The 241584-nt window shown below is 37.9% G+C and overlaps 4 protein-coding genes, 1 long non-coding RNA gene and 1 other non-coding gene across 26 annotated transcripts; 4 read left to right on the forward strand and 2 right to left on the reverse strand.

Moving 5' to 3' along the window:
* Nucleotides 1-47460: 47460 nt before the first annotated feature.
* Nucleotides 47461-165968, forward strand: PRRC2B (proline rich coiled-coil 2B). 14 transcript variants are annotated; one of them, XM_074293913.1, is made up of 32 exons: nt 47461-47585; nt 114407-114576; nt 115824-116001; nt 118799-118901; nt 125451-125523; nt 130076-130219; nt 134813-135054; nt 135448-135569; nt 136026-136168; nt 136643-136733; nt 141332-141524; nt 142629-142944; nt 143682-143869; nt 146029-146239; nt 147069-147291; nt 148004-150088; nt 151916-152121; nt 152542-152687; nt 153636-153777; nt 155420-155502; nt 156136-156327; nt 156449-156643; nt 157148-157234; nt 157914-158018; nt 158226-158415; nt 159243-159340; nt 159763-159890; nt 160208-160448; nt 161639-161818; nt 162213-162304; nt 163678-163759; nt 165607-165968. In XM_074293913.1, exons 2-32 carry the CDS (start codon nt 114462-114464, stop codon nt 165736-165738), a joined length of 6726 nt encoding a protein of 2241 aa, XP_074150014.1. In that variant the 5' UTR covers nt 47461-47585; nt 114407-114461; the 3' UTR covers nt 165739-165968. The 14 variants fall into 14 exon arrangements, with proteins under 14 accessions (XP_074150014.1, XP_074150012.1, XP_074150017.1 ...); XM_074293911.1 differs by lacking the exon at nt 47461-47585 and adding an exon at nt 68571-68711; XM_074293916.1 differs by lacking the exon at nt 47461-47585 and adding an exon at nt 68571-68711 and having other exon boundaries at nt 161642-161818.
* LOC141557759 (uncharacterized) lies at nt 49923-61901 on the reverse strand. The gene is made up of 3 exons (XR_012486891.1): nt 61770-61901; nt 50214-50296; nt 49923-50061 (listed from the first exon to the last, which is right to left on the reverse strand). It is a non-coding gene; the product is annotated as an uncharacterized LOC141557759 (long non-coding RNA).
* LOC141559241 (small nucleolar RNA SNORD62) lies at nt 158771-158854 on the forward strand. The gene has a single exon (XR_012487306.1). It is a non-coding gene; the product is annotated as a small nucleolar RNA SNORD62 (small nucleolar RNA).
* Nucleotides 165969-171475: 5507 nt separating the features above from the next.
* On the forward strand, nt 171476-209319 carry POMT1 (protein O-mannosyltransferase 1). 6 transcript variants are annotated; one of them, XM_074293927.1, is made up of 20 exons: nt 171476-171907; nt 173348-173495; nt 176064-176170; nt 177514-177564; nt 177952-178098; nt 181308-181419; nt 182713-182778; nt 182874-182967; nt 184458-184613; nt 187170-187300; nt 188654-188749; nt 190397-190489; nt 198174-198270; nt 200107-200199; nt 201355-201475; nt 201963-202060; nt 202970-203083; nt 205161-205287; nt 205802-205979; nt 207238-209319. In XM_074293927.1, exons 2-20 carry the CDS (start codon nt 173374-173376, stop codon nt 207410-207412), a joined length of 2178 nt encoding a protein of 725 aa, XP_074150028.1. In that variant the 5' UTR covers nt 171476-171907; nt 173348-173373; the 3' UTR covers nt 207413-209319. The 6 variants fall into 6 exon arrangements, with proteins under 6 accessions (XP_074150028.1, XP_074150029.1, XP_074150031.1 ...); XM_074293928.1 differs by having other exon boundaries at nt 171480-171537; XM_074293929.1 differs by lacking the exon at nt 171476-171907 and adding an exon at nt 171931-172046.
* Nucleotides 208226-217256, reverse strand: UCK1 (uridine-cytidine kinase 1). 2 transcript variants are annotated; one of them, XM_074293933.1, is made up of 7 exons: nt 216939-217256; nt 216437-216596; nt 215368-215464; nt 214980-215122; nt 214799-214893; nt 211991-212039; nt 208226-209673 (listed from the first exon to the last, which is right to left on the reverse strand). In XM_074293933.1, the coding sequence occupies exons 1-7, from the start codon at nt 217044-217046 to the stop codon at nt 209492-209494; spliced, it is 834 nt and encodes a 277-aa protein (XP_074150034.1). In that variant the 5' UTR covers nt 217047-217256; the 3' UTR covers nt 208226-209491. The 2 variants fall into 2 exon arrangements, with proteins under 2 accessions (XP_074150034.1, XP_074150035.1); XM_074293934.1 differs by lacking the exon at nt 214799-214893 and having other exon boundaries at nt 208987-209673; nt 216939-217129.
* A 3308-nt stretch (nt 217257-220564) lies between these two features.
* PRRT1B (proline rich transmembrane protein 1B) lies at nt 220565-226224 on the forward strand. 2 transcript variants are annotated; one of them, XM_074293910.1, is made up of 4 exons: nt 220565-220704; nt 223890-224416; nt 224998-225135; nt 225375-226224. In XM_074293910.1, the coding sequence occupies exons 1-4, from the start codon at nt 220695-220697 to the stop codon at nt 225522-225524; spliced, it is 825 nt and encodes a 274-aa protein (XP_074150011.1). In that variant the 5' UTR covers nt 220565-220694; the 3' UTR covers nt 225525-226224. The 2 variants fall into 2 exon arrangements, with proteins under 2 accessions (XP_074150011.1, XP_074150010.1); XM_074293909.1 differs by lacking the exon at nt 220565-220704 and adding an exon at nt 221563-221821.
* Nucleotides 226225-241584: the final 15360 nt, after the last annotated feature.

Below are 241584 nucleotides of genomic sequence, written 5' to 3' on the forward strand. Positions count from 1 at the left end.
GTTCAGCTGTGATAGGAGCTAAACAAATAAGAGGGAGGCAAGATTGGCAGAAAAGCCACACCACTATTGCTGGAGGAAGCCCAGAAAGGAGGGAGTAGATCTGAATTGAGCTCAGCAACAGCTGTGGAAGAGGTGTGTGCTTGTGTATGTGTGGGTAAACACAAATACACACTCATCTCTATGTTCACATCCAACTGACAGGAAGTAGTAGGGAGGAGAGGGACGGGTGGGAATTAGACTGTTTCATGGGAAAATAACAGCCTTAGATTACAGTATTTTAAAGCTGGAAGGAAATTAAGTTACAATTAAGTCCAGTCTCTTCATTTTATAGATGGGGAAACCAAGGCACACAGGGTAAATAACTTGTCCTAAAGTCACAAAGAAAATTAGTGGCAGATCCAAGCCTATTATTGAGGTCTTTAAGTCTAAACAGTGGTATTTTCTACTCTGACTGTGCTCTTCAATTTCTTTCAGAAGTAAAAGAAACAGAAGTATGAGCCTAACCTCTCATGTACTGCTTAAAGGGGAAAATTAAAATGTTGGTTAACTTGAAGAGCAAGAGGTTATAAATCACCAAAGGATTCCATCCCAGGATCAAAAACCTCTAATCTTCTGTCCCTGAATCATCACAGAAAATCAAATAGCTGGTGGGGGTGAGGTGGGGTGGGGGGTTTCCTGAAGTGACATGGGACCCTTGCTTCTAAGCTGAAGAGTATTTAACACCATGATTCTTTTTGGTAATTCTGGTGTTGCACACCTCCCAATCACAATCCTGGGGGAGGGCAGGAAAGAACCACACCCAAACCATTACCTGTCTCTATCAAATTTCTTTAAGAGATGATTGCAAAATTGTTCCTCACCTCCCACTCCCCACATATCTTCTCAACCAACAGACAAAATTATACTTTTTTTTTTTTTGGAAAATGAAGTCATGTTAAAAATAAACACAACGTGCATGACACTTTTTGGCTATGGAAAGGAAAATGCCAATCAGATGAACAAGGAACCATTAAATTGGCTTTAAGCCAAACAAGATGGGAATCACTAGCCTCAAGGAGTCAAAGTGGATTTCTGGGAATCCTATTTTAAATTTGTATGGGGAGGAGGGGCAGCTAAATGGTACAGTGGATAGAATACCAGCCCTGGAGTCAGGAGTTATGGGTTGTAGTGCAGACTCATTGTTCCAGGGCCAGTAGGAGCACTAGCACACTACAACTTACAGCCAGAGTGGATCAAGCTCTCTCCTCACAGTTCCAGGTCAGAAAAGAGTTCTTGTGATCACTCACAGACCAGAGCATAGGCCAGGAGAGTAGTGAACACACTTCTCCTTGTATCATACTACCTTAGAAAAACTGAAAACTTACAGATCTCTAGTAAGATCTCTGAAAACAGTTGCACAAAACCTCTGAAGCTTTAGACATTGCACTCTACACCCTGGAAACAGAGCCCTACTTTAACAAAGAGTTAAAAACGAAGTAATAGGTTGGGAAAATGAGCAAACAACAGAAGAAGATTCTGACCACAGAAAGTTACTATGGTGATAAGGAAGATCAAAAAACACACTCTGAAGATTACAAAGTCAAAGCTTCTATATTTAAACTCCAAGAAAATTAAGAATTGATCTCATGTTATAGAATATGGAAGAACTCAAAAAGGATTTTGAAAATCAATTAAGAGAGATAATAGGAGCAGCTAGGTGGTGCAGTGGATAGAGCACCAGCCCTGAAGTCAGGAGGACCTGAGTTCAAATCTGGTCTCAGACACTAAACACTTCCTAGCTGTGTGACCCTGGGCAAGTCACTTAACTCCAATTGCCTCAGGAAAAAAAAAAGAGGAGACATAGCAGAAAACTTGGGAAGAGAAATGAGAATGATGTAATACAAAAAGGTAATGAGAAAAGAATGTCTTAAAAACCAAATTGGCCAAATGAAAAAGGAGGCACAAAAACTTACTGAGGACAACAATTCACTAAAAATTAGAATTGAGCAAATAAAAGCTAATGATTTTATAAGAAATCAAAAACAAAAACAAAAGAATGGAAAAATAGAAAACAATGTGAAATATCTCATTGGAATTCAGAACATGGAATGTCAAAGCTAGAGGGGATCTTAGAATATACAATGTTAGAACAGAGAACACAGAAAGCTAGCACTGGAATTGACTAGAATGTAGAACATGGAATGTCAAAGTTGGAAGGGACCTTAGAATAAAGAATATCAGAGATAGAAGGACTTCAGAAATCACTTACTCTAGTACTTCTTAACTTGGGATCCTCAATCCACTTCCCCCAAGAAAATACATGAACTTGGATCAGGTAAAAAAATTACATCTTTATTTTCATTATCCTCTCATTAAAATTTAGCAGTTCTTTTAATTATTTAAAAACATTCTGAGAATGTTTCACAGGCTTCATCAGATTCTCCAAAGTTACCAATAATATTTTTTCACACTTTTTTCTAAAATTTCTAATGGTATTTTATTTTTCCCAATTACATTTAAAGATAGTTTTCAGCATTAATTTTTGTAAGATTTTGAGTTCCAAATTTTTCTTCCCTTCCCCCTTTCTGAGACAATAAGCAATCTGATATAGGTTATACATATACAATAACAATGATCTTTTAATTGCCAATTCTAATCTAATTAATTGCCTTTTCTCAAACCTTATATTTCTTAACTTCTCTGCAGCCTTTAACACTGTTGATCACTTTCATCTCTTCCCTCTAGGTTTTCATGACATTCTTCTCACCTGATTCTCCTCCCATCTATCCTTTGCTGGATTTTTATCTATTAATTTAACCCACTAATTATGTCTGACACTCTTCTCCTCTATGCTATTTGGGGATCTCATCAGCTCCCATGAATTCAATGATCACTTCCATTCTGATCCCCACATTTCTTTACCTATCCCTAACCTCTCTCCTGATCTCTCTTTAGTCTTGCAGCTTCAAATTCCTATTAGATATCTTAAATTGGATGTCCTGTAGACATCTTCAACTCAACCTGTACAAAACTCCTCCCATCACGCACTCTAGGATACCACCATCTTCTCATGAATACTTAGGCTCATAACTTCAGTGTCATTCCCAATTTCTCAGTCTCTCACTACCATGCTACCTTTCCAATCTGTTGCCACATCCTATCAATTTTATATTCATTGCATCTCTCCTATATACTCGCTTCTCTCTTCCAATACTGCCACACTTTGGTCCAGACTTCCATCACCTCATACCTGAACTATTGAAATAGCCTTTTGAAGAGTCTTTCTGAATCGAGCCTCTCCCCTTCTTCATTCAACTGTCAAACTGATCTTTCTAAAGCACAGGTCTAATCATGACTTCCTTTCCTTTCAATAAATTCCAGTGGCTCCTAATCACCCCCACGATAAAATAATCTATTTCACTGACCTACCACTCTATTCCTTAGCCAGTATCAAATGGTTTAAATTATACCTCCAGGATAAAATATAAAATGTTTTGTTTGGTGTTCAAAGCAATTTATAATCTGGCCCTTTACTACCTCTCCAGTCTTCTTATACTTTACTGATCTCCACATACTCTTCAATCCACTAACCTCCTTGATGCAAAGTTGGTGTTTCTTGTTAATTGGCTACCCAACCCCCAATCCAGTCTAGTTCCTTATTTAATAGTTGAAATTGCTGCCCAAGATGACAAAGATGTAAAAGTTAGATACCACCTTTTTTTTTCCTTTTTTCGAACAGAGTGAATAATAAACTTCCTCCCCCATTCATTTCTCCATTCTAGCCAAACAAATCTGCACTAAGCTCTTTCCATCCCATGCAGCACCCTCCTACCTTTATATCACTCCAGCATGATGTAAAGTAAGAGTACAGTAAGTAATGGAAATAACCAGAGTAAATCCTGACAGACCTGCTTCCTAAGGCCACGTTCACTTGTTTTAATGTATCTAAGCATTTCTCTTTTCAATGGAAAAATGGAAATGATCATAATAATACTCATTATATTTCCCTTGCAGGGTAATGTAAAGATTAATTGGATAATCATATGGAAGCACTTCAAAAAAGTCTAAGGAGCTGTGTAGGTGTTAGGGATTATTACTAATTCATGGCTCATCCCTCCTTCTATACCCCACTCAAGATTCTGCAAAAAGCCTTCCCTGATTACAAAATCACAGAATGCCAGCACTGAGGCGGACCCTTGCTATCACCTGTCTTGTTGCATAGAAGAAACTGAGGCCATTGTTTTCACAAAGTTGCAACAGTGACCATGCCAGTGCTAGGGCTCGTTTCTGGTCCAAGCTCTTTCAATCTTTCAGTTACATGCCATGCTGCTGCTAAATAAGCTTGCTTTCTGGGTTGGGGGATGGGGTGGGCATTGGCTTTTTAAGTGTGTGATTGAACAATCTTTTGCTTCATTTTGGCTTCAATTTATCATTAGCTGGATTTGTAGACTCCAGCTCTGGCTGGGAGGGGGGGGAATATTCATGTGCCTCATTCCAGTTGATTAGGGAACAGGGGAAATCAGGGATCCTTTACAGAGGTAAAGACTTATTAAACCAGTCATTATGCCCTAGGTTAAATTATCTCAATTCCTTTCACTTTTCTTCAAAGCTACAAGTCATTGTTCTTCCTCTTCTTTTTTCTTCTCCTTCTCCTTTTTCTTCCTCCTCCTTCCCTGCTTCTTCTTCTCTTCTTCTTCTAAGTGTGTGTTTGTGTGTCTGTCTGTCTCTGTCTCTGTCTGTCTCTGTATGTCTTCTTTTTCTGTGTCTCTGTGTGTATGTGTCTGTCTCTGTGTCTCTCTGTTTCTGTCTCTATCTCTCTGTGTGTATGTCTTTCTGTCTCTGTCTTTTTTTCTATCCCTGTGTGTGTGTGTGTGTCTGTGTCTGTGTCTGTCTCTCTGTCTGTCTCTCACTCTTTCTCTCTCTCTCTTGTCAGATTAAGTCTAATCTTTCCTCCATGTGATAATTCTTCAGATATTTGAAAATAGTTCTCCTTCAGTTGTCTTTTCTCCAAACTACCCATGTCTCATTCCTTCATTTGATCCTTATATGTTTTGGACTCAGGGACCTTAACCTTCCTAGTTGCCCTCCTCTGAGCATTTTCCAGTGTGTTAATGTCCTTCTTAAATCACAGTGAATAGAACTGAAGAGAGAATACTAATGAGGTTAAAAGAGGGCAGAGTAGAGAGTGGGACCATCACTCTCTTATTTTCTAGAAGCTCTGCCCCTCTGAATGCAATCTAACATTTCATTAGCTTTTTTAGGTTCCCACTTCACTTTTGTACTCAAATTGAGCTTGTGGTGTACTAAAGCCCCCAGAACCTTTTCAAAACAAATACAATCTAACTCTTCTTTCTCCATTGTGTTAAATTGATTTTTTTTTATCCCCAAGTGCAAGATTTTGCATTTATTTATTACATTTTATTAGATTAGCTGACTGCTCTAACCTGTAAAGATATATTTGGTCCTGATTCTGTAATCCAATGTGTCAACAATCACTCCAATCATCTGTAAATATGATTGATATACTCATAGATAAAAATATCATATAGCACAAAGCCAAGGATAGATCCATGGGATACTTCTACTGGAAACTTTCTGCTACATTGACATTGAATTATTAAAAAGGACCCTTTAACAATTCCAATAGATTTAAATAGAAAATGCCATCACATCCAGAGAGAATTATAGATACTGAATGTGAATCAAAACATAGTGTTTTCACCTTTTTTTGTTTGTTTGCTTGCTTGCTTTTTTTCTGTGTTCATTTTCTCCCTTTTGGTTTGAGTTTTCTTATACAACATGACAAACATGGAAATGTTTAAAAGGATTGCATGATATTTAACTTATATCAAATTGGGAAGAAGGGAAGTAAGGGAGGGAGGAAGGGAGGAAAATTTGGAACACAAAGTCTTATAAAAAAATTTGGAACACAAAGTCTTATATATATGTGTGTATATATATATATATATACATATATAGAGAGAGAGAGAGAAGAAGAAGAAGAATAAACTACTCTTGAGATAAAAATAGTTTAAAGAAGCTACAAAACCTTCCCAAAAAACTAATGACCCTTTAAATCTGACTATTCAATCAATTCTAAATCCCTCTGATTGCATTATTATTGAATTTATATCTGTCTATCTTCTCCACAAGAATTGTGTGAGATACTTTATTATGAGCTTCACTAGAATCCAAGTGAGCTAGATTCTATAAAATGAGAGGGTCTGTTGACCTTGTTGACCTCTAGAATCCCTTCCAGCTCTAAATCTAGAAGCCTTTCATTGGATGAGCCTAGGGATAAGTCTTCTCTAGGGGACAGAGCATTGCTTCTGGAGCTGGAACCTATACTATGAAAAACCACCTCTCAGAATGAGAACACAGAACATCTTTCATAAGAAGGGTTTGAAACAGGTTGGAGTGATATGCTAAGTAAAAATATCATACAGTCCTCAGTGTTCAAGAATGGTATTGCATTGTGTCTCCTAGCCACAGCTTTAGCCTACCCAGTGTCACAATGTGGGGCAGCCAATCTGGCATCCCCTGGAGTACTGCCCTAGCTTTCTCCCTGTGCAAACCTGCCTCGAGGATAGCTTTTCCATGAAGTCATTCAACAAATAGAGAGCTTAGAGGAAAGAGCACTGGATTCGGACTCAGAGAAGCTCTGTTCCCTGTGTAAACTCAGGTAAGTCACTTCCTTTCTCAGAACTCATTCATCAAATGAGACGATTGTACCAGGTGATCTTCAAGGTCCCTTCCATCTCTACATACACATATGATATATGTGTGCTTTTAAGTGTATGTGGCTACATAGCTGTTTGGACCTGACCTGGCATAGGGGGCTCCTCCGGAGAAAATTCTCTCTACTGATGCAAACCAGCATCTGTTCTGTCACTTATATTGTTCAAGAGTTGCCTGGGCATTGAAAAGTTGAGGTAAGCCTAGGATCATACTGCTAGTAGGTCTCCCCCAGCAGTACTTGAATCCCAGTATCCCTGACTCCATGTCTAGCACTCTAGCCTGTATAATATGATGGTGCATGCTATTATGTAAATACTATTATTTTGTAGGAAAAATCTGTCATCCCACCCCCATTTCTCTCAGCTCCCACCTTTGACCTCCCAGCCAAATTTTCTTAGAGCCCTTAAGTGTACTCCAGGTGTAAATGCCAGGGTTCATACTCAGCCGCTTTCTAGCAGAGATGCATATTCCAATCCCACCTGCCTCCTCTAAATGAGAGAGAATCACCTCTGTCTCCATGGTAATCCTGAGGGCTGGCAGGAAGCCTTTGGTCATCATGGTTCAGCTCTCAGGGGAGATCCTTTCAGCCAGTCCTCTCTCTGCCTTCCTCCCTCCCCTTTTCAGTCTCTGGGAGGAGGATGCCCACTTTGGGAATAGGCCCTTCGGTGGGCTTTTACAGCTTGGTCCCTAATCTGCCCCTATCACTGCTCAGCACCAGCTAAGGAAGGACTGATGACTGTAGTCTTTGAGGGCTCCAGATGCCTGGCTTTGCTGTTATAAATGCTGCTGGAAACTTTTGAGGAATTAGAGGGAAAGAGAAGGGCACGAGAGTCCCGTGAAGTCTGGCCTAGCCTCCGGGAAAACTGTCTCAAAAGAAGCTGCCCAGAGTCCAGCAGACCTACCCTTTCCTTTCCACATCACAGAAGGCATAGAGAAGACACGCTGCTTGAGGAAGGAAACCTTGTGGAGAGCTGGAGTTCACCATGCCTTGAATGGTAGTAGGTCACTAGTCTTCAAGTGAAGGTCACTGTAGCTTCCTGGTCTCTCATATCCCCCAAGAGTTTTTCACTCATTCTCTTCTTTCACTGAGTTACTATGAATAACCCCTCTCCTGAGCTCAGGAGGAGGGGGGATGGGGGTAATATTCTAGAGAGAGAAGCTACCCAGGGAACAAGCTACTAGTGAGTGCAGGGGGAGATAAAGAAATGCTGTGTGGTCTCAGAATCTAGTAAAAGAAGTATCTACTTCTGTGGTGACATTGGAGGTTTACCAGGAAGACCCTGACACCTTGCCTTCTTCCCTAATGGTCCTTTGAAGATGCCCTGAAATCCTGTCATGAAACCTTCACTCAAGTTAAGGAACTGTCATCTCTATCAAAAGGCCAAAGACCCCAACTTTTGCCCTATGTCACCTTCATTTTTAAGTTCTCATCATGGAGGAGATGGGGTTTGGAAATAGATAGGATTTAGAGAAATGAGAAAAGCAATTCCTGAAAAAAAAGAAGAGAAAGCAAAATCTTAGACAAGAATATATCTAATATATTTAAAATTTTTTCATTGTTATCTTTTGTTTTTTTGTCACCTTCATTTCCAAATATATATCATTCTGCCCTCTTGTAAGGGCAAACAGGAGGGGGAGAGATGGAGGGAGGGAGGAGGAGAGAAAGAGACAAAGACAGAGGGGAGAGGAAGGCAGAGGGAGAGGGAGGGAATTTGTGTGTGTGTGCGTGTGTGTGTGTGTGTGTGTGTGAGTGTGTGTGTGAGAGAGAGAGGCAGAGAGACAGAGAGACAGAGATAGAGACAGAGAGACGGACAGAGACAGAGAGATACAGAGAGACACAGAAAGACAGAGACAAATTGACAGGGAAGGAGGCAGGGAGGGAGAGAGACAAAGAGACAGAGAGACAGAGGCAGAGACACAGAGGGAGACAGAAGGGAAAAGAAGGGAGAGGGAGAGAAAGAGAATGTGTGTGTGTGTGTGTGTGTGTGTGTGTGTGTGTGTGTGAGAGAGAGAGAGAGAGAGAGAGAGAGAGAGAGAGAGAGAGAGACAGACAGACAGACAGACAGACAGAGACAGAGAGATACAGAGAGACATAGAGAGAAAGACAAACAGACAGAGACAAGGAGACAGAGAGGGAAGGAGGTAGGGAGAGAAAAACAGGCAGAGAAAGACAGAGACAGACACACAGAGGGAGACAGAAGGGAAAGGAAGGGAGAGGGAGAGAAAGAGAATGTGTATGTGTGTGTGTGTGTGTGTGTGTGAGAGAGAGACAGAGAGAGAGAGAGAGAGAGAGAGAGAGAGAGAGAGAGAGAGAGAGAGAGAGAGAGAGAGAGAGAGAGAGAGAGAGAGAGAGAGAGAGAGAGAGAGAAGAGAGAGAGAGAGAAGAGATCAGTTCAGAAAATTTGACTAAGACATAAACAGAATGTAACATTAAATATAGTATTCCATACCCATTATACCCCCTCTTTATGAAGAAGGGGAGAGGATTGCATTTACTTATCTCTTCTTTGGCAAGTATAAATATGTAGCATCCATATTTTAATTTTCACATTAAATTAAATTTAATTTAAATTAAATTTAAATTTAATTTTTTTGAAAATTTACTTTGATAACAAAGTGTCATTTTGTAGCTTGTTTTTCTGGTTCTGTTTAAATTGATGTAGGTCTTCCCATGCCTCTTCAAATTTTTCACATTCATCATTTCTTATGGCACAGTAATATTCCATTACATTCATGCATTGCAATTTGTTTAGTTATTCCCCAATCAATAGGCCTCTACGGACTCATAGATCTGAGCTGGATGGGGCCTTAGAGACCAACTAATCCAACCTCATTTACTTTGTTTCCAATTCTTTCCTATCATAAAAATATATCTAACCTGTTTTAAGGACAATAAAGATACTTTTCTGGTAGGAAGGTTTATGAGGAAATAAGCCTGGCAAGAAATGAGAAGGTCTTGCAGTTATCCTTGAGCTCTTCTACCCAGGCTTTTCTACCATTCCTACTCTGGGCTGAGTCTGGGTGACTGAGCCACCAAGAACCCTGGTACTGAGGCCCAATTGAGATCGACTGGTAAACCAAGAAGAAATATATTCCAAAGAAGTCTCAAGTCATCCTAATGAACATGGGCTGCAGGAACAAATTCAAGAGATGATAGAGCCTAAAGACAGAGGTACCCTAGGATATGCTATAAGATATTTAATATGTATAGGAATGCCTGCCATCTAGGGGAGGGGATGGAGGGAAGGAGGGGAAAAATTCAGAACAGAAGGGAGTACAAGGGATAATATTATAAAAAAAAAATTACCTATGCATATGTATGTCAAAAATGTTATAATTATAAAAATTAATAAAAAAAACCCAGAGGTACCCCTTAGAGAAGACAGCTAAAAGAACAAATAACTACCTAAACAGGTAAGAAACCTGGGATTTTAGCTTGGTCAGACTTTACATATGAGGAAACTGCTGCTCTGAAAAACTAAAAGGAAGTTAAAAGGAGAGCTAATTCTGGGACTCAATTTAATCTAGTGTCATTTTCCTACTCTACCCTATCCTTTTGATAATAATTTGTGATTTCAATAATTTAGGCAGCTTTCTTTTTTTAAATAGTATTTTATTTTTCCAAATATGTATAAAGATAGTTTTCAACATTCATTTTTGTAAAACTTTTTGTTCTAAATTTTTCTCCCTCCATCCCTCATTTCTCTTCTGTTCAAGATAGCAAACAATCTGATAGAGGTTAAATATGTGCAATCATTCAAAACATGTTTCCAATATTGCTTGTTTTGAAAGAAAAATCAGACCAAAAGGGAAAAAACATATAAGAAAAAAGTCCAAAAAGGTGAAATACTTGTGCTTCGAACCACATTCAGTCTCCATAGTTCTTTCTCTGAATGATTGGCATTTTTTCATCCCAAGTCTATTGGAATTTAGGCATCTTTCTATAAGGAGGATCTATTTCCTCCTGCCTTCTACCGAGGCAAATCTGTCACGGCTCCCCAATTTATAGCCTACAATTTATAGAGAGAAGCCTGAGGGCCATAAGAGGTCAAGTGACTTGCCAATATGTGACAGAAATGAAGCTTGAACTCACCTTGTCCTGGTTTCAAGGCCAGCTCTCTGTGCACTACACCCAGCTACCCCTCATTTGCAACTGGAAAATATTGGAATATCTAAGGGAACGGCAAACTAGCAGAGGATGGACTGGCCTCCTGTGGTACCTCAGCTCCTAAATGACTACAACTTGTTCCCCTCCAGCCTGGATATTTTGTTTTTTATTTCTCTTACTCAGATCCCCAAATGTTTCCTCCCCTAACTCACAAAGCAATTAACTTAAATGGACCCTACATTGTATGATGGCTCTGTCTCCCAGAGCTAGTATTATTATACCTTCCCCTCAGTGTTTTACAGTATCCGGTGAGGTTGGATAGATTTTTTCAAGCCCCCACTGACTCTTTGTCTTTATTGTTGGAGGGACAAGCGACTAGCATCTCAGTGCCATTTAATCACTTAACATCAATATTTACTTCAAAGATATAGCAAGAGCAAATGTACAAATATCCTTCCCTCCACTACCTCAGAACATACTCTCTCTTACACTCCCTCAGTCTTTGGGGTAGTTGAGACTGGGATTGTATATAATTTAATTCAGTTGTTACAAATCATTGGTCCTTCCAAAGCCTCCATTTTACATCCAGTTCAGCCATCTTTTCATTTTTCTATCTGGCTGCACTCTGGTCGTCTCCATTATGTGATTAGGCACCCTCCTCTCCTCCTCACCGAGGGCTTTTCAGTTTACTTCTGTGTGCTTTCTTCCTCTTCCCCTTTGGATTATAAGCTCCTTGAGGAGAGGGATTGTCTTTCTTTTTTTACTTGTATCCTTAGCACTTAGCATAGTGCCTGGCATTTAGCAGACCCATAAGACATGTTTACTGACAGCCTGCCTAAGTTCATATCCAGATGGAACATGATTGCCTGATGAGTTCTCAACTGAGCTTCTTGCTGCCCTGAGGTCCTAAAAGGCACTCCCAAAAGTCACTCCTGTTTTTCTGGAACATAAATCATATACCAGCTTCAAAATCTGCCTCCTGGGTCCTTGGGGCTCATTGTCCCAACATTCTAAAACCCCAAACGTTAGCACGATCTCTCATCAGACCCTGTGAGCCATGGATAGAGCTAAATAGAGATGAGGCAAGAGAAGAAATAACGGAAATGGACAGGCCTTTTTTATGTCTCCATTGCTAAGGAAAGAGCCTTCTCTTCAACACATGATTAGCCAATCAGAGCCACTTGGAGTGTGTTCTAGTCTCTAGGAGACACAATTCTCCCAGAAGCTTCCCAGGTTCTCTACATGGAGAGATGCCATCTCAGGTGCTGCACATATGTGCCAGGCACTCATTACCACGGGAGGGCCGTTAGTCTGTTCCTGGTACAGGCCAGACATCCCTCTGCTCCTGATCAGCAAGATGAGCTCCTTGGCACAAGGAAAATCCTGTGATCTCTCAATCTGATGTCACAGAGAGTCATAGAATCATACGGCAGAATGCTCCGTAGAATCCAGACAGATGGAAGTGAAGGGAACTTAGGTGAGAGAATGTTAAAGGGCCTAGGGAGCTTAGTGATCACCTGGTCTAAATGTCTTATTTTTAAAATTAGAAAAGCAAAGTATCCCTGTGAAGGGCAGAGGGCAAAGGGCAGAGGGCAAAAGACTGCTTTGTGCAGCATGAAAGGCACCATGAAAGCTCCCATTACATCCACAAGCTGCTTTGGCAGCTCTTTTGTCATCCATTCAGGCCTGCTGCTCCTGTGGAGATGATGATATATAAACCCAAGGCATAAAGGAAACTGGCACTTCATACTTAGGTTTTTCTGGCTGAGGTTTGGGTTGAGTTGGGGTGGGAGGGGTAGAGAATTAGGGTTTAGGGAGTGACTGGGAGTCACCTCCATGACCTAGAGAAAGCTCTGGGCTTTCATGCTGATTAAATTTGGCCACTAGAGAGAAGTTTTCATTTGCAAAAACAACAAAGGGCAGCCAGGAAGCAGCAAATCTGGATTACAGCCTCAAGCAGATGGGGCAGATGGGGTTTAGGGATCTTCCCCCTCTGCCATAGCCCCTCCTTTGCTGGCTCAGGTTTTATGGGAACAAGCTGTTTCTGTTGGGCTTTTGGAAGGGCTCCGATTGTCACTGAGCAAAGATGGCAAAGGGCCAATCCCTTTCTGGGCTGGAATCCCCCAATCCTCTCCTGCTCCTCCCTGTCACTCTGACTTTCTCGGTTAGAAATAAATCGACTGGGGACTTGGAGTAAGGAAAAAGGGAAGTTCAAATTTTGGTTAAATATAACTTTGGTCCCACTCTAAACATATAAATCAAGAAGGTCAAAGACAGCAAGAATAATCCCATATATACTGATGTATTCATACCAGCCTTCCTTTTGTTGGAAAAAAAAATGGAGACAAAGTAAATAATTGCTGATTGGAGAATGGAGACACAAACTTTCAAATATAAATGTAATAGAATACTATTGCACTTTAAAAGACTTAGATGAACTGATGCAAAATGAACTAGGCAAAACCAAGAAAACCTATATACAATGATTACAACAATGTAATGGAAAGAATAGCAACAATAACTAAAACTAAACTAAATCTTATGAAGTAATAATGATCAAACTTGGCCCCAAAGGAGAGATATGAGAGAATATAGCCACTTCCTTTCTTTTTAAAGGTAGATTACAGGTGTGGAGCATTACATAGATTAGGCTCCATTGATTAGTTTTGGTGAATTTTAAAAAATTCTTTCACGTCATCCATATTGACCCTGGGGTCCTAATATGAATTTTCACTCTCCTTGATAAATCCAGTCCCCCAAAAGTGACTATGTCTTCCCTCAGGGTTCTAGAGGTACCTCTGGAGAAGTTGGGATATCTTTCTAATGTTAACAGCTCATTTCCATTCTGGTAAGTTTTTCCTAATATCAATGAACCAGTGTCAGTTAATAGCTCCTCAATATCATCAATACAAGTGATAACCATCTTCTAACATTTTCACTTACAATTTAAACAGTTGAATTCTCCTCAATATCAACTAACCAATTAACATCAATTATCTTTTACAAAGGAATAATTACTTATTGAATGAATAAGCAAAAGTGTAAAAACTTCACCTACCCTTACAACAAGGGAGCACTTTCACCTTTTACTACTAGTCCCTGGGGAAAGTGAGCACAAACTTTCAAGATGCAACAAAGCATTTGCTTTACTAAGTTCACATTTAAATTCAGATCTCCCTTGTACAGTATTTATGTATCACTAAGTCCATTCACTGCTGCAAGTGTTCTCTTCCATGGAGTCATATCTTTGGAAGTCTGTTGGCTCCCCTGATCTTTTAGATCTCCAATACACTTTCATCTTAAAGCAGAAAAGGGACAGAAGCCAGGAGACAAGTGAGTGGGACAGCATTGCTTCCTCTTCTTTCTGTTAGGTTGAGAGACAGACAATTTGTTGATTTTTGTATGCATATTCAGTTCTGTCTCAGGAGCCAGTTAAGAGGCTTATCTTTAATCAAATAGAAAATAATTACCAGAATGCTTGCAAATGTTCTAAAGTGAAGAATTAGGATGTCCCAAACAGGGTCACCAAACTTTTACCTGTATCCCAAAACCTGCTCCCTTGTTGACCAGGCCCCCATTACAGTTCCAAGGGATGACTCTTTAGGAGAGGAGGGGAAAGACACATATGAAGATGTAAAGAAATGTAAGAACAAAAGAATCAATAAATATATTTTAGAAAAAGAATCACTGCAAGTTATGAAGTATGAACTGACACAGGGATGCAAGGAATACAAGGAGAATGATAACATAACTACAATAATGTCAACAAAAACTACTTTCCAAAGAAGCCAAAGTAAAAAAAAAATTGTTTAAAAAAAAAAAAAAAAAAAAAAACGAACAAAAAAAAGCCCTAATCTTAAACCCAGAGACCAGATGATGAAACATACCTTTTTGTAGAGAAATGGAAGACTTTGGATACAGAGGAGTTTGCACTAGAGCACTCAAGACTCCTTCAGTCTTTAATTCTTATAATTTCAAATCTATATGTTTCACTGAAAAATCAAAATCAATTCAACTAAAACTGCCCTTCAGATCTTCTTCCTTAACCTGTTTATTCACACATTCCTAATGATAGTTCCACCAACCTTTCATTCCCTCAAGTTTTAAACCTTGGAGTTATCTTTAATTGTCTTTAATGCCTATTAATTCTCTCTCCACATTTTTCAGATCTACCGCCTTCTCCCCATTCAGTCATAGTAAGTATCAGAGTAAGATATGACCTTAGAAGCTTGTGGCCTGAATTGAAGCTGCTCCACAAAATCCCTAATCAAATGATCGTCAAACCTTTGCTTAAAGACCTGAGGCAATTCATTCCACTTTGGCATTTCTCTAATGAATAAGTCTTTAGAGTTGAACTGTGCTTCTCTAGAGTTTCTACCAATTGTTCTGAGACCGAGTGGCAAAAAATCAAATTCTTTCTCCATATTACTGTCCTTTAGACACTTGAAGACAACTATCATATTCTGTCCCCACCCTGACCAGTATTTTTTTTCCTATGCTAACTATCTTCATTTACTCCAGCTTGATTTTAGATATAGCATAATCCTTCAGCATTCTGTTCAACTTCTTCTGGAAGCTCTCCAGTTTATCAATATTTCTCCTAAAAGGTAATGCTCAGAACTGAATGCTCCCAATGTTCTCTGACCAGAAGAGATGCAACAGCTCACTCATTCTGAATACAGTACTATCTCTAATGCAGTCTAACGTACCATTAGTTTTGAAGAACTAGACTCAAAGAATGGAAGACGAATTTAAACTCTGTTCTCTAAAATATACTGGCTATTCGATCCTAGATAAATTACTAAACTTCTCAGTGCTTTAGAGAAAACTCCCTATAACTATGAGTTGCAAAGGCAGGCATCCTACATTGGTAGAAGGACCTTGCCTAAAAAAGATATGACTTATTCGTGATTAAAGTATATTGGCTTTCTGTGATCATCTCTTACTTTTTTAGTTGTTTCCCAATCTTACATTATAATATATTCTAGAATTTTGCTAGCTACTGACCTCAAGCTCATCTATAATTTATAGACTATATTCTCTTTCCTTTTTTCACAAGTAGAATTATGAATCTGTATAAATCTAGAAAGCAATTTGGAATTACGTAACTAAAGTCACAAAAATGTCCATTGGACATTTGATGGAGAGATTGCACTTCTAGACATATATACCCCAAGGAGGTTATTGACAAAAAAAAAAAAAAAAAGAAAGGATCTATATATACTAAAATATTTGCAGAAGAAATTTTTGGGCTATCTATTGACTGGAGAATGACTAAACAAATTGTGGTATATGTATGTCACGGAATATTAGTGTGTTGTAAGAAAAGACAAGTGTGATATATGCAAAGAAATGTGGAAAGACTTGTGAACTGATACAAAGAGATGTAAGTACAGCCAGGAACACAACACTCAGACTGACTAAAACAATGTAACAGCAATAACAAAGTATTAAAAACTGAATGTTGCAAAATTAAGAAGACCAAGTGTGTCTTTAAGTTAGAGGAGTTCATGAATTACTTTTTGTGGCATATGTATAATACAAGTGTGCCTTTATCAATGTACTCTAAATTATATTCTTCCCAAGGATGCTGTTTGTATTTTCAGGAATATGCTCCAGAGTTTGGGGTGGAGGATGTTTTATACCAAATGATATGTCTACCCACAGGGTTACCTCTTTAAACATGCACGTGTTGAGGGCCAATTGGGAGAGTACCCTAGAATGGGTGTAACAATAAAGTAGCAACCAACAAATCAGTTTTTCCTCATTCAGGATTCCTTAACACTTTCAGCCCTTTCTAAGCTTTACCAGTTATACACTGTTTTAACAGACCTATCCAACTCCTGTGTATGAATGCTCCATTACTTGTCTTCATTGCTCTTTATGGCCTACCCCTTTGCTGAACTTCATTTCCATCTAAACTGATCATTAAGCTCCTTACATATCCATATCAATCTCTTTAGACAATTCTCCCATATTCTTTTCACAGGAATTATTTTTCCTATGTATCTTCAGAACTTTTTCTTAAGAACTTATCACCTTCACTGCTGGGTATTTAAGTTACTCTATCTTTGAATCTTTTGAAAATGGTGCCTCCAAAATCTTTTGTGCATAACAAACTATGCATGGATTCCCTTTCTTCTGCATCATAAATTCTGTGATGCAATAATCTCTATCCCTGCCAAAGTTCCTAACATTTCTTCTTTAACTCAATTCCTTGTTAATCAAAATAGCTAGCATTTATATTATATATATAGCCTTATATATTATATATAGCCTTAAGGTTTCCAAAGTACAAAATCATCTCATTTCAGCTTCATAGGAATCATAGGAGATAGATGCTATTATATCCTCATTTTATAGATAAGGAAACTAAGGCAGATAGATTAAGTGACTTTCCCAGAGTTACATTAATTAGTGTCTGAAACAAAATTTGAATTCATATGTTCCAATTCCAAATCCAAGACTCTATTCTACTATGGCACCTAGTTGCCTGACCACAGATTAAAAATCCTAAAATAACTCCATGGATCCCAAATTTAGGGAGTTGTTTTCTTTTTCCTTTTCACTAATTTTTTAAAAGTTGCTTTCTTTAGTTAATTTTTATATTTCATTTTCCAAACTTTCCTGTAAAGCTCTCAATTTTTTTATCCATTTTTCTTATTCTGTTTTGAATTTTTCCAAGAGAGTCTTTTGAGTTGGAGATCAGTTCATATCTCCCTTTGAGACATCATCTAGAGGTGTTTTGCCTTTAGTGTCCCCAGGGTTAGTGGTCTGTTCTTCTCTGTTTCCATAATACCTATCTATGGTCAGAGTTGTTTTCATCTTTTTTTTTTTTTTTTTTTTTTTTTTTTTGCTCATTTTTAAGAGTTAAGGTCTGGGGCAGCTAGGTGGCTCAGTGGATAGAGCACCAGCCCTGAATTCAGGAGGACCTGAGTTCAAATCTGGTCTCAGACACTTAACACTTCCTAGCTGTGTGATCCTGGGCAAGTCACTTAACCCCAGTCTCAGGAAAAAAAAAAAAAAAAAAAAAGGAGTTAAGGTCTGCTTCTAGGGCAGAGATTGCCACAAGATTCCTCTCTAGGACTACAGGGGCTTCACATTGCCCTGGGGCCAGTGGTGTTGCCAGTTTCTTCTCTGTGCCAAGAAGGCCTGGCCAAGTTCCACCTATTATGCTGGGGTTTAGGGGCTCACTATTTGTCTTCCCTAGTTGTGTTGAAGGTCTTACAGCTAATTAGCCTTCTGAATCAGGACAGAGTAACCAACACTGCTATATTTTGACTAAGATTCTCCACATGAAGTCTCTTGGCCCTTAGCCTTCCTCCCCTGACCCTGCGTGTCCTGTCCTGGCCAATTGAGACAGACCTTCCCTGAAGTACTTATGAGATATCTTCTACTAGAAATTTGTTACACTCCAAATATTTGTGGGTTTTGTCACTCCAGAATCTCTTCAGAGGTCTGCACTCTACCCCATCCAACAGTCCATCATTATTACATTTTAAACTCTTATCCCCAAATTCCAATCCTATTCTTAGTCCCAATCTTCCCAAATGCCAGACCCTCAATAAATACCTCTCGCTTCTTATAGCTCTTTTTTTTTCCTTTTTTTAAAATTAATTTTATAATTATAACATTTTTTGACAGTACATATGCATAGGTAATTTTTTACAACATTATCCCTTGTACTCCCTTCTGTTCTGAATTTTTCCCTTCCTTCCTTCCACCCCCTCCCCTAGATGGCAGGCATTCCCCTTCTTATAGCTCTTAACTGATCTCATTTATAGCTCTTTTCTAATCTATCTTCCACATAACTGCCAAAATAATATTTATGATGCAGAATGAAGCATACATTTTAAAACTTTATTATTCTTATTTTTTTTAATCTATGTTTTCTTTGCAATATGGCTAATATTAGAAGTGTTTTGCATGACTGCACATATATACTCTATATAAAATTGCTTCCCTTCTCAAGGAAGGGATAGGGAAAAATTTGGAATTCAAAAATTTTTAAAGTGAATATTAAAATTTTTGTTTGTATGTAATTAAAACAATACAAATTAAATATAAAGATAATATTTACGAGTCACAGGTCTGAGCATTCATTCCTGCTCAAAATCTTTTAATGGCTTTCTATTACCTCTAAGACAAAAATATAGGCTCAAGAATCTGACTTTTAAGACCTTCCACTAAAAAAAAAAAAAAAAAAAAAAAAAAAAAAAAAAAAAAAAAAAAGACCTTCCACTATCTAATTTCAATCTGTATTTCCAGGTCTATTTTTCATTATTCCTTTTAATTCACTCTGTGTTCTAACCAAACTAGTCTAATAGCTGGTGTCTGAATTTTTCATTCCACTTCCTACTTTTGGCTATCATCTCATACCTGCAATATATTCCATCCTCATCTCTACCTTTCATAATTTTAATCTTCCTTAGAACTCAAATCATGTATTTAACTCCCTCTTACTAACCCCATCCAAAAGCATTCTTTTCCCTTTAGTTTTCTCAGGCAATTTATTTGGATTTTTTCTCCACTTTATACTATATTATATTAATATTATATTATATTATATTATATTATATTATATTATATTATATTATATTATATTATATTATATTATATTATATTATATTATATTATATTATATTATATTATATTATATTATATTATATTATAATTATATGAATGCATGTACTAAGAGAATTTAAGCCCCTTGGCATAGGGGTTCATTTTTTTTCTTTGTATTTGTCATCCCTGAAGACATTAGTTGGGACACAATAAAAATACTTGCTCTTCAAAACATACAATGGACCATATACTTTCTCTATGACTCTTCATTGACTGTACTTCTTGGAATCTTTGGTTTCCTGCAAGACTCAGTTTAAGTGTCACTTTGTGGGTGGGGTAAGGTGAAAGAGAAGTAAGAAGAAAAAAAAGGTGAATTTTTGTTGAATAAAAAAATAATTTTTTAAAAGAAAAGTAAGTGCTTGCACAAGAAACTTTTCCTGATCCTTCTGGTTGCTAATGCCCTGCCTCCAAAACTACCTTGCATTCACTTTGTGTTTTTTAAATTTATTACTTGAAAAGACAATTTTTAGCATTTATTTTTAACATTATTTTGAGTTCCAATTTTTCTCCCTTATCTCCCCTTCCTAAGACAGTAAGCAATTTGATATAAGTTATATATGTATAATCATGCAAAATATATTTCCATATTAGTCATGTTGTGAAAGAAGAAACAGACCAAATGAAAAGAATTAATTTATTACTTATATATATTTAGCATTCTTTTTAAAAAAATTTTGAGTTCCAAATTTTCTCCTTCCTGCCTGCCTTCCTTCATCCATTGGAGAAGGCAAGCAATATGATATCAATTATACATGTGAAATCATGCAAAACATATTCTCATATTAGCCATGTTGCCAAAAAAAGGCAAGAAAGATAAAAAAGTGAAAAAAGATATACTTTGATTTACACTAAGAATTCATCAGTTCGTTTGCTAGAAGTGAATAGTATTTTTCATCACAGATTCTTTGTGGATTATTGTATTGATCAGAATACCTAAGTCTTTCACAGTTGACCATTATTACAATACTGCTGTTATTATGTTCAATTTTCTTCTAGTTCATTTCACTCTGCATCAATTCGTATAGGTCTTCCTCAGTTGTCATTTCATATAGTATATCACAGCATATTCTACTACTACTTGTTCAACTATTCACTAATTGATGGGCATCCCTTTGATTTCTAATTCTTTCCCACCACAAAAAGAATTGCTATAAATATTTTTTTGTATATATTTTATACTTTCCTTTTTCTTTGAGCTCATTGGGATACAGACCTAGTAGTGACATTATTTAGTCAAAGAGTATCTTAAATTCACTTTATATATATTCTGTAATATATATATTACAATCTTGTTTCTCCTGCAAGATTGTATGTTCCTTGAGGGCAAGAATGGTTTCACTTTTGTCTTTGCATTTCCAAGGCTTAGTATAGCACCTGGCATTTACTAGATAATAAATGTTTGTTGACTGATTAATTTATTGAAATTCTTTGCTGTTGGAGGACTGCAAGGGCCAATAGGGATTCCACTGTGCCTTTCACAGATAGAACTATCTGAACTCAGACTTGGAACTGTCTGCTAGACAGTTCCCTGGAGACAAACCAGAGTAGAGAGGACTATTAGCTAATTCTATTCATGTCATTGCTTACATGAAATCCTTGGATCCTTCCCTAAATCTTCTCACCTTTTATAATAAACATTGAGCAATAGACAAGGAAATGAATAATCGGATTGCATTTAAAACATGAGTAAAGTTCCTCCTCTGAAGTCCTTCTTGGACACCTCAATCTATCATAGACTCTCAGGATATATATCACAAGTACACAAACTCTGGTAGACATGACCAACTACAAAGGATTTGAGTATTCATTGAACAATGAACCATCACCCAAATGGGGCCTACCTAAGCCTGGTTGAGTGTGAGCAGTCTCATTCCTAAAAATCATCCACCAGGTAAATATGTGTGGTTCATAGTAAACTATCAGAATATAAAAGGTTTATGATTGACCTTGGTCCTGAAAGTATCTTTGCTGATAAAATCCCAAATCTTTTGAACTAGTAGAATAATGGAAAACTTAATCTGCTACACTGATATGATATTGGAAGCAGAGAATTATTTTAACCACTCTGGATTGCAATGTGGAATTATGTTCAAAAAAGTGACGAAGAATATGTCTCACCTCCCTAAGTATTGGAAAGAAGGAATATTTGTACTTTTATTGTTGCTATATCTTTGAAGCAAACATTCTTTTGTAAAAATCTTTAAAAAAACTAATGAATATTTCCATATCCTCTAATCCAAAGATTTCACTACTAGACATATATCTCCAAAACAGAAAGATTTCCTCTATACCAACATATTCATGCAGCAATTTGTTAGCAAAGATCTGGAAACAAAGTAAATGCCCATCATTTGCAGAATGACTAAATATGAAATATTTCTATGCTGTGAGAAATTCTATAAATGAAGAATTCAGAAAAGTATGGGAAAGTTTATATGAACTAATAATGAGGAAAACAATAAGCACAATGCCTATAATAATGTAAATGAGAAGAACAAGAAAGTTAAACTGTAAATAGTTAATTAGAATGACCAGATTTAAGCCCAGAGAATAGCTGAGATATACCACACTGCCCTCCTCTTAAAAGAGATGAGGGATGATGAGTGTAAAATATAGCAAACACCACTGTATACAGTTGATGCAATGGTTGATTTTGCTAAACTGCTTTCCCCCCCTCTTTGAAAAATCTTTGTTATGAGGAATGGTCTCCTAGGTAGGGGAGATGGAATTTTTTTGATATGGAGGTAATGTAAAAATAAAATATATCTCATGTACATGTACATATGTATATACATTTAACTCTACTATGTTATTATTCTATGATGCATAAATAACATATGGCCTCTAAGATTCTTTAGAAATCTAGAATTTATGAATCTACTCGCATGCTAATCCATTTGGCAAATGTTAATCAAATTATTTTTTATTTTATTTAATAATTTATTATTAATAATAATAACAGTTGGATTTCTTAAGAAATTTACTTGTTAGTTCATTTGATCTACACAACAACCTGGAGGGAGGTGCTATTATCATGTCCATTTTATAGTAAACACCTAGGGTCATATAGCCTAGGATGAGTCTGAGGCAGGATTTGAACTCAAGACTTCCAAACTTGATTATTACTTGTCAATTAACTATCTTGATTCTTACTCATACATAAACGTGCAAATGGAAACTCTGGATGCATTCAGATAGGCAGGAAAATAGATGATATTTATACAGTACTTTAAAGTAAATAAAGTTCTTTACTTAGACTATCTCATTTGCATCAAAGCTACCCCACAAACTAGTTAGTAAATGTATTATTATCTCCAATTCACAGATAAAGAAATGGAGGCTTAGCTGGTAAAATGACTTGTACAAGGCCATATTGACTGGCAGAGGGGAAGAGCTGAATTAAGTCAGTGGAACAAAACAAACAAAACCAAAAGAGGAAGATATACATTGCCTATCATCATGTAAGTGAAAGCAGTTCTGGGAGGCAGTTAAGCTTTAATTAATTGTGATGATTATTCCTGGCTCCAGACGATGAAACACATTTTCCTCACTTCAGTACTCTGCTCTCTGCAAGGTCATTCTTCAGTTCCTTATTGCTAAATCTATCCTTAAAGTCCCTGCAGTGTCTGCCACTGGTGACCATTTCCTCCTTCTGGATGCTCCTCCTTCTCTGCAGTTCCACTATTTATGTTCCACTCCCTCTAGAGAGTTCCCAGTGTTCACTTCACTCTTTGAACTCTCTTTGGGCATTCTTCATCAGCTCCCGTGGACTCAATTTTCATATCTATGTTGCTGACTCCCAAGATTACATATCTAAATCTCCTTCCTCTCCTGAATTGCATCTACAGACATTTTCATTTGGTTATACCATAACCATCTCAAACTCATTTCCAAAGCAAAATGCATTATCTTTCCCTCTAAACTCATCCCTCCATCTTACTTCCCTATTACTGTAGGAGGGCACCCTAATTTTTCCAGTCACCCAGATTTACACTCTTAGAATCATTATTAACTCTTCACTATCCCTCATCCTTTCCAGCCAATCAGTTGCCAAATCTGGTCAATTCTTCTTTACTTTCCCTTATGTCTGCCCCAGTTTTTCTACTCACATTACACTACCCAGATTCAGGTGCTCATCTCCTTTCACCAGGCAATAGCCTCCCAATTGATTACTCTGTGTAGCCAGTCTTTACTCTCCATAATTCTTACAGCTACCAAACTGATATTTTTAAAAGTGTAGTTCTGTCTGTGTCACTACTCTCTCCTCAAAAAGGAAGCTTCCCAATAACTCTGGCATTTAAAGCCCTCCACAATCTGACTTCAGTTTCTCTTTCCAGTATGATTACAGATTTCTTTCATGTTAGACTATGTTCCAGCCAACTCAGAATACAATATACTTTCCTTCCTCATCCTCAGCTTTTTGAAATCCTGAACTGTTCAAGGCTTATCTTAATTGCCCGGATTAGGTACAGAGCAACCAACTAGGAGGCTACTGCCATATTCTTTTCCTAATTTTCCTAGCTGTTAATGTCTTATTGCTATATAATTTTCTGTATATATCCTGTATTTGCAAATATTCTGTCTCCCTAGAATGTTAATGCCTTGAGGTCAGGGATAGTCTGCCTTTTGTATTTTCATCTTTTATTCTCACCAAGTGCCTGGCATCTAGTAGGAGTTAGTAAATGATCATTAATTTATTGACATGGTCATTGTGTTATTTAGTTTTGCTTAGCTATCTTTTTTAATGGTATTTAATTTTTCCAAATATATGTAAAGATAGTTTCAACATTAATTTTTAATAATATCTTTATTTTCAAAATACATGCAAAGATAGTTTTCAACATTCATCTTTGCAAAAACTTGTGTTCCAAATTTCTTACCTCTCTTCCCTCTATCCCCCTCCCCTAGACAGCAAGTAATCCAATGTATTCAACATTAATTTTTGTAAGATTTTGTGCTTCAAATTTTTCTCCCTCTCTCCCTCCTTCTCCCTCCCCAAGAAAACAAGCAATCTGATATTTGTTAAAAATATGCAATTATTTTAAACATATATCCATATTTGTCATGTTGTGCAAGAAAAATCAGACCAATAGGGAAAAAAACCATGAAAAAGAAAAAAAACAAACAAAAAGAAAAATACTATATTTCAATCTATATTCAGTCTCCATCTCTCTCTGGATGCGGATGGCATTTCCCATCCCAAGTCTATTGGAATTTAGCTGTCTTTTTTAATGTAACAAAGATGAATTCAAGCGAGTAGAGAGTAGTTGAAAAACAGAGTGATAATAATAATAGCTAACATTTATATAGTATTATGCTAAGTATTTTAAAGTTAATAATAATAATAGCTCAATATTATGCCTACATGCCAGACAATGTGCTAAATATTTTGCCATTATTATCTTATTTGATCCTCATAAAAACCCTGGCAGTTAGGTTCTAAGATTATATTCATTTTACAGATGAGGAAACTGAGGCAAACAGCGGTTTAAGTGATTTACCCAGGGTCTTAGTAAGCATCGGAAGCCAGATCTGGACTCTGGTTTTCCTGACTCTGTGTCTGTTGCTCTATTGACTACACTGCCTAGCTGTCACGAATTTATCAGTAGAACTTTTTAAAAACAACAACAGGTCTTTTGACCTTAAATTCAAGACTCTTTCTTTCTACTATATCAGGACAAGAATACTGAACAAGAGATTAGTCCTTCTGTTAGGGATTCCCCAGAAGAAATACTAAAGATACCTTCCAATGCAGAAATTCTAGGTTTGCCCATTACAAAATGGAAGGAAAGCATCATATTCCACATATGCAGGTTATTTCCTAGAAGTGAAACTATTTTGATTCCAGAAACTCTTTGAGAGCAGGGATCATTTCTTTGTATTCTCAGTTCCCAGCACAATGTCTGGCACATGGTCAGTGTCAGTGATGAAGAAATATTTCTTCAATGAATGAATTAATTGATTCTGGGCATGTTGAATTCTTTCCACCAACCTTAAAATAAAATATATAAATTATTAATATTCCACATGGTCTTACTTTTATTAAATAGCCTTTACATAACTGTAACCTCTCCCTATAATTAGGGGCTTCCAGAACCTTCTTTTATTATTATTATTTTTTGGCAAGCAGCCTCAGATATTTAACATTGCTAGCTATCGCTAAGTTAAGCAAGTTACTTAACTCAGTGATAGCTAGCAATGTTAAGTATCTGAGGCTGGACTTGAACTCAGGTTCTCCTGATTCTGGGCCAATGCTCTATCCACTGAGCCATCAAGCTGCCCATCTTTCTACTATTCTTTGTATTCCCAGTGTTTAACACAATGCCTGATATAATAAGAGCTTAATAAATGCTTGCTGATTTTTTGGCCTTAACTTGACTAGAGATGGAAGGGACTTTTATACATAAGGAAACAAGTTCTCTAAACATCACTGAGCCAGGATATATATGTACCTATACTCACACATATATAGATATTAACATACTTCCATACAGCCATGCTAATGCACACACATCTATGAAAAGCTCACATAGATACATCCCATTGGGTCCCCAGGTCTAGCCTAAAATTTGAATCACAGCCAAGGATGAAACACTCCCAGGATTGTCCAGAACTACTTTCCCCCTGCTAATTAAGCTAGAAAATATTTCCATGCCTTCTAGCCTCTTCAGACTTCTAACCATTGCATTTCATAACAAAGCCCAAATTATATGACTGATAGTGGGAAAAAGTAGGACTTCTAGCCCTAGAAGTCTAAGGCCTTTCTGAGAGCCCTGGGAAAGCACTCTCTGCCAATAGTCCAGATGTGCTTTTTCGGGAACAGCCTTGGTCCTGGGGATTGAGTCTCTTTTGTAGAGGTCATCCAGCTGTGGGTCACAGATGACAATTAATGATGTTTTCCCTGAATTGTTTTTTGGGTTGTTGCAACCAGGTTTTTTCCCCACTTCCTTTCTTGAGGCAAAGAAAGAAACAAAAATTTAATTCCTTAGTTTAATTTAAACAATCAACAAACACTTAACTTGAAAACCTGCTATGAGACAACCAACACATGGATTTATTTTGAGTGACTATTCTGTTACAAGGGAGAGATTTTAATTTGGGGGGAAGAAACTCTCAGTGAAAGTGGATTTTAAGAATTATGGTAGTCTTCTGCATAAAGAAAAAACAGGGGCAGTTAGATGGTGCAGTAGCTGGAGCTCTGATCCTGAAGTCAGGAGGGTTGTGACTTTCTCAAGGTCACACAGTTAATATACTACATTATAGATTCCCAGGACATAGTAAATAAATCCTACCTTTTGTTTTAAACAAAATAATAAACCAAGTCCTGATTTGTAGACATTGGAATTTCTGAGGTGTAAATGCACAGTTAAAATTTAACAACTGGTTCTCAAGAGTCTACATAAGCTGGGGCTCCAACAGAACCCTTGATGGGGGAAAGAATCCTTGGGCAGAAGGAAAATTTGATGAAGTTCACACTGATGAACTGTTTGTTGTCTCCTCCTCCTCCTCCTCCTCCTCCTCCTCCTCCTCCTCCTCCTCCTCCTCCTCCTCCTCCTCCTCCTCCTCCTCCTCCTCCTCCTCCTCCTCCTCCTTCTGCTTCTTCTTCTGCTTCTTCTTCTGCTTCTCTTTGTCATCATTGTTGTCTTTTTTTTTTCTTCTTTGAAAAAAAGAAACAGAAGATACAAAACATGGAGCCACAACATTTGGGATGGCTTCAAAATATGATTAAAATAAAATTTCTCCCAAGGCACCATCCAGTCTTTTATAGCTTCCTGCTACTTTTGGGACTCTTGGAACAATTGATTCCTGCAGAAGTGGAAATTAGTCTCACAACACAGTCTGACACAAATGGGGAGAGCTTTCCTTCCATGTCTCAAGATGGCTCCCTTGAATCTGGGGGATGGCTCCCCCTTTTGGGGGGAGAGAGGGAAACCACTGGAGGAGCCAGAAGGCTATCTTTCCTTTAGAGTAGAACTCTTGCTTCTTAGCTATCTGAGCATGTTCTCAGGTGGCCAGACCATTTGGCATTGTCTTAACTGGAAACTGTCTCCACCAGGAAAAGGACAAATGTCTCTGGGTTATTGACCTAGAGTCCTAAGGGACCTCAGAAGCCATGTTGTTCAGACCCCTCGTTGTACAGATAAGGAAACTGAGGCTCAAGGATATTAAAAAATTCATCTGGGGGCAGCTAGTTGATATAGTGGATAAAACACCAGCCCTGAAGTCAGGAAGACTTGAGTTCAAATCTGACCTCAGACACTTAAAGTTAACCCTTAACTGGCTTAACACTTCTTGGCTGTGTGACCCTGGGCACTTAACTCCAATTGCCTCAAAAAAAATTCATCTAAGATCTTTGTTCAGTCATTTTTTAGTCTGATGACCCCATTTGGGGTTTTCTTGGCAGAGATGCTTTGCCATCTCTTTTTCCAGCCCATTTTTCAGATGAGGAAATTAAGACAAACAGGGTTAAGTGCCCAGAATCGCACAACTAGTAAGTGTCTGAGTCCAGATTTGAACTCAGGAATTAGATTCTTCCAGCCTCCACATCCAGTGCTCTATCCATAGCTGTCCCCACTCAAAATCACCAGATAGTAATGAGAGGCAAGATTTGAACCCAGGTTCTCTGACTTTTTAGTCAGTCTACTATATCATACTTTAGATACAAATGTATTTATTATCTCAGATTTATTCTTAGGATATCAAGCGAGGTGATGATTGTATAAAAAGGATTAGATACAATGAGGTATTTAGGGATATTGCCCCATTTAGATATACCCAGGGTTCCTACTCTTAATTATAATTTTTATGATAGTTGTTCTGTGTGTGTGTGTATTTGTACATATATATATATATATTTTTTGTGTATATATATATATGTATATATATATATATATGTATATATATATATATATGTATATGTGTGTATATTACTCTATGCTAAAATGCCTTGAAGTACTTAGAGCAGATTGAACATGAAGTTTGCTTCTAAACTGAATAGACACATACTGCTAAGCTCTTCAGTTTTTGTAACAATTTTTTTATGGCATGTTTATTAAGATTGCCATTGCCACCTTTTGTGGGAAACAAATATAAAAGTCCCTGTTCTCAAGCAAATAGGAGGACAAAATATAAAGAAAAATGGTTGCCAAGGATTTGGTCCAGTGACTGTGAGTAGAAGCCAAAGCCAGTAGACTGTTTTACCCTTTCCAATAGCAATACTAGTCTTGATTTGATTCACAGATCACAGAATAAAAGGTAAAAAATGGTGGGAGGGAGGGAAAGGCAAAGAAAGATAGGAAGAGAGGAGCAGGGGGTGAGTATACATGCAATAACATGCAGATGGCAAGATGTGTAGCTGGGTTCTGGATTCCTGGTGATGGCTGGCTAGAAGAAATGTGGAGCACAGTTTTAGTTAGTTACATGTAGTAGTGAATCTAGTAAATTTGCACTTCCTCTAAGTGAGTCTGAATAAAGTGGATAGATTTTGGGAGCTCTTTTTTTAACTTTGAGAGCCTCTTTTTTGCTTATCTGCTATTTACAAATCTTCTATGTTTCATAAAATCATAAGTTTAGAGATGAAAGAAACCTTAGAGATCATTTATCCATATGCTAGAATCAGTTCACACAGTCCTGAGAAATTTATATTTCAAAAATCCCACTCTCTACAAACCAAAGCTTGATTTAATTATCTTATTGATTGTCTAGACTTAACAAAGTGATGGAGAAGAGAACTATGGAGAACAAATATGGATTGAAGTATAGTTTTTTCACCTTTTTTGTTTGGTTGGCTTTTTTTTCTTTCTTGTGTTTTTTTTTCCCTTTTGATCTGATTTTTCTTGCACAACATGACAAATGTGGAAATATGTTTAAAAGAATTGTACATAATTAACCTTGTACATGGTAACAAGAAGATTACATTTTCACTCTTTTTGCTTTTTAATAAGGAAATATGTTTTGCATTTTACATTGCTTGTTTTCTCAATGGGTGAGGAAAAGACAGATGGGAGGGAGAGAATTAAAAAATCAAAAAAAAATTTAAATGAATGCTTTAAACTAATGCCAAGTGAAATGAACAGAACCAAGAGATCCTTTTTTTTTTTTTTGAAGATTTGAAAGTTGACTTTATTATTATTTTTTTTTATTCATTTTTCCAAATTATCCCCTCCCTCCCTCCATTCCCTCCCCCCGATGGCAGGTAATCCCATACATTTTACATGTGTTACAATATAACCTAGATACAATATATGTGGGTAAATACCTTTTTCTTGTTGCACATTAATTATTAGCTTCCGTAGGTATAAGTAACCTGGGTAGATAGACAGTAGTGCTAACAGTTTACATTCACTTCCCAGTGTTCCTTCTCTGGGTATAGTTATTTCTGTCCATCATTGATCAACTGGAAGTGAGTTGGATCTTCTTTATGTTGAAGATTTCCACTTCCATCAGAATACATCCTCATACAGTATTGTTGTTGAAGTGTATAGTGATCTTCTGGTTCTGCTCATTTCACTCAGAATCAGTTCATGTAAGTCTCTCCAAGCCTCTCTGTATTTCTCCTGTTGGTCATTTCTTACAGAGCAATAATATTCCATAACCTTCATATACCACAATTTACCCAACCATTCTCCAATTGATGGACATCCATTCATTTTCCAGTTTCTAGCTACAACAAAAAGAGCTGCCATAAACATTTTGGCACATACAGGTCCCTTTCCGCTCTTTAGTATTTCTTTGGGATATAAGCCCAATAACAGCAATGCTGGGTCAAAGGGTATGCACAGTTTGATAACTTTTTGGGCATAGTTCCAGATTGCTCTCCAGAATGGCTGGATTCTTTCACAACTCCACCAACAATGTATTAGTGTCCCAGTTTTCCCACATCCCCTCCAACATTTGTCATTATTTGTTCCTGTCATCTTAGCCAATCTGACAGGTGTGTAGTGGTATCTCAGAGTTGTCTTAATTTGCATTTCTCTGATCAGTAGTGATTTGGAACACTCTTTCATATGAGTGGAAATAGTTTCAATTTCATCATCTGAGAATTGTCTGTTCATATCCCTTGACCATTTATCAATTGGAGAATGAGAACCAAGAGATCCTTGTACATGGTAACAACAAGATTACACGATAATCAAATCTGATAGATGAGGGTTCTATTCAACAATGAGATGATTCAAGTCATGATTTTGTAATGAAGAGAGCCATTTACACCTATGGGTACTGAGTATGGAGCAAAACATAACATTTTCACTCTTTTTGTTGTTGTTCGCTTGCATTTTATTTTCTTTCTCATCTTTTTCCCTTTTGATCTGATTTTTCTTGTACAGCAAAATAATTGTATAAATGTGTATGCATATATTAGATTTAACATATAATTTTCCATGTTTAACATATTACTTACCATCTAAGGGAGGGAGTGGAGGGAAGGGGCGGGAAATTGGAACACAAGGATTTTCAAGGGTCAATGTTGAAAAATTATCCATGTATATGTTTTGAAAATAAAAAACTTTAATAAAAAAATTAAACCATATAAAATGAATGCTTAAAATAAAGTGATGTAGAAAATGTGAATAATGTGAATTAAATTTTAAAATGTAGAAGCAGCTAGATGGCTCAATGGATAGAGCACTTGAGTTCAAATTGAACCTTAGACACCTAATACTTACTAGCTATGTGATCCTGGCCAAGTCACAATTATCTAATTATCTTGCCAGAAAAAAAAAAAAAGAAAAAAAAAGTACTCTAGGTACATTTTGGGGGAAACTGATTTATTTATTTTTATTATATAGTATTTATTTTTATTTATCAGCACAATCCTAGCATTAAACACAACTTCCTTACTTTCCCCATGAAAGGCAACCACAAAAAAGAAAGGCAATATGTAACAAAAACGAAAAAAAAAACTGGAAACAGGATGGGTGTCTATTGATTGGTGGGGGGAAGGAACAACTTTTCATTATTGTTCTGATAATGCAACATTCAAAGGAAAGGGATGGATAAGAGAAGATGGTTAGAGTGTGAAAGACAAAAGTCAATAATAAAAGCTTTAAATAATCATTGAGCCCAGGAAAGTTAAGGAATTTGCTTTTAAATCCTGCCCATTTCCCACTTTTGTTTCTCTGTTTACCTTGTGTTTCACTTGGGTGAATGTGGTAGCCTTCAGGATCTCAGGCTCCCTTAAAGAGAGGCAAAGTTTACAGGATGAATGAGGCAATAGCATGCTGTCACAGCACATCTCAAGTATTTTTTGCAGTTCTGGGTCCCTCATTCCAGGAAAGATAGCGATAAATTAAAGAGGCAGGCAAACCTAACTCATAAGAGTTCTCTTGTCTTTTGGTATCATAATAATGGATGAAGTAAATGGGGATGTTTAGCTTGGAGAAGATTGAGAGGAAGGCATTGGGATGGGGAACATGGCAAAGCTCTTCAAGTACTTGGGGAGGGAGATTAGCCCCTACTTAATTAGAAAAGACCACCCCATGTTAGTTCCCCATCTAGAGTCGGCATCCAGAGTATTGAGATTCAATTATAGTGGTTAAACTCTGATCTATATGTCTCAAATGAGACCTCTACAGTCATATTTCTTACCACACCCAAAGAGGACGCTGTTCCAATCCCACTTAATCCTCCCTCAATCCACCAGCTTTGACCTTGAGAAAAGGAGAGGTACACTGTCTCCTAGAGAGTCACATTTGAAAAGTGTCAAGATTGGGATGAGGGAGAGGTGAGAGATGGAGAGGAAAGGAATTTGTCACAGTGATTTTTCCTGTCCTATCCATCTGGTGGTTTCTCATGGCCGGCTGGAGCAGTGACAGCAGCTCCCAATGTTCCTTTTTAGATAACCCCTTCCTGTTACCCAGTGTGCTCAAACTTCGCCAACAAACTGGAAAGAGGGACGGGAAAGCCAAAAGTTTTCTCTCTCCTTCCCCAGTGAAAGAATAGGTCAAACCCAGAACGCAGTTCTGTAAACTGGGTCTCCTTGCTGAAACACCATCTGCCATCTTTATGGGCAGCCTTGGGGAACTCTAACTTTCCAGAAACAAAGCTTTCGTGAGATTGGATTCAGGAGAGAGCTAGCTGATACTGAATTGTATGCTATGTTAATCAATCAGTAAATATTTAATGACCCTGCACTGAGGCTGGGAAGAATACAAGGATGGATAAAATACTGTCTTTGCTTTTGCTTTCAAGGATCTCTCAGTTCTAGTCTAGTCCTGGTTCTAGATTACCTTAAAGGACAGAGACCGTGTCATTTTTAATGTTTGTATTATAAATTGAAAGAGGGAAATAGGACATACAATAAAAGATGACTAATAGTACAAAGAAGAATATGCAACGAAAGGGGCACAGACAGTAGTATAGACAGTGTTACAAACATTCAGAAGAGGACTAAGTCCCTATGAACTGTGTAGTTAAGGAATGATGAAGGATAGGAGATTTGATCTGAGCTTTGGAAGATGGGTAATATTTAGGAAAGAGTGAGAGGAAAGAGGAGAATATTTTGGATTGAGAAGCAATATGAGGTAAAGGCTAGAGCCCCAGCCTAGCTCAGACCTTACCCTGACATTACTAGCTGTGTAGTCTGGGACAAGTTATTTAAATTCTGTTTCCTTATTTGCAAAATAGGAAGAGTGATACTTTCATCATTAGTAATATTAATCAAATTTATCTAATTAGATAATAATGATTAAGGAGTCATCCATTCAATCAAACATTTATTATTAAGGGATATAAAGTGGATAAATGATGACAAGGATGAAATGGATTAAGTGATATAGTGGGATAAAAAGACCTGGATTCAAATCCAGTTTCAGACACTAAACTATAAGAACCCAATCAAATCACTTCGCTTCTCTTTGCCTCAGTTTCCTCATATGTAAAATGAGATTGGTCTCTTGATCCTACTAACATTCCTTCCTACTCAAAATCTACGGTTCTTTGTGCAGAGTGCTATACTCAGTGCTAAAGAACATGGAAAACTTAAATAAGAGCAATCCCTGCCCTCATGTGCTAGTACTAGTGAATATTGGAATGAAACAAAAATACAAAACTGTATTAAATGAGATAAGTATTTTAGAAAGATGTGATTACAGTAATAGGTGAGAGAAAGTCATTTATTACTTAAAATAAAGCAAGATTTCTTGAAAGTAGTTGAATCAAAGTTAAACTTTAAAGATGGGTGACCAAGGACAGGCAGCTGTGATCATACAGTAGATAGAGCACTTGACTTGGAAATTGCAAGACTCATCTTCCTGAGTTCAAATCTGGCCTCAGATACTTGACTCCAGGCAAGTCACTTAACCCTGTTTGCCTCAGCTACTTCATCTATGAAATGATATGGAAAAGGAAATGGAAAACTACTCTGATATCTTTTCTTAGAAAACCCCAAATGGAGACTCAGGCACAAGTGAATGAGAACAGTTACAGATATTTAACATTCCAGCCATAAAGAATATGATGAACAAAGTAAGAGTGAACATATATTACCCTTACCCTTGAGGAGATGATAAGTTCTGAAATCAGATAGCTCCCAGCTCCTACTTCTTGCTCAGGACACAATCATTAAATCTTCACCACCTTACTACTAAAATAAATTTGATGTTAATTAATATATGCTTGGTGATTGTCTCAGTCTAAGGTTCTGGGATCATAGATTTGGAGCTAGAAGGAATCTCTGAGACCATCTAGTCTACCCCCTCACTTCACAGATAAGGACATTAAGTCCCAGAAAGGTTGCAATTTGAATAAATTTATAGATGATAAATAATAGAGCCTAGATTAGAATCTAGTTGTAAGGGATCTTAGAGATAATTTGGTGACTACCCAAGATTGTACAAGTAGTAAATGACTGACCTGAGGTTTGAACCAAGGTCCTTTGACTCCAAATCAGATATTTGGCTTTGTTTTTTTCAATTATACCCTACAGGTGGTTCTCCCAAACTGGAGATGTGTTGAGTATGCCCACAGTGATAGACACTATAGTGTCAATCTGAGGACCATCCTACCTAAATCAAAGGACAGTATGATCACCTGAAAGCTGTCCTTAGATTGATGATTTTTTTCAGTCCCACAATGAATGGATCTAAGATCTGTGTTAGGGTAGGAAGAATCCATATTAATACAGTCATGGATCCTTAGAAATAGCTCAGAAAAATATTGTCTGACTCACTTAGCACACAGTAGATGTTGAATGAACAGTAAATTAGCTGGCAATGGCAATAATCACTTTGCAAGAACTATTGATATCACTTCTCCCTTATTAGTTTTGGAGGGACTCCAATATTCATTCTCTCTCTCTCTCTCTCTCTCTCTCTCTCTGGTGTATGTCAGTGTGTGTGTGTGTGTGTGTGTGTGTGTGTGTAAAAACTTCCTACCAAAAAAAAAAAAAAACAAACCCAGCACCAACTTCCTACAGGAAGAAGAGGCCCCTTATTCTATTTTTCTTGAGCAAGGAGACTCCTGGGCTGTTGTGCTTATCAGTTAGCCTCAGAAGGAAGAAGGAGGGTGGTCAGGGAGGCAGGAGGGGAGTCAAAATATCCCTAACCTGCTCAGCCTCCACTGTCTTGTGATATTGAAACCCTAGAACCCCCTGACTCAGCACTGTTATAAATAATCCCTTGGCCAGCCTCCCAGGGCCACCAATCTGCCAGGGCTGAGGGAAGAACATTGAATGCCACTCGAACTCCCAGGGCAAGGTGAAAGCCTCTTGCCCTCCAGGCCCAGAGCCAAGCATCAACAGACTGGCCCTGCTATTAATCACTCCCTCCTCTATGCCTCGGACTTCTCTCAGAATTGGCTGGCTCTGACTTTTGGCTGTTTTCTGGCTGAGAGGGACCTCTTCCTGGCAATCTTGTATTTCAATGACTCCATCCTTGGTGAAATGATAAAATCAGAAAATTTAGAATTAGAATAAACCTTAGAGATTAGTGAGGCTGTCTTGCTGAGGGCTAAATTGAGACTCTTTTGAGAGTCCCTTGTTCAGTAAGGAAATCAAGATCAGTCAAATTTAAAGAAATTAACTCTGACTATTCATTGAAAAGGGGCAGGTAGGTGACATTGTAGATAGAGCATCAGAACTGTAGTCTGGAAGGCCTGAATTCAAATGTGGCCTGCAGAAGGCAATGGCAAACTACTCCACTATCTTTGCCAAAAGAGCCCCATAGATAGCATGGATAAACACACTATGGTCTCTAGGGTCACAAAAATTCAAACTCAAGTGAAAGACTGAACAACAATATATAATAAGAAGAAATATATAAGATGCTAAGTGAAGTGAGTAGAACCAAGAGATCATTATACACGGCAACAGCAAGATTATACAATGATCAATTCTGATGGATTTGGGGTTTTTTTTTTTTTTTGTTTTTTTTTTGCTTTTTTGCTTTCTTTTTTTTAAATCAAGGTGATTCAAGCCAATTCCAATGGCCTTATGATAAAGAGAGCCATCTATATCTAGGAAGAGGACTGTGGGGATGGAGTGTGGATCATAACAGTATTTTCACCTTTTTTGTTATCTGATTACTTTTGTTTTCTTTCTCATTTTTTTCCTTTTTATCCAATTTTCTTGTGCAGCATGATAATTGTGGAAATATGTATAGAAGAATTGCACATGTTTAATCTAAATTGGATTGTTTGCTGTTTAGGAGAAGGAATGGGGAGAAGAGAGGGAGAAAAAATTTGGAGGACAAGATTTTGTGAAGTCAAATGTTAAAAAATTATCTATGCATATGTTTTGAAAATTAAAAGCTTTAATAAAAAAATTAAAGAATTATATAAGATAATATGATACATAAAATATATATCTTTTATTATAAAAGAAAAATGAATGATATTAAATGCCTAGTGGCAATAAAAAAAAAAGTTCACTGAGCCAGGGAGAAGCACAATCAGATGTACTCCAGGAACATCACTGTGGTGACCTCATGGAGCGAAGATTGGAAAAGAGAGAGGTTACATATGGGAGAACCTATTATGAATCTACTGCAATCCAGGAGGAAGGTGACAAGGGCTACATTGATGGCCCTGAGAGTAGAAAAAGGGAACACATTCAGGAGAAACAGTGGAGACAGAATCATAGTCTGGAAAAAGATACTGTGAAAAAATTTGCTGAGTTAGGAGCCAAAGGTTCTGGGTTTGAATTCTGACTTTGATATCTATACCTATGTGATCTTAGACAATCATTTTACTCTTTTGGTCCCCAATTTCTTCCACTGTAAAATGAGGAGCTTGCACCTGCAAAAACCCCTTCTAGCTCTAAATCTTAATGATCCTAGACAGTTGGATGTTTAATTCAGTCTAAATTATGTTTGAATTTCTCCACATTTATCATATTTATGTCATTTCTTTCCTACAGCACTAAGACTTTTCTGAATTTATCATATTTGAGGTTTTCTTCCTAGTGAAAATTTGTGTTTGTGTCACTTGTTTAAAATGCCCTTCTAGATTCTTTACTGCTGCTTTACTCAGCCCTCTGCTGAAACCCAGGACAGAGGGTTCACTGGAGCTTAAGTCAGAAGACCCAGGTTCAAAACCTGTGTGAACTTGGGCAAGTCACTCAACTATCAAAAGAGAGGGTCAGAAGAGAGAGGCTCTAAAGTCATTTCTGTGACCCTCTATCTCAGACTCAGACTTTGTATATTTAGGGTTCTAAGGATCAGCTCATGTGCGTGCGTGTGTGTGTGTGTGTGTGTGTGTGTTTGCAATGTTCTCCTTACCCTTACTTCCCCAGGAATGAGTGAAGGAACTCAGGATGTTTAACCAGGTGAAGACACTCAACACAAGATGGAATCTTCATCTCTTTGAAGAGATGTCATGTGAAAAAGGAAACACACTGCTCAGCTACAGAGGCCAAACTTGGGGCATTGAAGAGAAGGAATTACAAGATTTAGAGATTTATAGGAGGAAAATTCTCTAGCAGTGAGAGCTGCCCCACGGTAGAAGAAGTTGCCTTGGAGCTAGTGACTTCCCCTCACTTGGGGATATCGGATGACTTTCATTAAGGAGGCTGTTAGGGAGATTCTTGTGCATATTGGGTTAAACCGTAGGCCTTCTCATTCTGAGATTCCATAATTCTATCCATGATTCCTTGATTTCAGGCCTATGGTTGAGGAATGAGAGGAAGAAGGGGGAGGAGAAATCATTTTGCCTCACATCCCAAGGCTATCACTTGTACTTAAGTGACATCAAGTTAAAATAACCACTTAAGGGAGTCTTGGAGGAGACTGAAGAGGAAGAGCTGTCAGAAAAGGAAAACATGAAGGTGTGTGTGGAAAGAGGGCAGGGTTACTGTTGCCAGGCAGCCAGCCCCAGGCTTTGGTTGCCTTGGTGATGCTATGTGTATCAGGGAGAGCTCCGAGTGTGTAGATCCCTGCTGGAGGTAGACGGAGTTAGGATTATGGGCTGGGAGCCTCAGGTTTTTTTAGCCCTCCCCTTCCCCCAAAGAATGAGGTTCCATGCTGAGGTTCCTATAGCAACCTCAGGAGGGTGAGAAGAACCAGATTCGCCATGTCTTAGGGATACCTCTGCCCAAGTCAGCCTGAAATCTGGAATCCTCACGATCTAGAGCCAGCCAGCCAGCCAGCCCTCTGGCAGAAAGAGGCTGACCCTTGTGGCTGGTTCTGCCCCTTTTGGGTTGGGGATTGAGACAGGGCCTGGTGGTTGGTTGTACCTGGGGAGTAATAAAAAAGTGCACTGGAAGCTCCATTTGCCAGGATTCTCATTATCAACCTCCTACCAATCATCCTGGCACTTAGGGACATGCTTACTTAGGGTGAAAGTATTCTCCTCTGGGTAGTTCCAGTTGAAGCAATTACCTTTTCCTTCAACCAAATACTGCTGTGGCCCTGTGGTTTCTGGCCAGCAGTGCCCTCTAGTGGAAAAAAGGGTTTTTTGGGGAGTGCAATTATTTGGCCTAACCATTATTGCAAAAATCCAAAATACCCTCAAAATGTAATGATCCAAAATGTATCTCTGTGCCTATTATGTGCAAGATGACTGTACTACACGTGATAGGTAGTGAAGGATGAGGATCCTGAGGAAACTACCACACAGCATGTGCTTAATAATTGTTTTGGAAATGAAATGGAAAGGCATTGAAGGAAAAAGATGATAGAGTTCCTATCCTCAAGAAATTTACAATAGAGAAGTATGAAATTTAAATTTTAAACTTTGTGTCTCCATAATATCTACGCTAATATTTTGTACACAGCAAATGCTCTTAGTAATTTTTTAAAAATTTAGTTGAAGATAGTATCTATGTATCAAATGAATAATGAATGTTAAGTGAATTCAGGAGAGATAATAATAGCTCCCATTTGTATAGTTTCTTCAAGATTATAAAATGTTTTCTTCACAACAATCATTCCAAGAGGTATTTATCAAGCATCTACTATGATTTTAGGCCCTGAGTAATTACTGATCCTACAAAGACAATTTGAAAATTCTTGCCCTAAGGAAGCTCACTTTTTACTGGCCAGATTACAGATAAGTATATTTACTTATCAAAGAATTACTTAATAAATTAACTTACTAAAGAACTACTTACTAAAGAAAAGATACCACATATCAACAGATGAGTATCTGTGTGTGTGTGTATATATATATATACATGTGACACCTCCTTCTTGCACTTAGAGCATATTTAAAACTGCACCAAGTCTTTTGGAACATAATGTGTGTAAGATAATTTGAGGAAGGAGAAAATAATAACAATTGAAAGATGAGGAAATACTCCCTGCAAGAAGAAGATGGCATGAACTGAGCCCTGAATGATGTTAGGGATTCAAAGAGGTTCCATTGAAGAAGTGCATTCTAAGCATGAGCAAAGTGGGAGAAATGGGAGCTGGAATCCCTCATTGAAAGAGTGCGAGTATTATTATCCTCATTTTACAAATGGACAAGCTGAGATTCACCTGCTCAGTTATACAAGTTAGTTATTAAATGTCAGAGCTGGGTCTCAAATTCAGGCCTTTTATCTCTAAGAATAGGACTAAGTGTGCTATACTCCCTACTACAACACTGTACTAAGGCTGAAAAATGAACATATTTTGGAGGAATTGCTTAAGGTTGAAGTGACTGGGAAGAAATAGAAAAAACAGGATTATATAGTTGAAAAGGAATTAGATTGGGAATCTTGTTCAGTTATTCCAGTCATGTCCAACTCTTCATTACAGCATTTGGGGTTTTCTTGGCAAAGATATTGGAGAGATTTGCCATTTCCTTCTCCAGCTCATTTTACAGATGAGGAAATGGAAGCAAACAGGGTTAAGTAACTAATGAGTTTTTAATGTCTGATTTGAATTCAAGTTTTCCTCGCTCTAGTCCCTGTGCTTTATCCACTGAGCCACTTAGCCATCATATAGTAGAAGTTAGGAAACATGAATTTTGGTCCTGACTTTGCCACAAATACACCTTGGATGAATCTGTTCCTTCAAAGTTTCAGTGTCTACATAAATTAAAATTAGATGGTTGAAATAACTGGCTTAAAAAATATTTCCCAGGGGATAGCTAGATGGCACAGTAGATAGAGCACCAGCCCTGAATTCAAGAGGACCCTAGTTCAAATCTGGTCTCAGACACTTAACACTTCCTAGCTGTGTGACCCTGGGCAAGTCACTTAACCCCAGCCTCAGGAAAAAAAATCTTTCCCAAATCTGATATTTTTATTATCCAAGCTGCCTGAAAACCTTGTCTAGACAGTCCCAATTCAGGTTTTAATTGTTTTGAAGTTTTATGTTTCCTAGATATTTATAACAATATCATTCTACATTGTCAAAGGGTATATGACTAAATTTCTTAGGCTTCTGTTAGGGACTTTTGGTTTTATTGTATTAATAAGTGGAAGGGAGGAAATAGTAAATCCAATATCCTCCCAGTATTATTGAATCCCCAAGATTACTGACAGGGATTTTCCTTTTATTTTGGATCAGAAAAAGAAAGGGAAAGAAAGATGGCAAGTCTAATTTCCTCCTGTTTTTAAATCCCCCATCATGTGTTAGCTGAGTTGTCTATCACCCAGCATCAGGCTATTTGGAAACCAATAAAAACCATCAAATAGCTATTCAGATAGCAACTGAGATTCAGCCAACTACTGATATGGGTGAAATTAGCAAACTGGAATGATCCACTATGTTTTTATATTTATAAGACTATAGAGTCAAAAGCTGGAAAAGAACTCACAGATAATCTAGTATAATCAACTCTAATTTTACAGATGAAACTGAGACAAAGAGAGATTAAGTATCCTAAAGCCATATAGCTAATAATAGCTTGAACTTAAGCAAGAAGGCTTCGAATCTAATGCTCTTGGCACTACTGCCTCCTTTTTGTCCATTACTTTTTAAGTTTTATTGCTGTCTTTTGTTTTTATATCTGCCATCTACAGATTTCAATGTATTCTTCTTCAGAGAACTATTCTTTATAATAAAGAAGAACAAAAGAGAAAAAAATTAAGCAAAACTATTAACCAACACTGATAGTACATTCTACACTCAGACTTCTCTTTCTTCCCCTTCTGAGACTGGAGGGAGACATTGTTCAGTCTTGACTTTTCTTCATGACCTCATTCAGGGTTTTCTTGGCAAAGATACTGGAATGGTTTGTCATTTCCTTCTTCGGTTCATTTTATAAATGAGGAAACTGAGGTAAAGCATTAAGTGACTTGTCCAGGATCACACAGTTTAGTAAACTGATTTGAACTCAAGTTTTCCTGACTCCAGGGCAAGATCTCTATTCACTTTACCACCTAGGAGGGAGGTACTTTTCCTTATCTTTTCTTTCAGGCCAAACTTGATCATTATAATTTCATTTTAATTATAATTGCATTTTCTTTGTTGTTGTTCTTTCCATTTATGTTATTGTAGTCAAAGTCTGTATCAAGCACTCTGTCCTCTTGTGGACTCATATGGGCCTGTCAAACCAGATAATGTAATTGGAAAATGCCTAACAGATTTTTAAAAGCTGCAAATTCAATATGTAGTTCAAAGAAATCTCTTAAGTATGAAGTAGTAGGCCCTGTTTCTATTTTAATTTAGCATCACCACTATCCATTGTTTTCCTGTTTCTATTTAATTTGCATTAATTTTTATCATGTTTATAATTTCTGATGGGACAATAATTTTCCATTACCTTCACATATTGCAACCTGTTTAGTCATTGCCCAAGTGATATATGTCCTATAACTTTTTACTGGGACACAATCATGCAAAATTACTGCATAAGAGTGTCTTGTTCTAGCTCCTGGACAGCTCCCCCAAGAACCTGGCTAGTTCTAAGTCTCAGAGGATGTTTGACATCCCTTTCTAATCATGTCACCTCTGTCCTGCATGCCTGCAGTGGGGACTTAAAAGCCTCAGTCTACTCTAACCTTTCCCAAGGAAACACAGGCTTGCCCCTGTTCCAAGAGTGAGCTGAGGCCCTGGGAATCCTTTGGATGACTGACCTAGTACTGGGCTTCGCCCAGGAAATGTGAGCTGTGAGACCTAAATTCTAAGGCTGAGAGTGGATAGGGACAACTGCAGAGCTGGAGACTTCTAGGAAAGACTGAGGCAGAATTGAGCTGTGATAAAACAATTCAATAAACATTTATAAAGTACTTGTTGTATAAAGTCTTATACTAGTGCTGGCAGATGGGAGGAGATGTCCCTGCCCTCATAGAGTCCATAATTTAGTAGGGAAACAAGATATAACACAGATAATAATAATACATTGTAACATATAATACATTTTTTAGGAACAATTGTTTCCTAGTATGTGAGAACAGAGAATTTGAAAACATTCATTTATATGGTAAAACCTTGCTCTCAAAGTCCGATTCTTTTTGTACAGCAAAATAACTGTTTGGACATGTATACATATATTGTATTTAACTTATACTTTAACATATTTAACATGTATTGGTCAACCTGCCATCAGGGGGAGGGGGTAGAGGGAAAGAGGGAAAAAAGGCTTTTGCAATGCATATATCTTGTAAATAAAAAAGCTATAATAAAAATAAATAAAGAAAAGAAAAAAAGACAAAAAAAAAAAAAAAAGAAATGGGTCTAAAATAAGAGTCAACAGGCTTCAAATTAGGTCCTAAAGGTTTGAAATTAGTTAACTATGTAAAGTGCTTTGCAAACTTTAAAGCACTATATAAATGCTAATTTATTAGTATTACTATAAGCATGAATAAAATATGTGATCCTTACTCTGGATGTAAAATCAGGAAAATTTGAGTTCACATTTGACCTCAGATATTTATGGGCAGGATAATTCTGAGCAAGTCACTTAGCCTGTATCTATCTCAGTTTCCTCAAATGTAAAATGGGAATAATAATAGCACCTACTTCTCAGGACCAAATGAGATAATATTTGTAAAGCTCTTAGCACAGTACCTGGTACATAGTAGATATTATATAAATATTGCTATTTTCACTATTATTATGTGTAATCTGTAATCTCTATTTTGATTTAATATTTTATTTTTCCCAGTTTTATATTTTTTACATTTGTTTTTAAAACTTTGAATTCCAACGACCAAAGGGCTATAAAACTCTGAAAATCCTTTTATCCAGCAATATCTCTATTGACTCTGTATTCCAAAGAGTTCATAAAAGAAAGGAAAGGACCCACATGTGCAAAAATGCTTGTAGCAGTCTTTTTTTATGGCAAGGAACTGCATGTTGAGTGGATAGCCCTCTGTTGGGAATTGGCTAAATAATTTGAAGTATTTGAATGTAATGGAAATTAAGTTCTATAAGAAATGATGAGCAGGTTGATTTCAGAAAAGCCTGGAAAGGCTTACATGGATTAATGCTAAGTGAAGTGAGCAGAACCAAAAGAACACCAAACACAATAACAATGTTATTATATGATGATCAACTGTGATGGAGTTGACTCTTTTCAACAATGAGGTGATTCAAGGTAATTCCCACAGACTCGAGATGGAAAGTGTCATCCACATCCAGAGAAAAAACTATGAAGATTGAATGTGGATCAAAGTATTCTCACCTTTGTTATGTTTTTGTTTATTTTGTTTTTTTTTTCCTTCTTGTTTTTTTCCCTTTTGATCAGATTTGTTTGTTTGTTTGGGTTTTTTTGCTCAGCATGATGAATATAGAAATAGATGTAAAAGAACTTCACACATTTAACCTACATCAGATTGCTTGCTGTCTTGGGAAGGGGAAAGAAAGGGAAAAATCTGAACATAAGGTTTTGTGAAGATAAATGTTGAACACTATCTTTGCATATATTTGGAAAAATACCATTAATTTAAAAAAAAAAAAAAAAGCTTTGAGTTCTATAGTCTTTCCTTTCTTTCCTTCCCTCCCCAAATTGAGAAGGCATACGTGAAGTAATGAAAAACATTTCCATAATAATTACATTGTGAAAGAAAACATAACTATCCCCCCACACAAAAAAAAAAAAACTTTCAAGAAAAATAAAGTTAAATAATCTGCTTCTACCTGTATTCAAACAAAACATCTGCATATGGATAATACTTTTTTTTTTTTTTAGTGGTTCAGAGTAATCTTGGATCCTTATATTCTTGAGAATAGCAAAGTGAATCACAGATGATCATCTTACTTTGTACATAGTACAATTTATTTTTGCATAAACTCAAAAGACTTCCCAGGTTTTTCTGAGAGCATCCTGCTCATCATTTCTTTTTCTTTTTTTTTTTTTTTTTTTTTAATTTTCAATAGTATTTGGTTTTTCCAAATGTATGTAAAGATAGTTTCTAATGTTCATTTTTATAAGAATTTATGTTCTGAATTTTTCTCCCTCTTTTCCTTACCTCCCCCTTCTCTAAGACAACAAGCAATCTGATATGGGTTAAATATGTGTAATTTTTAAAAGTATATTTCCATATTTGTCATGTTATGCAAAAAATCAGACCAAAAGGGGAAAAACCACAGGAGAAAAAAACAAAAAGATGAAAATACCATGCTTTGATTCATTCTTTATAGTTCTCTGTAGATGCAGATGGCATTTTCTTTTCCATGTCTATTGGAATTGTCTTGAATCACCATATTGTTAAGAAAAAAGTCCGTCACAGTTGATCATCTCATATTCTTATTGTTACTGTGAACAATGTTCTCTTGGTTCTGCTCATTTCACTCAGGTCAGTACATATACGTTTTTCCAGGCTTTTCTTAAATCAGCCTATTCATCACCTCTTATAGAATAGTATTCAATCAAATCACATACCACAATTTATTCAGCCATACCCCAACTGATGGGATCATTCAGAGGATCTAGCAATTGATTAGAGATGGGGCATGAGAAAATAGAAAGAGCCAAGGATAGCTCTTAAGTTGTACCTGGGTGACTGAAAAGAATGTGGTGCCCTCAATAAGATCATAGAAATTAAGAGGACAGGTAGGTTTGGGAGGAAAGATGAGTGATGTTTTGAAATTTGACATGCCCATGGGACATGCTAGTGATAGTTTGGAATTGACCACAAGTTAGTGGCTGAGGTCTGAAATTGAAACAGAAGACCTTTAGAGTCATTGTGCTGATCTTACTTTATGCCTATAAAACCAGCTGCATACCAGACAACTTGAACCAGTTCCTCTTTAATGGTCTTGGGAAGATTCTGAACATCACCTGGAAAGATAATGAGGAGAAAAATCTTCAACTCTGCCTCAATAAGTCTTTTTCCTTTAAATGAATTTGTTTTAATTGCTTGAGGGGGGAATGACAAAGAAACCCCAAAACTCTGAAAAATCCTTAAGGGACAAAACCTCCTTGGACTCTGCCTCAGGGAGGGGACTCCACCCAAAACACAGTTTCATCTTTGTTATCTGGCTCAGTTTAGAAACCCATTGAATTAAATTCAAATTCTAACTCTGGCTGAAACCCAGCCAGGAGCCAACCTGGAACTCCACCCACAGGCCCCTTTAGCTATAAAAGAGACAAGCTGGAGCCCTCTCTTTTCGGAGATCCCAAACATGGCAGCCTTATGCCTGGCATCCCAAAGGATTTCTGCCCACTACAACCCTGGTTCCAGTGCCCTTTTATCTCTACCTTCAACTTTATTAACTAGACTCTACTTCCAAACCCCATAATAAACCTCTTTTATCAATCTAGGTTTTTGGGTCTGTAAATTCTTTTACAGGGGATTCTTGCACCGCTACTAGACCTCATTTAACTCTGTATCCTTGTGCTGAATCCAAAGGGGCTTCAGGGGAGCTCTATTTGACTCCCTGTACCCCGAACCTGCCACTAGATCTCAATTAAATATAATTTCATTTAGGTACCCCAATTCTAAATCAATAAGGTACTGGACACTGAGGTCCTTCCTAGAACTGAACTGCCAAGCATTCAAACTCCACTGCAAAGAGTATAACTCTAATGGGCTGACCATGTGTACCAATGCCAAATGTACATTTGCCTAAAAGTCTGTTGTACAGAAGCGATATAAGGACATTCTCAAGGTCTCTCTGAAAAAGTTTATTATTGATTATAAGATATAGAAGACACTGGCATAGGATCATCCAACATGGCATGGCTGCATCAAAGAAGCACAATTGTGGGTGGCTCAAAAGAAACATAAGATGTGAACGTATCTTCCTCCCAAATGGCCGTACAGGCTGTGTCCAACCTGTGGGAGAACACCCTGAGCCCAGATTAGGATCATCAGCTAGACAAATTTTACCTTGACTTCAACATGTTATTTTGGTCCTCTTGGAGCACAAAGGACAAATCATAACAACTAAAGCAGGGGTTCTCAAACTACAGCCCGCGGGCCAGATGTGCCCACTGAGGACATTTATTCGGTCCACTGGATTATGGCAAATGGGCTAAGGGGCGGAGACAGAGTGTGAGTTTTTGTTTTTACTATAGTCTGGCCCTCCCACAGTCTGAGGGACAGTGAACTGGCCCCCTATTTAAAAAGTTTGAGGACCATTGAACTAAAGGATGCAGGGAATATTTAGAGAAAGAAAAGTGTATTTATTAATGACCCAGCCAATGCTCCTCCAAAGCAAGAATTGTCTTTTGCCTTTCTTACTATTCCTAGCAAGACAGCTAGGAGATCAGTGGATAGGCTTGGAATCAGAAAGATCTCATACCCTTCCTTGCTAAGTGTCCCCAGGCAAGACATATAACCTCTGTTTACTTGACAAAAGGATTCCTTAGATCCACTGGAAAAGGAAATGGCAAACCATTCTATTATCTTTGCCAAGAAGACCTCATAGAAAGCTATGGACTGTGACATCATAAAGAATTGGACATGGCTGAAACTCTGAACAGTAGCACTTAGCTACTTAGCACCTAGCACAGTGCCTGATACATAGTTGGTACTTAATAAACGCATATTGACTGACCAACTTAGTTAAAAGAGCAATATTCCCCTGGCTGTCCCTCCTGTTGCTCCTTTGTGTTGAGAAACCTGAATGAGGTAGCCCCTTGTGTCCTTTCTGTACTCAGGCCACTAGGAAGTTAAAGCCTTCTGAGCCAATTAAGTGCCTGGAAAGTGCCTGGAAATTTACAATACCTTTTAAGGAAAAATTAATCTAATCTACATGAGGTGAGACCTTCAGATCTTTTTACAATCACAAAAGGGAAGATATCTAGAAGATGTTTCTTTTAGTCATCGAAAAAAAATGTATCCAACTCTCTGTGACCCCATTTGGAGTTTTCTTGGCAAGGATACTAGCGTAGTTTGCCATTTCCTTCTCCAGATCATTTTACAAATGGGAGACTAAGGCAAACAAAGTTAAGGGACTTGCCCAGGATCACACAGCTAGTAAGTGTCTGAGGTTAGATTTGCACCCAAGTTTTCCTGACTCCAGGCTAGTCTATCCACTGGGCCATCTAGTTGACGATGGTTACTTGGAGATTAAGAACCACCGCTCCGGAGAGAGATGAAGATTGGATATGTAGATTTGTAAGTCATCTGTATAGAAATGAAATCAGATCCATGGAAGCTGATAAGATCACCAAGAGTAAAGACAGAGAAGAAAGCTGGGGGGTATAGACATCATAATGGGAGCAGGGGAGAGATTTGGATGATGATACTGCAAAGGAAACTTAGAAGGGTCAAACAACTGGGAGAAAAACCATGTCAGAGCAGGAAGGAATGATCAATCAGTGTTGATATCTACAGAGAAGTCAATAAGGATGAGGACTGAAAAAAGCCATTGGATTGAAGGTAATTGAAGTTCCATAGTAATTATCCTCCCATTCATTCAAAAATATTTATCAAACCCCTACTAGGTCCAAGGCAAACTACATCTACTCCTACTCCTATTATCATCACCACCACCACCACCACTACTACTACTATACTACTTGATAACATTTATATAGTGCTTACTATGTACTAGCATTGTGCTAAGTGACAGTTATATTATTGGGCCTCACAATAATCCCAAAAGCAAGATGCCATTATTACCTCTGTTTTACAAATGAGGAAACTGAGGTCAGAAGACATTAAGTGATTTGCCCAGGTTACACAGCTTGTAAGTCTCTGAAACAGAATTTGAACTCAGGATTTTCTGACTCCAGGCCAAACATTCTATCCCCTATGCCACCTAGCAGCTTCTAAATGCTCTGTAAGAAACAAAGATCCTAAATAGGAAGCAATTACCATAAATTTAGTCAAAGGCACTTGAGGAAAACAGATAAATTAGGGGAAAAGGGTATCAGATTAATATAAGAAAAGGGATCTATTAATCCCCTCAGCCAGAAGGGACACTGGTTTGACAAACCAATAATGGCCTGGCAGGTCTAAATAAATTTTAAGAGGAAGGGGATTCAGGAGAGGAACAGAGAGGAAGAGAAGAAAGTGCAGGACTTGAGTAGGAGCAAGAGTAAAAAGGGGGTGCATTGTGATGGAATTCCATTGCCTTCCCTTTTGTGTTCTTGCTATGAGGACATCCCCCTGAAGGGATCAGCCCAGGACATTGACTCAAGAGCCCTGTGAATAGTGACATTAAATAATGACACTAAAGAAGAAGCATTTATTTCTGTTTTGCCCTTGCACATTAAGGATTGAGAGACTTTTCCATTCAACTTACAGCTGAAATTATCCCTATATGTTGTTTCCTCCATTAGAAGGCAAACTCCTTAGAGAACTAATGCTTAGCTTAATGTTTTGCATATAGTTAGAGCTTAATAAATGCCTTATTCATTTATTCATTCATTTGTAATGGAAAGTTTTTGTCCCTTATGCCTTTAGTTTAATAAGGAAGCTACTCCTCCAATTCCTAAAGGATCTGGGTTAGAGGGAAAATGATTTAAAATATGTAAATGTATTAAATGGTGATGTAGTGATTGGGTTCTTTAACATGCTAATTTAGAAGAGAGATATTTGTAATACATAATTTTGCTGAAGGGAAAGACAAACTATGGGATATCACATACCTATTTCCAACTCTACTCAGTTGCCCATATTAAACCAGTCTATGGCCAGAGCCTGCCTCTCCCCAAGCCAGAAGATACATATGTGTGTGTCTATATATATGTGTGTGTATATAATTATATATATATGTGTGTATATAATTATATATATATACATATATACATACATTTATGTATGTATATATATATATAATCATATATATATATATATATATATATATACACACACATATATATAGGATGATCTCTTTAATAATGGTTTGGGGAACAGCATAGGGCTGGGAGATTGGAGTTAGGGAATAATATCCTATGTGTGGGTGATGAGTAAAAATCATTACTTATTAAGTATAAGCTATATATATGAGGTCCTGTGCTAGGCTATAAATGATATGGGAACATAATTGACACAGTCCCTGCCCTTTAGTAGGGGGGGAAATATGCTCATACTCAATGATAGACAGTATAAGGCATACCTTTATTGTACATTACAGGTATTGGTTTTTTTTTTTGTTTTTTTTTTTTTTAACAACCTGTGGCAACCCTGAGTCTAGCAAGTCTATTGACACCATTTTTCCAATAGCATGTACTTATATTGTGTCTCTGGGTCACATTTTAGCAATTCTTTCAATATGTCAAATTTGGCTGATTCCATCTTTTCTTTCCTCAGATTTCCCTATTCCCCTGAGACACAACAATATTGAAATTAGACCAATTAATAACCCTACAATGGCCTCGTAAGTGTTCAAATGAAAGGAAGTCAATCATTAAGGCAAACTTTATTGTCTAATTTGCCATAACCACCCCAACCTTTAGCAACCACTACCCTGATCTGTCAGAAGCTATCAAGACTCTCCACCACAAAAAGTTTAAGGCTCATTAAAGGTTAAGATAATGGTTAGCCATTTTTTTTTTTAGCAATAAATTGTTTTTTAATTAAGGTATGAAATTTTTTTTGGACACAATACTATTGCACACAAAAGACTACAGTATAGTACAAATATAACTTTTATAAGCAATGGAAACTGAAAAACTTAAGTGACCTACTTTATTGTGATATTAGTTTTCTTGCAGTGGTGAAGAATCAAACTGGCAATATCTGCAAGGTATGCCCGTAGAGGGTTTTAAGGCTGGCCAAATGAATGTTAGGGACTAGTGGAGGAAAGGATGATGGGATTTGGAGTGCAGGACTTGGATCTGAGGTCAGCTCTGTCTCTTGATATATTCAGTGGTACTGAATTCACCTCTTCAGGTCTTAGCTTTCTCATCTGTAAAATGAATGGTTTGGATTAGATCAAGGCTTCTGAATGTAGGGTCAATGAATTTTTTTTTTTTTTGATAAATATATATTACTATGTAATTAACTTTCTTTTGTAACCTTTGTGAGTTCTGTGTATAATGGACCAAGACTGTGACTCACCCAGCAAAGCTTGTGTGGGAGTTTGGTGACTGCCGAAAGGCTGCTTCAGACCAGTGATTATAATATGAAGGAGCTCATAAGACCTGAAAGAAAGACATAAGAAAGGGTGAAAAATGTGCAGGAAATACTTGAAAATTTTGGAAATTATTTGTTTTTTACTTTTTCCTTCATGTGGGGCAAAAAGCACCTCAGCCAGTCAAACCTGCTATTTTCTAAAGCTCTTACTGGCAGCTATCCCAGGAAAGAAAGGGCTAAGATGACCTCTGGAGCAAAGTGATTTATTTATAGAATTTGCATATAAACCTTATTTTTCCTTATAGCACTTAATATTAAGGTTATTTGTATGAAGTTATTTTTTTTTTCCTCTAGGAGAGACCTCAAGGCATAATAGCAGAGGGCTAGACCTTGAGTCTAGAAGAAAATCCTATCTGGGAGACTCATTAACAGTGAACTACTGGGAAGTCAGTTAACCTCTCTTGGGCCTCAAGCCACTATTTAAGTTTGTGTACTAAATTTGAGACCAGTTTGGATCCAAATGAGTAAGAAGGGTTTCCTTCACTGATTGAATCACAGATGCTGAATACTTTTTTTTCTTGTTATTCACTCATTTCAGTCATGTATAACTTTTGGTGACCCCATTCAGGGTTTTCTTGGCAAAGATACTAGAAGTTTGTTGTCTCTTCCAGATTACTTTACAGATGGGGAAACTGAGGCAAACAGGATTAAGTGAATTACCCAGAGTCACAAAGCTAGTGTCTGAGATCAAATTTGCACTCAGAAAGATAAGTCTTCTTAACTCAAGATCCAGCACTATCCACTCTCCTCTAGTGTTGCTAAACTCCATAAAGGTATGGATCTGTGTCTACTATCCAGTGCAGTGCATTGACTTTGCAACTTTCCAGTAAATATGTGTAGATTGAATATTGTCATTAAGGAAGATCTCACAGAGTCAATGGTTTCAGAATAAAGAATTAGAGACTGAAGAGTTGCAAGGGTTTTTTTGAAAGAAGGTGGTGTATTCTGGATGAGGAATGTAGTATTATAGAGAACTATAAGATATAATATATATTATATAATATATAATATACAATAAGTTATTCCTAGAGCCCTAAATGGAGTGTTCAACTCCTACATAGGACACTTACTTTATTGTGTGACTTTTGAGGTGTCTCCACTTATCTAGCCACAATTTTTCTCATTTGCACATTGAGAATAATGATAGTTGTACTATCTCACTCACAAGGGTTTTTTTTTTTTACTTTAAAAATATATTTTTATTTAAAAAATATATTGGAGGAAAACAGTAATAACTGAGTATAATATCTCATTGTAAGCAACTCAAATAGCATGTCATTATATTAGCCAAAATGCACAAAGTATTAACAGATTCTTTATTTTTAAAATTTTAATTAATTAGTTTTTACAAAAATTTTATGCATAGGTAATTTTTCAGCATTGACAATTGCAAAACCTTTTGTTCCAACTTTTCCCCTCCTCCTCCCCATCCCTTCCCTCAGATGGCAGGTTGACTAATACATGTTAAATATGTTAAAGTATAAATTAAATACAATATATGTATACATGTCCAAACAGTTATTTTGCTGTACAAAAAGAATCGGACTTTGAAATAGTGTCCAATTAGCCTGTGAAGGAAATTTAAAATGTAGGCAGACAAAAATAGAGGGATTAGGAATTCTATGTAGTGGTTCATAGTCATCTCCCAGAGTTCTTTCCTTGAGTATAGCTGGTTCAGTTCATACTGATCTATTGGAACTGATTTGGGTCATCTCATTGTTGAAAAGAGCCACGTCCATCAGAATTAATCATCAGATAATATCGTTGTTATGATCTCCTGGTTCTGCTCATTTCACTCAGCATCAGTTCATGTAAGTCTCTCCAGGCCTTTCTGAAACCATCCTGCTGGTCATTTCTTATAGAACAATAATATTCCATAACATTCATATACCACAAGTTATTCAGCCATTCTCTAAATTGATAGGCATCCACTCAGTTTCCAGTTTCTGGCCACTACAAAGAGGGTTGCCACAAACATTCTTGCACATACAGGTCCCTTTCCCTTCTTTAAGATCTCTTTGGGATATAAGCCCAGTAGTAACACTGCTGGATCAAAGGGTATGCACAATTTGATAATTCTTTGAGCATAATTCCAAATTGCTCTCCAGAATGGCTGTATGTATTCATAATTCCACCAACAATGTATCAGTGTCCCAATTTTCTCACATCCCTGCCAACATTCTGCATTATATTTTCCTGTCATCCTAGACAATATGACAAGTGTGTAGTGGTATCTCAGAGTTGTCTTAATTTGCATTTCTCTCATTAATAATGATTTGGAACATCTTTTCATATGGCTAGAAATAGTTTCAATTTCTTCGTCTGAGAATTGTCTGTTCATATCCTTTGACCATTTATCAATTGGAGAATGGCTTGATTTCTTATAAATTAGAGTCAATTCTCTCTATATTTTGGAAATGAGGCCTTTATCAGAACCTTTGACTGTAAAAATGTTTTTCCAGTTTATTACTTCCCTTCTAACCTTGTTTGCATTAGTTTTGTTTGTACAAAAACTTTTCATTTTGATATAATCAAATTTTTCTATTTTGTGATCAATAATGACCTCTAGTTCTTCTTTGGTCATAAATTCCTTCCTTTTCCACAGGTCTGAAAGGTAAACTATCCTAAGCTATTCTAATTTATTTATAATCTCATTCTTTATGCCTAGGTCATGAACCCATTTTGACCTGATCTTGATGTATGGTGTTAAGTGTGGGTCAATGCCTAGTTTCTGCCATACTAATTTCCAATTTTCCCAGCAATTTTTGTCAAACAGACTCACAAAGGTTTTTGCAAAAAAGAATATTTTGTTAACTGTGAGGTACTATATACATATGAGCTGTATTTTGTATTAAAATACATTACATGCTTTTAATCAGTCCACGTATTTGTAATATACATATATATGCTGATTGTTTTGTAATGTATCCATCAACAAACACTGAGCTATATAAAAGACCTTTTGCTACTCAATCATGTGGGATACAGAAATGTATGCTAATGAAGCACACACGCATCAATATACTGTTAAAAAGATCATCAGTGCTTTGAGAGCTGGTAGGAACCTTAGAGATCACAAATAGGAAACCAAGGCCCAGAGAGGTAAACAACAGTCAAAATTTGGGCCAACGTTCTGATTCCAAATCCAGTGTACTTTCAATTAGATAAGACTGTCTCATGAAATCACTGAGCCTCAGGTTTAAACTCAGGAACCACAATTCTGAGTCCAGGGCTAATGGGAAAATATCAAACTAGCTTGAGATGGAACCTTTCTTAATTGCAACTAAAACAGATTATGTCTCAGGGGTAGAATGCAGAAGGTTTGTAACAGCTACCTAGCAACCAAGAAAAGAAAGGTTTCCATGCCCTAAATATTTGCCTAGAATTATATTACTTGGTGTCCTGTGACCTGAGGCAAGGCCAATTCCTTTTTCTGATCCTAACTTACTTGTCTGAAAAATGGGACTGACAGCTCTTGGATTTAACATGAAGATATCTAAGGAGGAAAAAATGAAGAGTAAACTACTTTGCCCACAGAAGGTGGTTTCTTGAAGGGTCTTGTTACTTGGTTTAGGAAGAAAATAAAGAAATCTGTATTCTTATACTACACTAAAACAATTGGTTGAACAATGAAAAATTGACTAGCCAGTGAGTTACTGTTTTATGTTGTATTCTAAATCCAGGTTCTCTTTAAATTAAATTTTATTTTTTAATGAATAAAAACCATTTTTCTCTCCTTCCCAACCTTATCCTCATTGCAAAAAGAAAAACAATCCTTAGAAACAAATATGCCCAGGCAAAGCAAGAACATTCTTACATTAACTGTGTACAAAAATATATCTCATTCTGCACCCTGAGACCATCATCTCTTTGTCAGAAGGTAGGTAACAGGTTTCATCACTGGTCTTTAGAATCATATAGGTGACCATTGCATTAATTAGAGTTTTTCTAGTTTCCAAAATTGCCAAATCTAGTTTCATTGACTTATTTCTCAAGCAATGTGGTGTAATGGAAAGAGCATTGAATTTGGAGTCAGAGATCTTGGGACTGAATTTTGGCTCTGTTCCTTATCTGTGTGATTTTGGAAAAAGTTACTTAATCTCCTTCAGCCTCTCTTTCCTCTTCTATAAATTAATTAGATTGGATTAAATGGTTTCTACGATTCCCATCTAACTATAAAGGCTATAATTCCTAGAAAAATCATAAAAGTAGTTTCTCTCTTTTTAATTTTTTGGACAGAAAGAGTAAAAGCCTGCTTTGACTTCAAAAGTCTAAATGCAGAAATTAATTACTAAATGTGGAGGGTTGTCAGGCAAGGAGAGGTTGTCCCTCTCAAATCAAGCCATACTTGTTTTTGTTTTTTTAATTATTATAGCTTTTTATTGACAAAACATTTGCATGGGTAATTTTTCAACATTGACCCTTGCAAAAACTTCTGTTTCAACTTTTCCCCTCCTTCCCTCCACTCCCTCCCCTAGATGGCAGGTAGTCCCATACATGTTAAATATATTAAAGTCTATGTTAAATTAGATCTGACTTTATTTGTGTGGAAAGTGTTTTATAGTTTTGTTCATATAGTACCTGACTTTCCTTTAAATCAAACCATACTTGTGATCATTCTGTTCCATCTCTCAGTGGAGAAGCTAGCCCTGGACAGGACATGTGTTTTGCTTAGAAAAGGGAATTTATTCCTATCTTACTATTAATTCCCCTTCATCTACAGCCAAATTGAGCTTCTTGCTCTTCCTCACAGGATACTTCATCTCTAATCTCCATGCTCTTGCATGGAATACATTTCTGCCTTATCTCTTTCCCTTTTACTCACCATTTTTCTTTAAAGTTCAGTTTGGGTTAGTTTTTTAAAAAGATTTTTTTATAATCACCCAGTTACTAGTGCCTCTCCCATCCCCTAATTAACTTATATATATCTATATATGCACATATTACATCTCTTGATAGAAAAGTAAGCTCTTTGAGAGCAATAGGTGCTTACTATTTGTCAAATTGAAAATAAATTAACAAATCTCTCATCCCTCATACATTCCTCATTAATTCCCCAGAAACTCTGAGTATCTTCTCCTCCCAGATTCTTTTATAAAGATAAACTAGGTCATCTTTTTCTTCAATTATTACCTAATCTTTAATTACATTAAATTACATTATTTACATTATATATATTACCTTATAAATTACATTATTTATGTAATTTTATATACAAATTTTTATATATACATATAAAAATGTATATAAATTACATTAATTATTTAAAGACATTGTCTCAGTCAAACTGAGCCCCAAGAAAGACTATAATTTAAAAAAACCAAGATCTCTCACTGTATAGGGGGCCATTCCCAGTCATCTTGTACTTTATTTAGTACACAGCTTGATGCACACTAGATGCTTAATGAATGCTTGTAGATTGATTGATTATGTAAGCTTGCTAGAGATGACTAACCCCATTTGACTTTCACCTCTGTCTTCTACCACCAATGATGCCCTTAGCATTTTGGATTCAGTTTAAACTATTAGTTGTAGCTATTTGAGATTTTGTTTTGTTCCATTTCACTCAAAGGCAAAAACTAGTAGTTTTTATTATAGGCATATGGGATTTCCTCAAATAGACTACAAGCTCCTTCAAGACTGACATTGTCTTCCCCTTTGCATTGCCCTAAAGTGTCTCTCTGTCCAATATCTTGCATGCTGCTAGCCCTCAATGCATGCTTGAAGAATGAATAAATGCATAAGAAGTTTAAAGATCTATTTTTATGAACCATGAAGGTGAAGAGGACCTCTGCCAGTTTCACTGTACTCTTTTTCACCCTTCGGTTGTCAGAGAACACCCAGGTACAGTTTGATACAAAGCAACAAATCATTTTGAATTTCCCTGAATGAAAGATGATGGGAGACATACACACATGCACGCACTCACACGCACACTAACAAATTCGACTGCTGCTTAGGTACAACTCATACAGAACAAGCTAAATTAGTAGGGAAGAGCTCATTGGAAAACACCGCTGTTCATTCTCTGATATATCTATGTTTGGATTTATTGTGACATGGATAAAGTTTCCATTCATTAGAGGACTAATGTTTTCATTATTTTTGTTAACATTTTAAATTCCTCATCCATGTACTATCATTATTACCTCTTCGATTCCTATTATTGATATTTACCCTTCCCCTCTGAGATGATAGTGGTTTCTCAAATTGAGTTATTTAGCCATTATTATAGTTGGTATAGGATTCTTACTATCTCTTTTTTCATTATGTCTCCATTGAATTTACCTTTACCATTAGCCACTTACCCCCTTGCCCAAGTAAGTAGTAGACTACCTACTTCATTTATTATTCTAAGGGAATATTCTTAAGAGGAAAGTTATTGTTGTTCATCCTTCATTCTCAAAGAGGACCAATGACATCAATAGAGTGGTGTGAAGTGAATTGAATTTAAGTGAGGCAGAACTGTGCAAAGTCATCAGCTTCACTCTCTCCCCTCAAATCATTGTAGTTTAATGTCAAAATGGAAATAAAGATGACTGGGAATAGCCCCCGATGCAGTGAGAGACCTTGAATTTTTTAAGTTAGTCTTTCTCGGGGCTCAGTTTGACTGAGGCAATGCCTACTCAGTAATTAAAGACTAGGTAATAATTGAAGAAAAATATGACCTAGTTTGTCTTTATAAAAGAATCAATTTGGGAAGAGAAGACACTCAGAGTTTCTGGGGAATTAGTGAGAAATGTATGTAGGATGAGAGATTTTCTTGATTTATTTTCAATTTGACAAATATTTATTAAGCACCTATTAAATACTTAATATCTGAGGAGACTCAGAATACAAAAACAAACAAACAAAAATCAAAATAAAAAAGAGGAAAGGGTCCTAGTTTTCAAAGAGTTTATATTCTACTGGTTGATATAACATAGTAATAATAAGTAATTTTGAGAGCAGAGGAGAGAAAGGTAGCCTACTAAAACTCCCAGGTGTAGAGCGGAATCAGGGAAGATTTCAGGAAGGTGGTAACATCTAAATTGAAATATTAAGTATTCTGAAGGGTTAAAATGAAGAAGAAATATATTCTATCTGGTTCAGTCTGTACTAATGTACAAATATGGAAGATGGGATATAGAGTTCTGGAAACAGCTAGTAGATAAGACACTAGCTATGTGACTCTGGGCAAGTCACTTAATCTTGCTTGCCCCAGTTTATCTGTAAAATGAGCAAGAGAAGGAAATTGCCACTCAAGTATCTTTGCCAAGAAAATTCCAACTGAGGGCAGAACTGAAAACGATTAAACAACAAAAGTTTTGTTGGAAGACAAAGTATGGAGGAGATCAATATGAAATAATTCTGGAAAGGAAGGTTGGAACTAGAATGGAATAGAATTTAAATAACAGGTTGAAGAATACAATTTTTCTTCTGGAAACATCAAGATTTTTGAACAGAAGACTGAAGTGGTTAAAGGAAGGATGTTAGGAAGATTATTTTGGCCACTGGGTGGAAAACAGATTGGAGAGGAGAGAGAGGCAAGGGGGAGTTAGATCAATGAAAGAATCTATTTTCTTTTTTTTTTTTGCTGAGGCAATTGGGGTTAAGTGACTTGCCCAGGGTCACACAGCTAGGAAGTGTTAAGTGTCTGAGATCAGATTTGAACTCAGGTCCTCCTGACTTCAGGGCTGGTGCTCTATCCACTGCGCCACCTAGCTGCCCCGAAAGAATCTATTTTCAATAGTTCCTGTGAAAAACAGTGAAAGTCTGAGTTCAGATTATACTAGTGGTGATAATATTAATATTTCTATAGCATTTTAAGTTTTGCAAATCACTTTATAAATATTGTCTCATTTGATCTTCATATTACCCTGAGAGGTAGGTGCTGTTATTATTCTCATTTTACAAATGAGGAAACTGAGGTGAAGAGTAGTGAAGTTACTTGTCCAAAGGCTCAGAGTTAGTAAATATCAGAGGTTGGTCTTGAATGCAGGGTTGTTTTTTTTTTGACTCCAACTCTAGCACTCTATTCAAATTTGAGAGAGACAGTAGAGGCAAAAATGAGGAAACTTAGAAATTGCTTGAATATGAGGCATATGAAAGAGGGGGAAAGTCAAAGATGATTGTGTGTCATGAACCCTGGGCAACTAGGAAGATTATAATTCCTTAAACAGAAATAGGGAAATTTGGAAGGAGAATGGATTTGCAGGGGTGAAGACAGTAGATACTAGGTCATCTTGTTTTGTTGTTGCTGTTGTTGTTTTTCTTTTAGTTAATAACTAGGTTGAAGTTCCAGGAATCAGAAGAAGTGATTAGTAAGCATTCCATGCTGATTTTAGTATTGACTTAGCCATCGGCTTTTAAAACAGCCAATTATGAAAACTTAAAGACATCTATAGAATATAGAAACAAAATCTATTCTGTGAACAATAGCATATAGCATTTACATAATATTTTACAACCATTATCACATTTTATCCTGTAAACCAGAGCTTCTTAAACTTTTTTCACTGATGACCACTTTTCAGTTGAGAAATTTTTATGTGCCTTCTGGTACATAAGTCTATAAAATAAATATACCAATCAAACATTTGCTGATAATAAATCAAATTTATCTTAAAACAATTCTTTGGCATACATGTAACTTTACCATTTATTAAAGACAAAAGCAAATTTGCATACCTAATAAGGTGGATGTTTATTTTTACACAAAAAATTAAATCTTGTCAGAATATTCGATACCTTTTACTGCTGCCAAATTTTTCATAATCCCCACTTTAGTCTTAACCCACAATTTAATAAGGTTTGCGCTAAACCACCTATTAAGGAAGGTGCTATTATCATCCCCATTTTATAGATGAAGCTAAGGACAGAGCTTAAATGACTTAAGCAACGTCAATAGCTAGTAAAGATCTGAGGCAAAATTTGAATTCAGGTCTTTCTGACTCTCAAGTTTCCTATCCCCTGAAATATCTAGCTACCTTTAAAATAAGGCTTTTGTCTCTGTCTATATATCTATATAAATACATTATTTTATTTTGATTTTTTAAGTGTCCTCTGGGAAGATGGAAGCCAGATCAACGTATCACTGAAACTATGATGGAATTAAATTTACTGGATTCAGATTCCAATAAGAAAATGAGATTAAATCATTTTAGGTTCAAAAATTGGACTTTTTTTTGAGCATTCTCCCCTTTAATTTCACCAAAGGACCAAACCCAATTCAATTCAGAAAGGCTTTATTAAAAGGTGAAAATGAAAACAGGAACTATCTTCAAAGAACCTTATGTACAAAGATAAATAAATACAAAAATATACAAAGTAATGTGGAATGGATAAGTACTAATAACTAGAATTCTGAAAAGGTCCAGAGGGGAAAATGCCAAAGGAGCTGAACCTTGAACCCAGCTATGGCTGGAGGTCCAAGTGAGGAGGTAGAACCTTCTAGGCTTGGAAAAATAGCTCCAGAAGCAGAAGATAAAACTGTATATGAAGAACAATAGATGGGCCAGTTTGGCTGAAACTGGAGGACAGGATGGGGAGGAATGAGAAATCAGTGAAGAGAGGCTGGAGCTAGATAATGAAGACCAAAGTGCCTTTAAAAGCCAAACAAGGGAGTTTGCATTTTATCGTTCATTCATTCCACAGGTGTGTACTATGTGCCCAGTACTGAATTAGATGCTGCAGAGTCAAAAACAAAAAAGGAAATAATTTTTGCCTTTGAGGAGTTTATATTCTTTGGGGGTAGTAAGAGAAAATGAGAATTGTAAATTCAAAATACAAAGTACTTTCAAGGGGAGGGTCCTGGCAATTGGAGGTATTGACTCAAATCCCACTTTCAATAGGAAGCCTTCCCCAACCTCCTTAATTCCTGTATTTTCCCTCGGTTATTTCCTATTAATCTCATATATAACTTATTTTGTATACATTTGTTTGAAGATTGTCTCATCCATTTGATCCTAAGCCCCTTGATGGCAGAAACTATTTTCTGCCTCTTTATATTTCCTGAGCTAAATATGGTGCCTGGCACATAGTAGGCACTTAATAAATGCCTTTTGATTGATTGGATCAGAATAGACCTCTTGGAGGATAATCTTTACAAAGGCACAGAGGCTGGCAGATGGGGTAGTGTATAAGGAGAACAGTAAATAGGCCAGTTTCACTGGAATGTACATAAAGGGCTGCAATGGCAAGTCAATCTGGAAAAGTAGATGAGATCCAGAAAGTAAAAACTTTAAATATATTTTATCATGAAGGCAATAGGTTGGAACAAAGATATGGGCAGATCTATACTTCTGAACTATTAATTTAGCATTTGGGATGAATTTGAGAGAGGAAAGATGCAACCCTGGAAGGCTAATTAAACATTCCAGTTAAGTAGTGATGAAGAAACCCTGTAAGAGGGGTGGTGGCCATATTCTAGAGGCCAAAGGGAGCTATACTGAAACTTCTCCATGGCAGAAGTGACCAGTTTCGGCTGGCATCAAAAGATGATGGCTCCTTGCCTCACAGGAGGAGGGCTTCAAGCTGAGGCTGAATAATCATTGATTCTGGAAGTGGTAGAAGAGGTAGAGAATTTTTCCTCAGGTACATACATTAAACTAGATGGTCTCTTATATCCTTTTCATTAATGAAAAAGATCAGTTTTTAAATTTTGGAATTATCTGGGCTCTATTTCACAAACCATCTACGGGTAGGCATTTTCCATATTCCTCTACAGGTAAATCTCAAAATAATCATGCCTGGTTTTCTTCATCTTCAAATGACTCCCCCACTTCACATATTAATTGTTCTTTCTCTTTCCTCCTTCTATTATTTAGAAAGTTATTTTACCCTCAGACTCTCTCATTTTTCTTTTCTCAGAATAGTAAAACTAAACTTTATTCCTATGTTTCATTCCAGCCTCATCAGAACTTCACTATCTCTTTTCCCTGGATAACATCTTTTCACCCTCAAGCAAATTGGTTCTTTAGGCCTACTTGACTCGGATTTAGAGAGAAAACACAAAATATGGGGGCCACAAGTAAGCCAGTACTCTTTTGCCAGCCAATGAATCAAATCTTTCCCCCTTTTTACCATAAAGGATTTATGAATTTGAATAACAGCAAATATTGATCAAAGAAGCTTACCTCGGGTAAAACATACAACAAACTTTTATAAATAGAAGGCCTGGGGGCTGGGAAACAAAATAAAAATTTTCCTAATTCTGGTTAATGCTTGAAATTATAGAGCATCAAAGTGAAAAAAGCTTAAGTGTTAAAACGAAAACCTTCCCTAGAAAGTGGAAACTTGGGTTATCAGTCCTTTATATCTTTGCAGAAGGATTTATGAAAAGAATCATAGTCAGGGAGAGGTTCTCTAGATTTTTATAGCTGAAAGAGACATCTAAAGTCATCTACTCTGTTACACCCCTAGGGACTACTCTAACCTGGTAGCTCCTCTTAGAGCTACTCTTAATGCCGTCCGTTGACAGCACGGCTAGGCCACACTTACCCGTCTTCGGGCACCAACCCGGATCCCATAGAGACAGACCACCATTAGGTAGGTGTGAAGCAAAAAAGAACTTTATTCTGAGATAGCACATATTTATACCCCACTGATGATATGGGGGAAGGGGGAAGTCCTCTAGGAACCTGGCATAATGTGATTGGCCTGAGCGTGCTAGGCTTTGAAAGCACTAAGGAGGGAGGCGTGGTACCTGGAATCAGACACCTGCTTCACGGGGCTGTGCCCCACCTCCACATAGGACTCACCTGCGCCTCAGAACCTTTCATCCCTCAGTTCCTCCCACATGCCTTGAACTGCATTCCTTGCTTCTAGAGGCTTTTTAACCCTTACACTATTCCAACCTCTTTATGAATAAGCAACTTAAGGTGAAGAAACTCTCCAAGTCTCACAGATAATAACTGAATTAGAATTCAAGTCCATTTCCTTTGAGTTCAAATTCAGCTCTTTTTTTATCTCACCATATTATTTCTGGGGTATTAAGAGTGGTACTAGAAGTTGAGGAAGGGCTAGGGAGTATAGGGGAGGCAAGTACCTACATTACATTTTTTTTTTCACCCTGAGACCAAAATGGCTGATAAATTCTATGGTTTGTGTTGAATAGGAAGCAATAGCTGAAGAAGGTCATATTTGGCCAATCCCTAGAGATTTAAGATTGGTACTTTGGAAGACTCAGAATTTCAGCTAGGACAAGAGGAAGAAGGTGGACTCAGAAATCTCTAGGAGCTAATGCCTGAGCCTGGTTAATTAATTCTCTCATTTTTAGAGCTTCCACCTTAGAATCCTACCAACTGACTGGTAACTGAGTGTATGCAAACTCCCCATGAACCAACTAAATCTGTTGACTGGCTCCAGAAAGTAGAACATGTTTCAGCTTCTTATGCCATTAGTCTTTCAGCCATCCCCAAAAGTCCTATCATCTATACCTGTCAGCACATGAATTCCTCACCACCTTTTCTACTTCCCAGAACAAATTCCCTTTTCTAGTCACCATTCACTTGTTCCTTCCCACTTTAGAAAGTAAGTTCCTTGAGGGCCTCATTGGAACAAGTGATACTCCATCTTCTGATTCAGTCATTGTCACAAGCTGTGCCCTGGAAATGCTCTCCTCATTGACCTCTCTTGGCTTCCTTCAAATTCCAGGTACAATCTCACCTTTTAAGGAAATTTCTCCCAATCTTCCTTGTAGCTTTGGAGACTACTTGGTTTGCAAATTGTTATTTGCATTAGATTATGAACTCCTAGAGAGTAGTAACTGACATTTTCGGTATCCCCAATGCTTACAAAGTGCCTGACACATGATAAATGCTCAATAAATGCTTTTTTAACATTTTATTTCCCAATTTATTTTGAAAGCAAAAGTTTCAAGACTGTTTCATCAAAAACCTGCTTTGTGCCTGTATTGCCTGGGCAATGCCACTCATACAGACTTTCTCTAAATGTAACCTATATTTTTGAAAACTTCCCAGATTTTACAAGATTTAGTGAACTCACCTTGAACTCTGGTCTCTGGGGGACACATTTGTAGGGTTGGTCCTTAATTTTCTAACAGGCTCAATGAGTGGGAGTGATTAGAGTGAAAGAAGGAAAATTACACTTAATTAACCTTTAGGAGGGACATTTTTATTGTTTCAACACTTATTGATAATTTTTTCAAAATAGCTTAATAGAGAAATAGTCTGGCTCTATTCTCTCTATCCATCATAAGCCTGAAATTCCACCATCAGAGATTTATGTCTTTCATTCTGAAAGCTTCTGGGGCTTCTCATATACCCCTTTCCCCAGAATCAGTTATCTTTCCCCTTTAGCTACTACAAAAGTTCCTTGAGAGCATTATATACCCACATTTCTATGAGAGAATTTACTGTCATTTGAGGGGTAGCTGAGAGGCAGAGACTAGAAAATCTCAGGGACTAGCAACTGCTTTAGAACACAACTCATCCAAAAATGGGGCAAGAACCAGGAGGGACACTTCAAATGATGATCTTTGTGCATATAACACTCAAATCAATATTAGACACTCCTCATTTCTCTCCCGAGTTCCAGTTCCTGATCATATATTGCCTGCTGGACATCTCCACATGGATGTCTCTTAAATATCTCCACAATACAATTCATTATGTCTGTCTTCTTTTAAAAAAACAAAAACAAAACAATCGAACCCCAAAACAAAAAATCCTAATTAACCACCTCTCTTCATAACTTTCCAGTTATCAAATTTCCAATCACCCATGTTCTCAATGAGTCTAATTAAAATTAAAAGTGTGTCATAAGAACTTATTGTTAAATTATGCACTAGCACAACCCCTGTTCTGTGCTTCAGAATGTACCTGTAGTAAGGTAGCATAGTGGATAGAGTGCCTGCCTTGATGTTAAGATCTCAGTTCAAATCCTACTTCAGACACTTGCTGTGTGAATCCAGGCAAATCAGCTCAATTTCCTCATCTGTAAAATGAGCTAGAATCTTTTCAGTATCTTTGCCAAGAAAACTCCAAGTGAAGTCATGAAGAGTTGGATACAATTGAAAAATGATGAAACAATAGCAAATATCCAAGTTTATTAATGAACTATATTATAATAGCATTCTATCATGCCTTTCTATATAAATGTACTTACACACATACAATGCTTATAGCACAGTGACAAAGTATACATCATAAGTCCCATTTCATATAAGGGAGTTAGTATGTTACATGTTACTGTACAATAAGTAGAAACACAACCACAAGTATGACCCAAGACTTTTGACTACTAGTTAGAATAACTAGGTTCTAATGTTTGCTCTGTGACATTTTAACCTAAATAACTCATCTCTCTGGGATTCAGTTTCTTCACTTCTAAAATGATAGTGTTGGATTTAGCTAATCTCTAAGAATCTCTTCCGACTTTGAATCTTCTCTATTGTCTTTGCATTAGGATCCTTTCTTACAAAATCTACTGGAGTCTTCCACCTAATAGATGCAGTGTCCAAACACAGGGCAGAAAACCTGATTAGGACCACTTACCTTTACTCTATCGAGATGGGAAGAAATAAGGGACTTGGGGATAAGACTGTTCCATTCAATTCAATGGTCTCATTCTATTCAATTAGACCAGTTTTGAGCAGGAATGATCTCTTGGGGAAAATGCAAAGATAAAATAAAATAGGCTTCTGTTCCTAAGGAGTTTTATGTTTTAGAAAACTGGGAGTATATGGAGGAATTGCTTTATTTGAGAACATTTCCTTAATCCAAACAATATATAATAATATAACAATGAAGTCAATTTCTAAATGCCACAGATTTCTATACATTCAGCCTTCCTCAAGCCCTTAGGCTAATTATTCAGTAATCTGTAGCAGCAGACATAAATTTCTCTGCACTAGTTTGATACTGGGTTGCCAGACAAGCCTATGCTCAGCCTTAATGCATATACTTTTGCTATGGACCTTGTAATTTTATTGGTATGGGTAATTCCCACTGTAGAAAAACAGCCAGTTGTTTCTAAAGAGCAGATCTTACTAGGCAGGCTGATTACAGAAAGGCCTGGAGAGACTTACATGAATTGATGCTGAGTGAAGTGAGCAAACCAAGAGAACATTGTACACAGTAACAAGAAGATTATGTGATGATCCAACTGTGATAGATTTGGCTCTTTTTTTAAAAATTAATTTTATAATTATAAATTTTTTGACAGTATATATGCATGAGTAATTTTTTTTATAACATTATCCCTTGTATTCATTTTTCCAAATTTCCCCCTCCCTCCCTCTACTCCCTCCTCTAGATGACAGGCAATCCCATACATTTTACATGTGTTACAGTATAACCTAGATACAATATATGTGTGTAAATCCAATTTTCTTGTTGCACGTTAAGTATTGGATTCTGAAGGTATAAGTAACCTTAACCCGGGTAGATAGACAGTAGTGCTAACAGTTTACATTCACTTCCCAGTGTTCCTTCTCTGGGTGTAGTTGTTTCTGTCCATCGTTGATCAACTGGAAGTTAGTTGGATCTTCTTTATGTTGAAGATAACCACTTCCATCAGAATATATCTTCATACAGTATTGTTGTTGAAGTGTATAGTGATCTTCTGGTTCTGCTCATTTCACTCAACATCAGTTCATGTAAGTCTCTCCAAACCTTTCTGAATTCATCCTGCTGGTCATTTCTTACAGAACAATAATATTCCATAACATTCATATACCATAATTTACCCAACCATTCTCCAATTGATGGGCATCCATTCATTTTCCAGTTTCTAGCCACTACAAAAAGAGCTGCCACAAACATTTTGGCACATACAGGTTCCTTTCCGCTCTTTAGTATTTCTTTGGGATATAAGCCCAGTAGTAGCACTTCTGGGTCAAAGGGTATGCACAGTTTGATAACTTTTTGGGCATAGTTCCAAATTGCTGTATTGGATTCTTTCACAACTCCACCAACAATGTATTAGTGTCCCAGTTTTCCCACAGCCACTCCAACATTCATCATTATTTGTTCCTGTCATCTTAGCCAATTTGACAGGTGTGTAGTGATATGTCAAAGTTGTCTTAATCTGCATTTCTCTGATCAGTAGTGATTTGGAACACTCTTTCATATGAGTGGATATAGTTTCAATTTCATTATCTGAGATTTGTCTGTTCATATCCTTTGATATTTGGCTCTTTTCAACAATGAAATAATTCAGGGAAATTCCAATAAACTGTGATAAAGCCATCCACATCTAGAGAGTGGACTATGGGTACTGAGTGTGGATTACAACATAGTATTTTCATGTTTTTTGTTGTTTTCTTGTTTGTTTTTTTCTTTCTCATTCCTCCTACCCCCCCTTTGATCTGATTTTTTTTTTTAATGCAACATGATATTTGTGGAAATATGTTTAGAATTATACATGTTTAATCTATATTGGATTACTTGCTGTCTAGAAAAGGGAGGTTGGGGAAGAAGGGGGAAAACTTTGGAACACAACCTTTTGCAAGGGTGAATGTTGAAAACTATCTTTGCATATATTTTGAAAAATAAAAAGCTATTATAAAAGAGCAGATCTTAACCCTACTCCCTATATCTCAACTCTAACAGCTCTTTAGAATAAATATAAATTTTTCTGATTAGCACATAAAGGTCTAAACACCCTAATTCTTTTTCAATGTTTTTTCACTTTCCTTCTTTCCCCACACTATCTATGATTTACAAACTTGGTGTTACTGACTCTCATGCTTGGAAGGCTCTTTTCTTACCTTCTTTTTTTTGAATCCTTGATACACAGAAAAAGTGAAACTTGCAGGAAACCTTTCCTGAACACCCTAGATTCTAGTGTCTTGCCATTGATGTTATCTTGTATCTATTTTGTATGTATCAGATTTTGATGAACACATATTAATGTTAATTCCTTCCACAGAGGCAAACTCTTTGAGGCTGGGCCCTCATCCTTTATATACTCAGGACATCCGAGGGAGTCTGGTGTTCAAGAGGTGCTTAGGAAATAATTGTTTTTATTAGATGGTGCAGATTTGCAACTGATCCATAATTTTGTAATTGAGGCTGCGGTTCTGAAAAAGTAAGTGATTTGCCCATGGTCACATAGTAGCACTCTGGTCTTCCTGATTCTAAGGACTCCAGGCTTTATGCTGCTGTTGTGACACTTTAGATAAAATTTACAGGTTTTACAAGTAACATACTATTTGGGGGAGGTGTGTGTGTCAAGTTTGCGCTTAAGGAGCAGCCTGGTAGAGTGGATAGAGGATGAGATTGGGAAACAAGACGAGTTGAGATTTAGAATCCCCTTCCCGAGTGACCATGGCAGGGCAACCCCTCAGGGTCTCTCTGGGTCTGTTTCCCCATGTGTAAAAATGAGAGGGCTGCTCAGCCGGCCTTCGAGTCCCTTCCAACCCTAAATCCATGATCCTATCTATATCGGCAACTTTAATGTTTGTATATGGACACATCTCCGCTAGAGAGGAGGGTTTCTTGACGGTAGAGACTAACTTAATAAGATACTTGTTGATTGCTTAGTTAATTTCAGGGGCGGGAAGGAGGGAGGTTGAAGGGAACATTGAGTGCAGGGACTTGCCCCACACCTCCGGGACTTCCCCGCCAGCCCTCCAAGTCCTGGGCCGTGCTGCCTTTCCAAACCCACCCTACACCTTGTCCAGTGGCACTCCCGTGCCAGGCTGTTCCCACAACAGATTAGATAATGGAGATCACAAGTCGCTTCACATTCTACAACGCGGCGTATCACCTAGCGAGTAGGTTACGTGCGACATGCAACACCACAAAATATTATTAACCATTAACACAAAGGCAGAATTTTCCGGGGAACGCTTCGCCGGCCCCGGGAAGCTGGCGGAATGCAGCCTCGGTGCTCCGCCTGGCCAGCCTTCTTCCGGTGCACCCCGAGGCGCGGCGAGGGCGGGGGCGAGGCAAAGGGCCTACTACTCCCTCCTTCCCCCCCCTTTTCTTTCTCCTCCTTTCTTCGGCAGAGACTGGAGTGAAAGGGGCGGGGCGGGCGGGCGCGCTGGCTCGGGTCTCCCAGGAGGCCCTGCAGGGGGCGCTGTCCAGGTTTCGAGGCCAGTGGCTGCGGGAAGAGCGGTCCATCCAGACAGACATAGCAGACAGAAGGACAGGCGGGCAAACAGACAGAAAGACAGACAGATAGACAGGGATTGACAAACGGGGCAGTGGGGGGCAGGAGGAGGAGGTGGAGGAGAAGGAGGAGGGCAGGGGCGGGGGGCGGGGAAGAGGAGGAGGAGAGAGCGAGAGGAGGAGAGGGAGGAGGGAGGCAGACACAGACACAGACCCGGGGACCGAGTTGGAGGAGGAGGAGGAGGCTCGGGAGGCTCCGCCAGCGCCGCCGCCTCTCAATCCGCCGCCATCCTGCTGCCTGAGCGCTCCTCTTGCCGCCGAATTGGGATTTCTCAGCACTATCGGACCCCCGGAACCAGATCAGGTGGCTATTTAGGGGCGCAGGGGAGCCGCGGTCGGGTTCTGGGGGCCAGGGAGCGGGGCCGGAGAGCGCTAAGATGGAGCCCGAATCTCGGAGCCGCGGTCGCTGCTGCTGCTGCTGCTGCAGCCGCCCTGCTCCCTGTTCTGGGCTCCGGCTCCGGCCCGGCCTTGGCCCCGGCCTCTGCCCCGGCCCGGCCCAGCCCCAAGCCTGGGGCTGGGCCGGGCCTTGGCCTCCTCTCTGGGCTTTTGTCTCTTCCCCGCCCTCACGCCTGGGGGAGGGGGCCCCGGGGGCGGGGTGACGGGGATAATAAGCGCGCCCCCCCCCCTTTCCCTTGCAGAGTGGGGGCTGGGAGAGCAAGCCCCCACCCCCCACCCCTCCCCACTGGGGGGTGGGAGCTACTGGGTCGAGCCGCGACTCTGCTCATTGTTTACACCGCCGTGACACCCCTCCTATTCCCGATCCGGTCGGAGTCTGAGGAGGCCAGGTCGGATTTGAATGCCTCCCCTCCCCCTCCCCTTCCCCCTTCTCCCTGGCTTTCCTCCCTCCCCCCATTTTCTCCCTAATTCCCTTTGCCTCCCCCGCAAAAATTGTTAACCCTCCTTTCCTTACTAATCATCTCAGTGTCTTCTTCCCCTAATTCTCCGATCTCATCCCCCACCCCGTTTACTTTGCTCTTCTCTTAAATTCTGTTTCTCTTCTCTTTCGTTCCCCCCAATTCTCTTTGCTCACCCTTCCATTCCTTCTCTAATTATATTTCCCTCTCCTTCCCCCTTCCTCCCGCCTCAATGTTCTTGTCCCCAGGAATGTTGGGGTCTAGGATTTGTGGGGAAGGGTGTGTAAATGCCCTCCTCCCCCAAATCCTTCCCTAAGGGCTGGGGACGGGGCCGGGCATAGTTGAATCTCTTGCTTGAACACCCCTCCCCCAGTTTGCAATGGTGGTGGCTGTTTTTCCAACCAGATTTGTGAATCTGCGAGCTACAGGGCCTCGGTCCCTCCCCCAACCTGCCCCTTTTCTCTCTGGCTCTCTGGTTGTAGGGCCGCAGGGGATAGGGATGTATGTATGTGTGTGTGTGTTTCTCTGTGTCTGTGGGTGGCTCTTTAATTTTTCTTCGAAGGGAGGGGGCAGAGGTTCTTTTCCCCATATCTCTCCTTCCTAACTAGTGCCTAGGGTTGGGCCTTTTAAAAAAATGTCTTTTCACCCCATTGTTTTGGACCTTCGTCCTTCGTTCTAGAGGGCTTAGTATATTTGTGTATATTAATTTTAAAGCGTTGTCAGACTTAAGCTGGATTCTATGATTTCATGATTCCCTGCAAACCGAACATTTCTGATCCATTTACGCTATTCTTTGCTTACCTCTTTCCCCACTTCCCCAAGTTAAAATATCAAAAGGATGTACACTACAAAACATTGCTGTTGGAACAGTCAAAGGGTAGATTTTTGCATATTTTTGAGGTAGCCTTCCATTTTTATGCCAGTTTTTTCTGTTCTGTCTGAAAATTTAAATCGTCTTTTTTTTTTTTTTTAATCGTTTATATGTTTGGAAACCTTGCTTGTTGTGAGGAAGCTCACCTTATAGTTCAAGAAACAAGCTTTTTGCTCTCTCTGGTTTGGAGATGACTGGAGAAGGAACAGTCCAGGTTCTTAGGTCCTTAAAAGGTGGGAATATTTTTTCTTTCTTATTGAAATGGAATCCAATAGTCAACATATCACTATTTCAATCGCTTAGCTTCTGTGGTATTTGGAGGCAGAAAGAGAGAATATTAAATTCTATTAGTAGTATCCCAGGATAGTGGCTATATTTCTTCGTATGTTTTAAGTGCAATTGGTGAGTGAGCTGTGATTATTTGTGCTGAAGGAGCAGGACAGATTCAATATCCCCCAAAGATAAGTCTGATTTGGAGTGCCAGGAACAAGGGAGTTATTTGAAAAAAATAGTTTTAAAGGACTATTGCTAAAAAAGATTCAATAATAAACAGGATGTAACTGTTCAGGAGCCTGCCAGATGGCTGCCCTTCCCCCCTCCAAATAAGAAACAGTACTGATGGAAATGCTGGCTTCTGATGGGTGGATTTGCCTTATAAAGTAGGAAGGTATTAATTTTTTATGCAAGTATGGTGAAAGCCCACCTTTTAATATAAAGGGAAAGATTCTTTTCAAGGTAGAGATGAGCAGCTATATAATGATAAAAGGGAGACATTTAAGAACTTGGTTATTTGCTAAATATATGACTACCTAGGGCAAAACCTTCATAAGGTGTCAGTTTTGTTTTTCAAAATTGTTGTAACTGTCTCATGAGAAATTTACTGTCAGCCAGGTTTCTTTTTGCATATTTGTACAGGTCACTTTAGCTTGGGTTTTGTGACCTACTTTAAATGATTTGGAATTCTTTCCCAAATAAATTAACCAAATAAAAATGCAGCCTTCAGCAACACATAGGATACCATGAAGTGTTCTTTGTCATCTAGCAACTTCTATAGCCCTGGATGCCACCTGTATGGTATACCAGTGCCTGTACTTAAACTGAGAGACAAAGAGGGAGGAGAAAAGATGTGGGGAAGTAGAAAAGCAAAGAGGAGGAAAGCAACCAGATGTATATATATATTCAGCCTTTAATGTCCCTCTTTCAGTGAACAGAAGCTAAGTTTTAAAGATAATTCTTTTTGAATCTTAAGACTTGCATTTTGGAATTGTTGGGAACCTTGGAGGTAAATCTGTTTTTGTCCTCCTTTTTATAGGTTTAGAAAAAGTGCCACTATTATATAAAACATCAGAACCATAACTGCTTTAATAATTAGAGCAGTACTAGACATTGACTTGGGAGGTACAGATACTGAGTTTCCTACCAGTAGAGAGGTCTTCTCATTTAAGCATTATGGTACTGTGAAAGGAGTGCTGGATTTGGAATCAGAATATGAGTTCACATCTTTGCTCTGCTACTTGTGTGACTATGAACCAGGCACTCAGTCTCCTTATCTGTAAAATGAGGGGGTGGTTGCATTAGCTCTAAATCTATGAATGTTAGGGATGCTGGAAAGAAGAAAGATGTTGAAAAGAACTGTAACTTGTTTAGTTACAGTTAGACTTAATTATTTCTGAGGTTCTGGCCTATTCTGAAATTTTATGACTATTATTTTTATTGTTTGTATTTATTACAGGACTGGCCTTGTTCAGCATGTAATTCCATTCCCTGCTCTCTACCTTTGGGGACTTAGCCTTTTGGGTTTCGTGTACTTGGGGAATCTTCACTAATTAATCCCATTTTGTTTTTCCCTCCAATTTTCTCTCTTATATTCACTCCTAGGATAGAACAGTTTCTCCTGGTTCTTAGGTCTAGTCGGAGCTTCTCACTAATTTACTTTCCCAGTTTATTTATTTTATTTTTTTTTTGAGGCTGGGGTTAAGTGACATGCCCATGGTCACACAGCTAGGAAGTGTTAAGTGTCTGAGACAGATTTGAACTCCAGTCCTCCTGAATTCAAGGCTGGTGCTCTATCCACTGTGCCACCTAGCTGCCCCTCCCAGTTTATTTTTAATTTGAACTGTATCTTCTAAATGTCAATTGGCATATAGCAAAGAAGGACAACTGTGAGGTGTAATGGAAAATGAGTTCAGTAGGGATTTAGTATGAGCCTACTATGTGCCAGCCACTTTGCTAAGTCTGGAGATAACCAGAAAAGCCAAAACAAAGCAGAAACAGCCCCTGCCCTCAGGGAGCTTACAGTATAATGGGAAAAGTTGGGCTTTTATGTGAGATTTGATGGAAGTCAAGAGGGAGAAGAGAATTCTAGGTATAAGGTATACTGGATTTGGAGCTAGAATATTTTATGAAAAGAGAAAAGGAGGCTGGAGTTATTGAATCTCAGAGTATGTAAAGGGGGGAAATAAGGTACAAGAAGACTAGCCAAACAGATTTCCATTTGATCCTGAAAACTATAGGAAGCCATTGGAGTTTGTTGAATAAAGGAATGATATGATCAGACTTAGTACTATAAGATCAGTTTGACAAAATGACTGGAGGGTGGACATTAGGGAGAGGCTTGAGGTAGGAAGGCAAACTTGGAGGCAGGAGACCTGTCACAGATCTGTTAAAAACTATGTAAATTTGAGCAAATTCCTTTTTCTTTCTTGCTGAGCCTTAATTTTCCTTCTCTATAAAATATATGACTAAATGGTCTCAAGTATTTTCCATCTCTGAAGTGAAGAAAAAGGAAAAGTATTGTTTTGACTTACTAGCCATACCTTGGCACCCAAATGAGAGTGAAATTTCCTTCCTAGAATTTCAAGCCTTTTCAGATATGGCACTCTTAATTCTCTGGAAAAAAAAAAAAGCCAAGGAAAGAAGAGGAGGGACCCAATTCTAAAACTCAGAAGTCCACTGAGACATATCTTCTTTTCCAGAAACTAAATGATTTGTTAAATAAGCCATGCAAACTATGTTCTTGGAAATGTTCAACAGAATGGTAGAAACTTTTTTTTTTTTTTTTTTGGTTACTTTGTATTTTCTCTATGCCAAAATAACATCATCTATGAAATGAGAAGTATGAATTTAGATGGATTAGACCGAAGCCTAAGATATCTTTCACCTTTCTGGTTTTTGGAAGTTTCTATTTAGTTAGCATTTTTCACACTCTCTTAGTTTGTGTCTATAGTATCTAACTCTGTCCATGGGATATGGTGGTCTTTGAAGATTATTGTTATCCTTTTATTTATTCTGGGGTCTATTTTGTAGTCTTTTCAAATTTTTCCTTCTGTTTTGGAGAATTGAAGTCTTTGATCATTTTTAGTGGGCCTTTTTGGTGGTTGCTGGCTACCTCCTAAACTACTTCTTATTGTTTTTACAAAGAGGACTGGGGAAAAGATAAGACAAAATTTAACTTGTAAATTTTGCTAATTGGTTCTTTGAAGAAGGAGGTTGAAACTTGACTAAGCCCCAACTTTCTGAATACCAGTTTAATTCATTTATCCATGCTATCATTAATTCTGCTTGCCATGGATAATTGAGAATTGACGATTTTCAGAGTAGTCTCTGTGCTCTCACAATCAGAGAGTAGTTCTGTGATACAAAGATGGTGAGACTTGTCTTCTATCATCTTACTTCTTATTCAGGTCCAAGCGAGTAAAAATAAAGTGTGAGGAATGGAGAGTCAGAAAACTCAGGGAGAGTGGAATGTCAGGAATGGCATGTCAGAACTAGTTTGAGAATGGGACTGGTGCCTTTTGCTTTGCATTTTTTTTGGTTTTTATTTTGTTTGTTTGTCAGGACTTCCCATTGTTCCACCCTTTAAGATTGATCATTTGATTTCTTTCCATTTCTGGTACTCTTCTTTTGCTAGTCTTGTATATGTATTTCTGAATTGGCAGCAATTTTTATTTATTATAAAGAATGTTTTGTTTGGATTCGCTGAATTGGATTGTCTTGATTTTACTTAAAAACCACACCATTTTAACTTGAATATAATTCAATCTTGTATTTAATTTTTTTTTTCAAAAAAAAAAATTTTCCTCTAAAAGTATGGAATAACTATAATGCCTTTTTTTTAATGATCTGAATTTTGACTTGATTTCTTTATTCAGATTTCCTTGTGAACTTTCCTAAATAGCTTTTAGGTCTGTGTCTGTGATGATTGGGGAAGGAAGAGTAAGAAATGAAAACTGACAAATTGTAGTGCTTGAAATTTAAAAAAAAAATTTTTTTAAGGTAGAAAAAAAACAAAACCCTATAGTTTTTCTTGGTATTGCACACCATTGGGAGCTTGTAGGCCTGGGGTTTTGCTACCAATGATATCACTGTTTATAACTGTGGATAGCACTTGGGAGTTCTTAACCCACTAAGGTACATAGAGATTTACCCTAGTGACTTAAGCCAGGTGTTGTGAGTCTTAAGATTTGGGTTCTGTCCAGTTCTTAAGCCTTATCTGTTAGCTTTCTGTGGCCTGAGAAACATCCCTTAATTGAGGCTTTGGGGGTCCGAGCCCTCTCGTGTCAAAAAAAAAAATTTGCTAATAGAAATAATGGTTTATGAAGCAATTAGTTTCATATGTAGAAAGACATTTATAAGGCAGAATTTAGTTTATTTAAAATTGTTTCTAATAATTTTTTCCCCTAATCAGGGTCCCATTTGGCAGTCAATGAAGTTTGCTGGCATTCTTTTTTTGTTTGTTTGTTTTAAATTAAACATTGTATCTTGTTTATTGACTTTTTAAAAAAATCATAACTATAGACATTGCTGTCTTTTGTTTGTTTGTTTTGGTTCATTTGTCTTTGTAGTATCATGCAAATTTTTTTTTACTATTACTACCAATTTTTCTTGAGTTATGTACCTTTGTTTATTCCCATAAAAAAACCAACTCACAGATTTTTATGCTTACCAGAGATCAGTGAGTTACTTTAAAGGTGAATGCTATCTATATGTTATTCAGCCAGCAGCAGTCTAAGAATTTGAACAGTGAGAAGTGTGGTTAATTAATTGCTTTGGCTTCAGAAAGCCATAACTGGAACTCTTCACATGCTGCTAACTTATGTCTTTGTGCAGAACATTTGCAATTATTTATGCTGGCCCAATTGGAGAAAGGATTATAGTTTTTCTCTGATATCTTAGGCAAATTCTGTTTTTGACACAGAAGAGAACTGCTTTGTTCCATACAGAACAAAGTCCAATCTGGAAAGTTAATTCTGTATTCCAATCATAGGATATGTCCAACCTAGGAAATTAATTCTGTATTCTTGCTTTGTAGTAGTGGGTGTAGCCTGTTGGTTGATTAAATAGAATGTTTATTTTGAAATAATTTGGAAGAGTTTGATGTCTTGATTTGTATAGCCTGCCTGTGGACTTTAAAACTGAAGAGCATTTTGCATTATTTGGATTCAAGTAACTGGTAAAATGAAAAGAGTTGTTAGAGGAGTATAGGTTGTTATGGTCAGTCTCCTGTATTTTATCATATTCCTTGATCATTTGTGGTGTGGACATTCTGTAGACGTGTTTTTGAACATTTTTGCAGAAGTTTACCAATAATGAGCACTTTTGGTTTCCTACTGTAGAAATTGAAGTAAGAGTTGTTCTTTCAGTTCTCAGATGAGTAGAGGCAAACTTAAAGAGAAATTTGTCAGATATACACTTTTTAAGAGCTAAATTTTTTCGTTTTAAGTAAAATGAAACTTCTTAGGATAGATGTTTTCTTTATGGCTTTTGAAAACCAAAGCCTGGCAGAGGAAATTCTCATTCCCCCCTCCCCCTCCGAGATTTCATGGTTCCCTATGGAAATAGTTATCAGGCTCTCTTGCTCTCTTGTGTTGCAGTAGCATGTTGTTTTGTTGCTGTTAATATTTCTTAACTGGGGTGGAATTTATTTGGTGACTGATCCCTTGTTTATATCTCCCAAGTTAATGAATGGTACGATCCTTTAAGCCAGTGGTACTCAAACTTTTTAAATAGGGTGCCAGTTCACTGTCCTTCCGACTGTAGGAGGGCCGGACTATAGTAAAAACAAAAATTCACACTCTGTCTCCGCCCCTCAGCTCATTTGCCTTAACCTGGTGGGCCCCATAAACATCCTCAGCGGGTCGCATCTGATTGGCCCGCGTGCCATAGTTTGAGAACCCCTGCTTTAAGCCATTTGTTTTCTGTGCTATTTACTTAGTCATTTTTACTTCTGCTAATGCTTGCTTATTTTTTTTCCCCCTCAGTTCTTCAAGATCACAAATTAGTTGACTTCTTTAAAGTAACTTCAAAAATTACATATTTGGCAGTGCCTTGGTGCTATTTAATTAGGTAAAGACAAGAAGAATCTGAGTTCCTAAAAGATGAGAGTGATAGGAGGTACAAATTGTTAATATTTGTTATTAGGGAATATTGTTATATTTGTTATCTTTGCCTAGAGAAAATTCTTTTTAACGGTTTATGGAGGTTCTGTTTTTATTTGATTTTTTTTTGTATCATGTGAATGACTATATGTGATAGTCAAAATATCAGTCCCAGATTATAAAAGGCAAAATGGTTTCTTAAATTCTTTTGGTGGTTGTTATTTAGATGATGGAGTTTAAGCTTTAGTTGGTAGAAACAGACAAGCTTAAATTCCAGGTTTGGTGTGGTTTAATGTTGGTGCTACTTTTCTTTTGAGATGGAGACGTGGTATGGAGGGTACTGGTTTTAAGTTGAAGGTACAGTTTTGCTTTTCCTTTTTCTGCTTAATTGCTCCAAATGTAAAAACAGTAAATATCTCTTTTATGTAGCAAGGGCTGGATTTATGCTTCCAAATGCAATTTTTGTTTACATTTTCTTAGCTAGAGAATTTAACATCATTGTATGTGAAAGAATGGAGATAGTTCTTTTTTTTTTTTTTAAGCTTTTTATTTTCAAGCCATTTGCATAGATATTTTCAACATTCACCCTTGCAAAATCTTGTGTTCCAAAATTTTTTCTCCTTCCCTTCCGCATACCCACTTCCAGTAATCCAGAATTATCCAATTCCAAGTAATCCAATATATGTTAAATATGTGCAGTTCTTCTATGTGTAATTCATTAATCATGCTGGATAAGAAAAATCAGATCAAAAAGGAAAATAAATGAGAGAGAAAACAAAATGCAGGCAAACAATAACAACAACAAAAAAAAAGCGAAAATATTATGATCCACATGCAGTCAGTCCCCACATTTCTCTCTCTGGATGTAGATGACTCTTTCCATCACAAGACCACTGGAACTGGCCTGAGTCACCTTGCTGATGAAAAGAGCCATGTCCATCAATCAGAATTGATCATTCGATAATCTCATTGTTGTCTTATACAATGAACTCCTAGTTCTGTTCATTTCATTAGCACCAGTTCTTGCAAGTCTCTCTAAGCCTTTCTGAAATCATCCTGTTGGTCGTTTCTTACAGAATAATAATATTCCATAACATTCATATACCACAATTTATTCAGCCATTCTCCAACTCACTTTCCAGTTCCTTGCCATTACAAACAAGCTGCTACAAACATATTTCCACACGTGGGTCCTTTTCCTTTTTTTATGTTCTCTTTGGAATACAGTCCTAATCAAGATATTGCTGTATCAAAGAGTATGCATAGTTTGATAGTCCTTTGGGCATAGTTACACATTACTCAAAAATGGAGAAGGTTACAACCAAGGAATCTGCTTTTCTTAACATTGATCCTATTGGTGAAATTCTTTATCTCTACATCTGTTGCATTATTACCCATCCTTTAAAGTTCTACAGAAATGCCATTTCCTCCAAGAAGCCCAGATCTTTTCTATACTTAATAAGATTAATAAGGACACTGTGCATTAAAACTATGTTATCAATATCTTAATATTCCCTTATAATGTAACTCCTTTAGCATAGTACCTTAAACACAAAAAGTATATTAAAAATGCTAGGGCTTTTAAAAAATTTTTCGATGGTATTTTATTTTCTAAATATATGTAAAGATATTTTTCAACATTCATGTTTGTAAAACTTAATGTTCCAAAATTTTCTTTTCCCCCTTTTTTAAAAATTGAGGCAATCAGGATTATATTATTTTTCCACGGTCACAGAGTTACAATCTTATCCTGGATTTGAATTTGGGTCTTCTTGACTCTAGAGCTAGTGCTTTATCCAGTGCACCAACTAGTTGCCTCTTTTCCTTGCCATTATTTTCCCCTTCCCCGGGACAACAAGTCATCTGGTATAGGTTAAATTTATGCAATTCTTTTAAACATATTTCCTTATTTGTTATGTTGTGCAAGAAAAATCAGATCAAAGGGGAAAAAATTGCAAGAGAAAAACAAACAAAAAATGAAAATACTATACATTCAGGCTCTATAGTTCTCTCACTAGATGTGGATGGCATTTTCTATCCCAAGTCTATTGGTATTGCCTTGAATCACTGCATTGTTGAAAAGAGCCACGTCTGTCAACAGTTGATTATCACATAATCTTGTTACTGTGAACAACATTTTCTTTGTTCTGCTCACTTCACATAGCATCAGTTCATGTAAGTCTTTCCAGGCTTTTCTGAAATTAGCCTGCTCATCATTTCTTATAAAACAATAATATTCCATTACCATCATATTCCATAACTTATTTAGCTTTTCCCAACTAATGGGCAACCACTTAGTTTCATTATCACTACAAAAAGGGCTGCTACAAATATTTTTGCACATGTGGGTCCTTTTCCCTTTGTATGATCACTTTGGGATATAGACCCCAGTACTAAGACTTCTAGAACAAAGGCTATGCACAGTTTTATATCTCTTTGAGCATAGTTACAAATTGCTCTCTAGAATGGTTGGATCCGTTCACAACTCACCAGAAATGTGTTAGTGTCCCAGTTTTCCTGCACCTCCTCCCAACACTTATCATTACCTTTTCCTCCTATCATCTTAGCCAATCTGAGAGGTGTGAAATGATACTTCAGAGTTTTATTAATTTGCATTTCTCTAAGCAATAATTTAGAGCATTTTTTTAATATAAATAGAAATGGCTTTAATTTTTCTTCTGAAAATTTCTTCATCATGCCTGTTCATATTCTTTGACCATTTATCATTTGGGGTATGACTTGTATTCTTATAAATTTAATTCAGTTCATTTAGAAATGAGGAGGCCTTTTGAGCTGCCTATGGGGCAGCTAGGGGCGCAGTGAATGGAGTACACCAGCCCTGAAGTCAGGAGGACCTGATTTTAAATGTGATCTCAGACATTCAACACTTCCTAAATGTGTGACCCTGTCACTTGACCCCAATTGCTTCAGAAAAAAAAAAAAAAAATTGAGGTCTTTAAAAGAAACTCTGGCTGTAAAATTTTTCCTCAGCATTCTGCTTCCTTTCTGTTGCATTGGTTTTGGTTGTGCAAAAACTTTTTTTTGTTGATATTTTTCCTCAGTTACAGTCAAAATAAAATTTTCTTGTGTCTAAAATTTTTGAGTTCTAAGTTCTCTCTCTTATCCCCACCCACAAGTAAGAAACTACTTGTGGAGTTGTGTAAAATATAAAAGACAAGTTATGCAAAAATGATTTAATGTAATCAAATTTTTTTTTTTTTTAATGTTATCTAGTTCTTTTTTGGCCACAAATTCCTCCCTTCTTCACTGATCTGACTTTGCTCTTCTAATTTGCCCGTAATATTAGAATCATGAATCCATTTCAACTTTATCTTGGTATAAGGCATGAAACATTGGTCAATCCCTGGTTTCTGTCATGCTATTTTCCAATTTTCCCAGCAATTTTTGTTAAATAGTGAGTTCTTACTCCAGCAGCTGGATGGAGGCTTTGGTTTATCAAACACTAGGTTACTACAGTCATTGACTTTTGTGTTTTGTGTACTTAACCTGTTCCACTGATCTCTTACTCCATTTCGTAGCCACTGTTTTGTAATATAGTTTTAGGTCTGGTACAGGGAGGCCACCTGCCTTTACAAAATGCTGCTCGTATTTTATTTCAGGAAGGTAGGATAAGGATAGGGAGGACGAGACATATGATGTCATTGATATAAGGAAGGACATTCTGAGTGAGGTAATTACTTTTATCTATACAGCTTGGCATCATCCATTCAGCTTAGTCTTAAGAGTTGCATTGAGTGATGAGAAGTTAAGTGACCCTTGGGTCACTGCCATGTCAGTAACAGGACTTGGGCTTAAGTTTTTTGTGCTTTCTAACCATTATGCATTGATGCTTTAGTGAGGTTTCAATCAGAATCACAGAATTATTGAGACTTTTTAAAGATTGATATCTTCTTGATCTCCATCTAAATTTCATTGTAGCTTTGATCCCAAATTCCTTTCTGCATATAATTTTGTCTCCAATGAAATTGTCTTGTATTTCATCTGATAGAAATTTTCTGGTTGTGTCTGAAAGTCTGAACTTGAACAAGACACTAAATACTTGATTCCAAATAATCCCAAAGACTTTTTAGTTATTAAAGACCACAAGAACTATGGATGTCTGAAAGTATTGCCAGTAATTTTATGTATGAAAGCTTCTAATGTTGGACTGTTTATTTATGATTTCTTGGTAGTGCCAGTAACACTCTTTTTGATCAGGGGGAAAAAAATAAAAGCCTTTGTAATTCTTTCTCGACAGGTTGATTTTTTTAATGTGTTGCTATAGTAGGATAACATAGGAGAAATATTGAATATAGTTGATTAAATAGCTCTGTTCTCCATTGTCCTAAAAGTCTGCTTGTAGGGAAGTGAAAGTAGCATAGCGGATTGAACTCATAATCCAAATACTGTATTTTTAGCCTTAGCTTTGCCATAAAATTATGTGATTTAAGGGAAATTATCTCCTTCTCCTTTCCCCCTGCCCCCCCACATACCTTAGTTTTCTATTTTAAAAAGAATTCAACTAGACTATTTTGATGTCTTGTCACAGTCTAAAAATCTGATAATAAATCTGATAATATGGGTTCCAGCAATTTTTTTTTTTTTTTTTTTTTTGCAGAGCTTCTAAATATGAGGTTTTATTGATGGAGGCAGGAGAGTTTGTAGGTAATTGATTTAGGTAAAATGAATTTGTAAATAAGTGGTACTTAGCCCTCTGGGTGTATGACTGTACACATGACTGTAGAAGAAGGTTAGTACCAAGTGATGGCAATTTTTTGTCTTAGCAACTCATGAAGACTGTTTCCAAGGAAAAGGTTAAAGGGAAGGGAGTAGTATGACTTGTGTTGGGAGAGAGAATACAAATACTGGTAAAATTAGTGATCTTTTGGAAGTATGTTTGTATAATTTTGGATCAGATCTTTGATTTTATTGTTATAAGAAACTCCAGGTGAGGGAACACTTTCTCTACCAGTTTACATCACCATCTCCTTTGTAATTCATGTTCATAGAACCTTGACTGAAGCACTGAAAGTTCCTAGTCTTGAAATTGGGGTTTCTGGTTTTAAGCCCTGTTTTTTGTCACTCCTTCATATATATAGTCTTTCGTGTGTGTGTGTGTATGTATGTATGTATGTATGTATGTGTAAAATGCTGGTAAAATCTCCCATGTTTCCCTTTGCCCCTCAATTGCCAGTCAGTATAATGTCCTCTGCAGGCTTGTGGTCTTGGAATGCAGCCACTGTGATAGAGAATGGAGGACATTTGGTCCTTTTTAAAAAACATTTTTTCCATTACACAAAACGTGGTATTATGTGTTTGGTGGCTCTGTGACTATAATTATGCAGATTAGACCTATTGGAAACTTGAGCCGGGGCAAGGATAGAGAATAAATGAGAGTAAATATTTAGCTTTAGTTATGATCTTTTGAGCTTACTGGAGATGAATGTACATTCAACACATTAAGTAGTAATAGTAACCAACATTTTTAGTGTTTTAAAGTTGGTAAAGCACTTTACATATATTTTCTCATTTGATCCTCACAACAATCCTCTGAGTATTATGACTTGCCTAGATTTGGTCACACAGCTGTTGGGTATCTGAATTAAGAATCAACCTAAATCTTCCTGACTTCAAGTTAGATGCTTTAACACAAAGCTGCATATCTATTATGTGAAACCTCTACTGAATTAAGAATAGGGGGATAAAAATAACTTAATCACTTTTCTCGTGAAACTTGCTTTCATGTGGGCAGCTGGGATGGGGATGGATTTAATTTACAGTGTCTTTATTTTTTGTTTTCTCCCTCTGGTACACTTTGGACCCTTCTTTTTTTCCCCTAAAGGAAAATAATATTAATATTACCAATAATATCAATAGTTGACATTTCTATAGTGTTGTAAAGTTTACAGAGGGTTTTATAATATATTTTCTTATGTGATTCCCACAATTGTTAGGTAGATGTGTATAGGTAACATCCTATTTTGTAAATGTGGAAGGAGGAAATATTAAGGAAGTGACTTGTCCATAATATAAAACAGATATTACTATCTGTTTTATCAGAAGCAAGGTTTAGCCAGGGTCTCTCCTGACTCTAAATTCAGCATTGATTCTACTAAGCCAGCTGCTTCATATGCTCAAAAGTTTGAGAGTTGAAATGAGTTTAGATCAGTTAAGTGGATCAATGGATAGAATGTTGCAGCTTGAGTCAGGAAGGTTTGAGTTCAAATGCAGCCTTAGATATTTATTAAGTCTGACCCTGGGCAAATTACTTGTCTACTTCTTGCCTCAATTTTCTTATTTGTAAAATGGGGATAATGATAGCTCTCTGGGTTATTATGAGGACCAATTGAGATAATAATTGCAGATTGTTTAACACAGTGCCTGGTAGCATAGTAAGAGCTATATTAGTTGAAGGGGAACCACCACAGAGATAGATCTTCATGCCAAATTCCTTTATTTAATTGAATCCCAGGAAGATGAATTGTCCAAAGTCAAACAGATAACAAGTAATATAGATCTAAGAGTCAATTCTAGGTCCTTATTCCCAGATGATTGATATGTAGATTTAAATTTTTTTTTTAATTAAAGATTTTTATTTACAAAACATATGCATGGGTAATTTATCGATATTGACCTTTGCAAAACTTTCTGTTCCAAATTTTTTTCTCCTTTTCCCCCACTTCCTCCTCTAGATAGCAGGTAGTCCAATACATGTTAAATATGTTAAAATATATGTTAAATCCAATATACATATACATATTTATACAGTAATTTGCTGCACAAGAAAAATTGGATCTAGAAAGAAAAAAAAAACCCTGAGAAGAAAAACAAAATGCAAGCAAACATCAACAGAAAGTATAAAAATGCTATGTTGTACTCCACACTCAATTCCTACAGTTCTCTCTCTGGGGGATGGCTCTCTTCATCACTGAACAAATGGCATTGATTTGAATCATCTCATTATTGAAGAGAGCAACATCCATGAGAATTAATCATTGTATAGTCTTGTTGTCTTGTACAATGATCTCCTGGTCCTGCTCATTTCACTTAGCATCAGTTCATGTAATTCTCTCCAGGCTTCTCTAAAATCATCCTGCTGATCACATCTTATAGAACATTAATGTCCCATAGCATTCATATACTACAATTTATTCAGCCATTCTCCAGTTGATGGACATCCATTCAGTTTCCAGTTTCTTGCCATTACAAAAAGAGCTACCACAAACATTCTTTCACATACAGGTCCCTTTCCCTTCTTTAAGAGCTCTTTGGGGGATGTAAACCCAGTACAAAAAGTGCTGGGTCAAAGGGTATGCACAGGTTGATAGACAAATAGATTGTTTAGGCAGTTAAAGATGTTTAGAAGGCTGTTGGTTATTTGGGATTGCAGCTCAGGAAAGAGACTAGGGCTCAATAAGCATAAGACTAAAAAGGTGGAGAGAAATGGGGTTTTTAAGAGTTTTAAATGCCAAACACAGATATCCTCGAGGCACTAGGGATCCACTGCAGTTTACTGAGTAAAGAAGGTGACATGGTCAGAGTCTCAATTAGGAATATCACTTTGACAACTGAATGGAAGATGGATTGGAGTGATGGAAAAATTGAAATAGGGAGATCAACTAAGAGATCTCTGCAATAATACTGGTGAAAGATGGTGAAGGCCCAACTCTGGTGGTGTTTATATGAATGGGGAAAGAACAGCTATTGGGTATTTATGTTAAGACTCTACCTAAATCTTCCTGACTTCCCTGTTCTCTCTCATGATAAATTATTTCTCTACTATAGCCCTAAGTTAATGGAAAAGGTTAATTCTAGGTTGAAGTGACCTCTTACTAAAAAAATTTTTGGAGGCTTTTGTGAAGCTCTGCTGTTCCACATTTTCTAGCTTCCAGAATTTCAGCTGTACTTGTGTCACCCATGAAGGAATTGCTGCAGTTGGGGTTGGGTGTGGGAGAGTGCAGAATGAAATGGCTTTTAAAGAAACTTGTAGGGAAAGGATGTGTCCCTCTCTAGGCTTTAGCTAACAGTAGTCCTTTGACTCTCTGGGTGATAAACTCAGGTATTTATTTATAAATATATGGGATTATAAGATGACTTGTTTTTTTCTTTCTGTGTTTTAGAGCTGCTTTCCAAAGGACTTCTCTATTCTAATCTGCTTGCTAGACAAAGCAAAACAAAAATTTGGGCTCTAATTAGTCTTTATTATTTATGCAAATCCAGAATTCCAGAGTTCCTTGTTTCTTTTTTAATATAAATCTAGCTGATCTGAATTCCTAGATTTGATCTGAAATTTATATTGATCCAACATTAATGGCTTATTGTTACAGTGCATTGTTCATTTCTAACAATGACTGGTAACATAACAGTCCAGTAGAAGTGTTATCTCCAACTTTTTTCATTACTTATCTTGTTCATGTGATGGTCTTTAAGTTATTTGGTCTTTATACAGAGCCATTCTCACTTGCTAATTCATTATACAAGTTAAAAAAAATTCAAGTGAAGAAGTTTGAAATATAACTTGGACCTTGCTGGGTCTATTTCATGGTTATCCTTCATATAGCCAGTATCAAGTATTTCAAGTAACCCATCAGAACAGAGTAACACAAAGTAGTGGTGCAGATATTTATGGCACTTCTCAATTTTTTTTGCATTTGTGTTCAACATACTCCATTTTCATTTGTTTCTCAGTCACTTTTTCCAGTCCATCATCTATATGGCTGCTAAAATAATCTTTTTACCATCAGTCACTTGAGCATTTATTTATTAAATGCTTAATACATGCCAAGTGTAGTAAGTGCTAGAGATATGAAGAAAGGCAGGAACAGTCTGCCTCATTTTAACAGTCAGACTACATGTAGCTAGTTCTCCTATAATGCTTGTTTTGATTACAGAACAATTCGAGCAAGTAAACCATATTTCTTGTTTGTTTATGTGTGATTTCCTCCTGAGAACTCAGAAAACTGCACCCAGCTGAACCAAGCCTCATGGGAATACTTCTTAAGCATCTACCAGTTAGTTACCTTGGTTCACTATGTGTATTATTGTACAAGCTTGTATAACATTACTTTGAAATAAGTACAAGTTACAATCTTTCTTTTGCCCATTTCCACAAGTAAACTTTGACTTTTTGGAGATGTAAAATAACATATTGTATTTTTTTAGGAATTGTAGGAGTGAGAGGGATGGTCTCTACCCTTGTGTCTTCCCTTTCCTCCCCAACTTTCTCCCTTCTTTTCCCTGACTCTCCTCCTTAAGGCTGTGACTTTGCCACTATGGAAACCAGAATACAGGTTGTAAGGCTGGAGAAACTGAGCAAGATAAGAGATTAGAGAATATTTAATAATTTATTAAATGGAGAGATATACTGGGATCAAAAGGAATCCATGGTTTGGTCTCCAAGAATCCAGCAAACATTGTGAGTTCTCAAAGACATATATACATGTAGCTCAGATGCAGGGGATAGACTGAGGTGTGAGAGCAGAGTCAGGGTGCTGAGAGCGGCAATGGGACTCTGACAGGGTGGGGTGAGCCTTTCGGAGAAGGGGGATGGCATGATGGGGGGAGGTGTTGGGGAGAGACATCTTGATAAGACGGTATCTGATATTCTGATTGCTTGGGATGGGAGAGGCATTCTGATATTTTAAAATATAAGCTCTTTTATCCTTATCAAGTATTCTGATAAAGAGGGAGGGGCGGTTTTGCCGGACTGAACTTTTAGCTGAAGCAGAGAAACTGAATCAGGACTTGGTTAGGATAATTAGGAAGACTGAGAACTGTGTCATAACAAGGTCAAGCAGCAGCCTTCCTTTCAGTGACTATTTATTGCATAGTTTTAAATTTCTGGATTATTTATTAAAACTATGCTGCCATTTTTAGTTTTTTAAAATGTGTTACTGATGAAATTTTGAATATTGTCCCTCTAATTTCATTTTCCCTAATTGCCCTGTGATTTCTGTTGTATAGTTTTGCATAGTGTAATAATTTTTAGGAAGGAATGTATTCATTACAGCAGTACTTCTTGTAGCTGCAAGAAGGTAACTTTAGAGAAGGCTCTGGCAGCTCTGAGAAAATGGGAAAGGCCTCTTTCAGAAGGTGGGGTCTGAGTTGAGGCTTGCAGGAAGCCCAGGAGTCTAAGGGGTGGAGGTGAGAACATGTGACATGGTGCAAATGCAAGGAGGTAAGAGATGGAGTGTTGTCATTTCCTTAATTAGAGTTCGTCTGTGGTTCTGTGTTACCTCTCAGATAAAATAAAGAGTTTTTCAACTTAGTATTCAAAACCCTTCCTAAGTACCTTTACAGGTTTTACATTAGTTTCCTTGCTATATTCCATGTTACAATTAAATTGGTCTGTTGTTCTTTGAATTTGGTATTCCATCTACCACTCTTGTATGTTTTCATATCTGTGTTTCCTTCTCCATCTAAAGCCTGAAATGAGTTTCCTTTTCACCTTTCTTAGAATCTTTAGAAGATCCCTTAAGCTCCTTTAAGGTTTAGCTCAGGTGCTACCTATGGGAAACCTTTTCTGTGTCCCTTGAATTGTTAACGTTCTCTCCTTCCTTATAAGAATTGTCAACATTGTGTTTTCTAGCAATAGAATGTAAGCTCTTTGATGGCAAAAACTACTTAGTTTTTGTAGCCTCTGAGGCAGACATCCATCTTAATTTTTATGATGGAGTGTGTTTTTATTGTCCAGTCATTAATTTGTGTCGGACTCTTTATGATCCCATGGTCTCTACCATAGGTTTTTTGAGCAAGTGCTTTGTCGTTCATTTCCTTCTCTAGTGGTTTTCAGCAAACAGGATTAAGTGACTTGCTCAGTCACACAGCTAGTAAGTGTCTGAAGATGAACTTTGGTTTTCCTGACTTCAGTCCCATTGTTCTATGCTTAATAAATGCCTTTTGTATTAAATCCTAAATTAACTGCCTGTTCCTAGAAAAGAGAAGCTAAACCAGTTGTTCTTAACAGACTAAAAATGTTTATCAATAAAATGTCCTCATTAAGTGCATTCTGTTAAAATACCTTGCCCACCTAGTAAATCTTCAGTAGTTGTTGAATTATTAAATTGAATAAATTTATTTGAATATGCATATGTTATGCAGTATGAGCCTACCTATTCAAAGGAGGTAAGAGCAGATGAATGAGTCTTCCCTATGATTAAAGTCTTACCCATATTTTAGTGGGTATAAGCTGATGAGAGAAAAGAGAGATTGTTTTTTAGTAAAAGGATTATAGTATTGTATATTTGGGTGGTATCTTGGAGCTTTCCAGTCCAAATCATTTCTTTTAAAGAAGAGGAAATTGAGACCTAAGGAGACTTGTTCAAGATAACACAGGTAGTGGTAGAAGCAGGATTAAAAACCTAGATTTTTTGAATTCAAATTCAAAGGCATAAAATGAGGCAGATATGTGTCTTGGTGCTAGAACCTGGATCTCCTGATACCCTGTTTTGTGTTTTTTTCTGGGAAGCCAATTTCAGGCTTAAATCTTCAAAACAATTTTTTTTTTCCTAGATTCTCTCTCTTATTCCCCACCCACAATTAAGAAACCACATGTGAAGTTATGTAAAACATTTCCATAAAATTCAAGTTGTGAAAGAAAACATACCCTAATGAAAATAAAATCCCTCAAGAAAAATTAAGTTAAAAATAGAGAAATAGAGAGAAATAAAGAATGCTTTTAATTTATATACAAACTCAATTGCTTCCTTTTTTCTGAGTATGGATAGGATTTTTTTCTTAAGTCCTTCAGAATACAATCTTGTGGATGATTTTACTATTGAGAATAACAGTTATTTACAGCTGATTATCCCAGAACATTGATATTACTTTGTATACAGTATATTTGACTTTGTTCATGGAGGACTTTCTAGGATTTTTTTTTTCTGAGAGTATCTTGCTCATCATTTTCCAGAGAACAATAATATTCCATCAGAGAAAATAGTTTTTTACAATTTTTTTTACCCTAACCCTAAATTTTACAATTTTTTTTGCAATTACTATTGCTGATTCCCATCCCCCCATTCTCTCTCACCTTTTACCCTGTCCCTCCTCAAAAGTGTTTTGTACTGACCATTCCCTCCCCCAATATGCCTTCTCTTTTATCACTCTCCCCTTTTCCCGCGTCCTATTCCCCTCCTACTTTCCTTCTGGATAAGATAAATTTCTACACCTCTATTGATATGTATGTTATTTCCTATCTGAGCCAATTCTGATGCAAGTAAGGTTCACTCATTCATCCTTTCCTCCTTTTCTTTCTCCTTCCTGTACTGTAAAAGCTTTTTCTTGACTCTTTTAAAATTTATTTTTAAATTAATTATTAAAGCTTTTTATTTACAAAACATATGCATGGGTAATTTTTTAATACTGACCCTTGCAAAACCTTCTATTCCAAATTTTTCTCTCCTTTTCCCCCACCTCCTCCCCCAGATGGCTGGTAGTCCCATACATGTTAAATATGTTAAAACATATGTTAAATCCAATATATATGTATATACACATACATATTTATACAGTTATCTTGCTGCACAAGAAAAATCAGATCAAGGAGGAAGAAAAAAACTGAAGAAAATAAAATGCAAGCAAACAACAACAGAGAAAGTGAGAATGATATATTGTACTCCCCACTCAGTTCCCACTATCCTTCTCCTTCATCACTGAGCAGGTGGAACTGATTTGAATCATCTCATTGGTGAAGAGAGCCAAGTTCATCAGAATTGATCCTCATATAGTATTGTTGTTGAAGTATATAATGATCTCCTGGTTCTGCTCATTTCACTCAGCATCAGTTCATGTAAGTCTCTCCAGGCCTTTCTGAAACCATCCTGCTGGTCGTTTCTTAACAGAACAATAATATTCCATAACATTCATATACTATAATTTACTCAGCCATTCTCCAATTGATGGACATTCACTAAATTGCCAGTTTCTGGTCACCACAAAAAGGGCTGCCACAAACATTCTTGTACATACAGGTGCCTTTCCCTTCTTGAAGATCTTTAAGCCTAGTAGAAACACTGTTGGCTCAAAGGGAATGTACAGTTTGATAACTTTTTGAGTATAGTTCCAAATTGTTCTCCCAGAATGATTGGATTCATTCACAATTCCACCAACAATGTATCAGTGTTCCATTTTTCCTACATTCCCTTCAACATTCATCATTATCTTTTTCTGTCATCCTAGCCAATCTGAGAGGTGTGTAGTGGTATCTCAGAGTTGTCTTAATTTGCATTTCTCTTTCAGTAGTGATTTGGAACACCTTTTAATATTCTTTACTCTTTTTTATGGCAGATAATATGCAGCATTCCATTTCTCCCTTTCCCTTTCTCCTAATATATTCCTCTAACCCCTTAATTTTTTTTTTATTATTTGCCAAAATTTGTGTAGGTTTATTAGTGTGTAGCTATATTATAATAACAATTATTTTTGTTACTTGGAAATTATCATGATAATTATAATAAAAACTTGTTATCATTATGATTTACCCTTATGTCTTTTTTATTTTATAATTATAAAATTTTTTGACAGTATATATGCATGAGTAATTTTTTTTTATAACATTATCCCTTGTAATCATTTTTCCAAATTATCCCCTCCCTCTCCTAGATGACAGGCAATCCCATACATTTTACATGTGTTACAGTATAACCTAGATACAATATATGTGTGTAAATCCAATTTTCTTGTTGCACGTTAAGTATTAGATTCCGAAGGTATAAGTAACCTGTAACCCCTTAATTTTATCATTTAAAAAAAAAAAGATTATCCCTTCATGTCCAACTCACTCCCGTGCTCTCTGTCTATGTATACTCCTAACTGCCTTAATAATGAGACTGTTCTAAAGAGTTACAGTAGAAATGTAAGTAGATAAACCTTATTGAGTCCCTTTCCTGACTATCTCTTTACGCTTCTCCAGAGTTCAGGCTTAAATCTTTTATAAAAAAATTATAAACATCTACTCTCACTTCCCTCCTACCCCCCCCAAAAGGAGACAAATCTCTACAACAAATGCACATAGTCAAGTAAAACAAATTTCACATTGACCCTGGCCAAAAATGTCTCTCATTTGATATATTTAGTCTTCTTTCTCTGTCAGAAGGTGAGCAGTATTCTCATTCATCTATCATCTGGAATGATGGTTGATCACAGTTCTTCAAGTCTTTCAAAAGTGTTTGTTTTTACAATGTTGTCATAATAAATTTATTCTCCTTTGTCTGCTCACTTTGCATCAGTTCAAAGAGAGTCAAGTGACCCTCCCACATTACAGAGTCCATCATCTTTTCCCCAATCTAACTTCTTTGGGTCTTTTTTTGCTTTTAAATTAATCAAAATATAATAAATATTTCTTAGGGTTCTTCATCTTATTTGACTCATTTTGTGACTCTACCTTATATTTTAGTTCTTAGGATATACTTAGATAATTCTTCCACCCTTATTAAAATGTAAGTACTCTATCCTTATTGTCTTTCCTTTTGTGCTTTTTATATTTCTATTTAGTCCCATGTGTCTAATTCAGTTTTTGTTAATTTCTGTTGTTTTCATCAGGAATGCTTAGAATTCCTATATTTCACTAAAGATACATTTTTCCTCCCTGTAACATTTTAATCTGTTTTGCTGTGTTAGTTATTCTTGGTTTTAAATATTTTGGAACATCTTATTCCATGCTCTCTGAATCTTTATAATGACAGCTACTAAATCTTGTGTCATCCTAATTATGATTGTTCTTGGACTTTTTTTTTTTCCCCTAGCTACTTACAGTGTTTTTCTCTTGATCTGGAAGTTCTGGATTTGGGCTATAATGTTCCTTAGAGTTTTTCATATTGGAGTAGTGGAATTTATTTTCACTTTACTCTTCCTTCTAAGATCTGAGTAGCTTTCTTGAAATTTGATGTTTAAGCTCTTTTTTGCAGGGTAGGGGATTAAGGGTGGGAGTGAAATAATAAAATAGGTTCTTGCTCCAAGGTCACTTGTTTTTTATATGAAGAACTGTAGTCTTTCTTTTATTTTCTCTATCTTTTATCTTTATTTTAATATTTATTGTTTCAGGGAATCATTAACTTCTATCTGGTCCATCATAATTTTCAGGACTTCATTGCTTGGATGGGTTTTGTATCATGTGCTCTTAATTCTCTTTCCAAGACTTTCTCATCTATAATTCTTATTTCTAATTCTTTTATCAGCCATTTCATTTATAATTTTTAAACTGTTAAGAAACTTGCATAATTTTTTTTAGGTTTTCTGATTAACCTTGTGGGTAAATCGTGTGTGTGCTTGCCTATGCTCACTTTGTTTGGTTTGAGGATTTGCTTGTAGGTATTTTGGAGTTAATTTTCTTTTTTTGAATTTGTGTCTTGGCCATCCTTGCCTTTATAGTAGCTTTTTGTAATAGCTATTAATCTTTGCTTAGTAATACTTTAAGAGATTTGCTCTGTGCAGCCAAGTCTTTTTAGCATACGTGGGAACTCTAGAGACTCCAATTTTGTTCTCAGCCTTTCTGGGAGATTTATCCCTTTGTTCCTTTCCCTAGGCAGGGGGACTGAGTCCACAATGCACTGTGACTACTAGGATTTGTGACTCAGGATACTAAATCAACATTTTTGGGGACCCTTTAAAAGACCTCATGTTGCTGGCCTCAGCTATCATGTAATTTGTATTGCTATCTTGGACAGGGCTGAGTCCTAGATCAACTGGTTATCCCTGCACTGCTGGTGTGGCTCTCACCTCAGAGTCCAGGCTCTCAATCCCTGTGGGAAAACCTCTCAATTCAAGTCTGGGCCAGGGGTTGAGTCAGAGATCAGCTCTGGGTATCCCTGTGCTGCAAGCCTAGCTCAGGGCTCATTTCCATGTAGGTCAAATTAGTGATCTGGACTGGAAACAAGCCACTCACTATATTCTCTCTCCTTTTGATTTTCCAATCAGTACTTGGTCAAGCATTCTTAGATGATTTTTATTTTTGGAGGGAGCTGGGCATACTTTTTCCTATTCTGCCATATTAGCTGATCTTCCCTCCAGGGTTTTGGATAAATTCTTTGTGAACTGGAGTCTAGATTCTTTGGGGAAAGATCTTAAAAGCCTGCCCAAGCCTGGGAGGAAAGGAAAATTTTGATGAAACTTGTGATAGTTGTGGTTATCATACCATGAGGTATTGCCCAGTGCTGGAAGAGTATCATTTATGCCTACATGAATCACCAAAAGTAGGTAATAGTTTATCTACTGTGGCATGTTTTGGAGATTCTTTGTTATGACTTTATTTTGGATGTGTGTCCCAGGAAGATGACGGAAATCTCTATTACTTTTAGCAGGTCAGTCATTGTTTCAGTACTCCATAGCAGGAAGTCACTATCTACCACTATCTCATTTCTTCTTTTTTTGAGTCTTGTTGATCCTACATGTAATCTATCACCTATAGATGAATCCACAACATTGTTTCTTGGAAGACATCATCTATTTCTTCCGAGGAGATTTCAGCTCTCTCCTTGGGAAGAACCTATTTTTGTAAAAGGGAAAATATATATATGAGTTAATGAGTTTAACTTTGGTTCCTGACAAAATTTCAGGACTCATTAAAGGAGTAACTTATCATTTACAAGCATAATTATGGCAATCTAACTTCTTAGAAAAAATTTAAAAATTTTTTCCCAACAGGGAAAAACTGGACACAACACTTCCAAATGCCCATGTGTAGCCCAAACAGATTAAAATGTAATTGAGAAATATTTAATATAAATAAGTTCAGGAAGTTTTTGGGAAAAAAAGCTCTCATAGCCCCACAGAAGAGATGAGCAAACAAATGTACTTTCCTCCTTGGGCCTGTAGGAGAGTCATAGTGTAAGTTGGTTTTTTTTTTTAAGAGAAGAGGATCATTGGGTTGAGTTGGGAGTGGGAAATGGTTAAACATGGAAATAAGATGGAAAAACTAATGATAATAAAAAATTAAAGAACTATCTCTTGCTATCCTTATGAATAAGATGTAAAAATATAGGCTAAATCACTAGTGAGAAATTAAAATAGAAACAAAATCACACATTAATATTATCTGTATTCTAGTATGTTTTCCTTATATTGTGAAATATTTCTCAATTACCTTTTAATTTGTTGAGTCTGTATTTGAGCACTTGGAGTATTGTGGGCAACTGTGGGTTTTTGACATCTCTAGCCTGAATGATTATAGAAATACTAATTTTGGAGTTAGAAGGCACCTTTATAGTTTTCTGATTCATTACATAATAGAAAAAACAACAACAACAACAATCTCTTCTACAACATAAGTGGCCATCTAGCCTTTGCTTTGAACACATTTACTGAGGCTGTCAGCTACCTTACCTAGGAAGCTATGCTTCTCTTAATTCTAAAACAGCTCTCATTAGTTTTTTAGACTGCCATGTATCACTTTTTTGTGGTCATGAAAACTACCAAAAACCGTTGATTTTTTTTTTCTTTTATCTATTTTAATTTTCAAAGTAAAAATCTTTGTATTCATCTGATTTGATGCTTTTAAAAAATCTACTATGATTTCATTCCCTCTCTCATTTATATAGCACTTTATGGGTTTATATATGAAAAACAGTATTAAATTTCTATAGCACTTTAAAGTTTGACTGTTAAAATTTTTTTATTATCTTGTTTTTTATATAATCTACATTTCCCCCACTGTATTTCTTATTCCTTCCTCCAAATTTATTTAAAATTAAATAAAACATTTAGAAAAATGTTTAGCAAAATCAATGTATCTGACATACTTGATGTTCAATAGCCATTTTCCCCTAGTTCAGCAAGAAGGAAAGAAAAGTGTTTTATATCTCTTCTTTGGGTCATTATAATGACCAAAACTATAATGCTTGGTCATCATAATATCACAGCATTTAAATTCAGTTTTGTTATTGTTTTTCTATTTACATTGTTATATTCATTTTGTATATTATTTTCTTGGTTCTAATTACCTTTGTATCAGTTCTTATAAATCATTCTACAATCTCTATAATCATATTCATCATTTATTAACAGCATAGTAATACTCCATATGTTCTTGTACTAAAATTTGTTTAACCATTTCCTAGTCTGTAGTTATCTATTTTGTTTCCAGGTCATTGCAACTAGCAAAGGTGATGTTATAAATATTTTACTATATATAAGACCTTTCTTTTTGTTATTGATCTCCTTGGGGCATATATACCTATTGGTGAAAATTTGGGGTCAAAGAGTATGAGTCTCTTTCTTTGTATAATTCCAAATTGCATTTCAGCATGGTTGGATCAGATCACAGTTCCATCAGTCCACAATTCCATGCATTGGGGGTGCCTCTCTTTCAACAAGAATTTCAAAACATAGACAATTCTTTTTTTTCCTCATCTTCCATTTTGCCCACTGATTTTTTTGTAACTATTGCTTAATTGTATCTTGTACGGAGATTAAAGGATTATAGATTTAAAACTGGCATGAACCAGAGAGGTTGTGGAAGAAACTGGTTTCTCAAAGAAACAAATCCAGAAAGGTGAAATCAGTTGCCTATGTTACATGTCTAGAGTTCTTTTATCCCATGCTCTGTCCCCCATTTCATGCTTGTGAAGTCAATTTTAAAAACTCAAATGTTAGACTTGTATTTCTACTATACTTCATCTTCATTTGATTTAGTCTGATGTTTTGTCAGGATCTTTTCTTTCTGACAACATCATGGTTTGTCAACATCTTGGTATTTCAATAGATGAATTTGGAACTAGTTGACAATGATAGTATATCCAAAGAGGATCAGTGTCTATAATGTCCAAGCTAGCTCTTTGGAGGGTCTCAGAATCAATCAGTCAGGATAAATCAAAGTCCTTGGTCTTTAGGAGGAGAAGTGAGGAAGGCAGCAAGCTGCCATGTGGCTCCTCAAAGATGGATCCTGGATTCTAGAGTCAGAAGTCTGAAGTCTCCTCTCCTGACCAGGCTGAGCAGAGAGAGTCTGACCCTCTCCTTCCACCCTCTAATCCTTGCCTCTGATTACCTCACCACCAAACATTCAGCAAGCACCAATGGAGAGGAGGGCCATCTCATCATATCATCCAATATGCTTATAGAACCATTATCTCCCATTGAATAGGTAATTAGCCTTAAGTATTCTGTTGTCTTAGATTCAAATACACCTTTTCAGAATTCCAGCTTTCTGGAAGTTTCATTGTAAAAGGAAGTGTTTCTAGTAGACTTCTCTAATCTCCTGTCCTTGGCCTTGAGATGGTTAATATTTTTAATGCTGGCTTGGATTAAGACACAGATAAACATTTATCAAATTTGCTAAAGATAGTAAATTTCAAAGAGATAGCTAGTTCACATGATGACATCTGAGCCCAGAAGATGACTAAAATATTGGGCTCAGTTCAAGAAGTTGAAATTTAATAAGAATAGATGTAGAATCCTATGTTTAAGTTTTTAAACAAATTTTCAATTTGAAGAAGATTCTGAGATTTTAGTGTACTTCAGTGCTATGATTGTTAGTGTAACATTGTTGCCAAAATAGTTAATTGGATCTTTTATTGCGATAATAGAAAGGCTTAGGATCCAAAAATGAGGAAGGCAATAGTCCTTTTTTTATTTTATTCTCATCGAACCATATCTGTAGTATGTTTAGTTTTAGGGAAAACATTTTAGGAATAGTGCATTCACTAGCCGGAGTGTGAATAGTGAAGTTGATGAAGACATTAGAAATCATTGCATACATTGGCTGAAGGAATGGGAAATGTTCGGTTTGGAGAAGAGGACATTTTGGGAACATGATGCTGTCTTTAAGAATTTTAAGAGTTGTCACCTGGAAGCGAGAACATGACATAATGGAAGGGGAAACTGGAATTGGATCTAAGAGGACTGGGTTCAAATTCTTTGATAGTACTTATTTCCTGTATGACCTCAGATGAGTTCTTCTGCCTCGATCTCTGTTTCCTCATCTGTAAAATAAAGGACAAATTGAACTAGGTGACCCCCAAGGTCTCTTCCAGCTCTATATATGAGCTTTTTTACCTAGACTCCTTGAATACTTGAGACACTACTGGGATCATCTTTGTCAGCTCTGTCACCTGATACTTTGGTCAGAAGATTGCCCTCCTGTTCCTTCCCTTGTCCCCCTTTTTAAAAAAGCACATTCTTTTCATCTACTCTTTCATTTGGTGGTTATTAAGAGCTGGGTATATGTCTTATATTGTATGGGCACTGGGGATATAAAGATGAAAATAAAACAGGCCTGTCACAGGGACTTACATTATACTAGCAAACAACATGAATGCAGATAAATAAACACATGTTATATACAAAGAATATAGTGTTACTTCCTGGAGGGAGACCACCTGAACAGCAGATAGTGGCAGATCAGAATAGATGTACATATTTAGAGCTAGAAGGGACATAAAAATGTTCATCTTTACTGATACTGGGTAAAGCTGGTACTTTTTGGCACCTCTATTGTCTATAAGTATTTTTGGGTCAGAATTTTAGGATTACAGAGAGCAACACCAAGAAAAGCACTGAAGCTTATAACTGCAAGGGACGGATGGCTCTTCCTGAATAAAGATCAGTACACAGACCAGGAGACAGACAGATCCCAATTTTATTTTTTATTTTTATTTATTTATTTATTTTTTTAGGCTGGGGTTAAGTGACTTGCCCAGGGTCACACAGCTAGGAAGTGTTAAGTGTCTGAGATCAGATTTGAACTCTGGTCCTCCTGAATTCAAGGCTGGTGCTCTATCCACTGCGCCACCTAGCTGCCCCTAGATCCCAATTTTCACTACAAGTTCAAAGTCAGGAGACTGGAAAAAATGAGACAGAAAATAATACTAAACAAAATACAATTCTTGGTCCCAGAAAGCTATGGTAGCAGGGAAAGAACAAGACAGAAACTTAGAAGAAAACAAATAAAGCCCAAACTTCAAAGAAAAACATTAATTGGACTAAATCCCAACCAGAGTTCCTGGATGAGTTCAAAGAAAGAGAAGAATGAAAAAAAAAATTGGGAAAAGAGATGATAGTGATGCAAGAAAATTAGCAGCTTGGTAAAAAAGATACAAAAATTTATTGAAGAAATAGCACCTTAGAAACCAACTGACCTAATTATAAAAGACACACAAAGATTCATTGAAGAAAAGAACTCCTTAAAAAACACAATTGACCAAATGGAAATAAAACCATAAAAGCTCACTTGAAGAAAATTATTCCTTAAAATTTAGAATAGAGAAAGTAGAAGCTAATGACTCTGAGACATCAAGAAACAATAAAGTGAAGTCAAAACAATTTTAAAAAGGAGGGAAATGTGAACTATCTCATTGGAAAGACAACTGACTTAGAGAATAGATTGAGGAGAGATAATTTAAGAATTAAATAAATTCCCAGAAAGCTTTGATTAAAAAAAAAAAAGCCTGAATCATATTTCAATAAATTATAAAGAAAAATTGCTGATTTCTTAGAGCCAGAGGGTGAAATAGAAATGGAAAGAATTCATCTATCATCACCTGAAAGAGGTTCCCAAATGAAAATCCAAATTTCAAGAAAAAATGTTGCAAGTAGCCAGCCAGAAACAATTCGGATATTATCATGTAATAGGCTCACACAAGATTTTGAGACTTCCATGTTAAAAGAACAAAGAACTTGAAATATATTCTAGAAGGCACATGAGCTAAGAGTAGAATCAAGAATAACTAATCTAGCAAAACTGAGTGTAATCTTTCAAGAGAAAAAAATTATATTTAATGAAATAGAGGAGTTTTGAGAAATCTAGAGCTGAATAGTAAATTTGACAAAAAATCAGATTCAAGAGAAGCTTAAAAGGTAAATATGAAAGAGTAATCAAAGGATTCAATAAAATTAAATTATTCCCATTTACATGGGAAAATGATACATGGAACTCTTGAGAACTTTATCATCATTATTAGGCAGATAAAAGTTTACATAGAGAGCATGTGTATGAGTTAATTATGTTGCAATAATCTACAAAAAATAAAGGGATGAGAAAATGGGATGTATTGGGAGAGGTAGGATGAGAAATATGTTCTTATATAAAAGAGATAGACAAGGAAGAGCTTTTTCAGTGGAGAGGATAATGGTGGGGAAGGGTGGCCAACAATGCTAAAACCTTACATTGAAATGGTTTAAGGAGGGGAAATTATTTATACATACACAGTTGTATATAGAAATGCAACTTATTCATTAGGTAAATATGAGGGAAGAAAGAGAAGTGTGTTTGAGGGGAGAATGATAAAGGGGAAGATGGAATAAAGGATTAATGGTTAAAAAAATAGATTTTTTTTTTTTGGTGGGGAGAGAGATAAGAAAATGAGTTGATATTGGATTACTTCCTGTCTAGGGGAGGGGGGAATAGAGGAAGGAGAGAGAAAATTTTGGGACATAAGGTTTTGCAAGGATGAATGTTCAAAAATTATCTTTGCATGTATTTTGAACATAAGAAGCTATTATAAATTAAAAAAAAAATGAGATGGAGAGAACTACATGAATGGGACAACCTTATCCATAAAATGAAGCAGAGAGCAGAATTAATTTAAAATCAGAATCCAACAATGTGCTGTTTACAAAGAGACTTTAATATGCTTCAGCTGAAGTAGAAAATGTTGGGGTAGCACTCATAATCTCAGACAAAGCAAAAGCAAAAGTAGACCTAATTAAAAAATATAATCAAGGAGACTACATTATGCTAAAAGGGTACCATAAACAATAAAGTAACATTAAAAAATATATAGCAAATTTCTTTGACAAAAGCCTCATTTCTCTAACATAAACTGAGTATAGAACTGAGTTAGATTATAAAAATAAGAGCCATTCCCCAATTAATAAATGGACAAAGGATATGAAGTTTTCAGAAGAAGAAATCAAAACTATTTGCAAACAAACATTTGAAAAAATTCTCTAAATTCTGACTAGAGAAATGCAAATTAAAACAGCTCTGAGGTATTTCACATCTATCAGAAATGACAAATGCTGATGGCTATGAAGGAAAGTAAGTACATCAATAAATAATTGGAAGAGTTGTAAAAGTGGTCCAACAAATCTAGAAAGCAATTTGGAACTATTCCCAAAGGTCTATAAAACTGTTGCTTCCCTTTTGATCTAGCAATATCATTAGTACATCTTTTTCTCAAAGGTATTAAAGGAAAAGAACCTATATGTACATAAATATAGTAACTCTTTGTAGTAGTAAAAAATTGAAAATTGAGGGAATGCTAGTCAATTGGGAATGACTAAAGTTTGTGGCATATGATTGTGATATATGGAGTACTATTGTCTTGTGGGAAATGACAAAGAAGATGGTTTCAGAAAAACGTGGCAAGGTATATATGAACTGATAGAAAGTGAAGTGAGAGGAACTAGATTATTGTGCACAGTAATAACATGTTGTAGTGATATTCAACTAAGAAAGACTTGGCAACCCCGATCAATACAAGGATCCAAGATAATTCTAAAGTAGTCAGAACTGATAAATTTTAAATATAAATTCTAATATAATTTTCTCTTTTATTTTCTGCAATATGGCTAATAGGGAATTATGTTTTGCATGATTTCACATGCATAATTTAAAAAATATTCCCCCCAGGGGGCAGCTAAGTGGCACAGTGGATAGAGCACCGGTCCTGAATTCAGGAGGATCCAAGTTTAAATATGGTCTTGGACACTTAATACTTCCTAGCTGTGTGATCCTGGGCAAGTCACTTAACCCCAGCCTCAGGGGGGAAAAATATTCCCCCCAATTATCTAAAGACAATTTTCATTCTTTTTTAAATTTTAATATTTCCTCTCCTTTTCTCATGAGACCCTTCCTCTGACAGTAAACTACTTGTCCTAAGTTATATGTGTTCAGTCATGCAAAGCATATTACTACATTAGACATGTTATGAAAGAAGACACAGATCCCTAAGGGGTGGGAGGAAACATGAAAAAAATAAAGTGAAAAATTATATGCTTTGATCTGCATTCAGTTAAATAATGAGTTTTGTAAGAAAGCTGGGGTCTTTGAATTTATCAAAGACTGAATTATTTATGGTCATTTATACTACTGTCTTGTCTGATCAATTCCATTGATTCAGCACTCTTTCTTTCTTTCTTTCTTTTTTTTTTTTTTGCTGAGGCAATTGGGAGTAAGTGACTTACCCAGGGTCACACAGCTAGAAAGTATTATGTTTAAGTGTCTGAAAACCAGATTTGAATTCAGGTCCTCTTGACTTCAGGGCCCATCCTCTATGTACTGTGCCACCTAGCTGCCCCAATTCAGTACTTTTTCTTAATTAGTACTATATAGTTTTGATGATTACCATTTTATAATACTGTTTGAGATTTGGTATGGCTAGGCCCCTTTCCTTCACTTTTGTTTTCTTTACTCAACAACAAGATTACTATTAAGATAATTGATAATCAACTCTGATGGGCTTGGCTCTTTTCAACAATGAGGTGATTTAGGGCTAGTTCTAATGGTCTTGTGGTAGAGTCATGGGGAGAGTCATCTGTATCCTGAAAGAGGACTATGGGGACCAAGTATAAATCACAACATAGCATTTTCACCTTTTTTGTTATTGATTGCTTTTATTATCTTTCTCACTTTTTTCCTTTGATCTGATTTTTCTTGTGCAGCATGATAAATGTGGAAATATGATTAGAAGAATTGTACATGTTTAATTTATATTGGATTACTTGCTGTCCAAGGGAGGGAGATGGAGGGAAAGGAGTAAAAAAAAATTTGGAACACAAAGGTTTTTGCAAGGGTGAATGTTGAAAACTATTTTTGTGTGTATTTTGAAAATAAAGACTTATTAACAAATTAAAAAAAATAACTGTAGACAATGTAAAATACTTGGGGAATTTCCCTGCTAAGACAGACCCAGGTACTATATTCTATACATTATAAAACATTTTTCATGCAAAACAAATCTAAGTAACTGGAGAATTATTAAATCCTTGTGGGAGGACTGAGCTAATATAGTAAAAATGACAATTCTATCTAAATAATTTGCTTATTCGGTGCCAAATCAAATGATCAAAAATTATTTTATAGAATGAGAAAAAAATCATAACAAAATTCACCTGAAAAGAACAAAAGGTTAAGAATATCAAGGAAATTAAAAGAAAAAAAAACAATGTTCAGTTTCCAGTTTCTAGCCACTACAAAAAAAACTGCCACAAACATTTTTGCACATTACCTCCTTTATGATCTCTTTGGGATACAGACCCAGTAGAGACACTAATGAATCAAAGGATATGCACAATTTGGTAGCTCTTTGAACATAATTACAAATTGCTCTCTAGAATGGTTGATCACAGAATGGAGTTCACAACTCTACCAACAATGTATTAGTGTCCCAGTTTTCCCATATCCCCTCCAAAATTTATCTTTTTCTTTTCCTAACAGTTATTTTAAAAGGAATTTTTCTTTCTATCTATCTATCTTGCAGGACTTTGCTGGTAAATTTTTAAAATATTGATGATTTATATAGTTTTATCTTATATCCTGAAACTTTGATAAAGTTAATTATTTCAACTAGTTAGTTGATTATTTAAGGTTCTCTAAATGTACCATCGCATCATCTGCAAAGATTGATAATATTGTCTCCTTGTTGCCTATTCCAATTCCTTCAATTTTTTTCTTCTCTTATTGATATAGCTAACATTTCTAATATAATATTGAATAACAATGGGAATAATGGGTGTCCTTGCCTATCCCTAATCTTATTGGGAAAGTTTCTAGCTTTATCTCCATTACACGTAATGCTTGCTAATGGTTTTAGCTACTACTTATCATTTTAAGGAAAGCTCCATTTATTCTTATGCTCTAAAACACTATTAGAAGTTGGTATTTTGTCAAAAGCTTTTTCTGCATCCATTAAGATAGTCATATGATTTTTGTTGGTTTTGTTATTGATATGGTCAGTTAGCTGATGAATTTCTAAATACTAATCCAGTCCTGCATTCCTAAGGTAAATTCTGCCAGGTTATAGTGTATGAGCCTTGTGATATAATTGTTGTAATCTCTTTGCTAGCATTTTATTTAAAATTTGGGCTACAGTACAGACTTAGCTGTGGTATTACTGAGTCAGAGGGCATGCTTGGGCATAGTTCCAAACTGGTTGGACGGTTGGGTCAGTTCACAACTCCACCAACAGTATACTAATACCTTAGTTCTCCCATATCCTCTCTAGCACCCATCATCCTCTCTTTCTGTCATTTTAGCCAATCCAGTCACTGTTTCAAATTGTATCTCGAATCAGAAGTGAGGATATAGCAATCTAATGGGAGAAATAGTGAAAAAAAAAATCTTCTTACGAGATATCAGTATAAATGGAAGGTAATTACAGAGGGAAGGCAGTAACGCTGGTTAGACTGAAAAGTTTTTAGATTTAGATTGTCTTAATGGAAGCAAGAAAGCCAGCAAACAGAAATAAGGAGAGGAAGAAATACTGGCATGGAACATAGTTTGTGAAAAGGCACATAATCAGCAGTTGGAGAGTCATGTTCTAGGCATATCAAAAAAGCCTGTGTTGCTGGATAGTAAAGTATTCAAGAAGGGAGTAAAATATAAAAAGACTAGGAAGGCAGGAAGGGACTAAGATAAAAAAGGATTTTATATTTGTTCCTGAAGGAAATAAGGCTAGGTACTTTTAGGCAGTGAAACTAATCAAAAGAGAATTTTAATAATCCAGTTAAGAGAAAGGGGATAAGATAGGAGAGGTATTTTCCATGTAAAAGCAATAAAATTTAACTGTATATTAGATATATGTAGGGAAGTGCAAATGAAGAGTTGAGAATGACATTGAGGTTGCTCACCTGAGTGATTGGGAAAATCATGGTATCTTCAATAATTTTGTGGAAGTCTGAAATGAGGGGAAGGTGTGTTTGGCAGAAAAATATCCGCTTTGTTTGGGTGGAATGTAAAATTAGTCCCATCAGTAAGCATTATTAAGTGCCTACTAGAATAGGCATGATAAAAGGGGCATTCTGCTAGAGAATATGGATGGGGTTGGATCAAAGGTGCATGCAGATGGAGTTCCCTTGGCAAGAAAGAGCTATCTTATCTTGTGTTATTAATGGAAGTCATAGAATTTGAAGAGGCTGATGAACTAGGAGATCAGAGTGTTTAAGGAGATATGTCTGTCTATCTCTCCTTCCCTCTCTTTCTTCATCCTCCTAGACACACACACGTTATATATAGACATGGACATAGATCTATCTCTCTCTCTATGTGTCTTATATTAATTTGTCTTGCTATTTGAATGTTATCCTAACATTGAAAATCTATCACAACGAATAGTAATTGGAAGAAGAGGAGAGAATTTTCTGGTAAATGACTTCTAGGTGGGGAGATAAGTTCTTCTCTTATCCAAAATTAGGACAGTCTTGATTATTTGTTTTGCTTAGGTTTTAGTTTGCTGCAAATAATGTCATATTCTTAATGTAAACAGACATTGCTGCTTGCTGTCTTCAGCAACAGCTGTAGCCAGCTGAAACTTCAAGTTATATTTTAGTTAGATATGGAAGACTTGTTCTTTGCGAATGGTTTTTCCCCCTAATTAGTTTTCAAACTATTTTTATAGTTAATTTCAAATTTTCCCCTTCAACCTCTTCCTTATCTATTGAAAAAGCAAGCAATATTATGCTGATTATGCATGTGAAGTTATATTTCCATATTAGCCATATTGCAAAAAATAAAGTAGGAAAACATGTTTCAATTTGAACTTAGTTCATCAGTTCTTTCTTTAGAGGTGGGATAGCATTTTTCATTATGAATCCTTTAGAATTGTCCTGTATCTGTAAGGATTCTTTTAATTTTGTTTATTTTTAACAACCAGTAATATTTATTTCAAATAATGGAATTTTTACTTGCTTATTTTGCTTCTGAAAAGAAAAAAAAAACCCCACCAACAACAAAACCCATGAAGATTTGGATGAGGGAAATTGAGATACATAAAATGTATGCCTTTCTTTTAAAATAAAAAATTTAATAAAGTAGTATCACTATAGTCACTGACTTTGCTTGCCTTTCCTGCCTTCTGAACATTCTACTTTTTTCTTTGTATTTTTAAAAGATTTTATTGTCACACTTTTTTTTTTTGACATCATTCCTTGTCTACTCAATTCCCCCTTATACAAGCCTTCCTTTGTAATAAATAAGCATAACCAAGTAAACTAATTTTGTGTAGTGATGGTTTTATCTGGAAATATATGTCTCATTTTATACTAACAGTCCATTACTTCTCTGTTAGTAAGTGGAAAGCATGTTTCATCTATCAGTATTCAGATGTCAAGATTGATCAAAGTTTTAAAGTTTTTCAAAGTTGTTTTCCTGCATAATATTGTAGCCATTTATGTGACTCATTCTTCTGGATCTGCTCTCTTCAGTCTATTGTTGTTTAGTCATATCTGACTCTTCATGACTCTCTTTGGTTTTCTTGGCAAAGATACTGGAGTGGTTTGCATTTCTTTTTCCAGCTCATTTGACAGATGAGGAAACTGAGGCAGACACAGTTAAGTGACCTTTTTGATAATACATGGTTGTACAGGTAGTGAGTGTCTGAGGTCGGAGTTTGAACTTAGGAAGATGATTGACTTTAGGCTCTATACTCTATCTATTGTGCCACCTAACTGCCCAGTTCACTCTGGACCTCTTCATACATTCTTCACAAGTTTATCTGAATCAGTTCCAGTGACCTCTTTTTTATTTTTTTTTTTACAATGCAATAATATTCTGTTACATTTCTATATCATGATGATTTGTTTAGCCATTTCTCAATTGGCAGGTGTTCATTTTTCTTTTAATATTGTCAGGACAGATTATTACTATAAATATTTCTATTTATATCAGTCCTTTTCTTCTGCCTTTGCTCTTTTGTGGCATATGACTGACTAACAGCTGGCTCAGAGGGCATGCGTAGTTGGATGACTTATGGAGCATAATTCCAAATTGCTTTCAAGATTAGTTGGACCAGCTGAGCTCTTGCAGTTAGTAAATCATATAACAATTGTCATTTATTTTAGCCAATATGATAGGTATGATAATTTCAGAATTGTTTAAATATTCACTTCTTTTATTTGATTTTTGGGGCATTTTTTTTCATGGTTGTTGATAGCTTTAATTTCTTTTGAGAACTGCCTGTTTCTAACTTTTGATCATTTGGATCAATTGCAGAATGACTCTTGTTCTTATTATTTGTTTAATATATTGGATGCCAGACCATTATCAGAGAAATTACTGCCAATATTTTTTCCTCAGTTAACTTTTCAAATTCTCATGTATTGATTTTGTTTGTGCAAAAACTTTATGTAATCAGATTGTTCCTTTTTTCTATTATGATCTCTACCTTTTGTTTGGTCAAGAATTCCCCTATTTGTAATTGTGAAAAGGATCTCTTTTCCTTTGCTTATATGTTTATGTTATACTATTTTTTGTATGAGATGTTGGTCCAAGACTTTGTTCAGAATTGCTTTCCAATTTGCCTAGCAGAACCTAGTGAGATTCTTGGTTGTTACTTGATCTGGGGCTTATTGTATATTGTACATTGTTTTGATTCATAGCTTCTAGTTCTTATGTACCTAATTTGTACCATTGATTCCCCTGCCTCCCTCTTCCCTCTTTCTAGTCATATAATTTTGATGATTATTTTTTTGTAGTACTTTGAGATCTGGTATTTCTAGCCCTCTTCTTCCTTTCCCTTGCCATTATTTCCCTAAAGATTCTTGACCTTTTGTTCCTCCAGATGAGTTTAGTTTTTATTTTGTCTAGATTTATAAAATCCCTTTTGGTAATTTGTTATGGTGTTGAATGTTTAAGTTAATTCATTTGATAGAGATTTGAATGATATATGGATGGGACTTTCGATTTCATAGGAACTCCTCTTTGAGACAAACTCCCTTTAGTAATGCAAGTTGGCACTTTCTCTTTTCCCTAAGAGGCTTGCTTAGTCACTGAGAGGTTGATTGGCTTCCCATGATTCACACAACTTCTTGGCTTTTTGGCTTTCTTTATGACCCATTTCTAATTTCACCATCTGCAAAGAAGCCTTTTTTGGCTTCTTCCTCCATAATGCTTTTTCCCTCCAAGATTGCTATGTTCCATCTACCCTACATACTTACTGCTTATATGTACCTAGGTTATTTAGATGTATTCCCTAATGGAATGAGAGCTCCCTCAGGACAGGGACTATGTTTTTGCCTTTCTTGGATGCATTCCCAGGGCTTAACACATAGTAAGCATCTAATAAATGTATGTCAAGAATGGGAATTGAACAGGTTTCTCATTCTGTTGTTCTAAATTTCATATTTAATTTAGTTGGTATTATCATTGCTGTTATATCAGCATGAGCAGTTATTTAAGACCTTTATTTATGTAAAAACTATTTTGTATTTATATTCCTATAATTCTCTTGTCTTGGTAAATGGACTGCCAGATATTTTATAAGATGTGTAGTTATTTTGAGTGGAATTTTTTTCTTTCTATCTTTTTCTGCTGAGTATTTTTGATAATACATGGAAACCCTGATAGATTAAAAAAAAAAGCCTCTTACTTTACTGAAATTAATTTTGTTATTTAGCTGAATCTCTTAGAATTTAAAAAAGTAAATTAAACATTATCCCTGCTAGGTTTCTATCTTAAAGATATCCTTCCCAAAAGGAAAAAGGACCCACTTATACAAAAATATTTATAGCAGCTCTTAGCTATGGTAGCTAAGAATTGGAAATCTAAGGGCTGCCTATCAATTAGAGAATGGCTAAACAAGCTGTAGTGTATGATTGTGGTGGAATATTATTGTTCTATAGGAAATGACAAGCAGGATGACTTCAGAAAAACCTGGAAAGACTTTTATGAACTGATGCATTGTATTAGTAGAATCAGTAGAATGTTGTCTACAATAACAGCAATATTGATGAAGAATTGTGAATGGTTTAGCCATTTTTAGCAATAGGAAGATCTAAGACAATCCCAAAGGATTAATGGCAAAGCATACTGTTCATCTCCCAGAGAAAGAACTAATTTTGATTCATATAGACCGAAGCATAGTATTTTTCACTTTTCATTTTTTTCTTTTGAGTCTTGCATAAAATGACTAATTTGGAAATGTTAAACATAATTGCACATGTATAACCTATATCTGATTGCTTACTGTCTCAGGGCAGGGGAAGAGGACAAAGGGAGGAGAAGGGAGAGGTAGACCTTGAAACTCAAAACTTCAAATAAAAATGTTATTAAAAATAATAAATTATATATTTTGTGAAAGGTGACTTATTTCTTTGCCTATCTTTATGCTCTTATTTTCTTTTTCTATTCTTATTACTTTAACATTACTTTTACATTGTTAGAAGTATACAAAGTGATAGTAGTAATAATGGACATTCTTGCTTTACTAATCTCAGATCTTATTGGAAAATCCCTTTACAAAACAATACTAACTTTTAGTTATAGATAATGACTAGCACAGTACCTGGTATATGGTAGGTGCTCAGTAAATTTTTATCGACAAATCACTATACTATTTATCATAAAAGGAGTCCCTTTGTTCTCTAGGTTTTTAATATTTTAAACATAAATGAGTATTTTTAGTCAAGCTTTTTTTTGCATCTGTTGATAATGTGATTTTTGTTTTTGTTAATATGGCTCGTTATATTTATAGTTTCATAAAATTGAACTAGCCCTGCCTTTCTGGTTTAAATCCAACCTAGTTCTAGTTTATAATTCTTTTTAATGTTGCGGTATTCTAATATTTTATCCCATATGTTTGTTAGAGATACCACTCTATGATGTTCTTTCTCTTTATTTTCTCAAATTGGATTAGGCATTAGAACTATATTTCTTTCAATGTCTTAATATCAGATTGCTTTTAATATCCGTGTCAATTGTACTGAAGTGGAGATCCTTACAAATATTATAATATAGCAGTATTTAAAGTTAAATCACAATGAAAGAAATTTGTTTAACCTAAGGGAGAGAAACTAAGTGTTCATTGCTTCTAATTTCACTAGGTGGGTATTCGGATTTTTTAAAAAAATTATTGTGTTCTATAGACAATGCCCAATCCTTCCCAAATCTAGCATCCTTAATCATCTGGTATATTATGATCTTCCTAGTTTTAAATTAATCAGTATTATTTTGTACTTGTTATAGTGCTATCAGAGTGCATTCTTATGTGTCATTGTCTCATTTGGTACTCAGAACTGCCTGTTTAAAGTTAACAGAAAAGGAAGGGATGTTGCAGCAAATGACTTGTCCAAGATTATAATAAGTGATGCTAAAGTTGGGATTAAAATCTAGTTCTCTTGACTTCTTGTCTACTGTTCTTTTCACTGGATGTGGCTTTCAGTGAAATATGAAGCTCAAGAAGGTAAAGTTTGTTGATAACCTTTTTTCTTTGCAAATACAAAGTGCACTTTTGGTTGTTCTCATTTCATTTTGTTGTCATTCATAGTTGCAATTCTGAGGTATGCCAAAGATTTCAAGAAAAACAACAACAATAATTTATCCCCCTCCTCAGGCTCCTTTTATACATTATTTTCCAAGAATTTTGATGCTATAGTAAGACTTTGGGGGGCCAGGGTCGGGATGACAGCTTCTTTATGCCAAAAATTGAGAAGACTGCTCACTTTACATCTTTATGGCAAAAATCTCTGATTTTCATTGTTGTGACTACAAATCTCTGCCACAATTTTAACCTATCTTTGGCCTTAAAAATGAAAAAAGCAGTATCATGTCTATTGCATGTGAGAATTTATTTGACTTTGGTATGAGAGAAGACACAAAGCAGCTCTCAATTTAAAAAGCCTCAGGGTGGGTAGTTAACAGTTCTCATCAGTGTCTGAATGAGACAAAATTGGTAAATGATATGGATTTTGCCTCTTTCTTCTCTTGTTCTGGCAACTCATTTTACAGCCAAGCTAAGAGGGTAAAGTTAGTTCTAAGTCCTTGATTGATTCTATCATGCCAATCAGAACTTGATTGCTTGATATGGGAAAAATGAAGTACAAATGTTTGAAGAAACTTTAATCTCAAACAACCATTCTAAAATATTTTTCTTCATCTACCATGTAAGGAACCATATTGCAACCAATCATAGATGAAATTTCATAGCATCATTTCTTTAAAATGATGTTACCTGTCCCCTTTATCTTATAGACAAGGAAGCTCTTAAGCTTGGAGGAGGAGGGGGGTGGTGGAAAAGAATTAACTAACCTAATATCACACAAAGATAGTAAGTAGTAGTGGGTTTTTTAGTCTTAAATTAAAATACCTTCTGGTCTGCATAAATTAGTAGCATGGTGAAATAAAGAGAATGGAGTTGAGGTGAAAGAATATGGAGTCAAATCTTAGCTCTCTTGCTTACTACCTATATGATTGTGAGCTAGTCTTTGAACCACAGTTCCCTAATCTGAAAAATGAGGAATTTAGACTAGATGTCTCTCTTTTTGTGCTGTAAGAGCATTTGATCTTATAGATTATTGTTAATTAATTAGTTCATTAATTAATTAGTTCATTATTTCTAGATCATTCTAAAAAAGTGGGTTCAAAAAGATTTATGGCAGCTTTTTTTTTTTATAGTGATGAACTAGAAACTACAGAGATGCACCCATCAAGTGGAGAATGGCTAAACAAATGTGAATTTACTTTCACATGGAATACTTGTTACGGTTCTGAGAAATAAGGAAAGGAATGTTTAAGGAAACTTGGAAAGACTCAACAATCATTTGAGGCGTAGGGAAATGAGCAGAATCATAACAGTTTATACAGGAACAAGAGCATTGTCAAGACAGACAACTTTGAAAGACCGATCGACACCGTAACCAGTCAGAGAGGTGATGGATTTAAAACACAGAATGAGAAGTAGGTTTATAGACATGAACAATGTGGAAATTTGTTTTTCTTCACTAAGTATGTTTGTTACAAGAATTTTCCCTTTTAAATTGTGGGAAGTAGAAGGAAGAGAAGATATATTTGTCAGTTGAAAAAGGAAAAAGAAAAAACCTATTGGAGAGCCATAACAGTTATTTTTTACTAATTCCCCTGGTTGTCCTCTGTCATATAGAGAGCAAAGCTTCTTAAACCATAGGTTATGACTCCATATGGGATCATGTAACTGAATGTGGAAATCATGAAATAATGATTTATTATCAGTAAATGTTTGATTTGTATACTTATTTTATTTATCTGAATATTCAGGGTCTTGACTGGAAAAAGTTTAAGAAGCCCAGATCTAGAGGACTATTACTGTTTAAAGATAAGATGAGATAGATTTGATCATATCTCCCCAAATAATGAGAAAAGTTTGAGACAGGAAGATTTTGACAAGAAACTTGGGGTTATTGTAAGTAAATGCCCTGACACTATATTTGAAAGTGTTTATTTTTGCCTTAATATGTAGTTCTCAAGACTTTCCTGTGAGAACCATTAACCTAGCCAGCCAAAAAAGCAGCAAAAAATTGAGGGTGATCTTTCCCTCCAGATTTTTCAGTAATATGTAAAATGGTTTGGAATTCTGTTTTCCTACAGGATTAGTGAATCAACAAAGATTTATTTATTAAATGTTTACTACATGTTGTAAATGTGCTAAGTAGATTCAAAGAAATATTTATAGAAAAAACAGCCCTTGTCCTCAAGGAGCTTATATTCTAATATGGCAAAGTAGATCATATGTAAATACCTAGGTTATGTACAAGATAGATAATAAATGTGTGTAATATATACCTACACATCTATATGGAGGGAGGGAGGGGCAGAGTAGAGAAAAAAAGGGCAAATATTTTGAAAGGGGAAGGAAGGCACTGGAGTTTTGCTTCCTAGATTTCTGTAGGGAGATTTGAGCTGAGTGGCAGGAAGATGGGGGAAATTAAGAGGCAGTGGGTGGAGATATCTCTCTAAAATTTGTGGGAATGTGTGTTTAGATATGTTAGTTATTGCTGTAATTCACAGGATCCAGGTGTTTCTGAGATTGGCAGGTCCAGAATAAGTGCTGGCTGTACGGATTTTTGAATAAAATCTTTAGATAATTGAATACTTTTAGTTGAAAATGACCCTTTATAAAGGCATTACATGTGGAAATTTTTCTTAGGGTTAGAAGACAGAAATCGTGTAGTATTCATTCAGATTTACAACTTGTTAAACTGAAGAAAGGTGAATTACTCTATTATATTTCTCCATTTCCTTCCCTGTACCTGAATTTCTCTTCTGAAGTTGTAGGTAGCTCCATAGAATTTAGGAAGGATTACTTAAGGAAAATTTTTTGTACTATTCTCAAAAAAAAGGTCTAGTCTTCATTTTCATATTTAACTTTGCTATTCCCACATTTTTGAACACCATTTCCTTAGGAATTCTAGGAATTCCCCCCCCCCCCCCGCTTATGCAACGATAACTTTTAAACAGATAACTTATGACAGTGAGATTTAATTTATGATCCTTACTTCAAAACTGGATTTTAAAATTCTTCTCTGGTTTAATGAAGTTCCTGTTTTCTTCCTTGTGGGTGTATACTTAATCCAGACTGGGAGACAGTAGAGTGGAAAGAGCCCTAAGTTTGAGACTCAACATCCCCTTTTATTATATTGCCTCAGGCAAATTGCTTTACCACACTAAGTCAGTTTCCTTACCTATAAAAGGGGATATTAATAATGTGATTAACTACCTCATAGTGGAGAATATGAAGAGAGTGGAGTGAAGAAACATTTTGTAAATTTTCAAGTAGTATGAGTTGTTTGATATGTATATATTGGTAAAGAGTTGTTTATTGGCAGATGGAAGCTCATTAAATTACTGAAAGCTACATTTTATTTAGAACTGGGGAAGGAGTCTCTACTAAGAGCAAATTTCATTGGAGTTATATATGGCTGGAGAATTGATTCATTACTAGGAAAATCAGTGATTCACTTCAGTCTGTTAGTTGAATATTTCATTGAGTCAACATCAGGATAGTGGTGGGTAGTGTACCTTTGAATTAGGCATTTTGCTTAATAGGGTCACAGATTTGATACAGGAATATAAAATGCCATGTGTATATAGAATGAGATAGGAATTTAATTTCAGTGTACCCATTTGTAGTTTGAAATTTAATGATGGTTGCAACATGTTCGGAGATATCAAAACCTCCCATTAGTTGAATTTTTTTCTCCATATGTCCTACTTTTTAAAAAGAAGACCGATTGCAATAAAATAATTGAGGATTCACTTTTTTAAACATTTTCCAGGATAGACAAAGGATAATACACTTTAAGTCTAATCTCCTATACTCTTTATGTTACCCATCTATAGATTCTTATTTATTACTGGGTGTTTATTAATAATATTCATAAGCATGATTCTGAGGCACCGGAGCATTCTGTTACATTGTCATTTACAAGATAATATTTAATAATTCGTTTTAGGATACATGCTTATAACAAATAAATAAAACAATAAAAATGTTTATAAGTTATCTGACCATCTGGCCAACTCTAACTTAAATATGAAATTGAGTTGTCAGTAACCTCCTCTTTTAAAACATAAACAGGACAGTTAATTGAAATTTTGTAGAATTGAATTAAAACACTAACTTGACTTTTAAAATTGAATGCTGAAAATTGCCCCCCAAATTACTCTTGGAATATTTTGCCTTTACTAATTTAGATTTTTAATTTATGAGCATTTCTGATCATTTCAGCTTAGTTTAACCACTAACTGTGAGCAGTGATGAAGTAGAAAAGATGGTGTATGGTCTTGGACAGTGGGATGAGATACTATATAAGACTGAGTTTTTGAGAGAGGAGTGAAATGGCAACAGGTTTGTGCTGTACACTTTCTTTGTGTGGGCTTGTACCAGATTTGTGAGAAGGGGCTCCTTGATGCTCTTCTTTGTACTTCATGTTTTATGTTTTTCATTCTTTAGGATATTGATACTTGCATCTCACAAGACAGCTTTTAGATGGAATTAACCTAATGGTGAGATGAAATTCTGAAGAGAGTCTCTCCTTCAAAAAACATTAACTAACTTCTATCATGTGTTGTACTTTTTGTACTATTATGGATACACAGAAAAAGCCAAAACAATCGGACATCCAGGGTCTTATAATTTTATGTTTGGTTTCCAGCCTTTTATGGAATTAATATTTGATTTAAAGACAGTTTTCAAACACTGTCAGATTTTTTTTATCTTCCTTGCTTTTTTCTTCTATTAGTTTGTTGATTCAGATTCATAATAAAAGACATCTAACCTAATCTTAATGAGGGGGAAATAACCTGCAAACAAAACAAAGCCAGTATACTTCCTTCAGAATTTGGAAGACAGAAGAAAAATGGAGTCTAATGATTTGCATTTAGGAATCAGATACAAGTGAAATTTCTTAGACTTGGTTCCTTTTCTCTCAAACCACCTTCAAAAGTCATTGTGGAGGCAAGAATAAAAAGAATATAGGAATATAGGAAGGGCAGGTAGGCTTAGATATCTGTCCATCACAATGTATTAATTTGACAAGACTTTCTGGTTTGTCTCTGTTTAATGTCTCCCGTTTACTTTTAGAGAGTTATGGTTTTGTTGACTAACCAGATAGGTGTTAATGCTTTCCTTTTCAAAAACTATAGAATGATCGACCCTGAATAGGTAGTAACTTGTACTCTTCTCCACTAATGCTTTGAATTTGTCTGAAATGAATAGCATGAGAGGATAACTGGATTGTGCAATCTTCATTTCTTCCCCTTTTTCTTTTCTCTTTTTTGACTTTTATCTGTTTTCTTTGACGAGCTAAATGATGTATACAAGTATTTAGTAAATTTTCTACAATCTTGAAGCTTGTTCTGAATACAGATTACCTAAAGGGAAAATGTGCTAAATATTGCATTTATTGCGGCTTTCTAATAGATGCCAGATTTTCTTAGTTCAGAATTTGATCAGAGAGTATGAGCTAATTGCAGTTTCTTTTCTTTCTTGTTTTAAAGGCAAATCGGGAGTGGTGCCGAGAAAAATTTCCTTACTAGATGACATTTCATCGCAATGTCAGATCGTTTGGGGCAAATAACCAAGGGAAAGGATGGGAAAAGCAAGTACTCGACTCTCAGCCTATTTGATAAGTATAAAGGAAAGTCAGTAGAAGCTATCAGAAGCACAGGTAAGGAGGCAGAGAAACAAGTTATTTTCCTTAAATAAGGATCTCTAGACTAAAATCCATAAGAATGTAGTAATTACTATCACACTAGCTCAAGCCACTATGATCCATGAAGTCTATTGTCCTGTCTTATTAACAGTGGCAACAGGAATGTGTTGTGGGAATCATGATTGCTCCTGTAACAAAAGGCCTTGAAAGTTAAAGTCTCATTCACAATATTCCTAATTTGCCATTCTGGAATGTTTTCATGAAAATCATTGTATTTATTGCCTGTGTAGCTTCTGGGAATATTGAACTCTCTTTAAGTGCAATGACTTATTTGTCCTGAAAGCAATTTAATTCTAAGATTCAAAGATACCAGCCCTTCCTCCCAACCTTTCATCCCTGCCACACTGAGCAAGTCATTTAACCTCTCTTTGCCTCACTTTTCTTCTTCTATAAAATGAGAATAATAGTAGAACTTTACAGTTATAGTAAGGATAAAATGAAATAACTAGGTCAATAAAGTACTATTTAAATTTTAGCTTCAATTATTATTCAAATCCATATTTAACTTTTAATACCCTTAATTTTTTAAATATAAAATTCAATAATTTCTCTTTATAAGCTAGAGTCCAGTTTTTTTAGCCTATCAAGAAGGTTTTTCTTCTCAATTAAGGTTATAGAATAATTCTAAACTAAGATGAGCCATTACAGGGAGACCAGGAAATGAGATTTCTACTTCTTTCTAGTTTCTAGCAATAAAAAGATGAAAAATAAAACTGACAACTCTCAAGAAGCTTATAATCTGATAAAGGATTATGATTATAATTTCTCCTATGTTATTAGAATTATTTTCACTGAAAGGGATTTCTTAATTTTGTTATGCTTTGGTGTTTTTGGATAGAGCTACTAGGCTTGAAATTAGGAAGACTCATTTTTATGAGTTCAAATCTGGCCATTAATATACTTCCTAGATGTGTGACCCTGGGTAAGTCTCTTAACCTGATTGCTTCAGTTTCCTCATCTGTAAAATGAGCCAAGAAAGAAGTAGAAAACCACTTTAGAATTTTTGCCACGAAAATCTCAAATAAAGTCAAGAAGAGTCAGACATGACCGATTGACTCAACAATAAATGTTTTCATTTGTACTTGTGACTCTATTCTTTGTTTTTGTGTTTTAAGTCACTATCATTCAGAATTTGACAATGAATCCTTGCTGATATGATATAGCTCCTTTGTTGGCTTTTACCATCCTTTCCCATTTTACAGTTATTCCTAGACATGGCTTACAGAGTCTCGGGAAAGTTGCCACTGCCCGGCGAATGCCGCCTCCTGCAAACCTGCCAAGCTTGAAGTCTGAAAACAAAGGAAACGACCCTAACATCATTATAGTGCCCAAAGACGGAACAGGATGGGCAAACAAGCAGGACCAGCCAGACCAAAAGAGGTAAGGCCCACTGTTTGTTATCATAGACTTAGATAGGAAATGTTTGTTATCTTGTTGGCTCAGGCCACATTGTTTCCCAGGTCTACTTTTTCTAGTATTTCCAATTCTGGAATTGGAACTAAGGAAAATCAGATTGAAAAGTATCTTCCTTTTTAGCTTTCAATTGCTATGGGTGATTCTTGCTTCTTGAATTCACTTTGCCTGTATGTTAAAGAGTTTGATGGTGCCATTTAGTGATTGGAAGAAATTTTTATGAACAATATGATTTTTAAAGTAGTTTTTATTTGCCCTTAAAGCAGACACTGATCTCATAGAGAAGATCTATTACACTCAAAAGTTTCTGTAATGACTTGTTCTATAATGCTTCTGAGTGTAATGTATTGCAGTTACTTGGGAAGGACTAATGAATGACATTCCCCATTTCTTGACTACAATTATCAAAGGAAGTCATGCATTTTAGTAAACTTAAGGTCTTCTAATTAATCACATGCAATTTTTATTTTGCTCAGGCAATTGGGGTTAAGTGACTTGTCCAGGGTCACATAGCCAGGAAGTATTAAGTGTCTGAGACTAGATTCGAACTCAGGCCCTCCTGACTTCAGGGCTGGTGCTCTATCCATTGTGCCACCTAGCTGCCCCTCACATGCAACATTTTAAAGTAATCTCTGTATAGTCATTTACATTTCACATGTCTAAATGGACTTACTGTTAACATTTTCTAGTCATAGCTCCTTCTGTAATTTGTAATCTTAGAGTATTGACTTTTTTTAAGAGGGTAAATTTCAGGATGAAGGAATTGAGATATGAGAGGAAAGGGTCTCTTCATAATTGCCTACCGGAAAATTAATTGTTAGAACTATTGCTAGACAATAAAATCATCAGTGTGTTTTGTACTTTTAGGAGAAGGTTTTAAAAGTAGCTTAGAACATACTGTTTTCTCTGATCATTGAGAGTGATCATGATAGCATTTACTAAAAACCCATCAGTGGAGACTAAATGTTATGTTTAATTTGTTTTTTCTTTTTCTTCTGTTTTGTTTTTCTTTTTTGTTCTGATTTTTATCCCCCAACATGATTCATAAAGAAATGTTTTGTTTTGTTTTTAATCAATAACTAGGGGGGAAAAAAGGATTTAAAAAACAAAACAAAAACTCTTTAGGTGGATAGACAGGTGGAGGAAGCATGATAGACTTATCTAGTAATAATAATATTTTCACCTTCTTTCTTTGCAGTTGAAAAAATTGAGGTCCCAAAATAATGTGAGCTCTCAGAGATTTAAACCAAGCTCTTGCATTGTAGCATGATACTTTTAGTGAGCTAGTATATCCAGACTTAGAAAATAAGCCTAAAATATAATCAGATGTTAAAAATAGCTAAAATGAAAATACATTTCTTTTATCCTTTGAAATCTATATATATACATATATATATGTATGTATGAATCCCCATGTTTCTCTTTATTCATCATAGCTTTATTTGCAGTCTTATATTTACATACCACATTTTCTATATATATATTTAAATCTGTGAGGCAATCAAAGTTAAGAAGGTCTGAGGTAGGATTTGAGCTTAGGTACTCCTGACTCCAGGGCTGATGCTCTATCTACTGTGGCACCTAGCTGCCCCTATATATCTTTTAAGAGTTATTCCATAGGAATTCAAAAGCTTAAGTGTTTTTGTATTATATAAGTATTATATAGGACATATGCATGGTAAAATTTAGGCTTTCCTTGTGGTTCAGAGAAAATGATTGGTTGCTGTTTGAGATTGACTAATAAATATTTGATATTCGTATTGAAGAATATTCATACTGGAGCAGATCCATAAGGGGTGAGGTAAAAGAAGAAACTTTAATAGAAGAAATTGTGCCTGCTCAGTCATTCTCTTTATTCCTTCCACTCCTTTTTTAGGTGTTCATGCTGGAATGGATAATCATTTCCTTTCCACTCTAGCCATTTCTTTTGTGTAATGTTAAAAGATAATTGAAACTATGACTTAATTCCATCCTAATATTGAGAGTAATAGACACAAAAGTGACATCTCTAGACTTGACTGAGCAGAGACATTGAAGTGTAGGGGAACCCCAAAGACCTCTCTATAGTCGTGTTTTGTTGTTTTGGGGGTTTTTTTGGATGTCTAGTAGTGACTAAAAAGTAACAAGTAGAGGAAGAATGAAGAATTTTGGTTGATGAATAAACTAATATAGAGTAAACTATTGCATTTTCCCCAATCCCTATCCCTAGTGTTGGAAATGGCTATGACTGGATTGAGCTATTGAATCAGAATGCAAGGACTCCTCATTTACAAAAAAAAAAAAAAAAAAAAAAAAAAATTGTTTCTCTGTTAAAAAAAAAAAATTCAAACTTACCTGTATTTCAAGGAGGTGAAGCTTCTGATAATTTCCTCTTCTGCAAAATGAAGGGTCTGATTAGCTAGGGATGCTATGATCCCTGAAAACATGAAGATCTTAGACCAGAAAATTTACAGTTGAGTAGTTACTTTCTTTTGCTATGGCTCACTCATCCCTTCTGTAGAGTTCTTTTCACTTTAATTTTTCCAAAAAACCCTGAGCTTTTGTAGACAAATGTACCATAGAAGAGCAGAGGGTTTTTTTGTTTAATTGTGAAAGACTTAACTTCCCACTTCTTGCCAGAATGCTGGGGAGAGATTTTTTTTAAGGGAGTAATAAAGCAGTAGATTTTATTTCCGTCAAACAGTTGAGCAGTTGTGGCCTGTGGAGTTTTGTCAACATGTTATATCTTGTCTAATAATGCCAGTTGTTCTGCTGATTTGTCTAGTTCCAGTGTGACGGCCGCACAGCCGCAGGAGTCGCTGCTGCAGCCGGGTTTGCAGAAATCTGTCTCCAATTTACAGAAGCCGACACAATCAATCAGTCAGGAGGTAGGTACAAGTGTCCATAACCTAAATATTCTTTGGCCTCCATAATTTCGTTGAGACCAAGTAGGAGCTGTGCATGACCCTCTCTTATTCTGTAGGAAGTGGTGTTTAAATAAGACTTTAGAAAATGCATCTGTAGTATCAAACATTTTGTATTTAATGAATGTAACTTTAAAGAATGACCACGGACAATACAAATGGAACAAGTTTGGTGGCCCTTCTTCTCTCTTTTATTTTCCTTCTTTCTTTCTTTTCCCTTTCTTCTTCCCTACCCCCTTGGGAAAAAGACAGAAGGAGGGGAAAAATACTTCAGCAAAATTAACCAATGCATCAACCAATATTACATGTAGTTTTCTACTTCCATAATCTCTCACCTTTACAAAGAAGGGAGGGAGATGATTTTTCTTCCTTTTTCTTTTGTTGGAGCCAAGCTTGATTTATTATCATTAAAGTATTTAGCTTCATTTTACCTGATAATTTTGTTCTTTTCATTTACATTACTGTAGTGCTTGTATATATTATGTTCATGGTTCTGGTTTATTTGACTTTGTATCAGTTTGTATGAATCCCCATATTTCTCTGTGTTCTTTATAGTTTGTCTTATTGCAGTTTTATATTAACATACCACATTTTATGTTATTCCCCAGTTAATAACCATTGATTCTAATGCACATCAAAAGACAATAGATCCAGACCTCATTATCTAGGAATTGGTGAATCTCTTGAAAAGCAGATAGGTGGCACAGTGAATTGAGTGCTGAACTTGAGAGTTAGGAAGACCTGACTTCAGATCCTTCATCAGATACTGGACAAGTAAAACATTTAAATCTTTCTCTGTCTCAGTTTCCTGAGAGTGTAGCCCTTCCTAGGACCAAAGATCAAATGAGATTACATGTGTAAAAGGTTTTATAATTCTTAAAAGTATATAAATGCTAGCTTTTATTATTAAAGCAACACAAATTACATTTAGATTATATTGTTATCTGATGGGAGATGATTTTTCAGACCTTTTCCTCCTCTTTTCAATTTCTTAATTGAAATGTGAACAAGTATATGGCAATGGCAAAAGCTTTTGGTTTCACGTTGGCTTTATAAAAACCCGTATAAACTTAAAAAACATAGCAGCCTGAGATATGAAATTGACTCTCCTGAATGAATTAAATCCTGATGTGACCCACTGAGAACACACAAGGTTTGGTTCAAATCTAGTTTTCTAGATTTTGAAGCTTAATTTTTTTCTTTTTAAGTCATTACTAGAGTTCATTAAATGTTGTTAATGTGTTCAATGATGTTTCTTAAACTGGGAAGATAGATCAGTGAAGTCTGAATTCTTGCCTACTTTTTGCAAAAGCAAAAAACAAAAACTTTTGAAAACAAAAGAAATACAACTTGGTAGTTTCTGTATCAAGGACAAAACTAACTAGGTTTAACTGACTGGGCAGTTAATACCTTTTTCCATTGTCGTACTGTGATTTGCTTGGTAGTGCCTGTGATTGGCAGGAAAGGTTCATACTCCTGGCTACATATAAACTTAGAGCAAAGATAGATATAGGTAGATAAGGCTATTTCTGAAGCTTTTCTTCAGTGCCTGCATGATTTCTTCCCTATCGTTTGATGGAGGATCATACTCTTACTTACACACTACAATGATTTCTATTTTTTTCCCCCAAGTATGCCTTTTGGTTTTGTTTTGTTTGTTTGTTTTAATGTTAGAGTAATTCCTTTGTACTCCTCTACTTCCCATTAAACTCTCTCCCTTGTAACAAAGAAAAATAATTTAAAAAAAAATAATTATATGACACAACTCTGCCTTGTATGCTGTACAAAATCATTTTCCCTCACAGCTCTAAGAGTGAGATATGTCCTTGTTCTTTGGAATCAAGATTGTTCATTGCTTGAGTTCACTTGTCTCTGTTTCTTTTACATTATAGTAGTCATTGTGTATATTGTTCTCTTGGTCCTACTGTCTTCATTCTGTAGTACTTCATTTGGATCTTCCTGTTTTCTCTAAATTTCTCATATTTGTCATTTTTAAATGATGTAGTAATATTTTATTACATTTGCCACACAGAGTCTGTTTAGTCAATCCTCAATTGGCATTTACTTTGTTTCCAGTTTTTTTAATACCACATGGAATTCCACTATTAATATTTTGGTATTATGTGGGATTTCCTTCTGTCTTTTCATTTTTTCTAGGTATATTGTCTCCATTCTAATAGTTGTGTCACTAGGTTAAAGAGGATGAACAGCTTACAGCTTAGTGACTTTTCTTTTGCGGAATATTTAGACTAGTTCACAGTTCTCCCAACCACATAATTTTTTTCCTGTCATTTCACAGACTCTACAATATTAATTCTTTTCTTCTTTTTTTTTTCCTGAGGCTGGGGTTGAGTCACTTGCCCAGGGTCACACAGCTAGGAAGTGTTAAGTGTCTGAGACCACATTTGAACTCAGGTCCTCCTGAATTCTAGGCTGGTGCTCTATCCACTGCGCCCCCTAGCTGCCCCTCTTTTCATCTTTTACCTGAAAAATATAAAGTGAAAAAAACTCTTGAATTTACATTTTAATTAGTGATTCAGCACATTTTATCATATGATTATTGTTAGTTTGTGTTTCCTCTGAAAACTATTCATAGCCTTTTGACTCTTTGTTATGGAATGACTCTTGGCTCTTACTTTTAATATATTTATGTTAATTCCTTTTGTATTTTTTGATATAAAAATTTTATCAGGGATACTGAATGCAAAAATTCCATTTCCAAATGGCAGCTTCTTTTCTTATTCTAAAACTGCATGTACTTTGCTTCCAGTGACTTATTCCAGTCTTCATCTTTATGCAGTCAGTGCCATAGTTAAGTTACTAGTTAATTCATTCATAATTTGTAAGACAGATCATAGAAGAGATCTACTCTGTTCATTTGACACATACTATTTTTAAAACACATTTGTCTTCATGCCAAGGTACTCCGCTAGGTGTTGGGGATATAAAAACAAAAAACAAAACTTTGATGCCCTGAGGGATTTCCATTTTGGGGGGCTGGAAGGGTAGGTAAAGAATATTTACATAAGGAAATACAAAATTGATACAGGGTAATTTGGAGAAGGAGGAAAGTACTAGCTAGCAACTGGCAAGATTAAGAACTCCCTCATACCAAAATCATTTGGTACTAGCTAAGAAATAGAGTAGTTGATTGTGGAATAGGTTAGGTTTACAGGACAAAAGTCAACGACAGTAGTAATTTGGTGTTTGACAAACCCCAAAACTCCAGCTTTTGGAATAAAAACTCACTATTTGACAAAAACTGTTATGAAAATTGTAAACTAGTATGGCAGAAACTAGGCATTGACCCACACTTAACACCCTATTCCAAGATAAGGTTGAAATGGGTTCATGATTTAGACATAAAGAGTGATAAAAGCAAATTAGAAAAACAAAGAATAGTTTATCTCTCAGATGTATGAAGAAGGAAGGAATTTGTGGCCAAAAAAGAACTGGAAATCATTATTGACTTAAAAAATTAATAATTTTGATTATGTCAAGTTAAAAAGTTTTTATTAATGCAGATAAGATTAGAAGGGAAGCTATTAACTGGGAAAACATATTTAGATTCAAAAGTTCTGATAAATGCCTCATTTCTAAAATTATATAGAGAGAATTGGCTCATTTATAAGAATTCAAGCCATTCTCCAATTGATAAATGGTCAAACAATATGAACATTTGTTAGATGAAGAAATTAAAACCATTTCTAGTCATAAGAAAAGGTGCTCTAAATCACAATTGATCAGAGGCATGCAAATTAACACAATTTTGGGGTACTATTACTACATACTTCAGGAAAAGATAATGATGAATATTGGAGGGGGTGTGGGAAAACTGCAACACTAACACATTATTAGTGGAGTTGTAAAGTGATCCAACCATTCTGGAGAGCAATATGGAACTATGCCCAAAAGGTTATCGAACTCATGTATACCTTTTGATCCAGCAGTGTTTGCACTTGGCTTATATCCCAAAGAGATCTTAAATGGACCCACATATGCAAAAATGTTTATGGCAGTTTTGTTTTAATTTTTTAAAAATTAATTTTATAATTATAATTTTTTTTGACAGTACATATGCATGGGTAATTTTTTTTTTACAACATTATCCCTTGTACTCACTTCTTTTCCGAATTTTCCCCTCCCTCCTCTACCCCTTCCTCTAGATGACAGGCAATCCCATACATGTTAAATGTGTTAAAGTATATCCTAGATACAATATATGTGTGTAAAACTGAATTTCTTGTTGCACGGTAAGAATTGGATTCAGAAGGTAAAAGTAACCTGGGTAGAATGACAATAGTGCAAACAGTTTACACTCATTTCCCAGTGTTCCTTCTCTGGGTGTAGTTGTTTCTGTCCATCATTGATCAACTGGAACTGAATTAGATTTTCTCTATGTTGAACTTCAATCAGAATACATCTTCATACAGTATTGTTGTTGAAGTGTATAATGATCTTCTGGTTCTGTTCATTTCACTCAGCATCATTTCGTGTAAGTCTCTCCAAGCCTCTCTGTATTCCTCCTGTTGGTCATTTCTTACAGAACAATAATATTCCATAAGCTTCATATACCATAATTTACCCAACCATTCTCCAATTGATGGACTTCCATTCATCTTCCAGTTTCTAGCCACTACGAAAAGAGCTGCCACAAACATTTTGGCACATAGAGGTCCCTTTCCCCTCTTCAGTATTTCTTTGGGATATAATATAGCTTTGTATTGGCAAAGAACTAGAAACTGAATGGATGGCCATCAATTGGAGAATGGCTGAACAAGTTATGATATGTGAATATTATTGTTCTATAAGAAACGATCAGCAGAATGATTTTAGAGAGACCTGGAGATTTACATGAACTGATGCTAAGTGAAATGAGCAGAACCAGGAGATCATTGTTCACGGCAACAACAAAATTATATGATGATGATGATCAGTTCTGATGGGCGTGACTCTCTTCAACAATGAGATGATTCAAACCAGTTCCGATGATCTTGTGATGAAGAGAGCCATTTAAAACGAGAAAGGATCGTGGGAACTGAGTGTTGTTCACAGCATAACATTTTTACTTTGTTGTTGTTTGCTTGCATTTTATTTTCTTTCTCATTTTTTTCCTTTTTGATTTGATTTTTGTGTGCAGCAAGATAATTGTATAAATATGTATGCATATATTGGATTTAACATATATTTTTACCATGTTTAACATATATTGGATTTCTTGCTATCCAGGGGAAAGGGAGGAAAAATTGGAACACAAGGTTTTGCAAGGATTAATGTTGAAAAATTATCCATGCTCATCTTTTGAAAATTAAAATGCTTTGATTAAAAAAAAAAAAAGGAACTGCCTCATAAAGGTGCTTACATGAGCTAATGGAAGACAACACTACAAAGACCTGAATATGGAACATATGAGGAATTTCAGATATAAACAGAATGATGACTTCTATTCCAACCATTTAGGGACATTTATATTCTATGGTGATTGTTGTATAGGTTTAAGAAAATTTTTATATTGAGCATGAATGTATTTATGTTTCTACAATATTTAAATATGTAATATTAGTGTAATTAATGATTAACTTTAGCACTTTGTACTATACTTGGCTCATTGGAAATGTTTACTTTTTTTGACTGACTATTGAAGGGGATAGATGGGGGAAGAATTTTAAGATTGTTAGGCCATCTCTGTCAATCATCTTAACCATTTAAGTTGTTATTGTTTTTTAAATATCTTCCTTTACAATTGGAAGAGGAAAGCAATTAAGAATAATGATCTTAGTGAAGGTTATAACAAGGAATAATAGCTCCACCAGGAAAACTGGATTAATTTTGAGACTCAGCAAATATAGTTTGAGAGGATATATTTCTAAAATGTTGTGCCATGCAGAAGAATAACCATAATAGTTATATTCTTTATTTAAAATTATGGTAGTACCTTATATGCCACTTAAAGTTTTTCTAATTGAAGTAATAGTTTTCACTGATCGCTTAGTACTTTTAATTCCCTTTATTACCAAAATATGGTTTCAACTAATATTTGATAGATCATAAATTTAATAGCCATGAACCAAAAGGGGTCAAATTTATTAATAATCTTAAGTTTTAGCAAGAATATCAAATTAATTGACAACCAAGCAAAGAAAATACATTTCTTTCGTGTATTTTGTTCCAGGCTTAGTTTTGAAGTTCTACTTTATTTCTATTTTTCTTCTTTCTATTCCAGAGAAAAGATAAATAATGCAAACTCTGTATATGTGTTTATATAGTTCTGCTGAGTTTGTCTTGCAACATCTCACAAGGTCTCCTTTACAGTGTGCAGTTTTAAAATGGCTCTAAGACTTGAAATTATATTATGTAGCTGATGGGAACCAGAGCAGATAAAACAGACCCAATAGAGGGATTGAATAAAAGATATTGGCCTCCTTTATTCAGTACTCTTAAGTAAACAAAAGTAATCTAAGTAAGCTACAAAAATGAACCATAATCTTATTTTTGTTTTTTTCCTTCTTACAGAGTACAAATTCAGTGCCAGGTGGACCAAAGTCATGGGCACAGCTGAATGGAAAGCCAGTAGGACACGAAGGTGGTGAGTGTGGGTAGAGGGAGTTACCTAGTAAACTATTGAGGTAGGCCTTGTTAGCCCTGTCATCGTGTCACATGATTCTGAATATCTTAAATTCTAAAGTCTGAATATTATGTTATTGCTGCTGGGCTTTTTTCAATGTGTTGGCTCTTTGAAATCATTGTATTGAGAGAAATATTTGTGTTGAAGTGTGTATAGAAAAGCTGAATTATCTCCTCTGTCAGTCTGTAATTTGTTTGTACAAATAGCTTGGTTTGATAGGATTGTATATTTCTTCTCTGCCAGAATCCTCAAAGAATTGTTGTGTTTTCTTGCACTGTCTTTGGGTATAGGGTTATAAATAATACCACCTCAGGGAGTTTGTTGCTTGGTTATTAGCAATTATGTAGGAGAAATCAACAGGTTAAATCTATAGAGGAATAGGGGGCAGGTAAAGGTATCAAGGGAAATTTTCTGTAATTTTACAAATAAATGATGCACAACTGTCCAGAATAAGATAATATTGACCATGAATTCATACAAATCTAAAATTCTTATTGGTTCTGTAAATCCTTGAAGTTCTTTAGTCAAACTTGAACTGGAAGGAATAGAATACAAAGGAATGACTGCAAAGTAAATTTCAGAGTAGGAGCAAAACTATACAGCTTCTCCACAAGTGATAAGAATACTTCTGGGCATCATGATGATGGTCTGCTTACTTTTGGAAGGCAAGGGGAAAGTTTGACCTAAACACCTTAGGAGATCCTTGTCTACAGGTAAAAACCTTAACAGTTTAGAAAGAGAAGCGAAGAAAAAGGATTGTTTGTGAGAAAGTTTTATTACCATAAAACTAGCACCCTTTCTTTCTTCTATAGAACTTTAAAACCCTATCTTTTGTCAAGGCAAATTATATAGCAAGCAATATGAAAACATGCTGTGAATGCATTTGCTTCATAGTACTAGTTGATTGTAGAATTAAGCTACTTAATAGTCTTCCTATTTCTTGGTCTCTGAATATTAGCAAGATAGTTTTGGATAAAAAATGAGGAATATAATGGTTTTAGTAAGTATGTAGAAAATATTATTAAAAACAGTTTTCATGGGAAGGTTGGTATTGGAAAATAATAAACATTTTGAATTGACACAAATACAGACCATTATAGCTAGTTATAAAATATTTAAGAGAAAAAACAATCATAAAAACAGCCACAATTCAAGTCTTATCTCTAATGTTTGAAGAGACAGCATGGTACAAAATAGAAATAATGGTTTTGGGATCAGAGGCCAAAGGTTCAAATCTCACCTCTGCCATACCCTGCCTGTGTGTTCTTGGGCAAATTACTTAAATTTTCTGAGATTCAGTTTCTTATTTGCAAAATGAAAGATGAAGATTAAGATCATATATTTAGAGCTGGAAGCTTAGAAATCATCTGTTCCAGTCTCTTTATTTTATGGATGAGAAAGTGAATCTTAGAGATTTATTTGACTTGATTAAGGTGACATACAAGTTGTGAGCTGCAGTACCAGAACTTGAATCTAAGTCCTCCAAAACCAGTTCCAGTAAAATCCCATTATATCACATTGCCTCAGCCTATACTAAGATGGCTTTTTGAGTCTTTTCTGGTTCCAGATATGTGAACCTATGATATGATCATGTGGTTTTTCTGGATTTCTTAGTTCAGCATTGATACTAACTTTTTTGATCCTAAAAGTCAATTTTCAATTAATTTTCCAGCATTTATTAACATACACACAAAATGAACAGGAATAGTCCTAATTAGTTGCTGGAGGAAGTAAAAAGTTTAGCTAATACGTTATGTCCCTATTAGAATGTAAGCTCTATTAAGGTGTAAACTGTACTTTTTCCTCAGGAGAATTAAGTCTAATGGAGGATAAACCACAAACACATTACCATAATGAAAAACATTATTGTTAAGTGCATTAGAGAGTTTCAAAAGAAAGTGCCATATGAAGTCAAATCCAAAGTAGAGGCCACAGAGAAACAGGAGGGTATGGGAAAGGGATGTTTTAGTAAGATGTTATAGAGGAGGTCACTTTTGAGTTGAAACTTTTAAGGTTATGTAGGAGTTCAAAGCATGTACAAACTAGCATGAGCAAAGGTAAGCATAAAAGATGTATTAAGGAGACAGTGAGTTTGGCTAAAGGGTGGAGAATATATAACATCAGATTTGACTAAATTTTTGCTTATCAATACTTCATATCTCAATTCATATGGAGCTAGGGAATCCCCCCCCCCTTGAGATTAGTGATTGGGTTTTTTTTAAAGTTAATGGCCTTGTAGTTTACTAGTTTTGCACACTATTGACAGAAGTTGAAAGAAATTTTAATGGGAGCTGCATTAATAATGAGAGGCAGTATAGTTTAATGGGGAAAGCACTGGATTTGAAGTCAAGAGGACCTGGGTTTATATCCTGACTCTGCAGTTTGCTAATTGTATGAGGTAGTGTTATGATAGACCTCAGCGGACAGTACTGGATACTGAAGTACTTATTGTCCACACAACAGAAAGATTACGTCTTATGTTTTGTCATTCTCCTTTGAAGTCATTGATGAGAAATGCTTGGTTTCAATTTTGCCATAATTCCTCCACTGAGAGGGAATGTAGTTTACATTTTAGATATTGCTGTTGTAAAGATAATTGTAATCTAGTGATAGAATTATTTGAGCTATTATTTTGCCCACCATTTCTACAAGGGAGTTAGCTATAGTAGGTTAATTTATGTGTTGGGGAAAGTTGAGGATGAATTCACATCTGGCATGAATGTGTAAATGGGAACTTGGCTAATATGTGTCATTGGCAGTATTTCTCTTAGTTCAGGGGAATAGTGGCTGACCTGTAAAGTGATTGTCATGGTATTTATAACAGTGATATTTGTCTTCCTCTTTATGTGGATTCTATAGATTATAGTCTAAGAGAAGCAATGGAAAAAGCGTTATATGTGGAATCAGAGGACAGGAGTTTCAGTTCCTCTTATTATTATTTATTTTAATTTTCTGCACGTCAGTCTCCTTATTTGTAAAATAAATGGGCTAGTCTAGATGACCTCTAGTTGGATGATTATTTGCCCTTTGGCAAAAATAATTTTACCTCTATATTTGTTACCTATTATGTAAAATACAAGAATTTGACTAGATAATCTAAAGATGTTCCCAGGTTAAAGATTCTCTATGAATAATAACTTGGATTTATATAATGCCTTTTTTCCTAAGATACTACAGAAATCAGGTATATTCTTGATGTTTATAATTATGCAACCAAGGCCACCTGTGCAAAAGGAAATGCAAAAAAAAAACAAACCAAAAACCCATATTGAACATTGACTTTTTAGATTCTGTAATCTCTCATTTTTTTTCTTTTTCTTTTTTTTTTCCCCTGAGGCTGGGGTTAAGTGACTTGCCCAGGGTCACATAGCTAGGAAGTGTTAAGTGTCTGAGACCAGATTTGAACTCAGGTCCTCCTGAATTCAAGGCTGGTGCTCTATCCACCACGCCACCTAGCTGCCCCTGTAATTTCTCATTTTAAAAAAATAGATCTCTTCATGTTTTATTCTTGCCAATGATCTTTTAAACTATGAAACAACTGCAAACTAAACACATTCTTCACAGCAGTAGTTCTTTTGTAACATTTATAAATGGACACTCTGGTTAATAGTTTGTGAATAATGTGTACAGTTACTATAATGGCAAGTTTATATGGCTCTGGGACTTCCTTACTAACTCGTGCAAGATGAGTTGCTGCCTTCTGCATCTGTAGTAATTCCAGCCGCTTCCTTTTGGCAAAGTCTGCCTTAGTTAAGCAAGATCATGAATCAGTGGTGTTAATTATACCTAGGGGAAGCTTGTGCTTAAACTGTGCAAGAACATTGTAGGCCACAGTCAAACCTTTGGTGTGTGATTCTTATTACCATTGTAATAGGCTTTACCATATTTACAGTAAATTATAGGAGGTCTATAATTCTAGAAAATTTCATTAAATCCCACTGTGGGTTCTGGACTAAACTTTGAGGTAGGAGGACTTGAAGGAATGTAAACAAAAATGAACCGAGAAAAGAAAGACTCAACATAGGAGGGTAGGGACAGTCTGGAAACATCTGGTGATATAAGTGCCATCTGAAAGTACTTTGAGAGAGAGACTTCATTTGACTTTCCTGAAGATGATGTACGCAGTGTCAATGTAATCAGATATTGTCCTTTTTCAAAGGTAATACTACTAGTGAGTGTCATCATCAAGAAAGCATGAAACCTACATTTTTGTGTGTTTTTCCCCAAGAGTAGTATTGCATTTGTGCTTATCCATGCCCTATCTCATCACTTGTCCCTCTTATAAACAAGATGGTTTGCAGTAGTAGGGTTATGGTGGTATATGGTCTGTAGCCAGAAAGATACTTACTTGCCTGCTTTGAGGATGGAACATGTGTGGTCTTTGCCCCTCACTACCATTGTCCTCTAGTCTACTGAGACTGGCCCACTTAAAGTAATTCTATTTTAGTATATCATGGCTTTAAATGAGCCACAGATTCTTTTTCCTTTGACTTCTTCCTGGTTTATTTGACAGGTTCAAGGGGCTCAAGCCGACTATTATCCTTCTCTCCCGAGGAATTTCCGACGCTGAAAGCAGCTGGCGAGCAGGACAAGGTTGGCAAAGAAAAGGGCGTCTTAGATCTGTCGTATGGGCCAGGACCAAGCCTCCGCCCACAGAGTAAGTTATTAAGATTCCCTGTATCTGATCACTCATTAAAGCGGCAGTGGTTTTTCTTCATTATGTCTTTCTTCTCTGTGTGAGTTCTCTCCAGTGGCCAAAGCCCAAAGGGTCCCAGGATGCCTGTGGCTTTTACTGGATTCTGTCATCCCTGGGCTACTTGCTTCTCTTCTGTCATTTTAGGAACAGAGGAGGAATATTACTTCAAAGAAACTAATGGAAAACCTAGAATTACATGTCCTTTGTGGCAGACAAATGTTAATTTCTTTGCAGTCATGCTTTTGGTAGACAAGCGGTCAGTTGATTGGGTTACTGATCCTGGTAATGGTCTGTGCTACTATTTTCCTTCCAGTTAAGGTAGACTTCTATCAGTTTTGGTTTTTTATGTTCTTTCCAGGGGATTGGGAAAGATACGACAAAGGGCTGGCTACATGGCATATCATTCTCTTCCTGTTTTTAGACAGAAGACATAAAAATATAAGCACCTGCTTTTTTTTAGGATTTAATTCAAAGATTCTAAAGTGGTTTATTCATTTGTCAGTTTAGTGATTAAGCTTTTATTCTCATGTACTATTGTTAGCTCCCATTTCTTACTCTTTCCCTCTCCTGGCTTTGAGGTGTGATAGAACTGCCTTCACTTTGAATCAGGTGGTTTGAACTGTATAGTTAAACTGGGGAATTTCTAGACTGAGTAACTAGAAGTTAGAATTTGAGTCTAAGTTCTGCCTTTTAAACTAATTTTGTAACCTTGGATCCTCAAGTCTATTTTCTCACTTATAAAATAAGTATTGAATTAGAAGATCTGTGAGGTCTCTTCCAGTTCTGAAAATTTTCTAATTCCTTGGATTTTCTTACTAATTGAATAGAGGATGAATTGCTACTGTCTCTATCTGCAGTAATCTCAACTATGTCTCTCTGGCAAACTATCAGCAAGACCATGAATCAGTGATGGTAACTATACCTGTGGTATATGTATACTTATACTGTATAGGAAGCAGTGCATGCCATGACAATTTGGTTGTGTGGTTATTAATGTTACTGTTATGAGCTTACTATGTACCAGGCTGGAGTTCATGTAGGACTGACTTAACTGTGGCTAATGACTGACTCTTAAAAGACTGAGTAGGAATCAACAGTGTGGCCTAACTGCCAAAAATATGTTATATAGTTTTATTTTGCATTAATATAAAGATTTTAAAATTTGTTTTGTTGAATTTTTTTTTTTTATACCTCACTGTCACTTTCTAATCATTCTTCCCATGTTCCCTTAATAAAGACTAAAACACAGTTAATTCTATACTTGTAGATTCCTGCCTTCATCCATAGGAAGGAAATCTACTTCTAGTCCCCTGGAAACAAGATCAGTCATTTTACTAATCTGGATTCTTTTCTCTTTTAGTGTAATTTTTTATTCTTTTTTAAAAACATAATCCAAAAATATACTGCTCTTTTAGTCTCTCCAATTCTAGAACCTACCCTAATTAGTTCTTGAGCACTAAATGTACATCACTAATTCACATCCTATAGAACATTTCAAACTGGATATATCATAGGCACTTCAAACTTAACATGGTCAAAATAGAAATATGGAACTTAACATTCTTTCTCTAAAATCCATACTTTTTCTGAATTTCCCTATTAACTGTCTATCCCTGTTATTATCAATGTTACCATCATCTTTTTTATCACTTGGATTTGCAAGTTATCTTTGATTCCTTACTCTCCTTTATCCATATATCAAAATAATTGAATTGTCTAGACATTTCTGTTACTTTAAAACTCTACTATGAATTTCCTTTTCTCCCCTGACATAGCTACGACCTTAGCGTAGGCCCTCATCATCTCTTGCTTGCACTGTTGCCATAGCTAATTGATGTCCCTTGCCTCATCCTTCTTTCTACTTCAATCCATCTTCTACGTGGCTACCAAAATTATTTTCCCAAAGTGTTCTTCTGACCCCTTTATTTCCTCATTCAGTAACTGAAGATGCTGAGGCTTAGTGTAGTTCGTGGCAGATAGAAAATGCTTAATAAATACTTAGTGATTGATCAGCTTCCTGTCACTTTTCTGATCAAATATAAAATTATTTAAAGTTCTTCACAATGTGACCCACTCCTACCTCTTGCTTCCCCCTGCACCGGGTTCCAGCCCTATTAGCCTACTTGCTAATCTCCACAGAGGATACTTATATTTCCTACCTCCATGCCTTTGCATAGGTTAGCCCTGTTTCTAGACCATTTTGCCTCCTTATTTCTACCTTTTGGAATACTTGGCTTTGAGACTTGGCACAAACATTCCCCTCCATAAAAGACCTTTCTTTGTCTTTAATGCCTCGCCGTTGCTTTGTATGTTTTACAGTAAATGAATAAGGTGTCTCCTATTAGAAGTTTATTATGGAAAGAGCCTGTTTCATGTTTTTCTTTGTAACCCCAGTGCCTTACATAGTGCCCATAAATACAGAGAGTCATGATAAAAGGTTTTATTGATTGTTTTCTTTCTTCTGCATAACTTATAAAAAAAACTTATCTTTTTCATAATTTCTTACAGTCGTCATTTCTTAATTTTTTCCACATAACATTCTTCAGCCATTTCCAAATTGATTAGGAACACCTTTGGTTCTAATTTTCTGCTACTATAAAGAGTCTTCTATGCATATTTTGGTATATGTATGACCTTTTTGTTTTTTATATTCTTAGAATATTATGCTCAGCAGGGTAGGTAACATAGAAGGTATGAACAATTCTGTAACTTTTTGTGTAATTTCAGTTTTGGACTTACATCTGATTTCATTTTCATTTTTGATATAAAGGTTTTCCTCTTCATTCAGTAGTTTGTCTTGTTTTATTCAGTAATTTGTTTTGTTAGTATAAAAGCTTTTTAACTTTATAAATTCAAAATTAACCTCTTAAAGAAGGTTTACTTTTATTCTTTGTTTGGTTAGGAATTCTAACCATTGTTATGAACAGGGCTTATTGGGAACATGACAGCCAATTTTAAATGGCAGGACTGTTACTTGGAAAAGAAATTGAATTATAATTTAAAAGGACAGAACAAGGATCAGTGATGGTAATGTTAAAGAGAGGCAGATTGAAAGTTTAACAGAACTTTCCAAAAACTAGAGTTATTTCATTTTTGTATTTTTTTCTCTAGCATTTACCACAGTGCCTGGTATCCAGCAGGGTTTTTAAAAAGTGATTGTAAAATAGAGAAGTTGGTGTGGGAGGGAGTGATGACCCCTCACATGTGCCAGGAATTGTGCTAAGCACATTTACAGATTCTATCATCTGAGACTCACCATAGTCTTTAGAGGTAGATGGTGTTATTATTCCCACTTTACAGTTGAGGAAAATGAAGCATTCAGAGGTCTCCCAGCCCTGAACGACTTGATACCAGGTCTGAATGCAGCTTTTCCTACCTCCAGGCCTGGGGCAGGCTCCAGCTGACTTTGGTTCTCAGTAAAATAGACTCCTGTGATTAGAAGTTTAGAGTACATGATCAAGGCTTAGATTTTTTTTTTTCCCCAGAGATTGTATAACTATTCTCAGAAGATATGTAGACTCTTTAGAACTTCTGTTTCAGACTAAGTATTTATTGGGGGTTAATGAGCAAGAGTTAATCACTTAGAACCAGAGGATCTGAGGTAGACTTCTATCTACTAACACCTCTTTGTCCTTGGACAAGTAGTTTAAATTTCTTTAGGTCTCAGATTCTTTCTTTTGGCTGAGGCAATTGGAGTTAAGTGACTTGCCCAGGGTCACACAGCCAAGAGGTGTTAAGTGTCTGAGACCAGATTTGAACTCAGGTCCCCTTGAGGGCAGGGCTGGTGCTCTATCCACTGCACTACCCTAGTTGCCTTGAGGTCTTAGATTCTTATAAAATCATCTAGATGATTTCTGAAGTTCACTCTAGCTTTAAATCCCAAAATATTTATAGGATTGGTTAAGAGATGAGAAATTCTACATTTCAGGAATACATATTTCAGTAAACTTTTATGTTTTAGTGCCCTTTGATTAAGAATTATTTAAGAAGAATTTTTGTAGGATGAATGTTGGAAACCATCTTTGCATGTATTTTGAAAAATTAAAAGCTATTATTAAAGAAAAAAAGATATTTTAGTTTGATTCACTTGATTTTTAACCTGTAATTCTGTTTCCCACTAGCTCTTAATACAAAATGAAATGATGCTATTTGGTAGCAGTGTGTTAGCAAAATCATATAGTGAAATGTTATGTAAACCACTTTTTAAAAATTTCAATTACTTCTGACTGGAAGCTGATTTGTTTTTATATCTGCTTTAATTTATTTGGAGGGCTAGTTCTATGGGCCTGTGCTGATCTATAAATTTGGACCAAGACTCTAACATTTGGCAGTATTCTCATTTTCTGTTGCCAGCTGAAATGCCCTTTAGAGAGGCCTATTTATTCATACTCACGTGATAGATATCTGCTTGACCCAATTCAGCTTGATTCCTCAATTTATACATATCTATATATAATTTTTTTTTTTTTTATGAAAGAGGGGGTCCCTTTGACCTTCATAACCTCATACCGCTCCTTCCCCCTCCCTCCTTTTTTGCCCCCTTTTAATTTCCAGATGTGACGAGCTGGAGGGAGGGCGGTGGGCGGAACATAACCTCTGCCACATCTCTGACCGCCTCCCCGACTGAGCCGGGCAGCAAGAACTCGAGTACAGGAGATGGAGCCCCCTCCTCGACATGTACCAGCGATTCTAAGGAGCCTTCTCTCCGCCCGGCTCAGCCTGTCCGAAAAGGGGCTTCACAGTTCATGGGAAATGTATACCACCCACCTACATACCATGACATGCTTCCTGCTTTTGTAAGTCCTAAGTATGTAAAATTTTTCTTGGAAGTTGGATTGTGTCCAGCAGACCTTAGCTCAGATGGCTGACTCTTTTGTACATTATACAAAGTTTTCTATCCAGATGTGTAATTTTAGAGGTTTCCACCCTTTTGCATTTTCCTAGTACTTATTTCAGCACTGGTTTTTCAGTATAAAAAAAGTTGGTATTCCCCAAGACAGTCTCATTCCTATTTTTTAAATTTGCAGCAAGAAAGAAATGAAGGGGTGGAGGATAGTACAGTTTGGGGATGGCTAATTAGAAAACCTAAGGGTACCCTACTGTTGTCTTCCTTAATTGTTTTTTTCTAGGCAAGAATCATCTATTTTGTATAATTATTTGAAAACCTGTTTACCAATATTGTGTTTCAGATGTGTTCACAGCAGTCACCAGAGACCCAGGGTACAGTGGAACGAGGGTCTTTTCCTCTTCCTCAGCTACGCCTAGAACCTCGAGTTCCTTTTAGACAGTACCAGATGAATGATCAAGATGGGTAAGATACCATATTTGATGTGTGGAAACATAAGGTACATGTAGTTTTTATTTAAGAGTGTAATGAATAAAGACAGTTTAAAGATTGGGAGCCAATTGGGCTATATTGATTTTTGATATGCTAATTGCATAATGGACAAAGTACACTGAGTTTTAATTATAAGGCATTGGATAAGTTGTTCCAAAGTTACATGTTTCCTCAGGATCCCAGGAGCAATGAATGATGGACCTTATATTCACCTATGAAATAAAGGCCTCTCTTATTGGTACATGAAAATAAGTTAAAGGAGAGGGATATAGGAAGGGATTTTAAGTATTGTATATACTCTTGAAGCTTTTGATCATGGAGAATTAAAACAGAAGGAAGAAAATTGAATATCGTTTATTTTTCTCCAGTCTGTGTTATTGGATTATACAACATCATTCTACTACAATATCGTCTCCTCCTTTCCAATAGGAAAGAAAACAGAATGGGAATGTCCCGCCCAATACGCCCTATAAGACAGCTAGGGGAACGGGCTCCACGACCCACTATTATCAATGCTGAAAACCTCAAAGGGCTTGATGAACTTGACACTGATGCAGATGATGGTTGGGCAGGTATGAACTTTGATTGCTTGATTGGTTTTCAAATGACTGCTTGAAAAGGTAGGAATAATAGTAAATCACATATATTCTCTTGTGTTCTTTGATAGGGTTACTGAATTTTTGTATACCTTTTGGCATGTTTTTCCCCTTAGCTTGGAAATGAAGGGGAAAGGGATAGAGGAGCTTTGAGAGTTTACATTTTATTGCAACAGAACTGGGGTTTCTTTTTGTGCAGTTGTCTTTCATGATAGTTTTTGAAGTTAGGTGGGCTTCTTTTTGTGTATGGGGTAGACTGGGTTTTGCGTTTCAGAGTAATGGGAAATTTCTGAATGTTTCTTTATCTGTAACACTGTGGGGGGGGGTCTTTTTTATGGTTTGGCTTAGCAACTGATTTGGAAGGCTAGCCTTGTGTTCCCCCACCATATTGGAAAGATGCTGAATTTCTCTTCTTGTGTTGTTTCCTCCTTGGTCCTCCTGTTGCTGTAGGACTTCATGATGAAGTAGATTACTCAGAGAAACTGAAATTTAGTGAAGATGAGGAAGAGGAAGAGGCTCTTAAGGATGGAAGGCAGAAGTGGTAAGAAGTCTCTGCTTGGCTTGGTTTCTCTAATAGCAACTGTCCAGACTTGAGGATATTTAAAATAAACTATCCTGTAGTTTATCTATAGTTACAGATTTATCTTAAATCCTAGTGTAATGCCTCATCATGGCATGGAAGGCTTTTGAAGGCTATCACTAAATCATAAATTCTGGCAGGTTCTTTTATTTTGGAAAGACTTCCGGAGTCCTAGCAACATTCCCATGTTTTGCTTTTTTGAGAACCAACCTGTATAAGTATGGTGAAGGTCATTAAATTAGAATTGAATTCTTTGGTTGCAGCAGCCAGTGAAACATAGATTCAAAATGGCCAGTCTTGACATTTTCAAAGGAAACAAAAGCAGAAGAAAAAAAGAAAGATGCAACTAAGCGAAAGAATAGTTTATAGATTCTTCTTAGGAAATGTATAAAGGAAAGGATATCAGTAAGAAGACCAAAAGGTCTTGAAACTTCCTCATGTAGAAATACTCAATGTCTTTGCCACATGGAAAGCTAAAGGCAATGTTTCGTATTAGGATATAGAAATTCAGTTGTAAGATCTAAAGAGAAGAATAGCAGAAGCTGAGTACTGTTGACCCATAAAACAGTGAGAAGCAGTAAAGGGAGAAAAAAAAAATTAATGCAAAAGGCCCAACTGAGCAAAGACAACCCATACTTAAGAGTAAAATTGTAAAAGTATGATGACAGAGATGAATATATGTCCTATAAATATCTTAAAACCAAATGTACTGTCTTTCTCCCCAGTCCTTGTCTTCATAAATTCCATCTTATTGTCGAAGTCACTCCCATACTCAGTCTCCAGAGTAGAAACCTTAGGGGTCATCTTCAATTCCTCATTCTTACCTCATCCCCAGTCCATTGTGTTATCATGCTAATATAGACTCTCATCACCTCACACCTGAATGATTACAGTAATTTATTCATTGATGGTCTTTCCTCAAGTCTCTTCCCCACAATAATCCATCCTTCACTCTGCTGTCACATTGATCTTCTTAAAGTAGATCTGACCATATTGTACATTTCCCAGTCTATCATTTCATAAACTCTTGTGGCTCCCTATCACTTCTAGGATTAGGCTTTTTAGGCTTTTTATTTTTTATTTTTTTTTTTTTTTTTGCATTGGAGTTCAAAGCCCTCCCTATCCTGGCTCCCTTCTATCTTTTTAGTCTTCTTTTACCTTGTTTCCCTCTATGTAGTCTTCTGTAGAGTGACACTAGTTTCTTTGCTATCCTACACTGTATCTTCCAGCATTGGATATTTTTATTTACTTTCCCCCAGATCCAGGCAACTCTTTCTCCTCATCTGTCTCTACTTTTGATTTTCTTCAAGTATCAACTAAAGTTCCACCTGCTGCAAGAACCTGTTTTTCCATTCCCTTCTCCACCCCCCCCAACTTAGTGCTCGTGCCTTTCCTCTCTTGATATTTCCTTCAGTTTGTCCTATGTATATTTTGTTAGCACATAATTGTTTTTATGTTGTCTTTCCATTAAGAGGTGATTATCAGTCTCTTTTTTTCTTTCCTCTTTTCTCAACCCTCTTTTTCAGTCTAATCATTCAATATCTTATTGCTTTATCTTCACAAATACTGCTTTCATTCATCATTAATCTCCCTGGCTATACACCCTTAACACTTGCAGGGTCTTTTGGCTTCTTTTCTGGATAGTTGTTGATAGTTTTTTAGGTTCCTTTTTCCATTCTTCAAACAGTTGCCAGATAAGTATTCCTAAGACAAAAAAATCTGACAGCATCACTTCTTTACTCAAAAACTCTTATTGTTATTGCTCAGTTGTTTGAGTCTTTTTTAACCCCATTGGAGTTTTCTAGGCAATGACATTGGATTGATTTATCATTTTTTTTCTCAGCTCATTTTACAGATAAGGAAAATGAGGCAGAGTTAAATGATTTGCCCAGGGTCACACAGTTAATAAATTTATGAGACTGAATTTGAATTCAGTTCTTTCTGACTTTAGGCTTGACGCTTCTTCCGCTGTATTACCTAGCTGAGTAGATTTTTGTTGCTCTTGGAATAAAATATAACATCCTCAGCTTGGCATTGAAAGTTCTCCAAAATCAGGTTCCCATTTACGTTTCTAGTTTTATATCTTCACCCCATCTTTTTTTAGTCTAACTAGCTTCTTAAGTAGTATAGTTCCCATGTATCACGTTTTTTTCCATGCTTTGGCACAGTATAAATTTTTTCCCTTCTTCAAGTTAGTTATTAGTGTTATTTCTTTCAATTTATATTCTCTCCTCCCCCTCCCTTCCTTTTCCCCTAATTGCTTAGTATTTTCTTTATGTGGACTTAATCGTGTACAAATTAGGTTCCCTCACTAACACAGAAGGCTAGGTGTTAAGTCTGGGGGTTCCTGGCGTGCTTCTAGTGTGGGAGGAGTATCTGCCCTCTACTTACCTTCCTATCTGGGGTCTTCGGGGTACCACCGGCTTCTGCATCAGAAGAATCACACTGAGTCGAACTGCCGAGGAGTTAAGCGGTGCTTTATTCAGGAATCGATTACATGGCGTAGAAAAGGTGTTCCCCCCCAATCAGGCAGTATACTAACTTATATACTCTTTAAACAATGGCGAACTCCAATCAAAAGCTAAGTATAGAGTTTTTCCTTTTTTGGCTGTATATAGATCTTAAAGGCTATGTGTCTTAATATAGGAAGTGTATATGTGTCACATGCCTGTTCCAACGGCCTCATACTCTCCTTACTCAGCAGTAAATGTAGGTCCAAGTTGATCTGTACTCCAACAGCTAGGACAGGAGTTTTTCTCTTCTTGGTGCTTTTGCAACTTAGTAGAGTACTTTTATAAAAGTTTGTTGAATTAAATGATATATTTTAGTCTTAGATCAGCCACTGGAGGGACTGGAAACATATTTATATGCACAGGTTGTACAATTGGAGGGCTTTGAGAGGACAATAGGTGTGGGTAGGAGGGAGAGAAGAATATTTAAGATTTTATTGTTATTAAAGAAAATCAGAATGAGAAAATAAGTACTGACTCATCTGCCTAATTTCTAATCAAAAATTTTAAGAGAATAGAGCAGAGTACTGATTGAAAACTCTAGAGATTACAAATACTTAACTGTTTATTGACTTATGTTTATGTGATTTGATCAACAAAAACCATTACCTTAAAGATGTTTTAAACACAAGATATGCATGTCTCCTGTGCATATCAAAATCATACAAAATGTTAACAATGAAAAATGGCAAACTTTCTCAATTGTTAATGTCAATTGAAGCATAAAACTAACCCATAGAGAGGGTTCTTCAGTGTCTTGGTTGAAGAATTCCCTCCTTAAGTGTCAAGTCTCTTAAGGTAATCCTGTTTATAAATGATACTGCATTGATTACATCAAACTCAAAACATGTTGAACTTATTAAATAGAGACTCTAGATTTTGGTCTAACTATGCACATATGTGATATAGGCAATGCAGTTCTGAATTGGATTTATGGTCAGAAAGGAAAAACATGAAAAGGGAAGAGAAGCAGGAGTGTGGGCTAGATTATTAGGTAGCAGAGTTTCCTCACATCACATCTTTGGGGAGGATTTTCTAATTATTTTAATAATCTCAAGCCTGTCCTGAAACCAAAGTCCTCCTTTTTCTTCTAACTCCCTCTTTTTTCCTTTTTAAGAAAAATTTATTTTCATTTCCAAATTCTTAGCACCCTCTTCTCCCTCCAATCTTTTCTCCACCCATTGTGAAGTCAAGATATATCATACCTATTATACATATGAAATACTATAAAACTTTCCACATTAGCTATGTTGTGGGATGGGGGAAGAGGGGAGTAGAGTCAAGAAAACTAAAGAAAAAATATATCCTGTACTTAAGAGTTCATCAGTTCTCCCTCTAGAATCCTTTAAAATTGTCATGGATCACTTCCTTGTTTTTTAAGCCCTTTAAATATTCTGATACCTTTCTATAGACTTAGGTGAATCATGTATTGAGATTGGGAATCAAAATCCTCTAATTGTGATATCAGATTGAAGTAGAAATTCAATCCTGAAGGCTGTCTTGTTGATTACATTAATCTAGTTTGGTTACATCAAAGTTGTCATCCTTTGCCCTAAAACAATATTCTATTATTCTTTTGTGTTTAACTTAAAATCTGCAGAAGAAAACAATTACCTATTTTTGCATATTTAGACTGATTTCTAGATCCATAGCAAACTGTCTTCAACTAAGAAAATATTCTGTTATAGTGAAAAGAATACTGGATTTTGAGTCAGAGGACCTTATTTGAATCACAGCTCAACCTTTATAATTTTGGAGAAGTCAGTTTACCTCTCCAAAACTGTTTCCTCATCTTTAAAATAAAGAAATTAGATTTGAGCCCTAAATTCTCTGATTGATGATGATTTTCTATGAATTTTAAGTGAAAGTCTAATTGGTTGGAGTAATCATTACTCCCACTAGATTTTAGCTTTTCTCCTTCATTATGACCTAGTGATGTTAGTGACTTTGTTAGGAGTTTGTTGGACTTCTCAGATGAAGTTGGTTAGAAGGACCAGAATTTGTTTAAAATGATTGAAAGAATTAATCTTAAAAGTAATTTTGTTATAGGAACAATTGGGATCCAAGGAGACAGCGGCAGTTGTCACTGAGTTCTGCAGACAGTACTGATGCCAAGCATACCCTGGATGAAGGAAAGAACTGGAGTGAATCTATGGGCATATCTCGGGCCATCCGTAAGGTGCTAGAGCCTCAACCGCCTTCTAGGAAGCTGAATAGTTGGACCCCAACTCCTGATTATCAGGTATGTTGTATGCTTATGAGATCTGTGATCTTACCGTTCAAGTAAGAAAACATAAATCTCCATTGATTAGAACAAGATTCATAGTTGAACCATAAATAAACCAAAGAGCATTTAATTAATCAGAAGATATGGTTGTATTTCCACTAAATTCTATAGGTATGTCCCTAAAAACTACACAAATTGTATTATTTTTGATAGTTGTTGGGAACTAATTATTTCAAAGAATTCTATTGTAAATATTTTTATATTTGTGTTTTGTTCTCTCATGTATAATTCTAGATTTTATTATGTTTTATTAGTTTCAAATGAGTGGCTCGTTAACAATTTAAGTAATAAGAAATATAAGAGAAGGCTTACATGTAATCATCTTATGGTGGCCTGCTTGAATTAATTTTTGTATTTTGTGAATAATAATTACTTCCATATGTTGCTTTAACATCTTCAGACTTGCTTTACACTTATTTATCTTTTGAGCTTTACAACATCTCTGAGTTAGGTATCCTGATTTTGGAGATTAAATTGAATGAATATTATACTGTTATCTTCTAGCTAATTAATATTTTTTGCCAAACCTATGACATGATAAATGTCTTAGTCTAGGTATTGTCAGAATTTATAAAATAATATCCATTTTTTGTTTGTATTTGAGCACTGATAGGCCAAGAAATTGCTCTTCACTAGCCAAACTTTGTAACCCATCTGCACTCCAACATCTTCAGAGAGAAATTCTCAGATTTTCCTATTTTATCTTCAGTAGTCAAAGTAGCTATTATAATTTGATTAAGGTTGCAGTATTTAATTTTTGTATAGAGAAAATGAATTTTATAGTTTCACTGTGGAGTTGTAAACTTGGAGGATTATCCATTTGTAAAAGGCTATAAGAATTGAGTAGTTTTGGTACCTAAAGAATGGTGAAGAAATGGAACCTTGGCTCTGTGCTCTGGTAGTCTAAGCTTCCTGATGTCTGAATTTGTCACCCTTGGCTCTTTTTTGCCCCAGAAAGTGAGTTGGGAGTCATAAGCTCCACTTTTGTGAGACTGAGACTTGTGATTTATGTTGTTTTTTTGAAGTAGTATCTCAATCTAGGCTCTCTTGTTTTGGCAGAAGCCTTCAATGAATAACACACTCCGGCAGCAGTCTGTGGAAGACAAGGAGGATAAGCTGCCTCCACGGCAAAAGTTTGTCCCCTCGGAAATCTCTGAGGCTGTGGAGAGAGCCCGAAGACGCCGGGAGGAAGAGGAGCGTCGGGCTCGGGAGGAGAGATTGGCTGCCTGTGCTGCCAAGCTCAAACAATTAGATCAGAAGTGCAAGCAAGCCCAAAAGGCCAGTGAGGCACAGAAACATCCAGATACTGAAGCCCCCCGATCCCCCGCCCCGGAGAAAAGTTCCCCGCAGGAGAATGGCCACGCTTTCCACAAAGGTATGAACTGTTCCTCAGCTATGTAACTCCAACAGCTTCATCACTCATCAGGTAATTCCATGGAGTTGGTAAATGTAAAATTTTTTTATAATTACATAGCAACAATCTCTGATGACCTTGGAGCATATTATAAGCAATTTGTTTCACAATATTTTTTCAACAAAGTTTGGGTGAAATTTTGTAGACCAAAACTTACTTTCTGGTGTGTGTGTGTGTGTGTGTGTGTGTGTGTGTGTGTTTTGTTTTGTTTTTTTTAATTTGGAAAAACTATTACCCTGAGAATTAAACTTGCTTACAGTTAAGTGGTTTTATTAGTAGAGTTGGTAGAAATTGACACTTGCTCTTAGATTTGATGCTATTGCTCTGGCCAGGCCAGGAATTTTCTTATTGTGTCATTTGACTTTGATAGCAAATACTTTATATTTGGAAGAGGATTGTTCCTTAGCAATAATTGTCTATAGCTGGAGCAAATGAAAAGACATTTTAGGGGCCAAATGAGTTTTGTTCTGTCCTGAATTTAAAAGCTGAAAGATTATGTGAATATTTTTGTATAGTTAAATTTTTTCTAATTTATTAAAGTCACATATCATAAAAATTTTTCTCTTAATGATCTTAGCTAAAAAGAGAGAACAATGTATATGGACAGCACAATTTGAACATTGAAAGTTGATGCCTGACATCACGTTTTCAGTATTTTTGTGAAGTGACAGTATAAATTCTTCTGTTTTTCTCTGCAGCAACACCTGAGTCACATACCCAGGAATCTCCTGCCAACTGTAATGAAGAAGAGTCAGCTATCCCTTCTGCTGTGATTCAGAGCAGCAGTGATGAAGAGCTCAGAGAATCCACATCTCCTACACAAGAATTCAACAAATACCAAAAATCACTTCCCCCTAGATTTCAGCGCCAACAACAGCAGCAACAGGTAAAGACAATAAGCTTAATTTAAAGAATCTTTCAAAACAAAACAAAGCAGCAATTTCAATTTCCTTCTCCTTTTGTCCTTGCTGAACAGTAATTTTAAGAGTTGGGCAATTAAAATGGAGACAGTTTTAGATCATAATATGCTTATTATTAAAAATAAGGGATGAAATTTGAAATTTTTGGTGTGTCTAATGTTTTCTTGTTAGTTAAAAGACAGTGTGCTTGGTTATCAGTATGTAAATGAAAGAGTATACTTTAGACCCTAAAGACTAGTTCTTGTGTCAAAGTAGTATCCTTTGGTTGCTCCAAATTAAAAGATTACTTTGAATCTTTTGATTATCATTGTCTCTGTTCCTTTTTAGTGTTCACACGCCAAAGGATATCCCATTGTGCTTGAAGTTTTTAGTTCTCTTGAAAAGTAACCGTAGAAATTTAAACCCAAAGTCTTCAGGAGCTTTCACCTAATGCCTATACTTTTTTTTTTTTTTTTTTAAATATTAATAAATTTCATCCCCTCACTCCCTCTACTCCCTCCCCTTGATGACATAATGCCTGTACTTTGTACAGGAACAGATAACTTGTTGAGTTTTTTGGTGTACTTTCTGAGATTGGAAATTTAGTAAGGTAAATTCATGAAGCAAGGGGTCTCATTAAGGTATTTTGTATAGCTTTATTTAAATAGTACATTACTAACAGTGACTAAAGTTATCCCTTAACTAAAAGGTGGGATGGACCAGCACTAGGCTGAAAGTGATAGGCAAATTGAACAATTCCAGTAAACAAACTGTGTGCTTAGCTTCTCCAAGGACATTTGAGATTGGGACATGAAGACCTCTGCTGAGTTCTCATGTCTTGCTTCTATTTTTGAAAGAAGGAAAATAGTCATCATGTTTGTTATAATTAATGCATTAATCAGTTATCAGATTGTCCTAAAGAATAGGTTTTGCTAGAGCATCCAACATCTTTAGATATGCTATATTTCTTGAGAATTTGTGAGATGTGCTATTTATGGGTATTGACCCTCAGCCACCTTCTTTTCCATATGGAATCTGCTGTATCTTCATGCAATATTAAGCAGTCAGTTTAGGTGGCCTTTTCTGTTTTTATTGGGGTAGGATTGTATTGAAGGCATGTTGAATCAAGTTGCATTAATATATGTCCTTACTTCGTGGCTCTCTTCAATAATGAGATGATTCAAACCAGTTCCAATTGTTTAGTAATGAAAACAACCATCTACACCCAGAGAGAGGACCGTGGGAACAGAGTGTGGACCACAACGTAGCATTTTCACTCTTTCTATTATTGTTTGCTGGCATTTTTGTTTTCCTTCTCAGGTGTTTTTTTTTTTTCCCTAGATCCCATTTTTCTTGTGCAGCAAGATAGCTGTATAAATATGTATACATATATTGGATTTAACATACATGATAACATATTTAACATATATTAGACTGTTTGCCATCTAGGGGAGAGGGTGGGGGGGGATAAAGGGGAAAATTTGGAACAGAAAGTTTTGCAATTGTCAATACTGAAAAAATTACTGATGCATATGTTTTGTAAATAAAAAGCTTTAATAAAAAATAAAATAAAAAGATAAGATGGAAAGGAAGATCAGGAGGGGGAAAAAAAAAAAAAAAAAAAAAAACATGTCCTAATAGCAAGGATCATATGCATGTTGAATTGATTCAAGTTTGATTTTTTTTTAACATAAACAACTAACTGTTGGACTTATGGAACAAAATAGGATAAAGGAAAAATGAAACTTTCTGTAGCAAATCTCTTGATTTTTCAATTTACATTGATTCTTTTCAAAGATTGGATACTGATCAGTTCTAGACATCAGATTGCATTTGAATAAATACTGCCTGTGTTGTATTGTAGCAACATCTCTATTTCTGTGGTTTGATGATATAAAGCAATTTTCACTTTGGGAAGTTTTTACATCCATATAAATTGTGGCCAGTCATGACCATGAAGGCTAGCACTCCTGCAGTTTCAGTCATTTCCTGCTTTTATTTTCCTGTTCTATATGGGATATTCCTTTTTTTTAGTTCTTGCTCTCTCAGAACTCTTTGATCAGCAATGGAAGAAAATGCGTGTGGGTGGGTGCTTTCAATTCTCAACATCTTGTACTTTACCAAATTCATTTTCCTTCTTGATCAGGAACAGCTGTACAAGTTGCAGCACTGGCAGCAGCAGCAGCAGGTTTATCCTCCACCTTCCCATTCCCACCCTCAGCGCACCTTTTACCCACATCACCCTCAGATGCTAGGATTTGATCCCCGTTGGATGATGATGCCCCCTTATATGGATCCACGAATACCTCCAGCTCGAACCCCTGTTGACTTTTACCCTTCAGCTCTACATCCTTCAGGTATGAACTTTCTGATTGTAATCTAACCCAGGATTAGTCAACTGGCCAGATTCTTTTTATCATTTAAAAAAGTAATGTTCTCCCCCTTGCTCACCTATACGTTTTTGAATGTGGAGGATAAGTTTAAGTTCTTAGAACTTTTTTAACGTACATTTTTAGAATGTAGACTTTGTAGACCTTGGTAGATAGTCTTGGCTGACAAGTCTGATTAGTGAGAAACTTCACTTCCCCAAAGTTAAGTGACTATAACCCAAACTGGTCAATGTATTTTATCAGTGATTTTATCTTAATCTACTTAGGTGTGTATGGGAGGAATCTCATCTTTCCCTTCTCCCTGCTAATTTCCCTAAGATGAGGAAACCTTTTGACTTTTTAAAACTCTTTCAAGTTTCTAGAACCTTTTATCTTGTTGTGGATGATGGCTAGGTAAGAGTAGAGCCTGGGAAATGACAAAGTAGCTTATCGTTTGCCCAAGGCAGGCTTTGGGGGCCTTAATTCACTTTTCTTAGCTCTTTAGCAGTGAAAGAGTCCTAATATGGGACTCCCTTTAGTTCTCCATCATAAAACCATTTCATTTCTTTGAAAGTTATCTCTGATGTATTGCTGGTATTCGTTGTGAATAATAAGCCTTTGTAGATCAGTCATTGATGAGTGGCAGCATTCCCATTCCTTTTTCCATTTTTCTGTTTCTTGACTGTTCTCTCCAATTAAGTGGTAGGTTTCCAAATCCACTTCCTTTTTTCTTCCTTAAGGAAGAGATTGCACCAGTCCCTACTGTGCAGCCAGGTTCTTGATAAGATTGTAGTTATCAGTTCTTTGCTATCTTTAGGAATGATGAAACCAATGATGCCACAGGACTCCATCAATGGGACTGGCTGTCACTCTGAGGAACAGAACTGTCCACCCCCAGTCCAGGAAAGGAAAACTGCATCAATGGAGCCTGCTCCTGTGTGGAGCCAAGAGAGCTTTGTGACAATTCAGAACAAGGGGTATTCTCTCCCAAACCCAAAGCAAAATGACCCAACTTTGACAGTTGAAGGAGTACATGTCAGGTGAGAGGCTGTGGGATGCCACTGACCTACTACTGATTAACTGAGGATGATTCTCCAATCCCTGCTTATGAGATGAAAATCAGGGTTCAGTGAGAGATGATGCTAGTGAGGTGAAGGGGAACAGTGGACCTCTTTATGTGCCCTTAGGGGAAGAAAGGGTGATAAGGGGCTTTTGGACATCTGCATTTTCTTTTGGATGCTTTTTCGTGAGAGAATTCTAACTGACGGCAGAATTGAAAGCCAACCAGGAATTCTTGATAACTAAAGGGAAGCAGTAAAAAGTGCTGCCTTATTCTCATGCATTAGTACCTCAAGACCTTTTTAGAGGGGTGGGTCAAGGCCGCCAGTCGACTAAGTTAAGGAAATCAATGCTGATTACCCAGTGTACTCATAGAGTTCAGCTTACTATTGCTTTTCCCTAAGTTCATTATGTTTCCAGGATGATACATTGTGTCTCCAGGGCTATGAATTCCTCAGTGTTGTGGATTCTAAAGACAGTGACAAATTACTCAGACATTCTGACTTGTGGGTTTGTGATTACTTTGTTTAAAGATAGAGAATGATCTTGATGCTTGTAATTTAAAATGCCAAACTTTTTCCTCCTCTTTTGGAACTATATTCAGAATGGAAATCTGGAACCAGATTCGAATCACATTTATTGTTTTTTTTTTTTTTTTTTTTTTTTTTTTTTTTTTTCCTGGTTCCTTTTCAGGAATGAAAGCTCTTACTCTGCCTCAGCTGGAAGGTCAGGAGGTATAAGTGCCCAGCATGATCTCTTTGAGGAGAGAGGAGATGAGTACTTAAATGCTTTTGACAAGAAAGCCCAAACAGACTTTGACAGCTGTGTTTCTTCTCAAAGAATAGGCCAGGAGCTTTTGTTTTCACCCCAGGAAAATGTACAGGAGGCAGTTGCTTCTGGGGTTCACCACACAAACCTCAGGTGCTCCCCATTGGAGTCTGACTTTGTTCCAAGTGATAAAAAACCAGAATATAGCAGTTGGGATGTTGGACATCAGCAGAAGTCCTCTGACACAACTAACAACCTGGAAGAAGAGGTTACTAAGGAGGGACAATCCTTCAACTCTGACCCATGGAAAAAGGAGGGGAGTGTCAACAAACAGCCTGCCTCAGAGACAGAATGGGTTCCTGAGAATCGAAACACTAATAACCAGCAACAGGAACAAATCGGGAGGACTCGGAGATCTGGTCCTATTAAGAAACCCGTCTTGAAGGCTCTCAAGGTTGAAGAAAAGGAGAAGGAGCTAGAGAAAATTAAGCAGGAAGTGGGAGAAGATAAATTCCATCAAGCCAAAGAGAAGGAGCCTCTCCATAAAACTGAGAATGATGGGAATAATGAGGGAGATTCTGCATCGGTCAACTCTTCACATTCCCTGCTGGTTCAGAAAAGCTCCTCCCAAACTAGCTTTGGCCATGAGCCCGAGAAAGGAGAGGAAGAAGAGAAACCCGATAAGGCCTGGGAGACCAAGGTGTCAAGGGAGTCCAGTGATCTTCCTCCAACAAAGAGGAACAACTGGATTTTTATAGATGAAGAACAAGCCTTTGGAGGCAGAGGTCAGAATAGAGGCCGTGGCAGAGGTTTCAGAGAATTCACTTTCCGAGGTCGGGGTACTGGTGGAAGTAGTGGCAGTGTTTGTGGGAGTGGTGGTATCATTGGTGGGAGAGGAATATATAATAACCAAAGAAGTACCCGAGGGCGCAGTCTTCGGGAGTTCAATCAGTCCGAAGACTTTTCTCGAGGCAAGCCCCGACGCAGAATTGCCAGCGAGACACACAGTGAGGGCTCTGAATATGAAGAACTTCCTAAACGACGCCGACAAAGAGGATCGGATAACGGGAATGAAGGCTCTCATGTGGAAAGAGAGGAAAGTGACTTGAAGAAAGGTGATTACAAAGATTCCTGGAGATCTAACAAGATCTATTCTGATGACCATGGTAGCTTAGATGTTAAGAATAGAGCCCCTCGAGCTTTTGGCCGCGCACTTCCCCCAAGGCTGAGTAACTCTGGGTATGGACGGAGAAGCTTTGTGTCAAAGGAATCATCCCATTGGCAGGGCAAAAGTACTGGAGGCTCTTGGCAAGAATACAACAACAGTATGTCCTCAGATACTTTTGGGGCTCGTCGACAAACAGACCGAGACTATATCCAAGATAATTATAAACACTCTGATTCATTCAGTGGGAAAGGCTTTGAAGACAGTCACCTGGATGATAAAAGGTCCTTCTTCCAGGATGATTATGCAGATTCTGAAAATGTGGAAAACCGGCCCTTCCGGCGAAGGCGGCCCCCCAGGCAAGATAAGCCCCCTCGATTTAGGCGCCTTCGACAAGAGCGAGAGTCCTTAGGCCAGTGGGGGACTGATGAGGGGCCAAACTTACTTTCTGGTCAGTGGCCAGGAAGGCCAAAGTTGGTTCTGGCAGAAAAAAGCAGCCTGTCTGGTCGGAGAACCCCTGAACTCTCCTACCAGAATTCTTCCGATCATGCCAATGAGGAATGGGAGACTGCCTCTGAGAGCAGTGACTTCAGTGAAAGGCGGGAGCGGCGGGAAGGCGGAGCAGCTGAGGCCGATGCCCAGCTAGATACCTTGTCTGGGTCCAGCCTGGGGGAGAAGAGAGAGCTGGCCAAACGGAGCTTCTCTAGCCAGAGACCCCTGGTAGACAGGCAGAGCCGCAAGATGGAACCTGGAGGGTTTGGAGAGAAGTCTGTCAGGCAAGGAAGTAGTGGATCTGCTGCCCGCTATGAGACCCAACAAAATGGAACTCCTTTGAAAGCCAAAAGGTAACAAAACACAAAATCCTTTTGTTTTTTCATGTTTTACAACTTCAAAGAAACGCATGGAGCTTTATCCATAAAGGTAGCAATATCCACCTCTCGATCTGTCTGTGTCTCTACTGGGTGACAGATGGTCCCTAACTCGGTCTAAAGTTGCATACCAGAAAGACTAACTGTTGAGATCACTTTTCATGGTTTTTTCCTCCATTAACCAAAGGTAATTGTTACTGTTGTGTCTAAAGCTAAACCATACCCACCCACTCACCCACTCACTCCAGGTATCTTCGAAGATAAAAGTCTAGCATCCTTGCTGGTGTCATAAGCCCTGCCCAGGGGATCACTGCAAAGAAAGCAGTTTTTCTTTACAAGATAATAAGCAGTAACTAGTTTACCAGATTTCTCTACTCAAAAGCTTCTTTGGTCAGCAACCCTGTCTGGGGAGGTTTGTAGCATTCTAACTCCACCAAGTCAGCTTTTCTAGGAATCCTGCCTCCCAACAATAGGAAAGCAAGCAAATTTTCCTTCTGGAATGTTAATGTGATGCAGCAAGGGACAGGGGATAATGAAAATAACTGTCAGAGTTTATTTCCAGTGTTGCTTCAGAGCCCGCACTGCCTATAGCTCTACAAGCATATCTCTGGTAGAAACTTTGGATATTCAATTTTCAGGGATCACTGCTCCCTTGGGAGAACCTACTGGCTGCTCCTGGCTTGGAAAGATATGGACTACTTGATTGTTGATTTCCTTTAAATCCCTTCTCTTTATAGATCTGGGGGTGTGAATACTCTTGAGATCTGTGGAGTAACAATTAATTTAGATACTAAGGTGGAGTTTATGCTCTCAAATGTTGGTCTATTTTAGCTTTAAATGTTCTCAGCTGATGATGTTTGGAGTAATTTCTGCTCTCTGCTCCTTTCCTGGTATTTCTATATGGTTCTACTAGAGGGAATAGCCAAGAGTAGACTATGGTTAGAATTATAAAATGTGTCCAGAAAGGGCATTTTATTCCTTTAATTCTCTTTTCTTGTGCATCTATGCTGAATCTTATAGGCATATGGTAGAAAAGAGAAGTTAATTAGGGATAATTGTGGAAATAATTAATAGTAACAATTAGCATTCATTTAGCATTATAAAGTTTGCAGAACACTTTATGAATATACTCTTAATCTGAAGAGATAGGTGCTGCTATTCCATTTTACAGATGAAGAAACTAAGACAGATTGAATTATTTGCCTAGGGCATCACAGGTGCCTAGGGCACACAGCTAAGTGTCTGAGGTCAAATTTGAATTCATGTCTTCCTGACTTCAAATCTAGCACTCTGTCTGTTTTGCTACCTAGCTTTTACAGGACCTATGTCAGGAATATATAATATTGCTGAGTCAGTGCTTAATTTTTTTTTTAAATGTGGTTTTATTTTATTTTTTCTCAATTATATATAAAAATAAATTTTAACTTTTTAAATGAATGTTTTTATGATTTCTGAGTCCCGAAATCCTTCCTCATCCTTGAGAAAGCAAGTACTTTGGAATAGATTGCAAAATTAGCTGTTATAAAAGAGAACAGATACCCCCCCCCAAAAAAAAAAGAGGGGAAAAAAAAAAGAAGAAAAACAAAGTAAAAAAGTCTGCTTCAATCTGTATTTAGACCCTATCAGTTAGTTCATAAAGTTTTTAAATGAAACTATAAGCAAAAGTGAGAACATGGCTAAACTGCCCAAGTTGATTAAAAATAACACACACTGTGTGCATGTGTATACCTCCTAAGGTTATTTTTCTTCTGTTGGCATATGGTTGGTTTATCAGACCTTACTCATACTCTTTTCCCTTTCTAGGTCTCCAGAAGAGGCTTTACCTGGAGGCGTTGGCAACTCTAACAGTGGGAGCAGTCATTCCACATACAGTCTGGAACGAGTTGCCCACACCAATTCTGACATTACTGAATCACCAGTGAAAAAGCCAGAGAAAGAATCCAAGTTGGCTGTTCAGCGGACAAGCGAGAAAGGAGAGGCCCTTCCACAGTTCGACTTAAGTTATGGAAGTGAGTTTCTGATCAGTCTTGGAAATTAGGAATGCAGAGAAAATGAAACAAACAAACAAACAAACAAGCACGAGCTAGGAAATCCTGTGATTTATTTGGTAGTCTCTCCCTTCACCTAATGGAAGGCTTAGGTATCATTTTTCAGTTAATATTGGATATGGTAGATGAGGAGGGTGGTATCTCTTTGATGCAGCAAAGATACATGTCATGAGGTCTTTGTCTAGATGGTATAGAGCTGCTCTTTGATACAATTAGGTTAGTATCTGTACTATAGACAAAGGTGAGGTCTTAGCAACCTAAGTTGCTAACCTAACAGAGTAAACTATTGTTTTGAGATGAAGGAATTTTCATTTATGGAGGAACGTCTAATAACTTTAATGGAAAAAAAAATTTTCCCTTTCTTATGGAACTTCCACTCAGATACTATCATAGACAATCGGGTTTCAAATCCTGGAGAAGAAAATGAAGTGGGTTCCATGGTGAGTGAAGGATTCATTGAGGTTTTAACTAAAAAGCAACGTCGCCTGTTAGAGGAAGAGCGGAGGAAGAAAGAGCAGGCTGTCCAGGTGAGTAAAGATGGGAAAATACAGGGGCAGCCAGATGGTGCAGTGGTTAGAGCACTGGTCCTGGAGTCAGGAGAATCTAAGTTCAACTCCAGCCTCAGACACTTTTGACACTTAATGGCTGTGTAATCCTGGGCAAGTTACTTAATCCCAGTTGCCTTCAAAAGAAAAGAAAAAGAAAAAAAGAACAGGGCAGAGAATAGGAAGAGGGAAGATAAGCAATGTGATGCTAAAGAGATAAAGAGAGCTGGGATTGAATGATAAGATTTTAGATAAGGCAATAGAGTAAAGGCTTCCATGCCAATGCTAAGAAGGTGTCTTGCTTCATTTAGTTCCCCAAAATAAATGTGTGATAAAATACAGGTAATATAGCAAGTGATTGCAAAAAGACCAGGGAGTTTTGTGTGAACATTGAATTTCTATAACTCGTCTAAGATTTATTCTTTCTTACATAGTGAGTCTGATAGCATGAATTCATTTGGTTTTTTAAAAAGTATTTTTGTATTTTCAATTTTAAAAAATATTTAATATGCTGTTTTTCTCCCAGTTATTTGCAGAAACCTTTGACAATTTTTTAAATTTTGCATTTCAAATTCATATATGTCATGTTATGAAAGAAAACACAGATTAAAAAAGATAAAGAAAGCACAGAAAAAGTATGCTTTGATCTGCATTCAGATGCCATCAGTTCTTTCTCTGGAGACATAGCACTTTTCAGCATAAGTTCTCATACATGCAGTTGTACTGCTTGTTTCCATGTAGATTTTTGATGAAGTCTTGTGAAAAAGAAGGAACTATGACCAAGAATGTGTTATGTAGAGAGAGGCAGAGATTTGGATCTTCTGAGCAATCTGAGTTGGAGTTGAGCGTCATGATGAAATTGACAGGAAAGGCTTGAATTTTATATTTCTGGAATTTATATTTTATTATCTATTAACTCTCTTTTCTCAGGCGCCCCCAAAAAGCCGTGCTCTGTCATCACGGATTCCTCCTCGTTTTGCTAAGAAGCACAATAACCTATGTTTAGAGCAAGGGGATGGAGCAGTGCCCAGCAGCAGCTTGGGCACAGAAATCTGGGAGAGTAACAGTCAAGGTGAGCTCAGAGCATCACCTTGGGTGGGTCACATCTTACTTTTCCTGCATGCATGTGGGAAGAATTTGGGCAACTACTAGGAGCAGAGACCAATTCTAATGAATACTTTATTACCTGGAAAAACTACTCACTGCGCTCAGCATAGTAGCTTATGATCTTGACAGGATTTTAGCCAATGATTTTCTTCACCTTATTTTAGCAGGGAAATATAGTACTGTTTTCTGACAGTCTGACATTTCTTATACCTACAATATGCCTTTTCCAGCTCTATCTCAGTTATAATATTCAGGCAGTTTTTGACCAGCCCGTTTCATGTGATAGCAAACAAAAATTCTGTGCACTTTACTTTAGGAAATAAACATCTAAGCCAATTGTGTTTCTACATATTACTCCTTTTTGTTCCTGTTGTAAATCTTAATATTTTGGAATCATAGTTTTAAAGCTGGAGAAGTATGGATGCCTAAGAAGGCTCTTAACTCTTCATTTTACAAATGGAAAAACTGAGATATAGAGGCCACAAATGGTAGGGATGGAATATGGATCCAAGGTCCTCTAAGTCTGAACTCATTGCTCTTAGTATTCTATATGGTGGCTTGTTTTATTGCTCTGGAAAAAAAAATTCTGTTTCTGAGACATCATTGAATGACTTTTGATAATGAAAGAAATTTTAAATCCCATATTTATCTTCTGACAAAATATTCCATGATAACTCTAAATTTTAAAATATCAATGCAGAAAAATTAAGTTTATTTTTTAATTTAACATAATTGCATAATTTTTAAAGAAAAAACAATACCAGATTTACTGAATAAACAAACTGAATTAGTATGCATTTTCTTTTTTCTTTTTTTAAATTTTTTTATTGAAGTTTTTTATTTTCAAAACATATGCAAAGATAATTTTTCAACATTGACTCTTGAAAACCTTTGTGTTCCCCCACCTCCTCCCCTAGATGGTACATAATCCAATATATGTTAAAAATGGCAAAAATATATGTTAAATCCAATATAGGCTTATATATTTATACAATTATCTTGCTGCACAAGAAAAATCAGAACAAAAAGTAAAACAAAAAAAATGAGAAAGAAAATAAAATTCAATCAAACTACAACAAAAAGAGTGAAAATACAATGTTGTGATTCACCCTCAGTTCCCATAGTTCTCTCTGTGGACATAGATGACTCTCTTCATCACAGGTCTCTTGGAACTGGCCTGAATCATCTCATTGTTGAAAAGAGCCAAAGCATACATTTTTTATCAAACTTCTTATGCTACTTCAAAAATGCACAGCTCTGTTTGCTAAGATTCTTGAGTTGGTGAGCCTCTGTGGTGGCTTCTGACAATAATTATAGGAGGATATTTTGATTAAAGAAGAGGTACCATGCAGCAGAGGCAATAATCCATAAAACAAGTCTAAAGAACACATTGAGTGATGTACCATAACTGAGAGAAACTGAAAATCATGTTCCATGGAGAAAATCAGGTCTCCTGGTTTACTCCTGATTATTTTTATATTTGAATTTCTGTTGGGTTTCTTTGTAATGGAATGTATTTGTACTAACCTACTTGAGAGCCTACAGACCTAAGTTCTTCTAGTCTGTTGGCTTATGTTCATTTACTTCAATTTCTCTTGCCTTTTTAGCTATTCCAGTTCAGTCTACCAGCAGTGATTCCTGGAGTAAAGCTGTCAATGCCTTTACCAGTACAGAGTCCAGCTCTACAGAAGTGAGTGGTCCCTCCCTTCCTTATTGTTTTCAGTGCACTTTTGTGAAATTGGTATTAGCTGTTTGAGGCTGCTGCTTCTGTTCTGTTTGGTAATTCTCCCTGAGCTCTACCACCTGAAAACTTGTGTCCCTGGAAATAGAAGCAGATTCTGAGTTGATTTGAGTTCTAGCAAATTCAGAATTGGCTTTGCAGTCTTTATTTGTGCTGCTTTTTGTATTAAAGAAGTATTTCCTTGTGGCTACTTATAGTGGGAAAGAACACTTATATAAAATAAAATAACACCAGCGAGGTGAGGGGATTGCTAGACATAGAAGTTTCTGTCCTTGAGGACACTGGAGTTTCTGGTTTGGGTCATAAGTGAAATGAGTTTGGCAGCCTCATTTTAAGGACCATCTGGTTATGAAGATAGAGTGGGGTTAGTGCTTTTGGTAATCTCTCTGGAAATGTTAGATATTAATAGTAGGTCACTTAGAGATCTAGATGGGCAAGGGGTATAGTGAGGTGTTTGGGGTTAATTAAAAATCTTCTCTCCCTTCTATCCTAATTATAAATACATACCTCCCCTTGCATTTTTGCTTTACGTTTAAGTTTGGTGGGGTATACGAATCTTAACCCATTTTGTGCTTTGCATAGCAGGGTTTTAAAAGCAGCCAGGGAGATAGTGGCATTGACTTGAGTGCAGAGTCTCGGGAGTCTTCTGCGACCTCCTCCCAGAGAAGTTCTCCCTATGGCACTCTCAAACCAGAGGAGATGAATGGGCCTGGCTTGGCGGAACCCAAATCTGATTGCCAGAAGGAGCAGGCTCAGAAGCAGTCTGAGAAAAAGGTAACTTTTGATAGCCCAATCTGAGAACAAAATGGACCTTTGTTTTCCTGGGGGTTGTGTAGAAGTGAGAGTGTTGGCCTTTCTGGATTTTGTTTCTTAGCCTCTTTGCTTTCCCCTTAAGGATTCAGAGCAAGGTTCAGGACAGAACAAGGAGCACAAGCCTGGACCCATCGGCAACGAGCGCTCTCTGAAAAACAGAAAGGGCTCTGAGGGTGGCGAGCGGCTGGAAGGGAATGTCCCACCAGTTAATGGGGTGGAAATTCATGTGGATTCCGTGTTGCCTGTTCCACCTATTGAATTTGGAGTCAATCCTAAAGTGAGGATTTTGTTTTTGTTTTTCATTTCTTATTTTGGGGGTGGGAATTTGATAGTTTGTAAATTTGATATAAGGATAAAACAGGGTATTCTTCTGGAAATTAGAAGAATGGGGGGGATACTTCAAGATGGGAAGGAAAGAAGATCATAGTCAAGTTTAGATAGCATGAATTCTAGGTAGAATTAAATTGCCTAATAGATTTCATTACTGACACAAACCAGGTTCCCAGAATTATTTTATCACAGAATGTTCTCCTTCAGGAGAACAAATGAGAATGGGAGCAGGTAAAAATTCCTGAACTCCATGCCTTCATGTGAGCCTTTAGAAAACATGTCATTTTGTTGAGCACAGGGTGAATGTTTGGCTGAATATGTGGCTCTTTGTTCAATGCTTCTTAGTGGATTTTTTTGTTTGCTGAGTTTGGAAATCAGTTATATTTTTTTTAATGCCTCTAAAGCATGGTCCTGGGATGGTCTGAGTGGGATGAATGTTTCCTTTTTCCAGGACTCTGATTTCAGCTTGCCTCCTGGCTCTGCTTCCAGTACAACAGCAAACCCAGTTGTCAAACTGCAGGATGCCTTGGCCAGTAATGTAAGTATAACCCATCTCCTTCTGCCTTCTAGTAATCTACCTATCATAGTTTAGATGGTAGGAATGCAGAAAAAATATTAAAAGCATTTTCATTTTCTTGAAAATTCTTTCAAGGGAATTTTTCAGCTATTCTTTAGACAATTGCATTAGAGTATATCTATCCTTTTATAAGAGCCTCCTTAGACTGTTCCATCCATAACAAATGGATTTGATCCATGGAATAGAGGCAGGCCAGTTGCAGTGTCTATGTGGCACATTAGTAATTGGCACTTTCATGATTAGTCATCTGTGAAATCTACTATTCCTGCCCAAGGACCAGTTTCTGAGTATATTTCATGAAGTCCAGGCAATACTGAACTTGTGTTTTGAACCCTTTGAGCCACTGCTCTTCCTAAGAAATTTGGGGCAGATCCAAGCTTACTCAGATCTAGAGAGTATGAATCAATGAGGTATGGAAGGTCATTCCCAGGATGTCCACTGCAGCAAAAGAAAACTATTCTAACTTTTGACTGTTCATGCATTCCATTATCCACAAGCAGATCAGCTTTGAGATACGTGTACCAAAACATTAAGTTTCACTAAAGCTTTCTTCTAATTTCCTCCTCTTTTACATTCTTTTTTCATTTACATTTTTTTCTTCTATGCTGTACTCATGACCTTTCATTTTTGCCCTCTCCAGGCAGGGTTAACACAGTCTATTCCCATTCTCCGACGAGACCATCACCTCCAGCGGGGTATTAGCCTAAACCCAATGTCTTTTCCTACAGCTGACCTCACTCTCAAGGTAATAAGGGCCCTGGTACTCTTTGAATGAAACCTTATTTATGTAAGGCAGTAGGGAAAACAAATTATCCTGGATAATTGGCCTTTATCCTGGTTTTCCTCTTATATTTGAACTCTCAAAATTTCCCTGAGTAAAATAAAAAACTGCTTTCATTATCTACTGGTATCACTATTAGCAATTTTTATCTCCTCCTCCCCCCTTCCAAAGATGGAGTCTGCACGCAAGGCTTGGGAGAACTCACCCAGTTTGCCTGAGCAGAATTCTCCAGGAGGAGCCGGTTCAGGCCTCCAGCCTCCTTCCAGTGTTGGAGCTTCCAGTGGGGTCAACTACAGCTCTTTTGGCGGAGTTTCCATGCCACCTATGCCTGTGGCATCTGTAGCACCTTCTTCTATTCCAGGTATCTTCTTCCCATCCCAATCAGATTTCAGGTGCTCCTTTCAGATTACCAAGGAAGAACTACATTGTAGCGACAACCTTTCTTGCCTTGAATTTTTGGAGTCTATAAATATGAGTTTCTTAAGTCCAGGTTGTCATAAATACCTTTATCTGTGATGAGTTTGGCCATCACTTGCTTACTGGTCCCTTTTCAAAGGTAGTTTTGAGAAATATGGGTCCTATAGCATTTGTGGTAAAGTCCTACAAATTGGTGTCCCAGAAGAGCAGCTTTCTATGAATGTGGACCATGGGAATTTTGAGCCTGGTGCTGCATCCCTCTCTCCTCCCCACTCCTCACTTCCCCCAACAGCATTGAGTCTCTATGATGTATTCCAATAGATCCTTCTGACCCTTCAGTGTGTACTCAGTAAAAGGGAGATGAAGAGACAATAACTGAGAGACTTAAGGCTGCTTTTATTTTCATTTTACCTTACTTTATCTAGATTTTGCTAGGTTTCTAAAGTTTGGCTAAAAACAAGGACTAAGAAAAAGGAATGCTGAGATTAAATTCAATTTTTTCTCCTCTATGACATTTAGGTCTTCCACCTCAAGTTATACATATTAGCTAAACTTGCTTCTTCAGATACTAGAATCTAAAATACAAATACATAGCTATAGTTTATAGCAAGTTGTCTGGTTATGACAACCAGCCTGGCCTGGCATCTCATTTCCAGCATGAACCCTTCCAGACAGATAATATTTATATAGCGTGCATCTTACATATAATAAATTTATTGATTTAAAAAATTGATGAATTTTATTAGTGTCCTTTTTGATTTCTAATTTTAGGTAACCATATCCCACCTTTGTATCTGGATGGCCATGTGTTTGCAAGTCAACCCCGTCTGGTCCCCCAAACAATACCTCAGCAACAGAGTTACCAACAGGTAAAAAAGCAGCCTAGAAATCAGCATAATGTGAGAATGAAAGGATAATATCATGTTAAATACTTCTGGATTAATCCTTTTCTTTTATCAAATTTTTCTTCAGTTAGGCTTCCTAACCTATAACTCCTTTTGAAATTAGCCCTCTTATTCCTTGGTGTGATGACAGAAAAGAAGGTCTATTAGCCATCGTGAGGGTGACGTAGGATGAAATTCTCATAGAAGTGAGCTTAACTAACTAATTTTGGCAAGAGGGTCTTTATTTCAGATGTCTAAAGATTAATTTTGGAGCTTTGCCTCATTGAGTTAGTGGACCTTCCACTCAGGTCCTGTGGAATACCTGGGGAATGTAGTTAGGGTAGGAAAAACTTGTTCTTGTTTATCATCGTGCTGTTTTTTTGTTTTTGTTTTTCCTCTTCTCCCAGGCTGCAGCTGCCCAACAGATTCCAATTTCTCTCCATACATCTCTACAGGCACAAGCTCAGCTTGGGTTGAGAGGTGGACTTCCTGTCTCCCAGTCTCAGGAGATCTATAGTTCCATACAGCCCTTCAGGTAACAACTGTACATGCATACTACATAATACACCCTGTATTTCTTTCTGAAGTCAGTTTGTGCATAGGGCCTTGAATATGAAACTTAAATTTCTTTGTCCTACCGGATATTTTTTCTGATATACCTTAATTGTTAATTATTGGATTAGAGATATTTTGGGCCTGATTGATAACTTTGTTAAAAGTGCAGTGCCTTGTGTAGATTATTTTCATAAATTTAATTTCAAATGCTTTGTCAACATAGTAAAAGTTGATTTTGGGGACGGGAGTGGTACTTCTAAGAATGAACTCGTTCTGATAAAAAGATTCCTTCTTTAGATCTCAGGTGTACATGCACCCCAGCCTGTCCCAGCCCAACACCATGGTCCTAACTGGAGGAACTGCCTTGAAGCCTCCTTATTCTGCTTTTCCGGGCATGCAACCTTTAGAGATGGTCAAGACTCAGTCTGGATCTCCTTATCAACCAATGAATGGAAGCCAGGCTTTGGTTTACGAGAGTCAACTCAATCAGGCAGCTGGAATGGGGGCCTCCCAGATGATGGACTCCCAACTAACACAGGTTAGAAATAAACTGGCATCAGGGGAACATACTTTTTTTTTTTTTTTAAAGTTTTTCTAGTTTGTCTTTAAAGCTTTCATAACATCTCAATAGCTATATTATTATTAGCTGACAGAGGATAAGGAGTATAGAACCATTTCTTCTTTTTATCTGTCATAAACCATGACCCTTTAGTACTAAACTTTAGCAGATATAGAAAAGAGAAAAGAAAGAATCAATTCCTGCAGTTATTATTCTCTAGAATGGGAGCATGGTATGGTGGATACCCATAGTATTGAAATAATCTTAATTTAAGTCCTGTCTGTGACAAATACTGATTGTGTGATCCTGGCTTTATATGTAGTGTATACCAGTATATATGCACATTATAATGTGCATGCCAGAATTTAATAATAATAATACCTGGGTTAAAACTTTCACTATTAAAGATATGAGCTAAATTTCATTGTGTGAAAGGGTGGAGCATGATTTAATCAGCACGGTACTGATTAATGAACACGATTTTATATAGTACTTTATATGCAAAGACTTCTTATTCCTGACTGGCTTCCTCTTAATTCCTTTCTGCTATAGACTCATCTCACCCATTTCCTGACATTGTGGGATTTGATGACAAATATTAAACATCTGTTTTTTGCAAGGTGTTTTGTTAGATGCTGTTTCAGATCACCTTGTGTCTCTGCAATATCTTGCTTTATTATCATGAAGGTCCCACTTAACTTGGTTTTATGCCACAAAGCAAAACCCTGCAGAAGGCCCAGCAGGGGAGGCTTTTATGTCTCTGTCAGAACAGTTTACCCAGTAGAAATTGGCTAATGGTACCAGGCTTAGTAATTATACTAAAGAAAACAGAAATGAAATCTGGAGAAGGAACACATGTAAATATTTTCTTTTTCTTTTTTTTCTGAGGCAATTGGACTTAAGTGACTTGCCCAGGCTCACATAGCCAGGAAGTGTTAAATGTCTGGTGTCAGATTTGAACTCGGGTCTTCCTGACTTCAAAGCTGCTACTTTCATCCACTATACCAACTAGCTGCCCCATAGACATTTTCTATAGCTAGCTCTCTATCTACTTGTCTTTATGCATAGATGTATATAAAAATTTTAAAACATTGAGCTTGAGAATAAGAGGGGATTGTAAGGAGTATTTTCATCCTGTCCATTTTGAATGAATGCCTAATGTTTTTCAGCAGTTAACAATGCCATTGCCTGGTTCCCAACTACCTTTGCCTCGTTACGGTTCTGGTCAGCAACCATTGATTTTACCGCAGTCCATTCAGTTGCCTCAGGGGCAGAATCTTTCTGTAGGAGCTCCCCGAAGAATGCTTCCACCTGGATCCCAGCCTTCTGTCCTTGCTACCAGCCGAGAGGTAAAGATAGATCCTAATCAGATTGTAGTACCAAAAAAAGTCTTGGTTTTGGATTTCATTACTTTGATCTTTTTAAATAACAGTTGAGTCCTTTAGAGTAGAAGCTATCTTAAGATTTTTTCTCTTTTGGATCATTTCCTTATTGCTATGAAACTAGCTTTCCATTACCTTATCCCAAGTGTCCATTACTTGATTGTTCTTGTTTCTAAGAAATCCTTTATTTTAATCCCTAGAGTTTAAAAGTTTAGTTTAATTCCAAAGATGTTGACTTGGGAAGTCTCGTGTCTATTGCTTACAAAAGCCTCAGTCTGTCCCTGTTGACTCAGTATAGCAAGGGTTGAGCTGTGTCCTGGTTTCACCATATGATGGATTCTTACCTCTTGGTCTCCTTTAGTCCTCTCAGATGGAGATGAAGGGGTTTCACTTCGCTGACGGTAAACAGAACATCCCTTCTGGAGGGTCTGTTCCATCACCACAGACCTACAGGTAAAGAAGCTATGGTTGTTAGATCTTGAACAGCCAAACACACTGTGTGATTAAACACTAGCTTGTGAAAAATACTGGGTGGCTTAAATAATGTTTTTTGGGATCCCAGGAGAAGTCAAGTGAGAACATTAATGACATTGTTGATTTTTTTTCTTTCTAAAACAAGATTATATTAGTTTCTGTGCCTTACAACCTGTGTTTCAGAAAGTCCTAAGCAAAGAAAAGCCTAAGAAGTTTTTGATCATCCTAAATATTATTTTAAGTTGAAGGATTATCTGGAAACTCAAGGTGACAAATGCTTAAAGTTTTGTAGACAGTGAGATATTTTTCCCTTTTTCTCCAAAGGGAACAAGGAGTCTTATAGTACAGCAAAGAGTCTAGAGATGGAAGCCTCATTTTATTGAGAAGGAATTGCCTCTTAATTGAATCTTCTCACCATAAATGGCCAGTTATGGCTCTGGGAGGGCACTTTTTCCAATTATTGCCAAATAAGCTAGCAAGCTGGCTTTTTTTTTTTTTTTTTTTTTTTTTTTTTACTCTTTCTGAGGCAGCTCTCTGACTTGAATGGGTGGTAAGATATCTAGAGTTAACCAAAATATGGTGTTGCTTTCTGTACGTGTTTGGGGGATAAGGAAAGAAGTATCTGAAGCTAAACCTATATATTTGTTTTGATTCATTGTTAGAAATATCATGTTTTAATGCCTCCTTTGGAGTATTTGGGAAGTTTTACTTCATTATCCATCTTCCTTTTAGTTGTTTGAGGTAGATTTCTGGTGATTATTTCTATAACATAACATTTTCAAAATTAAATTTTGGGTATTCTGGTTTTTTTTTTTCAGTTAAAGCTTATATTTATCAGTATGTCACAGGTTAAATTCACTGTTGAGCTGCCAGACATTAGCTGTTAATTTAGTAATCAGGTTAAACCAGAATACCAAGAAAACCTCATTTTAAAATGGGTGTTTTCAGGTGTTTCAATTTACATGAATTAATACACAATTTGTCAGAGGAATGTCAATTTCATTCATCCTATTGCTGAGCGCATCACTTTATATAAAGTTTGTATGTATATCTCATAGTTTCTTGAAATTTGTTTTAGATATTAAGGTTGCAGTTCCTTAGTTGAGAATTATTGCCCATATGCTTCTGCCTTTTCTGTCCTTAGAACACCTCTTCTTGTTTTTAGCTCCATCCATTCTGTTGCCTTAGGCCTTAAATTTTTCATCTAATGTGTTCTGCAGACTGCCCACATGGGTCCAGATGCCCCCGGCCAAAGAGGACCTTTCTTCATGCTTCCTCCATATACTAGGTTTTTGTTCCATTTTTGTGGTGATACTTTGTGTATTCTCAACCACTCCCTTTGGTTTTTTCAGGCCTAGCTCTGCTAGCCCCAGTGGGAAGCCATCTGGACCAGCAGTTAACATGGGCTCTGTGCAGGGACACTACGTTCAACAGGTAGAAGATGGCTTTCCAGATCTTGTCCTGTACTCTTAGGCATTTTTCCAAGTGCCCAAAGAGAGGGGAACATCATTCTATTGAGAATATTTATTTTTAAAAAAGAGGAGAAATGTGCAGGAAATTAGAGTATGGGATTAGTAGTCAGGCTTGCCTGGCTTCTCTTCCCATCTCTTCTCCTGGTAGTTTGGTTGAGGTACTTCTTTTTCTAGGCCTCAGGCTCTCCTTTTCTTCCCAGAACAAGGGATGATGCTAAACCCTCTTCCGAGAGAGATGCTATCAAGGTACAATGTTTATAAATATGTAGAGATTTTGATATGAAGAGAGGCATTCTGGGAGACTATTAGATTTTCATGTTATCTTTAGTGTCGTATAATGTATTTTGGGGGGAAGGGAAGGAAGAAGGGGAGAGAGAGGAGATGAAAGCTGCCAAAGAAAGGACTTAATAAGTGTTGTGTGTCTTAGCCTCAGTGTAATGATTTGAATAAATGAAATCATTGATGGGTGCTAAGTCTAAGTGGAGTTATTTTCCTGTTTTGAAAAAACAAAAAAATATTTTCATTACCATTTGATTGTTAACTCTTAAACTATGTAGAACCTTAGAAAGTCCCAGAAAACTTAACCTATGAGGGCTTTTATTGGTCCCTATTTGACACTTTTGGGCAGCTAGGTGGGTCAGTGAATAGAGAGAGGACTAGACCTGGAATCAGGAAAACTCAACTTCTTGAGTTCAAATCTGCTTCAGACATCTCCTAGTTTTGTGAGCTCCAGGAAGGCATTTAATCCTGTTTGCCTCAGTTTCCTCATCAGTAAAATCAGCTGGAGAAGGAAATGGCAAACCACTGTAGAGTCTTTGCTGAGAAACCCCATAATAGGGACACAAAGAATTACACATGACTGAAAGAAGTTACAAAATTTGGTACTTCATCAAATGTTTTGAAGTGACCTCTTGATTTGAATGGAATTAACTTTCAAAGCTTTTTTTCCCAAATAAGAACTGCTCTTTGGGAGCAAGGAAAGGACATGGTTAAGATTAGCTACAATTTGTAACAGGGTTCTATATAGATCTTTAGATTTCTGCAACATTCATTGTCTGACCGTTGATCTGGGGGAAAACCCTTTATAAATTGGACTGTCATTTCTTGAGTGTAGAGCTTTGAAGACTTATAGATGTATTACCTGAAAATATCTGAAAGGATTAAATGTCAGAGGCAGCATGGGAGAGTGAAAGAGGACACCATTGGAATCTGAGGGTGTGTGTTCAGATCCCTGCTCTGCCCTTTGGAATGCTGTATGTACAAGCTTAAATTTTCTGGTCCTTATTTCTTTCATCTGTAAAATGAGGGAACTGAACTAGAGAGCTTCTAAGATCCCTTCCAACTCTTATGTGTGATCCTATGAGTAAGCCTGCTTCTGACAGTTGCTGGATTATCTCTTGCCTTTCTTCCTTCTCACCCTAATCCCAGTGGAAAAGTGTTCATAGTCTGGTGGAGGGCCAGGAAGTCTCCTTGAAAGTGTTTATATCTCCATGAGATGCATGTCATTAATTGAAAAGAAGCCATCAGATTGGTAAATCAACAATTCACAAAGGTTCATGTTGCCAGTATTTCTCCCACAAACATACTTAGATTATCACTATACTCCTTCCCCCATGGAACTAGATAGTAATGGGCCAATTTTGCAACAATTTTTAGAGGTACCTTTGAGTCCAGCACTTCAGCTAAAAATGTGGATCACACAGTTGTTTCTTTTCAGCCTTACATCAGGAAAGGGGGATGGTGGGAGCTTTGTATCCAATGAAGAGTTTGGCTTATCAAGCTTGTTTTCCCCTCTCTGTTTTTCCAAAGGCAAAACGAGTGGATGAAAATAAATCCAGCCTGGGAGCTGTGAAATTGCAGGAGTCGGCCTCTGCCACACAGATGAAACGAACTGGAGCCATCAAACCTCAGGCGGTGAAAGTCGAGGAGAGCAAGGCCTAAGGGGGGCTGTTCACGCCTGCCAGGCCCGCTCACATGCAGCACCGCCGCTGTCCTTACACAGCTGGATGCTTGGAGATCTCGCCAGATCCATCATCCAACAACTTGACTTGGACTTGACTCAAGTGACATCTCCAGATTTCTCTCCCTTCTCCATCCCCCTTCCCCTTCCAATTATGGATATGACATTGACCTGCTTGCTTTCATAACAAAACAGGCAAATGATCCCTTCAGCCTTGCCCCCCCACCCTTTATCCCCTACCATGACTGTTGAGTGGCTCAAAGGGTTTGTGCAGTGCAGGTTCACCTCCCAGTCCCCCCTTTCACTCTGTCCCCTGCTGTCATACAGCTTATTAAGCAACAGCAGCCTTCTCTTCCCCGATCTGCCTCCCAGAAGAGTGATCTCCAGGCACAGGAGTATGGTAGTAGCAGGGGCATTGTAGTTTGAGGCTATTCATTATAAAAGGCAGCTGAGGTTTTGAACGAAGGAAAAAACAAAAACAAACAAAAAAAAAAAACCCAAGCTATATCTATATATAGCAAAACGTTTATATGTTCTTTCTGCTCCTTCCCATCCATCACTTTTAACCAAAATAGTTTCCTTTAACCTCTTTTCTTCATTTTATATGTTGCAATGCTACCTTAAGAACTGACTCTAAAACCATTGTTTTCCTCACTTGTTTTCCATGAGTTTATTTGCAAAACAAATAACAAAAAAAGAAATGGAGAACTCTTAAACTTTTGGTAATATGGCATTTTTGATTCTCACTGGAAGTGAATTTGTAACAAGGCAAATGACAGATTGTTATATTGACTGCATCCTGACTCCTGTTCTGGTTACTGTAGGAAGTTTGCTGCTCAGAGAAACAAGATGACATTTTCAGCATGAGTGAAGATGCCTAGGCCCATCTGAGTATAATTGAGAGACTGCCTCCCAAAACAGCCAGGGATAAATCATTGATTTGCTGACTCACTGGTGTGTTTCAGACTTCTCCTCTTGCATGAATGAGAAGATCTGACCCTTGAGGTTCCTCTGGCAGCTCCTTATAGATGTATCAGTCTTGGTGTTGTGTAGGCCAATTCTCTCCCTCATCCTTGCCCTTCTGGGCTGATATATGTGTGCACTTGCTTTATTTTCTGAAGCTCCTTTCTGGGCTTTGCTACCCCCTAAGAGGCCTCTGGTCCTTCTGTGTTTTCCTGTCTTCTGTACAGAGCTTATCACAAAAAACAAAAAACAAAAAAAAACAATGGAAGTTGTCGATCTGCATAGCAGTAATGGTGCACATTTTTTTTTTCATCCCTTAGCAAAATGTATGGTCTGCAGGGCAGTTTTAAGTCTTTTTCGTCCCTCAGCAAAACAGACCTGAATCATATGGAACCTAGACTCTACAGCAGGTGTCTCAATCATCACTATTTTCTCTAGGAAATGGACCATGTCTTAAATCAGTTGAACTGCCTCCAGCCAAATGTCTGTGGGAGCTATGTTCTTTCTCAAGACAACAACAACAGAACAAATTGTGATTTTTGTCACTGATTGGAGGAGGAAGTTTAAATTTTTCCCATATTCTTCTGATGATCAACCAGCTATCTGCTGATAGGAATGATTATGGTCTGGTTATCTATCTGCTGATGGTTCCAAAGAAGACTTTTGTATGAAGAGAGCACTCTGTAAAAGGGACAATTAGGTGGTGTTATAACTCTTAAACCCTCCAAGGTTTTATAGAAATGCTTTTAAATTTATAAGCTAAGTGTATAAGTTTGGATGTTTTAGAGTAGCCACAGTTCTTGACGCTATTTCCTCACATAAGTAATGGCATCTCCTCTGCCCCTTACAGAATGTGGGAAAACAAGTCCTTACAGAACTCTGACACATTATTTTCTCAGTTTCTTGTTATTTTGATGATGGTTATAATTTTAGAGTGGAGTGTCAGTATGTCTTATAGTCAGTAACATCTGGGATAGAGAAAATTGGTTAAGAATCCTTCCTTTTTTTCCATAGCCTTTACCAACCTGCCTTTCTCAGACCTTACACCAGCTTGACTATTTTTCTCTCATTCCCAACAGCCTTATCCCAGGAGCCTGTTCCCCAAGGAATGTTCTTTTGTTGGACCGATTCCGCATTGACCTACCCCATGCATACATCATCTACTTTTCCTTCTCTTCCCCCATGCCTTGGAGCTTGTGTGAGCATATGAATAGTCTTCTACCTTTATTACTTCTCCCTCTGCTCCTCCACACCACGATCATTGCTGAGCTGTCCTTATTCTGAGTCTCAGCTCAGACCACATAAATTCAAGTCTCTACTTGTGTAGTTTAGACTCATTTAAATCTATTCACACCAGATTTAGGTGCACACTACTTACTACTTTTACTTATCAAAAGGTAAAAACATTTATTGTTCCTTTCATTATCCTATTACACATGACAGTTGTAAATGCTGTTACAGAGTTGACTCTAAAAATAGTACATCCCTCCGGCATACAATGCCATCAAAATGGCCTACTTCCTGTTTGAGAAGAGGAAAAAACAAGACAACAAGGTCACCATTTCCCCTACCCTTTTCTCTTTTACTCCCCTGAAACACTAGAATTTATTTATACATATTTGATGTTGTAGGTCTAGGTGAAAAAAAAAAAAAAGTAAATGTTTCACTGCTCTATTTATATATAATGTCTGAATTCTTCTGTGCAGGAAAGGCCAAGAAATTGCATGTGAATTTCATTGCATTCACTACGTGTAACTGTTGAACTGCGGTTTCTTTTCTCCTCTGAGATACAGATTTAAAATCAGACTTTTTGAGGGACATTTAGGAGTCTCGCTGCTCCTCTATTCCTTTGTCTGAAGGAAAGCAATTTTTAGTGCAGAAATATTTTAAGGTGCAATATCCCTCTTTCCTGTCATGTGGTTTTAGAGCTAAAGCTCCAGGTAGCGGGACTTCCAGCCCTTGCAGTTTAAACTCCTGTTCTCTCAGTGTAGATGCATTCAAGGGCTTCTGTCAGGGTTTTGTTAGTTCCCTGGAGGGAACAGAGCAGATTATACATTAAAAACAACAGCATCAACAAAAACTAAGCTTACAGTTCCTTTTAGGTAATAATGGATTTTAACTTTTCTGCTACTGAAGTGAGGGTTCACAATTAACTCACTGAATCTTTGCTTAAGGATTTGCTTTGGTCTTGGGTGCTGGTTGACTTTGCCCTCAGATGTTAATAAAGTGCAATTTGCATGGGATAGAAGGGAAACTAGGTTGCTCCCAAGTAGTCATAGAAAGTGGTATTTTACCATTCTATTATCTACCTGATTAAGCAAAGGTCCAGAGTATATATCTGTAATTGTCGAATGTCGTCTATTCAGTGACTAGTTGTCTTATCAGCTACATTAAATCTGGTTTCATTTCTTGTTGGGACTTTTTAAAAAAAAACTTTTTTTTAAGTTTGGCATTAAACTTGGGCTTTAGATTTCATCTTAGGGAAAAACACAAAGGATGAAGTTAGTATATGCTCAGATATACAGACAGAAGGTGTAGTTTCTATTTTCAGAAACTTAAAAGGTTTTTCCTCACAACTATTGCAGAACTACATTTGGGGACATTAGGATATTTTAAAATCTGGATATCAATTGTACCCAGCTGTGTGTTGGCCTTTCTACACTCCTAGATCTGCCTTCTAGATGTTTACTGCAAATCTTAGACTCTTGCTATTACTGTGGGACTGTATATAATGAGGCAGTGTGTTTTATGTGTTTTGTACACTTGATTGTCATGTAAGTTACATTTGAATGCACTGTCATCTTGTGGCAAATTTTCCCAGGCACACAGTAAGTCCCTAATGACCCAGCCTACTTCTCACTATTTGCAGCTTCTTTCCTCAGTAAGCAGGAGAGCTGGGGCATGTTTGCTTCCCATTCCATACATCTCTTCCCCCCTCTCCCCATTTTTCCCTCCTATTTTGCTTATCATAGGATAAGCTCAGAGACCCTGCTCTGTAATTTACATATGAAAGCCAGTGGCACTGAAATTTTCTTTTGTTACGTTTTTGATGGAATGGGAAACACTAATGTCAGGAAAATGAGCCTTCTCTCCTTGGTGTGACCCAAGCACAAGTGGATTAGTTTGGGATTGTAATAACTCCTCTCTGGCGGTCACCCGCCAGCTGCTCCTCCTCTTACTGCCAGCCAACGCCGGTGGCGGCGATTTCTCTGACTCATCAGAACATCTAATGGCTGCCTCCTTCCCCTCATTCTCTCTCCCACTCCGTACGGGGTCCTGGAAATGGTAGTCGTGGCTCACGGCCACATTAGCATGCGGAAGCACCTCTAGTGTAACCCATTAGGCTCTGTGGATGACATTGTTTTTAATTGGGGATATTGTACTCCTTACAGCTTTTAAACATGCCCTGTATAGTAAAAGATTTTGTTTGGGTTTTTGTTTTTGTTTTTTTGGCCTTTCCTCTTTTTGTCTTTTCATGTAGACCAGATATTTGAAAGGGCAGACGATGGATAAAAGTGTAATGTGCAACCTGTTTATATATTATTTTTTGGAAACTATTTTAACTTGGATGGGAAACTAGAATCACGAATCACCAGGCCAGTTGGTGGCACACTCTTGCCCTTTCCCTCCGTTTCAGTACCTATTGTTTCTCCTTTCAAATATGTGATTGTATTAGCTCTTTCCATATGAAAGAATTCTCCTTATTTAAATAAAAAAATTTAAAAATAAAGCACATGTGCTTTCTCCCGTTTTGTGTGACTTGTTTGAGTACTTTTGCTTGGTGAGACAGATGGGCTTGTACATCTCTTGGTTGGCTGATTCAGAAATTTACTTAAAATGCCAAGAGAACATGTATGATTGTTTGACCAAGTACAATAAAAGGGAAGGGTTTATATCGCACTTTGGGGGACTGACAAGAGACCATGAAGTCCTCCCTGTTTGGAAAAAAGTGCCATCGCAGACAATAAATGCCTCATTTCGAAAGTGTCCCTAATGCCAGCCGTTTCTCACAGCTTCTGATCCGTTCTGCCTCGTGAGGAGGAAAAACATTAGGGCCTTTGACCAAGGTCTGGGCCTTGAACCCGACACTGGGGCAGATGAGAAGGCCACATGTAATCGCTCCCCCTCCGGTTGGGAATTGAGGATTCCCTCGGACTTCTTCCCTCACCGGCCGCACTTTGGCTAAACTTGAGGTAAAAGGTCACGTGGACAGGAAGGCGGGGCGAGAGAGTAAGCTCTCTGCCGAGGACCGGGGAAGCGCTGCGCACTGGCTCCTGGAGGTGCGCGCTGCCCACCGAGCGCACGCTGCTCTACTTCGTTACGCGTCAGAAGCTCGGCTTTAAACTAAGGGGACAAAAACTGGCTAAGTGCAGTGCAAAAATCGGGCAGAGGCAAAGATGAAACCAGCTCCGCCCTCCACAACTGCCTTAAGAAACAATCCTCGGGTGGAACGCAGGTCCAGTAAAAGCAGCACCGAGCCACTGTGGTCGCAACAGTTACTTTCTCCGTGGACCTGTGCAGTTTACTTTCCGTCCGGGGGGGGGGGGGTGAGAGTGGGGGGGAAGGCTTATGAATAAATGTCTTCCTGCTTAGGGGGTTAAGAAACTCATGTCTGTCTTGCTTGTGCGCATGCGCGATGGACGCCATTCCTTCCTTGCAAGCACATTCTCTGGCCGAATAGGCGCGGAGTACACTGCACACGTGATCTGTAGCGTCGCAGGCGCAGCTAATCGAGTCTGGTGCCTCAGTCTGTTAGATCGATTGCTGAGGTTCGGCAGGAGAGCGCGCGCCGACGCAGGAGGCAGCTCCCGAGCTTGGTGATTTTCATTTTAAATGTCCTCCCGAAAGATTTTAAAGCTGGCTGGGTTCTCTGCGTTTCTTGCCTCCCCGCGGAATCTCGGGTGGTAGAGACCATCGCACCCAGACCCCCTCGCTGACCAGAAAGGGAAACTAAGGCCCAGAGGGAAAGCTCCTGCGCGGAAAGCGAGGCAGAGCAGATGGGACCCGGCGGCGGCAGCTGTAGCTCCTCAGTGGCGAGGTCGGGCTCCTCCGTTCGGCAGCTTGTGAGCCCTTCGGGCAAGTCACGTGACTTTCCCGAGTCTCAGTTTCCTCATCTGTAGGCACCGGACCTGGGATTTGTTTGGCTTAGGGAACTCCCCGGGGAGGACACTCATTCGACCAGCGCAGGTTGGCACCTTCTCTGTAGCTGACGGCATTGGAGCTGGGAGGGGCTCCTCAGCTGGGAGCTACGGGGTCTCCGGAGGGATCTGGGGGCTTGTGAACTTGGAGAGGAGGAAAAACCCCAATTCCTTATTTTCACATTCAGGTATTAAGGAATAACAAACCCTAAAGTATTAGCGGGACTTGTGGCTTTATCACCCCCAGAAAACACAAAACAGAAGTGTCACCGTAGAAATCTTTCTCTTCAGTACTCTGGAAACAGCCTTTCCCTAACACTTAAGAGCCCCTGCTTCAGAGAGTTTAGAACCCTGAGAGACTGTGACTTGCCCGGGCTCACTCAGCTTTTCTGTCTCAGAGGCGGGACTCGGAGGTCAGCTATCTAACATGCCTCATCCGCCCATGCCCTGTAACACGGGGGTCACTGCGCACACCTGCCTCCCAGGGCTGGCTAGTGTAGGGAGGGTCAAGCATCTCATAGAAGGCAGTGATGGGCTGTTGTAATTTAGTCTAAAGTGTCATTCCTCTCCATCCGCCTCTCTGGTTACCCTGGCCGGGCTGACAAAGCGCCAGCAGGGAGCACCTCAGTTACTGACCAATGAGGAGCTGACGGCAGCAGTTCTGCCCCCAGACAGCGCCCCAGCAGAAGAGTAGCTACAGTAACTGACATTCTCATCTACTAAAGTAAATAGTGACTGCAGCCTGCACTAACGCAGTCATGCAGCCTTGGAAAGATGAAACAAACATCATTAACGGCAGTCAGAAGGAGAGCCCCAGACTTTGATGCCCTTTCTGCGGCAGTGTTCTTCTCTGACTTTCCTTTCCCTACCTTGGTTTGGAGCAGTGATTTCATGGGTGAAAGAAGTCCCTACTGCCCACTCTTTCTCCAGAGCTGAGTAACATTAATGTAATGCCTGCTCTAGATGTGTCATTGTGCTGAGTCCTGTAGATGGAAAGCAAAACAGCTCAGTCTTAAAGGAACTTACATTCTCAACACGTGCCCTTCATTAGGGAGATGACGGCTCATTCATCCTAGTTCCCTAGACCCTTGAGAAGTAAAGGGACACATGGTAAAGGATGCAGAACTTGAATTCAGGTCCTTCGGAATCCACTGAGAGTTATGGATGGAGATCCAGGGTACATCGCAACTCTATGATTCTACCATTGAAGCATATCGAATTTTAGAACTAGAAGGGACCTTAGAGACCATCTAGTTGAATTCTTATTTTATAGACAGAGAACCTGGTAGAGAAAGGGAGGAAATCTTATTTTATAGATGAGGAAAGAGAGGAACTTGCCCAGTTACTTGTCTCTAAAAAGCTTACTGATGGCATCATTTTTAGTGCAGCAGCTGTTCTAATCAGATAGGATACCGTTAAAAAGCATCTCCCCCAGGCTTTGATCCTAGGTTCCTATTAGATGACTGGTTTGTTTCTTTCCACTTTACAGGGTGATTCGATCTACTTTCCAACAAGATGTTAGTATTTTTGAAACGTCCTGTTCTTGTGACTACAGAGATCAACTTGAACTTGGTGGCTTTGACGGTGGTGGCTTTGTTGAGTCGCTTATGGAGACTCTCCTATCCACGGGCAGTAGTGTAAGCCAACCTCTGCATCTCTGAAATTCCAGAATTTAGCCAAAATGAATTACGTTTGTTTCAGGACTTCATTGTGTATGTGGGGGAGCTTTTTAAAAAAATGTTGAAGAGAAGAAATGATTCTCAGCTAGTTTATAACTTTGAAAATGAGGATCAGGATTAATTTGTTTATAAGTGAGTATAAATTCTAATTAGATCTCAGGCATAGAACAAGGATATTCGGAACTTGGTATATTGAAAACCATTTTTTAAATTTCTGAGCATTCAGGTTTCCATCCCATAAATGAATGTGTGAAACTCTGAAGGATATGTATTACCTGCTGCTATCCAAAAGGTAGAAGTGGGGAGATTGTTGTTTCTCACAGAGGACCATGACACACAAGTCAATTGGATTTCAGTGAGGGAGGCTGGGCAAGATCACCTGCCTCACCTTCCCCTTCCAGAGCCATCTGAGTCCAGTAGCCAGATATAGATCAAGATGGCTGGAGCTGCCCATGGATGCAGGGGGGTGGGGGTGGGATCTTGGACTTTTTAAGCTCAGGTCCCAGTTTGTCTGAGGCCACAATGCATTCAGGGATTTAAGTGGAGTTGGCAATTGATCCTAAGAGGGGAGGAGGAGGGAGAAGAAGAGAGGAAGGGAAGTAGGGGCACAGGGAAGGTAGAAGGTAGAGAGAATAAGCATATGTTTGACAGAGCAATCAGAAAATAATGGATGTTGGGATTAATAGAACATACAAAAGGTACTGGCCTTGGGGAGAAGGGTCACGTAATAACTAGAGAAAAGGAGCAAAGAGTTGTATATAAATGCTCAATAAATGCTTTTTGAATCAATGAAAGAAATATTTTCCTGGGTAAGGCCATTTTCCCTCCTATACTTAAAACTGTCCTAAGTTTCTCATATTTTTATCCTATATTTACAAGATATAGCTTGTAGAATGACACAGTTGTCTCAGGAATAAATCTGTTGGTTTATTGACCAAAATTGGCCTAGGATCTCTGTTTTAAAATTATTTTGTATAGTGATAAGTCACAAGTAGAGTAATTCTTCTTTATGAGAAACATACCCTATGAATCACTTGATTTAAAAAAAAAAAATTGCTTGCAATAAGACAGCAATTGTAAGTCCTGTTGGATAACAGCAGGTGGTGAATGTCCTTCAGAATTTAATATCCTCATTTATGAGCTGGGAACCAAAATACCCAGAGAGAAAGAGCAGTCAAGTAGGTAGAAGAAAGAAAGAGTCTTAAATATCTAGAAAGAAGAGAATATCAAGGAGAAGATGATTATCCACAGGATTGAAGGCATCAGTTCAAGAAGGATGAGGATTAAGAAAAGGCCATTAGCTTTGGCAATTAAGAGATGATTGATAACTTTGGGGAGAGCAGTTTCAGTGGAATAATGAGGTTGGAAGTCAGAGAATAAAGAGAATTAAACAGTCCTTCTTAAGAAATTTAGCCCCAAAAGGCAGCAGAGGGTTAGGACTCTAGTTGTTGAGGATGGTGCACCTAAGAGACCTGGGAATATCTGTAGGTAACAGAGAAGCAGCCAAGCAGTTAGGGAGGAAGGGAAGGTGAGAGAGAGAGTCTGATGGAGGAGATGGGATGGAACGGAAGAGAGCAGGACCCTCGTACAGGGGGAGGAACCAGCCAGGGCAAGAAGGGCTCCTTCTTCATGGTAGTGAGAGACAAGGTGGAAGTGGTAGCAGAAGGTAATGTGAGGAGGAAAGAAGAAATTACCAGAAACGGTCTTGGCTTTTTCCAATAAAATGGCAGAAGCCAATGGAAGTTGAAGAGGGGGAGGGGGGAAGTGTGAAGAAGCCACTGTGGAGAGTGGGTGAGTTGATTATAGTGTAGACCAATTGCCTTTACCAGTGAGGGCCCAGCTGAGATTATGAAACATAACTTTATAGGCCCAATCAAAACCAGCTGGGTGACTTTCTCCACTTTTCTTCAGTTGCACATGTGTAGGAGTGAAGGTAGCATGGTAGTGAATCCAAGGAAGGAGGAGGAGAGAAAAACTTGGGGTCAGGTACTGAGCTCAAAGAAAGGAAGAGGAGTATCCTGGAGGTCCATAGACTATAGTTACCAGGATTTTGATTGGAAGATTGGATTGTATAGACTTCAGTCTTCAATGAATTGTGGTAAAGGACCACCTGGGAAGGCCATGGGGAGCAAAGGGGTGTTCCATTCTTGCACCGGACCCAGAATGTAAAGGGCTTTAAATGCTAAATAGGAGTTCATAATCTATCCTAAATGCAACTGGGAGTCATGGAACCTTTTTGAGCAAGAGAATGTGTGGTCAGACTATATTGTAGTTATTTTTGATAGTGTTATAAAGAATAATGACTGGATACAAGGAAATAAGTTAGGAGGCTATTACAGTAATCTAAGCAAAAGATGACAGGGGTCTTAACTAGATTAATTATGATATAAATAAAATGGAATGGATGTAAGAAAAGTTGAGGAGGTAGAATTAGCAAATCTTTGCATTGCACAAATACATTATAATATTATTAAATTCACATTTCAGAAGTCTAGTTAGATGTAGTATTCTTAATTTTTTTTTCAGCTTTGATGAAGTGTACTATGGGCAATTTGTGTCACTTTACATGAAGCATATCTTCTTTGTGGATGGTAGTGGACCACCACTTGGCCACATGTTGCTTGCTTTTGGAGGTAAGCCTTTTTTTTTTTTTTTTTTTTTTTTTTTGGAGGTAGTTTTAAAATAGCTGTTGACATTGGAACTTAAGAAAAAGTTAATTTTTCTTTCTCAGGATTTCTCTTAGTAGGAAAAACTTTTTTACTTATGGTAAAATAAAATGAGAATCTTTCATTTGAATGATTTAAGCTTAGTTAGAAATTGTTTGGATTTAAAGTTTGAGGGTGAAGGCAGAGTTAACAGCTGAGAGATAATGTTTATATTTTATAAAAAATATTTCAAGGAACTTCTTGGAATCAGTGGAATCTTGTAGATTATGAAGTTTAATCTGAATGTAGATTTATAGGATGAGCTATGATCTAAAATTTATCTTTAGCCTAGTCCACAGAGTAAAAATGCTAAAAACAAAAGCCAATAAAAGAAGATTCTTAGTAGTTTTAAAAGTTTGAACATCTAAATGCTCTGTTAGAAAATATATAGGAAAAGATAAGATTGATTTTAGTTTTCATTGTAATTTTCTAGGAAAAAAATTCACAAAGACTTAATTTATTCTTGGATTTGGATGATTAAAATATATGATAGGATACATGAGATTATACATTCTTAAAATTTGTGGGGCACTCAGATGACAAAGTAGATAGAGGACCCTAGAGTAAGGAGGACCTGAGTTCAAATCTGGCTTCAGACACTTAATACTAACTGTGTGACCCTGGGCAAGTCACTTAACCCAAAAAAAAATTTGTCTTGGGGGGAAAAAAATTGCTGATAGCACCAAGTTGCTAAGACCTTGGATAATAGACAATTCCCAGTAGCTTTGTTATCTGTAAAATGGGAGTAATACTTCAGAAAGTTGTCATGAGTTTCAAATAAAATAATGCTATAAAATCCTTTGCAAACTTAAAAATATTATATAAATTTTAGTTACTATTTTTTTAATTTAATAGTTTTTATTTACCAGATATATGTATGGGTAATTTTACAACATTGACAATTGCAAAACCTTTTGTTCCAACTTTTCCCCTCCTTCCCCGATCCCTTCCCCCAGATGGCAGGTGGACCAATACATGTTAAATATGTTAAAGTATAAGTTAACATGTCTAAACAGTTATTTTGCTGTACAAAAAGAATCGGACTTTGAAATAGTGAACAATTAGCCTGTGAAGGAAATCAAAAATGGAGGCGGATAAAAACAGAGGGATTGGAAATTCTATGTAGTGGTTCATAGTCATCTCCCAGAATTCTTTCACTGGGTGTAACTGGTTCAGTTCATTACTGCTCAATTGGAACTGATTTGGTTCATCTTTAGTTACTATTTTAAATAATAACAAATATTTATTGATTAATTAGCTTTATATTTTAGGTTATTTGGGAGGATTTGATGGCAACTTTTTGTGGAACAGAATTGGAGCAGGTAAAGGTTATTTTCATTTTCATTTTATTCCACAAACTAGAAATAAGTTGTAATAACCTTAAAAACTGGCATGTGGGTTTTTTGCTTTAGTGAAATGTTAAGTCTGAAGTGTTGAGTCCATACGACTTCTTGAAAAAGTTTAGTAAATGATATTTGGATCCCCAGGCATCTTCCCTTTTCTCATGAAAATTAGTTCTTATTGTATGGTCACTATGAATTGCAAACCATAGATGACACTGATTTGCCACCTTAATCTAAAAATCACATAAACTGTTTTTTGGCTATCGTATATGCTTAGCCGTTGTTCCATTTAAAAATATGCCTGCTATCTGCTAAGGTCATTTGTGCTACAATCTCTGCATGCTGATGTTTGGTTATCTTTTCTAGAGTATACTAATAATGTGCCAGTGTGGTCCTTGCGCCTGTTGCCAGCGCTAGCAGGGGCCCTTTGTGTCCCGTTAGCTTATCAGATTGTATTAGAACTCCACTATTCCCACTACTCTGCTCTCGGAGCTGCACTTCTGATTCTGATAGGTAAGAATGGTATATTGAGTCATTCTTGATAGAATATTATCACATTTCCAAAGGGAGTTGAGCAGCTTAAACTAGACATACTGGGGCAGGTTTTCATTCATTTGCCTTGTAGCACCATCTACTTCTTTCCAAAATTTTTGACAATAAGTCCAAAGGATGATTTAATTTCAAGCGCTTCACAAAGACCTAGTGGTTTCATTTTTCAGCTTTTGGAAGTGTGTATCGGTTCTCAATGATATTTTTTACATCCAGGATGAGGTCTGTCTTCCTCAAATTTTCCTTAAACAGATACTTTTCATAAGGCCTTTCTTTCTTTCTTTCTTTCTTTTTTTTAAAAATGATCTCAAGTCTATTCACAAATAAAATGAAGTTCTATTGTCTTGTTAAAGTCAGTCTTATTAAATACCTACCAATGTTTGGAGCATTGGGGTAAGTACTGGGGATACAAAGAAGGGCAAAAGACAGTCCCCACCCTACAGTCTAATGGAAGAGACAACATGGAAACAATGATATCCAAATAAGATAGAGACAAGTGAGATAGAATTCATTGGTATCAGGAAAAACTTCTTATAGAAGATAGGGTTAGAAGAAAGTTGGGGTAACCAGGCCTTGGGGGCAGCCAATGAAAATGCTCCAAGAAAGAGAATGGAGTGTCTTTTATGAGGAACAGCAAAATGATCGCTGTCATTGGATCACAGAATACCTGTAAGGTATAAGAAGGTTGGAAAGGTAGGAATTGTCCAGGTTATGGAGGACTTAGAATGCCAAAAGATTTTGTATTGGATTTATGGGATGGGGGTGGGTGGGAAGAGAGGGATGTGTTCACACCTGTACTTTAGGAAGATCACTTTGATTGCTGATTGAGTGTGGATGGGAATGGGAAAGAAAAGTAAGGGAGGGAGCCCAAGCTGCAGGCTACTGAGTAGTCCAAGCATGATGTGATGTTGGCTTGCACTCTGGGGTTGCAGTGTCAGCAGAAAGAAGGAGCCTATTCAGGTAGAACTGACAGGACTTGGTGGTAGATTGGATGTGGAGCTGAGGAGGAAAAGAGTAGGAAGTTGACAATGATACCTAGGTTTCAAGACTGAGTAACTGTGAGGAGGAGGATGCATTTGACAATAATAAGGAAATTTGTGATGAGTTCAGTTTTGGACATGTTGAGTTTGATTTCTCTATAAGACTTAATAATTCAAGATGTTCAGTAGACAGTATTAGAGAGAGCGAGGGGTAGAGAAGTAGTTCAGGGAATCCTCAGTGTAGAGATGATAATTTTATCCATGAAAGATGATGAGATCACTAAGTATAGGATAGAGGGAGAGGAGAAGTGGGTTCAGACAGTCCTAAAGACACACAGTTAAAAAACCACGTAGTCGAGCAAAACAAATACTTGCATTGACCATGTCCAAAAAATTCTGTATACATTCTGAATCCTTTACCTCTCTATTAGCATCATAGCTCTTCTAGAATCGTAGTTAGTCATTTCACTGATCAAAGTCCCTTAATCTTTCAAAGTTGTTTGTCATTACTATATTGTTACCATACAATTTGTTCCCTGGTTCTGCTTCTTAGTTTTCATTTTGCATCAATTCATTCAAATTTTCTCATGTTTCTTTGAAACCATCTCCATTGTCATTTCTATGATAATTATACAGCATAACTTGTTCAGCTTTTCCCCCTTTGGACACCTACCTCCTCAGTTTCCATTTTTTTGGTATCACACAAATAATTGCTATAAATATTTTTGTCTATGCTTGGTGTAAGAATTTGTTTTACTTAGGACTAACCTCTCTTTTTATATATTCTCTCATATTCTCACTCCTTTTTTCTTCCCTTACCCTCTTGTTTTTCTGTTGGGAAAATGTATTTCTGTATCCAACTCTCTGTGCGTAATCCCTTCCATGACCAATTCAGATAATGGGTTCAATTGATATTATCCCTCACCCCTTTTTTGATGCAGGATTTGGATTTAAGTGGTAGGCCTGTGGACTTATCTAGTAGATGCTGGGAAACTTCTGATTCAGAGTGATAGAACTTTAAGCTTCACTTTGGCCTGGTTGTTTCTCTACATGCTGAGCTAGCAGCTGTTGCTTGGTTCTGAGCTTGCTTCTTGCTCAGTACCCAGCCTAGGGCCAGGGCCTGCTCTTTATCCTGCAGTGTAACCTCTAGGTGCAGTTCCTTCCTCTGTGCACACTGGATCTGTGACTGACTTCTTGTACTGTACATAACTGTAGACCCCTTTATCTTAGATGCACAGAGCTTTTTCTCTTTCTAATGTGTACATGTCCTTGCCCTACACTGGAGTGCTTGTTGGGCCTGATTCTGGTCAGACCCTGTCCTCTGTGTCTGAAGACACCTCTGGTTTGGAGTAATGATTTACTACAACTTTTTTTTCTTGGATTTCTTACAGGATTCAATCTAGTGTGTGTTCTAGAGTTTTGGAGGAGTTGTGGAACATAGAATGGTGGGGAGCTCATTTTGCATTTTGTTTTGCTTACTTTATCATCTTGGCTTCAGGCCATTAGATTTGGTAATTAAGAGGCATGATAACTTAGGACAGAGCAACTTCAATTGAATGATGAGGTTAGACTTCATCTCATAGATTATTAAGAAAAGAGTGAAAGGAAAGGAAGTAGTATCATCCTTGGTACATAAAATGGAGAGGGGGGGGGGGGAGAGAAAGGAGATGATAGAAAGCAGGGATAAATAAATTGAGAATTTTTTGAGTTTAGGCAAGATATGAACAATTTTGCAGGGTTTGGGTAGCAGCCAGTAGACAAGGAATGATTGAAGTGAGAGGATTGTAGGGGGCATTCTGCTGGAGGAAACAAAATGGAATGGGGTCACTTATTTAGGCATGAGGATTTGCCTTGTGAAGAAGGAGCATCTCTTCATGTGAGATGGATCAAGCAAAGATAGTGGTAGAAAGCATCTGAGTGATGTGGGTTGAGGGAGAAGGGAGAAAAGAAGCTGTTGGCTAATTGCCTTAATTGTGTCAGTGAAATGGGAGACAGTTTTTTTCAGCTGAGAGGATGGGAGAGGAAGAAGCGTTGAAAGTTAGAGAAGGAATAAAAAGTTTTAGAAAAACTTCTTTGGTGAGTGGGATAGTGAGACACTTAAGACAGTATAAAAGAATCCCAAATGTTTTGGGCTCGTTTTCACAGATTTGGTCATGGTTTGTTTTTTTTTTTTTTTTTTTTTTTTTTTCTTAGAGAATTCTTTAATTACTCAGTCTAGGCTGATGCTATTGGAGTCATTATTAATTTTTTTTAATCTCTTGGCTGTATTGTCCTACCTAAAGTTCTCCAATTTCCAAAAATACAGGTAAGATTACTTTCATGAATCCTTCTTTAATGGAAATGATCCATATGTTGCTTTTCCCATTTGGACTTTTTGTATCTTGTATTTTGAGAGCATGCTTGCTAAATTAATGTTAATTTTCAAAATGTAATATTTATAGTTATATTTTATCTTTCTTTTATAAAGCTTACATTATTTATACCTTCAAAACTTGGCCCCTATGCTATATGTTGTATCCTGCATGTTTATATGTATGTATATGTGTGCATATTTCTATATAATATATGCACATACAGTTACTGCAGCTTTAAGCATTAATATATTCAGAAGTATAAATGTTAAAAACTTACAAAAACATAATTTGAAAGTTTTATTATTTAAATTTATTTTATACTTATTTAGCTTTATGCATTTCAATCATTTTACATTGCATATCTGATATTTCTGGAGATATTTTCTCAAGTTTTTTTGAGGGGGAATATCAAAACTGTCATGTATTTATCAGAACCTTGTTCTTTGGTGATCTTAAAATTAGATTTATTCACTGAAACAGTAGTTTAAAGTTTTTACAAAGTCTAAAACTAGTACAATGTATATCACAAAATGGTAGTTACATTGAATTTTAATTAGAAACATCACTGTAGGTTCGTGTCCCACCAGAGTCGCAAAAAAAAAAAAAAAAAAAAAAAAAAAAAGAAACATCACTATTATAAAATTTAAATTATTAACCTTTCAAATGTTGTGGAAATTTTGTGAGTTTGAACTGTTTATGTTCTGAAGTTATTAAAGTTTTAGAATGCACTAAAATTTTTGGGAGAGACAGCAAAGTGAAAAGAATATTGGGTCTGGAGTCAGAAAGACCTAAGTTCAGATTTGAACTTCTCTAGCTGTTTAACCCCCTGCACAAGTCATTTAACCTTTGTTTACCATTATCCACTACAGAAGAAAAATGACAAACCCCTCTGATATTTTTGTCAAGAAAACCCCATATAGGATTACAAAAAATCAGATATAGCTGAATTCTTAACAAAGACTTTTTTACTCTAAGTTTTTTTTGGTTTTTTTTTTAAACTTAGCTCAAGTGTCTGACTTTATAAATATTTACTCTATATAACATGTATTCAACTTGAGGAATTCTGAACTGGGAAAAATCCTTCCAAGATAGTTTAAGTTTATATAGATTTATGAACTGTTTGTTGTACCTGGTCTTAATTTGTACCCAAATCCTGAGAGATTTGTGTTATATGTGATTTTTGTGTAACTTTTACAATAATACAATATGCAAACTGTTTTTATGTTTTTGTTTTCTTATCCTAGCTCATTTTCTGTGAGCTGGTGGGTTTGGCTAATTCTTACTGGAGTTTCTTGTTCTTGTGCAGTTGGGTAAGTGCAATTTTTTTTCCTTTAGATGGGATTTGCTTTCCCTACTTTACTTTTTTTTTTAATCCCAGTTTTATTTCTTTGTGGTGTGTTTTCAGGGTAAAATATATGGGCCTTTTCACTTATATTCTTCTACTTACCGTTGCTTCAGTCCATGCCTGGCAGTTGATTGGAGACCAAACTTTATCAAATGTAGGTATTGAAATCCATTAGTTATTATATTTATTGGCTAGAAAACATAATTTTACATAAAACATCGCAAAAATATATTCATGTTTTGATGTAAATGTAGTTTGTTGGCTATTTACAATTTTGTTTAATAAGAAAATAAAATGTCGTTAAAGTTAGTGCATTTGATATTTCCCAAGTGGGAAATATAAGAAATTCAGAGTTCAGAGTTTAATTTAAAAAAAAAATTAATTTAAAAAAGAATTTAAATGTATTTATTTTTAATACACATTGCTTTACCAATCATGTTGGGAGAAAAATCAGAGCAAAAGGGAAAAACTATGGGAGAGAAAAAAAAAAACCAGGAAAAAAAAAAGTGAATATAGCATGTTTTACATTCAATCTCCATAGTTCTTTTTCTGGATGCAGATGGCATTTTTTTGTCCAAAGTTTATTGGAATTGTTTTGGATCACTGAACCATTGAGAAGAAACAATATTCTGTTATCTGCATATACCACAACTTATTCAGCCATTCCCCCATTGATGGGCATCTACTCTTTCTAATTCTTTGCCACCACAAAAAAAAAGTTGCTACAAACATTTTTGCACATATGGCTCCTTTTCCTTTCTTTATGATTTCCTAAGGACACAGACCCAGTAGTGCCACTGTTGGGATCAAAGTATATGCATATTTTGATATGCATATTTTGATATTTTGGGCATAGTTCAAAATTGCTCTCCAGAATGGTTGGATCATTTTACAACTCCACCAACAATGTATCTGTGTCCCAGTTTTCCCACACCCCACCTCCAACATTCATCATTATCTTTTCCTGGCGAACTAGCCAATCTGAAAGGTGTGAAGTGTTATCTCAGAATTGTCTTAATTTCTATTTCTCTGATCAATAATGATTTAGAGCATTTTTTTCATATGACTTACAGATGGCTTTAAATTCATTATTTAAAAATTGGCTCTATCCTTTGACCATTTATCAATTGGGGAATAACTTGTATTCTTACAAATTTGACACAATTCTTTATATATTTTAGAAATGAGACCTTTATCAGAAGCACTGTAAAGATTTTTTCCCCCAGCTTTGTATTTTCCTTTTAATCTTGTTTCTATTGATTTTGTTTGTGCAAAATCTTTTTAATTAAATGTAATCAAAGTTGTACATTTTGCCTTTCATCATGTTCTCTAGTTCTTCTTTGGTCATAAATTTCTTTCTTCTCCAAAGATCTGATAGGTAAATTATCCCTTGCTCTCCTAATTTGTTTATGGTATCATCCTTTATATCCAAATCATGGACCCATTTTGATCTTATTTTGGTATGGGGTGTGAGATGTAAGTCTATGCCAAGTTTCTGACATATTATTTTCCAGTTTTCCCAGCAAATTCTGTCAAATAGTAAGTTCTTATTCCAGAAACTGGAGTTTGTGGATTTATCAAATACTAGATGACAGAGTTTAACTTTGATAAGCAGTAATTATGTGTTTTTAAATCTTCCAACAGGCTCGTGTATTTTGTCATTTGTTAGCCAGAGGAGTGGCCTTGTTGATTATACCAATATTTATGTATTTATCTTTTTTCTACATCCACCTAATGGTGCTATATCGCTCTGGACCCCATGATCAAATTATGTCTAGTGCTTTCCAAGCCAGCTTGGAGGTAAGAAGTACAAATAAGGAATGACATTTTAATTAAAATAGCAACCTAAAATTTTATCCTTACCATCATTAAACAATAATAACATCTACATAGCATTTTAAGACTTGCAAAGTACTTTTCATAAGTTTTATTTTACTAAATGAGAATTTGATGGAAAAGTTATTACAATATTAAAAATCCATTTTATTTTCATTTTATTTTTGTCAACCTTTTTACCCCTTTCTTCATGATCAGGAAATCTATTTTGGAGTTGTCCTTTTAACTGTCATCCCTATTCCTACTTGCTTCCTGTTGATTTTGATATTATTTCTACACCAAATGGTGTGTGTGTGTGTGTGTTTAAAACCTTTTTTGCTTCAACTAAAAATGATGCCAGTGTTTCTAATCTTCCTTTTTATACTAGTATATTCTTCCTTTTACCTTTCTCATAAAACCACATAATAGTTTATTTCCAAGATCAATATTTTTCTTTAATTCCCTTAATATGGTCTGGTTTTTTTTTTTTTTTTTTTTAATGTTCATTTCCAAATTTTGTGCCTCCCTTCATTCCCTTCCCAAGCAATATCTGTTGAATATCTGTTGAAAACACTAAGGTTCCTAATTTGTTCCTAGATTTCTCTAGACCTCTATGTTTTTGCATTTCATAGTAAGGACTTATGGTCTTTTCATTAGAAATGTTTGGAAGTCGTCCCCTATTCCATTAAAGTCCTTTTTTTTTTTCCCCCTCTATAGGATTAAACTCAGTTTTGTAGGATATTAGCCTTTTAAAATACTATATGCAAAGATTTCTTCTTTTTTAGAAATAGAAGCTGCCAAGCCTTTGTGATCATGGCTGTGGTTCCTTAGTACTTGAGCTGCTTCTTTTCCTGGATATTGACAGTCTTCTTTTCTTTAACTTGGAAACTCTGGGTTTTGGCTATAACATTCTTAGGATTTTTCTTTTGGAGATTTTCTTAGGAGACAATCAGTGGGTTATTTCTATTTTCATTTTGTCCTCAGATTCTAAGAGATATGGGCAATTTACATTTATGATTTCTTGAGCTATCATTGCCAGACTTTTTACAATCAGGTCTAATCCAGGTAACCCAGTGATTTTAGAATTCTCTCTCCTTATTTTCCCAATCATTTGTTTTTGTTCTTATATTTTATTCTAGTTCATTTTCTTCTATTCTTCAGTTTTCAAATTTTATTCTACTATTTCTTGAAGTTTCTATGAATAATTGGTTTGGTTTATTCTGGTTTTTGGAGATTCTTTTTTGGGTTAAAGTTCATCTTTTTTTTTATTCCAGTATTCTCTTTCAAGTTTTTTACTATAGAGCTTTTATTCCATTTTTTAAAATCTCTTGCTTCATTTCTTGTAGATATTGTGCTTGTGAAAAATAGCTTTTTTTCCTTTTGAGTCTCTGGTTGCAATTGATAGAGCTAGATTTGCAATAATTGTTTGGGGTGGGGGTGTTTTCTTTGCATTATTTATTTTTCCAGTTTTAGGTCCTGTATTGGGGCTTTGTACTACAGCAGGCTATTTTCCCTGCTGTTTTCAGATGAGATAGCCCAATTTTGTTTTTCATTGAGTCTCCTGGATTATTGTGCTGCTGTCTGTCCGTAGGGATTACCTCCCCCTGGATCTTGGAGATACAGTGTGCTCCAGAGTCTCAGAACAGAGTGTTAGGATCCTAAGCCTGGGTTATCTGCTCTGAGAGCCTTGAAACCTTGCTGCCTCTTCTGACTACTCTAAGACTGTTCTGCCCTCAGGACACTTAAACTTGTACCAATCATGTTTTATGCTAGGAAGCTATTCTGTGCAGGCACCAATCTCTCCTTCCCTACTGTTTGCCCTCTTCTCTTTTTTTTTTTGCAGTTCTGAATTAGAATTAATCATTTGCTGTAGTTTTTCTTTGGATTTGTTGATAATTATCCAGTCTTGTATAAACTTTAGGATTTTGATAAAATAGGTATGTAAGAATTGGGTGACTTGCCTTCTGTTCAGGGCAGTTATTCTGGCAGAAAGTTCTCCATTTTTATTTCTACAGCATTAAGCAGACTGATTAGTGTATGAATAAAGGATGATTTTTAGATTTTCTGATTAACAGCTGCTTTGGGCAATTTCAGGATATGATGCTGCAAATCTGTCTTTTGCTGTGTTTTTTTTTTTTTAGCAGTATTATTTTGGTATTCATTTATACTTTACACTCATAAGTATACTCAAATGTAGATTTTTTGGGGGGAACATCACTTTCATCTCTCCTTTTGAAAAATGAAAATAGCAAAACATTTGTAACAAATATTTATAATCAGGTGCTTACTATTGATTATTTTTTAGAAGAGTTTGCTTCAGCAGAGCAGAGCTTACCGGCAAATATCAAAAACTGTATGAATGCACAAAAATCTTACTGCTTTATTGCTTCTTAGAGGTAATTATCAATATAAAACCAAGAAAACATGCTTCAGCCATTTAGAATAGCTTTGCTGGTTACAAATGAATGACTTTATAAGTCTCTTTTACAGACTCTTTGCTATCTCTGGTTGAAATATTTAGTGTTTTGTTTTGGTCTTTAGGGTGGATTAGCTCGGATCACACAAGGCCAACCATTAGAGGTAGCCTATGGTTCCCAGATCACCCTGAGAAATGTTTTAGGTAAACCCATGCCCTGCTGGCTTCATTCACATAAGAACACCTACCCTATCAGGTAACAAACATGAATATTTTACATCTTTAAAAAGATACAAATCTTAGAAATGTGTTTGAGCAGAATTGCTTGACAAACTAATTGCTTTGAAAATTCCAGCTCTGCTATAAATTTTGCAGAGAGATTTAATGGATAACTTTGTTATGCTGATGTTATGATGTTTAAGAAAAACCTGTTTAAGAAAATCTAGTAGAGATTAAATTCAACAAGTAAAGAAGTCACATCATCTCTATCCTAAAATTTACTAATTTGGACTAATTTAGTGGTTAATCTGAAGTGCTGGAAAGTAAATATTATGATTTAAAATAGTTCACCAAATTCTTACCAGGTAGAAATTCTGCTAAATATACTCTAAATGAATAGAAAAGAATGAATTGTGATCAGAACTCTTTGAACATTTTTATCTGTAAAATGAGAGAATTGAATTAGTTGACCTCTACAATTTCCTTCCACTCAAAAAGATTTTATCTATAGCAAACTTCTATATATAAAGGGATGCTTATAAAGAATTAAAAATATGGGGCAACTAGATGGTGCAGTGGATAGAGCACCAGCCCCGAAGTCAGGAGGACATGAGTTCAGATCTGGCCTCAGACACTTAATACTTCCTAGCTGTGTGACCCTGGGAAAGTCACTTAAGCCCAATTGCCTCAGCAGAAAAAAAGAAAAAAAAAAAAGCAAGGAAGGAAATAAGCATTTTTAAATGCTTATTATATACTGGGAACACACACACAAAAAGCAGTCCCTAGCCTCAATAAGCTTACATTCTAATGAAGGAAGATAATATATGAAGCAGGAGGTTGGAGGGAAGTGATTTTTGAAGAACAAAAAAATCTGGAACAAGGCTAGGAAGGGAATAAAGACAGACTGGCTTGGGACCCATCACAAAATGTGGGTTCCCAGAGGAACACAGTGATGGAAGAAAGGGCTTTTTAAAGGGATATTCCAGGATAAGCAGAATAAGAGAGTGATTGAATTTTCTCGGATAAACAGTCCCTAGGCCCTGTGGGAAGTTCCAGGATGAAATAACAGTAGACACATGATTTTGAAGTCCAGAAAAATTGGAACTTAGGATTCTTGAAAGAAATTTATTGTCAAATACTACAATCTTGTTTATATTACTAATTTATACTACATGTGGAAAAATTACATGAAATAGAATTAAACTTGAGTGCCTTAATGGCTTTCAGTACAAACGAGGTTTTACTTTGTACTTGTGAAGAACAACAGGAAAGAGTTAGTTGACTAAGCAAGTACTTGTTTACTTGTTTACAAAAATGAAAAAAATGGTAGCTTGGCTGCTGATTTCACTAAAAAATCCTACGGTTATAGTGTACATTATTCCCTCTCTAGGTATGAGGATGGCCGAGGCAGCTCTCATCAGCAACAGGTGACTTGTTATCCCTTTAAAGATGTCAATAACTGGTGGATTGTAAAAGATCCTGGGAAGTGAGTACAGAAAACTCCTATCACCAAGCTCTTGGTCTGCATCTCTTTATAATTGTTGAACATTTTGGATTTTTAATATTTCTGTCTGATAATTAGAAAAGTAGTTGATAATCATAGTTTGTATTCTGGTAATGAAAAATTCTCTTTCTGCTGACTTGTTAGTAAGAGATGTAGAACCCATAAAACCATAGTTAATTCTGGTAAAAAAAAGATCATAGGATCATAGGTTTAGACCTAAAAGGGAAATTTCATCCAGGCCATCTATAGTCATCTTGATCCATATCTTGACACTGGATCCATATGGTTCTGGAGGAGAAAGTGAGCCAGGGGACCTTGCACACAGCGTTCCCTCACTGAAATCCAATTCACTTGCATGTCACGGTCTCACCTCCCTTATGTCAGGGTCCTCTTCAAGGATCAACAACAATAACAATATAAAGATATTAAAGGGGATATACTCCAATTCCTTCATTTTTAACATTTTAAACTGAGACCCAGAGAGGTTAAAGGTCAAGTAATAAAAGGCATATCAAACATTTGAGTACAAGTCCTCTTACTTCAAATTTCTTTCTTCTTTCTATTTGAAAATGTGAGGCAAGATGTCCCTTATTTCTTTTTTTTCCCCCTTTTTGTCATCATTTCATATGAGGAAGATGAGTTAATTTCATATTTTTTGTAACTTTGAAACTTATTTTAGTTTTATTTTGGAGCTAACTTTTTACTCTCCTTTTATTTACATAAATATAAATTATTTTTTTTCATTTTTCCTTTTCTTCTTACTTAGTTATTATTATTTTTAAATTAATTTTATAATTATAACTTTTTTTTTTGACAGTACATATGCATAGGTAATTTTTTTACAACATTATTTCTTGCACTCCCTTTTGTTCCGAATTTTCCCCTCCTTCCCTCCACCCACTCCCCTAGATGGCAGGCATTCCCATACATATTACATATGTTATAGTATATCTTAGATACAATATATATGTGCAGAACCGAATTTTGTTGTTGTTGCAAAGGAAGAATTGGATTCGGAAGGTAAAAATTACCTGGGGAGAAAAACAAAAAAATGCAAACAGTTTACACTCATTTCCCAGTGTTCCTTCTCTGGGTGTAGCTGATTCTGTCCATCATTGATCAATTGGATCTGAGGAAAATCTTCTCTTTGTTGAAGATATCCACTTCCATCAGACATAAATATAAATTAAAAACTCATTTGTTTTGAGAGGAATATAGAGCTGAAGTTTTACTTTATTTCACAAACTTTTTCCATATATAGGACAAAATAAGCATTATTTCTGTGGGCATTTTTTTTAATCCTTGAAAAGCTGCTTTTAAGTACCCTCAAGCTCTCTATAAATAACTAATTTCATTATGAAGTTATTTATTTATTTATAAACTAAAATAGAAGTTGGAGATGCAGGCAAACAAGTTCCAGGATTCAATAATGATATTAAATTACTTGTTTTGCCCATATTTTATCTATGTAAAAGATGCTGTTGGCTTGGAAGGTACAAAATTAATGTTTTTACCATGAGTTAAGTTCTCTCTTCCTCATTTGGCTCAGTGTTTTTGCTAGCTGTCATTTGACATAGTCTGAGCTATTCCTCCTGGATGGATATACAAATTCTTTTCTCTGTTAACTAGGCATCAGTTGGTAGTGACCAATCCTCCTAGGCCTGTACGGCATGGGGATATTGTACAGCTGGTCCATGGAATTACCACTCGTTTCCTCAATACGTAAGTGTTCCTGCTGTTCTCTACCTTTATTGTTACCCTCCAGATTCGCCTTTTGTTCAGACATAATTCAGTTAGTGGGAAGAAATTGCAGCTTCTGGCTTCTTAACTTTCCTAATTGATGTATCTACATTTTCATAGCTCTAAGAGTATTAGAACTACAGAATATCTCTTAAATTTTGTAGAAGATATCTTTTATTTAAGACAAAGAAAAGTTCAGCTTTACATGGCATGTAAAAGAAATGGCAACTTGACAGTTGAATTGACAGGGATTCAAAAAGGGTGATAAAACTGTGAACACTTTTTTTTTTTTTTAAAGCAGTTTTTTGAAGGTATAGTCCTGATCTTTTCAAGTTCATACCAGGGAGGGCAACTAAGCCTTCAAGAAATTTTGTTTTGTTTTATTATTGTATATTATGGGCTAGGTAGACTAAGAATATCAGAAGGTATTTTTTGTATTCACTTTTAACTTTAAAAAACCTAACAGAGCCTTAAATGCTCTCTATCATTAGTATGTTAAGCCACTGCAAGATAGATGTAACTATAGAGATAACTTTATTTAAGGATCTGTTCTGACTACTGCTGCTAATAATAATAGCCAACATTTATATAGTGCTTACTATGTGCCAAACACTGTGCTAAACATTTTATAGTTATAATTTTATTTTATTCTCACAACAACCCTGAAAGGGAAGTGATATTCTTACCATTTTAGGAAATGAGAAAACTGAGGTAAACAGAGGTTAAGTTCTAAGGTTGTATAGCCAGAAAGTGGCTGAAGCTGACTTCAGATTGGCACTCTGTTCACTGTGCCGCTTTGCTGCCTTCGTCTGCTGTGGCTGTTACTACTGTCATAGAAGATGTCCTGGGCAAAGGCTAAGTAAAAAAGGAAGTCTCTGATGATCTTGTTTAGAAGTGACATTGTGGTGATGATCTTCACAACATGGCCCCAACTTACCTTTCCATTTTCATTATCCATCCTGCATACTCAGTCCAGCCAAATGGGCTTTGTTGTGGTTCCTCATGCAGGATACTCTATTTTATGTCATCTAGCATATCTGGAATTCACTACCTTCTCATCTGTACCGTATGGAAACTCTTCCTTCCATCAAGTTATAGCTGAAGTACCACCTTCTACTTGAAGTCTTTCCTGATTCCCCTCCAACTACTAATGTTCTCCCTCCCTAAAATATCTTGTGTTTTAACTAGCTTGTTATTTATTTTTATTTATTCTGTTTCTACATTTATATATATATTATTGTCAACTCCACTAGAAGTGTGGGTTCTGATTATTTGGTTCTTTGCATTTATATGCCTAGTAGCTGGAGCTTAATGGTAATGCTTGAGAAATGTTTGCCAATTGCTTGAACTTCTATTCTAGATCTTATTCTCATGGCAAAGAGGAACTGATTGCTAAAGTGGAAATGGTGGGAACTATTCCACTTTTTGACTTCCATTTTTTGATTCTGTGGCAGAAAAGAAGAAATTCTGACATGTTTTCCCAAAATTTAGGGTGCATATTAGACTATTTTTAAAAAGGCTTCAGAGAAAGAATGGTCTAAATATACAGAAGGGAGTTAAAGCAGGTGATGGAGGTTGAATACAAAATCTTGACAAAAGAATGTTAGGAGTGGTAGGGCTCCAAATCAAAGCCCAGCAAGAAGCATTTATTACTTAATCATTTAATATTGCTGATCTGTAGGGTTCTTTAGTCCTTGTTTATTAAAGGAAAGCCAAGCTGTATAGCTGTCGTGGTATTATTAGGCAATTCTTATTTTTCAGTTGGACGGCAGTCAACAAGCATTTATTAAGCACATTCTACGTGAGCAGGCATTGTACTAAACACTAAGAATGCAGAGAAAAGCAGGGGAGAAAAAATAAAAATAGCCCCTCCACTTTGAATTGTGTGAACAATCTTTACAAATAATACATATGTGTATATTGTTTGGAAAAATTACATGTGTGTGTGTGTGTGTGTGTGTGTGTGTGTGTGTGTGTGTGTGTGTGTGTAATCTGTATAAAGGATATGTGTCTGTATATGTGATCGATTGAAAACATTCTTGGGGGAAAGGACTAAGATTAAGAAAGATATGTGTCCAAAGAGAAAGAAGTTTAGCTGACACTTAGAAGAAACCCACTTAGGTTAGCAACCAAGGAGGCAGAAAGTTCCCAATATGGGAACCAGCCAGTTGAAATGGCTAGAGCCTGGAGATGGACAGTCCAGAGGCCAATGTTGCTGGGTTGAAAGCAGGAGTCAGGTTCTGAACAGCTTTAAAAGCTTAACAGAGGGTTTTATATTTACCCTGGAAGAGCTGAGACTGGTGATCAAAATGAGGAAGAACACAAAGATGAAAGAAGTGGCAGCCAAGGAAAGATTGCTCATGGGTAATGGTGACAAAGAGAAAGAACCTCTCAGTGCTGATTTTTTTCTGTTTTCTTTGTACTGAATGGGGCATATACAAATATTGGAAATAAGAAGTTAATAGCCAAGATAAACAAGGAGATTAAATAAGAATGCCCTCTGGACCTAAGTCACTTGGCCCACATGAACTCAGGACTTAGGGTACTGAGGGGTGTAACTGCTGAGCTGTTGTCAGTAACCTCTGAAAGACCAGAAGGTAATTGAGATTATGGATTGTTAGGCTTGGCTTCTATTTCTGACAAAAGTCTAGAATAAATGATTTATTTTAATCAGGACAATGAGAGGGGTACACAATGCTGGACTTGTAGTCAGGAAGACCTGTGTTCAAATGCAGATTTTGACATCTGGTGGCTGAGTGACTCTGGGCAAATCACTTAATGTCTACCTCAGTTTCCTTAGCTATAAAATGAGGATAATACCCACCTTCCAGGGTTCTTGTGAGAATAAAACAAGATATCAATTGATTTACAAACTTAAAGTACTATGTAAATGCTAGTGAGAATTATTTTTTATTTTATTGAATTTTTTGTTTTTTCTGTCACCTTCATTTTCAATATCTGCTTCCTAACTCTAATCCACTAAACTATCCCCTGAAAAAAGAATAAAGAAAAAAGAGAAAGTATTTGAGCAAAACCAATTAGAATGTCAAACTAATTTCAATATATATGAAGTACTCCCCTTATTTCTGCAAAAAAAGGGTAAAGGTGTATTTACTTAACTCTTCTTTGGGGCCTACCTTGGTCATTATATGTAGTCTACTTTCATTTTAATTACAAATGTGCTCAATATATTTGGCAGTGTATTATTAAGAGAATGGTTACCGAACACCTAGAAAAGGACATGGTGATTGCCAACATGCAGCCCAGGGGAAGATTACTGTACTAATTTACTATTGATAGAATTGTGAATTGCTTCAGTCATTCTTGAAAATGGTTTTTAATTCTACAGGGATAGTTCCCAAATTACTCATAGCTTTTGAAACAGAGATCCCACTACTAGGATCTTGTCCCCCAAAAGGTTAGAAAAAATCCATTCATACAGAAATAGTCATAGCAGCAGTACTTTTGATTATAAAAAGCTAGGGAAAAGCATTTGTTCAGTTATTGGAAAATGGCTAAATAAGCTGATTAAACTAGACCTTGAGAGACAATACAGTTGGTCAGATACAAAATCAAAGTGAATAGGCACATCCTTTCTGTTTGTAATCAAATTGACTTTTCAGAGAATGTAATTTATAGTGGAGTTTGTTTTACCATTCATTGGAAAATATCAGTATCAAAACAACATATCAGTGAGTTTAATAAGTAGGAACCAGCATGGCTCATTGGGAGCTAGCCCTTCCTAAGTTGTTTCCTTTTTTTTTTTTTTTTTTTTTTTTTTTTTTTTTTTTTTTTTTAAACAGTTGCTAGTTTGGTCAGTTGTGAGAATATTATTGATAAATATACTTTATATCAGTGATATAATTTCATTTTAACAAAGCATTTGGCAGTCTTTTGTTATGTTCCTTTTTTTTTTTTTTTTTTTTTTTTTTTAAGCTTTGTTGGTGCCTTTTGATTTTCTATCATTATTAGCTCCCAGCCTTTTGATGGGGATAAAAAACCCAAACCAGTTTTTCTCTTTTGATATTCCTTTATCTGACTCTTCTTATTCCAGCTCTCACTATGTCTTGTTCTTTATGTATATGTTCTTTGTGCTCACCATGACATCTTGTCCTTTTATCTTTTAGGACCTTGCCAGACTGTTACCCTTGTTCTGGCTTCATTTTGTCTTCTTATTGTCAACCTTGTAAATTGTTCCCTTTCTCTTACTGTCACTTGTGCCTTTTTAAACACTACCATGGAGCACTTTGCCATTTATTACTTCTAAGTGCTATTAAGCAGGGATAGAGGAAGTCGTGTAAAAGTGCTGCCTAGAGCTACTACCCATTCATCACCTGTCTCCAACGAGGCTCTGACAAGTTGAGGAGGACTGTGGGATAGTGAATTTAGGTGACTAGAAAAATAGTAATAATCTTTAACCAAAATAAGAAAGTTTAAAGTGGGGCAGGTCTCAGGGGAAATACTTTGTTTTGGACATGTTGATTTTGAGATGCCTACAGGATTTCTAATTTAAAATGCCCATAGTTTACAGCTTCTCTTTCTGAACTGATGCAGAAAGTTGGTGATGGTGGCAGGCCAGAGAGATTGTTGTCCCAGAGTTTCTTGTTCAGGGATGGAGAAGAGGGATTCCAGGGTCCTTCTAAACATTCATTCTCTAGTCTTTGAGCTGGGCTCAGACTTGACCTTAGTCAGAAAGTGATGCCCTTGGAAAATAGCACAGCAAGTTCAGCAGTCCTGACCTGCCATCAAAGCCTTGCTTATTCTGGTGGCGGGGCTTTGTGAGACAGCAGTCAGGGAAGAGTCACCACTGCAGCTGGCCCAAAGGGCAGTGGAGTGCCTCATGAGGATAAGTCACATGACATATTAGCAACAATGGCTTGTGTTCAAAAATGGAATAAAAGATCTTGACAAAGATTTACATCTGGAATAGAAGAGAGCCTAGTCATGGGATGAGAGGATGAACCATCTTGATGCAGAAAGGCTCAGCAGAGTAGGGAAGCCTTTAAGTAGATCCCTCAGAGGAGGACTGCACAACAACATGGATGTGAGAGGTGTCAGTGTATTGTGGTCTGTGTCAGAAAGGGAAGTGCCCCTGTTGGTGTCATAGCTCAGTGACATCACGGATCCAGCATCAGACAAGCAGGCCAAGTGACTTGTATTTAGCTTGGTCTATTATTATTTTATGCTGAGATTTATAGATTAATGAAGGCATAAGGGGTTTTGGTTTTATTTCTGCACTAATAAGAGTAATTCTTCAAGTAATGAAGGTTGCCACTTGTTCATCCGTGTCCATTCTATATAGAATTTTTCACCCACAAATTCACAACATAGTCACTTGAAATACATGGGATCTTAGATCTTCTTCCAAGTTTTCTTGGCATCATGAGGATACAATTGTCCATCAGTTATCCTTTCTTTTGTCATAGGACTAGTCTTATTTTATATAGAGAATTTATCCTAATTTATAAGAAATCAAACCATTCTCCAATTGACAAATGGTTAAAGGATATGAACAGACAATTCTCAGATAATGAAATTGAAACTATATCCACTCATATGAAAGAGTGTTCCAAATCACTATTGATCAGAGAAATGCAAATTAAGACAATTCTGAGATACCACTACACACCTGTCAGATTGGCTAAGATGACAGGAACAAATAAGGATGAATGTTGGAGGGGATGTGGGAAAACTGGGACACTAATACATTGTTGGTGGAGTTGTGAACGAATCTGGCCATTTTGGAGAGCAATCTGGAACTATGCCCAAAAAGTTATCAAAATGTGCATACTCTTTGATCCAGCAGTGCTACTACTGGGCTTATATCCCAAGGAAATACTAAAGAGGGGAAAGGGACCTGTAGTGGGTAGAAACTGGAAGATGAATGGATGTCCATCAATTGGAGAATGGTTGGGTATATGGTATATGGTATATGAAGGCTATGGAATATTATTGCTCTGTAAGAAATGACCAGCAGGATGAATTCAGAAAGGCTTGGAGAGATTTGCATGAACTGATGCTGAGTGAAATGAGCAGAACCAGAAGATCGCTGTACACTTCAACAACAATACTGTATGAAGATGTATTCTGATGGAAGTGGATATCTTCAACATAAAGAAGATCCAACTCACTTCCAGTTGATCAATGATGGACAGAAACAACTACACCCAGAGAAGGAACACTGGGAATTGAATGTAAAATATTAGCACTACTGTCTATCTACCCAGGTTACTTATACCTTCAGAATCCAATACTTAACGTGCAACAAGAAAATTGGATTTACACACATATATTATATCTATGTTATACTGTAACACATGTAAAATGTATGGGATTGCCTGTCATCTAGGAGAGGGAGTAGAGGTAAGGAGGGGAAAATCTGGAAAAATGAATACAAGGAATAATGTTATAAAAAAAATTACTTGAATGGTTGGGTAAATTATGGTATATGAAGGTTATGGAATACCATTGCTCTGTAAGAAATGACCAGCAGGAGGAATACAGAGAGGCTTGAAGAGACTTACATCAACTGATGCTGAGTGAAATGAATAGAACCAGAAGATCGCTGTACACTTCAATGCTGTATGAAGATATATTCTGATGGAAGTGGATATCTTCAACATAAAGAAGATCCGACTCACTTCCAGTTGATCAATGATGGACAGAAATAATTACACCCAGAGAAGGAACACTGGGAAGTGAATGTAAATTGTTAACACTACTGTCTATCTACCCAGGTTACTTATACCTTCGGAAGCTAATACTTAATGTGCAACAAGAAAATGGTATTTACACACATATATTGTATCTAGGTTTTATTGTAACATATGTAAAATGTATGGGATTGCCTGTCATCGGGAGGAGGGAATGGAGGGAGGGGGGGGGGGATAATTTGGAAAAATGAATACAAGGGATAATATTATAAAAAAAAATTTACTCATGCATATATACTGTGAAAAAAAAATTCTAAATAAATAAAAAAATAAAAAAATAAAAAAAATTACTCATGAATATATACTGTCAAAAAAATGTATAATTTTAAAATTAAAAAAAAAAAAAAGACTAGTCTATTTTACCAATATTATTTTCCTAAAGTGTGATTGCTAGAACTAAACATGGTCTGACATAGGACAGAGACCACTGGTACTGTCACCTCCCTTTTGCTGGACACTGTCCTCCTATCAATGCAGGCTAAGATTGTATTTCTTTTTTAGCTGTCATGTCACATTAGAGACTCAAGTGGAATTAACTTATAGTCCATAAAACTCTCAGATAATTTTTTATGAGCTGTTCTCTGCCCATGTCTTTCTTTATCTTACATGTGTGAAGCTTTATTTAATTCATTTGTAAGACTTTACATTCACAACTATCATATCTTTTTCCTTTTAAACCAGTATTCTAACCTGTTAGTATCATTTTGGGGATTCTTACTTTGTCATGCAACATGTTGGCTTTATGTTACTGAAAATTAGATAAGTATGCAATGGCATATCATATGTATATCTAAGTTAAAAATTTATTCACTTTTTCCTGAGGCCAATTTTTTATCATTGAAAATCAGACTTTATATCTCATACATTCCCCAAAGTTATCTTAAAGTGGACAAAGGTCCATCCAAAGCAGTGCTAAGGAATTTCTCCATAAAGTACTATTTTTCTTGATTCAGGCACGATGTTGCTGCACCTCTAAGTCCACACTCTCAAGAAATTTCCTGTTATATCGACTATAACATTTCCATGCCAGCCCAGAATCTTTGGAGAGTGGTGAGTTGAAATAAAATTTTCTAGAGAGTACTTAATCCAACCTTTTCATTTAGCACATGAAGAATGTGAGTCCCAGAGGGGTCATTTGACCCAGACCACTAAGTGAGTAGGAGCACCATCAAGTTTTGAGTTGCATAAGGGAAATGTTCTAACTCTTGGCCCAGAGCTCTTTTTATTACATCAGATATTAAGTGACATCATTTTGAATTAGAGCCTTTTGTTGATAAGTTAATAAAATTATTATTAAAGAGTACCTCCAAAAACCAGTGTTATCTTATTCTAGGATAAAATACAAACTATCATGTTTGGCATTCAAAGCCTTTCACAGTCGGGCTGCACTCTCTTTTCTAGACAGATTTCCCATTACTAGCTCTCATGCACTATATATGCTGTCACCAAACTAGCCTATTGTGTCCTTAGGAAACAAGGTTCCTGTATCTGGGCCTTTGGAGCCCTTGTGTCTGGAGTGCTCTTCATCCTTTCATCTTCTAGAACTCCTAGCTTTCTCCAGAGCTCCCCACATCTGCAGGCAGCCTTTCCATATCTCTCCTGACCCTCCAAATGATAAATTGTATTTTATTTGTGTGCATTATCTGTGTACATTTTGCCCCTTCTGTCCCTCACCCCCTTGATAAATGGTATGTTTCTGAACGGGAAGGATTGTTGCAATTTTGTTTCTATACCTCCAGTGTCAAGCCCACTGCCTAGCAGACAGTGGGCCCTCAGTAAGTGCTTTTTGAATTAAGTTGAATGGTATATTTGAACCCACTGTGGAGATACAGTTTGGGATGGCAGAAAGCACACTGGACTTGGAACCAGAAAGTTCTAATCCTTGGTTTCAAATCCTGCCTGAGTGCTGTGTGCCTTCTTAGAGTTTTAATGTCTTCATCTGTAAAGTGGGGATAATAATACTTGCCTTAACTACATTATTGGATTGCTTTGAGGAAAGTGCTTTCTCAACCTTAAAGTGCTTTACAAAATATGAGCTGTGAGAAGAATTCTGATTTATGGTTCTAATTAGAAATCGTATTCATTTACTTAAAAACCTACAAGTCCATTCTTGCAATATGTTTACGGGGTGAAGCGAGGTTATTAAAAAAAATAAACAGAATATTTCTTCTTTTGCCAAATGCTTATCTTAAATAATTGAAGTCAGATCCAGCTTCAGAAATCTTTGTGCCAGCTGTTGACAGCGACTGCTTTTTGCTACTCCCTCTTCACTTAAAGAAGTTTAAGAAATGTCTGTTTATAAAAATGGCTTGGCTCCTTAGCCTTTATTTGTGAAAAGATAGTACAGAAAATCTAAAATAGTCCAAAAAAAAAAATCAAAACCCCAAACTTTAAAATGTGCCTTCATGTCTTTCCCAAGTGGGCCACGGGCCTCTGTGTACAGCTTTAAAGAGTCACCCCTTCTAAGTGATTTACATTTGCATATGTGTTAGGGAAGAGGCTAATGGTAGCAAAAAGAACTGCCTGTTGTCTTTGAGTGCCAGTTGTAGGATCTGATGATTATAGCTTTTTTTTTTTTTTCCCTATTGAATCTATGATTTAATTGATAAATTACACTCCTGATAAGAAAACTTCCTTTAATTGTACAGAACTGTGCCTGCTTTGAGACTTGTAGTCTGGGGAATTGTCAGGGACCCTGAGAAGTTCAGGGACTTGCTCAGTCACACAGTCCGTATGGGGCAGGTCTGCCTGACTCCAAGGTCAGCTCCCTCTCTACTATGCCATATTGCCTCTCTCATAGAAGGCCTTTGAACCTTCTGCACATGAAAATCACAAAGTCTCTGGAGAAGAGAAATGCAATAAGATCTGATTTTTTTTTTTCCCTAGGATATCGTAAACCGTGAGTCAGATTCAGATATATGGAAGACCATATTGTCAGAAGTTCGGTTTGTACATGTCAACACTTCAGCTGTACTGAAGGTAAGGCTCTCCTAGCTGAAGGATTCCTGTGTTTTCCTAAGCTGTAAGGTATACAGTTTCTTCTTGCTTAATTTTTCAGTCTGAACAAATTTTTAAAAGGCAGAGAAAATACAAGGGAAGATTTTACCAAGATGTGTGTGTGTGTGTGTGTGTGTGTGTGTGTGTGTGTGTGTGTGTGTGTGTGTGTGTGTGTGTGTTTTACCCATGTGAAACTGAATCTGGTTCTATTTCTTTTTTAAAAATCTTTTTTACTAATCCATTTTGTTTTTATATTGTCCTTTATTTCTGATTATATCCTTCCCCTTCCCTTATACAGTCATTTTATGTAACAGAGATTTTAAAAGAAAGAGAAAAAAGCATAATACTTAACCATCATATCAACTAAACCCAATGTTATACACCCATAATCCTCAGCATTTCTAAAAAGAAAAAAGTAAAATTTTACTTGTTTCTTCTTCAGAGCCAAACATGATCATTATATTTACACAAGGTTAAGTTTGTTCTTTTTTTGTTGTTGTTTCCCTTCATTTTGTTTATATACTTTCCTGGTTCTGCCTATTTGATGCTGTCTCAGTTCTTTTAAGTCTTTCTCTGACTGAATTCTTCATATGCTTCATTTCTTACAGTTCAGTAATATTCCATGGCATTTGTTTAGATATTTCCCAATCATACTGTATTTTCAATTCTTTGCTCCACACAAAAAACAACTTCTGTGAATAATTTGGTGTACATGGGGCCTTTGTTTCTGGTTTTGATCTCCTAGGATTTATGTTTAATAGTGAGATTTAGTCAAAAGATGTGGACATTTTAATTACCTTTTTAGCATAATTCCATACTTTTCTCTACAATGTTTGAACTCTTTCATAATTCCACCAACAATCTATTAATTTGTCTATTTTTCCACAATTCCTCCAAAAGCTACTATTTCCATCTTTTGTCATCTTTTCCAATGTACTGACCAAATGAGCCTTTTCAATGTTGTAGTTTATCTAAAACCATGGGATTAGTCTACATAATTCTAAATTGAGGAAATTATAGGAAAAATTAAGATGCACCCTTTTGGGAATCCTAATACCTTAGACCACTTGTGGCAGATTTGGGAAATTTTTCTGTTTCTATACCTTCTTTTATTTTGATTTCCTCCCCATTCCCTAGCTAAGTGGGGCATCATTACCTGACTGGGGTTATTGGCAGCTGGAGATCATTGGTGAAAAACCGGTCAAGAGCTATCACCAGAGCATGATATGGAATGTGGAGGAACACCGATATGGGAAAAGTAAGTTCTGAATGAATTATGAATTCAGTATTAGTATACTAATGTTTCTTTGTAATAAAAAGTTAGTATTTTTATTTATAATTTGTATTTTTTTAAAAAGCTAAATTATTACCTTCTTCTGAGAGTTCTGTTGCTTTTTTTTTTTTTTTTTTTTTTTTTGCTCTCACCATGTAAATATTTTTTCCATTATCTCTACTTAAATTTCAGAACATTTGTGGCCCCCTCAAAAGAAAACCAGTGCTATAACTAAAAGTCCTTTTAATTATCATTGGAAAGGCAACTGATTTCTTTCAGTGTAGGATGAATTTTAAGCCTGAGTGAAATATAAATTCATGGTTCTCTCAGCTGTTAATTTGCTGGAGGGGAGTTTACCGTGAATGATACAGCTTTGACCAAGATCAAGAAGCCAAGAGAAATGGGCTTTAAAAAAAAAGTTTAACAACTTCTTTTCATAGATGAATGACTAGCCTGTTTTGTAACTCTTCAGGCCAGGAGCAAAAGGAGAGAGAGTTGGAATTGCATTCCCCTACTCAGATTGATATCAGCAAAAACCTCAGTTTTATGGCCAGATTCACAGAATTACAGGTGAATGGGGTAGGGTATACTTGGGAAACAGTCTGCTTTCTGGGCAGTGGCTAATTATAGCACTTTTCTCTACTAAAAATTGCCTTCTGTGCTTTCTTTAAATAATTTATTGTCTTGTAAGTTCTGAACTAAAGATCCAAGAGCTCCATGTGTTCCCCCTTTCCTTTTAATTATAAGTAGAAAACAGAACTTTTGTTGATCCTTCAGTTGAATTGGGCTACCTGCATGGTTTGAATTTTATGCAGGTGGGATTTGTAATATACTTAAGAAGGAAGATTGTAACTGTGCCATAATTCATACTTTGCTACATGGTATTTTTGACCTTCTTCAGCTGATCAAATGGAAACTTTTAGTTAGGTAAAATTCCAAAATTACAGAATGTGAGAGATGATAAGGATCTCTTAGACATCATCAGTCTATTCAGTTTCCTCATTCATTAGATCAGCAGATCAGCTGAAGAAACTAAAGTTTACAGATAAGTGACTTATTCAGTCACAAAGCTTGTTCATGACATAACTGGATCAAAGAGCTGAGGTCTAGAGTCCCTTGATGCTCCTTATTCTACCCACTACTCCATGTTGTCTGTCTCTGTATAATGTAGAAATGGATCCCTGCTAACAAATAGTGACTTAGAAAGTCATATGTTGGCATTTGTTAAACATTTCTCATTTACATTTTAATTTGTTTCTGGCTCCACTCAGAAGTTTTGAGGGCCATGAATTTGACATCTTTACTCTAGAATGAACTTCAAGCTCTTGTGAACAGCAGAATTGCACCCAGTATATACCCTTAAAAGATCTGACCAATGTTAAAATGATCCAGAAAATCCATGAACAATTTCTTGGTCATTATGGCATTAATTACTTTATAACTTTGAATCAAGGATCTAGCATAACTACTTTATTCTAGTGGAAGATGCTCACATTAAGGAGTGAAGAAACTGAACACAAGTACAGTTCCTCACCCCTGGAATGGCTCACACTGGAGACAAATATCGCCTATTGGCTACATCCCAAGACCAGTGTAAGTGGGGAAAATGGAAGGGACATTGGATTTAGACTTCTAGCAAACCATAGGAATAACTTAGTGATTTATATCTTTAAGAACTCCATTGTGATTGAATATTGTATTTGAGCATTGTTTCTTTTTTTTTTTTTTTAAAGTTCCTTTAGGTTTATTGAAATGAGTGACAAAGATAATGAGATTCTTTTTTCTTTTTAATAGGCTTATATTTCTTTTTTTTTAAGTTTCCATACTTTTATTTATATGAATCAGGACAATACTAATCACTTTACATCTTAATTTATAAAGCATCCTTAGTTATATGGTGCTGAAAACATTCTCAGCAATAATTCATGAGGGAAAGTTTACCTTTTCTGGCAGAAATCTTAGTAGTATCAAATTTCCAAATACTAACTGTGCCTATATTATTTAGCTGGTAACACCTGAAAAAATATGCTGTCCTATGCTGTCCATTGCCTTATGTTTCTTTAAAGCAGAGGTCTATGACTCTCTTTATTTTTTTTTAATTTTTTTAATTAATTTTATAATTATAATTTTTTTTTGACAGTACATATGCATAGGTAGTTTTTTACATTATCCCTTGTACTCCCTTCTGTCCCGAATTTTCCCCTCCTTCCCTCCATCCCCTCCCCTAGATGGCAGGCTTTCCCATACATATTAAATATGCTATAGTATATCCTAGATACAATCTATATGTGCAGAAACGAATTTTGTTGTTGTTGTTGTTGCAAAGAAGGAATTGGATTCAGAAGGTAAAAATAACCTGGAGAGAAAAACAAAAAAATGCAAACAGTTTATACTCATTTCCCAGTGTTCCTTCTCTGGGTGTAGCTGATTGTGTATGACTCTCTTTAATATACTCATTTGGGTAACTAAGAATGAACACTCCCCTTAAACAGTTTTACCAGATTATGCAACTATGTACTGAGAGTTTTATTTGGGGGGAGTTTTTTGTTGTTTTTTTTCAAATATGCCCAGTGGTAGTGGAGAAATATAGTGGGAGGGATAGATTAATTTTTTTCAAAAAAATAAATGTGGCATAAGAATAAAAGGTATTAATAAAATTCTTAAAATTAAAACAAAAACCTCACTTCTTATTGCTTGGGAGTATTGGCTATGTCTGAAAATGTATGTTTCTGAATTTCTTGTCAGGAAGTGAATGGTACTGTGTCTCATCTTCCTTTTTTGGGATTCTTGGTTTATCACTGCATTGTTCAGAATACCAGAGGTTTTTAAAGTTGTTTTTCTCTATAATTTTCTTAACATTTTATAAACTTTCTCCCAGTTCTTAATTCACTCTGCATCATGTCATGAGATAGTCCCAGATTTCTCTGTGTCCATTTCATTATATGATATGTGATATGATATGATATCACTGTTTAGCTCCTCCCTTAGTTCCTGTTTTGGGGGGTTACAAAAAGAGCCCAATACATAAATAAGTGGTTTTTATAAATATTGGTGATTTCTTTTGGGCACAGACCCTTCTCATGGCATAACAATGTCACAGGGTGGCACATTCTTATGATTGTCAGCACACGACCAGATTGCTTTCTAGGATGTCTGCATCGGGCCAGTGCATAAGTGGATCTGTTTTAAGATAAAGTTGGACCTGAAATAAAGAGAATGATATAGGTAGTGTTTACAATCAAGGCCTAGAGTTTATAGGTGCATTTTCATTAAGCCTCTCTCAAATTGTCCTGTGAAAAAGTTCTGTCAGAAAATACTTATTAACTGTTTACTCTGTTCTTTTTATAGAAATTCCTTAAGGAACAGTCTGGGTTTTGGTTTCATTGTTTTTTTTTTTTTTTTTCTCATTTTATCTCTGCCCTTAGTACCATCTAACAGTAATCCTTATATTGGAGGGGGAAAAAAAGAGATCATCATTTTTAATATACAACTTACTCGTCAGTTTACTATTCTGTAAAGCTGAACACTTGGCTACTTTTAGACACCTGACTAGGAACTGTTTGCAGACAATGGTGCTAAAAATAAGTGGATTTTTAAAATTTAATCATCTTTTTTCCTACCCTATATGTATAAAGCCAAATGGCCAAGGTAATACCCCATGTGTTTCTAGGCTCAAATCCACCTACTTGGAAATGCTTTGACCTGGTCTTCAGCCAATATTGCCACTTTGGCCTATATGCTTCTGTTTTTATGGTATCTGCTCAGACGGAAGAGAAATGTTTGTGACATCCCTGAGGGTAGGTAGTTTTATTTTTTCTTTTTCATTTATTTGTTTTTTCATCTTAGTGGGTTTTCAGTGTCCCTTGAGGTGACAGTCCTAAAGCAGGGGATAGTGAATCTCCTCCTCCTGGTAAATTTTCTGTTTCTATTTTTTTCCCCAGGGAGGCTTGGAAATTCATTTCCCACCCTCTGTTGCAAGCTTCTTTGTTACAGTGCTGAGTAAACAAGGGAAGAGTTTTCTTAGTGCAGGCACTCAGTGGCATTCAGCTTAAGGATTGAGATTATTTGGTGCAGGGATTTTATATCAATTCAAGATGGAAAAAATGGGCTCTGGACAAACATCCCACTTTTTCCACAGAGAATGTGGAAAGGAAAATGAAATAAATTACTTCATGTTTTGTTACTGAAGTCTAAAGAGAATTAAATGACTCAAGTAGGCTAAGCTAAATTTATAAAATAACTCAGCAGAATCTGCATTTTCCTGTTGATGGCAGAAATTTTAAGATAATTTTTCCTCGATTTCTCCCTCAGATTCCTGGTCATTCTGGGTATTAGCTGGGACTATGTGTTGTGGAGGCTGGGCTGTGAACTATCTCCCCTTCTTTCTGATGGAGAAGACGCTATTCCTTTACCACTATCTGCCTGCTCTCACCTTCCAAATCATCCTACTCCCTATTGTGCTGCAGCATGTGATCGAATTCCTCTGCAGGTATCTGGGGTCATGTGCAATTTTAAATAACATTCATTTTGGGGCACTGTCAGAATGAAAGCAGTTTCCCATTCATTCAGCAAGCATTTTTAGTAAACATTTGCTGTGTTATACAAGGGTTACAGAGGTAAATAACACATCATGACACCTGCATTCAAAGAATTTAGTCTAGGAATTTCATGCTAGTGACTGTGATACAGGGCAGAAAAATGTGAGCTCTGCAAAAAAAAAGAGCTACAAAGTGCCATAAAGGTTCAAACAAGTTGAATAGAATAATTCCAGAGGGGATGAGCTAAGTCATAAGAGCAGCAAAAGATTGATATAAAGAAAAAGGGAGTAGTCCAATTTGGTTAGCTGCTGGGGGCGGGGGCAGGTCAAGTAGAAAGTTAAACTTTCTTAGCAGTAAAAAAAAAAAAAAAAAAAAAAAAGATCAGAGCAACCTTTCAAAAAAAATGGATCTGGCATATTCAATTCAATATATATTGCAGAAGAGAGAGATTGAACTAATTTAGTGGTGGTGGGAGTACAGCATTTGGAGACAGATTCAGTGTAATCTATGATTAATAGTAAAGAGTTGGAGAGTTCCAAAGTTTTGAGGCCAGGTACCTGGGAAGATGGTAACCCTTGGTAACAGAAGTAACAGTGAGGAGGAATGGATTTGAGGTGCATTTAACTATTTCCAGCCAGATGTAGTGTGTACATACTCATAATCTCTGCTGCTGGGGAGACTGAGGCTGGTAGGTTGAGGAGTGGTAGAGCTAAAGTCCATTAAGCTTCTACACTCAGTCCAGCACCACTATGTGGGTTAAATCAGAAGCAGGGGATCACCAGGAGGCCTAAGGAAGGGCAACCAGCCCAATTGAGTCAGAAGCAGAACAGGCCAAAACTATCAGTGAGATCAAGACTGATTGGCCATTGCACTTCCAGTAAAAAAAAATCCAGGGAGACCCAGATTCAAACAACAAAAAACAATCATTATTCTTGAGTAGCATGATAGTGTAAAACAATATTCTTTGGAGGGGCAGCAAGAGAGAGTAGAAAGAATGTTAGTCACACTTGGGTTTGTGTTCTGCTCAGCCACCAGTTGTGATGTCCTAGAAAGGTTACATCTTATCTCTGAACTGGTTTCCTCATTTTTCCACATCTACATTGTAAAGAATTTCTGAGAACATGCAGTGAGATCCCCTATAACGATATGTTTTGGAAGCTGTAAATATTAAGAATATGTCTCATGTATATTTATCTTCTACTCCCACAGATCCCAGCTCCAGAAGAACATATTCAACTCTTTAATTATAGTATGGTTTTCCTCTGTGTGTCTGGTTTATCACACGTTTAGCCCACTAACCTATGGAGATCAATCTCTCTCAACAAACGAACTCAAGGCTCTGCGTTGGAAATCTAGCTGGGATATCCTGATTAGAAAACACTAAAGGAAAACAGAATAAACTAATGAAAATCTGAGATAAGGAGCTAGATAAAGTAGAAGAGATCTTGTTTGTTTCTTTCTTGTATTTATTAACAAGCAAAGCTACTCTGGAATTGAAGGAGTGACTGATGAGTTCATCGCCTTTAATTTCAGGAAGAAGTAACTGAAGACTTCACATTTTTTTTATCATTTCATTTCACTATTAAGAAGGCCAATTAAAAGATAACTTACATTTTGAGCAAGGATGGTTTTTTCCTGAAAACTAGAGAGCAAACTATTTCCACTGACTCCTCTGACCCTTAACTGAAACAAAACTGCTTTTCATTTAACTGATTAACATAGTCATGCCCTCCAACCTTAATGGAGACAAAAAGAAATCACATAGACCAAAATGTCCTATGACCACAATGAAATCTACAATTCAGTTTTTTAACTAGGAAGTTACTGGTAATTGTAATAGCTGTTATTCTCACTTCCTCCTTTGGCTAGACTCACGCTGCCAGGAATACTTCCTAAATCAGAAGCCATTCCTGAATTATTCCATTTTCTCAGTCTGTGTGATGGGAAGGTAAGTTACTTTGGTAAAAAGCCTCTTAAGAGGCTTCATTTAAGTTTTCTGACTAAAAGATGAAAAAACACAGACTAGTATCTTATTGCTTTGGTACTTTCTAAAAATCCTTATGAAATTTGTTGGGGTAGTATGTTAAGTGAATACGATCCCTAACTGTGAAAGTGTTAGTTTCGTCTCTGTAATGCCTCTTTCTGAAATCTGATTTATGTTTACAAATATAAAAATAATTTTAAAGAGACAAATGAACACTATTTGGTATTTGTTTATTAGTCCCAAAACAGTACATTAAGCAAGACAAGGATTTTAGGTAATTACAATTTGGGAAACCAAAGGGCCTGAAACACAGTTCCCTGCCTTATGTATCTCATATTAACTATAATGATTTATGCCTAACAGAAGAAAACCACAAGAGGCTATATATGAGAAGATTGAATATAAAACAGATTTTATCTATTTATATATGTATACGTAAACATTCTATATAATGTACACATATATATATTATATAAAGGGAATTGAACACTAGTTAGGAGGGAAGCTTAAAGAGAACCATATAGACCAAAACATTATCAAATACGCAATTCAGTGCTAGGTCATATAGGATAAGTGGTACAGAAACTAAAGGGCTGATTTGTGCAACAACATTCATTTTGAACCTCTAAATTCCACTGGGTAACTTAGCTCTAAGGAAAGCATGCACCTGACATGGCGATGAGTAATATAGCAAAATGTTTGGCAGTAGGTAGCATGTGTCCCAGGACAGGTAAGCTTTTGACTTGGCAATTTCCAGGTATAGACGGAAAGAGTCAACAGCTTTGAGTGGAGCTATTTGCTTGGGCATTGTCTACATTCAAGTGAAAACCACACAAACTCTAGAATTATTTGACTGACTTCTATAGTGGCAAATCTTGATTCTGCAGTAACCTGTCAAGCATATTTATAAGCCTTTTAGGTCCCCTGAAAACACATTCAAAATAGGAGATGCTCTCCTTTATACTTAATAGAAGTTTTTTTTGTGTCTTTTTCTTTTTTTTAATTGCTTATCAACATTCCCACCTCTATTAACTTGGGAGGAAAAAAGACGTTTCTATGTGGTTCATGTTCAGGTCATACCAGCCAGACCCAAGACCTAGACCTCCAGTTTATTTCTTAAATGTATTACTAGCATTACTTCTGGGAGCAAGCATAATAGGTTCACTCATGCAGGTGAAGGGCATTTTTCAGGTGGCCCAAAGAGATTTTAGAAGCCTTCTGAATACATGGAAGATAAAAATATCAAGAAGGTCCTTTTAATATTTCTCACATTTAAGACTGAATAAAATTAACTTTTCTATCCTAAATAGCTAAATAATTTCATCTTATAATCATTTTGTAACAGGTACTAAGAGTAATTCTAAATACTGAGGGTTTTGTTTAAAAAAAAAAAAAAAAAAAGTAACTCTCGACCCATTCATTATACAGATGTCATCAAGGAAGATCTGCCCTATAGGCTGATTAACAGCCTCCAGCTCCTCAGTGGGGTCTGCTGCTAGACTCCAGGTGGGATCGTTTACCAGAAGTTAGAACAACAGCAGGGTCTCCAGGCTCAGGAAAAGTCCTCTTGTAGCTCCGCCCATTTGGAACTCCCCGCTGCCATTTACAGATGTCCCCATTCAGAATGTCCTGAATATGCTGTACAATCAGGTTGATGGCAACTGCAAAAGATAAGGGGATAAATGTGGTCTTGATTGTCTAGAGGCAGCAATAATAATTATTGAGCGCTTACTATGTGCTAAGAGGCCAAAAGATAAAAAACCAGTTCTGCCTTCAAGGAACTTACAGTGTAATGAGGGAGACATGCAAAAACAAGGTTTATACAGGATAAATAGAAAATGATTAATAGAGAAGGCTCTAGAAGTAAGAGGGGCTAGGAAAGGCTTCCTGTAAAAGATGGGATTTGAGTTGATACTTGAATAAAACCAGGGAGCAGAGCTCGGTAGAGATGAGGGGTAGCCAGAGATAAATGTGTGGAGCTGAGAAATAATGTCATTGTCACTGAATTGAAGAGAATATAGCTAGGAGTAAGGTGTAGGAAGATTAGGAAAAGCTTTGAATGGCAACCAGCGTTTTATTTTTGCTTCTAGGGGCACTAGGGAGCCACTGGAGTTTATTGCTTTAGTAGAGGGTGGTGGTAGTGGTGATTTAGTCTGACCTGCATTTTAGGAAAATTACTTTGGTTGGCTGAATGTAGGATAGATTGGAGTAATGCTGCAGATAGACCCACCAGCAGATTATAATCAGGTAGGGAAGACCAGGAGAGAGAGTGATGTCCTGAAAATTCAGAGAGAAGAGAGTGTCAGGGACAGAATGATCAACAGTGTCGAAGGCTACAGAGAGATTAAGGGGAATGATTGTCAGATCTGGCCAATGAGGTCATTGATAACTTGCAAAAAAAGGTTTCAGTAGAATAATATGGGAAGCCAGATTGTAAGGGGTTAAGAGAGTGAGAGGAGAGGGGATGGAATGGATCACCTGAACAAGCAAAGTCTTAGGGAAGGAGAAGACCACTTGATCATGTGACTTCACATGAGTGAAGATGAATAATAGGAGATGAGGGAGAAAGAGGAAGCTCACTGTGAATGGTCTTAAATTCTGTAAAATAGGAGGCAGGGTTCTCAGCTGTGGTGTGGGAAGTTTGAGATGAATAGGTCTAGAAGAGATGCTGTGGACAATGGGATAATGAATTGCTAAGACAAGGATTGTTTATCAGCAGTGAGGGCCCAGGAGAGGTGGTGTAGCATAAACATTGTGTTAAACGCAGAATGGGTCGAATGATTTTCTCCATCTTTGTTTAGTAGTCCATATATTGGAGAGAAGGCAGCAATTTGTGGGAATTGTCCAACGCTGAGGGTTGGCTGAGCAAAATCAGTGATATACTGAGAGGGTTTAGGGATCCAACAGAGGAGGATAGTATAGAACTGTATTGGTTCTGGGTGAGAAAGAGTAAGTGGCTAGTGCAAGGGGTCAAGGGATTGAAGATCATGGTAAAAATCAAAAGAACAATCCGTAAGGGAAAGCAGAGGTGAAAAGCCAAGAAATTATGGTCAGATGAAAGGATTTTGGAATTCTTGACCATGGAAGTAGAACATTTGTGGGTGACAGAAACATGAAAAGTCTGACCATCTCCAGTATGTGGCTAAAGTGGGGTGGAAGAGTAGCTCAAGGGAAGTGACCAATTAAGGTATGTGAAAGAGAACCAATATATATACTGAAGTCCTAGTATGAGGGCTGGAGTGGTAATGGGGAAGGGAATTGTGAGCCACATGTGAAACTTATTAAGGAACGAAAAGGTGCAACCTAGAGTCTGTAGGCAACAGTTACCAGGATTTTGACTGGGTTGGGTTACTGGTGGATAGGATTAGCATGAACCTTAAAAGAAAGAGAGGTTAACGAGTAATTTAAAAAAAAAAAAAAAAAAAAAGGGGAAGAACTGGAAGTCAAAATGGGCAGCAAAAATCATTTTAATTCCATCACCTCTATCAAGAGCCAAGGGGAATGAGTGTTCTTATTAGCTCATTGAGATTAGTCTCCACCTAATGGCTGTCTCAGAAAACTCTGCTGCCTGCTTCAATTTTATAACCAATATAACTTTGTAATCAAAGGCAGTGGACTGGTGGCAAACTCTGGCAGATAAAAACAATGGGAATCAATAAGTGAATTCTTAAAATCTACACACTTGGCACTTTATTATGGTATCATATTAATAGTTTTAAGGAAATTAGTTAAAATACTCAAGTATTAAGAATTACAGTTTTGTAAGTTTTAAAATGTTATTCAATATGTTTGAAAAGATTGCATATATGTATCATGTGTCAGGATAAAGTAGAAAACACAAAAAAGGTGTTGCAGACCCTTGGGCTCTTACATCTGGAGGTTTTACATCAAACTATAATGATTTATAGCCAAAATGCATATCAAATGCAGAAATTGCAGGCATTCAGAAGAATAAATTAGGTCACACATTTTTCTTACCCATGTTGTCAACCCCTCGAGGGATGATCACATCAGCATACTTCTTAGTCTGGAAAACAAAATAATAGTTCTCATGAAATTTTTTCTAAGGTCATTTCAATTTTCAGTGGAATTCACTCTACTTTGAATGTGATATGATGGGTGAGGGCATACAGTGGGTGGAGTTGGAGATGTATGTCTCACTGCCCTATGGATGGATATAAGGTGATTCATTTGAGCCACTATCATCACTCTACCAGACAAAATGAGTCAAGTTGCATAAGTATAGGAAGCGAAAAGAAACAATTTTGTTCTCCAGTGAGTTTACGTCATTTTCATTGCCCATGATGTTTCTTGTGAAAAATGTGTATGGCCCATCTCTCCGTACTGCAGACTCAGCTTCAGGCAAAAGTGAACCAAGTAAGATAGAAAGGTTCTAGATTGACCTCCTAACAATCTATGACATTCTTCTACTCTGATCTAACCAATCACTTCTCACCCTACAAGGAGCTGGGAAGCAATTGTGAATGTGGACACAGAAAAGTGAACTTCACTCCAGGATGAAGTTTCATGACATTGTGAGCAACACATGGTATGATAACTGTTTTTTGCCCCTGCAACTTGGTCAGTCCTATTCAATGGAATCCTTAATATGAATAAGCTGACTTATTAAATATATTTATGTGATCAGGAAAATCTGGAACTGCCAAGTTATTGATGCCAAATTAATAGAGGTTAGATGGAACTATATATTTCATTTTTTTAATTTAATTTTTAAAAAAATTTTGTTTTAATAGCATATTATTTTTCAAATTACATGCAAAGGAGGTTTTTAACTTTGAGTTTTGTAAGATTTTGAATTCCAATCGAGTGGCTATCCCTTAGTTGAGGAATGGCTGAATAAGTTATGGTACATGAATGTAATGGAATATTGTTCTGTAAGAAATAATGAGCAGGCTGATTTCAGAAAAATCTGTAAGGATTTATATGAACTAATACCAAGTGAAGTGAGCAGACCCAGGAGAATGTCATACATAGTAACAAGAAGATTATGTGATAATCAACTATGACAGGCTTGTCTTTTCTCAACAACGTGGTGATTCAAGGCAATTCTAATAGACTTGAGATGGAAAATGCCATCTGCATCCCGAGAGATTACTAAAAACTGAATGTGGATCAAAGCATAATATATTCAAAATTTTTTATGTGCTTTTTTCCCTTTTAGTCTGATTTTTCTTGTACAACGTATGACAAGCATGGAAATATGTTTGAAAGGATTGTATATATGTATCCTATATCAAATTGTTTTCTGTCTGGGGGGGAGGGGAAGGTAAGAGAGAGAAGGAAAAAATGTTGAAAGCTATTTTTACATGTATTTGGAAAAATAGAATACTGTTGAGGAAAAAAAAAAAGGAAAATAAGATTTTGAATTCCAAATTTTTAAACATTTCCATATGAGTCATGCTAGGAAAGACAAATCAGAATAAAAGGGAAAAATCAAGAGAGGAAAAAAATAAACTTTAAAAAAGGTGAAAATAGTATGCTTTGATCTGCATTCAATCTCCATTCAAAGTTTATTGGAATTGCCATGGATCACTGAATTGCTAAGAAGAGCTACGTCTATAGAATAGCTGATCATTACACAATCTTGCTGTTGTGTACAATGTTCTCTTGGTCCTGCTAGCTTCACTCCACATCGGTTCATGTAAGTCTTTCCAGGCTTTTCTGAAATCTGCCTGTTCATCATTTCTTATAGAACAATAATATTCCATTACAGTCATATACCTTATTTTGCTATTCCCCAATTGATGGGCAGTCACTCATTTTCCAAGTCTTTGTCACCACAAAAAGAGCTGCTACAAACATTTTTGAACATGTGGGTCTTTTCCCCTATTTTATGATCTTTTGGAATAGAGACCCAGTAGTGGCTGAATCATTTGAGCATAGTTCCAAATTGCTCTCCATAATAGCTGGATCCATTTGCAACTTCACCAACAAGGCATTTAGTGGGGTTACATTTTTAAGGCTCAGCTACTCTGGGCAAGTACACTTAACTCCTTAGTGCCTTCAAGAAATTCTTTAAAGCTTATTTGTAGAACTAATGACCATATGCCTTGGAAGGGATGTTTCTTCACTGGTAGTTAAGTCACACATCTGAAGGGAAAAAAGTTTTCATACAAAAAAGTTTACATAAATCACCTTCATATTTTCAGGGTTTCTAATTTAGAGAACAGTGCTTACCAGTCATGTTTAATTTTTAAATTTGAAATGTTGATGATAAGAAGTTAATCCCTGAAAAATATTCAAAGCAGTTTGGCACCTCAGAGGCTTGATCAAAATCAGTATGGAGAAAGGCATTATTTAGGTCCCAGCTTCTTCAACTGTGAGTGACAACCTTATATTGGGTTTTGTAACTAAATGCTGGGCTTGTGAAATTATGGTTTGTTATCAGTAAATGTTTGATATGTGTATCTATTTTATATGTCTACATACCTGGAGTCAGGCAAAATTTCTTGGGTCGAAAAGGGGTTGTGAATGGAAAAGTTTAAGAAGCTTTGATTTAGGGGACTTGACATAAGGCCAACTACATGCTTCCCTCCATATAAAGTACATATAAATTCTCTCTACATAAATTCCTCCATATATGTATAAATTGTACATAAATCCTTTGCTACATATAAATTACATATAAATCTTTCTTTACACATAAATTGCATTTCATCTAAGACTCAACATCCCCCTGAAACTGGATAACACACAACCTTTTGAAGGGGAATACTAAATCTATGATGTAAAAGTTATTTTAAAAACTCTAAAATTCCAAGGTACCGGCAGGCAGAATTCCTCAAAGGCAGGTTTGACAAAGGTGGTGTACTGTGTAAGGATCTGCTCCAAGTCTCTCCCACGATTCATATCTCGGAGAACTGAAATCGTAACAATTCAATCCTCAGACCATCACATGTGTAACTGTCCAAGGTCAGAATTCAAGAACTCTTGCATTCCCCCTTACCTCTACGAGAGAGTCTCACATCTGAGTCGGTGTCAACAAAGAGTCGAAGATGAAACATGTCTCGGATCTCTTGACTATAGAATACCAAAATGCCCTCAAACAGAACCACATCCGCAGGGTAAACCACAGTTGTCTCCAGTAACCTGCGAGGCAGAGGCGAGGAAATGGGACACTGCAGGAGAGAGAGGGTCACCGGGGCAGTCTGCACAACCAGCTTCAGTCCTGGGGGCACTGAATCCTTGGAAGGGGCAGATCACGAAGAGTCCACAGAAACCGACTGGGGGCAGGGCCTGCTGCAGGGAAGTCCTTGCTGTAAGCACCTGAGGAAGATCTAACGGGCTTGAAGTGCACAGCCCTTCCTCTGCCCTCCCAGAAACCACCCGCTTACCTGGAATGGGTCACAAAATCATAAGTCGGGACCTCAACGGTTTTGCCCTCCACAATGTGTTTCAGGGTCATGTGCATCAAGTCATTATCAAAAGCATCTGCAGAGATGGAACAAAAGGCAAGGGGGTGGTGTAAATCAAGAAACTGTGTGGCCCTGGGTCCGGCCTAAGGCTGGCTGGTGGCACTTAAGTCCACAGTGGCAGCACTTCCCACACTGGACACAGTGAATGCCACAGAACTACTATCCAGCAGGTCCACAAGCTCTTATGTTCTGCAGGCCACAGAGGGAACCCCTTCATCTAGACAGCTAGCTCTGGTATATAATCCTAGGGCATAAACCTCTCATTTCTACTCAGGAGGGCCCGCTACTGGTGGCTCGAGTTGGGTCTCCCTAGCTCTGCTGCTCCTGGCCCTGCCTGGAAAGGGGCTACCCGAGTGGGGAGGAGAGGAAAGTTTTAAAGAGCCTGATTCTGTCCGAGAGGCCTTCGGAAACATCCTTCGGGGAAATGACTCACGGGAGCGCGGCAGACCGAGCACTGGTGGCTCTGCCGGCTCGAGCCTCGATCCTCAGAAAACAGGCCTGTCTGATCGGCCTCAGGAGCCCCTCCTCGGCACGGACAGTTGGCCGAGACCTCAGCCCACTTATGCCTGGCACTGTCCCAGACAAACCAAAGAAATGGGGGCGGGAAAGGGAGAAGGAGAGGAGAGAAGGGCAGGGAAAAGGGAAAGAAGGGGGAGGGGAAGAAAGACTGGAATGGTGGAACAATCGCTGGCGCTAGACTCAAAGACCTGGGTTCGAGTTCTGGCTCTGCCTCTGCTGGTGACAGCCTGTCACCCGGACTCCTCAGTCAGAGGGGGCGGATATTTACACTTCCTGCCTCACTGGCTGGTGGTGAGCGAGTGCTCCGCAAATTAAAGTCTGTTTGGGCCGTGAAGTGCTTTTGCAGTTATTTTCCGCCACGCTGCACCTTCTCTCCTGTTTCCCGCCCTGCCCTGCTCCGTTCCCTCCCCCTCCCTCCCCCCTCTTCCCCTTCTCTCCCCCCCCGTCCCCCACAGGTTTCTTGATCTACCTGGGTGGTCAAAGTTGTACTGCCCCTTCAGCGCTTTGGCCTTCTGCTCGGCGGTCAGGACCTTATAGAAGCGGTCCTGGCTCAGGATGACCAGCTTGCGCTGGCGATGATCCACTTCATGTTGGCCCAGCAGTTCCATGATCTTCTCACACACGGTGGACTGGGGGAAAGCCCAGGGGAGCCTCCTAATGGGATGCCCGCGGCCTCTCCCAGCCCTCCCGCACGGCCCAAGTCCGGGCTGGCTACAGGTGGGGCCGGGGGCTCCTGCGGGGGACTTTGGGGAAGGCTCGGGCAGACCCCGCGGGCCCGGCCACTGTCCCCGTTCTCCTGGCCCCGGGCTAGGGCCCCAGCCCTGCCCGCGGGTCGTGCCGCCAGCCCCGCGGGCCCCTTCGGGCTCTGCTGTGGGGCGCGGGACCCGTTCCTCGCCTCCAAACGGGGACTTCCTCCTCCCCCTCCGAGGTGAGACGCCCCCCACACACTTCCCGCCACTCCGAGTTCTTACCTTTCCACTGGCCGTGCCGCCGCTCACCCCGATCAGGAAGGGCCGCTGGTGGGGGCGCTCGGGCTCCGCAGCGGCCGCGCCGCCGCCGCCGCCGCTAGCCGAGGCCATAGCCAGCTCCGCTTCCCAGCATCGGCTTCCCCCCCCCCCCCACCCCCAGCTCTAGCTGGCCCGACCGCCCCCAGAACAGAGGTCAGAGGCAGCTCCCGAGACTACAACTCCCAGCGGACACCACGCGCAAGTTCTAGTTGCTAAGGGGTCCCCACGGTGCCGCGGAGCGACTCGGGATTTGTAGTCGGCTAAGGCCCGAGGGGAGGGCGCATGCTCCAGATGATTAAATGTCCCTTTACCTAGAGACTGCTGCTCCGGGTACTGGCAGGCTGGGCGGTTGTACACTTACAGCTTCCCACACTTTGACGGCTCCTCTGGGAAGAGAGCAATAGCCTTAACCCCCGCTTTACCCTGGCTTAAATATTTGCATTAAGAAAGCCCCGGCCTCCGGAGCCCTCCCCCCTCCTCCCCGGGGCTGCTCTCCCCAGATGCCCGTTCTGCCCTCACCGTTGCTAAGAAACTGACTGTCGGAGAGGTTCTGGTACGCTCAGGTCGGGGAGCTGGGGGCTGTGGGAGCACTCCCGGGGGCTCGACCGAAGATAGACGGAGGCGCGCCTCTTCCCCCTTCGTCCGGGGTCGTTCCCTCCCCAGTGCCCCTCCGGAGCGGAGAAATTAAAGCCGTCCGGGCCTTGCGAGTGCTCCGCGACTCCCTGGGGAGAGGCGTGCCCATATGTGAGTAAGCGCCCAGGGGCTCCCCAGTGCCGAAGAATGGCGTTCAGGGCCTCGCCAGGGCCGAGAGATTCAGGGCAAGTCCCGGGCAGTGCTCTAAGAGCGCCTTCGCCTCCCATCTCCGCGACTCTCCTTGCAGTCCTCCTAAAAGTTCCCCCGGAACTTTGTCCGCGCAGTGTCGGGGACAGGCTCTGGAATCCAGAGAAACGGAGCCAAAGGGCACCCCCGTCCCTTAGCTGCGTGACCCTGGGCAAGTCACGTCACCCTGCTTGAGGGTGATTCGAGGAATCGAATCTAAAATGGCCTGGAGAAGGAAATGGCAGTTACACAGAGGCCCATACAACCGAATTAACAAGAGTCATGATAGTAGTCATATGCTTGCATGCAGTGAAAGGTTTTATTGAAGAGTTTTTATCAAAAGCAGGGTTTTTTTTCTGGAGAGCAATCTGGAATTATGCCCAAAAAGTTATCAAAATGTGCATACCCTTTGACCCAGCAGTGCTACTACTGGGCTTATATCCCAAGGAAATACTAAAGAGGGGAAAGGGACCTGTATGTGCCAAAATGTTTGTGGCAGCCCTTTTCATAGTGGCCAGAAGCTGGAAAATGAACGGATGTCCATCAATCGGAGAATGGTTGGGTAAATTATGGTATATGAATGTTATGGAATATTATTGTTCTGTAAGAAATGACCAACAGGAGAAATACAGAGAGGCTTGGAGAGACTTACATCAACTGATGCTGAGTGAAACGAGCAGAATCAGGGCATCATTATACACTTCAACAATGATACTGTACGAGGATGTATGCTGATGGAAGTGGATTTCTTCAACATAGAGAGGAGCTAATCCAATTCCAATTGATTAATGATGGACAGAACCAGCTACACCCAGAAAAGGAACACTGGGAAATGAATGTAAACTGTTATTTTTACCTTCTGAATCCAATTCTTCCTGTGCAACAAAAAATTCGGTTCTACACACATATATTGTATCTAGAATATACTGTAATATATTTAACATGTATAAGACTGCCTGCCATCTGGGGGAGGGGGTTGGGGGAGGAAGGGAAAAAATCTGAATAGAAGTAAGTGCAAGGGATAATGTTGTAAAAAATTACCCATGCATATGTACTGTCAAAAAAATGTTATAATTATAAAATAAAATAAAAATTAAAAAAAAAAAGCAGGGTTTTTGTTACTACGGAAAGCTTGGGATCAGTGAGCAGGCTCTGCAGTTTCCCCGGAGCATCCCAACGGATTTCCTCGTCCCTCCGACCGAAAGCGCAGCTCGCTGCCCTGGCATCCTCCGTCCCAAACGGAGCAGCTGTGGGACAAAGGGCGACTCCTGGCGCATCCTCCTGGGATCGCACTCCGCCTCGCCTGGTGCATGGGAAGGCCGCAGTCCTCCGGTGGTGCGAGCCTCCCCCGGGAGCCCGCAGGACCTTAAGAGTTTGATCCAATCGCCACAGAATCGTGGCTCTGGACCCTGCGCTGCAGCGGGGAAGGGGGCATACTTCTGACTGCCACGCAGGTCTCTGCTTTATTCTTTATCACTGGCTTAGGCTCCGCACCGGCAATTCCGCTACACTGCAGATCCCTGAAACCGCGGGGTTTAAACAGAACAAAGGAGAGGGGAGGTAGAGTGCGGTGAGTGGGGCCAAGGAAAGATGCAGTTTCAAGGCTTCGCTTGAAATTCTTGAACATTCTTTACAAAAGTACTAGAAAAAAATGCCAAAAATAGACAAAATGCTTTAAGAAAAATGTGAGGTTCCTATAAAGACCATAAAGACCACCCACCTTACTTTACAGATAAAAAAAATGAGGCCCAGAGTGAGGTAATAATAAAAAGCTAGCATTTTTAGGGCACATTAAGACTGGCAAACCATCTTACTTCTCTTAATTCATGAGATTCTCACAACCTTGTGAGAGTGGTCATTATCCCCACTTTACAGATGGGGAAACTGAGGCACAAGGAAGATTAACTGAATTTGAACTCGTTTCTTCCTCACGCTAAGTTCAGTATTCTATTCCTTGTGTCACCTACTTGCCCAAAGCCACACAGATACCAACTGTCAAAATCAGGAACAAATCCAAGCTAACATCAGTGATTGTTATTACCCTACTTTATAGATGAGAAAACTGAGGCTCAGAGAGGTTGTAAATTGTTTGAGGTCAAGAGAAGGACCCCCAACGTTTGCGCCGGGCTTTTCTCCTCTTCCCTCGCCACCTCCTTCCAGCTTTCTCTCTGTCTTCCCCATTCCTTTGATGCACCACTGAAAACGAGGCAGTTTTTTTATTTTCAAAAATTGCTTCATTTCAATAAGCATTTAAGAAGTACCAAACATATGCCTAAATCAACTCCAACAAGAGGTGCAGCATGATTAAGCACCAACTGTGTACCTAGCATCTGAGTGGCAAGCCTAATTGTACTCTTCTGAGGCCCCAAACAGGCTCCTGACCCTGCCTCTAAGCGCTTCCCAGCTTCCCAGAAGACCACAAGCTGATGGAAACCTCAGAAGGGACTTGCCCTTCCTCGGCGCCGCCGGCCGGTAGCGGCGGCGGGATAATCTGTCACCTGGGGACCCTCTGGCACGATGGAGTATGATTTGGCTGCTCTGACTGTTTGCAGATCAAAGGTCAGAGGCAATGCTTCCCCTGCCCGGCCCCAGGGGGAGCTGTCAGTCTCTGGCCGGTTCCCATGAGGCAGGGCCGGCAGCCTTGCCAGGCACTGCCATCCAGCAGAGTGGGGTCCCCGGGCACAGAAAAAACTGGTACAGAAGGGCCCCGGAATGAGGAGCTCCTTGTTGACACAGCCAGCTGCAAGCGAGCCTGTCAATTATTAACCAGGTGCAGTTGGGCAACAGGAAACTGGAACCCCGTAAGGAAAGAAGAGTCAGGGAGGGAGCGTCACTGCTCCAACAACTGAGCAGGAGGCCGCCGTGGGCTCTGGGCGCCGGGCCGCCGGGACCACCCAGACCATGGAGCCAGGTAGGGGCGCCCCTGCCCCCAGGGAGAGAAGAGGCTGGGGGGGAGGGGCCACGGGGACTGCAAACAGGTGGGTGCCATGCTCCATCCTGAGTCCTTCTTGTTCCCTGTCTACAATCCACAGAAACTGGCCAGCAGCTGCTGGCTTCTAGGAAGCTCAGAGAACCAGAGCACTGTCAGGAAGAGGAAGGAGAGGAGGGGAGGAAGGAGTGAAGGAGGAGGAGAAGGGGAGGAAGGAGTGGAGGTGGGGGAGGAGAAGAGAAGAGAGTGGAGGAGGAGGAGGAAGAGTATAGAAGGAGAAAAAGGAAGGAGAGAAGGAAGAGGAGGAGGGAAGCAGCCTACTTTCTGAAGGACCTAGGGATACTGTCTTCATCCAATCCCTTCCAAGGGGGTGAGAGGAGCCACCTTCACCCCCAGCCAGACTTGTTGGCCCTCAGTAAGCCCCACAACCACCAGGGATTACATGTTTGCAGAGAGCAGAGTGCTTGGGGGGCTGTAGGGAAAGAAGAACTGGGGGGAGCCTCAGGCCGGCCCAGTGAGGTCAGGCATTTGGGCTTGCAGCTGCCTTCACCCCGTGCTGCGTCTCTTTGCTCGTGATGCCCCCCGCTTCTCTACAACTGCCCAGGAGGAGAGGGCTTGGGGTTTCAGGCTGAGGTCAGCCAGGACCTCAGGGGCAGGAGCAGAAGGGAGAACTCGACTGTCTCCCCAGGGAGTCTCGGGGCATGGGCTGAGTCCTGAGTAAGGGACCCTACTACCCTCATCCTAGTCTTGCCTTCTACCCCAGGACTAAATTAGTGGTTACCCTGGCAACTTAATTTCCATTGTGAGAGAAAGAAGGTCCTATTTGTCATGGGCAGGGCCTGGGGAGGGGAAAGATAGACCAGGAGGGCAGCAAGAAGGCTGGGGGCCCTCCATCACCGGCCCCTAGGGGTCACAGGGCAGAGCAGAGTCTGGCACATGGCCCCAGCTGGGGTTTCTTCCTTCTCCCCCCCCCCCCCCCGCAGTCACTGTGCCCGCACCACATACAGGGAAGAGGAGCTGGGCTCAGAGACCGCAAGAGACGGACATCTCTTAGAATTCACTCCTTTCCTCTCAGCACCTCACAGAGCACCTGCACATAGTAGGCACTTAATAAAGGCCTCAGAATGAAAGGGGGGGACAGGCAGAGAGATGGGGGAAGAGGATGGGGAGCTAGAGAAAGAAACGATGGGGAGATAGGAATAACCCCTTTCCTGGCTCTCCCCAGCTCTCCCTGCTCCCCAGGGGCCCCAGCCTCCCTGCAGGCTGAGAGGCCGCCAGCCTTGTCTGCAGCCTAGATCTGGAGGAGGTGGAAGCTGCTGGAGCCAGCCATGGGGGGGGTTGGGGACTGAGGGAGCCCAGACACCCTTCACTTTCCCATTTGCACCCCCAGAGGCCTTCAGCGGTCTCCCCTTGGGGTCCCAGACAGGAGTCCGGGTGGCTCCCTCTCCCCTTGGAGAGGGTAGGTCCCAATGTCTCCAGCAGACACTGATGTTTTCTTAGAGGGCCAGCCCCAGCCCAGGCCTTGGAGCCTTGTTGGCCCCTGACGTCAGATCAGGTGAGTCTGGGGCTCTCTTGGGAGTAACCTGAGGCCCCAAAAGCTTTCCAAAGATATCCCCTATCAGCTTGTGCTAGGACATTTATTTACTTTCCCTAACCTTATCTGCCCCGATCAGGCCTGGTATTTGTCTGGGTGAGGTTGGGGGAAGCTGTTTATGTTATGGCAACTAGGGTTTGGGGTAGAGCGAGCCTGGAAATGGGGGCCCCAGGCCCAGATTTGTGGGGATGGCATGGGGGGGTCTGAGCAGAGCCCCTTGTGGGGGGGGCAGGAGTGGAGCTTGGCCCAGGCACCCTGCCCAGAGAGCTCTCAAAGGGGCCCCGCTGGCTCATCGATCCATGAGCATTTATTAAGCACTCACTGTGTTCTATGCCAGGCATTGTGAGGCCTGGTTAGTCTGGGCTGGTCGGTGCCAGGTACTGGGCTAAGCACGGGGGACCCACCGGGGGTGAACCATAATCCCTCCTCTTGGCCAGGTTGGGGTGAGCCTGAAACAGTTATCCTGCCGGGAAGCTGGATGCAGAATGGATGGAAATGAGCAACAGGGCGATTAATCCATATTAAGGGACATGGGAAAGGTTGCCTGTGGAATGGGGTTTTAGCTGGGACTTGAAGAAGCCAGGGACACAGGAGAGGATGAGGAGGGAGAGCCCTCCAGCCCTGGGCCACAGGCCCGAATTCCCTGAGCCCCAGTGAACTTTGTGCAGTTAAGATGAATGTCCTGAAAGGCCAGAGGATTTTCTATTCAATCTTGGAGAAACTAGGGAGCCCTAGAATATACAGAGTATATAGAGTAGGCAGGAAGCAAAGAGAAGAACTGTCAGCTGGTCAATCAATGAGCATTTTTTTTTAAAGCACCTGACTGTATCCTGCTGGGCACCATGCTAAGTGCTAGGAATACAAATTATAGAAAAATATAAATAAAATTAGAAAACTATAATGGAGACGACGTGCAAACCTATATACAAGATAAATGAAGAAATGAGCCCGATCAGGCAGTGAGGTGGGGCAGTGGGTAGAGCTCGGGCCCTGAAGTCAGGAGAACCAGAATTCAAATCTAATCTCAAACACTTAACACTTCCCGGCTGTGTGAACCTGACTTAATCCCAATTGCCTCAGCAAAAAAAAAAAAATGTGACCAAAGCTTTAGGAGGTCACTGTGGCAGTGAGATCCCTGGGGAGAAGGCACATTGGAGTGGGCTCTGGGTTCAGATCCCGACCCTGAGCCTCCTGACCTCAGACCTCACTCAGTCATTTGCTCATCTGTAGAATGACAGAAGGCTGGGAGCCAATGACCTCCTAGACCAGGGGTTCTCAAACTATGGCCCTCGGGCCAGATGCGGAGGAAGCTTGTTGTGACAAATGGGCTGAGGGCGGAGACAGAGTGAGAGCTTTTGTTTTTACTAGAGTCCGGCCTCCAAAAGTCTGAGGGACAGTGAACTGACCCCTATTTAAAAAGTTTGAGGACCACTTATCTAGGGCCTGAGTTCCCTGAGCTCTGGGGCCCTGTTCTTTGATTCTGACAGCAGCTAGTCTCTTCTCTGGTCCTTTCTCTCGGAGTTTGGCTTTCTAGAGTTGGCTCCCAGGTAACAGGGGTTTCATTCCTTTAAAGGTCCAGAAGCCAGAGACAGCAGCGCCAATTCTTCCTCAGAAACAGACCCCCAGGGGGCCACGGGCACTGCAGCAGAGCCAGTGGTGGAGGGCAGCGCCCCTGGGGCTGGTGGTGAGAGCAGAGAGCCGGCAACAGAGCCCCCGCCCCTGCCCAGCCTGGCCCCGTGGAACAATGGCGCAGCCTCGTCTTACCCGAGCCCTCTGCAGCCCAGCCCTGCTGGTGATAACGGGCAGATGCCCAAGTGTGCCACAGGCATGGGCTTCGTGGGAGAGCCCCCACCTTATACCCCTCCTGATCCCAAGGCTGTCCACATGCTCTACCCTCCATTCCCGTCGGGCTTCTCTGGGCAAATGCCCATCCTGTATCAGCCGGGCCCTTCGCCACAGCCTCTGTACCCGCCTTCGCCGTCAGCCACACCTCTGTACCCATCGGGACCCTCTCCAACATCCCTCTACCCGCCAGCATCTTCGCCCCCGTCGCTGTTCCCATCATCGAACCTGCCTTCTGGAGCCTTCCCCTACACCATTGTGCGTAACCTCTGTGTTGGGTCTCCTCCCATAGGGCTCTGAGGGGCACCAGGCAGGCCAGTCTAAAGCAGATCATTTCCCAAGTCCAGGGGTCCATGGCAGCTCCCCTGCGAAGGAGAAATGGAGGGGGGAACCGAGCCCTTGGGCACAATCCACCGCTGGGTTTGGGGGACCTGCCTTAAAAAGGGAGATCTCTCCCCGCGTCTTACAGATGAGGAAAATGAGAGGAAGAAATGACTTAGGAAAGGGCCGGGTCCCACTCTCCTGGCTCTGGGGGAAGGGAAGAAAGTCAGCACTTATGTAGTGACTGCTGTGTTCTAGTCATTGCACTAAGCACTCTTAAAAAACATCTTGTTCGATCAAAAATTCATTGTTCTGTCCCATGTTGGATGGGGGCGGGAGGCTGCTCACTGCCTCCCAAGGCCCAGCCTCAGACCTCCTACCCTTCTAGCTCTCTGGCTTTGGGCAAGGTGCTGAACTGCGCTCTCTGAAGCCGGGGGCCTTCAGAACCCACCGCCTCTGATCTCCCCCTCCTTGGTGGGCCCCTTCACTCCCTCCTCAGCCTCTGTTCTCCCTTGCAGTACAACAGCCCCATGAACAGTATGGCGGCTGGCATGGACCGGAGGCCTCTGCCTAAGGATTACATGGTGGAGTCCGTGTTGGTGACCCTCTTCTGCTGCCTGATCACTGGGGTCATCGCCATTGTCTACTCTCATGAGGTAGGGTCGGCCCAGGCCAGCTTCAGGGGAGGGTCCTGGGCCCGCATGGGACTTCCTTCTTCTGGCCTTTTGAAGTTGACAACCTAGGACTGCTGTCTCTTGGAAGGAGCTAGCCTCCGGGCCTGGGGCTCCCCTGGACCAGCAAAGGGAGGCAGGGAGGGAGGGAGGGAGGGAAGTCTAGAATTCTCTGACCAACAGTCTTGCTCACCTCTTGTCTGCTTTCTCCTCCTGCGCCCTAGACCCGGGCAGCCCTGAGCCGTGGAGACCTCGCTCAGGCCGAGCAGGCATCCAAGAAAGCCCGCTCCTTGGTGCTCTTCAGTCTGCTTTTTGGGGTCTTCGTGTCTACCAGCTGGGTCATCTATGTCATCGTGGCCCTCTACATTCCCTGAGGGACCTGGCGGGGGCGTTCTCCCCCTGAGGCTCAGGGCAGTGCCCACTGTGCTGCCCAGGACACCCAAGAGGAAGTGCCCGGCATATCCAAGCTGCTGTGCTTCGGCAGACTCTTTCCCTCTCTCCTGCCTGCCCTCTAGGAGAGTGGGGCCTACAGCGCTGCTCCTCTGCTGCCCATCTGCTGCAGTGCCCCCTGACTGCTGTGGGGATGCCAGTCCTGTGACTGTAACTCACAAGGCTCCACCTGAGCTGGGGCACAAGTCCTCCATGAACTGCTTTTCTATCAGCCTTCCCAGCTCTGAAGAGGAGAGAGATACAGAGACAGAAAGACAGAGATAGAGACAAGCAGAGACAGAAACAGAGACAGAGAGAGGACTTTAGTGTTCTTACCAGCATCTCTACCAGAGGACAAATCCTTCATCCAAGGACTCTCCAAAGTCCAAGAATTCCTCCCCAGTTCCTTCATCCCTTTCTCTAGGGAGGGCCCAGGGCAGAGTCATTCAGTATTGCATCGAAAAGATGAGCTCATCTGTGTCCCTAGGCTTCCATTCTTCCTCTTCTCTCCCCCTTGACCTTTGGTCTTGCTCTCTGCCCCCCATTTCAGAGCCATGGTTTTCACAGTGAATCCCCCAAACTTTAACTTCCTGAAATCAGGTGAGTATGTTTGATTAATAAATGAAAATCTTGAGCAAAATGCTATATGTGTGGATAAGGTGCTGATTGGACTTGATTGCTTTGGGCATCCTCTGCCAGAATTAGTCAAGCACACGGCTCATGGGCTATAATACTCCTGAGGGTGGTTCAAGCCAGATTAAAATGTAACTGGGAAAAATTTAATAAATAAAAATACAATAAAAATAGTACTATATTTTAAAATAAGTCAACATATGGCCCAAAGGGACCTTATGCATAGATTATTCCTTCTTGAGTTTAACACCACTGTAGGAAACAATAATTTTCTAAATTTACTGTGCTCCTGGAGAGAAGTGCACAATCACATCTCAGTCCCTGTTGTTTGAATCACTTAACCTCTGTCTGCCTTGGTTTCCTCAGCTATAAAATAAGAGATCCTATCTCATAGGTTTCTGTGGAGATCAAATGATAGAATATTTGTAAATTGCCTTACAAACTCTAAAATGCTAAATTAAGTATTGCTGTTCTTGTTACTGTATTGGGGAAGTCATAACAGCTAATGCTTATACAACATTTTAAAGTTTTCACAGCACTTTATAATGATTACGTTTTGTCTTCTCAACAACCCTATAAAGTATTATTATTTCCATTTTACAGATGAGGAAACTGAAGTAGACAGAGGTGAAGTCATATAGCCAAGAAATATCTGAGGTAGGATTTGAAATTAAATCTTCCTGACTCCAACTCTAGTATTCTGACCAATCCTATGGCAGCCCTCAGGGAGATTATAATCTAAAGGGTTCTTGTTTTCCCCCTTATTAAAGCTTTTTATTTTCAAAACATGGATAATTTTTCAACATTGATCCTTACAAAACCTTGTGTTCCAAATTTTCCCCTCCTTCCCCTCACCCCCTAGGAAGACGGCAAGTAATCCGATATATGCTAAATCCAATAGATGCATACATATTTATACAAATATCTTGCTACACAAGAAAAACCAGATCAAAAATGGAAAAAAAAATGAGAAAGAAAATAAAATGCAAGCAAATAACAAAAGGAGTGAAAATGCCATCTACACTCAGTCCCCACAGCCCTCTCTCTTCATTGAAATGATGTGGAAGAGAGCCACATCCATCAGAACTGATCGTTGGATAGTCTTCTTGTCATGTATAATCTCCTGGTCCTGCTCACTTCACTCAGCATCAGTTCATATAAGCCTTTTCAGGCCTCTCTGAAATCATTCTCTTGGTCATTTCTTGCAGAACAATAATATTCCATAACATTCAAATACCACAATTTATCCAGCCATTCTCCAACTGATGGGCAAACCCTCAGTCCGTAGTTTCTAGCCACTAGAAAGAGGGCTGCTACAGACATTTCTGCAATACGGGTCCCTTTCCCTAAAGAAGGGGTTCTTAATGGTCTTAGATTAAAAAAAAGATTTTGCTATCTTTCAACATATATTTCCTTTGCTTTTATCTTATACATTTAAAAATATTATTTTGAGAAAGGGCACCGTGGGTTTCACTAGACTAATAGAGCAGCCCCTGGTCTGGAAGCCCCCCAGTCAATCAGTGATACCATGTGACTCTGGACAGATTATGTAAAGCCAATTAATTGGAGGGTTTGAGCGGCTAGGGGAGGTGTCATATACATATCCTGCCAGAGGGGGCGACATGGGGAAAGGCTCCTTGAGGAGTGGGGCTCTGTCGCCACCTGGTGGTATTAGGGATGCAGGACCCTGTGCTTTCCAAGCCTCGGGCTGAGTCTGGCAAGAGCTAGAGAAAATGGAGATTGGGTCCTGGCCTCAACATTAATTTCTCTTTCTTAACACATCAATAAATTTTAGAATAGCTATTCCTAAAAAAATTATATATATATTCCTAAGACTGTGGCAGACTCTGCATGGAAGAACAAGTACAAGTTGACACAAATCGACAGGAACTTATCCATGAGAGGTGAAGGACTGAAAGAAGGGTGACCTTGTACCACTGGTGTGAAGAGTGGTGGTTGTCGTTATGATTGCCACCAAATAGGGACTCGAAGATGAAATGCACCACAGCTTTTTCCTGCAGGCAGTTTGCAAGTTTATTAAGGCCAGAAAACTACCCTGGAAGGCCCCACCTAACAACGAGGGGCTTGCACCCCAATCCCGGTGCCGGTGAGGCAGTGTGGGTGGCTTACGTGAGCACGAGGGTTCCAAGCTGCACTGAGTCTGGTCCCCTTTCCTGTCTGCCCCAACACTTTCCTTAGGGAATCTGCAGTTTTCCCTGAAACGGCCCAACTGTGGGTAGTTTTTTTGTTTTGTTTTTTACTACTCAATCTCATCTTAACTTACATCTCCCTCTGCACACAGGTCAGGCAGCTTCACAGCTGGACGTGTGGGGCAACTCTTACATAAAGGATCTCCTCTGATGCTTAAACAATTGCTTGAGGCTCAAAGAAATCGGGCAATTCAGTCACTATCACTAAGCTAGTAAGTGTCAGAGGCCAGACTCCCACCCGTGTCCCCCTTTCTCAGGGGATTGTCGCTGAGTAAGGAGAGATCCAGACAAACTCCTCCAGGAACATAATCCCCATCCGCAATGAATTTATGTTGGGGACAGATAAGACACATTCAGAAAAATAGCTGTCATTCTACCCCGATTTGTCATCTTTTCTTCTGTGAATATCCCAGAGACGAGAAAAAGAAACACTGATTCTGGGGGATCTGGGCCAAAGGCAGGGGGGAATCTTGCTAGTTCTAAGAATGAGTCTATTCCATGCAGGTTCCCAGATTTGAGGAAGAGAGGCTTTGATTTTCCAGGGGAAGTAGCAGAGTTGTAGCTCAGAATTTGGGGATTAAAGAAAATAAATCTGTCCTCATTCGTTCCCACAACTTTACTTTTTTTTAATTTTTAATTTTAATTTTTCTACCCTCATTCTATATCCCAAGGGAAGGGTCTGAGTTTTTGCTGTAAAGGACTCAGATTTTATAGTAGGAAATTAAGGGGCCCGGTGTGTCCAATAAAGGTTGTATGTAGTTTCTGATCGGAAAGTATATGAGGGCGTGTTTGTATGTGTAAATGTTGCACATCTCAATTGCAATATTCCTAAGTTATTTGAGTCCCTCATCAATTCAAAACTATTATTACTGAGTCTCTCATGAATCTCCTCACAATTAGCCAGAATCAAACATGTGACATGGTAATAAAATAGCTGGAATTTATATATCACTTTAAGCTTGGCAAAGTACTTTACACAGGCTATCTCATTTGGTTCTTCTACCAGCTCTGTGTGAAAGGTGCAATTATAATCCATCTCCATTTTATGAATGAGAGTCAAGTGGCTTTCCCAGAGTCACGATTTAGTGTGTGAGGAAGAATTTGAACCCTTCCTAATTCCAAGCTTAGTATTTTCCCCACTGCACCATCTAGCTATCTGTATACAATAAGAAGGCTAAAAGAAGGGGTATTTGCTTAAAAACAAACAAACAAACAAAATAAGGTAAGCTTTCAAAGGTTAAATTAAACAGGCAGCATTACCCAGAAAATGGTTGTTACTTCCCACGTGTTCCTTGGGAGCGCTATTGACTCTTGAGTGGAAGGCAGCCGGGGGAGGGGGGGAAGGAGGGAGGTGGCGGGGTGGGGGGTGGGGAGGTGAGAGGGCCCGTCTATGTAGATTCTATAAGAAAAACAGTCAAATCAGTCTAGGGATGTTTAACCTGGAGAAGAGATTTGGGTGGGATAAGATGATTGAATTCAAGTATTTGAACATCAAATGAAAGCTTTAGTTTTCTTAAAAAATATTATCATTACTTTTTTTTTTCCTGAGGAAATTGGGGTTAAGTGGCTTGCCCAGGGTCACACAGCCAATAAATGTAAAGTGTCCCAGGTCACATTTGAACTCAGGTCCTCTTGACTTCAGGGCTGGTGCCCTGTCCACTGCACCACCTAGCTGCCCCAAGTTTTATTCTTCTTGACCTCAGAGATCAGAACTAGATGCAATGGGTGGAAGTTAAAAGGAGGCAGATTTTGAGTCTTGGGCAGTGGTCATCATGAGCTTGCCAAGTAATTTGATTAGATTACAAGGTATAAGACTTTGTTTTGAGGTATTCAGATTAGATTACAGGGCAGAGGTATTCACAGGGGTATCTAACAATGGAGATTGTGGGCATGGCGACCACACCTTGCTAAGAGGAGATTCCATCTCCTGCTTCCTGTAAAATGGGGGTAAAAGCACCTGCCTCCTAGTGTTGTGGAGGACCAACATATAAAATATATTCTTACACGAGTATGTGTACATATTGTTTCCCTGTTAAGACTGTAAGCGTCTTCAGGGCTCACCACCCACACAGTCTATATTATGTAGTTAAGCACTTAATAAACGATTGGTTGCTTGGTTAATAAAAGAGTGTTTCTAGTGACTGGCCCTGTCTGGGACTCAGGAGGCTGGACCCCTTGCAGAGCACCTCCCTTCCCCTTTGGTTACCATTACAAACATCTCATCCACTTTTGGACTTCCTTTTACTTTTCCCTTGCTCAGAAGGCAGTCTCATGTGTAGCAAAATGAACCTGGTTTTGGGGGGCAGCGAATGGGGGTGAATCTGCACTGTCTGTTCCCCAAAGAATTGGAATGGCTGACTCGAGGTCGAGGCACGTGGGCATTATATTTCTGTGGAAGTGGTTTGAAAAGAGAAGTCTTGAAAGTAAATTTTCCCAGCCCACGAGGAGGGAAGCAACTGGGACAATGATGAATTCCCTCAAAAAGGCTTTGAGACTGCTCAACAAATAATCCTTTCCATTTGGGCTTGCTTGTCTGAGTAACTTGTGGGTTTTCTCTCCACATAAGATGCCGCTCAGGAAAAGCATGGGAGACCCTCATCTTTTCTTCAAGGAGGGTCTTCCTCAGAAAATCCCTTTCTCTAGATGGGGATTCTTAATCTGGGGTCCACCAACTCCCAATGGTCCATTTTAGGAAGCCTGTGAACTTGGATGAGGGAATAATTACATCTCTACTTTCACTAAAGTGAGCATTTCTTGTCAATTATGCATGTAGATATAAAACTGAAGATGGGTTTACAGGTTTCACCTGCCTGCCAAAGGGGTTCATGACAAAAAAGATTAAACACTTTTGCTGTGGACTGGTCTAGTTCTTGGCACAACTCAGGAACTGCTGGCAAGGTGGGGAAGGGCCCAGGCCTTCTCCTTCCCCACTTCCCTTTGTCACAGGGAGGCAGGAGCTCTTCTGGAAATCACAGGACTCAAGGGTGGTCACATCTCAGAGAATTAGCTGCTCCCCTTCACTTAAACTCCACTCATAATTACCTTCTTCCTACTGTCTTCTGGGTGACCTCCTATTTTCCAGGCCCTCTGTGGACCAGGGAATCCTGGCCTTTTCATCCAGATTCCAAACGTTTTTGGACCGAGTTCCATATAAACTGTCCACAGATAGCCAGGCCTTACTGGGAGCCCTCAACTGTGAAGCCTGCATTAGCACCCTGGATACCTTAGAATCAGCCGAAGTCAGGATAAGCAAAAGTCTTTATTCTTGGTCTTAGGGATAGTAGTGAAGGGAATGGACACAGGAATCTCCACACCTTCTTTCTCTTCCTCTACCGCCAAAAGTAACTCTGGCTAGTCTTACTCCACTCCCTGATCCCTCCTACAATTCTTTGTATACACCAAACCAATGAACCAGCACAAAATAGTTGGAAGGAACATTTTACAAGCATATGCTAATAGAGTAGTGTCCAATTGATAATTAGCCTTAAGTGCTTGGTTGTCCCACCCCAGTGCATCAACTCAAGAGTTTCAGCTTTTTACAGCTCCCCGTTTTTTTTTTTTTTTTTTTTTTTTTTTTTTTTTTTTTTAGAACACAGGTGGTCACACCATCCCTGACTTCTCAGGGAGGTAAGAACCCCAAAAAGGAAGTGATCATGCCCCCCCCGACTTCTCAGGGAGGGAGATGAAAAGCACCAAAGGGAAGTGGGGAGTCAAGCCAGATATTGCTAGCGGGTTTCTGGGCTGAAGGGTCTTATTAGAAACAGGCATAAACAAATCCATCAGCATGGGAGGTATTACACAAGCACAGAGCAATAACACACAGGCTATTAGTGACAACTTCCCCACAGTCAGTGCAGGCTTGATGTGGTCTAACAAACATGAATTGTACATGCAAGTAGTGATATAACAAACAATATAAATCAACGTGGTCTTGTAAAAGATTCCCAGAAATCCTAAAAGGAGGGTATGTAAACATCAGTCACACATACACGCCTTCTTCAGCAGCCAAGAGATAGTCCAAACCAATCTATTGTCCATTGTTTCATGTGTCAGGGAATCCAATGATTCCTGTAGATTTTGAAGTCCTGCAACAGTCTTATCGTTTCTCAAAAAATCCAATGATTCCTGAGGGTTTTCACGTCCTACAACAGTCTTATCATGTCTCAGAGAATCCAATGATTCCTGATAGTTTTGGTCCAACAATTTTTGATGTCCATGAGTCAAATGCCATATCTGCCAGCTCTTTCAGTGGTGGGCATGGTTAGTGACAGAACTACCTGATGTTTCTTGGGTCTTCTCCTTCGTTTCAAGAGTCTGCTCTATCTCTCTCTCTGATGGACAAGGTGAATACGTCTTGTTGGCACCCATCTGATTCTTTCCCCATCTGTCGAGATACAAGCAAATCCTCTCCCCCAAGCAGTTAACCTATCTGGTCCTTTCCATTCACCACTTTCTGGGTCTCTCCACATCATCTGGTGATTATCTAAAGATAGTGGAGCTGCTTGCATTGGACACTGCCCTTCTGGTAGGTTATAAAACCTGTCTGCCAGAGCCAGTGTATCTTTGTCAAAAATCAAGAAGTTAATAGTATAAAGAGCTAGATTTAGAAGTTCTCTAGGGTTATCTGTGGCTCCCCCTTTCTTTTGTTTTTGGAGGAGCATCTTAATATCTCTGTTTCTCCTTTCTACTATTGCCTGTCCTTGAGGATTAAAAGGTATGCCAGTGGTGTGTAAACTCTTATACTGTGCACAAAAGTGTGCAAAATGTTTAGAAGTATATGCAGGCCCATTGTCTATTTTTATTGCTTGTGGCACACCCATAATTGCAAATACTTGTATAAGAAATTCAGTGACCACTTGGGCTGTCTCTTTTGCTGCTAGTATTGCAAAAGTGAATCCTGAAAAGGTGTCTACCACAACATGGATAAAAGACAGATGATCAAAAGGTTTATAATGGGTCACATCCATTTGCCAAATTTCACTGGGTCTCAAACCATGAGGGTTCTTCCCTGGAGGCAGTGTAGGAGTGTGGAAAGGAAGGCAAGCTATACAGGCTTTTGCTATGCTCCTAGCTTCCTCTCTTGTTATTCCAAATTGTAAATATAAAGTTCAAGCAGCCTGATGATATTTAAAATGAGATTCTTGGGCTTTTTGAAATAAAGGAGTATTGGCCACATTAGAAGGCTATCTGTCTTTGAATTACCATAAAAAATAGGACCTGAAAGTCTACTATGAGAGTGGACATGCAAGATATAAATCTTATCTGAATGCTTTCTCACTTGCTCTTGAAGTTCCTTAAAGAGCTGATATATATTAGAGGCTACAAATTTTATTTAGACTGTGGCAATTCTTTGTACCATACCTACTGAGTAGGCCAAATCAGATATTATATTTATATCTCCTGGATAATAAGTGTAAAGGGCTAGAAATGAGCAAATGCACTTGGATAATGGAGCACGTGAGACTAATTGCCAATTGGACAATTCTCTATTAACATGTTTGAAGGATGAGCCTCCCCAACTATTCTGTGCTGACTCGATTGGTGGGACAAAGAAGGGGAAGTGACTTGTGTGGGTGGAGTAAGAGGAGGAAATTGAGGCATTCTCCTGGTGGTGGAGAGAGAGGAAGGAGGTATGGAAATTGCTAGATCTAATCCCCTGACATTGACCTCAAAAGACCAAGAATAAAGACTTTTGAATATCCTGACCCCGGCTGATTTCTGGGAAGACAATGTTCCAGCATTTGGCACCCAACGTGGGGCAAAGCCTTTTGCTTATCCTGACTAGGACTGATTCTGAGCCCTTCAGAGGAGCTAGCCCGGACTTCACAAGTAAGAGCTAGAATGAATGCATATAATTCATTCTGCTGAGTGGACTTAAAAGGACTTCTGACTACTCTCTTTATAGTTAAGTCACTAGAGTATACAGTGCAAATATGTTTTGATGCATCTGTAAAAATAGTTGGTCCTTTAAGAGGAATTTTAGAAACCTGTTCTTCAAGAATCCATCGCCAATTATGTAATAGTCTGGTTATCTTTAATGGAGACCTGTGTGTAAAATTTGGAGCCATGGCTAATAAAATTTGCTATTCTGGGATGGTTTCACAGCACAAATTAATTTGTGCATTAGTTGTTAAGATTCTTACAAGGTGCTGAGTCACTGGAATGGATATAATTATCTAATTTAGCATGGTTCCGTATGATTTATCTGACCCTACAAGGAGATGTTATGGGCCAGAACTTGAAACAAGGTACTGAGTAGAATTCAGGAGACAATTGCTAAATCTAATTTAGTATTGATTTAATCCTACAACAAATAATGGTTTCCTAGTGATGAAATGATTGGTGTGTACTCAATGGGCAGCATATAAGCAAGAAGCTCTAAGGGTCAAGGGGAACTTCAGGAGGGGACTTTGGGAGAGGACTTCGGGAGATTCAGAGTCAAGATTCATTCCAACTTCCACCTTTGTGCTGACTGGAGACATTGGAAGGACGAGAGGCTGAAGATGGCTGGAGAGATTTGGAGGGAACTCTTGGAACCAAGTATTAAAGCTAACTGGGCCCAGGAAAAGATTCAGGACTTTGAAAGACACAATAAAGGATTTGGACTAACTCCTGGCTGCATTTGGGATTATTGAACTGAACTGAAACTAAGGCTGCTCCCAAAAACTCCCCAAGAAATCTGCTCACAGAGAACGATTATAATTTAGAGAAGAGAACATTACAGTTAGTATAAAAGGTATATATCTTGTCAGGTCTTATCCCAGATAATTTTACTGCTTGCTTAATGGCCTTTAATAAAATTCTAGCCACAAACACTGGGTAAGGAGTAAGGCTTTGTTCTGGTTGTGCTGGGAGATTCACCCACTTTATCACACTGTCTTCTTGATGAAGGACTGCTGTGGGTGCCTCTTGTGTAGCAAAAACTGATATTTCCAAGGGTTTTTGAATGACTCTTTCAAACACATTGGATAAAGCCAGTTCAACTTGTCTCAAAGCCTCTTGAGCTTCTTTTGTAAGCTGGCATGATGAGTTTAAAGCACTCTCTCCCCTTAAAATGCCATATAATAGTTGCAGTTGATGGTAGCCAAGCCTAACACTGGATGCATCCATTGGATATCTCCTATCAATTTTTGAAAGTCATTTACAGTATTTAGCTTCTCTGTTCTTAAGGAAAGTTTTTGTACTGTAAGTACCTTAGGGTATACTTCATATCCTAAATATTGAAAAGGAGCATGTCTTTGAATCTTTTCTGAAGCTATGTGCAATTTATAATTCCTTAATGTTTCCATGGTCTTTTGTAGACATGCTTCTAACATTTGTTCCTCTGGTGCACATCCCAATATATCATCCATGTAATGTAATGACATTACTTTTGGAAATGCTTTTCTTACTGGAGTAAGAGCAGCAGCAACATACATTTGACGCATAGTAGGGCTGTTTTTCATTCCCTGTGGCAAAATTGTCCATATCTTTTATAAGGCTCAGCTAAGTTAATGCTGGGCACTGAAAAGGCAAATCTTTTCATATCCTCCTTATGTAGAGATATAGAATAGAAACAATCCTTAATGTCTATAACCCACAGAGGCCATTCTCTAGGCAACTGAGTAGGAGATGGAAGTCCAGGTTGAAGAGTTCCCATAGTTTCCATCTGTTCATTTCTTAAAGGTATCCATTTTTCAGATTTCTTTCTTAGAACAAATACTGGAGAAGTCCAAGGACTTAGAGAAGGTTGTAAGTGTCCTTGGTCAAGTTGCTCTTGCACTATATTTAATAAGGCCTGAATTTTATCACTAGCTAAGGGCCACTGTTCTATTCACACTGATGTATCAGTTTCCCATTGGATAGGAACAGGTGAGTGTTGGCAGGCCTTCAATAGCTGCCCTGCCTAAAAACCCGAAGCACTCATTTATAATCCTAATTGTTGTAGAATGTCTCTTCCTCACAGAGTGATGGGGATTTTTTCAACTATAAAAGGAGTAAAACCTCCTGTTTCACCTTCAAATATCCATCTCAAAGGGGTAGCACTAACTTCAGCTGCTATTGATCCTCCTACCCCAGACATGGCAGGTGTCTGCCTTAATCTTTGGCCAATGACTGGGCCAGTTGGCACCTCTAATAACTGCATGATCTACACCTGTGTCTATCAATCCTTCTAATCGTATGCCATTTATATAGATAGTGAGCATAGGACAGTCAGCTGTCACAGATGCAGTCCAGAATATTCCTGGATTTTGTTGTTTGGAGTCAGAATCTGGGCGACTATCACCAGTTTTCTTATTAGGAGTCTGTATCAATAAACCCGATGCTACTACTTCTCCTGGTTGATAAGTCACATATTGTCTACCTGAATTAGTGACTACACATTCCCCAGTTTCCCACATCAATGTATGGATGGACACTGTTTTGTAAGTACTCTCAGGAGGTCAAATCATCAAGCCTACTGTGCCTGGAGGCAAAGGATCCATAGGCTGGAGAGGAACAGATTTCACCTCTCCAGGGGGTATCTTAGTTGTCCCAGCTGCATACAGCTCTATTCTCCCCAATTGTAGTCCCTTTCTCCATCATGTTGCTTCCGGGCTTATTGGTCATGTCTGGGTACTGAACTTCTAGGCACTCTCTGGGTGCAGCATCAGCTGCCATCATGCCCCAAGTATTTTTTCCCTTGGGCCCTGGGGCTGGGCCCCTCATCCCGTTTCCCTGAATCAGTCTGTATTCTGATACGCAGTGGAAGCCTCTCTTGCATTTTGGACATGGCGTTTTGGGTCTTGTTCTCCCAGCCTGTTTTCTCACTCTGTCTCTATGCCAACATTGAGCTTTCAGATGCCCTACTTTACCACATTGAAAGCATTGACGAGTTTCTCTGGAAGTCCCTTGCCACAAGGGACCCTGTCTTCCCATGTTGGGATCTTGGGAAGTCTGCACCATAGCCTGGCTATAAAAGGTATTTGTGCCCACTGTGGCACGGCATCTTATGATCTCCTCTAAAGGAGCATCCTTGTGTGGTCCTAATGTAATTCTTCTACAAACCTCATTGGCATTTTCTTTATCAAGTTGCCTTATAATTTCTGTTGATGCTTTTTCACCAATAGTTCATATGACAGCTGTCTGCAAATGTCCCACAAAATCAGCAAAGGGTTCATTTGGCCCTTGTGCAATTTTTGTGAAGGCCTCTCCCTTGTCGTTTTTACTGGGGAGAAAAGCCCATGCTTTGAGAGCAGCAGCAGCAGCAGCAATCTGCTCATATGCTGCTATGGGGTAATTAATCTGTACTGAAATGTCTGCATAAGAACCTACACCTGTTAGTTGGTCACAGGTGATTGGAGGATTAACTCCACTATGACTATTTTGTTGGGCTTATATCCTAAACAGCTCATTATATTGAGAAAGCCACAACAAGTTTTGTCCAGGTTCTAAGCAAATCCTTGTTATAGATTTCCAGTCCCTAGGGGTTAAGATTTCATAAGCCAAATTCTGTGATAACATCTTAACATAAGCTGATGTAGCCCTATAACGAGAGCAAGCCTTTTTCAGGTCTTTGAGGATTTCTATCGAAAGGAGTGTATCTTCTACTTTCTTGACATGAAGAGTTAAATTGTTGAATCACAGGATATATTCCTATTTTCAAATCAGCTGTGTTCTGCCCTTCCTCTGTGGCTTTAAGTAGTGCCTTTTGCAATCTAGTCATAGGAGGGGATGATTGGTGGGGGGGAGGTGCTGGTGGTATCACTGCCCCTCCCACTCCTCCTCCTCCCTTCGCCCTGGAAGATGGAGTTGAGGGGGGCATGGAAAGGGTCTGCTCCGTTGCCAGAATTAAAGCTTCTGGGTCAGAGTGAGAATCACCACGCCCTTGAACCTCATGTAAGTCCCCATGCTCTCTGGCAATATGGTCATTAATCTGTTCATTGTTTTCTTCTTTTTTCCTCACACTTCCTCATCTGGCTGTTCTGAAAACTTTTCTTTTTTCTATAACTTGCAGGATTCTTTAAGGCCAATTGTATTATGTTATATGTATGGAATGTTTCTTTGGAAATTGAATGAGGACCTTTATCATTGTAGTGTTCACATACTTGATCTCCTACTAGTTTCCAATTGTCTAGCCCTATTTCTTCCTCTAAGAACCAAGGGGACGTGTATTCTAATGTACCCAAGAGTCTAGTGATCTGTTCCCAAGTTACAATTAAGCCTTGTCCCTTGATCAGCTTGAGTATGCTTTCTATTGCCCCTTGGGGCATGAGTGGGGGTGGGGCTGGGGATGGGGAGAATCTTTTCCTAACATCTGCCCTATTTCAGCTAGAAAAGGTTGCTAGTTTAGCCCTTAACAAAGTAAGTTCCCTGTTTTGTCTATTAAAATACTCAATTTCCTGGTCACCAGGGACTTCGGTGAAAGTAGGGTCCTTGGTCCACACGTTGGGCATCAATTGTGAAGACCACGTTAGCACCCTGGATACCTTAGAATCAGCCAGAGTCAGGATAAGCAAAAGTCCTTGGTCTTTATGTGTAGAAGTGAAGGGAGAGGACACAGGAATCTCCCCACCTTCTTTCTCTTCCTCTACCGCCAAAAGTGACTCTGGCTTGTCTCACTCCACCCCCTAGTCCTTCCCACAATTCTCTGTATACACTAAACGATTGAACCAGCACAGAATAGTGGGAAGGGCCATTTTCCAAGCATATGCTAATAGAGTAGTGTCCAATTGATAATTAGCCTTAAGTGCTTGGTTGTCCCACCCCAGTGCATCAACTCAAGAGTTTCACCCCTTTACACCCAACCCCACCTTCCTGGATATCCTTTCCACCACTGAAAGGAGAAGTTGGTGGAGGCTGTGGAATGGAAATCCTCCTCACTGGGCAAAAGTCCTTCATGTCCAATTCTCCTATCTAGGAATGGAAGCCCAGAGGGGGCAAGAATAAGATTTGGGGTCCTCCTCAACAATGAACAGCAGTCTGAAATTAGACTGAACCTGAAACTCATCCACTAGGCTAAAAATAGTTAAAGGAGCAGATTTAATTCTATCCTCTTAACTCTGTCTCTGGGGAGAGCAGAATGGTGGGTTCTCTCCCCTGCCCTCCTGCTTCCTCTCCAGGCCAGAGATGTCCACCCTGCTCCCCCAAGAACCATACAGCTCCACCCTGCATGCTACATGTTGGGGGAGGTGGAGCCTTGCTATATGATAGAGCGGAATCACCTTGCAGGTGGGACCCCCTTAGAAACCACAGAAGGGGCAGTGGGCTTGAGAAGTGCCCTTCCTCCTTCTTTTCCCCAAGAACTTGACCTGAGGGGTTCCCTGAAAGCGGGTAGGGAAGGCTATGGCCTTCACCTCTGTTTACCTGTGGTGCTTAGGCTTGGGCATTCCTCAGGCCCCATTCCTTTATCCAACAGGACAAAGAGGAACACAAATCTTCGCATACCTGGTTGAGGATCCCACCTGTGAAGTCCTCCTCTGGTGTCCCTGGTCAAAAGGGCTGCCGGGGGCACCCACTATTTGCAGAGGGCCAAGGGGTGATGATGGCTGGATGTGGAGCTTCATGGAGATCATCAGAGGGAGGACTAAGCGAGATCCTCCCCACACATAGCTCACTCCACATGATGGGGAAGAGAGGAAATCATTTGCTTAGGATGGTGGTCGTGGAGAGTGAGTAATACTGAATTTGGACCTTTGAGATCATCTTGTTTAGCCTTCTCTGTCTCTACCCCCCAATTTTATAAATAAGAAACCGAGGCTCAGAAATGTTTTTTCCTAAGATCACAAAAAAGAAGCGGCAGAGTATAAATATGGACCTAGGACATATCTTATTCAGGATTCAGTGTGCTTGTTCATTATACTAGCTACCTCTTTCAACTTGCAAAGATAGTATTTTATTTCCAGATTTCCTATACCACTGTTAAAAATGCTTAGCACAGTGCCTGGCACATAGTGCTGAGGAAATGCTTTTTTCCCCTTTCCTTTCCTTTCTCTTCCTTCTTTCCAGATGGGTGAGTGACTAGAATTGGTAGGCTTCTGATTCCTCATTCCACTTTTTAGCTTGGTTTTTATCAAGGTGTAGGACTGGTCTTTGGGGCTCTCTCAGCACTAGCCCACCTCTTCTCTTCTCACCATCACTACAATGACACTTTGGGTCTTGATTTCAAGTAATATCTGACTGAGGAGACCCAGATTTGGACCCTAGTCCCAACACTCAGAAGATGATTTGATCTTGGGCAAGACACTAATCTCAGTCTCATCATCTGTCAGTGATGTCTGGATGATCTCCAAAGACTGTTACCGGTCCTCCCTCTGCTCCCCGGGGCCAAGGAGAATGCCCCTTCTTTCTCCAGGTTAAACCTCTCCAGCTCCTTCGGCTGATCCACAGACACACACGTGGAATGGTCACCATCTCCTCAGTATCCTGGGATAAGGGCAGATCTGACAACCCCAGCTCTTCCCAGCAGAAATTTTAAACATCCTCAGTGATGCAATACTCCAGCCACATCCCAGTGAGGTGTCTCAGTACCAATCATCCCCTTCCTGCATTCCAGCCTTTGAGAAACAATGAGAAGACCTGGGCTGGAGCTTCCCATCCAGGTTCATGTTTGTCTTGGTGCCACCAGTCACTTCTGCTCTCCAAAACGTCCCTCCTTCTGGCGCTCAGCTTGAGCTAGGTTTGAATCCATTTTCCTTCGACTGCAGGCTCAGTTCTCCATGCCTTCCTCTCCGGTGTCTTTGCTTATGGATTCAGGGAAGGGGCCTTGGTGGTCTGCTCTGGTCACCCTTAGCAGACCCTTAGATTGGGCAGATAGAAGGGTCACTGCAATGGTAACCAGAAGCCAGACTGATTACCCCCTCTCCAAACCCTCACACTTGTCAGGTAACCCCTCTTCCCCCATGGTGGGCTTGGAGTTATGTATTTCCCAAAAGATCAGTGGGTGCCCTAGAATAGGTCAGATAGGTCTGAGAGGTAAGCTTTGGGTTTAGAAGGTGATGCAGGAATAGCCTCAGTGTGGCTGGTTATTTGGGAGGGGCTCCACCCTGTGATGACATAGCCCTTGGGAGCCCATTTTAGCTCCTTCACAGTGGAGCCACCCGACCTTCTAGTCATCTCCCACACAAAGCCTCCCTGCCGATGTTATTGCTCTCCATGGGGCCACATGCATCTTACGCCATCCCTTCATTTTGTCCCACCTTCT

The sequence above is a fragment of the Sminthopsis crassicaudata genome, chromosome 2 (genome assembly GCF_048593235.1).
Source record: "Sminthopsis crassicaudata isolate SCR6 chromosome 2, ASM4859323v1, whole genome shotgun sequence".
Lineage (NCBI taxonomy): Eukaryota > Metazoa > Chordata > Mammalia > Dasyuromorphia > Dasyuridae > Sminthopsis > Sminthopsis crassicaudata.

Bases quoted from the DNA above. Each gene is read 5' to 3' on its own strand.
- UCK1 (XM_074293933.1), bottom strand. From the start codon at position 217,046: ATGGCCTCGGCTAGCGGCGGCGGCGGCGGCGCGGCCGCTGCGGAGCCC. The intron at 215,465-216,436 runs GTAGATCAAGAA...CCATCTCTGCAG, and splicing joins GTACAACTTTGACCACCCAG to ATGCTTTTGATAATGACTTG. The intron at 212,040-214,798 runs GTACCTTGGAAT...TTTGTTTTCCAG, and splicing joins TTGAGGAATTCTGCCTGCCG to ACTAAGAAGTATGCTGATGT.
- PRRC2B (XM_074293913.1), top strand. From the start codon at position 114,462: ATGTCAGATCGTTTGGGGCAAATAACCAAGGGAAAGGATGGGAAAAGC. The intron at 118,902-125,450 runs GTAGGTACAAGT...TCCTTCTTACAG, and splicing joins CACAATCAATCAGTCAGGAG to AGTACAAATTCAGTGCCAGG. The intron at 156,644-157,147 runs GTGAGGATTTTG...TCCTTTTTCCAG, and splicing joins AATTTGGAGTCAATCCTAAA to GACTCTGATTTCAGCTTGCC.
- POMT1 (XM_074293927.1), top strand. From the start codon at position 173,374: ATGTTAGTATTTTTGAAACGTCCTGTTCTTGTGACTACAGAGATCAAC. The intron at 190,490-198,173 runs GTAAGTGTTCCT...TTCTTGATTCAG, and splicing joins ACCACTCGTTTCCTCAATAC to GCACGATGTTGCTGCACCTC. The intron at 205,288-205,801 runs GTAGGTAGTTTT...TTTCTCCCTCAG, and splicing joins TGTTTGTGACATCCCTGAGG to ATTCCTGGTCATTCTGGGTA.
- PRRT1B (XM_074293909.1), top strand. From the start codon at position 221,659: ATGGCCCCAGCTGGGGTTTCTTCCTTCTCCCCCCCCCCCCCCCGCAGT. The intron at 221,822-223,889 runs GTAGGCACTTAA...ATTCCTTTAAAG, and splicing joins TCACAGAGCACCTGCACATA to GTCCAGAAGCCAGAGACAGC. The intron at 224,417-224,997 runs GTGCGTAACCTC...TCTCCCTTGCAG, and splicing joins GAGCCTTCCCCTACACCATT to TACAACAGCCCCATGAACAG.